At 40.2% G+C, this 233,845-nt stretch overlaps 1 protein-coding gene across 4 annotated transcripts; it reads right to left on the bottom strand.

The window, feature by feature from the left end:
- Positions 1-39,575: 39,575 nt before the first annotated feature.
- IPCEF1 (interaction protein for cytohesin exchange factors 1) lies at positions 39,576-229,920 on the bottom strand. 4 transcript variants are annotated; one of them, XM_012452080.2, is made up of 12 exons: positions 229,805-229,920; positions 166,373-166,416; positions 144,712-144,764; positions 126,217-126,256; positions 125,393-125,562; positions 99,711-99,784; positions 98,150-98,221; positions 91,149-91,207; positions 89,382-89,482; positions 77,118-77,490; positions 53,256-53,449; positions 39,576-45,126 (listed from the first exon to the last, which is right to left on the bottom strand). In XM_012452080.2, exons 3-12 carry the CDS (start codon positions 144,745-144,747, stop codon positions 44,923-44,925), a joined length of 1,323 nt encoding a protein of 440 aa, XP_012307503.1. In that variant the 5' UTR covers positions 144,748-144,764; positions 166,373-166,416; positions 229,805-229,920; the 3' UTR covers positions 39,576-44,922. The 4 variants fall into 4 exon arrangements, with proteins under 4 accessions (XP_012307503.1, XP_064216608.1, XP_064216607.1 ...); XM_064360538.1 differs by having other exon boundaries at positions 126,217-126,253; XM_064360537.1 differs by lacking the exon at positions 166,373-166,416.
- Between the last annotated feature and the right edge of the window lie 3,925 nt (positions 229,921-233,845).

Genomic DNA, 233,845 nt, shown 5'->3' with positions numbered 1-233,845 from the left:
GAGTCAAGTTCAATTTAATGCAAACAATATTACTGTGTCCTAAGCACTTCTGTTACCTGGAAAGGGATCTGATCCCAATCCCAAAAGAGGGTTCCTGAACCTCATGCAAGAAAGAATTCAGGGGAGTCCATAGAGTAAAGTGAAAGTGAAACAGGTCAGGGTTAATGGTCTTGTTGTCTAAGGTGTTAGCCGAGGTTGTCTCACAACCAGGAAAATTAAGGAGCATGGACACAAAGGGTGAAGTTGGAGTGAAAGTTTAATAAGCAAAAGAAGAAAGCTCTCTGCAGCAGAGAGGGGAGCTCAAGAGAGTTACTGTTTTTACAGCTAAATCCAAAAGCTTTTATCAGAAACTCCTCTCATCTCTGTAGCTATTTGAGTAACTTCTCTTACCTGAAAGCTATCTCTACAACTGCCTCTATCTATGCAGCTGCAGGATGTCTCCAGGAGAGCACAAAACATAGCTTCTCTTGTTTGTATAATTGTGGGTTTGTTTTAAGTAAGCTTCTTTCCTCCCTGTACAAGTTCCCATGGAGCAGAAAAAAGGAGGAAACTTTTTCCTGGGAGCCGCTAATTACACAATGAACAAAAGGCTTCTATGCCGGGCCTTACTTTCTAACAGTGCAGCAGTTACAGTCTGAGTTTTCCCCACGCTGATCCATTTTTGCCTGTAGCTGTGATTTTTCAGGGAGGCTGCTTCTCTAAGGACTAGCCTTAGCTATCTACCTAAGTGATGTTTCCTTTTCTTCTCCCTCTAAAGCAAGTTTATTAGGAAAGTAAAGGAACAAGGAATGGCTACTCCATAGGCAGTGTAGCCCCAAGGGCTGCTGGTTGGCTATTGGGTGGTTATTTCTTGATTATATGCTAAACAAGGGGTGGATTATTAATGAGTTTACCGGGAAAAGAGTAGGCAATTCCCAGCACTGAGGACTCCTCCCCTTTTAAGACCATATAAGGTAACTTCCTGACATTGCCATGGTATTTGTAAACTGTCATGGTACTGGTGGGAGTGTCTTTTAGCATGCTAATGCATTAAATTAGTGTGTAATGAGCAGTGAGGACAACCAGAGGTCACTTTTGTTGCCATCTTGGTTTTGGTGGGGTTTGGCCAGCTTCTTTACTGGATCCTTTTATCAGTAAAGTCTTCGTGACCTGTACTTTGTGCCAACCTCCTATCTATTCCTGTGACTTAGAATGCCTAACCTCCTGATACCTAACCCAGTAGGTCTCAGCCTTATTTTACCCAGCCCCTATTCAAGATGGAGTTGCTCTGGTTCAAACACCTCTGACACTTGAATCACAAATATAAGGACCATTGACACTGAGATTTAAGGGAAGGAAAAATAGATTGAGAGTGAACTAAAACTTTCCGCACAATATTGAATAAATGCAGTGTATACATTTTTAAAGGGAATTTTAAGAGCTCAGAAATCATTAGAGTTAAATGTATCAATTTTTAAAGCAAGTTCTGACTCAAATATATGAAAAGATTATTCTAGACCCTAAGCAGATACTCAGAGAAAGATCGATTTTCTAGGGGTTTTTCCCATCATGCATTTTAAACAAATTTAATAATATACTTTTTCAATTCACTTTGCATTTCTTCTTACCTTGTACTGAGAACTTCATTAAAATCTGCACTTGAAATTGCACTTAAACTTTACAAAATTACAGAAGAAGTTGTTTTCCACAGATATGCAGTGGGATGTTAAAGCTCAAGACGTTAATTCCTAGGAACACGCCACCCCATACCTACAGAAATGGGGTGCTATTTCTGTATGATCTCCGTGACACATGGGGTGAACCCTTCTTTTTTGTCTCAGTCTCAAAAGACAGTAAGTCTTTGATCCATTTGCATCCAAAAGTACTTCATATGCTCAAAACTAAAATAAAACTTTATTGCAATACATTAATATGCTCCTAGAACATACTACTGGGTCTGAGACACTGCAGAAGGTTCATTATTTATTTGGGAAGAGCAAGGTAAGAATCAAGTAGAAACAATAAAGGGAAGGAAAATAATCTATCAGTGGAATTATTTGGCAACACACCTTGCTGCCACTCAGAGAAAGCAGTTCTCCTCACTACATTTTACCCAAAGAAATTATCTCTAAAGGCACTCAGATGTTTTGTAGAGCAAGTAGCAATTCTACTGAAAGTTGTAAAGGTTCCATAGAATCTCTCAGACCAGATACAGGACCTACCAAGGGCCACAGCTGAGCAGAAGCAGCTACATTAGACAGTTTTACCCTCTGTGTTTCAGAAAAACTTCTGTCCTGTGGGAGCAACACAAAACTATACTAGTTTTTTGTTGGTGTAAAAATTGCCCAATATTACCAGAGCAGCCCAAAATGTTTCAGGGAAAGAATTGATATGTTTATGTTTTTCAGATGATGTTTCTTCATTTTCAATTTTGAAAGAACAGTAATATTAATCATATCCCATGCAGCAGGATAGTGACAATTTTGATGGTACTTGACTTTGCCTGTATCATACATCTCAATGATCTATTGTCATCCAAAGCTATTTCATGAATCAAATATAGTTTTCTACCTGCCCTACAATTGTGTACATAAAACTGAAACCTCGTAAGCAATAAACCTCTTTCATTACACAGGTTTAGATTTAGAGGTTTGTTGCTTAAGTTCCAACTAATAGTATCACATTCTTAGCATAAGCATACTCATAAAGAAAAATAAGTATTTGTTTTAGGTTCTAAAGAAAGAGCACAGAGGCCTTTTGAGACAGTGGGGAAAATTCATCTTGATATTGTCACATGCACCATAATAGGAATTTTTAGCAACAAAAACCTTCCAGAGAAAGGTGGTTTCCAATGTTACCTGCAACTTCCTTTGCAATCTGATTTTTGAAAGGACCCGAAAGTTGAAAATAGGCTATTGTATCCCATTTGCTTTCAGTCTCTTAAATTTACACTCTTTTGCTTCAAATGCATAATGTTTTATTTAAATTTTCACTGCCCACTAAGGCTAGAAATTTTTCAATGAATACACAGGGTTACAAAATACCAAGTGGAAATGAGAGAAGTGGTATAAACCAAGGAAGATGTAGAAGAAGAGAAAAAGAGGAAATAAAGGAGACAACCATTTTCCCAAAATTTAACATGCCCTGAACATCATGCGCGAGCTTCATTAATTTAAGCATAGCAAAACTGCTTTAATTAACAAGTATCAGTGAGAAGGGAGAGGAGATTACATTTGTGTAACCTAAAGGCTGTAATTTCACTGTCCAAGAGGACAAAGACAAAGAAGTTCTGGGAAGGAGAACAGCAATTATTTTTCCCCATTTCAAGACGGGCAGAAGTGTCCCAACACTACACAATATTTGCAAAATTCAAATGTCTCAAAGGCTTTCTGTCCCTGGTTCCCTCAGGAGCTGGGTTTCTGGGTTGCAGAAGTGCTTTTCATATTCTGTATCTGGTTGGGGTGGCAATTGTCACCACCCCACACTGCTGTGACACCAAAACAACCAAGCCTAGAATCAGCTGGTGCCTCTTTTCATCTGCAAGGCAGATTTGGCTTCCACGGTTGTCCACCGCTCTGCATTAGGAAGGCTCAGTGACAGGTGTACACCCTTCAGTGACCCCTCAAAGGCTCTCCAAGCAGAGGTAAACATGCGTGTCCTGCTGGTAACACATTAGACTTCTTACTTTCCCCAAATAAAAAAGTGCCATGTGCCACGCTATATGCCCAAAGTTTCCTTCACACAACACAGACATGAGATGCAGTATTAAATTCTACACTTTTCCTACCATAGTGGTACATATGGCTTTTCTTTGCTGTGTTCTAAGATATCATCCTTTGAAATCAGTGGCTGTCATCATCTAAGGATTCCGCCAGAGACTTCCGAAAGAAGAGGTCTCATTTATAAAGTGAATTTGAAAAAAGTAGCCAGTTAGGTGTTTTCAGAAACACCTATTCCCTACTTGCCTACTCTTTAAAGGTTTGGGGGTTTGGAGGAGGTTTTGTTTGGGTTTTTGTTGCTGTTGTTTGTTTATTTATTTGTTGTTGTGTTTAAGACTTTTTACTTGTCCCTGAAATTGTCATCACACAAATACGTGCTCCTTAGAATAAGAAATACCAGACTAGATCAGGAGGTCCACACCACCAATTGAGATGTATCTGTGCTCATGACTTGACATCGTGGTGGGTCAGCTACAACCCTCCCCACTCCCTGCTTTCACTAAATAACAACTCTTTTTTCTCCATCATTTTGACTTAGAACCAGTTACAATTCAATCTCCGATATCCTGACTAGCACAAGACATCCATGGGTTGATTCTTGTTCTCCCGAATCTCTGCAGGTGGCAAATCTGATTCCTACTGCCTGTTCCTGCCTCTGCAGGGATCCATTCAGAAAACAGGAAAATAACAAGGGCTTCCTGTAATTCTCTTTGGCTGTGGTACAATTTGTTCCCATCTGCCCCTAGGCTTACCCATTGCTCTGTCTCAGTGGGGAGCTGTTACTGATCACTGTTGTATTAACTCAAAACTCATTTGCTTTATGGAAATTCATGGCCCTTATTTCTCAAGGGACCAGAGGAAACCAATAGGCCTACTCCCCGGCTGAGTACTTTCCATGCAAGCTACTGCATCTGTACAAATTAAGTTCAAATAACAGAGTATGTCCAAGGTTTATAAATTCAGTATTGCGAATAGTAATCTAGCAAGTGCTCTCAGGATCCCTTTGCTGCATGTAAATCAATCATATAACTTCTGCAGGGCCTGTGGGAAAATAACAATAAGGAAACCTGGTGTTTACCTGAAGAGCTGCCCAGTGATTTGTGTGTTTTCTTCATAAACTTCACCCATTTATTAGAAGAACAAAATGAGGATGGAGTTAATTCTGACTTCAAAATTCCTTTCTCACTTTTATAATTAACTCCTTCCTTTGAACTAAATCTTATCATAACCAAATCCATAGACCAAATGATTTAATACAATTTCTAATAATGGCTGAAGGTCCATTTATTTTAAGCAATGTTCACCACAACAAAATTCCAGGGAAGTCTAAGAAATGGAACAGTCCATTGAGGATCCTTTTGCCAGGATGAAAGTTGGCCCATGAATGTGCACATGCATATAAAAATACAGGCATCTCTTTTAAGTCCTGTTTTCCTCATAATAAGGTTGAAATTCACAAGAGGAAATTGGGAGATCAATTCAATTACAGTGTTCTTATTGATCCTGAAGACAGTTGAAGCAATCATGCTAGTTGTTCTTGAACTAGCTGATTTCTTACAGAGACAGCTGGAGACTGAGCGAATAAACACATCATTGAGGAAAAAGGCTACCTTATACCTCATGCAGAGCTGAGGGTCTGATAAATGAGAACTGCCAGGTAATAGCTATGCTAGTTGTGGCATAAATTTAAAAACTAGAATTGTTTCTTCCAGCTCTGTTTTTGCATAGTGCACAGAGATCTTTGTAAAAAACAGAAAATTAATGTTAAATTGGACCTATAAACATAAGTCAATTTGGCTCTGTCAAAAGAGAATAGAAGTTTAACCTCTATCTGTGTCTTATTACTATTTCGAAGTATAGGAACTTCATGTCAACATCATATATGATTGGACACTTCCACATAATAATTTGAGTTTTAGTGCCCACTGTTACAGAAAACCATAATGGAAAAACTAATGTCAATAATAATTTCAGATGTGTATCTTAGTTCTCAAAAGAACATCTATATTCATTTGAAAAATTGTTCTATATCTATTCTTGAAACATATTTATTTAGTTCAAGGTCTGATGAGCTCCCAGACTGTTGGGAATTGCTTTGCAGACTTTCAAGCTTTTGAAGATTCCTGTGATTTTTTAAATGGCTAGTTTAGTCGAAGTTTCTCTTATCAGTCAGGTACTTTGCATTTTAAGTGTACTTTACCACCAACCCCCCCAGTATACACATGTGTGTGCACACACACACACACACAGCATAGTGAAATGGACCCGTGGGAATTATATGGTAGTTGTAATCAAAATAAAATGCAATCAATCAATACTAAAATAAAATTTACCAAAGGCTTACCTCCTTATTTGAAAGTCCAGCATCAATAATTTACTTGCACTCTTGTTATTTACATTTGTACTCTGAACATAAACTTAAAATGAAAATTAGAATTTGCTTTCAACTATACTTTTTCTATTTAAATCTTAATTCAAAATTTAAATTATTTTATCTCTACCCAAACCATCAGTTTCAAGGAAATGTTTGAATTTTCACGAATATTGAATCCATAAAATTTAATGCTACCATTTATAATTTAATACTCCAACCATAAAAATTTCTGTGTTAAGCATAGCTATATGAGTATTGGCCTATAAATCCCCTTTAATTTAATAGGAATTAAGTTAGAAATACTAGTATATATATATTCCCATTGTATACTAACTGTATATCCATATAATGGTATTAATACCACTATATGAAAGTATATACGCCATTACATGGGACTATATCTACCAATATAAACAGAACATATAAAGGGAATATATATCCCAATATAAATGGGAATTTATATTGGCCTATACATTTCCATTATTTTAATGGAAATTAAAGAAAAAAATGCCAGTTTTCACTAAATCATTCTTCCCCTGGCAATACATTTCCTGATTTTTTTACATACTTAAATAACCAGTTCTGAGAATGTAAAACAATGAGTGATCTCGTTTTCATTTGGTTATGTTATATGAGAAAAAGAAACCCTGCAAGTGCAGGGTTTCAATATTTTAAAAATATTGAAAAACTACTCTGTCAAATGTAGCAAATAGAAAAAGTAAGTCTAAACATTAGGTGCTCTGCCCCTTGTCATTAAATTTTTTATAACATTAATGACACATTTTTGCTATCCAAATATAATTTCCACTAGAAAAGAAAAGATTCCTGCATGTTTTAAATTGCATTTGAAATTCAGGTAACTAATAACCCTTGGTTTTAAAAGATACCTATAATATTTCAGTGGGAAGAGAAAATCAAAATATTGTGAAGAATCTGTTTGAGTAAATGAGATCCTCTCATGGTTGATTAAATTCAGACATTTTAAACAAACTCCTGCCCACAATCTACCTTTTCTCGCCAGCAATACAAATAGCAACTGAATTGTTCCTTCTTTATTCTATAGCTTTAGGTCAAACCTAACATAAGCAATCAACCCTTCCACCCATTGGCCTCCTTCTAGCTGCTTGTATTCCTGAGTCTGAAACAAGGGCAGAATTAATTCATTTCCTTGACAGTGTTGGAAGTGAACTAAAAGCTAGACCCCTGCCACTCTGCACGTGGATTGAGGTTCTATGCCAGGGTGACATTTTAATTTACAGTAGTCCTGGTACCTAAACAGCACATAGAAATGTCAACTGAAATAGTCTCTGCTTTACAGATTTTGCATCCAAGTAAGTAAAATCATAACCACCTTTCAAAACATAGTTTAAAATCCACAAGTGTAAGAGTGAGCGCAACATGCTTTCTCTCTGTGTTTTTAAGAACTTTCCCCACATCTGCTTTTCAAAAGCATTTGCCTGGGAACGTGTATTTCACCTCTATGGCCCTGCCGGGAAAATAGAGACAAATACATATATTGGTTGTTGTGATAATGCACACAAATGAATGTTTAAAAAACAAAACATTGTTTTCCTTTTGATGGTCTGGGAGTTTTTCTTCAATTTTTTGGGTATTTTTCTTCATTAATATGTAAGTTTCATCATAATGTCTGTTTACGACTGAAAAATAAATATCTTCATTTACAGTATACACAAAGCTATTATTTATATTTTATGCACATTTCCAGGTAGGACAGGATGATCAGATGTAGCTTTCAAAAGAACTACCTGCTAAATTATAATGGTCTCACGTGCAGATCAAAATGTCAACTAGTGTATCAAACAGTGAGCAATTCACTAAATTATTTTTACATTACTCTTATTTGACTGTTTAAGATAGTTGTATGTACAAAATATAAATTTTTGCATTGTATTATTCTTGATGTACCAGCATACATAAACATATTGGGCTGTATTGTGAGTTTCTTGCATGTAATGTGTAATTATATGTGACAAATAAAACCTAAAAGTGATAAAAATCTAGGTTTTCCCTAGTCTTTCTCATTCTCAAATAACTGACCTGTTTTAAAATAATATTTCCTAAGTAAATGTTGCAATGTAGGTAAATAACCTACAAATTAGACTAACAGACAATTTGATACTAAATAAATACTTCAAAATAAAGAAGTGAACTTTTTCTCTTTATGAATTATTTCTATCTTTAAAACCAAAATGTCTCTAAACCTTGACAACCATGACTTATTAAGCTAGAATTCTAACCAAACCATACAGAGAAAAAAATATATATCCACTGTAAATTCTATCATTGAAAATATAGGTAGCTAAATCCACTGATAGTCTACTTTTTTAAAAAATTTGCTCTTGATGTTTTCAGCAGGAAAATTCTTTGCAAGAAACAAAGAGTTTGATAAGGTGAAATTCAGAGCATACTCTGGGTTGTTAGGTATAGTTTTTTGAAGTGGAAACGTCTCAACATGAAAACACTTTCTGGTAGGAAAAAAAACTATCTCAAAGTAACGTTGCATAACTTTAGAGTGCCTATTGAAAAGAGTTACTTACAAGGGCCTTTTGAAAAAAATCTATATCCCAATATGTAAAAAGTTCCTCTCTTCGGCCTGGCATGGTGGCTCACACCTGTAATCCCAGCACTTTGGGAGGCCAAGGTGAGCGTATCACGAGGTCAGAAGATCAAGACCATCTGGGCCAACACGGTGAAACCCCATCTCTACTAAAAATACAAAAAAAATTAGCTGGGCGTGGTGGCGCACGCCTGTACTCTCAGCTACTTGGGAGGCTGAGGCAGGAGAATTGCTTGAACCCAGGAGGCGGAGATTGCAGATTGCAGTGAGCCGAGATCACGCCACTGCACTACAGCTTGGGCGACAGTGCGAAACTCCATCTAAAAAAAAAAAAAAAAAAAAGTTCCTCTCTTCATAGCATTACCAGATGTAATTTCCTGACACAGTGTTTATCTTGCCCTTTTTCTGCTCAAAAGCTTTGAATGGTGTCCTATTACCTAACAACTAATGATCCTTTCCCATGACATTCAAGGGCCTTCATATTTTGTGTGAATATGCCACAATTTATTCACCCATTCTGCTATCAGTAGATAGACATTTGGGTCACCTCCAGTCTCAGGTGGTCATGATGTTAGTGAGTAACATCTTCTGGTACACTTGCATGCATTTGTCTTAAGTATATATCCAGAGATTGAATTCCTTACCAAATAATACCAAATGGTTTTCTAAAGTGACTTTACCAGTTACCCTCCTTCCAATAGTGTGTGAGAAATTTCCAGTGCTCCTCTTCCTGATCAATATATGGCATTAGGCTGGGCACAATAGCTCAGGCCTGTTCTCCCAAAACTTTGGGAGGCTGAAGTGGGAGAGTCACTGGAGGCCAGGCTTTTGAGACCAGACTGGAAACATTGTGAGACTCTGCCCCCCATCGTCACCTCTACAAATAAAAAACAAAAAATTAGACTGGCATGGTAGGGTGCACCTATAGTCCCAGCTACTCAGGAAATTAAGGCAGGAAAATCAATTGAGCAAATAATACCAAATGGTTTTCTAAAGTGACTTTACCAGTTACCCTCCTTCCAATAGTGTGTGAGAAATTTCCAGTGCTCCTCTTCCTGATCAATATATGACATTAGGCTGGGCACAATGGCTCATGCCTGTTCTCCCAAAACTTTGGGAGGCTGAGGTGGGAGAGTCAATTGAGCCCAGGAGTTCAAATTTGCAGTGAGATGTGATCAATGCCATCATACTCCACCCTGGGCAACAGAGTGAAACCCTGTCTCAAAAAAAAAAAAAAATGTGTATATATATATATATATATATATATATATATATATATATAATTTTTACTTATATATAATAATATAAATAATATATAGTAATAATATAAATATATAAATATATATTTATATCTACTTACATATGTATGTTATATAAACTTTTTACTTGCTCTTTATTGAGTTGTACATTATGTTCCATTGACTTGTAGTTCTTTCTATTTTCTGGATATAAGTCTTTAATTGGATACACAGTCATGCATCACTTAACGACAGCATGTTCTGAGAAATACATTAAGTGATTTCATTATTATGTGAACATCACAGAGTATACTTCTACAAACCTAGATAGTAGAGCCCATTTCATACCTTGGCTATATTGTATAGCTTATTACTCCTAGGCCACAAAACTGTACCACATAGTTCTGTATTGAATACTGTGGGCAACTGCAACACAGTGATATATCTAAACATAGAAAAAGTACAGTAAAAATGTTAGAATGGTCTATTCCTGTCCTTTGCCCACTTTTTGACAGGATGATTTGTTTTTTCGTGCTGATTTGTTTAAGTTCTTTGTAGATTCTGGATGCGTAGTTTGCACATATCTTCTCCCATTCTATGGGTCATCTGTTTACTTAAAAGAAGCTATATAAACAGTCAACAAACATATGAAAAAATGCTCAACACCACTAATAATCAGGGAAATGCAAATTAAAACCACAGTGAGATACCACCTTACTCCTACAAGAATGGCCATAATTTAAAAATCAAAACATAACAGATGTTGGTGTAGATGTGGTATAAAGGGAAGTCTTTTACACTGCTGATAAGAATGTAAACTAGTACAACCACTATGGAAAACAGTATGGAGATTTCTTAAAGAACTAAAAGTAGAAACACCATTCAATCCAGCAATCCCACTACTGGGTATCTACCCAAAGGAAAAGATGTCATTATATGAAAGACACCTGCATGCATATGTTTATAGCAGCACAATTCACAGTTGCAAAAATATAGAACCAATCTAAATACCCATCAACCAACAAGTAGATAAAAAAAATAGCACACATATACCATGGAATAATACTGAGCCATAAAATGGAATGAAATGATGGCCTTTGCAGTCACCTGAATGGTGTTGGAAGCCATTATTCTAAGTGAATTAACTCAGGAATGGAAAACAAAACATCTTATGTTCTCACTTATAAGTGGAGGCTAAGCTATGAGGATACAAATGCATGAGAATGATGTAATGGACTTCGGGGACTTGGGGAAAGGGTAGGAAGGAGTGAAGGTAAAGGGCTACATATTGGGGACAGTGACACCGCTCAGGTGACAAGTGCATCAAAATCTCAGAAATCACCACTACATAACTTATTCATGTAACCAAAAACCACCTGTTCCCCAAAAACTGCTAAAATAAAATAAAATATTTAACTTATTTATGTAACCAAAAACTACCTGTTCACCAAAAAACTATGGAAATAAAATAAAATTTTTAATGTACCAAAAAGCTAAGGATATAATAATTATAATACTTTTCCAAAAGTAACATTTAATACTTGCAGAATAATTCTCATTTATTAAGGAAATAATTTTCTTGCTTGTATGCAATAAATTAAAGATGATGATAAAGTGTGGGTGGAAATGAAAAAATGGTATTAGAATCTTATGGGACCACAGTCATAAGTGGTCTATCACTGGTCGAAACTTTGCTATATAGTACATGACTGCATATATTGCAAGTATCTTTTCCCACTCTATGGCTTCAATTTTAAGTGTTTTAAAGTCTTATTTGGATGAATGAAAGTTCTGGATTTTAATATGGTCTAATTTTCAATGATAGTGGTTTTTATGCCCTATTTAAGGACATTTTTGCCTACTACAAAGTAAAGAAGATACTCTCCTATGTTTTCTTCTAGAAGCTTTTACCTTTCACAATCTACCATCCATATGAAAATTGTTTCTAAAGTAGGCACAATGTCCTCTGTTTCCATATGGACATTCAATTAACCCAATACCTTTTATTGAAAAGACTTTTGTCCCAAGTTCATTATCGTGTACCTGTGCCAGAATTCAAGCAACCCACTGTGTGTGGGTCTGTTTCTAACTGTTTAATCTATCCCATTGATCTGCCCATTCTGTTTTAGATACTGTGAGTTTACAGTGAGTCTTGATTATCTAGCAGCCTAAGTTCTCCAAGTTCTTCATTCTCAAGACTGACTTTGCTGTTCTTGACTCTTTACATTTCCATATAAATTTTAGGACTAGATTGTTCATTTCTACAGAAAGTGCCGAAGGGATTTTGATGAAGATAAAGTGTTGTCTGCTGGAAATGGCCTATAGTTTGGTTGACTGGGACATACGGTTTGAAAGCTGAGCAATGGAAGAAGCTTTAAGTTTGGCTGAAGGCTTATTTTTTAAAACTTTGGCTGTCATTTAAGGAATATGTACTTTATTCACTGTATAGTGGGGAACCATCAGTAATCTCTAAGCACAGAAGTCAGATGGTTAGATTTGTCTTTCTGAAAGATCGCTAGGAGGCAATATCCATGCCTAATTCCCATCACCTACATTCCCAGATATCTACTCTAAATATAGTTATGTTCATACCCAGGCTCTGGGAGATGAGTTATTCCTTCTGGAACCCTAAAGCAGAGAAGTTGTTTCATGCCTAGGATTGCGGGAGAGAGACCTCACCATGGAATAGAGTAAACACAGCCAACCAGATACTTCTTTATGACACATCCACACTCAATCCAAGCTTCAGTTTGAGAGGCAGAAGAGTACCCTCTCTGAAGTGGTTTATGTCTGTAGAGAAGACTTGTAATTCTTTGAGATGTGCAGGAAAAGACCAGCAGATACAATGGCTCTGGCACTGAAGCTGTGCCTGAATCACCCAACCTGCACCTCACATCACCCCTTGCCCTCCCTCTAATCCCCAGGCTAAGGTAGGGAACCCACTCAGCACTGACAGTGCTCGAGACATAATACATCCAGAAGCCACAGTGTGTACAATAAAACACAACAAAACAGCAACTTGTGAAAAGATATTCAACCAGGACTCAGATTCCTCACCCTCAAACTTTTGACCCAGATAGAAGGAGCGATCAGGCCAACCTGCAAAAGTGCAGATAGTTCTCCTCCAGAAACTGGCTAGCTGAGCAGCTAATTTAAAATCTCATATGCATTTTTTTTTAGGACAAGAGTCAAAGAAAACCACTATCTGAGAAGGGAATGAGAATAGTAGTTTACCCAGTTGTCAAAAATAGCTGACAGGAACTATTTAAATTAGATTTCATTTTGGGAAGAGAAGATCTCAGAGCCCTTTTTTCATTCCCACCCATAGTCTATGGGTTTCCCAGGGCCAAGCTGGCAGCCAACCAAGACTTGGAATGTTTCACTAAGTCAAATCTATAATCCACATTCTAACAATGCTTTTCTTATTTCTTTTTTGCTATATGTACTGTGGAATTCATTGGAGGTGCCAGAATATGAGAACAGATATCTTCCCTTATTAAGTCTATGCACCCATCCTAAAGAATATTGATACTTGGCCAGATGCAGTGGCTCACACCTATAATCCCAGCACTTTGGGAGGCCAAAGTGGGTGGATCACCTGATATCAGGAGTTCAAGACCAGCCTGGCCAACATGGCAACACCCCCATCTCTACTAAAAATACAAAAATTAGCCAGGCATGGTGGCAGGTACCTATAATCTCAGCTACTCGGGATGCTGAGGCAGGAGAATCACTTGAACCGGGGAGGCAAAAGTTGCAGTGATCTGAGAACACACCACTGCACTCCAGCCTGGGCGACAGAGTGAGCCTCCATCTCAAAAAAAAAAAAAAGAAAAGAAAAGAATATTGATATTCTGTCAACCACACCATAGCTTAATGGTTGTCCAGATTGAGGGGGAGACAGTTTTTTAACTCTATCTTCTTCCTAGTGGCAGGCTCCATGGCCAACTTGAAAAGGCTATAAAAGGCTTGGTCCAGCCATGGTGTCCAGCTTTTCTGAGCTACCTGAGCCTCATATTTAGGCATATAGAACTCTTGGCCTTGGCATGGAGATGTGAAGTCTCCCAAGGAATGAAGGCAGTAGCTGTGGGCACCATTCAACATTTTCCTAGTACAGCCTGGTTCTCCCAGCAGTGCCAAAGCTGCTAATTTCCCATTGAAACTAGACATGTGTTTTCTGAAAGGAAAGTATACCCAAAACATCAAGATAGACAGAAAAGAATTGAAGGATTTCATGTTTAATAGTCCCTAAAGAAGCATCATCAGGAATATTAAACTCAAAACCTTGCTGGGCTTTACCTGTGTTGAGTATTTTCACCATTTTGACTTACATACAGAATCACTAGGGGAATAACTCGCTTGAGTGTTTAGCACCTATAAAGGCGTGATTTGGTTGTGACTCTGGTAAGGCTGAGACATCATATCCCAGAGAGGCCTGGGTGATCACATGGAAATGGCTGAATCACAGGCAAACCCCTACCTGTGCCACAGCCTGTCATTAGCTCTGTTTTCCACGGCTTCCACTTCTCCATCTCTCCAAACCACTCTCCTGCCCCTCCCCTCCCTGACTGCACCATGGCTTCATTCCAAAGCTAAATATTTAATATGAAGGACACGCTGCCAAAAGTGGATGGAGAGGAGAAGAAATAAGAGAAATTCCTATGAGGATGTGTGTATGATATTAGGCTGTCCCTGACTCTTCTTGTAAAACGATGGTGTCCATTTCAGCTGAATCATCTAGAAAGAGATATCAGATATATCTAAGTGATTCTGTAGACCAAACTTATCTAAATCTCTCATACCCACCTGAGGGTTCCTCTCTAGAATGGCCAGGGGGATCTCATGTTCCACCTAATCCCTCAGCCCCTCAGCTCGGTTCCTGAGCCCTCCTCCTGCACTGACCCATCATCCCCATAGATGGTGCCCAAAACAGTATGAAATGCAGGTGCAACAAAAATATGCATCTCTTCAGTTCAAATACAGTGGGAGAGTGGTGAAAACTGGCAGCTGCTTTCTATATACGATGTGGATGCAGCTGGGGTTCGAAGGGACGCCAACATGTGACTTGCAAAGGAAGGGTGACAAAGGAGGCAAGCCGAGCAATAGGCAGCTGCCCACACCCACTTGACAAAAAACATTCCTGCTGCTATTTGGGGATATAAAGTGCCTTTGAAAGAAGCTCATATTTTAAACCTTTTAATGATAATAAAAATTTTAATAATGATATTCTGAACATTCATCAAGTGCAAATTATGGCTGTTCCATTAAGATATTTAGTGTCTCATTTAATCTTCACCAGAACCTTAGACAGTAATACTAATATCCCATTTCACAGGTTAAGAAACCAAGTCTGAGAGATCACATTACCCACAGTAGCCCGTCTAATATATTATGTGAAAATTATACTTTCAACCTCCACATTACACTATCTCCTTCAAAAATCATTCCCCATGCGTATAGGTGTAATGTCTATGAAATACAAGTCCATGATTGGAAAAGTAGGCTATGGTAAAGAGAATATTACATCTATGTACAGTGATAAAGAAAAAGGAAACGATAGGAGTATATTTATTATTTTAAAACGTATCTGTTACCTCTGAATATACTTGCTTTCTGTGGCATGCTTGTGCAAGACTAACTTATTTTATATTGCTAAATAAATAAACCTTTATGTACTCAGTTATAGATGCTAATAATTTTATTTCCAAAGTTAGAAATGTTTTTCTATAATTCAATAAATTATTAAATTTATTTAACAGAATAAAGTTAACAAATAAACAGAAGTCCATTCATAAGTACTCCAGGGCCACATTGGACGTTTTAAGAAATTCAAAAGAGAAGATTCTAGTGATATTTACAATCTTACTCCAATTATCTTACAGATCAAAATGAAAGTATACAGTCTTTACACATACAGCAAGAGAATGGTACAGATTCAGTCCTAGGTCAAATAATGCATGTTTTATATACCTGATCTCTCTCACGAGAGATCAGAAAGAAACACCATTTCAGCCACAATTAGCCTGGAAAACTTCACAGGTAAAATAGAAGTGAGAATGAAATCGAAATCAATGGACAGGATAAGAAGGAAGAAGAATTTGCATGAACCAGACACAGAATAATAACCCTGAAGACCCAGAATTCAGGGCTAAGACCCGACTCTCTGTTGAAGAGCCCTCACATTCATGAAGAATGTTCAGTATTCATTTGTTTCCAACTAACATGGGGCATAATGCTAAGCACTAGAAATAGAGATATGAAGAAAAAACATAGTCTTCCCCTTCAAGTAGTTCTGAGCCCAGTAGAAAACAAAGAAAATCAGGCCAGCATCTATCATAGCAATTAAAATTCTGAGCTTTCAAGTTACACTGACTAGGTGTAACCCCTTCTACTTACTAGCATATTCTTAACCTCTCTGAGCCTGTTTCTGCCACTGCAAAATTTCTAAACATTGACATGAGAATTATTAAACAGTATGCAGAAAGCTTTTAGAAAAAAAAAAGTCATGCAGTTTTTTAACAGTTACATATTTCAGGGCTAATATTTTAGAATGCCTTCATACAGAGGTTATTCTCAGCCCAGCTAATCAATTGAATCACCTAATTGCTTTAAAATAAAAAAAAATCAATGTCTGGAACATGCTCCAGATGAATTATATCAGGCAAGTGTCTGGAGCTGGGACCTGGTCCTCAGGACTTTGTTCAAAGTCCTCCTGGTGAGGATCATGTGCCAGCTTTCTGGGTTTAGCATATGGAAGGAACAAGGATCTCTGCCTGTGTGTGTGCCAGGAGGAGCATGTCAAGGTGAAACCGCCTTTGCAAAATTATGACTGAGACAGTGAAAAACGTCCAACTTAAATGACTCCATCTTTTCTCTAACCTCCAAGCTGTCCTGTTCATTCCTGGGCGTAGGCTGAACTAACTTTGGGAGGAACTTAGTTTAGAGTTTATAGTTTAAAACATATACCATGAAAGTTCAGAAAGAAACACCATCTCAGCCACAATCAGTCTGGAAAATTTCACAGGTAAAATAGAAGTAAGGATGAAACCAAAATCAATAGATAGGATAAGAGGGACATTGCAAGAAGAAGAATTTGCATGAGCGAGTTTTTAACAGTTAAATATTTTAATGCTAATATTTTGGAATGCCTTCATACAGAGGTTATTCTCAGCCCAGCTATTCAGTTGAATTACCTGATTGCTTTAAAATAAAAAATACCAATATCTGTAACATGCTCCAGATGAATTATGTCAGGCAAGTGTCTGGAGGTGGAACCTGGTCCTCAGGACTTTGTTCAAAAGTCTAGGCAGTGGGTAGGGTGAACCCATTGAGAGGTTACAAAGACGATAACAGCCCTTTCCCAAAACAAACCTTCTTTTTGCGTGGGAACTAGACTACTAACATTAGCCACGAGATTAGAAATTGTGGTTTAGGAGTCACGTAACTGGGGGCTACAAGATTCTGACCCTCCCTAAACTTCTCCTAAGATGAATGCTTGAGATGTTTTGCAGACTCTACACTTGATGGATCCACCGACACTACTCAGATCCAGAAACCAGCCCATCTGATCTTGTGACCCTACCCAGGAATTGACTCAGCACAAGAAGACTGGAACACCACAGGATTTCACCTCTGACCCTACCAATCAGCACTCCCTGATTCACTGCCCCTCCCCTCTCACCAAATTGTGTTTAAAAACTTCGATACCCAAATGTTAGATATAGTGAACTCCAAGTTTCTCTTCAAAGAATCAGCATGCCAATATGCTCAGCTCTCTTACTCTTCAATTCTCCATTTTAAAGCTTAACTTCCTTGTAGTTTCAGTAAACAACCTTTTCCACCAGTTCTAATCAGTAGTTCACATCTGTTCCCCCAGTCCTTTACTCCATCCTGACTCATCCCAGTCACCTGCTCCAGTCACCTGCTTTGACCCCTGGTTACCTGCTCTGACCTGCCCCATAACCATCCTTCCTTCCAAACTACCCACCCTGCCACTCTGGCTTGTACCCCTGCTGTCTCTAAAATAGACAACTGGAATTAGCCTTGACTGTGCAGCCTAACCTTAGCCAATAGGGGAAAAACACAGCAGTAGGGGCTACCTCTGTTAGGAATAAGAACCCCTTCCCCTCCCTTGTCCTGGTGTGTGGTCATTCTTGTTCCATCTGTGAGCTGCACCCTTCTATGGAAGTAAAGTGCGTTGCTGAGGAAATTTATATTCACGTGCTATTTTTCTTGCAGCATCAAAAATTTACATATAACACCAAATGTTTGGGGAAACTGATTTGAGTAATAATAAAATCTCAGCCAGGCACAGTGACTCACTCCTGTAATCCCAGCACTTTGGGAGGTCGAGGCAAGCAGATCATGAGGTCAAGAGTTCAAGACCAACCTGGCCAATATGGTAAAACCCCATCTCTACTAAAAATATAAAAATTAGCCAGGCATGGTGGCATGCATCCATAGTCCCAGCTACTTGGGAGGCTGAGGCAGGAGAATCGCTTGAACCCAGGAGGCAGAGGTTGCAGGGAACCAAGATTGCACCACTGCACTCCAGCCTGGGCAACAAATGGAGACTCCATATTAAAATAATAATTAATAATAAAAAAACTCTGGTCTCCCACTCAACCAGCTCTGCTTGACTTACTCTTTCCCTATTGCAATTCCCCAGTCTTGAGAAATCAGCTCTGTCGAGACAGCAGGTAAGGAGGCCCCACTGAGAGGTTACAAAGGGAGGCCTCCTGGAATGGATGATTCCTGACTTGTGTCGCTGGTATCAGAATCTGGTAGACAAGATGGGAAGAGGATGAGACGTGTACCAGACATTGGAGAGGTCAAGAGGAAGTTTATAGTCCTCTTTTGGGGTGTCTTAAAATGGTTCCCCTTTTGAAAACTCTTGGAATTCTCCCCTTCAAAATCTCTTGACTTTAAAATTTCTTTCGACCTGGAGCACATCATAAACCAGAAAATAAGAAAACCAGAATAAGCTGAAGCAAAACAGCTCCCCTGCCCCAAGGACGAAGCAATCAACAAAAACAGTGCTTTGAGGATCTCATGTCTGTAGCATCTCAGAAAAGGCCCTTGACCTGTGGGGCCCAGAGACACCTTCTTAGTTTATAGCTATACTTAAAAAGAGAAAGTCCATCACTACAGCTGCAGCTAGGCTTAACACACAGCCATCAATCAGTGATTAGCTAAAATATTTCTGGAGGAGCAATCAGAGTGAAAGACACTTAAGGCCCCTGGTGGGTATGGGCAGCCACTTAAATCAGCCCCTAACAGCTAGTTTGCTAGAAATTTGATGAAATGCTTTTTGTCTTCTCCACTATGTATGAAATGGAAGACATGACCTGCAGACCAAGATGACCAGAAAAAAGAAACATTAATTCCCCTGGACCACAGTTTAAATTTCCCGGTGATGTTATCTCTTGGGGAAAAAAGAAAAAACTCACGCTTGAATCAGTCTAGGCCAAAAGCTGTTGAGGAAGCAACCTTGCCCTCTCCAGTTCCCCCGCCCTCTTGAGAAAACCAGCACAGAGGGCCTGAAACATTGATATGCAAGTCACTCTCAAGCTATGAGTCAGTTTTCTTCTCAAAGCAATTAGCAATTACCAGCATTTATTCAGTGAATGGGAGTCAGGCAAACAGACAGACTCTGAAAGTCTGTCATTATGGCAACAAAAGAACCACAGCTTTTATCCTCCCAAGAGGAAGTTAAGACTTTAGAGCTCTTCAACTTTCAAGCTTACACACTCCCAGACCTATGATTTATTTCATCATCAACCTTAAGAATAATATAAAGTTTAGCCATTTATTTTATTTTATTATTTTTTGAGACAGAGTCTCTCTCTGTCACCCAGGCTGGAGTGTAGTGGTACTATCTCAGCTCACTATAACCTCCATCTCCCAGAATCAAGTGATTCTCCTGCTTCAGCCTCCTGAGTAGCTGGGATTACAGGCATGTGCCACCACACCTGGCTAATTTTTGTATTTTTAGTAGAGATGGGGTTTCGCCATGTTGGCCAGGCTGGTCTTGAACTCCTGACTTCAGGTGATCCACCCACCTCAGCCTCCCAAAGTACTGGGATTACAGGTGTGAGCTCCCCTGCTTGGCTGTATTTTTGAGGTGCTATTTGCAGATGAGCCTTCCAAGAATCATATGCAGCTCCAGATAGGGCAAAAGGAGGCTATCATTAATTACAGATGTACAGGTCAACCCACAGAGGGCACTCTGCCTGCACTCCCCACCCTATTGATGGCCTGGCAGAAGACGCCCTTTCTGCAAACTCCCTACAGACTGCATCCTATTGGCCACTCCTTAACTACTCAGATGCTGTTTTTAATGTGGCCAAGTCAATTCAAGAGTTGCTTGTCACATGTCCATTTGAGGCCAGTACTAGATGCTGTGGAAGCAAGACTGAATGAATGACTCATGCATGGGCCCAGCTCTTCAGTACTAGACTTACAGTTTGATCAGAGCCTTAGTCAGGGAGCCAAGGCAAAACTGGAATTTTCACTCCCTGGTGGTCTCATGGTTAAGATTTGTCACTCTCAAACTGGAATCAGATCCACCCCTAACCCTTACCGGATGCATGATTTTGGGCAATGCATTTAACTACTCTGAGCCTAGGTTTAGTTTTCTCATTCATCAGAAAGATAAACCCTACCTCACATAAAAGAGATAATGTACATAAAACACCTTCTCTGATGCTCGGTACATAGGCAGCATGTGTTAATATTATAAATATTCTTACGGTTATCTTACCCCTAAGTCTCAGTGCTTTATCCGCTGATCCATCATGCCAAAACTCCAGTCCTTTCCATTAATTTCCTCCCACATTATTTCCTCTTGGAGGCCTTGATGGGGGTGGGGCTGGTGGAATTCGCAGCAGCCCTGTGGTCTGAAGTTGGTCTGAAGTAAGGCAGAACTCTCTGTGAAGCCCCAAAATTTGAGTCTCAGCTAATTTATCAAGTTTATTTTGCAAAGTTTGAGGACGCTCACCCGTGACACGGCCTCAAGGAGGTCCTAAGGCATGTGCCTAAGGGTCAGAGCACAACTTGGTTTTATACATTTTAGGGAGACATGAGACATCAATCAACGTATGTAAGATGAACATTAGTTCGGTCCAGAAGGGTGGGACGACTCTAAGGAGCTTCCAAGTCACAGGTAGGTGAGAGACAAACTGTTGCATTCTTTTGAGTTTCTATTAGCCTTCCCAAAGGAGGCAATCTGATATGCACTTATCTCAATAAGCAGAGGGATGACTGAATAGAATAGGAGGCAGGTTTGCCCTATGCAGTTCCCAGCCTAAATTTTCCTTTCAGCTTAGTGATTTTGCGGGCCCAGAATATTTGCCTTTCATATCTCCCAATCCACAAGCCTCAGTTCCTGCCTCACCTTGTGCCTCTCATGACCAAGTTTTACACAAGAGATTCCTAGTAGATCTGAGGTACTGGTAACATCATTGATTTCTCCTCTCCTGAGTTCTCAAGCATTTGAAAGGTGGGAAAGATGCAAATAGCCCAACTCTCACACTCTAGACCTGTCATCTGACCCTCTCTACCGGGCTTGTGTTACAGTAGGTCAGGCATGAGCAGGGCAGGAAAGGGCTCCCCCACACCCCACCAGGAAAGTCAGGTGATGGTCAAGCAGTTGTCACACTGCCTCTCTAAAATAACAATAGGTCGCAGCCAGCACCAGAGTGAAGCAATTTCCCAACAGATAATAACACCTGAAATTGGTCAACAGCAGCTTCCAATAAGATTCCAGGAATTGAGTGAGTGGGCTCAAGCATGCACATTAAGAGGCAAAATGGTGAAGTATTGAGGAAAGAGACCCAAGTACCTAAGATCACCTCCCCCTTGACTGCCACACTGCATTTCAATAGAAGAAAAGGCTGGCTGACTGGCACATCCTTAATCACCTTCCTATAGATGGCAGGCATAGTATGGGGGAATCTCCCCAGAGGCATTGTTTTTACTTAAACAAGATCAAACTCCCATCCCACTCCTCCTCCATTGATCAAGACCATGTGAAAACATGTAATTTCTAAGGCTGTAAACCCAAGACACTTTCACATGTAATATCTAGAGTTGTAAGCCTATATAAAGGCAGAGCTTCTCTTTGTTAGACGAGCTTGAGTGTTAGACAAATATGTTGCCTTGCTCCCAGTCGAAATAAATCACCTCTTCCTTTTAGTTCGGCCTCCAAGAGGTCTGTTTCTCACGGCCGCTCCTGCTTCGGTATGACTTTCCACGGACATTCCACCAGAAAAGGGGAGAACACCTCAGGCAAGCATGTTTATAACTCCAGTACACACACTGTGTATGCTTGCCAGCCAGGGACTAGTAGGCCACTGCACATGCGGGCAGCTCACCCTAAGGGAAGAATCAAAGGAAAGGGGCACAAGACCCAGTAGTCGACCAGCCTAGAAAATCCTAGGTCCAAGGTCAAATGGGGCACTTGTCCTTCAGGTCGCTTTCCTGGGCCTCTTCCAAGTGTACTTTCCTCTCTTTCATCCCTGCTCTAAAGCTTTTTAAGAAACCCTTTATCCTGCTCTGAAACTTGCCTCGGTCTCTTTTTCTGCCTTACACACCTCAGTCAAATTCTTTCTACTAAGAAAGCAAGAATTGAACTTGCTGTAGACTTGCACAGATTCACCTCTAGAAACTCAGATAACTTCTATCATTAACACTTGGCTTTCTAGCCTTGCAGTCCATGGCCTCTGCTACTCCTCTCATTCTCTAACCCAGCCTCATCTGAGGTTCCCCCAGTTCCATAAAATAGCTGTGACCTAGCTGAACCCTAAGGGAGAACCACTTCCTTCTCACAATTCTTCCAGCTTCTGTACCAATTGGAGAGTGCTTTGAACTCCCTGGACATTTTCTGCCTGGAGTAGAGGAACTCCAGCCAGACTAATAGAGTCTCATTTCTAACATATAAGAAAAAAATGGTCACTAATATAGACATATGTATATGCACACAAATGCACAGATGTAATATGTGTTTAATGAAAAGTACTTTAATATTATTTTGATTGCTTTTCTTTTTTTTTCTTTTTTTTAGAAAGAAAGAAAGAAAAAAAAAGAATGAAGAAGAGGAAGAAAAAGGAAGAGAAAGAGAGAGAGAGAATGGGAGTATTGCTTTCTTGCCCAGGCTAGAATGCAGTTTAGTAATGGGTATTGAAAACCTCTTTTATACCAATAATTATACTTGATGTAGACAGGAAGGAATTAGGGAAGAAAATAACAAACAAGCAGCCAACCAATATTTCATTTAAACCTATGAAATGCTATGCGATTACTGAGGAGTGGTTTACTTCCAATTATGTAGTCATTTTTGGAATAGGTGTGAGGTGGTAATGTATGTTTTGTGTATTTGAAGTGTAGAGTTCTATAAATGTTTATTAAGTTTACTTGTTCTGGGTCTGAGTTCAAGTCCTGGATGTCCTTGTTAATTTTCTGTCTCGTTGATCTATAAAATCGTTAGCTCTTCTTGTTACATTGATCCTTTTGCCATTATGTAACGCCCTTCTTTGCCTCTTTTGCTCTTTGTTGCTTTAAAGTCTACTTTATCAGAGGCGAGAATTGCGTCTCCTGCTTTTTGTTTTTTTTTTTATTTTTACTCTCTGGTTGGTTGATAAATCTTCCTCCTTCTCTTTGTTTTGAGTCTTTGTGTATCATTGCATGTGAGATGGGTCTGGATGCAGCATACCAATGGGTTTTGGCTTTTTATCCAATTAGAATATATATAAGTTTAATACTGGCATTTGATGCTAGCTGGCTGTTTTGCCCATTAGTTAGTGTAAATTTTTCATTGTGTTAATGCTCTTTGCTTTTTGATATATTTTTGGAAAGGCTGATATTGGTTGTTCCTTTATATGTTTAGTGCTTCTTTCAGAAGCTCTTGTAAAGCAGGTCTGGTGGTGGTGAAGTCTCTAAGTACTTGTTTGTTCACAAAAGATTTAATTTTTCCTTCGATTATAAAGCTTAGTTTGGCTGGATAGGAAATTCTGGGTTGAAAGTTCTTTTCTTTAAGGATGTTAAATATTGGTCCCCACTCTTTTCTGGCTTGTAGGGTTTCTGCTGAGAGATCTGCTGTAAGTCTGATAGGTTTCCCTTTATGGGTAACCTGACCTTTCTCTCTGGCTGCCCTTAGTATTTTCTCCTTCATTTCAACCCTAATAAATCTGGCAATTATGTGCCTTGGGGTTGGTCTTCTTGAAGAATATCTTTGTGGTGTTCTCTGTATTACCTGGAGTTGAATATTACCCTGCCTTGCCAGGTTGGGAAAGTTTTCCTGAATGATATCCTGAAGAGTATTTTCCAACTTGGATTCATTCTCTTCGTCACATTCAGGTACACCTATCAAACGTAGATTAGGTCTTTTCACATAGTCCCATATTTCCTGGAGACTTTGCTCATTCCTTTTTATCCTTTTTTCTCCAATCTTGTCTTCTTGTTTCATTTCACTGAGCTGGTCCTCGACTTCTGATATCCTTTCTTCTACTTGATCAATTCGACTGTTTAAACTTGTGCATACTTTGCGAAGTTCTCGTGTTGTGTTTTTCAGCTCCATCAATTCACTTATATTCCTCTCTAAATTGTCCATTCTCTTTAACATTTCATCAAACCTTTTTTCAAGGTTCTTAGTTTCTTTGCATTGGGTTAGAACAAGTTCTTTTAATTCACAGAAGTTTCTTATCACCCACCTTTTGAAACCTGCTTCTGTTATTGGAACACACTCGTTCTCCATTAAGCTTTGTTCTGTTACTGATGAGGAATTGCGATCCCCTGTAGAGGGAGAGGCATTCTGATTTTGAGTATTCTCTGCCTTTTTAGGCTGGTTTCTTCCTTTCATTATATATTTATCCCTCTGCCATCTTTGTAATTACCGACTTTCTAACTAGGTCTCTGAGCGGATGTCCAACTTGTTGATTCCCAGCGCCGAAATCTGAGCAATCCACTGCGCCAGCCAAAACAGTGGTGTTAAGATTGATGGTGCTTTTCTGCCCAGGAATCTCTGGACTCTGCACCAAGAACTGCCATGCTAAGGCGCCAGCAAAACTGCCACGCCGGCCACAAGAGTCGCCCTGGCAACCCGTGGGGCTCCTCTGCTGGGAATCTCTTGGTCCGTGAGCAACAAATATTCGTCTGAAAGTGTGGCGTCCTCTCGTTATCTGCGCTTTCACTGGGAACTATGAGCCCGAGCTGCTAGTGATCAGCCATCTTGGATCGATTGCTTTTCTACAGTAAGCCAAACTGCTTATATGAGTTAGAAGCAAATTTTCTAATGTGTGCCACAAAAGAAAAAGCACTTGAACATAAATTTTCTCAGCAAGGCAATTATTACTTCTATAGAAAGGTGTGTCTCATGAATGCAGCAATGGCAGGAGCACACCTGAACAAAGGAGGGGAAGGGGTTCTTATCCCTCACACAGGTAGCCCACTGCTGAGTCATTCCGCTATTGGCTAGGGTTGGACTGCACAATCTAAGCTAATTCCAATAAGCTATTTTAAAGAGATCAAGGGTATGAGCCAGACTAGTGGGGTGAGCAGTTTTGGCAGGAAAGACAGCTACAGAACAGGTAACTAAAGGCGACTCGGGTCAGAGCAGGTGACCAGGGGAACAGATGTGAACTACTGAGTAGAGCTGGCAGGAATATTGTTTACTGAAACTAAGGACAAGGAGACGAAGAGAATGAGGAAGTTAAATTTTAAAATGGAGAACAAAGAACACAGAAACTGAACATACTGGCATACTGATTCTTTGAAGAGAAATTTGGATTTCACTGTATTCAACATGTGTCTATTAATACACCTGTTATTTTTCTGAGTTCACTCCTCTGTCCCACTGTATCTAAGACTAGCATACCTAGTCCTTCTCTCACTCTTGCTCCATCTATACCAATATCTCCAAATGCAGCTTAAACCTCATCTCCTCCATGAAGCCCTCCTTGACCACTACAGAACACAATCCTCTCTTCTTCATCTACATTTATTAAAATTATTATTCATGATGCAATTTGACAATGAAGCAAATTACGTCTTCATCTACATTTATTAGAATTATTCATTTACATTTATTAAAATTATTATTCATGATGTGATTTGACAATGAATTTATTCTTCTTCAGGATAAGAAAGATAGGAAGTAAAGAGTAAGTAACAAAACGATAGAGTGAAGTGCAAGAACATAAATTGCCTTCTCTTGTATAAACTACTGGGAAGGGAGTCTGGAGAGAGATGAATGTTATGTTTGAATGTTTGTCCCCTTCAAAAATCCCCACGTTAACATTTAGTTGCCTTTGTTACAGTGTTGAGAGGTAGGACTTTTAAGAGGTGATTGGGCTATGAGGACTTCACCCTAACAATAATCTCACTTTAAAAGGGCAAGTTTGGTCCTAAAACAAGACTTCGGAATTTCTACTTCTGGAAAGATGGAGTAGATTTACTTTTCCTTACTTCTACTACAAAATACCACACACACACACACACAAAACTGAAAACAGAAATACAACAGAGAAAATCACTAAAGTAAAAAGGCAGTTATCTGACAAAAGCAATAAAATTAACAACCCTTTAGCAAGACTGACAGAGAGAGGGGTGGGTGGGGGGAGGGTGAAGGACACAAATTACCAATATAAGAAATAAGAAACAAAACAAGGGTTTTCAGTACAGACCTGCAGATATCAAAAGGATAATAAAGACATACTATAAATAATTAATTCAACAAAAAGAAATTTAGCAACTTACATAAAATGAACCAATTCTTCAAAATTCACAAACTACCACAAGTCACCCAATATGAAATAGATAATTTGAATACCCTTATAAGTATTAAGGAAGTAGAATTTATGTTAAATTCTCAGAGAATAAAATTCTCAGAGAAGATGTCTCCAAGCCCAGATAATTTCACTGAATGCCTCTACCAAATGTTTAAAGAAGAATTAATGGCTGGGCACGGTAGCTCACGCCTAGTAATCCCAGCACTTTGGGAGGTAGAGGTGGGCAGATCACGAGGTCAGGAGTTTGAGGCCAGCCTGGCCAATATAGTGAAACCCAGTCTCTACTAAAAATACAAAAAAAAACTAGCAGGGCATCACAGCACGTGTCTATAGTCCCAGCTACTCAGGAGGCTGAGGCGGGAGAATTGCTTGAACCTAGTAGGCAGGGGTTGCAGTGAGCTGAGATTGTACCACTGTACTCCAGCCTGGGCAACAGAGGGAGACTCCATCTCAGAAAAAAAAAAGAAAGAAAAGAAAAAAAAATTAACATCAATTTAACATTAATTCTACACAATCTCTTTTAGAAAACAGAAGAGAACACTCCCCAATTTACTTTCAAAGCTACTGTTATATTGATACTCAAACCTGATAAAAACAGTGCCAAAAAAATTTACAGACCAATATCCATCCTGAATATAAAAGTGAAACTTCTTAAAATATTAGCAAATAAGGTTCAGCAACAGTTTTTTTTTTTTCTTTTTTTGAGACAGAGTCTCACTCTTTCACCAGGCTAGAGTGCAGTGGCACATTCTCAGCTCACTGCAACCTCCAACTCCCTGGTTCAAGTGTTTCTCCTGCCTCACCCTCCTGAATAGCTGGGACTACAGGCGCCCACCACCATGTCCAGCTAATTTTTATATTTTTAGTAGAGACAATGTTTCACCATGTTGACCAGGATGGTCTTGATCTCCTGACCTTATGATCTGCCTGCCTTGGCCTCCCAAAGTGCTGGGATTACACGCATGAGCCACTGTGCCCAGCCGAGACTCTGTCTCTTAAAAAAAAAAATTAGCTGGGTGTGGTGGCTCATGCATGTAGTCCCAGCTACTTGAGATGCTGAGGCAGGAGTATCACTTGAACCCTGGAGTTTGAGGCTATGGTGAGCTATAATCATGCTATTGCAGTCTAGGTGACAGAGCAAGACCTGGTCTCAAAAAACAAAACTAAAAAATTATGTGTGCACAGGTGCAACAGGGCCAATATTTTAATTGTTTTAATTATAGCATCAGGTTTCCACAATACCTACATTTAAAGACAAAGCATTAAAAAATCACTTTTGAGAATCAAGTATCATCAAGCAAAGGGTAATTTAGGCCTTAACATCTTAGGTTTATGATCTGCTTGGTGTCATGTCAGACTGATGGATTTGACCTAGCCTGCAGCCTCTTCCCCAAAGACAGCGTGAGGGCGCTTTTCTGAATGGATGTTGATGTTGAACTGCAAGGATAAATACAGAATTTCCATAGGTTCTGACCTGTGTAAACCACAACCTGAACATTAGATTTGCTATTTCTTTCTCTTTTTTTGCCTGGGAATTTTGTCACTCAGGTTGGAGTGCAGTGGCGTGATCTGGGCTCCCTGCAACCTCTGCTTCCCAGGGTCAAACAATTCTTGTGCCTCAGCTTCGTGAGTAGCTGGGATTACAGAGGTGGGCCATCACACCCAGCTAACTTTTTGGTGTTTTTGTAGAGATGGGGTTTCACCATGTATCCCAGGCTGGCCTCAAACTTCTGGCCTCAAGCAATCACCCACCTTGGCCTCCCAATGTGTTGGGACTACAGGGGTGAGCCACCAGGCCTGACCCTTTATTTGTTATTTCTCTTCAAACGAACAAACCAACCTGGATTTACAACTAATTCCTTGATGCCAATCTGCTTGTTTTTCCAGTCATGTGTTCTAGGAAGGCATAAGCACGATATCAACCCTGAAGTCTCTTCTGAGCATATCTTGGCAGTTCTAGCCAGAGTAGGAGGTGTGGGCAAGGGACAAAATTCCCAGGCAAACAGGGTGCCTGGATATGTAGCACATTATTGTCTTCCTGCCAAAGGTTCTTGCTGTGGATGTTGCTGATGCCCTGCCCAGATCCCTTTACCTGGCCGGAGCTTTCATTCCCCAGTGGCTATGAATTTTTGCAGCCAATAGCACGTTCTTTTTCCAGAAAATTTCCCTAAGCTACATGAAAGCCACTCAAGTCAGGAGGTTATGCTTCCCATCCCCAACCGTGGCGGCCACAACCAATGACTGACTGACATGGTGCAAAAGGCCCTGCCCCTCTCTTGCCCTTGTCTCAGAACAGAAGCAATTCTATGGTAGGATACATGCTCCAGGGCTTCCCCCAGGGACCAGACTGAACCTGGTCCACAGCTGAGGTCACAGCCTTGCTTAGCTTCTCCACCCTCTTGTCCTGTCTTGCTTCCCTCACTCCCTTCTGAAAGCATTCCTTCAGTAAATCACTTTCCCAAGACTCTGTTTCTCAGGCTTTGCTTCCCAGCCTAAGATGGCTAGTACTGGGAGGTTGCAGGATGCAGACTCTAAGGATGGAATTAGAGAGGTGGGTGCTGCTTGGTTGCAGAGCCAGTGGCATGGCAGTGGGGACAACACCTCCTGTGGTCTGTGGTTGCTGAGGCTTTTACCTCCGTGAACTGAGGCAATACATGGGAGGAGGAGAGCGGACCAGCCAGGGCAGTGTCTCTGGTGTTTGACAGTTGCGAGGAAAGCAGACGCTGAGTGCCATGGATGCCTCGAAGAGAGGAACAGGCTGAGATAACAGGCTCCAGTCTGTTAACAATTTAAAGCAAAGTGTTAGAGAGTCGCTTTTTGGGCAACATTGAGGGAGATACAAATGATTAATAGTAATCTTCTGTAGTCCGAAGGCAGAAAGAGTTGAAAATCAGGTACAGGAGTGGCAGAATTTCAAAGAAGATTAAACTCTTGGCCTTGGCCAGTCTTCAGTGTCAAAGTCAGGATCGTAACAAGGACAGGACAAGGCCCTGAGACTTGGAATGGGGAAACGTGGGTAAAGAAGCTTGAGAAGGCCGGGCGCAGTGGCTCACACCTGTAATCCCAGCACTTTGGGAGGCCAAGGCAGGTGGATCACCTGAGGTCAGGAGTTAGAGACCAGCCTGGCCAACATAGTGAAAGCCCTGTGTCTTTTGTTTCTACTAAAAATACAAAAAATTAGCTGGGCATGGTGACACGTGCCTGTAATCCCAGCTACTTGGGAGGCTGAGACAGAAGAATCGCCTGAGGTCAGGAGTTCGAGACCAGTCTGGCCAACAGAGTGAAACCACTTTTGTATTTTGTCTCTACTAAAAATACAAAAAATTATCTGGGCGTGGTGACACATGCCTGTAGTCCCATCTATTCGGGACGCTGAGACAGGAGAATCACTTGAACCCAGGAGGTGGAGGTTACAGTGAGCTGAGATCATGCCATTGCACTCCGGTCTGGGTGGCAAGAGTGAAACTGCATTTCAAAAAAAAGAAGCTTGAGAAATGTGAATTCTCCAGCTTCACCTGAGATGCCTGATTCTGCAACAGAGGTGGACTCTTCCTTATTGGGATATAGGGCTCCAAGCCCCCAGGCTTGAAAACTACCCAGAGGATTCCCATGAGGCAGGGACCTTATAAGACAATGCCTGGCCTTGCTAGGCTCTCTTCTAATTTCCCCATCTTGGCTGCCCGACTTGTCAGTAGGACCAGTCAGTGTTAGCCATGGGGAAAGGGCTAGTCTGACTAAAGGAGGAAGGCAGTTACGCATCAAATAACTGCAGAACCTTCTGACTCACTGGCAGGAACCAGGAGTAGATACTGAAGGTTGGATCAAAGGGAGCAAGAACAAAATATCAAGCAAGACAAGTGAGAGGCTATTAGTATAGGCTTCATATACCATCCCTGTTGTCTGCCACTGGAATTCATGCTGGGGAAAGAGTCCTGGGAGACTAATACGCTGCTGGAATGGCCCTCCTTGAAAGCCTGGAAAATGATATTCCAAATTTAATGAAGACGAGATGTCAGAACTGCCAGGCAGATTGTGGAGGGAGGGATGTAAGTGTCCAGAGAAGTAGGAGAATAACTAAAAAAACTGAATTATAATAGCAGAAAATCCACTAGCAGATAATGTGCTTTGGTGGGACATAATTTGCCAAAGCAGTTGGGATAGGCTGGTAAGGGGCTGTTAGCATCATTAAAGAGCTTATGGTGCCTGTCCTGTTGTCAGTAGGAGATGCTGTGAGGGAAAATAACTATCTAGAAACAATGGGGATGACAGAACTCTGGAATAATAGAGGCCAGATGGTAGCACTTGATAGTCATAAGCAGGGTATTCAGAACTACTGTGATCAGCATGAGGCTTGAATGGCAACCTGGAGCTTTGACCATATTGGGACCGACCATAGGGATCTTGGGAGATTGCTACACACACACACACACACAGAGTCCAGAATGGATGTGCAGAAGGGCAAGGTCAGCTTCCTCAAAAGAAAGTCACAATCCCTTGTTCCATTTCTAGACCTAACCCTCAAGAAGAGGCTGTTTCTCATGAGAAAGATGATTTTAACACCACCATGTGACATGGTTAGGCTCTGAGTCCCCACCCAGATCTGATCTTGAATTGTAGTTCCCACAATTTCAAATGTCATGAGAGGGATGTGGGGGAGGTAATTGAATCATGGGGATGGTTACCCCCAAGCTGTTCTTGTGATAGTGAGTGTGTTCTCACAAGATCTGATGGTTTTATAAGAGACTTCCCCCACCTTTGCTCTGCACTTCTCTCTCCTGCTGCCGTGGGAAGAAGGGCGTGTTTGCTTCCCCTTCTGCCATGATTGTAAGTTTTCTGAAGTCTCCCCAGCCATGTGGAACTGTGAGTCAATCAAACTTCTTTTCTTTATAAATTACCCAGTCTTGGATCTGTCTTCACAGTGGCGTGAAAACGAACTAATATACCATGAGACAAGATACGAGCAATTCCCCTAATCTTTCCCAAAGTAACCTATAACAATTTACTTTAGTACAGTAGGGAAGGGAAATACATAAATCTTTCAAGGAAAATTGAATACAGTGGCCAAATTGTTCCTGCTTCCCAGGAACTACTCAAAAAATATCATGGCCTCTGTGTTAAGGTAGGGGTATACAGAAGTCAAGTAATAAACGACCCATGTTCTCACTGGTTTCTAAATGTATAATTGGAACAGCCAGACCTAGCAGTCGGAAGAACTCTCGTGTCAGTTCTTTGACCAATAGTAGCAATCGCAAGCCAAATAGAGAGAGGCAAAATAGAAGTTTTGAAGTTGCCTCTCTCAGGAAAGATAGTAAATAAAAATCCGTATTGCATCTAAGGGGACTAGCAGAGATTAATGCCACTCTTAATGACTTTAAGAACACGAGAGTAATGGTCCCCACTGATACCTATTCAGTTCACCAGTTTGATATCTGAAACACCCAGCTAGAAAGGGCAAATTACAGTAGGTTCCCGCAAACTCAACAAAGTTATAGCTTCACTTGTAGTTACTGGGAGGGGTGGGATGTGGGATGTTAGATGTGAGATTTTCCTAGAGCAGATTATGGCCTCAAGTGCATAGACTTTGGCTAGGTGAGCACATTCTTTTCAATTACCATCATGAAGGAGTTTCAGTGGCATCTTACATTTATATGAAAGGGGTGACAATATGCGTTTATGGTCTTGCCCGAGAGCTATATTAATTCTCGAGCTATGTGTCACAATATAGTCAGAAGGGACCTGAACCATTTGGACATTCCACAGACTGTTACATTGATTCACTCTATTGATGATATCATGTGAAAAACAATAAGAACTCGATGAGTAAGAACTGGCATGTACTCTGAAGACTATGATTAGATACAGTAACTCCAGAGAGTGAGTGAGAAACTCTACAAAGATTCTGGGGCCTGCCAGATGTGAGAAATATTTAGAGGTCTAAGGAGCTAAGCAAGCCAGGGCATCTCATCCAATGTAAAGGGCAAGTTATTGCACCTTGCACTTCTACCAGTAGGACAGAAGCATTATACTTGGTGGGGCTGTTCAAGTTTTCTAGGCAATGTATTCTTTACTTAGGAAGATTGTTCTGACTTTATTCATTAGGTGATATGGGAAGCTTCCTGTTTTGGGTGGACCTGGGACAAGAATGGTCTGTACAGTGGGAATAGGTTATGGTATAAGTAGTGTTATTTTTTGGGCCATATGGCTTAGCAGATCCCATGGTAGTAGAGATAGATGCAGTCCAGAAACAACATGGAGTCCATGGCAGTCTCCAATAGGGGAGTCACAGGACAGATCCCTAGGGTTCTGGAGAAAGACCATGCCATTTGCAACAGAGAAAGGGCCCCCACTAGAAAATAGATCCTGACACGCTATGTAGCCCTGGTAGGCACAACCATGGTAGAGTGTTTACAGGGGCTATCAGCTAACATTTCAGCTAGAACTAACCATCAAGGGCTGGGTACTGTTAGACTAGGTTACCTGGAAACACTTCATTATAAAATGGAAGTGGTACACCCAGGACTGGGAGTAAGCAGCTGCAGAGGACACAAGAAAATCACATAAACAGGTGACCCAGACACCTGTGTTAGTTACTATTATTACAGTCACCTCTCATCTTACAACACATTTGATCTCATGGGAAAGTTCTCATCATCAGACAGAGGAAAAAAAATGCCTGAACTTAGTTCACTAATGGGTCAGCTTGATATGTGAGTTCAAGCCAAAAGTGGGCTACGACTGCCTTACAGCCTCACTTATGGGAGACTCTGAAAGCCAGTGACGAATGGAAAGCCTTCCATGGGCAGAGTTTTGTGTAACACATCTTGCCATCCACGTTGTGGGGACAGAGAAGTGGCCCAAGGAACAGAGTAGACAAGAAGATCTTTGGGAGAGGCTCGTGGAGGTATCTGTGGGAGTGGGCATAATGTGTGAGGATCTGATCTTTATATTGAATGATAATACCTGCCAGAGAGCATCCCTTTCAGAAGAAGCATACAGGCAGGATGAGTCAGCCAGCGATGTCTGCTCATTTCTCTATTGACATGTGCATGGGCTTATGAACAAAGAAGACATGGTGCCGAGATGGAGGAGAACCATGGCCCTGCACACACTCACCAAGGCTGCAAGCTACTGCTGCTGCTGGATGGTTTGCCTGCTGATAACAAAAGTCAATGTAGAGTCTCAATATGGTACCATGTTTTGGGCACACCAACCAGATATCTATTGGCATATTGATTCGCGTGGACTCCTTCCATCTGGGAAAAAGCAATGTTTCATCCTGACTATGAAAGACAAGTGTTTCACCTGCAGATTGGCCTTTCCTTTATACAGTGCCTCAGTCAACACTAACATTCCAGGGCTCACAGAATGTTTGATCTATGCTTGAGAGCCCACTTGTATGGCCAAGGAAATGAGGCAGCAGGCACATAAGTATGGGATCATGTGGTTCTATCACATGTTGTTCCATTCAGAAGCCGCGGGCCTGAAAGAGCCTTGAAAAAGTCTCTTGAAGGTGCAGATGAGGCATCTGCTGGTGGAAGACACCTTGTGAGACTGGACCATCAGCCTTCAGAATATAGTAGACTTTACAAAAACTGGCCATTATATGGAACTCTGACCCCAGTAGGCTGAATTATACAGGTCAAGGAACCAAGGGGTTCAGCCCAGCTCTTCATCGCTCCAAGTGATCAGCTTGGGATTGGTGTTCCCCATCACTACAACTTTAGGCTCTCTGGATTTAGAGGTCCTGCTTTTACCAGAAGATGCTATAAGAATTCAAATAAACCTATGGCTGCCACTTAGTTCCTTTGGGTTGCCCATGCTAGGAGATCAGTGTCACTAAAAGGATTTACCAGCTGGCAGGGGTGATTGATAATCATGAGGAGGTAGGATTTGCTGTTTCTTAATAGAAGAGGGAAGAGTATGGTTGGCACTCACATGACCCACTGGGGTGCCTCTTGGTATGCCTATGTCTACACTCAGTTATAACTTGCCCAGTAAAGCAACTGGCCTGATAAGTATACGGTGAACAGGGGGTCAAAAAGCTCAGGGATGAGGGCCTGGGACACAAGACGGCAGAAATGCAAGTGAAGGAAAATCTAGAACGTGTTGTGTAGGAGGGAGATAATGTATCACCTAAAGCTTTAGGACCAAATGCACCACATGGCTGTAGTTCATCACCCTAATTTGCCTTTTGGAAGTTTCCCCAGAAATCATGACAGTTCCTATGTAGCAAACAATATGAAAAGCAAGAGAACCTGCGCAAGACAAGAGACGGACTCCACTGGGTGTCGATAGCGGTCTGTTTAGATCCGCTTATCCAGGCAGATAGACCCAAATTGCAGGGAATGGTGGCTGCTACCCACTCCCCATTGCCTCTTCCTACAGAACTTGGCCTCTGGTTGAATAGCAGCTGCCTCCCTGGAGTGGATGTCCTTCTGCTCCCCTTCCCCACCTCTCCCTCAGCAGCCAGTGACCAATAACTGATTTATGCAGAGTACAAAAGTCTATTTCCCTTATCTTAAGACAGAACCAGCTCTCTGGTGCAATGTGGACTCCAGAGCTGCCCTCAAGACTAGATGGAAGCTAGTTTCGCTCCAGACTATTTTGTTACTTAGCTTTCTTCCCATGCCCCACCCTCCTTCTCCAATGCCCCTTCTTCTGAGAGCCCACCTCAATCCGTCACTTTAACAAAAATTCCCATCTCTGGCCCCATCTCTTCTCTGGACCCTGACCTAGGACACTTACCCACCCCTCTGCATGGCTCTTCTGTGTGGGGTACCCTTGTGGTTCCATGCTTATAAGGGTACCCAGGGGAAAGCACAGCATATTGAGGATGATATTGTATTTCTTCTTGCACCATAGTCTGTCAGCCTTGAGAATGAAACTAGAATGCAAATGTTCTTTTTCCCTAACCTGTCACCTTGATGTATCATCCAATATGAGTGAATATCAGAATCATTCACCAGCAATCACACAACATATTGTAAATACCGATTTTATATGGAGTGCAGAAAGTACTCCATCATATACCTTAAAAATTTTTGGTTGGAATTTAAGTATTACCCACCATTAGAAATTATTTATCAGAGTAGGTGGTACATTTCCTCTCCACTTTCCTTTATTTTTATGAGACAAAGTCTCATTCTGTTGCCCAGGCTGGAGTGCAGTGGTGCAATCTCGGCTCACTGCAACCTCTGCCTCCCAGGTTCAAGTGATTCTTGCACCTCAGGCTACCAAGTAACTGGGATTACAGGCGCCCACCACCAAGCTCGGCTAATTTTTGTATATTTAATAGAAAAAGGATTTCACTATGTTGGCCAGGCTGGTCTCAACCCCCTGACCTAAAGAGATCCACCTGCCTCCCAAAGTGCTGGGATTACTGGTGTGAGCCACCATGCCCAACCCACTTTCTTTCTTTACGTAAACATCTAAGTTAACCAAATGTCTCTTTGTAAAGGCACTGACTTGCTGAGATGCCCCACGTAAATATTGCCTTCTTGTTGGGCCATTTCATCAAGGACAGTGTGATACTTTTAAATACAGTGTGAGGAATGTAAACCTTATGAATCAAAGTTTATTTTTCATTTTTTGCCTGTGGATGTCCAATTGCTGCAGCACCATTTGTTGAAAACACTTTTTTCTTCATTGAATTGCTTTCATACCTTTGTCAAAAATAAGTTCAGCATATTTATGTGGGCCTATTTCTGGGTTTTCTGTCTCTGTTCATTTGATCTATGTCTCTATCCCTCTGTCGATACCACACACCTTTGATCTCTATGGCTACGTTTGTATCGAAATGGAGCAGGCTGCTGCTTCCTCCCAATTTATTCTTCTTTTTCAAAGTGTTTTAGCTATTTTAGTTCCTTGCCCTTTCATGTAAATTTTAGAGTAATCTTGCCTATATCGACAGAACCCGTTGCTGGGAAAAACCTGTATATCAATTTGGGAAGACTTGACATCTTTAGGACACTGAGTGTTTCAGCCTATGAACAACGTATGTTTTTCCATTTATTTAAATCTCTTTGATTTCTGCCATCAGTGTTTCATAGGTTTTAGCATATGAGTCCTGTATGCTTGTATTAGAGTAGCACCTATTTCATTTTTTGGGTGATTGTAAGTGGTATTATATTTTTAATTTTGCTGTCATGTGTCCATTGCAAGCATATGGAAATACAATTGATTTCTGTGTCTGTTCATCTTGAATTCTGTGATTTTGCTGAGCTCCCTTATTAGTTCTAGGAGGGTTTTTGTTTTTTTCTTTTAAGATTTCGGAGGCTTTTCCACACAGACCATCACAATTATGTCATCTGCCAACACAAGTGTGTGTGTTTGTTTCCTTTTGAACTATATGACTTTTATTTCCTTCTCTTGTCTTATTGCACTGGCTAGAACTTCCAGCATTCTGTTGAGTGACAGTGGTGAGAATGGATATTCTTGCTTTGTTTCCAGTGTTTAGGGAGAAAACATCCAGCCTTTCACCATTGAGTATAATTGTAGCAGGAGTTTTTTGGTAGATTCTTTAGAAATCTAGTTGAAGAAGTACATATTGCCACCTATTCTTATTTTTCTGAGAGTTTTCATCATGAATAGATGTTAAAGTTTATCAAATGAATTGTATGCACCGATTGATATAATAATGATTTTTCTTGTTTTACTGTTGATGTGGTGAGTTTCTTGACTTATTTTGAATATCAAACCAGCCTTGCTTCCTGGGAATAAATTCCACTTGGTCATGATGTATAAATCTTTTATTTTTTTGAGACAGAGTCTCGCTCTTGTTGCTCAGGCTGGAGTACAATGGTGCAATCTTGGCTCACTGCAACCTCTGCCTCCCAAATTCAAGCGATCCTGCTGCCTCAGCTCCCAAGTAGCTGGAATTACAGGCACCCACCAACATGCCCAGCTAATTTTTTGTATTTTTAGTAGAGACAGCATTTCACAATGTTGGCCAGGCTGGTCTCGAACTCCTGACCTCAGGTGATCCACTCGCCTTAGTCTCCCAAAGTGCTGGGATTACAGGCATGAGCCACCACACCCAGCTCATGATGTATAATGTTTATTAAATGTTGCTGAACCAGCTGGGCATGGTGGCTCATGCCTGTAAGCCCAAAACTTTGGGAGGCCGAGGTGGGCGGATCATGAAGTCAGGTGATCAAGACCATCCTGGCCAACATGGTAAAACCCGTCTCTACTGAAAATACAAAAATTAGCTGCGCATGGTGGTGGGCGCCTGTAATCCCAGCTACTCAGGAGGCTGAGGCAGGAGAATTGTTTGAACCCGGGAGTCAGAGGTTGCAGTGAACCGAGATCACTCCACTGCACTCCCCTGTGGCATCAGAGTGAGACTCCCTCTCAAAAAAAAAAAAAAAAAGAGAGAGACAGGGTCTCATTATGTTGACCAGTCTGGTCTCAAAGTCCTGCCTTCAAATAGCCCTCCTATCTCAGCCTCCCAAAGTACTGGGATTGCAAACATGAGTCACGACTCGCAGCACGTGATTTCTTAAAAGCCAGACATTTCCTGCTTTTCCTCTCATAAAGATGAAATTATCTTTCCTATGGTGAACATATTGATAAAGTCAAATTCAAGTTACATGGTATGAAAAAGGACTCTCATGCTTGTAGCTGAAACAGGGAATTCCTGGGATTTCTGGAGGTGTTGCTGGTCCACCAGGACTTAGCAGGATATTTGAAGTGGGGATTTGCAGTAAGCAGGATAGTGTCCAGTCCTAATCACTGGAACCTGTGTAGAGGCAACAAAGGGGAATTTAGGCTGCAAATCAACATACCTTAAAATAGATTCTCCTGAGTTACCCAGGTGAGCCCGTTGTAATCACAAGGGACCTTAAAAGAGTCAGCCCCAGCCAGGCATGATGGCTCACACCTGCAATCCCAGCACTTTGGGAGGCCGAGGTGGGCAGATCACCTGAGGTCAGGAGTTCGAGACCAGTCTGCCCGACATAGCAAAACCCCATCTCTACTAAGAACATGAAAAATTAGCCAGGTGTGGTAGCGGGTGCCTATAATCCCAGCTACCCACAAGGCTGAGGCAGGAGAATTGCTTGAACTCAGGAGGCAGAGGTTGCAGTAAGCCAAGATTGTGCTACTGCACTCCAACCGGGTGACAGAGCAAGACTCTGTCTCAAAAAAAAAAAAAGAAAAAGAAAAAGAAAAAAAAAAAACAAGTCAGTCCCAGGAGAAGTGGGGTGTATCTGTAACCCAGGGAGAGGGCAAAGAAATGGATTCTCCCTCAGGGCCTCCACAAAGAGTGCAACCCCCCCGAACTGTAAGATCACAAATGTGTTGAAGCTGCCATATTTGTGGTCATTTGCTATAGCAACAATAGGAAATAATATGAGATTGTTCCAGAAATCAGGAAATGCATAGTACCTGTGCCTTTTACTAATCCCTTTGATCTAAAATAATTTTGACTGCTTCCATGTAGGAGCCTGGAAATGTTTGGTGGTAACAGGACAAAGAGGACAGAAGGTTAGCTTGGCTTTTGAGGTGAGAATCGGGAAAGAACAAGGAACAAAATGAAAACTCTGTGTGTGCAGCCAGCAGTCAGGGAGCACGAATCAGTTCAAATGCGGGCTGACTCCTTCTGATCAGTGGATCCAAAAGAAAGGCAATGTATTAGGCTATTTCATTATTTTCTTTGTTCATTTTCAAATAAATATCTCGTATGTTTTAAGGAGATTGTATACCACAATTTGTAACTTTTATAATATGCAAATTTTAAAAATTCTTTAAACAAAATGTGGATGCCTAGATATAATAAGTAATATAATGTGCAAGTCAAATTTTGTGGTCCAATGGCAAGTTTTGAAAAATATAAATATCACTGTGTTAATAAATGTGTAAATTGAGAACCGCTGGAAAAGACTACATCGGTTACTGTTGAAATAGATTTCCAATAAAATGAGATATTTTATTTAAAAATAAAAACAAGTCTGGAAGCGATTTTGATGACTGCCACCAGAGGGCACTGTAACCTTTGCAGACGATCAAAATGCAGCCATTAAACACACTTCCCAGCCACAGGTTTATTTCTTTGAGGAAGCAACACGGCAGGGCAGAAAATGAACACCAGTAGTATATGTCAACTTTTTTTTCCTATGTTATTTTACTAGATTTTTTTTCTTATTTTTATTTTTATCTTACAAGTCAAGCTCAAAAACATAAAGCAGGAGAGAAATGAGACATGCCTCTTTTCTCAGTTTAGAGGGGTAGCTGACACAGAATGAAAGCACAAACTGAAGCTATCATTTCCACATTAATATCTGGCCCCCAAACACCATGCAGTGCTAAAAGTTACGTTCCCATCATGCAAGCACATTAAAATACATGGCGATTACAACTCCTGGTTTTATTACACGGCATTTACTGTTTTGATGGGGCATGTTTCTTGTTTGAGCTAAAGGTTAAAAAAAAAATACAGATCAGTGAAGTCTTCTTAAAGCAAGAGAAATAGATAAACCTTTTCTTGACGAAGAATCCATTTTCAAAGTTTTCTATCTGGTTCTGGAGTCATACAGGAAAGAATTAAGACGTGCAGAAGAGGCAAGGGAATTGCTTCCTGCCTCACGCCACAGAGAAACGTGTCTACTCAGTATCTCATTCAAGGAGAAATAGTGGCTTTCTGTGAGGGGAGAAATTATCCCCCTTCCCCAGTCCATGTCATGCAGGCTGCAAAAATTTTGTTTTGGGGCCTTTTATTTTTCAATGATGTGTTATAAAACCCTAGGCAGGGCAGTCATCTCCCACTGCTAAGACTCAATTTCTCCTGTGAGGTATACAAGAAAAACTGGAAGAGAAATAAACTGAAAAACCCCAACTGGGTATCATATTCTTGTTAGACTGAAGAAGAAATACCCCCTAAAACTTTATGTGCATATGGCAGTTTTTCTGTACTTAATGTTACTCACTCATTTATGTGGCTATATCAAAACACTGTCTTTCGGCCGGGTGCAGTGGCTCATGCCTGTAATCCCAGCATTTTGGGAGGCAAAGGCAGGCGGATCACCTGAGGTCAGGAGTTTGAGACCAGCCTGGGCGATATGGTGAAACCCCAGTCTCTATTAAAAATATAAAAATTAGCCATGCATAATCCCAGCTACTCGGGAGGCTGAGCAGGATGCAGGAGAATCGCTTGAACCCAGGAGGCAGAGGTTGCAGTGGGCCAAGATCCCGCACTGCACTCCAGCCTGGGCAACAGAGCGAGACTCCATCTCAAAAAGAAAAAAAAACAATGTCTTTCTTACTAAGAGTTAATGTGCCTATGAATTTAAACATGGCTTAAATTTGGATAGCACTTCTTTTCAAAAGACTTCAAAATATTTTTCTTTGAACCTGTTTCATCTTTGTGACATTGTTGGTGGCTGGAATGCTACCTGAGGAAATGATCATAATTACATAAAAAGCAATTAAGAGAAGAAGGTCAAAGGACAAACCTCTCATCACTAAGTTGGGTCTCTGACGTCTGACAGCACATGCCTCAAAAGGCAAACAAAATACACACTCTCCATTTCTTTAAATACACGTTTTCCATCCAAGGATCTCACAGCACCTCCCAAGTCATCTAATGTACGAAAGGAAGGAAAAGGAAACACAGCATGATTAGGTTAAACCCCAATTCATAGACAGGCACCAGCAGGTTGCGGCAGGTCCATTAGAAAGAGAATGTATTCAAGCACAGACAGGGCCCCTTAGGTTTCAAATGGAGAATTTAGCTTAACAGCCACTAGGGCCAGCCCTGTGCTGAGCCCAGTGTGAGAAAACATTCAGTCCAAGTCAAACTTCTTGGTTCCTCAGTGGGCTGTGTGCCAACAGCAACTTCACAAGGTAATAGGTGAAGTGAGGTCGTGGGGGAGAGGAGGGAGGGGCAGGGAGCCGCTGGGAGTCCTGAGACTCAAATTCCCGTGTCACCCACCACTAGAGGCTCTGGGCCAGGCACTTCACTGTTATAATCCGCAATCATCTCACATGGAGCGTGGGCAGCGGGAGGGGTGGGGGAGCAAAGGGGGCTGAAAACACACCAATTTGCAAACTACAAAGTGCTGTGTATAAGGCATGGGTTTCACATTGAAATCTGACTCCAAACACAATCTCTTTCTCTTTCTTCCTCCTCCTGGAGTCTTTGTAATCTTATACTTTAGGAGTCTTTCTAGGCCTTTGATCCTATGCTAAGATTTGAGCTGTTGTGGCAAAACTAAGAATTCTTAAAAGCAACAGAGGCCCTTCAAAGGCAGGCCTCAGCGTGTCTATTGGCAATATACCAACCAGTGAGGGCATCACCTCAGACTCCACTTTGGGTCTACAGGCTAACAACAGAGGGAAAAGGTCCTCTTCACAACCCTGAAGCGGAGTCCTCTCCGAATCCTAATCCTTAGCCGGTGCCACAGATTTGGATCTACGTGTGCTAATTCTCCACTTCCTTCCTGAGCAGCCATGGTTTTATGTCATTCCATGGCTCAAAGGCCCTATGGGACTGGGTATAGGGGTCTGCCCTTGGACCCCATGAAACTACCCCAAATGGGTTTCAGAGGTGACCCAGTCTCAAGAAATGTACTGAAAGTAATCCAGTTTTCCCAATATTCTTTGGACCAGAAAAGTGGCTTGAAGCCAAAACAGAGAAGTCTATGTCTTCCCACATTGAATATCATGGAAAGTGTCACCCACTCTCCCTCTCACTCCTGTCTATCCCCCCACCCACCTCTTGGTGACCACAGCCTAAGCTGAGAACTCACAGAAGACAGCCCTACTTCCAGCACAACCTTATCAAAAGCAAAAGAATTTATAGGAGGAAAAACACGAATGGGCAGACAATGGGCCTCCAGAAAGGCGGGTGCAAAATTGAGCAGTTCAGTGTAACTCTCATTTCGGAAAGTTCTGCAAAGTAAGCTTTAATTAACAAAGCAAAAACCTCTAGGCTAACGTGCTTGATGCGCCTTTGAAAAATAACTTTAAGACTTGGCTAAGTAATCCCAGGGAACTTTTTTGCCTTTAAGTTGGTGAAACGTGTTTTTATGAAAAGCCAACGAAAAGCATTCAAAGGTATTCACAAACTCTGGTCAAAAGTTTCTGGAGCTCTTCAATTTAGGAAAAACTGGAAGTCTACAGGTTGGTGCTGCAAACCAAAGAAAAACAGGTGCAGGGGTACTTTGTGTCACACTGTTATTTCCGCTATTGTTATTTGTCGTTCCATCGGTACTCTTTACACTGCAAATCCTAAATAATCCCCCTTCTGGTGTCGGCTAATCACTGAAGGAATCAGTCATTTTCAGGACCAAAAGGTTAAATCACTGCTCTCTCAAGCCAGGGCATCAGGGTCCAACCTGAGGACCCGAATGTTTCCTCTGTCTGGGCACCACAGGTCAGACTCACCTTCAGTAGCTTCCCTAGGTGGAGAAGTACCCACATGTTTGCAGGGCCAAACCGATTGGCCTCGCCTCTTATCTTAAAGAAGCTTCTAGTAGTACAACTTGCTTCATGTTTTTTTTTTTTCTTAATGCTAAGGTTGCTTTTTGTTTGTTTGTTTACAGAGTATTAAGGCTTCTTAGTAAAGCTTGGGGTAAATATTCAACAACTATTTCCATTTTGTTTGCAGATATAATTCAGGTGGTTATTTCCATTTGAATGTCAAGCCACACTTTGAAACTGTAAAGCAAAAGAGGTTATGTCAACAGTTTGTTAGGGTTGGTAGGGCCAGCATGGGTACTTGGTGGGTTGTGGCTATTTTTATGGTGAGAAATATTCATGGTGATTAGTAGGGGAAGACTTTCATACTGTTTCTCTATGAGCTCTCTTTAACACAACAATTCTTAAATTTCTATTCGTCTTTAATGAAAAGATGACATTAGTTGTGTTGCATTTGGTCTAATGTTTTCAGGCATAAATGGCATAAAGCTTAAAGTTTAATAGAAAGGATCATTGAAGATGAAAGTCCTTTTCTGCTTAAGAGAGTGACTTACGAGAGATATAGAAATCTAAATCTAAGAGCTCAGGGGGATTGGGGGTGAGAAGAAAAAGAAAAATTATGAATGCATGCCCCACTTTTTCCCACAAGGTTTCCTGAGCATTCCTCATACGGTATAGTGCAACATCATAACACCAGTGAATCAACAGTATTTCTATTTTTCTCAAGCTAAAAGTATAGACTCATCAAATATGTACTAAGCACAACATATAATAGTATATCATCTTTTAAAACACTAGTAATTTGAACTTCTATAAATATATTTAAATAACAAACATATTATAGATAGCTATTCGCATAGCACACAAGCGACATATAAACATACAAAAATAAAACCATCATGTTTAACTCTTTTGTTGTTTCTGTCTGTTGGTTTTTGTTTTTGCTTTTTGAGTAAAGGTATTAAAACAATTCCAATGCCAAAGTCACCTTGTCAATATGAATTCCAGGAAATCTGGATATAAATTCACACTACGTGTAAGAGCAGTAGACATTCTTTGCTGGATCTATTACTATCTCCTACCGTTGAGTAGGAAAGCTTGAAGGGAGTAGAGGTGTCCAACTGTGATGAGATGTTTTCTCTAGCTGTTGTAAGGAAAGGAAACATTAATCAGATTCCCTAACCTGCATAAAGTGTGACAACACCAAGCTGTCCTTTGAGTGAGCGGAATATGGAACACACCCCATCCTTCAGCTCTCCCACTCGCCACTGTCTATGAAGTATTTCTCAACACATGGAAAAGGCACCACCATTCTATACCAAAGACAAGGAATTTTTGTTCTGCAAATGACGTTTGTCCTTCCAGTCACTGCTATAGAAAACATTCCTCCACTCAAAAAGTGATTTGGGCAACACAGCTGCTCAGCCAGGTGGAATACGTACAGTCTTCTTTTGAAAAACAGAATGTTTCCAAGGACAATTATTCCTGGTAAAATTTGATTTCTGTCCATAGCATTCTCTGGAGAGCAAGGAACAGAAGATATATTTCTCACATCCCACCTAGATCCCTGCATCACCGTAAGCTCCCAGCAGGAACACAAAAAATGCCTTTCAACTGAACTCAATCATTCCAATCTCAATGGATGCGTTGTGACTGGAATGAGGGGACCCGCTGTATTTGGGGATTATCTTCATCTAAAGTGCATCTTTAGATGGGGAGCTGATGCTTGAAGGATTGGGTTTCAGTTTTCCTTTTAAGGAATAATGTAAGTTTTTGCAACATCTTGAAGAGTTGCTTGTGATAAAATATAAGAGGAGAAAATTCTGACTTTGTCTCAAATGGAATTTTCAACACAGGGAGAAGAAGGTGATTCTTTGAGTTCCTGGGGGCTGTCGTCAGGGGCAGGTGTGGCCCGCTGCTGCTGATAGATGTCCTGGATTAGCAGGGTGTTCATGACTTTCCACTCTCTGTATTTCCTGGCTGTCAGCTTCGGGTCATCCAGTAACTGGTTAATCATGGCCAGATCATGTTCTTTACACTGTGTGATAGAAAAAAAGGGGAATGGGGTGTGTTGAAGTGTCTTAATTTACATAAACTATCTTTACCGACCCTTTCACAAGTACACAAGGAAGTTAAGTATTCTACCCAAGAGTTAGTGGAAGAGCTAAACATGTAGCAAAGGTCTTCTACATTGCCTTTCTCTGATAAATCCATTATTCCACGCCACAGTAACAATGCTACCTTGGTGTGTGAATTATGCCTCCTAAAACTTATCATTTTAGGTGTTAGCATTTCATTGACCATCCAAACTTCACCAAGCAAAATTGGAACATAACACTTTACCTAGGACATAAGGTAACATGAAATATATCTTTTAAGATTGTATTAAATTATCTTTATTTTTAATAAATCACATTAATTTAATTAACATACACTGAATAAATACACAGGTTATCTTTTTAGTCAAAGAAGAGGCTACTAATCTTCCATGAAAATGGTATGTATGCCAATAAAGCTAATAAACAACCTATTAGCGCTATTCCACTCTGTTTGCTCTGTAACCAATGACACACATTTCTGAAATGTCTAGCTCAGGTTAGAGTTTTCTATAGACAAGGAATGGAGTAAATATAAGGTGTTCATCCTCCACATTAAAAACAAATATTCAGCCCCGACAACTGTGTTTCAATTCTATGCCTGTTTTCTCCATCCCATGCCCAGAGTCCTAAGCTTGGATATTCAGTTCAATATATCACACCTGATCTGCTGCCACAGCCTCTTGAGTGAGATCACTGCCTGCAATGCCCACTTGAACTCCACCTCCACTTAGCAGAGCAGAGATGTATCTAAATGCCGAGTCCTCCTCATGGATCCCCTTACGCCCAAGGCACCTCACCTGCACTGGCACCATTTGTGTAAACTCTGCTTCCTTCTGACTTTCCAGTCTAATGTACTGGCATATATTTTCTCACCCACACACTAGCTCACACCTCTGTGTCATTGTGCCACATGGAGAATCTTCGTTGCCTTTATTCACCTGATAAACTCTAATTTCTGGAGTTTCTTTTACACAGAACACTTTCCAATCTTTCTTTACCCAATTTTTTAAGTTTATTTATTTTCATTTATTTTTTTTGAGACAGAAGTCTCAATCTCTCTGTCGCCAGGCTGGAGTGCAGTGGCGCAATCTGGGCTCACTGCAACCTCTGCCTCCCGGATTCAAGCGATTCTTGTGCCTCAGTCTCACAAATAGCTGGGATTACAGGGATATACCACTATACCCAGCTAATTTTTGTATTTTTAGTAGAAACGGGGTTTCTCCATGTTGGCCAGGATGGTCTCGATCTGACCTTGTGATCTACCCACCTCAGCCTCCCAAAGTGCTGAGGTTAAAGGCGTGAGCCACTGCACCCGGCCTTTATTTATTTAATTTTTGAAACAGTCTCACTCCTGCCCAGGCTGGAGTGCAGTGACCCGATCTCATCTCACTGCAACCTCCACCTCCTACATTCAAGCAATTCTCCTGCCTCAGCCTCCCAAGCAGCTGGGACTACAGGTATGCACCACCATGCCTGGCTAATTTTTGTATTTTTAGTAGAGACAGGGTTTCACCATGTTGTCCAGACTGGTCTGAAACTCGTGATCCGCTCACCTCAGCCTCCCAAAGTGCTGGAATTACAGGCATGAGCCACTGCGCCCGGCCTACCCAATTTTTCATAACCCATATGTCTACACTCATTTAAGGCATCACATTATCCAGGAAACCTTCTCTGTACCCCCAATATTGGACTGATAAGCTTTTAAGTTTTTATGTTCTCATGCCTTCCAATATTCTGAAACCCTCTGAGAATTTACCAAGGTACATTTAGGTATTTATGGATGAGTCATGCCACCTCTTCTAAAGCTTAAAGATGATAAGAAACATTTCCTTTGTGCCTGTGTTCCCTGCACCCAACACAATGCTGAGTGCCATGCAGACATTCAATTCCTGCATATGATTGAACTACCCTTTTTGACTATCCCCAGAACAGCATGTGTGAAGCTAAAACTTCACAACCACTGCCAATAAGTGGATTTTCACTACTCTCTGGTCATCACCTTTCACATCCCTTTTCTGGGAGTCGCCCAAATGACTATTTCAAAATCTCATCTCAAACCCCCTCTCTCATCCTCACTCGCAGCTTATGGCCTTGCTTTCTCTTTTTTGAGGAAATGGAAACCATCAGAAGAGCACTTCTCCCAAGTTCCTGTGGCCCACGAACGACATGGATGCAAATCTATGCTGCCTTCCCCACTGTTCACAGAGATGGAGCATCTGTGCTCCTAGCAAAAGCCAGTCTCTGCGCTTCGGCACAATGGCCCCCACTCTCCTACTCAAGAAATTCATCCCAGCAACTCTCTTCTCTCCTGTGACTCACCAACTTCCCAGCTCCCCTCTGGTGGTCTCACTGGCATACACGTTCGCTGTTATTTCTTCCGTCTTCAAAGTCCTCTCTGCCCCCAAATCCCTGTCCAGCAAATGCTCCACTTTCTCCTTGTCTCCAGTGGCCCATTCTTTCACAGATTCACTCCCTCCAGGCTTTGGCCCCCACCATTTACCAAAACTACTCTCGTGAAGACCATCAGTGACCTCCATGTTGTTAAATCCAATAATCCATTAAATCAATGTTAAACAGAAGCCCCTAAAATGACTGACTACTCCTCCTTCTTGAACACTTCCATCATTGTGCCTCTGTGATTTGTCTCATCCCACAATGGCTACCTACTCTCACCTCAGTTGCTGGTTCCCCTCATCACACCACCTCTTCTCACTAGGGTGTTCCAGGAGAGCCCCAGCTTGCAGCCTCTTCTCTGCTCTATCTATATTCACACTCTTGGTAATCACATGTAATCTCTCCCACTCTTCCTATGCGCTGATGGTCCCAAATTTATATCTCTTTTTACTTCTCCCCTGGACTCCATAATCATTTGTCTAAACTTCCTCTTCAGCAGTTCCACATCAACCCCGAAGAGGCATCTCAAAAATAACACGTCCAAAGCTAAGTTCCTCTTGTTCTCTACATCCCCGCCCCACCCACTAAGTTCCAATACACACCAAACCCTGTTCCCACCGCAGTCTTCCACAAAGCACTGAATGGTAACTCCACCTTTCCAGTTGCTCAGGGCAAACACTGGAGTCATTCGTGACTCCTTCTATCACACCCAATCCACCAGCAAATCCTGATGGTTCTACCTTCAAACATGATACAAAGCATGCCATACCTCTGTTCAGAACCTTCCAAAGGGTCACTGTCCTACTCCGAGTAGAAGCTGGTGTTTGCAATGGCAATGAGGTCCCCTATGGCACGAGTCCCTGCTGTCCCTCTGGCCCACTGCTGCACCCCGTGCTCCAGCCCCACTACATTCCAGCTAACTGACCTCCCTGCTCTTCCTTAAATGCCCAAGCACACTTCCACCCCAAGGTGTTTCCATTTTTGTTCCTTTTGCCTGCAGCATTCTGCGTCAGAAAACCTCAAGCCTCATTCCCTTTCCTTTTCCAGATTTTACACAAATTATGTCTTTTAAAGAGGCCTTTCATGCCTTTCTTAATTAAATATCAATTCCTCAACATTTTCTATCAATCTCTTTTCTATTCTTTATCAAATCTATCATCACTTATCATATTATAAAATTTAATAGTCAATTATGTTTATTCTCCTACTAAAACATAAGCTTTAGGAAGGCAGGCCTTTTGTCTTGATATGCCCATTGCTAGAGCCCCAAGTGTCTGAAAGAATGACTGAAACATGTAGATATTCATTGAATACCTGTCAAAAAAATGAGTATATAAAATAAAAAATAAATGAATTACCCATTTGCTTTTTATTCTCTTTTGTATTCTGAACCATCTTTGGAGTCTGAGGAAATCCTTTCCATTAAACAAAGAAACTAGACATTGATTGATTGGTAGATAATTAGTTAGATAAATAGATAGATGATAGATATTAATAGACAGCTAGATAGATAGTATGACAGATAGATAGATGATAGATAGACAGATAGATAGACAGACAGATAGATGGATAAAGATAGGAAGCCTTCCTTCCAAAACGGAGAAAAAACAGTGCAGTAGCAAAGTAGAGGGATTGTTTATAGAAAGTCAGGCAGGGCCAAAAGAGAAGATTGCTTCTCTCTGAGTTTTCAATATCTATGCTTCAAAAACAACATTTCCAAAAAACCAAAAAAAAAAAAAGCTTTCATCCTCACAGTGCTATTAATATAAAGTTATTTAAGGTGTTTTATTTTGTTCTAAAGAAATTTAGACATCTAAATCTTCAGAGGAAGATCCTAATTCATCATGTTAAAAAACTACATAAGATCTCTGAAGATTAATAAAAATTGGGGAAACTGACTTTGGAAAGGCAAACATAAATTAACCCCTCTTTACATCTAATAACATTTTTAGAAAAGGGTCTTTTCCGCTTTGGGCATTAAGCTGACACTTCTCACATGGCTTTTGGCTCTAAGTAGTTCAAATGTTTTACCACTTGGCTCAAATCTGTGTTAATTCTTTTACAGATGAAAGAAAAAAATGTAGACAATAATACAGAAGAAGGAAATTAATGAAACAACAGAACGTTCCAAGCTCGTTCCTACACCAGGCACCCTTGGGCTGAGCCTTGTCCAGCAGCCCAGCTTCTTCTGGATGGCGCAGGAGGCTTTTGGAGGGCTTTGAACTATTTTCACAACATCCGCTCTGCTTTCTGGTGGGCAAGGAAAGTTTGGCAAGGATTCCAAAAATATCATGAAAGAGAGTGCTATACTTTCAGTTTTTACTCCAAATAGTCAGTGCATGGCTTGGCTCAAGACTTAAGCATTGGAAATGGGTTCCACCAGAGCAGTTATGGGGAAGAGGGGGCGACTTTTGACATAGGCCAGAGTAACTCAGAGAGAGTTCCAGTTGGACCCATTAATTATTCCATTAATAATTTATTTTAAAATAAAAACAGGCTTGGCCGAAAGTCAGTGAATGTTGAACTGTTAGAAATTCCTAAATATCTACATTTGGTGTAAAACATAATACGATCAACTTTTGCTCAGATTCAACTTGGAAGTTTGCTCAACTTCCTAGAAGAATTTCCCTGGAGTGTAATCATTCCTGTAATATCCCAGTGCTGGGATTTTTCTTATTTACGGAATGCGTCTACAGCAAATATAAACATTACTGTTAAAACAGTTTCCTAGCTTCTGCATGAAACTGTTGTCTTTGCTTGCCCACACTCCTACTTTGAAGTTTTTAAAAAACAAACATTTCCTCTGTGTATGACATATTCTCTGTGCCATGTATCATACACAGAGAAAAGCGCACAAATAGAAAAGTTAGTGCTTAAAGAATTATCACAAAATAAATCCTTCCATACAACTACTACCAAGGTCACAGAAGGACCCATACCCACCACTCAGAAGCTCCATTTGCTCCCCCTCAGTCCCATTCTCTCTTCTTCCTCAAAGGCAACCACCCTCTTGACTGCTTTGAATTTTAAAAACAGTGAGAAATAATTATTATACCTTTCCAACATGAACACGAATACATGTATCAAGTTCTCTCTCTCCTTCGAATAGTTTGATGTGCTTTGCTTTTGTTTGGCTTCTTTGGCAAGGTCAATTTCCACATCAACATGTCCTCCTACCTCCTGAGGTTACTAGGACTGCCTGACGTGGGTCCTGTGACATTTCATCAGCCCCCAGCACTATGCTCTGGGGAGACCTGAGGGACCTGTGGAAAGGGCTGCTTCCCACAAATGTCCAGAGAGAGCAGTTGCCCAGCAGCATGGGGCAGGCAGCCCTGAGCGGGCCCCCAGTCTTCTCTGCTTCCTGGTATCCAAGGCCTTGTGTAACTCCTCCCTGAAAATGAGATGACCTAATGACTTCCTTCTACTGAATAGAATACTGCAAAAGTAATGTGATGTCATTACTGCCACTGGCTTATAACCCAGCTTGCTCACCCACTCTCACTGTGTTGCTTTCCAAGTTGTGAGCTGCCCTATGGAGAAGCCCCTGTGGCAAGGAACTGAGGGTAGCCCCTGGCCAACAGCTGGAGAGCAACCGAGACCCTCAGTCCAACAACCTGAAAGCACCTGAATCCTGCCAATTAACTACAGGCAAGAGCTTAGAAACTAATCCCTCTCCGTGGAGGAATGAATGCAACCCCAACAGAAACCTTGATCACAGCCTTGTGAGAGACCTGGGGACAGAGGCATTCGACCAAGCCACACCCAGATTCCTGGCCACAGACATTTTGAAATAATAAATGCTAATTGTTTGAAGTTGCTAAGCTTTGGGATAATCTGTTACTTAGCATTGGATAACTGATACACTGGCAGAAAAGCCATGGCTGCTGACTTCACCACTGACATAGTCATAGTGCACAGAGTGCATGAGGTCACAGAGACTCATAGGGAACAGTAACAGGTAACACTAATTCTTTTCACAAACTTGGGCCCCCAGTGGCCAGCTGAGGGCATGGTGCCTTAAAGATCTAGAATCCTGAGTCTGCTGCTCTATGGAAGGCCTGAGGCCACAGTCTTTCTCCTAGTAATGACTCAAACCTCTCCTTGGCCTCTACTTCCTGCTTCTCCCAACATGGACTACAACTATTATCCATTGACAGACATTCCACTTCCTTGTATGTCCTTCCCTTGGCATTCATTTCTTCCTGACTCACTGGCTTCGTGACATTGTTCCTAATGCCCCCAGTAAGCCACTTTCCCCCTCTGGGCCACCAAAGCACCCTGAGAACATCTCAACCATAGTATTTTTGCACTTCATTTTAATCACGTATTCATTTTCCTCTGTTTCCACCCCCAGTATTCGTTTTCCTCTGTTTCCACCCCCGGTATTCGTTTTCCTCTGTTTCTACCCCGAGTAGAGTCCATTCAATGGTCCCAGTCACCTAGAATAGTAGCTGGTACACAGTAAGAGTCAGAAAATACTTGCTCAATGAAATATTTACTCACTCATATCAGCTATCACAGACAAAGAAGACAGCAAAATCCCAACACATGTGACATACTACATTGAATAATCAAACATATTCATTAGCTTTGTACATACTGTGAAATGATGACTGGTGATATCTTTTATCATCATTAAAAAATGTAATATTAAATAGGAATGACTTTCTCTGCATTTGTATTTTCGCAGTATAATTAAAATTCACTTTTCCTCTTCCATTCCAGCCTCATTTTTGCAGTTTTTTAGGGCATTTAGATGTTCTACTGACTAACTGGGACGTCTGACTAACAGCCACTCAGTCTGCCTTTGTAGCCTTGTCCTTTCAATGGCTGACATTTCTTCCTGGAAAATGACTCAGGTTCTTAATGCCAACGGCCATATACAAAACAAAATTCGCTTGCAGAATCTATCAAAGCTTTTCAGATAAATCGTCTGCTAAATCAGGACTATTTTACAAAACATCCTGGCCTCCACCTGTTCATGTTATAATCTAAATGTGAAAGCAGGACACTTGTGTTATGAAGAACCATTTCGGCTCAGGGAGGCCCTGAAAATAGCTTCAGTGCTTCCCGTACACTGTCCCTTATTCCCATTGTGAAAACATCTGCTGGTCTATTACCACAAAGTGTGTACTTCCCACCGTGGGTCTCTCACGGTGCTTCCTGGCTAGAGCCCCCACAGCTGACAGTCACTAAGTATCTGCTGTAGCTGAAATCAAGACATTTTCTTCTGGCTGTAGTCCAGAAGAATGGCACCCTTGCATGAATCACATGAAAACTGGAGATCTTATTTATATGACTGTTTCTTCTCACCAGTGGATGATCTCTGTCTCTCATCAACATTTATTGAAGTAGGTACTATGCTAGGTATAAGGGTTACAAAAACAAATTATGCATGGTCCTTGCTGTCTAGGAGATTAAAATTTAAAATTTTATATCAGAGTGAATGCAAAAATCAAGGCCTATTGTGAAAAACTGCCTTGGGTGCTACTGTGTGCACGTCCTAGTGCTTTAAGACTGTCAAGGTCATCACACCCTATCAAGATTATATTTACTTTCACAGCCCTTCCCTGCACCCACACAAACACGCTGTGATTAGCAAGAATCTCTCTGCAGAACCAGCCATTTCTTGCCCCACATCCTGGAGTTCATCCATGATTTGAAATTTTGTTACCTTTAATGTGCTATTCAACGTTCGGATTTTGTGGAGTTTCTCGTTGATGGATGGATTTTTACACCGCTTAACAAAGGATTTTCTCAACTCCTTTTTAGTGGAAGGTCGTCGGTCCCCAAGAGGAGATAGACTAGCTTGCTCTAATGATTTGTACAGCTTCTCCATTTCGTCATCTTCAGACACTTTTGTCTCTTCTATTTGAAAAAAAGAAAAGAAGAAGAAAGAAAGCAATAACAATAAACCCAGTGAAAAATCAAGGAGAAAACACTCAATACTGTGGTCCTAAAGCACAGCCTATGGGCACCTTCACCTCAGACTTCTTTCCAGAACTGAAAGACAATATACGTTTGCTGTCTAAGCCATCTAGTTTTCGGTATTTTGTTACTGCTGAGCCATGTGCCCTCTGAGGCACCAGGGAAGGAGTTATTTCTCTCTTCTGGCTTCAAGTGGTTCTTTGGTTTGTGGCAGCATAACTACAGTATTCACGTGGGATGCTCCCTATGTGCCTGTCTCTGTGTCCAAACTTCCCTGTTTATTAGGATATCAGTTATATTGGATTAGGAACCTACCCTACTGCCCTTTATTTTTTTTTTTTGAGATGGAGTTTTGCTCTTGTTGCCCGGGCTGGAGTGCAATGGTGCCATCTTGGCTCACCGCAATCTCTGCCTGCCAGGTTCAAGCAATTCTCCTGCCTCAGCCTTCCAAGTAGTTGGGATTACAGGGATGTGCCACCACACCCAGCTAATTTTGGATTTTCAGTAGAGACAGGGTTTCTCCATGTTGATCAGGCTGGTCTTGAACTCCCGACCTCAGGTCATTCACCTGCCTCACCCTCCCAAAGTGCTGGGATTACAGGCGTCAGCCACCATGCCCAGCCTGCCCTCGTTTTAACATGTTAAATCTGCAACAAATCCATTTCCCAATAAGGTCACATTCTGAGGTACGAGGGGTTAGGACTTCAACATATAAATTTCATTCTTTTTTTTTTTTTGAGATGAGTTTCACTATTGTCGCCCAGGCTAGAGTGCAACAATCCCTGCTCACTACAACCTCCGCCTCCAAGGTTCAAGTGATTCTCCTGTCTCAGCCTCCCAAGTAGCTGGGATTACAGGCACCTGCTATCATGCTTGGATCATTTTTGTATTTTTAGCAGAGACAGGGTTTCACCATGTTGCCCAGGCTGGTCTCGAGCTCCTGACCTCAGGTAATCCGCCCGTCTCAGCCTCCCAAGGTTGCTGGGATTACAGGCATGAGCCACCACACCAGCCCAACATATGAATTTTAGAGGGACACAATTCAACCCACACATAGTCCACCCTCCAACTTCCCAAATTCATGTATTTCTCACGTACAATACATCCACCTCATCCCAACAACTTGAAAAGTCTTAACCCATTCCACCATCAACTCTAAGACCGAAAGCTCATCCAAATATCATCCAGGCCAGGTGTGGTGACTCATGCCTGTAATCCCAACACTTTGGGAGACTGAGGTGGGCAGATCGCCTGAGATCAGGAGTTCAAGACCACCCTTGGCAATATGGTAAAACCCCATGTCTACTAAAATACAAAAAATTAGCCAGGCATGGTGGCACATCCTGTAATCCCTGCTACTTGGGAGGCTAAGGCAGGAGAATAGATTGAACCGGAAGGTGGAGATTGCAGTGAGCTGAGATCATACCACTGCGATCCAGCTTGGGCTACAGAGTGAGACTCCATCTCAAAAAACAAAATCAAAAAAACAAATTATCGTCTAAACCAAGTACTGGTGCAACTCAGTGGGGAAGTAATTCATCCTGAGGCAAAATTCATCTCCATCTGTAAACCCATACAAGTAGACCAATATCGACTCTAAAATACAATGGTGGGACAAATAAACCCTAGCAAAGTATACCCATGCTAAAGTTTAATTACTACTGCCCTAGATGATTTCTTAATGTTCTTCCCAGAACTACGCTTTGAGAGAGGAAACCTGTCTGTGGTCTGTGGTTTTGAGTAGAAAGTGATCTTCCTCATTTTGCCACACAGACTCCACCTCCCTTCCCAACTGCACTTTGCCAGCCTCGGCCCACATGACTGCAGTGAAGCGACTCCACCACAGGATCTACTGGGGACCATACGGACTAGACGAGGCCAATGGCAGTTCCACCATTCTGGCCACAGTCATTGATTCAGAGATGAACAAGTATCTCTGGTCAGGCCATCCGGGCCCAGGAAGACTCAGTTCCAAGACTTTAGTTTGGATATCAGATAAGTAATCTCTCTTTTTCTTAAACTTTATGTTGTGATAATGTGAGCTCCAGGAAGTATCCCCAGAATAATGATCCTGGAGGCAACCCATTCTGAGACACAGATCTTGATGATGCCGTTGGAGCCCTCTTGGCCTATGGGAGCTAATATGTTACCCATATTAAGCTACCCTGGGTTCAGTTTTCAATCACAGGCACCTGGATGGGCCTCAAATGATACAGAGGTTACTCAAAGAAAATCTTCATCTCTTGATGTTGCTTTAATTTCTAAGAATGACAGTCTGTTATTTCTTTATTCCCTGAAAATAAGCTTGGGAAAGAAACACAATGAGATTTCTCTTCCCACTACATACTCCTTAATGTTTATATGTTTCACTTCCTGTCCACAGAACCAGCTTGAAGGAGGATTCTATAGAAAGTATGGCATTAGAGGAACTAGAAAAACAGCCTCTCCACAGGGTAGAGAAAAGCATTTAATGGGAACCTAGGAGCATCAAAACCAAGCAAACCTCACATATCTTAGCGTTTACTTCTCTACCATTAGAAGTATTTAAGCAAGAATCAGTTTCCCCTCATCTATCCCAGAAAGCCACCGATATTCTTTCACAAAATGGAAAGCAAAGATGATGCACTAACTTCTTAACTGACTTAAAGTGTTCGTCGCCACAACCTCTTTTTTCTCTACCAAATCATCTCACAATAAAGGGAAGAAAATATTCAAAACTACATCTGAAGACAGTTAGACTTTTGGCTCAGGCCATGTGCAGACATCAAAAGTGTCAATAATCACATGAAAAGATGCTCAATATCATCAGTCCTGAGGGAAATGCAAGCCAAAACCACAATGAGATGTGCCTTCACACCTATCAGGGTGGCTACAATTAAAAAGACAGACAGTAGAAAGTGTGGGTGAGGATGTGGATAAATTGGAATCCTCATACATTGCTAGTGGGAACGTAAAACAGAGCTGCTACTTTTATTTTATTTTATTATTCATTTTTTAAAGACAGGGTCTTGGTCTGTCACCTGAGCTGGAGTGCAGTGGCACGATTATAGCTCATTGCAGCCTTGAACCCCTGGACTCACTAGATTCTCTGGCCTCAGCCTCCCAAGTAGCTGTGACTACAGGTGCATGCCACTATAATCAGCTAATTGGAGTTGTCACTTTAGAAAATAGATTGTCCATTTCTCAAAATGCTAAACATGGAGTTTAGCTTGTGCCACAGCAATTCCACTCCTACATAAATCCCCAAGAGAACTGAAAACATATCTTCACACAAAAATGGTACATGAATGCTCTCAGCAGCATTGTTCCTAACAGACTAAAAGTGGGAAGAGCCTAAATGTTCATCAGCTGATGAAAAGAAAAACAAAATGTGCCATTTGCATGCAACAGATTATTCAATAATTAAAAGTAATAAAGTACTCAATTATCCACAGTACCATAACATGGGTGAACCGTGAAAACATTTTGCTAAGTAAAAGAAGCCAGTCACAAACAACCACATATTGCGTGACTCCATTTATATGAAATGTCCAGATTAGACAAACCCACAGAGACAGAAACTAGAATAATAATTGCCTGGGGTCTGGGAGAGGACAAGCGAGAATGAGGAATGGCAGCTAATGTGTAGGGATTTCTTTTTGTGATGCTGAAGTGTTCCAAAATTGGATTGTGATGACAGTTACACAATTCTGAATATACTAAAATCCACTGAACTGTACACTTTTATGTGTGAATTTTATGGTATGTGAAATACATCTCAATAAAGTTGTAAAAAAGGAGTCATTTATGAGATTGTCATGAGAACTGATGCTACACAGCAGAAATACTAAGATGGCCACAGTCCTGGCGTTAAGCTGGAGACACTAGAAAGTCTTAAGGAGATTAAGTGGAAAGAAATCCGACTTCCAAAGGGAACATTAGGATTGAGGACTTGGAGTTTTCAGTTTTCAGACACACGGTAATTTCACATGTCCTTTTTTTTTCTTAAATACAGCTAGCCAGGTAGAATTCTATTTAGATTAAGGCATAAACACACAGCTTTCAATACCACACTACTTTTGAATTAAGGAATATATATTTAACAAACATCAATGAGTAAACAAGAGTATGACAAAGATAAATAGAATGTTTTTTTTACATTTCTGTGTGTTCACCAAGTAGCTAATTGTGCTACCAAAGACTGTGATAGAAAACAACCTACCAATTGAGCCACTAAAAGAAACAAATATTTTTGACTAACACATTTCATTTGTAATTATGTCAGAGTAACAATTATTATATTTAAAATCAATAGATATTATATCAGTAAAGATAAAAATAACTTTAGAATCTTGGGATAACATGGAATAGAATATATTCCCTACATGAAAAATAAATGGAACTTCCTTTTGGATAGCTTTATTATTATTTAATATATTTACATGAAGATATATGATCTTTATGTTAAAAATATCTTAAGGGTATCTTCCTCCCCCTCCTCCATTTCTTTTTCTAACTTAAACTTTGGGGTGGGCAGCTGTGTACATGTATATAGAACTTGATCTCCCAATAAATACTTAAACTTTAAAATTAACAAACAAATAAAGTGACCCTGTTGGGGTAACCAGACATGAAAACAGAATTCATCTAAAATTCACATATTAAGTAAAAAAAAAAAAAAAAAAAAAGAACATCTTCTATTTGAATTCATCCAAAAATGAGATAATGGCAAGAAGTATGTATGTTCAGACAGGATTAAAGCTGTTCAGGAAACGAGGATAATATGAAAGGTAAATTATCACTCAGCTTCCTGCCTCTCGGGCACCCCTCTCTCCTCAGAGAAAGCCTGGAACTGAAAGACTGTGTGTCTGATCTCTAATAACCTGATCCCAGAATTACCCACAAGCATAAAACAGTAAAAGAATAAATGCTGGCATTAGGAGACAAGAAAATACCCTTACTGGCTTTTTTATGTGTCATAATCTAAGGGGTCTACAACATATCACTAAATACTCAGGGGATGCACCTGTGCCCCGATTCCATGACCCAATCAGGGACATTATATTGTTTTTATTGTTGCTGATGGCTGGTGCTTAGGTCTTCGCAGGGCCATACAATGAACATCCAATAATAATGGAAGCAGGTGACAAGTAGGATCATAGGACAAAAAAGGACCCAAAAGGTATAAACGCAAAACAAAATACAGCTTCTACCTGACCCCAAAGCAAATGGGAGGATCCTTCTCAATTGCCATACTAAGACTACTACAGGCTTATCAAACCTTTCTGGCTACCCTGGTAACCCCAACAGGCTTTTCAGTAAAGTAGTATTTTTAAAATCTCCCTTTTGCTTTTTATGCAAATATTTTTCTAAATTAGAATTTCATAGTAGAAAACACTACATTATTTCTCTTATTTTACCAGATCATACAGAGCAAGGAAAAAAGATTGGCAGAAAAGACCGCTTGTCTTTTTCCCATTGGAAACGGGAGCCAAATTAATTATTTCCACCCCCCTTATCTTCTGAAGCAAAATAAATGAATTTTGTCTGACGGCCAAGTGTTTCCAATGCAATTTTTATCCTTCCTCTCTAGTGTATATTTGTCTTCCTACATAAAACAGCAGGACTTTGATTTTGCCACATAAGGCACTTTAAAATCTATCTTATCTCACCTCACAAGTGTTTTGTCAAGGAAGATGAAAACTATTTTTATTTTATGGATGAAGGATTCCAGAAAAACAGTAAGTGATCTTTTCAAAATGCAAATTAGTGATGGAGTTAAGAATAAAAGTTCCCTTCCACACTGTGTGGAACCATGCTCTTCTAGACCAGTCCTCTCAAACTTTAACAGGCAGTCACCTAGGAATCTTGTTAACATGTAGATTCCACTTGAGTTCATCGGGGATGGTGCTGAGATTGTACATTTTTAACAAGCACCTACGTGGTGCTGGCATTGCTGCTCCATGTACCATACTTTGAGTAGCAAGACTAGTCTATCTGTTGGCAATTTTTCATGCAATGCTAACCTCCATTCATTGAAAGAGAAAGTGACTAGAGTTACAACTAGCACACTGAGATTTGTCCATAAAGCAGCACTCTGTACCATGTCTTAACTAAAAAAAAAAAAAAAGAATGAAAGAAAATTTGGCTTTGCTCAAGGGAGTATGTCCAAAATCCCTGCTTAAAAGTGCCAGCGCCTCATATGTTGAGTTTGTAGGAATTTGAGTTAATGTCAGTGACCCTTTACATTTGTTAGGCTACTTAGAATATCTCAAGGGCTGAGACTCCTAAACTTTCTCCAAATTTAGGTCAGCTACCTAACTAGTTAGACTCAAGAAAGGATATATATAGATATAGATATATATGGAATATGGATATGGATATATATGGAATATACATATATATGGATGTATATGTGGATAGATATGGATGTGTATGTGGATATATATGGAATTTATATACACATATATATATTCTGAGCTAGTTTAACAACAACAAAAATATATGTACATACATATTTTTAACAAGAAAAATATATACATATATACATATACATACATATATATACACACACATATATATATGTATTTTTTAACAAGATCCTTCTTGGTGACATTAGCAAATGAGACAAAACAAATTTTAACCAACAGTTAGAAGTTCACTCCTTTCCAAGATCATGCCAAATGAATGCGCTGCTCCCTTCTCCTCCTCCTCCATACCCCAGCCTATTGTCTGCTCTGACAGCACAGGCATGCCCCAGTAGGCTCAGAATTTGGCTGTCGAGAACACTGTATGCAGATTACTTCCTTAAATGCTGTATTTTCAACTTTGCCTCCCCCACTATCTTATTTTTGGTCTTTCCTTTGTGCTTTCTAGAATGTGGCTGTTTATTTAGAACCTAAATGCTGGATTCAGAAGACAGGAGGGGAATTCATATGCCACGTTTCGTATCAGAATTTGAACGGAAATTTGTTTCAAATTAGAAAAGTCTAAATGATGTCCCAAGGAAGATAATTTTAGGTCCCCAACAGGCAACACTTGGAAAAGTTTAAGTAGAAAGCAGCATTTCCTGTTCATACACAATGTTCTAAGTGCCTGAGAAAGAGAAGACCATGGAAGGCACTTGTCACCAAGAGAAGAAAAAAACTATACAACCATTTGGGTATTTTGCATACCCTTTAAGGCTTTACAAATGTTACTTAATATAGCACTTGATGCCAAAAGATCAGAAATATTTTATAGGCTTTCTCCAATTAGTAAACTTGACAACTCTACAACATAGCAAAAAGATTTGAAATCATAATAATAAATTTAAATTATTTAATTAAGAAAAAAATCTGGGTAAACATTCTAGCAGTGAGGACACTACTGACCAACAACATTAGCACAGTATATTTGGGAGAGAAATCTATTTTTGCTGCTGTTGGGTAGAGACAGCTATCATACATTGAGTTTTTACTATGTGTGACATGCACTGTGTTATTTCTTTTTTTTTTTTTTTGAGATGGAGTTTCACCCTGTTGCCAGGCTGGAGTGCAGTGACGTGATCTCAGCTCACTGCAACCTCTGCCCGCCAGTTTAAGCAATTCTCTTGCCTCAGCCTCCCAAGTAGCTGGGACTACAAGCATGGACCACCACACCTAGCTAATTTTTGTATTTTTAGTAGAGATGGGGCTTCACCATGTTGGCCAGGATGGTCTTGATCTCTTGACCTCGTGATCTGCCCACCTCAGCCTCCCAAAGTGCTGGGATTGCAAACGTGAGATGCCACTCCTGGCCTTAATTCTTAGACCAAAATTATTTTATTATCTTTTAACACTTCTATGAGAAAAGTATTATTAACCCTGATATAAAAGACAGGATATCAAGGCATAGAAGGATTAAAACTCTTTCACCAAATTCACAGAGAGACATACCTAGTTCTTACTCCAAACCTCATTTTCTTAAGCACTATGCTGTAAATTCGCATAGCTATACTATGCTATGAATATATATTTGATGCATTCTTTTGAATAAAACTCAATGAAGACTATATATTTCAAATCAGGCAATATATAGTCACTGAGATGGTAGTTGACTGAACTGGACAGACCAAGGCTCAGATTCCTGCTTGAACTACTGCATTTTCAAAGGGAGCAATCCTCATACAAAGCCTCTGCTTCTGAGGTGCCCAGGTTTTGTACCTCAAAATCTGTCCCCACAAGGCCACAGGGCACCAGACCTGAGGGCCGAAAATTGATAAGCCAGCCAGCAATCTAGGACACAACCACAAAATGAGATTACCTGCTTGGGGATTTGAACCGGACACTTGGGAATCATGAACCAGTTGAATCAAAAGCAGAAGGTAATAATCATAAATACATGTGTACAAGACTGCAGCCATCTATTAAACAGAGGTATGAGTGCTTAGAAGATGAGAATGCCAAGTTGGGAAAACACTCTGTTGGGAAAGGTGAGGTGATTTTAAAACATGGAGATATGTAACAAACCTGCACATCCGGCACATGTATCCTAGAACTTAAAATTAAATTAAACTATTTTAAAACGATGGCATAGAAAAGAAATTCCATGAGAAACTAAACAGATTAAGAGAGACAGAGAACACCCAGGTATGAAGCTAGTGTTTTTACTAGTGCTCTCATAAATCAAAGACAAGAGTAGTTTTACTTCGACTTCCCTCATTTTCCTCTACTGGTTTTACCTTCTCTGCCGGAGTCATGTACCTGACTTCTCTCATGTGTTTGATGTTTCTGTTAAGACAGCTCAACTCTCTTCTACTGTATTATTGCTTTTATTGATAAGAACAAATCTAGTCTAGTGGGTGATCTTTAAAGGTTGTTTTGTTGTTGTTATTATTTAATCTTGTGGCAATCATTTTCTGAAATAAACTTAAGTTGACTCCATTGCTCAATCTGATTAAGTAGTTTTATATTCTTTAAAAAAAATTTCATTTGTTTTTTTTCACATAAAATTTTTATTCTTGTTCTTGCTTTATAAAGGGCTCAGAATGTAAAAAGTAATGTTTTATGGGGTTGCAATTTTCTGTTGAGAATGTTATTGAGTATTTTTACTGTTAAATAGCCATGTCCTTGTTCTTCTCATTTTTTTAAGGGTTTTTTTTTTTTTTATTGTACTTTAGGTTCTAGGGTCATGTGCAGCTCATGCAGGATTGTTGCATAGGTGCTTATGCGGCAAGGTGGTTTGCTGCCTCCGTCCCCCCGTCACCTATATCTGGCATTTCTCCACATGTTATCCCTCCGCAACCTCCTCACCCCCTGCTGTCCTTCCCCTAGTCCCCCACAACAGACTCCAGTGTTTGATGCTCCCCTCCCTGTGTCCATGTGTTCTCATTTGTTTTTAAATTTTATTCTTCCAAATATATGAGCACCCAGGATTAGGTAAGATATTTAAAGTAGACATAAAATTACTACATCTGCTCACATGCTAAGAAAACAGAAAACACTGGCATGCATACAAAGAAGATATTTGATCGTGTTTTTTTTTTCTTTTTAAAATACGTTTATGAGGAAGAGGTTGAATGAGAACAAAACCGTAGCAGCAGGAGGGAAGCGGGAAAATCACCTAAACTCTAGGTTATGATTCCAATGCATCATAGATAAATATGTCAGCTGTGGCCCCATAACCTGCTGATTCATCAACCATGTGGATCCATGATGGGGACAACTGAGTACAAAAGGTAGAAATGAAAATTTTAGAAAAAGCATAGGGATGAGGCTAGGATACACTTCAGGCCAAGAATAGAGAGGCAAGAAAAAGGAAGAAGTTATCTTACCTCAATTTCAATAGGCAGAATATGAAGGTTGGAACAGATACATGCCCTTATCTTTTTAATATGGAGCTCTCATTCCCTTATTGCTATGATTATTATCTACTGCAATCTATGTACTTGAATAACATGACCTGAATAGGAAGATATACCATATTCATGGATAACATGATGCTTTAAAGATAGTATTTTTCACCAAATTGATCTAAATATTTGAGAAAATTTTGACCAATATGCACAAATGATATTCTAAATAAAACCTGAAAATTAAATTCACAAGATTACCTGAAAGATAGTGCCAGGGAGAGCTGTGCTCTATGGAATACCAAAGAATGCTATAAAGATAGATTCTAACTACTGTACTAACAGAATGATTAAAAAAAAAAAAATCAGGCCAGGCAGTGGCTTACACCTGTAATTCCAGCACTTTGCGAAGCTGAGGCAGCAGATCACTTGAGGTCAGGAGTTTGAGACCAGCCTGGCCAACATGGTGAAACCCCATCTCTACCAAAAATATAAAAATTAGCCAGGTGTGGTGGCATGCCTGTAGCTACTCAGAAGGTTTAGGTGGGAGAATCACTTGAAGCCAGGAGGAGGAGGTTGCAGTGAATCGAGGTCATGCCACTGCACTCCATCCTGGGTAACAAAATGAGACTCTGTCTCAATTAAAAAAAAAAAAGAGAGAGAGAGAAAAAAAAAATTGTTTTGTGGTCAGAATATTTAAGCAAATTTCAAGCATACAATGTAGAATTGCTAACTCTAATCACTATGCTGTATATTCGATCCCCTGAGCTTATTCATTTTATAGCTGAAAGCTGGTACAGCTGTTGTTGTTTTATTTAAGAGAAAGTTTTCAGTATATTTCAACATTTGAAGAATTGCTTGGTCCAAGGGCAAGTACATTTCAAATGTTGAGATACACTGAAAACTTTCTCTTAAAAAAACAATAGCTGTACCAACTATCTCAAAATTAATAGCACTGGTATATAAAGTGATACATATTAGAATGTTTACTGTACAGTAGATGTCTCCTGCTGTCTGGATACATTTGACTTGGAAATTGGATACAGTTTGTATTCAGGCTGGGAATCTTCCACATCTGTGTTTTTAAGCTTCCCTTTTTTACAGTGGACAAGAACAGAAATAATAAATCATCCCTAATGCCCTGTTAAAAAAAAAAAAAAGAATGTTTACTGTAACACTCTGTAATAATATAAAATTGGAAATCACCTACATTTCCATCTTTCAAATAATAAATAATAATACTGTATTTGTATTAGTATTAGTATAATATTCGCACCACAGAAAGCAATGCAGTTGTCAAAAATAACAAGCTAGAGCTGCATGTACTAACAAGGAAGGTTTATGTGGAAAAACAAACAGGCTACGGATGGATATCTATCACATAATTCTATTTATGTTTTTTAAAAAAGACCGATGGTATATGTGTGTGTGTTCATATGTATATATCTGCATTGGTACATAGAAAAAATACATTCCAAACTGTTAACAACCAGAATGCAAGATCCAGAACACAAAAACTGTAGGCATTAGTGCCTAGAACAGTGATTACCAAAAAATAAAAGTACAATATATTTTTTGAATGAATGAATAATAATTTTAGTGATGAAGATATGGTAGCATTGAGAAAGTGGTGGTAAAGGAAATGTTTATTTTTTCTTGGTATGTTTCTAGATTGTTTGGGATTTTGTCAAGTATGTTATAATACTTTTGTGATTAAATAAAACTTAAATACAGATAAAGATAAGTTCTTGCCTTCCCCTTTAAAAGGAATCAGATAATGTTATAATGTGTCACAAGAAACAAACACAGTTCTTGGTAATAAAACAAAATTATTTGTAAAGTACTACCAGGGCCAGTCTGTCTGCATATAGCCCTTTTTTCTAAAAAGTAAAAAATCCTTCTAAAGATTGGAGATTTCTGATCCTGCTACATGGCATGACTAGCTAGTCCTTCAGGTTAAAAAAATATGTTCATTGGTGATAAAGAGATGTATTGAATATTGATGTCCCCTGAACCTCTTATCATGATATACTCAGCTGTATTTGAAAGCATTTTGAGAAAACAGATCCTAACGAGGGGTCTCATGCCAATGGGTCCTTCCAAGGAGGGTCTTCTGTACCTCCAGGAAGCAGCTATAGACCTGGAGCTTAATGAGTGCATAGGTGTCCAAACTTCCAAGGCACACTTCATTCCAACATTCCAATTATGAAGATATTCACATTGCACCTTTCAAATATTTAGAAAATATTTCTGAAGGCTACTTTGTAATTTTTTTTTTAAACAGAGTCTCACTATGTCACCAGGCTGGAGTGCAGTGGCTCAGCCTCGGCTCACTGCAACCTCCGCCTCCCGGGTTCAAGCAATTCTCCTGCCTCAGCCTCCCAAGTAGCTGGGACTACAGGCACGTGCCACCACATCCAGCTAATTTTTTGTATTTTTAGTAGAGATGGGTTTCACCATATTAGCCAGGATGGTCTCAATCTCCTGACCTCGCGATCCACCTGCCTCAGCCTCCCAAAGGTTACTTTGTAATTTTTAAAGGCGAAACGTTAGGGTTTTGATCGTGGGTGTTCATAACTGCCACCACCAGCCCCCACACTTTACAAATCTGTTCAGTGTTACGTTACATGGTTAACGGTCTAGTTTGTATGGCTGATATAGTACATAATACGTAAATAAATATGATCATAAAATTGCTATAGATTTGGCTTTGATTTTAACACAAAATATGCCATATGCTTATTATAAATATTTAGTGTTAAGTTCTATATTATTATTACCTCAATTCCTGAATAGTCAACTTTTAATCCAGGGGTGTCCAATCTTTTGGCTTCCCCGGGACATTAGAAGAAGAAGAATTGTCTTGGGCCACCCATAAAATACACTAACAATAGCTGATCAGCTGAAAAGAAAACAAATCACAAAAAATTCTCATAATGTTTTCAGAAAGCTTATGAATTTGTGTTGGGCCACACACCCCATACCATACCCCACTTCTGTACAGTATCTCTCTGACCTCTTGGCCCTGCCTCTTGTAAAAAAAAAAAAGCATGGTATTTAACAACTGCTAAATCTATCTCCTACCTCCTCCTCAGTGTTAGCTCTATGGGGGTGTTTATTTTGGCTTTTGTTTGCTTTTTGCTCAGCTCATGGCACAGTGCTTGGCATATGAAAAGCACTTGGCAAATATTGTTCAATGAATGAAGTTCCCACACCCAGAAATATCTCAGTAGTATTTACATGCTTCTGTTTCTAGCCTTAGGTGGGTGACCAGTAGTTATTGAAAACCATGTGATTTCTTAATCGAGATAAAAAAGCATTTAGCCATAGGGAAAGGATACATGTTAACCCCATTAAAACTGAGTTCTATTCATTAAAAGATACTGCTTTACAAGAAAAGTGAAGTAAAAAGGTAGAAAATATATTTTCAATAGTTAAACTGACAAAGAGTATCCAGAATGTATAAATTCCTACAAATCCATTGGAAAAACAAAACTACACCTGTAAAAGTATGGATAAAAAAGTGAAATAAACACTCGTTGATGTGCTAATCCATAATCAAGATTACCACCTGCCAGTTTTGCAAAGATTTAGAAACCCAACTTTACCAGTAAGGATGTGGGGCTCTGAAATACATCTGAAGAGATATATTTTGGCGGAACCAATTTAGAAAGCAATTTGTCATCATCTAGCAAAGCTGAAGATAAGCATACATCATGGCCAGCAATTCCATTTCCAGGTACATACCCTTAGAGAAATTCAGGCACATGTGGACCAAAATACATATGTAAGAATTTTCATTAAGAACATTTAAAGACAAGCCTTAGACTGAAGGAAAATATTTGCAAAACACATAAGTAAAGGGCTTAATAATTAGAGTGACTATAGCAAATAACAATGTAGTATATAGTTCAAGATAGCTAGAAGATTTTTAACGTTGTTACCACAAATAAATAATAAATGCTTCAAGTGATGGATATGGTATTACCCAGATTTGATCATTATACTATATATTCATGCCTTGAAACATCACACTGGGCTGGGCACAGTGGCTCACGCCTGTAATTCCAGCATTTTGGGAGGCGGAGGTGAACGGATCACCTGAGGTCAGGAGTTCAAGTCCAGAATGGTCAATATGATGAAACCCTGTCTCTACTAAAAATACAAAAATTAGCTGGATATGGTGGCGGGTGCCTATAACATGGAGGCTGAGGCAGGAGAATCACTCGAACCTGGGAGGCAGAGGTTGCAGTGAGCCCACACTGTACCACGTTAATACATACAATTGTTATGTGTCAATTATAAGTAAGAAATTAAATAAAAATAAAAAGTAAACTATCTTGTAGACAATAATGTATCATCGAACTGAACATTCTGCTCTTATGTACTTCCTATATTTATATTGACCCAGTTTGAATCTGGTCCCAAAAATTCATAAAATACATGACTGTCAACATCACATAAGCAAAAATCATTAACTTGTACATGTAGAATAATAAAATGACTTTTGACATTAAAAATATTATACATATACACACACATACAAAGACTCAACAATAAGAAAATAAAAAGCTAATAAGAAATAGGCAAAAGATCTCAATGGATACCTCACCAAAGAAGGTATATATGAAAATTAATAAATTCTGAGCAGCCAGTTTATATTAAAGAAAAGAAGGCATATAGATAGACAAAAAAAGCGTATGAAAAGATGCTCTATATCATGAGTCATTAGGGAATTCTAAATTAAAACAATGAGATGCTACTACCCACTTACAGGGATGGCGAAAATCCAAAACAGAGACATCAAATGTTGGCAAGGATGTGAAGCAACAGGAACTCTCATTCATTGCTGGTGGGAATGCAAAATGGTACAGCCACTTTGCAATACAGTTTGGCATCTCTTATAAAGTTAAACATACTCTTACCATAAAATCCAGCAATTGTACTCATTGATATTTACCCAAAAGAGTTGAAAACTTGCATCATGCAATAATCTGCACACACGTTTATCACAGGGTTATTCATAATTTTAAAAACTAGAAAGCAACATGGATGTCTTTCAATAGGTAAATGAATAACAAACTGTGATGCCTCTATTCAATGGAACATTATTCAATGATTAAAAACTGACCTATCAAGCCACAAAACACTTAGAAGAAACTTAAATTCATATTACCAAATGACAGAAGCCAATCTGGAAAGGGTATATACCATAAGATTGCAACTATGTGACATTCTGGAAAGGTCAAAAAAAGATTAGTGGTTGTCAAATTCTTGGGGGAAAGGTAGAAGCATGAATAAGTGGAGCACAGGGGATGTTTTTTATGGCAGTGAACCTAGTCTGTGTGACACTGTAATAGTGGATACATGCTATTATACATTTGTCAATACCCATAGAACTGCACAACATAAACAGTGAAACCTAATGTAAACCATAGACTTTAGTTAATAAAAATGAATGAATATTTATTACCAGTTATAACAAATGAACCATATTAATACAAGGTGTTAATAATAGAGAAACGGTGTAGGGAATGGAGGGGTATATGCATACTCTGTACTTTCTGCTCAATTTTTCTATAAATTGAAAACTGCTCTACAAAGTTAAACCTATTAATTTAAAAATAAGAATGTCAGGCCAGACACAGTGGCTCATGCCAGTAATCCCAGCACTTTGGGAGGCCAAGGCAGGCAGATGATCACAAGTTCAGGAGTTCGAGACCAGCCTGGCCAATATGGTGAAACCCCGTCTCTACTAAAAATACAAAAATTAGCTGGGCGTGGTGGTGCGCACCTGTAGCACCAGCTACTCAGGAGGCTGAGGCAGAAGAATTGCTTGAACCCAGGAGGAAGAGGTTTCAGTGAGCTGAGATTGCACCACCTCACTCCAGTCTGGGTGACAAAGAAAGACTTCACCTCAAATATATATATATATAATATATATATTTATATATATATTATATATATTATATATATATATAATATATATAATATATATATATTTATATATATTATATATATATATTTATATATATTATATATATATATAATTTTATATATATATATATATATATAAAAGAATGTCTACAGCAGCATTTTACATAAGAGACCATGGCTGAAAAAAAAGTGTTCATCAATAGTAGATAAATTTATTGTTGTATAGTCAAACTATATAGAGTACTATAAAGCAATGAAAATGAATGAATTCCAGCTAGACAGAGAGGATATTACAAGGAGTTTCTACATTATGCCTGCATTTCTCTAGGGGCATACACCTGGAAATAGAATTGCTGGCTGTGATGTATGCCTATCTTCAACTTTACTAGATGATGACAAATTGCTTTCTAAACTGGTTCCACCAAAATACATCTCTGCAGCATGGGTGAGCACTCTCAGTGCCCCACACCCTCACAAGTAATTTGCAGGCTAATTTCTGTTTCTTGGGCCAAATGGTGGCCACATGGATATTGTGTGTGTGTGCATACATGTGTGTGTATTTATGGAGTATTTTAGATACATAAAGACAGAGAGAGAGAGAACACTCTTGTATGTATATGATACTTTTCACTATAATTAACAATTTCCATGAAAAAGAGAAAATGATAAAGTATATAAATAACAAGAGTCATGAAAAGAACTAGAAAACCAAGCATTTAGATTTAATTAAGCCAAAAAGCTTCAGCACAGCAAAAAAAAACAATCAGCAGAGTAAACAGGCAACCCACAGAGTGGGAGAAAATTTTCATTACTTGTACATCTGACAAAGGACCAATATCTAGAATCTATAAGGAACTCAAATTAACAAGAAAAAGAAAACAATCCTATCAAAAAGTGGGCTAAGAACATGAATAGACAATTCCCAAAAGAAGACATACAAATGGCCAACATGAAAAAGTGCTCAATTAGTGATGAAAACCACTAATTGTCAGGGAAATGGAAATCAAAACCACAATGTGATACCACTTTATTCCTGCAATAATGTCCATAATCAAAAAATAATAGATGTTGGTGTGGATGTGATGAACAAGGATCACTTCTACACTGCTGGTAGAAATGTAAACTAGTACAACCACTATGGAAAACAGTGTGGAGAGTCCTTAAAGAACTAAAAGCAGAACTACCATTTGATCCAGCAATCCTACTACTGGATATCTACCCAGAGGAAAAGAAGTCATTATACAAAAAAAGATACTTGCACATGCATGTTTATAGCAGCATAGTTCACAATTGCTAAAATATGGAAGCAGCTCAAATGCTCATCAATGGATGAGTGGATAAAGAAATTGTGGTGTATATATATATACCACTATGATATATATATCATAGAATACTACTCAGTCATAAAAAGGAACAAAATAATGGCATTCACAGCAATCTTAGATGGAATTGGAGGCCATTATTCGAAGTGAAGTGACACAGGAATGGAAAACCCAACAGCATATGTTCTCACTCGTAAGTGGGAGCTAAGCTACGAGGATCAAAAGGAATGATAAAATGGACTTTGGGGACTTGAGGGAAAGGATAAGACGGAGGTGAGGGATAAAAGACTACAAACTGGGTACAGTGTATACTACTCAGGTGATAGGTGCACCAAAGTCTCAGAAATCACCACTGAAGAATTCATTCAAGTAACCAAACACCACCACCTGTTCTCCAAAAACCTATGGAAATAAAAAATTAAAAGTAAATAAAAATATGCGTCTATCTCCATTTACTTTTACTCTCCTGCTAAGGAGTAAATAATAATAACATCAAAAAAGAAAGAAAACCAAGCATTCAATCAACAACAAGAAGTTATAAGAAAGGGAAGAAAAACTGAAGACTCCTCTGATAACTTTCCAATCCTCTATGCCACTAGACCACATGATAAGCAAAACAAACACTTCTGCCTTGCTGCCAGACTGACAAAGGAGGATTGGCCTGTGACAGATCGAAGCCATATTAATTTAAAAATGACCCCAGTATCAAATATGAAAATAGCCCCTATTTTTTCTTCCAATGCTGTTTTCCATACTCTATACAGATGAAAAGAGCTTAAAAAATTGTTGATAAAACACAGTTCTAGTAGTATACTATTAAAAGGGATGTCCAACGTGACAGACTTTGAAGACTTATTTTTGTCTTGACAGACGCAGTTTTCATCTGGAATAAATGTGGTATTCTGAGCGGGAATTTGTGGCCATGAGCAGTGGTACACCTAGCATACTTAATGCCCAGAGCAGATCACTTTTAATACCCTCTCCTCAATGTTTCAAACTGTTTTACATCTAAAATCACAATGGCTCACACCTGTAATTCCAGCACTTTGGGATGCCGAGGCAGGTGGATCACCTGAGAGGTCAGGAGTTCAAGACCAGCCTGGTCAACATGGTAAAACCCCATCTCTACTAAAAATACAAAAGTAGCTGGGCGTGGTGGCGCCTGCCTGTAATCCCAGCTACTCGGAGGCTGAAGCAGGAGAATCACTTGAACCTAGGAGGCGGAGGTTGCGGTGAGCCAAGATCATGCATTCCACTGCAGTCTGAGCAACAAGAGAGAAACTCCGTCTCAAATAAAATAAAATAAAATCCTCACCTCTAAACTTACTCCTTTCTGAGTGGAAGATTCCTCTTACCTTATTCACATTCTGTCTCTTCTGAACCTACTACCTTCCTTTTTCAATTATGACTTCTAACTCCTCAAACCTTCCCACTCCTTTCAAACTGTCATCAGCACTCTAAGCTTGTGTACCTCCAAAGTCTGGATTACACTTGCCACCATCTCCCAAACCTTTGCCCCAGTGACTTCCCGCCACCTACCACTCCTAACTCCTAGCCTCAGGAAAAATTACAGGAAGAAGAAAAACAAAGATGATGTAAAATCTGAGTACTATGAATGGCCTAGTTAAATCACACAAATTTGCAGGTAACCTAATCAGCATAACTTCATGACAACTCACAGAGATCTTTAGCCACCTGACATGGGATCAGAGAAAGCAGATGGAGAGTCACCCATGCCTGAGATCAATGCCATTGACACCAATGATCACATATTCAAGGTTTTCCCAACATCAAATGATACATACTTCACAAAACAAGATTACTAGGAAATATTCTAGGAATAAAATTAAGTGCTAAGGATGCAAAGACCAAAATCAGTGTTCACCCTGATAGGCATGCTGTAGAATCCCTCGTTTCCCCTTTTCTTCCTATCTCCACTGCCGCCTATCTCAGCTACCACCTCACCTAAACCTTCCTATGCCCTGTCTCCCCTTATTCTATTCTTCCCTATACTCTATAGCTAAAATAATTTTTTCTAAAGCATACTTGCAACTTACCCTGATTAGAAATGGTCACCCACTAGCTGTTGAAATTAAGAAACGCCTATCCCAGTATTCAACCTCAACAAAACGTCCTTCCCATCCCCTTTTCCTGTGCCTCCCTTTTCCATGTACACAACCTGCCACTTAGATGAGATCTTGTCTTGGGTCCCTGCTCTCTTTTAAACCTCTGGGGTGCTCTGTACCTCTTCTGTGGCACCCGTTTTATTCTGCTTTCTTTTGTTAAATGTGTCTAGTTTCTCTCACTCAGCCCATTAGGTGTTAAAATTTTTTAGACCAGAGTTGTATCTTGTTCCTTTTTTATTGTTTTGAGATGGATTCTTGCTCTGTGACCCAGGCTTGAGTACAGTAGCGCGATTTCAGCTCACCAAAACCTTTGCTTCCCAGGTTCAAACAATTATCCTGCCTCAGCCTCCTGAGTAGCTAGTTTTACAGGTGTGTGCCACCACATCTGGCTAATTTTTGTATTTTTAGTAGAGACAAGGTTTCACCATGTTGGCCAGGCTGGTCTCGAACTCCTGACCTCATGATCCGCCTGTCTCAGCCTCCTAAAGTGCTGGGATTATAGGCATGAGCCACTGCACCTGGCCCCCGTTGTTCACATTTTATTCACTTTAGCACAAAGTACATCAGTACTTATTAGGTACTAAAAATAATAATAATAAATGTAAAATTATTTGAATAGAGTCCAGTTTTGGACTTATTTTTTACGGCATACTCGCTTCATGAGGAGGCATACTACATGATTCTAACAGCTCAAAGTAGCTAGCTAAAGTACTGTTCACACTCAGATTGTGCACAATTTTGTTAATATTTGTTAAATCCTAAAATCTGGCTCATTCATGTCACTTTCCTGAGATGTCACACATGCTCTAGAACACTTGTCTCTTCTTTAACAAGGTTTTTTTTTTTGTTTCTGTTTTTGTTTTAAATTCAGCTTGTTATCTACATGAGTCCCAGATCAATTCTGGCTATGCTTGTACCTGATAACTTATTTGTATAAATTGGGTATTAGTCTTATTAGTTGACATGAAGCTTTTCAGCATCCCGAGTATGGTTACTCCATTCATTAAGTAGAAGTGACACTGTCTCCACATTGTCAGCAGGTAGTGTATGTTGTACATATCTCTAGAAGACACACTGTGTGACTTGTCACACAGGCATAGGTCATGGCTCAAAAAAATTCTAACAAAAGAAAGGAGGAGCACAGGGTAAAAATAAGCTGAAATGAACATGCCATTAACCCTCTCACCTCTTCCCATCATGCTTTGTGAAAATAATCAGTGAACAATTCCTAGAGCTCTGGAACCTGGAACTCTCAGTGAAGAGAGGCAATAGGATGCAATTAACACCCTGATTCTATTTTTTTTAATATCTTACACTAAAGGAGGAAATGTCTAACAGAATATTTAAATTCAGCATAAAATCCTATCAACAACAATTTTAATTGCATACCAACTGCAAAAATATTTCTTTCATTGTCTAAATAAAAGGAAGGCTATAATATGTACTGTCTGCTTGTTTCAGGACTCAGTTATTAATCTTTAAGAATCTTTTCTGGGATGAAAGCCTCTTCCTCCAGCAAATGCATCTTGAGACAGGGTCTTAATCTTTTAAAATCCTAACTCATTTTGAACCATATTAAGACTTCTATCCCTGACATAAAAACACCTTGAACAATATTTCAGACAAAGGAATTTCAGGAATTATTTTTATTACTAACTCACAACAATACTTTTTAAAAGTCTCAAGAATGAAAAGCTACCTTTGTCTCCACATAAACACACATGTAAAAAAATGCACAAAATGAAATTTGATTACTCAACAGCAAGTCATCACAAATGCAAGCAAAGATTGGGTTGCTGTTTCCATAAAGATGACTTTAAGTGGTTCAGTTCTTCTGGGAATTTAACCAAATCCCCAGCAGGAGAAAATCATCAGCAAAAATTCTGCAACATATGGCAACTGCCAACAAATCAATGAGAAAAAAAATACTTTCATTTTCTTTTCCTTTTACTAAGAGGAATACCGTCACACTGAGCTGTTTGAAGAAGTATGCAGATTTTGCTGGTCACTCTGTGTGTAACTCAAAACTAAGTAACACCAAGTTGCTTCATTCTTTCATTAAAAGGGCTATTGGTACCCAGCCAGGCTCTATAGCACATGCAATCCTGAAATGGCATTGACCTATGAACAAGCACTGGTGCATCTTCCCATGACTCTCTGGCTATGGTCCTATAGGAAAACTCTCAACTTCCAGGGTTATCTCTTGGGAAAGAATGCAAATGGAATTTTATTCTCTAGTATATTTTTGAGAATATGCTCATCCCATGTGTGTGTGTGTGTGTGTGTGTGTGTATGTATGAATTTTTTAAGTTCTACTTATGACCCAATGATTAAATTAAAAGTTTGAAGGAGAAAAATAATAGATGTAGTACTTTTTATTATTTTCTTTAGTTCTACCAATCCTATATCTGGAAGTTTTTTCCAAGTATCAAGGTAGAGGTCATCTAGTTCAAGATACTTAAGTTCTGTCTTCAGTACATGCTTTCAAGAACAAAAGTTGTGATTAACATGTATGTAATCAACAGTCAATGAAAACAGTTGTCTCAGAATGAGTAAACACATCCAGTGATAAGGAATGCATTACTTTCCAAGGAACCTATTCTATTTTGAACAGCTCACAACATCAAAAAAAAATTCTTATGCTGAGTAAATCTACCTCCTTTTGACTTGCACCATTGAACTCAATTTTGTGCTTCCAAGGAGTTATATTTAAGCTCAATACTTTGTCAACACGACAGCACCTCACAAACCTGAGGGCAGGTTGAGACTACTCTTTCCATTCTCAAAGTCCAGTCTTTAGCCCTCTACATTCCTCAGAGGCAATGTTTCCTTTCTCCTCCCTATGCTACTCATTCACCTCTAGAAATAGGTTGGTTTGCCAATGACTTTATTCACTCCAGTTCTTCTAATGTAAAATAGACAGTTGGCCTAAATAGGGAGGAGGGGTATAAGAAAAATGGCATCAAGGCTGAGTGCGATGGCTCACACCTGTAATCCCAGCGCTTTGGGAGGCAGAGGTGGACAGATCATGAAGTGAAGAGATTGAGATCATCCTGGCCAACGTGGTGAAACCCCATCTCTACTAAAAATAAAAAATTAGCTGGGCATAGTGGTGCATGCCTGTAGTTCCAGCTACTTGGGAGCCTGAGGCAGGAGAATCACTTGAACCCAGGAGGTGGAGGTGGTAATGGGCTGAGATCACGCCACTGCACTCTAGCCTGCTGACAGAGCAAGACTCTGTCTCAAAAAAAAAAAAAAAGAAAAAGAAAAATGCCATCAGAGGCCAGACAGATCTGTGTAAAGCATCTTTAGGTAAGGCCTGAGAGTGGTTATAGCTGTTGTAACCTGGAGAATTAGTTACCAGGCTGAGTATTCCAATTTACATATTTTTAAAACACTATACAGATACACGCACACGCACACAGACAACAACTTGGTCTAAAGTTGTGATCCTTGGCCAAATTACTGTGATACCAAAAATTAAATTAACAGGGTACCCATCTGAAATTTGGAAACTTAAGGAAGTCTTCCGTGATTAGGCTAGAGGAAGGGGAAGAGCAGTCATCTGTATCATTAGACACTCTGGCAGGTTATGATGGGAATCTAGCAAGTCAACTTTCTCTCAATGGCACACCAAAAAATACGCAAACCAAACTCATCATTTTTTCACTGCTCAGTATCTTCCATCAGGTAACCCTGCTTTACAGAAGAATGAATAATAGCACACAATCAGAAAAGACATTATGATAGAACAGTAATAAAAATACGTTAGTCCTGAATAAAAGATAAGGACCAGTTATCAGAGTATTTTTTAAACCTCATATTATTGCCTTCCACGCTCAATTAACTCTTTCCTTTGTTAAAACTTAAAATGTTTTTCAAACACATAAGTTGTGCTCTCCTTTATATATAAAGGTTCTAATGCTGCACAAAGTGCGGGCAAATTGTCTTCCCATTAACCACACTGGAACATTCAGGAGCCAACAGGCTAAGAATTAGATACTGTCTGGGGCACAGCCCAGGGAAGGAGGCTGCCCTCAGCTCATTTTGAACTATCAAGGTGATGTGAAAAATACCAGACTACAAAGTCCTGATTTAACCACCACAAGCTCCAGAGCATGGGACATGGAACCAAAAAAAGAGGCAAGTTCTTTCTCCGATTAGTGGAAAAGTATCATTATTTTATGATCACATGTCTTACAGTTCTGAAGCAGATGGTTAGTGACACTTATAGGAAGTAATTAGCGGCATGGCAGCTGGAATTGCCACATGCAACTCCTCTACAAAGCAACCTCTGGGCACAACCCCACTTGACTAATTCTTGAATCATCATTCATGAGTTTAACCCTTCTTGTTACAGATTAATATTAGAGTTCTGTACACACACACAAATATTCATTCTCTAAAGAAGAATGAACAATTTCTTGGTTTACCTTTGTCCATGATCTTTGATCCAGCAGGCTTATCTGGGACAGTAAGATGGTCGTGATTGCTACTCAATGAAGAAGTATCATCACTAGATAAAGAGTTCAAAAATCCACTTTCTGATGTGACAAAGCTGTTTTCCGGGGCCTTGTGGCTGCCTGTCTCTGCAGGTGCAGGTGAATGAACCTGCACAGCAAACGTTATTGGTTGTCCCTCATCTTCAGCAGCAGACAAACTGTTAACTGTGTCGGGCCAGGACTGTCTCTCTTTAGATAAGGAGGAAGGAAAACTGCTGGGTGTCTTCACTGTATTTTCCAGGGAAGAGAAAGAACATGATGTTCCACTCAGGCTGGGTGAGGATGAAGATGCCTGCTGCGCAGCCTATTTTTCACAAATAAACCCAAAAAAAGAATAAAAGACATCGTGATTAAACCACCATTCTCTACCTTTCATTTTTAAAAAAGCTGTCCCCGTGTTATTTCAAAAAGTGACCAGTAATAAAAGAGTCAAAAATAAAGGTATGATATTTATTTCTGTTTGACACACATTAGGATTTCATTCTCCAAAACTGATTTATGTAACTTTTAATTCACTGTTCTAGGATCTGAAAAATCTCCTTATCACGATTTGTCCTGTTCTTCAATGCTCTCCAGAAACTTAACGGGCCTCTTTTGGGAATCCTTCAGAATACTGCATTATATTTTGAGCAAAATAAAATTTGCAGTCTATCGCTGAATTCACACTGATGGAGCAAAAAGATAATTATGAAAAAAGAGAAGCTGGGTGTGATGGTTCATGACTGTAATCCCAGCACTTTGGGAGGCCATAGATCACGAGGTCAGGAGTTTGAGATCAGCCTGGCCAAGATGGTGAAACCCTGTCTCTACTAAAAATACAAAAATTAGCTAGGCACGGTGGCAGATGCCTGTAATCCCAGCTACTCGGGAAGTTGAGGCAAGAGAATCGCTTGAACCCAGGAGGTGGAGGTTGCAGTGAGCCAAGATCACACCACTGCACTCTAGCCTACGTGACAGAGCAAGACTCCATCTCAAAAAAAAAAAAAAAAAAGGTGACAACACATATAAGCCTTTGTCTCTTTTGAGTTTTTTTAATGTCCTAAGTAGCAAAATAAAGATTCAGCAATTCTATCTTGTTTTCCATTTTTAATTTTATTGGCCAATAAAATCCAAAAATCTAGACTCCAGTACTCTATGGATCACCCTATATCTCCAACAGCAGATAAGATAGAGAAGGCATTTTATGGTTCAGTTGCATTACATCATCCTATAGGGCATGCCTGTCAACGTCAAGCATTCAAAACTCCAAGGAAGGCCAGGTGCGGTAGCTCACACTTGTAATCTCAGCACCTTGGGAGGCAGAGGCAGGTGGATCTCTGAGGCCAGGAGTTTAAGATCAGCCTGGCCAACATGGTGAAACACCGTCTCTACTAAAAATACAAAAATTAGCAGGGCATGGTGGCTTATGCCTGTAATCCCAGCTACACAGGAGGCTGAGGTAGGATAATCACCTGAACCCAGGAAGCAGAAGTTGCAGTGAGCCAAGATCATGTGATTGTATTCCAGCCTGAACAACTGAGTGAGACTCCATCTCAAAAAAACAGAAACCAAGAAAATCTCCAAGGAAGTGTCAGGAAGGTTGATAGAGAGAGGAAGCCAAAGAGCAAACTAGAATCCTCTTCAAAAACCTCAGAATCATAGCAACTAATTCAGAAGAGTTGACTTTGTTCCAAATCAATATGGTCCACAGGAAATTTGTAGATTCCGAGCTCTGAGTTTTCATGGGAGAAGTCAATATTTATCTAATGTGTGCCCAATCAGCTCCATGCTAGACATGGATTGTCAGATAATCAATAAATCTACTTTTAAGTAGCATGACATTAAAATCTCTAGTTAAGATACTAATCCCACATATGTTATAAATAATCATATACTGTCACAGACATTTTAAAAATTCCATTCAGGAATATGTGAAGTAGCTTGTAAACTGGCTATCTTACGTCACTTAGATCTTTAATAACCAACAGAGCAAAGATCTGTAATTTCAGTAAAACCCTAGTTATCTAGCAGAGGGAATGCACTACCCCAAACTGTCCAAATAAATGCCAGGAATAGTTTACTAATTAGCAAGACCTACAAAATAAATATTAACAAAAATATCCATTCTGGCCCAGTCCTGACACGTTCCCCCATTGTGAGCTATTTTAGTAAAACTCAACTTCTACGTGATCAACCTCTTTTTTGAAACACCAACCATGAGCTTTTCCTATTACTCCTGCTGATGCTGCTTTAAATTAGATTATAGCCAACTGGGCTATTTGAACAAGAGACCATGCACACAGTTGCTACATCACTGTCTGTAAGGTTTTTTGAACCTCAAAACTCTGCTTAAAGTATTAAGACCTATTAAATGAGCATCAGAAATATCTGTGAAGTGTCATCCTGTTTGTGGTGTGACTCAAACACAGTGCAAATGCTCTCTCAATCCATTTTTCTCTAGACACCACGTACCACTTATAAATTTCATTTTTAAATGAAGAAAAGAAGAATGAGGGGTAAAAAAGAAAGAGAGAAAAAGAAGAAAGAAGAAGACTTGGAGAAGAGGAAAATGAAAATGAGAAAATGACTACATGTATCAGGTCAGGGGGAGTTTTCACTGGAAGAGAGATTGATAAAATACAAATCAAAGTGAACCTGGAGTTCCATTTCCAAGTATTCAGTAAGGGAACATGCGTTATAGACAGTGTAGTGCTAAGGCATGGCTCATTATTTCTAACATTCCGGAGAAACCAATAGCCAAACACTGAGCATAGAACTCAGCTCAGTGCCTTCTGTGAACCATCTGTGCAATATACTCATAAAGCTCCCCAGTGAAAATCAAATGAAAGCAGAAGGCAGTGCTAGTCTCTCCTCTCCACCCCATCCCAACTCTACTGGTAAATATGAGCCCATCCTTCATGTGTCTGTTCAAATACCAACTCCTCCAGGAAGTCTTCTCTGATAGTCTCAGGGCCAGGTAGGTGCTTTGCTTAGTGCTTCTGGGCTTATTTCTATCATATTTGGTGGAATATCATTTTGTTTATCACCTTACACAGTTGTTCCTTGAACAGTAGGGATTCGAACTGCACAGGTCCACTTAAGCACATATTTTTCCAACAAATACGGTCAGCCCTCTGTATCCATGGATTCCAAATCCACGACCAAATGGGAATGAAGACAGCATTTGCGGGATGCAGGATGAGGAACTCAAGGATATAGAGAGCTGACTTTTTGTGTAGGTGGCTTCTGCAGCGACCCCCTGTGAGACTTGAGTATGCAGAGACTTTGTTCTCCATGGGGTTCCTGGAACTAGGGACAACTGGATTGTAACAACTGATTGACAATTCATCTTTTTTGATGGGCTACCTGAGAACAGGCTGATTTTTATCATTTTTGTGCCTCCATTTTTTGCCTCTTGTTTAACACATAATTGGTGACAATGACAAAGAATCGGCCAGAACCAGCTCTGTGAAGAAAAGCACCCCAGAGTCATTCAGCCTGTGGTGGAGGAGCTTCCTGAAATGCTCCATAAAGTCGCTATGAGTGATTTATCCGAATCCCAGGATTGAGGGGTTATCAGTGCCAATTACAATGCAAATAGATCCCAGAAATGTTCTTATAACCTCAAATAAAATTATTTTATTTAATTAGTGATTAATAATTGTATGTGGTTTCATTCTTTTCAGAACACAAGTATTAAGTATTTTATATTTAAAATGAGGAAATTAAAAACATTTTTAAAATCTTAGTTCTAGTTAAGAGACTATAATATGATTACATTAAAAATTAATATTGATTTTTCCTATTTTCTGTATAGGATAGTTTTCATTATTGAAGAAGCTTCATTCAAATGTTAGCCCTAAAATCCTTTTCTTGGAATTGTTTTTCAAATACAAGTTTGACATGGTGAAAATAGTTGAAAATGGCCACCTAAAGCCTGTAATTAGGCAGAAGTGAGTCCGCATAGAAATCTGAAGGAGTCAAAGCACATGAAAACAAAAAAGTCTAAACAAAACAAAATAAAACCAAAATGAGAAGAAAGGAAGAAAAGTAACAGCTTCTCTTTCTTTGTATTGGCCATATTCGCAAAAACAAAACATAAACTAGTCAATTGTTGTTAAGCCCCTGGAAGTATCATGCGTGGATTTCTCCTATATGCCAGGAGAAGCATTACCCTAAATACCAGAAGACCTTGTATAGTAGGTCCTTCTCTGCCACTGACCTTCTGCATGACCTTGGGCAATGAGCTGACCAAAGATCTACTCATCACTGTGATCGTTAGTATCCAAGTGTCCTTGAAGAAGTCATTTTACTTCCAGTTACCATCCTACTGGCTTCCTGCCTCATCATTGCCCCCCACCACACCCCAGTTCATCCTCCAAATCACAGATAGAGTATTTCTAACACAAACAAAAAGTTTACAATATTACTGTGCAGAAAACTGTATTATAACTGCCCTTTTTTTTTTTTTTTTTTTTAGATGGAGTCTCGCTCTGTCGCCCAGGCTGGAGTGCAGTGATGTGATCTTGGCTCCCTGCAACCTCCACTTCCCGGTTCAAGCAATTCTCCTGCCTCAGCCTCCTGAGTAGCTGGGATTACAGCCGCCCGCCACCACGCCTGGCTAATTATCATATTTTTAGTAGAGACGGAGTTTTACCATGTTGGCCAGGCTGGTCTTGAACACCTGACCTTGTGATCCGCCCGCCTCGGCCTCCCAAAGTGTTGGGATTACAGGTGTGAGCCACTGTGCCCAGCCAATAACTGCCCATCTTAAGTAGAAAAATATCCATAGTCTTCATTAGAGCTGAGAAGGCCCACATGAACCCCTAAGGACTCCTCCAGCTGCGTCTCCTCCCACCTTGTCCATTCCTTCCTAGCCACACTGGCCTTCTTTTTGTCCCGTCAGTACATCACTGGTCCCTTCTGCCTGAAAGGCTTTCCCTGTGGATGTTGGGTGGGCTGCCTCCTTCCCATTGCTTGAACCTCCACTGAAATATCGCTTCTTCTGCAGAGTCTTCCATGACAGAGCAGACACAGCAGTATCCTTTCTACCACCAACCCCTGGCCACTCCCTAGCACATTGTTATCTTCTTCATAGCATTTGTCAGCCCTTGAAGTAATTTGTTTGAATTATTACTGCATCGTCCCTGTTCCCCTACACAGAACTGGAGATGCTCAAGGGAGAAGACACCACCTAGTTCAGTTCAGCGTCTGTATTTTTTTTTTTTTTAATAAAAACAGCTTTATTAAAATATTGCCCAGGTACAGTGGTTCAGCCTGTATTCCCAGCACTTTGGAAGTCTGAGGCAGGTAGATCACCTGAGGTCAGGAGTTCAAGACCAGCCTGGCCAACATGGTAAAACCCATCTCTACTAAAAACACAAAAATTAGCCAGGCATGGTAGTGTGTGCCTGTAGTCCCAGCTACTTGGGAGGCTGAGGCAGGAGAATCACTTGAACCCAGGAGGCAGAGGTTGCAGTGAGCTGAGATCACATGATCGCACTCCAGCCTGGGTGACAAGAGCGAGCCTCTGTGTCAAAAAAAAAAAAAAAAATTGAGTATGTATTACTATTTAATTAGGTAGCTAACTAGTTAGGGTACATGCTGCTGAATTTGAGTGGCTATGTATTGTAGAAATATTTTAGAGAGCAATGAACAAAGTGCAATTAGGACAAGGTGGACATTTTCCATTTTTGTTTACCCCAGGCTGTCACTTAAAATCAAATGCTGGCCGGGCGCGGTGGCTCAAGCCTGTAATCCCAGCACTTTGGGAGGCCGAGGTGGGTGGATCACGAGGTCAAGAGATCGAGACCATCCTGGTCAACATAGTGAAACCCCGTCTCTACTAATACAAAAAAAAATTAGCTGGGCACGGTGGCGCGTGCCTGTAATCCCAGCTACTCAGGAGGCTGAGGCAGGAGAATTGCCTGAACCTAGGAGGCGGAGGTTGCGGTGAGCCGAGATCGCGCCATTGCACTCCAGCCTGGGTATCAAGAGCGAAACTCCGTCTCAAAAAAAAAAAAAAAAAAAAAAAAAAAAAAAAAAAAAAAACAAATGCTATCATATTTGATTATTCCTTCCTTTCTAACACACCATCAAGTTTTGTATCTCTGTGCCTCTGCTTGTGTTCCTCCAGCTAGGATTACAATAGCAGACACTTCAGGAACTCACCCAGATCCCCTTTACCTGGCTATGCTGCAGTCACCCTGCTAGGCCTGAAACTAATGGCTTATATCCGAGGTTTTCGCCAGAGCATTTCTTGGCTACTAAGAGATGCCAGGAGACTTCATTCTCAAAAGCTCTTCATGGCATCCCCATATTGGTAACAGTCCCTAGCACACGGCAAATACACACAAATATTTATCAGCTGCCTGACTAACTCAACTTTATCAAGAGGGGCAAATGACATCCCATAAAGAATATTCTTAATAAAATGTAAACAGCTTGCAAATGCTACTTATGATAGCTATGTTTCTCTGGAACTTGGCTTCCCCATTTCTAAAATGCATACAAGATTTCTGTGATAGTCAAATGAAATCATTCTTCTCAAAGCCATGCAAAAGCACCAGACAAGTGGAAAGTAGGATATTTCTCATTCACATGGGGCATATTTGTGGAGCAAGAAATTTGTGGGGGTTGTGGATGAAGTCACAGTAATCACTTGCTCACCCATCCATCTGTCCATTAAATGTTTATTTAGCTTCAAATGTGTGCCAGGCCCAGTCATAAATGATGTGGGTAAACAAAAAGATGTTGGGCACTGGCTCTGACTTTAAGAATTTAATTATTAGAGAAATAAACCAGTTACACAAAATCTGTAATTGAAAGCAGATTATGATAACAATATGAAAAAAATCATCAAAAAAAGAAACACTACAGCAATACAGAGAGTTCAGGAGAGGGAAGAATCACCCTGACATAGAGAAACAGAGATGCTCTTATGAAGGAAGATGCTCTTGTGAAGTCACCAGCCTGCATGACTTACTACCAGGAGAGTAGGCCATGAATATGAGCCATTAAAGCTAGAAGCAAAAATATAAACACGAATTTTAGCAAAGTCTTAAAATCAGTTAAATGTTCAATTGTAAGTCTTACAATCATTTTTCGAATCTTGAAGAGAAAGGGTGAATTTTTCTTTCTACCTTTTTCTTGTATATATAAGTCACTGAGAATTTTTCACCCAACTACCCATTTGCATTTCTATTCTTTTGTTTAGTACAGATATTGAATAATCATATAATCAAATACCAAATGACTTCGGCAGACGACTATTCAAGATATGTCTTGTTAAGATTAAATGTGAATTTCCAAAATGAATTTCACCTCTTTCTGTGTTTAAACTTTTTGGGGTTTTTTTGTTTTTTTTCTATAAAGATGGGGTTTCACCATGTTGCCCAGGCTGGTCTTGAACTCTGGGGCTTAAGCCGCCATCCACCTCAGCCTGGTGGGAACTTTGACTTCCTCCTCTGTCACTGGCCAATGGCCACATTTGCAGGATTTGCTTTTCTTTATTGCTTCTTTTGTTTACTTTAGCTGATTTTTTTCATCATTTGAATATTTAAAAAACTACTTTGGAAAAACACCAAAATGTGAGGATTGTTATGTTGAAATAATCTCCATAAGGGGCTAGAAGCTGGGATTACAAATATTTATCTCTTCTGTTTATTTCATATTTGATCTACCTATTTGATGGTCTACCCTCCAAATGGATTCAAAATCTAACCATTCCATTTCTCCACTACGCCAGTGCTATCTCCTGATGGAATCACTGCAATCTCTCACAATAGCTTACTGCTAAGCTCTCTTAGTTCTCTCTGATTTTATCCCTACATCCCACCTCCCAGGGTCTTTTGCACAGAGAAGGCTAAGGGGTCCACTTGAAATGAAAGCTGATTACATCCCTCCTCTGCTCAAACCTTTCAGAGTTTCCCTAAATAACTCAGGTGTCAAAGTCCTTAACTGGCCCGCAGGCACTCCATGATGTGGCCACCACTATGTTTTGGCTTCATTTCCCACTGCTCTCATCTTGCTTCACCCTGCTTCAGCCACAGCAGACTCTGTGCAGTACCACACAAGGAGACCTTGACTCTAGCTGTTCTCTTTGCTTGGAAAACTTTTCCCCCAAATATCTGCTTGGCTGACTCTCACACCACCTTTCAAGATATCGCTCAGATCTTAGCTCTCAGTAGGGCCTGTCCTGGCTCCTCTATTCTTTGCCACAACCCAGTCTCTACCCCAGCACATCCCGGCTCATTGGACTCCACTTCTGATATAGCATATATTTTCATATTATGTGGATTCTTTATTAACAATCTCCCTCAACTAGAAGTTTGGCTCCACGATGAACATGAATCATGGTCCACTTTATTCACTGATGTGTCCCAAGTATTTAGGATGCTGGCTCTCAATAAATGCTTGTTGAATGAACAAACATGCCCAGAAGCATAGACCAGGTTGTCTCATAATGATTTTTTTAATTCGACCTGAAGGAAAATACCTGGAATAGATTTTTTAGTGACTTTTATAGCTCTTAACTCACTCTGTAGCTTATACAATTATTAGATTTGAAACAGAAAGTTGGATCCTTTTTTTGCTCTTTTGTGAAACTAAAGGAATCACAGGTAATGACTTGTACAAACTGTCTTCCAGAGTGAAACTAAAAGACTCTCATCTATTTGGAGCCTTTTTGGTAAGCCTGTTAAAAGTTCCCCACTTGCAACTTCTTTAAGAATAAATGGATGTTCTTTCCACTGTGAACCCTCTGAACCCTTCTGAAGAAGAAGGAACATAAACAAAAACCTCTTCTTCACTCAGGGAAGATTTCCTGACACCTTCTTTATTATCTTGTGAAATGTCGTTCAGCCCATTAGAAGCAGAAGTCCAAACTGGTTTCACTGTTTATCTTGACTCTATAGTGATTAGAATGATTGGACACTGAATTAAATATTTTCAAGATTTTAACTTTTCTTGAGATAATTTTCCAAAATAGTATTATTTTATACCATTTTCACAAAATGAAAGTTCATCACCCAAAATAATTTTGTTAACTAAAAACTTGGGGAAAAATTATTTTTACCTCCAGGCTTATATATCTAAGTCATCGCTAGCCTATACTGTATTGGGCCAAACAATAGCTCAATTCAGTTTTTAGATAAAAGTTATGACTGGGTGCAGTGGCTCACGCTTGTAATCCTAGCGCTTTGGGAGGCCAGGGTCAGTGGCTCACTTGAGCTCAGGAGCCACAGACCAGCCTAGGCAACATGGCGAAAACTCATCTCTACAAAACATTAACCAGGCGTCGTGGTGCACACTGATAGTCCCAGCTACTCAGGAGGCTGAGGTAGGAGGATTACCTGAGCCAGCAGTGAGGCTGCAGTGAGTTGCCACTGCACTTCCAGCCTGTGTGGCAGACTTAGACTCTGTCTCAAAAAAAAAAAAAAAGAGTTACTATATATATTTTTTAATTTCATCTGCTTAAATAAAGAACCTAAATGTTAGTTTAACCAAGTGCCTTGCATGTCTGTTTTTCGGAAACAAGAGAAAACAAAAACAAAATCTGCCTGGGAAATATGTGAGCAGGAGAACACATTCTGTTGCTAAGGGGAAAAGAAATCTAACTGTTCAACATTTATCTGACTATTTCCAATATATTTCTTTAGAAAATGTTAGCAATAATGGCCTGCCAAAAAAGTGCTCAACTTAGAACTTCTAAAAACATAACATTAGATTGATGATTCAGAAAATTTAAAGATGTTTCTGAATTTAGTGACCTAACTTACTTGCCTCCTGAGTATCTCTTCATTTATTTGTTTTAAATCAAAGATTTCCTGAACTTCTATTGTACATCAGGTTTGACTGTCAGAGAATACAATAGGGCCATGACCCTTCAACTAAGAAGGCAATTTGGTTGCTTTTATTTCACCAGGGAAAGTTCTAGATGCCTGGCAATGCTCTTAGCAAAGGAACCGGAGACACTAGTTTGCCATTATAAAGCTGAAAATGCCAGTATTTCACAACTAAAGAAATCATAAAAGAGGATATTGGTGGGCACAGTGTGAGGGAGAATGAACTTGAGGAAAAAATGGAGGAAGAAGGAACTAAATATCTGTATGTTATAGGTTAAAATAGGAGAGAGAGACAGAAGCAGACAGAGAGCGACAAAGCCAAAGACAGAAAGTTACCAAAAAATACATGCTTCTCTCTTAAATCAACAACAAGGAACATTTTTTTGAAGACCTATTCAATAAAACAATTACCCTTTAATGCTTTGCCCTATTTAATACAAAGTTCAATTACCCTTTAATCGTTAGATAACTTCTTTAGAAGCATTAAAGGGTAATCTAACAAGAGACTTGACAAAAGCTGGGAAGCGTTGTAAGGTCTGAAGATATCATTAAGTTTGAGTGACATAAAGCAAATAAAAGCTTTTTCTAAAATCCAAAATTGATTTCTAAAAAGGAGAAAGATTACACATGGAGAAGCTATAACTATATTAAGAAAGAATATATTATAAATGTAGTTCAAAAACTGTTCTAAATTTGACCATATTCAAAGTTTAATTTTATTTATATCTTGCTTAATTTTGGCTAATCTTATTTAATAAATATTTTAATAAACATTTATTCAACAAATATTTACATCTTTTCTTGGTTGCTAGCCAAATAAATTAGAAAAGTAACCATAATTCTCCACTGACAGTATGAAAAAAAGTAGAGGTCATTATTTAAACGACCAATTTAATAACTTAAATCCAGGAACTGGCAAAACATAATAAAGATAAAAACTTTATCACACTAAAAGAAATTCTGGCAGAAAAGACCTGGTAAGTGAATGAGCTACTGTAAGCTGTCAGAACCTGTCATCATTTGGGTCTATGATGGACAAGTGGGTCATGGTTCAATAGAAAGAGCATGTCTTATAAAGCTAAACAGACTGGGATTCCCATCTCAGGTACTCACTGGACATTTGAGCATGCCATTCAACATCTGTGAATCTCAGTTTCCTCAACCATGAAATGAAGATAGTAGTATTCTACTTCCTCATAATGTGGGACAGGAAACAATTTTTTAAACCAGGGGGGAAAAAAGGCACTCACCACAATGAAAGTGATGGATAAATCTGACATATTAAAATCAAGAAAATGTGTTTACATCAAGAAATTGTGAAACAGTTTCAAAAAACTAAAAGTGAGATTTGCTCACTTTTAATAGGTCAGTGCAAAAGTAATTATGTTTTTTGCATTATTTTTAATGGCAAAAAACCATAATTACTTTTGCACCAACCTATAGCTGACAAAGAACTAATATATAGAATAATAAATTAAGAAATCCTATCATTCAAAAAGAAAAAGGAGGAAGAAGCAGCTAAAAATGTAGAAGAGACTTAGACACTTCACAAAAGAGAAATTTCTAATGGCTAACAAAAAAGGTGCTGGGCCTCACTAGTCATAAATAAAATGCAAATTAAATAATACTACTTTTCAGGGTTGCCTGGGGAATTAAAAGTTTATACATTTAAAGCACCTACATACGTCCTGATACACAGTAGGTGTAAAAACCATAAATCAGCTTCCCCAATGTTCACGGCATGACCCTTTCTAGGGGCCATTACTGTACTGCTAAGAGCATCCAAATATGAAGCGACTCTCCATAGACTTAACATTAATTAATAATATGAACTTACATTTGGTGCTTCCAACACTTAGAATCAAATTTGGATTCCCCTCTAGCAAATACACAAATCACTCCATATGTAATTTTAATGCAGTAATCCCACTCCTGACTTCCTGCTCTCTTTCTTGCTCTCCTTTTTTCTGTCTGCTGTTTTTTCCTCCTAAATTCATTTTGCATTGTTATATACATGCACATAGGCATGGCATTTAAATTTTTCCTCAGAACAAGTAGGACATAAATAAACACTGTCAGATGAGCACTGGCCTATGATCTAGGAGCACTGGCCTATGATCTAGAACCCCTTTTCATCCTCACAAATCCTCTGAGTATGGTACATCTTTGGGTCACACATAAATATACCAAGTTTATCATACCAGTGGGTTGCTATGGAGAAGGCTCAAAATCAGCACCCTGAAAATTGCACTGGCTCGTTGGCAGGTATCTTAATTTAGCCCATTCTAAAAATTTATCAGTCAAGCTACTTTCTACCCAATTGGAAGAAATGACATCCATGCATCTGATCGATGACCAACAGACAACTTACATCGGTACATACTGAAGGAGACTGAGTCTGGGAAGAGCGAGAAGGGGGTGGTGTCTCCGCAGCTATTTCAGGATCTTCCTGTTCACTTTCACTGTAACATTCTATAACAAAAATGAAAATGCTTAATGTTTTAACGCTGTCATCACTTATTCCATAATGCATGAGCAGAGGTTTCTCTCCATCTGGCTATTGCAATTTCAATCCAATTCAGAAAGTTCCTATCTAATGAACTACCTGGTAACTACCTGGTGCAAGGGAATTACATAAGAGGCAGAAGCAAATGGCCAGTTCGGGGCTCCTGACCTCAAAGAGCATCCAATATGCAGGAAGAAGACAAATTGTAGCTTGGGGAAAATAAAATAATTCCTCAAAAGAGGTGTGAGTCATAATACTAAAAGAGCAAAAAATCAGTAGTGATTAATTTTGATTGTAGAAATCATAATGAATTGAAAGTGGCAGGATCACTAAACCAGCAGTGGTACACAAATCGTGATGGGAAGGGGGTCCCAGGCTGAGGGAGCAGGCTGAGCCAAGCACGTGGAGACCCCTATGGGATACGGCGGAAAACGAAGCTGGAAGGTGGTGGAGGCCATGTCATAGAAGGCCTTACATGCCAGGACAAGGAGAAGTTCTGTGTGTAGTTTTGTACTAATTCACAATCTATAAATAGACAATGGGTGCTTATTTTATGGAAAAGAGGACCAGGAAGATGGTTAGGACACCACTGATTTCATGGTCTTGCATGGTGTCCCTTTATTGTTTCAAATCCAGTTGCCACTTTTCCATTTCTAACTAACTCGACGATTTTACGATTTTGTTATCGGAAGCTATAACTCCCTACTTCCAATTCCCAAGCCCTTTTGTGATCTGATCATTTCAGTAAGACTGTCAACTGGTGGCCCTGGCAGCTAAATCCTCCCTCTTCTCAATACTAAGGTGTAATTGCATCATTAAGAATTAGACTCCTTGGCTCACACCTGTAATCCTAGCACTTTGGGAGGCCAAGACAGGCAGATCATGAGGCCAGGAGATCGAGACTATCCTGTCCAACATGGTGAAACCCCGTCTCTACTAAAAATACAAAAATTAGCTGTGTGTGGTGGTGCGTGCCTGTAATCCCAGCTACTCAAGGGGCTGAGACAGGAGAATTGCTTGAACCAGGGAGTCGGAGGTTGCAGTGAGCCAAGATCACGCCACTGTACTCCAGCCTGATGACAGAGCGAGACTCTGTCTCAAAAAAAAGAAAAAAAAAAAAAGAATTAGACTCCTGTAGCTTTTGAACCCTGAAAGCTACTGACTGAGCTAAAAATATGGTCTGTGTCCCAATATGACTTCAGGTTCCTAGTACAATCTTAGGGTAATTAGTCTCAGCACACACCTGGTGGAAATATTAAAATATCAGGGAGGAAATAGTGGGATGAAAGTGATCTGACCAGATCATGACGAGATCACATCTATGAGTAAGAATTCCGCAAGTGGAGCAATTAAACATTTGCATTGGCAACTGTTGGAGATGTCATGAAGCCCACAGCTGCCGGAGTGTGGGTGAAGTGTGAAAGGCATTCCTAGCCAGCATGGGAAGCTCTATTCCATGTTGGTGAGTCTGTGTGAATATGTCTGTCTCTACATATTTTCAGATCGTTTTAAATGCCAAAGCATGTTTCCTCAGGATCAGACTATACATAGAACTTGACATTGTTTTTTCACCCTGTTTCAACCTATTCTAATATTCTTGCTAAATTTTCAGAAATTTAAAATAGAACATACCTTCATCCTTTGTGGTGGATTCCTGATGGATTACAGCCAATCCAAGTTTATTTAACCACCTAAAATTCAAATAGAAAGCAAATGTTGACCAAAGATATTAGTCCCCTACCCATTCACCTTCCCCCAGACTTCCTTATGAAATTAAGTCATGATTCTACCATCAGTCTGCACATTTCCAGAAATAGCATAGGTTTGTGGCATCAAAAGCTAAGGCCTCTGGTTACACAATACTTTCCTTACTCAAGGTATCCTTTGTAAGGTAAGATGGGAGGTGGCCCATTACTTAGTTGGTTAATGAGGGCAGCCAAATTAGCTATTCCAAATATATGAACAAATACATCTTCTGTAATTGTGCATTTGAGCTTTTTAGCAACCATCAAACCCTTTATTATTGGATTTAGTAACTTGGCTATTAAAGTTATTGTGTGTTACTCTTAGTAATGTCACTTTATTTTAGAAAAAACTCAGGAAAAGATCATTTATTTTTAATCCAAGAATATTTTTATGTCAATCAGTAAAAAATCTGGCTATAATTGGACAGACATTTTTTAACTGGAACAAATTTTAATTCCTTGAAGAATTTTATGTAACATAAAAATTGAAAATGTCCTATTTACCATTTTACTGGCAATGAATTCCAATTAAACATCAGTAACAGAAATAGGACTAGACAGAACCTCAAACCTGGCTTGTCCCTGCAGACCACTGTAGGTCCTTCTCAAGGGTTTACTTAGGAATATATCTTGAAACTCAGATTTTTTAAAGATAGGACACAAAGTGTGTCTATGACATATACTCTTAACCATATTAATCCTGCACTTACTGGGAAGATCTTGCTTATTTTTGTACTTATTTTGAGACAGTGAAAAATCCATGCTATGCATTTATCAATTCATCTATGCTTCTGACATCTTCTAGTCTCACTCTGGGCCACGAACAAGCCATGAACAATTCAGCATGCTACACTTACACTAAGCCTGTTGCACTTTCCGACATCTGTAACTGTCAGATAATTAGGAATCCCTACCCAACCCTCAACCTGCCACAGTCTTGTTGTACCTGTAATTTTTTAATAGAAAATGTATAACAAATTCAATTTTTAAAAATAAAGTAGGAGTTTCTAAAGAACAAAAATGAGCTCTAGCCTATGTTAAGAAATCACCTTCAGCACTGTGATATCACAAACTCCTTAGTAGCCACTGAAAATTGGACCGATAAGAATCCAAATTATGCAAAAGAATCCAGATTATGCAAGAGAAACCCAAAAATGTGTATCAAGTCTCAACAGGATAATAGGCAAAATAAAGGAGTAGAGATTTACAGGAAAAATACAAATAGCTAGACAACATGTAAAAAAAAAATTCTCAGCTTCAAGAGTACTTTGAGAAATGCATACTCAAACACAGGAAAACATTTTCACCACTGGATTGGAAAAACTTTAAAATATTGTTGATTTCAAGTATTTAACAGGAAATAGTAAAAGAAGCATTGTAATCTTTTGTTGAATTAAACGTGAAAATTGATGCAGCCAATTCTGAGCAGGAAATTTGATGATATATTAAAAATTTAAATATCCATCCCCTTCACCCAACAATTCCAATCATAAATATCGAGTCTACAAAAATACAATTGCATATTCACAAATAAATGTGGCAGAATGTTCACTGCCAACAAGGCTCATAATGGCAAAAAGAAAAAAAAAAACATTAACAAGAAAACGAATAAATAATTTATTCTATAACATTGATTCTATCAATTTCATGTTATAACGAAGCTAATGAGAAGACTAAGATGGGGGTGGAGGTGGTTAATGAACTGGAAAATACACGAAAAAATACATCTTCTGTAATCGTGCCTTTGAAATTACAAATTTTGAAATTTGTAATGGAAGTGTGTATGAAATGGAAAACGCTAATATACTCTTAATTGAACAGATCAAGTAGAGAACAGTGTGTTTAGCCTGATCCACTGTGCTTCAAAAACGATATATTTTTGTATGTGTATGAATTGGCAAGTGTCAGGAATAATGTGATCTTATTGTTAAAAGTGGATGGCCAAGCTCTGTGGCTCATGCCTGTAATCCCAGCACTTTGGGAGGCCGAGGTGGGCAGATCATGAGGTCAGGAGTTTGAGACCAGCCTAACCAACATGGTGAAGCCCATCTCTACCAAAAATACAAAAATTAGCCAGGTGTGGTGATGGGCACCTGTCATCCCAGCTACTCAGGAGGCTGAGGCAGGAGAATCACTTGAACCTGGGAGGTGGAGTTTGCAGTGAACCAAGATTGTGCCACTGCACTCCAGTCTGGGTGACAGAGCAAAACTCCATCTCAAAAAAAAAAAAAAAAAAAAGTGGATAACTCTGCTCTTCCCCTAAGTAGCCTGAAGTGATCTGTGAAAATGGTTTGCTATTTACTTGACCCAGAAAAAAACCATAAAATCATGCAAATCAAGAGGTTCAAATCTTTGTGTTCACTTTAAGAACACCTGTGAAATTCCCTAGGCTATCAGAGGTATGCATATATGAAAAGCCACCAAGTTATCGGGAAGATGTCACTTTACGGAAACGATGTGTACCATTCCAACCTTCCAATGGTGGAGTTGGTAGGTGTGCCCAGGGCAAACAGTAGGGCTGGACACAGGGTTGGTGGCGCAACAAGAATGCTAAATTTTTCCTGCACACGTTTAAAAGTGCAGAGAGCAATGTTGAACTCAAGGGTTTAGAGGTAGATTCTCCGGTCATTAAGTACATCCAGGTGAATGAACACCCAAGATGGAACGCTGTACTTTCCGAGATCATGGTCGGATGAATTTATATATGAGCTCCCTCTGCCACATGGAGATTATCCTCGCTAGAAAGGAAACCACAAGAGCCACAAGAGGTGGCTGCATGGGGGAAAAAAAAAAAAAAAAAAAAGCTGGGGGCGGTGGCTCACACCTGTAATCCCAGTACTTTGGGAGGCTGAGGCGGGTGGATCACAAGGTCAGGAGTCTGTGACCAGCCTGGCCAACGTGGTGAAACACCGTCTCAACTAAAAATACAAAAATTAGCCAGGCGTGGTGGCACATGCCTGTAATCCCAGCTACTCAGGAGGCTGAGGCAGGAGAATCGCTTGAACTGGGAGGTGGAGGTTGCAGTTAGCGAAGATTGTACTAGTGCACTCTAGCCTGGGCAACAGAGAGAGACTCCATCTAAAAAAAAAAAGAAAAAAAGAAAGAAAAAAAGTGTCCCATAAGAAGAAACAAAAACTCATGGCATGAGCATCAATTCAGCATAAAATAAATGCAAATAAAAGCAAAACCAAAAAGAAGTGGTTCACCCTAGGGAGAGTAGCTGAATTAGAAAGTGAAGTGAGGATACAGGAAATATTTTGCTTTGTCTCACAAGAATATGTTTTATGTATTATCAGCTAAAATAAATATTCAAAAGTTCATTTTTAAAAACTGACCAGGCAAAACAATACATTTCATGGATCACTTTTAAAAACACCATAATAAGAATTTTTAGCTTATACCTTAGTTCATAATTGTATAAGTTGATCCTCCCCCCATAAAAGCATCTAAAGGTGAAACAGGCAAAATATTGTTAAAAGAGACAAAAAATAGTTTTCACTTGAGTGTCTGAAACAAGAAAAGGCATTTCTAAGCTCTTTCCCCAAACATGGAAATGTAGCAAAACAGAAGCCTGTTGACAATAAATACGTCTCTCAGCCATACCCAAAACTGACATCCTTTTAATTGCAACCATTAGTTACTTGCTGTGAAAAATTAGTGATGGTTTAGAAGTTTGTTTAACTGTTTTCTTTCTAGGATCCACGGCTAAGAAGTTTTTTTAAAAAACATCATGGCAGCAGGAAAAAGGCTTATTTGTGGCTAAGTAGATGGATGCACAAAAGGACTTATATTTACATAAAAGAAAATGACAGATGTTTCCTGGGAGTTTGTTGTATATTAACTTGATGTGAATGTGTGTGTTGGAGGAGAACAAGTGTTAAGAAATCCATGTACAAAACAAGAGCATTCTTCCCATAAACAGTGTCTGAGAAAGGCAGCTCCCGTCTTTCCTTAGAAACCAACTCTTTCATTACCCTTAATTACTTACCCATGTACTTTTAAATTGAGACTCACTACAGAACATGCAGAGTTTCTACTAAACTTAATTACATTTCCCTTCATCGTCCCTGAGAGAAATGTCACCATCTAGAAATGCAGTTGCCCAGGAAGAAGAAGTTCTAAAACAAGGACTCATCACTTCACATGCTACCCACTCCCTCCCCCACACCTCTCATCTTACCAAGCAATACCCAGATACATGATTTCCTGGCTTAAACCGGCTGCATCAGTAAGGAGGGAAGTTCATCATGTGTTATTGCAAAGTAAATCTCTATCATCTGCATAATCTTGTGGGAGAAGGGAGAAGGTGCATTGCTGGGTATTAGAAAAGTCATTTTTAGAATAATGAAACTTTATAATGATATTATAAACATGGGAAATTATTATAGATTTCAGGCCCAGATAAAACAGATCATTTAGCCAGATCGACAATTTTCAAGTCTAAAGGTCACTGAGAGATTCAAAAACATAAGAGTCCAGACACCTCAAGTTCAAATTTCAATTTGCATCTTGTTTGTAAGTTGGAAAGATAACCACTAGCAGAATTTTAAGTAAAATGAACAGATCTTCACAGCATAGATAGGTGATAAGGTCTTGGGGTGAAATATATATATCATATCTACCCATGCAACTCTACTTACCATTAATTAGATAGGTTTTGGCAAAGGGAGAACATAAAATTGGAAGATAAATAAACTGGAAATGTAAATAAGCACTGGGGCGGTGGGTGAGGAGGGGGATGTGGGATTTAGGGAATAAACCTGCCTGAAATACAGCAGATTCAGATAAACATGGAAGGGTCTCACATTTTCATTGGTTTAAAAATGCACCTTACTGTGTAGCAGGAGAAATTCACTAGGTAACAAACAAAGCACTTAGAAGGATTGTTTCTCTGCTACTCTCTGTCTCATTCACCTTTTGCTGGAGAGAGGAAACCTACTTGCAAGGTATCAGCCACAGAATAAGTAGGAAGGACGAGCCAGGGATGGAAACTGGGGCTGCAAGGCACTTTTAAAGAAAAGCCAGGACAGCAGGAGGTATTGGGCAGGGGAGAGGCAGGCAGCACTGTTTCACTGCCATTAAAGACCAGAAAGGACCATCTGGCATGAACTGAGGCTCAGCAGCAGACTGACCTCACTGTCACAGAGCTCCAAGTACTAGTGGGCAAGACCTTGTGCCTTCCACATCCCACTTACACGGCAAGAGCTTTGCCAACCAACAGGACTTAGTGACTGATGCAAATAAAAAATAATTAAGAGCTTTGATGTGGAGGTTTTAACATCCTCTCCTTTCGTGTATCTGTTCTTATTTTTCTCAGATGCTTAAGAAAGCCAAGGAGGGGGGCGGGGGGAAGCTAAAACTAGAAAAAGGGTAGAAACAACTTCTCTGTTTGTCTAAGCAAATCAAAGCCTTGCTTGGAAGACTCATCTGTCAGTCCTTGCCTTGTTATTTCTAATACAGAGCTTCCCAACTTTCTACAGTACAAAGCCGTTCTGTGCTTATCTGGAGGGTGATGCTCGGGAGGTGAGGGTTGGGGACAGATGAGAATCCTAGCTGGACAGAGCTACTGAGCAGATACCCTATGAGGAGTGTGTGTGAGTGCGTGTGTGTGTGTGTGTGTGTGAGAGTGCCTGTGTGTGTGCCCATGCACATGTTTGATGAAAGGCAGTTGCTTTTTTTCTTCATGTTTCCAGCGCAAGATAGCAAAGAGAACTACATAGGGCAGATAAGTAAGGAAATCATTATGTATGAGTAAAACACAGTAAGCATAAGCTCTATGAATGGAGGAATTACGTGTGGCTTTTTCCTTGCTATTGCCTACCATCTGCTGCAATGGGGCACACGGTAGGTGTTCCATAAACATATTTTCAATTGCTCATGTGAAGTAGTAAGAAACACTAAGAATTCTGAGAATAGGGCTAAATTAAATAGAATGCCTTCTGATACCTCCAGTCAGCACCTCAAATACAGCCTGACTCAAATAGCCATTGTTGGCCAGGTGCAGTGGCTTATGCCTGCAGTCCCAGCACTTTGGAAGGCCGAGGCAGGTGGATCACTTGAGGTTAGGAGTTTGAGACCAGCCTGGGAAACATGGTGAAACCCTGTCTCTACTAAAAACACAAAAAATTAGCTGGGTAGGATGCTGCACGCCTGTAACTTGGGAGGCTGATGCAGGCGAATCGCTTGAACTCAGGATGTGGAGGTCGCAGTGAGCCAAGATCACACCACTGCACTCCAGCCTGGGCAACAGAGCAACACTCTGTGTCAAAAATAAATAACAGCTATTGTGATCACATCTGACTCTAAACCATTAGGGACAGCATAGAGCAGGTTGTACTGTGCACATAGCCTGCTTATTTTCACAGACAACCTGGGAAATAGACCTAGGGATCTACCATTTTGTGTTTGATGTACTCTGAGCAAAGACATTTTGCAAAATGTTCAGGACAATACACAGAGAGGTGATAAATACATGAATCATCACGATAATCACACAGCATATATTAAATGCTGTAGCGATATTTTGCCTGTAGAATTCCAACAGCTGCACGATCAGTTACATAATACTTTCAAGCCTTTCTCCTTGTGATGCTGACTCTCATTTTAACATCTTCTTTTAATGACTTCTGTCCACTCCTTTCTCAACTTAGTGGTTCCCCAAGAAGAACTGTACAGCCTCCTTCTAAAATACTTGTAATTCTCCAAACCGCTTCTAAATACTAGAGAAGAAAGCAAGAAGGCATCATAACTGCTAAATAAATTGATCCTTAAAGTAACAGAAATAAATAAAACAATAATAGCTATGAACAGATGATTAAAATTCTAGTACCTGACCAAAGTTAAGTATACTCCCATTAAGGAATATGTTTACCAATTTCCTCTACTTACACGTTCATTTCCTGCACATTCTCAGCTGCAAAATAAAAGGTCTTGATCTGTGGATGGCTGATCTTAAAAGCACTTGAAGGAAGAAAAGCACAAACACATAAAAAATTAGTGTTTATAGCCGACAATGGGTCTGAAAGTAAATCAGTCCAATATAAGCTTTGTAAACTTGTCTGCTTTCTTTATAAATTGACAAAAAACAATTTAGCAACATTGTATAACTATTGTCTGGTCTCTGTTTTGTATAGGGAACTGAGAGTCATTTTTTTTACAACAGAAAATCCAGAATAGGGTTGAGTCTTAGATGGCCAGTAGTTTCCATTTAGAGCACATAGGAATATCCTTTCCTTTTCACTTGCTAACTGCTTTGCTATAAAGATACAATAAATTAAATTTTAAAGTGATAGAAATGTTACTTCGAAATATTCAGACCAACTACTTCAAGTGAGGTATTTCTTCACATTCAATCAAATATACAGAAGAATATTTTATTTAAAAAATAATCAGGTATGGAACATCCACTCTATGGCAACACATCAGAAATCTTATCCAAGGCACCGTTTGTTAGTGAAGGAGAAATATGAAGAAAAGTACAAAACATTGAAGATAACAAACAAGAAAGTGCTTCCACCCTACCCTTTAGACAGGAAGCCCTGCAGCACTGCACAGGCCAGGGTTTTTGTAAATAGCCAGTCCTTTTAAAACCACAAGAATCAACTTTGGACACGTGCAACCACACCAGAGACAAAGACTTAAAGCTAACACCAGTTTACTAATTTTGTTAGAAGAAAACTACTCAATTGCTGTAACCAGTAACATAGGACAAAAGGAATGCCCTTTTCTGATAAGACTGGGAAAGAGGTCAACGGTAGAAGAAATAATAAGAAAAAGGCAAAAATGGACACATATGCAAAATACAGCAGACTGCTATCATGGATGAGCACTTGAACGGGAGTCTAGATGCCTGGGTGTAGAGCCTGCTCTCTCCTGAGCTGTAAGCAGGTCACAGGCTCTTTGGGCTGTTTCGTTCTCGGGAAAACCAAGACCATGAGCTGGGGATTTATTTGGTCCCTGTCAGTTCTCAAATCTTTTGGATGTCAGAGTGTAATCTCCAAGCTTAAGACATCTCAGAAAATTCAATTCCAAGGGTGCATCTGACAACTCCACGAACTAAGAAAGAGAAACTGGTCTTGATGGCATATCTGCAACTCAGTGAGTCCTATTTAACTGCTTGTTCTTTTCTTTACTAGGACAGAAGCTTGACATCTGACCTCCCTGCCAGTCCTGAAGGGGGTTTATTCCATCACAGACACAGCCATCAACAACAGTCCATGCCAAGGCTTCAAGGGGGTTTTAAAATCCATCTGCTCCACAAAATGAAATTCCAGAAAATGAGAGGTTAAATGCTTCTATTTCTATTTAGGGTACCAACCCACAATGCCCAAAATTCTCAGACATTCGGATGTTACTTTCACTCACTTCTAAATCACCGTATCACTTGGTGAATATTATGAAGAGATAGTATCCTGGCTCAGAGTTTTGTGGAAGATGAGAAACAACTTACTGCTTTTTCTTGCATTCAGATGCTCTTTCCACAGTGAAATCAGGCAGGTTGACAAATCCATCAGCTTTCTCTGCCTGAAACAAATACATACCACAAATAGGAATGAATGCATCAATCCAGGGGATTAGTGTATTGAGATCATATACATGGAATAGGGATGGTATAAATGAAACGAGGGAGAATCAAGAGATAACACCCTGAATCACCATGGAGGTATCCCAGATACACAGTTCATGAGAAAAATTAATGTTCTTCTAATAAGTCACCCAGAATCTTTCCATGAGAAGTGACATGGCATGGCACAGCTTAGGGATGGTCACCATACAGCAGGGATAGGATCTGCCTCCTCCCGCCTCCTGTCTCCGTGGAAAACATAGCTAACCCAACAGAGTCTTATGTCTGCTGAGGCCATCAGCATCCACAGCATCTTCTCTTCCTCCCACTCTCGTCAGCTAGCACATAGGAAGAAATCTAACTAGCATTCTTGGTATGTATGGTGCCCAGAGTCCTGACTTTGGAGTTAGCAAATCTATATTCCTATCACGGATCGACCAGTTAGTGACTGTTGTGATTTAAATGAGCTCAGATAAATAAAACAGTTAAGAGTCACTCAACAAACATTATTTCCTCTCCCAAGTCTGTAGGCAGGGCCTTGGGGATTAAATCACAGAGCCACATCTTTCAGAACCTCAGTCCCATCATTGATTGCTGGGGTTTCTTTCTACAAAGAAAACACTACAGAAGAAAATTACATTTTTGAAGACTTAGCATAAATGTCACTTTACATCACCAAAAAAAATGTATAGGAAATGTAATCACTGTCCCACCTCTCTAAGAATTTGTTAATCTGTGTTTTACGAATAAAGTTTAACTGAGCCACAACGAAGCAAGGTTGTTTGTCACCCACAGAACTCAAATCTTTCATCTACACTGGTGTCTCTGAGTAGGGAACAGAATCTACAAGACTAGACATAGATGAGTCTGTGGTTATTGGGAAATGAGTAAAAATTGATTTTGAAAATACAATCTTAATTTTCCAAGTCAGCTAGCCAATAAGTTAGCACCATGGGTGCTTTTAGTTTCCTTCATCATTCTGCCCTTTCCTTTATTGCCAACTAGAGTGCAACTTGCATTCTTTTCTTTGGAAAAATTAAACTGTGAGGCATCCAAGTTTAATTGGATGCCTAGGCCCATCTTCTCTCTCTTATGTGACTCAACTTACCTAAATTCTTCACCTGAAATGCCTTCCTCTTATAAGATTCAAAACTCAAGGCTGGGAGCAGTGGCTCACACCTGTAATCCCAGCACTTTGGGAGGCCGAGACAGGTGGATCACTTGAGGTGAGGAGTTTGAAATCACCCTGGCCAACAAGGTGAAATCCCATCTCTACTAAAAACACAAAACAATTAGCTGGTCATGGTGTGGTTTCAGCTACTTGGGAGGCTGAGGCAGGAGGTCAGCTTGAACCCAGGAGGTAGAGGTTGCAGTGAGCCAAGAACGCGCCACTGCACTCCAGCCTAGACACCAGGATCTGTTGTCCAGGCTTTTTTTAAGAACTTGTCTTTAAAAAACAAAATGTCGGGCACAGTGGCTCATACCTATAATCCCAGCACTTTGGGAGGCCAAGGCAGGTAGATCCTGAGGTCAAGAGATTGAGACCTCCTGGCCAATATGGTGAAACCCCATCCCTACTAAAAATACAAAAATTATCTGGGCGTGGTGGCACGCGCCTGTAGTCCCAGCTACTCAAGAGGCTGAGGCAAGAGAGTTGCTTGAACCTGGGACGCAGAGGTTGCAGTGAGCTGAGATCGTACCACTGGACTCCAGCCTGGACAACAGAGTGGGACTCTGTCTAAAAAAATATAAAGATTTAAAACTCAATCTAATAGATACTCTCTTCTTTAAATATTGTATATGCATATGTGTGTATCCAGAGTGAATATGTATTCATTCATATGTATATTATACATATGCAGCTTCTCTCTTGACAGGCTGCTTAATTACTGGATGGTGATTCCCAAAGAGAAGATAAGGTATTCAAAGAACATAGACTAAGTCAACTTTTTTTACTATGCACAGTGCTCCCTGTGGATTCTCAATTAGCCTTACCAAAAAAGTATAGTTTTGAAAAACTATGTGAGGTCCATCAATTCCACTTTTAGATCTACAGACTGAGTATCCCTTATTTGAAATGCTTGGGACTGGAAGTGTTTTACATTTCAGACTTTTTCTGATTTGGGGATATTTTGCATATACAAACAAGTCAAGCATCCCAAATCTGAAAATCCAATACCCAGTGAATACTCCCTTGGAGCAGCATGTTGGTGCTCATAAACATTCAGATTGTGGAACATTTTGGATTAGATTTTTGGATTACAGGTGCTCAACTATATGCCCAAAGGAACTGAAAAAGGGTACTCAAATCATGTGTAGGCATGTTCACAAAGCACTATTTGCAACAGCCGAAAGGTGAAGACAGCCCAAATGTCTGTTAACAGATAAATGGATACATTGATTGTGCTATATCTATACAATGGGATATTATTCAGCCTTAAAAAAGAATAAAGTACTAACACACACTACCTGGATGAACCTCAAAAACTTTGTGTTAAATGAAAGAAACTAGACACAAAAGCTCATCTCTCATATGATTCCATTTATATGAAATATCCAGAAGTGGAAATCAGAGAGACAGAACACAGATAATTGGTAGCTAGCAGGGGCCCAGGCAGTAGGAAATAGGGAACACTGCTCAATGGGTATGGGGTTTCCTTTTGGGGTGAGGAAAATGTTTGGGATCTAGATAGATGAGGGGGTTACACAACATTGTGAATGTATTAAATGCCACTGAATTGCTCATAATGTTAGGTTGTATGACTTTCATCTCAATTTTAAGACCCTATGTTAGGCTAAGGTGTTTTTATGTAAATTTCCATAATTGATTTAGAAAGAAAAACAAGTCACTTAAATTCAGCATTTGTTTCTGCTTCCTCCTCCCATTCATTTCTATACTCACTGTTCCAGAGAAACTGTAGAGACCAAAACTCCACTTACTCTCGTGTTGCTAAATCTCACCTACTGTTATTAGTCCTCACTTAATTGAACTGTAAGTGATGCTATAGTCTGTTCCTTCCCTCTGAAGCTGCCCTCCTATTGTGGCCTTTTTAACAGCACATTACTGCTGCTCCCCTTTTTCCTCTAACTATGTCTTCTCTTTCAGGGGTCTTGTTCTCCTTTCTGTTTCTCAAATGTCAGAGTTCCCTAGAATTCTGTCCACAGACTTATTTTCTTTTTGTTCCAGTATTCTCTATGGATGATCATACACACCCTCATGGCTTCATCTGTCATCACTGTACACACATATCCAAAATCCATACCTTGTATCATGACTGTACACATATATCCAAAATCCATATCTTAAATTGAGATTTCATCCTGGAGCTCCTGTCCCAGATTTCCAACTGTCTCGTAAACCCATTCCCATGGGTGCCCCCCACAAAGTAACAAATCCAAAATCAAACTCATCATCTTACTCCATAAAATGGCTATTCCTTTCTCCTGTGTTCTCAACTTCAGTGAACAATACCACTTTCTAGCCAGTTACCAAAACAGAGCGTCTGAGAGATATCCCCATCTCTTCCATTCCACTCTCAGAGCCCCTGCAGATGAACTACAAGTTGTATCATTGCTACATCTGCTCAGGTCTTCAATCTATCCATTACCTACTACCTCCTTCAACTTACCAATAATGTTTTCTTGAATTACTGCAAAAGTCTCCTAAACTGTTCTCCTTCTCTATAATTCTGCCCTTTAATCAAATGTAGTGTCCAAATCACAGTCACAGTCACAGCAAATCTTTACATCATAAACATTCTTCATGACGCTGTTTGATTAAATACCCTGCATGGTGTACAGGTCAAGTCTAAATGCCTTAGCAGATGATGAAAGACCTTTACAATCACGCCCTGACTAGTTCCACACTTCATCTCTCCTCCTCTCCCACTCAGCCAAAAGACAAACAGAAAAATCTAAACAAAGAAAAAGCAATACTTCTATGGAGCTGAATTAGAATTAGCATGATTTGTTTCTAGACGACTTATTTTCAGTAAAGTAAATCTATCTCAAATGATATAATACAAAAATCAATCAACAAAAATGTAACATACCTATATACGCTTTTAGTAATATTTTTATTCATCTACAAATAAAATCAGCCAGGTTCCATGGCTCACGCCTATAATCACAGCACTTTTGGAGGACAAGGTGGGAGGGTCGGTTGAGCCCAAGAGTTCAAGACCAGCCTGGGCAACATGGTGAAATACCATCTCTACAAAAGTATAAACGTTAGATGGGCATGGTGGCACATGCCTGTATTCCCAGCTAGTTGGAAAGGTGAGGTGGGAGAATCACTTGAACCTCAGGAGGTGGAGGCTGCCATGAGTCGTGATTATACCACTGCACTCCAGCCTGGGTGACAGAGTTAGACTGTATCTCAAAATAATAATGATAATAACAATAACAAGTTTAATTAAATCAATGTAAAAAATAAATTGTAAATCTTCATGTGGGTGGGTTCCTTTTTTGATTAACTGAAACAGCTGAGATTCCCCTAAATAGGAGCCTAAATAAGTTTGGGTGAAAATACCTTAGTGTTTCCCCAGGAAATTATCACTTTATAAGCAGAGGCTTTTTAAAAAAAATTCTGAAGACAGTTGAACTATATTCAAAATCACAGATAATTTATGTCAAAAATGGTCCTTGCTTATTTGACTTGCAAAAAAAATGCCTCAAAAATGACAATCACAGAGGGCAAATCCTGAGAGAATGACAGTTTTCTTCTCTTTCTCCGCCTTTTCCTCCTCCTACACTTCTCCAGATCCCTTGTTGCCTATTATATTAACTAAAATAACTTCGTTGAATGTGATCTTTCTTCTTCAATTCCGAACTTTCTAAAAAGTGACCTGCAGGTGGCTGAGCGGGGTGGCTCACACCTGTAATCCCAGCACGTTGGGAGGCCAAGGCAGAAGGATAGCTTGAGCTCAGTTCAAGACCAGCCCAGGCAACATAGGGAGACCTTGTCTCTATTAAAAAAAAAAAAAAGAAAAAGAAAAAAGTTTCCTCCAGGTTCTGTACTGGTACCTGCAAGCTTCCCTCAAAATCCTGATGTAATAAAAAACTTGTTTTCCTGCCAGAGGTATCAAATCCATCCTTTGGACATTGTGCAAACTTGTCTTTCCAAACCTAGTCTTAAATTCAGAAGAAACACATTCCTTTTCACTTTGTTGTAGATGTTCTATGATCTCAAAGGCCTTTTTCCTCACAGTTCAGCCCATTCACTTTTCCCAGCATGTCTGATTTTGTTCATCTCAGTGGAGTTTCACGTGCAGTTGCTGTCATTAGGCTGCATTAAATACACATTTCTATCAAAATGGTTGGTGTTAAAACATTAAGGGGTAAACATAAAGGTTGCTGATCATCTCTGTGATGTCATGAATCACCTCTATAGTACTTATGTCTCCTTTAAACACTCTGCTCTTGGCCAGACATGGTGGCTCATGCCTATAATCTCAAATGCTTTTTTGAGGCCAAGGTGGGAGGATTCCTTGAGACCAGAAGTTCAAGGCTGCAGTGAGCTGAGATGGCGCCACTTGCACTCCAGTCTGGGCTACAGAGTGAGATCCAGTCTTAAAACAAACAAAAAAACACTCAGAGTAAAGGGCTCCAGGGTGTGAGAAAGGCAGGTTGCCTCCTGCTCCCTGGCCCTATAATGCCCTTCTTATCTCATTCCCCTAGATAAGTTTCCAGGATTCAACTTAGGTGTGACAATCTCCAAAACTTTTTCCCTGTTCCCTTAAGCCTGGACTAGGTACCCTCCTGTCTGCCTCCAGCTCCAGGGGCAGACCTCCCTTACAGGACCTCTCTTACTATATTTAGTTATCTGGTTGTTTGTCTGCTTCTCCAAAAGACTGTGAGTACCTTGAAGGAAATAACTGTGTTGCTCATACATATTATTTACAAGGTGGGGAATAAATAATTTTGTGAATGAATGATGGGACTATAATTTTTTTCCTCTGACAATAAAGAAAGTGTTAAAATGAGATGCAGAAGGCAGTGTGGAAAACAGTTTGGCAGTTTCTAAAAAAAAGTAAGCATTTAATTACCATACAACTGAGCAATTCTGCTCCTAGGTATCTACCCAAGAGAAATGGATGCAAATGTCCATGCAAAGGTTTGCATGTAAATCATTATAGCAGCATTATTCATAATAACCCAGAACTGGAAACCACCTAAATGTCCATCAACTACTAAATAGAGTATGACACAGCCATATGATGAAATGCTATTTAATAATGAAAAGGAGCAAACCACTGACACATGCTGAAACGTGGATGAACCTTGAAAACATTCTGCTAAGTGAAAGGGAAACACAAGAGATCACATGTGACTGTGTGACTCCATTTCTATGAAATATCCAGAAAGGGCAATTCTATAGAGACAGAAAGCAGGACAGTGGTTGCCTGAGGTTGGGGTGGAAATTAACTGTAAATGGGCATAAGGGACCTTATTGGTACAATAAAAATTATTTAAAACTGATTTATTATGATAGTTGCATCACTTGGTAAATCTATCAAAAATGAACTGCAAATTTGAATAGGGTGAACTTTATGATACATAAAATGTACCTTGACAAAGCTGTTTTTAAAAAGATGAGGTGCAGAAAAAGTTTGGAGAATAATATGCAAATTAAATCTCTCCTAGTTGGCTATCAGTGATACTTGGAAGCAGGTGAAATATGAAGCTTCTGACAATCCCACTGACAATTCAGCATGATTTGTTCAAACATAGTACAAAATTAGGTTTATATTTCCAATACCCCATGATTTAAGCTTAACTATGGTTTCAAGCTTGGATTATGGGAATTTTAGAGACATAAATATTTTACGCAGTGTTTGCCATACTTCAGATATTTTTAAAGATTAACTAAAATGGAACATTAGATCTTAGTATTTAGCAGAGCACAGAGGCTTTTTAGGACAGTGAAAATACGCTGTATTTTTATAAAGGTGGATATATGTCATTATACATTTGTCCAAATACATAGAATGTACAACACCAACAGTGAACCTATATGAACTATGGAGTCTGGGTGACAACAATATGCCAATGTCAGTTCATCAATTATAACAAATCTCCCATGCAGATGGGGGTATTGATAATGGGGAGGCTGCACATGGGTATGCACATGGGAAATCTCTGTACCTTCCTCTAAAACTGCTCTAAAAAATAAAGTCTTTTAGAAATTAACTAAAATAGGACATCAGATTTTAGAATTTAAATGCAAAAATAAGTGTTCATTGCCATGATAACAGTTGGCTTTTTCATACCACAAGTGTTTTGGAAAATATACAAAATTACTTCTTAGGTACCTACACGTCAGAAAGACAGAAAGGCTAACTAGGAGGAATGAGAGTGACGTGTATTCCCGAGTCTAAGCAGGTCGAAGAAGACCAAGCCAGAAACAGATGAATGATAATATAGGAAACTGTCATGTAGTTCCTGGTTAAAAAATGAAAAGTAATATTATCTCTCTATTTTCAGTGGAACCATAGTTCCTTGATTCTAAAAACCTGATTACTTTACACTTCAATAGTTCTGAAATCAGAAGACACCTTAGAATCTATGTATATTTTCATTGCAACATTTTCTCCCCTAAAACCTGTTATTAAATAAATTATAGGTCTTAAATAGAATCTTGAATTCAAGAAAAAGAATAGCTAAAAATGATAAAGGTTTCTTTGTAATATACTTTTGTGTTTTTAAGTGAATATAGAATTGAAATTCTTGAAATTACCTTAAGCAAATTTAACAAGGTCACCCAATGACTATCTGAATCAGGAGAAGCTGCAAAAGTCTCCATTTCTTCATATCAATCTATTGTTTTCTCAGTTATTCCCCCAAGCCCCCAGGGAACTGGAAACAGATGAGGTCTAAACTCTGAGCTGAGCTTCCCATTCTCATGCCACCTTAGAACGGTTGTCACCAGATTCTCACACTACACACAGACTCACGACCACTAGAGAAATCTGAATTATATTCTTTAAAATAGAAAGTAAAAGTAAATGGAGGTTGAAGAAAAGGTAAGATAAAATTAACTGTAAAAGTTCCAGTTCTATGGAGAAACAGTCATTCTCATACCTTGCTGATGGTAACACAAAACGAAACCCAACAGAGGGAAGGTGGATAGTAATCAGCAAAATGCACTTGCCCATTGACCCAGAAATTCCTCTTCTGGGATCTGTCCTAAATACACCTTGGAGAATACGCAGAATGATATATGCCTTGCAGCATTGTTTGTATTTACAAAGGACCGTAAAGAATGCAAATGTCTATCATCAGAGGACAGTTGAATACACTGTGGTATCCACACACAGTGAATAACTATGAAAAATGCTATACAACATATAGAACAAGCTCTAGGACATAGTGAGAGAAAAGGTAAGGTGCAGTACTATATATGGAATATGCTAATTGTGTGTGAGAAAGGAGGATGGGATTTGACTCACTATACATACTTGCTGTATTTGCAAAAAGAAGCATGGAAAAATAAACCAAAAACAAATGGAAAAGGGGGAAGAACAAGGATAGAGAACAGAGATGCAAGGGGGATTGATTTGGTTGTTACTTGTTACAGTTTTGACTTTGGAACTGGGTAAATGATTGATTTTTTAAGTCAAAAACAAACACAAAAAGAAAAGCAATTCTCAAAATCAAAAACAAATCGAAATGGCCAGCACAGTGGCTCACGCCTGTCCCAGCACTCTGGGAGGCCGAGGTAAGAGGATCACGAGGTCAGGAGACCATCCTAGCCAACATGGTGCAGCCCCTGGCTCTACTAAAAATCCAAAAATTAGCTGGGTGTGGTAATCCCTACTACTCTGGAGGCTAAGGTACGAGAATCACTTGTACCCAGAAGGTGTAGGTTGCAGTGAACCAAGATTGCACCACTGCACTCCAACCTGGCAACAGAGCAAGACTCTGTCTCAAAAAAAAAAATAAATAAATAAACAAATAGAAACAAACCTAATTGAATGTAAACATGGTGGCATAACCCCACACAAATAATCATTGCTCTGAGAGACCACAGAATTTTGACTATACATACTTCATGGCATACAGGCTAAGTAAGGACTCTTCGTAGTAACATGTGATTGTCATTTTTACCTAGTCTTGGTAGGTTTTTGCCTTTCTTCCCCTCTAAAATTGCACAGAATCTAAAGCTTCCCTCCTTCTCGCCATACAATAGCATCCATGACATTGCAACTCATCTGCCCCTTCCTTTCAGAAAAGGTAATGTGAAGATTAGCACAACAATACAATCTACATTCTGCAACTATCACAGAGAGCCGCACGTATTCTCATCAGGCGGTGACAAGCACTGCACCAAAAGCAAGAAAAAATGTTTGTGTTTTATTTTCTTCTAGATATCAGAAGTAGGCCTGGTAGGGAGCGTGTTTGGAATCCTTTTAAAAAATATAATAATCTTGAGTAACACAGGATAAGACCTAATGTTTATTGAGCGCTAATCATATGCCAGTGAGGTAGTACTATGATCACAGCCTTGAGAGGAAATGAATCCCATGCCAAGTGCCAGAGCCCAGAATGTCAAGCTAGCCTGGCGTTATAACATGGGAACCATCGTGTGCTATTAATAAAGAGCCAGGATCGAGACCAGGACCCAGCAACCAGTCGACTAATTCTAAAGACGAGACTGAAGAAATTCTTCAGAGCTAAAACAGGCTCAGAAACTGAAATTGGAGGAGGAAAGGATCTGCAGTCAACACACAGCACAGAAAAAACAACCCTGGATTTGGAGTCAACGTCTCAATGCAAGCCACATACTCTGACATCCCAGGCAGAGTACTTAACCTCTCTGAGTCACTGTCATCACGGTGAATAAGCAGCTATAACCAGCTTCTCCAGACTAAATGGAAATTAACATAGATGTGTGTAATAATGTAAGATTTGTTAAAGCTGTAAAAAAATCCAAGGTTCTATTATTAGTTCCGAGCAAAACAGGAAAAGGGATTAAAACAAAACAAAAGAGAAGGCATGAACCAGAAAAAAAAATTAATGTAAAATAAGCTTTTTTTTTTTTTGAGATGGAGCCTCACTCTTGTCACCCAGGCTGAAGTGCAATGGCACTATCTCATCTCACTGCAACCTCTGCCTCCTGGGTTCAAGTGATTCTCCTGCCTCAGCCTCCCAAGTAGCTGGGGTTACAGGCACATGCCACCACACCCAGCTAATTTTTGTATTTTTAGTAGAGACAGGGTTTCGCCATATTGACCAGATGGGTCTCAAACTCTGGTCTCAAGTGATCTGCCCCATCAGCCTCCCAAAGTGCAAAATAAGCTTTGTGACTGAGTGCATTGTAAGCTGAGCCCTCTGACTAGCTGTTTCTGTGTCTCAGCTCTCCTCTCTTTTCTTTGCATAAGATTAATGGTTGAAAAACAACATTTTAGATTATTTGGAGAATAATAATGCTAGCAAACTTGCTATAGTTTCCATATATTATTAGGGTGTATTTTTACTAAAATATTGTTGCATTTCAGTTTAGCTAACATTACCCTATGAATAGAATTAGATTTAGATCCACAGAGAGTTTTTTCTTACAAACACCTAGAAATAGATACTCTACATAGACATTTGGCAAAAGTCTTTGGCTAGAAGAAAAGGCCCAATTTCCTACAGAACCCAGAGATTCTTGGCATTGATTATAAAAACAGATGGAAAGCATTGATTATGCTAATGATGATGGTTCTGGGGATACTGAGGCTCGAACAGGGTGAAGAGGGGAGGGCTCTGTGGTAAGATCACTTACTCCCAGTGACCCTGACACATGCCCTGTCCTTACCGCCCAGGACACAATGGCAAGAGTTCCTGCCACCAGCACCTGCATCTCCTTGTGAGAAAGCTTCTCTGGCTGCCCAATTCCACTCTTCAAGCTGTGCAGAGGTGCCCAGAGATCACGGCCCCTGGGATAGGCTCTCAACCAGCGACTGATGGGACTTGGGGCAGAAATGCCAACAGCTAGGCCAGATCTATGGCTCACACCTGCAATCCCAGCACTTTGACAGGCCAAGGCAGAAGTATCTCTTGAGGCTAGGAGTTCAAGACCAGCCTGGGCAACATAGTGAGACATCTCTCTAGAAAAACATACAAAAATTAGCAAAGCACAACAATGTGCACCTGGAGCCTCAACTATGCAGGAAGCTGAGGAGGGAAGACTGCCTGAGCCCAGGAGTTTGAGGTTGCAGTGAGTTATGATCACACCACTGCACTCAAGCCTGGATGACAGTGAAACCTCATCTCTAAAAAAAAGCAAAATACACAGATAAATAAATAAATAAATAACTATCCCAATTCCTTTTCCCCTTAGTGTGAAAACTCTGGAGTACATGTTTTTCACAGACTCTCAGAGTTCCCCAGAAGAATGAAGTTTTGGTTACCTACAGGGTTACCTACGCTGCTTACTACGGAGAACTTTTTAAACTAACTTTTCTACCCTCTCTCACTTCCCTGTTTGCTTTCCAAGTATCTCCTGGATCACTTCTCAAGTAAACTGCTTGCACCCAAATTCTCTTCTCAAGAATCTGCTTCTAGGAAACCTAAACCAGGATGCTATTTCCCTCGCAGAAAACATTCCCACCCATGAACAGCCCAACTGCTTAGCACAACAATCCCTCCTTATTATTTTCTCCTAAAAGTCAATCAAGCGGCTGGGTATGGTGGCTCATGCCTGTAATCCCAGCACTTTGGGAGGCCAAGGCACGTGGATCACCTGAGGTTGAGAGTTCAAGTCCAGACTGATCAAATTGGAGAAACCCCATCTCTACTAAAAATACAAAATAAGCTGGGCATGGTGGCGCATGCCTGTAATCTCAGCTACTCAGGAGGCTGAGGCAGAAGAATCACTTGAACCTGGGCGGCAGAGATTGTGGTGAACCAAGATCGCACCACTGCACTCCAGCCTAGGCAACAAGAGCAAAACTCTATCTCCAAAAAAAAAAAAAAGGCAACCAAGGATATGACTATCTCACTATCATGTTAGATCATGTTTAGGTGGTGACCAAGAAGTGGCTGGCATCCTGTTCTATGCTTTGTTAAGTCACCTCTCCTAGCTAGCCACTCACATTCTTTCATTCTCTCCTTATGGAGAAGGAGGGAAAGGGCTCGGAAGTAAGGAGACCACTTGTAGCAAAATCATATTTTACGTGAAATTAAGTTACTAGTGAACTTTCAGGTAGTCTGACACACAAAGATAGTAATTACTTTCTGAAATATAATTTTCAAAAGCAATTAAGATGGAAACCTCAAAATTTAAAAGAGTTTTGCGTGATTGTTCTCATGGTGTGAAATCCTTCGCTTCTGCTCAGGCTCATCTCTGCCCTAGTCTTTTGGAAGCCTGAAATCCACAAATGTGCTATTGTTTTCACACAGATACGCTGGTCTCTGTAGCAGCGTAGTCAAAAAAAGAAACAGAAAAAGAAAAAAAAATAATACATATGAAGGAAAGGTTTTAAATGAATTGGAAGAAATTTCATAAAATCTCACCATTGTAGACTAAATTTTATCTCTTGCTATCTAATACATCTGCCATCCATGGTTATTGCATAAATTGGGGAAGAATAGATAAAAGAGCACCATTTAAGAAAATTTATGCTGGGCACAGTGGCTCATGCCTGTAATCCCAGCACTTTGGGAGGCCGAGATGGATGGATTAGCTGAGGTCAGGAGTTCAAGACCAGCCTGGCCACCATGGTGAAACCTCATCTCTACTAAAAATACCAAAAATTAGCTGGGTATGGTGGTGGACACCTGTAGTCCCAGCTACTCAGGAGGCTGAGGCAGGAGAATCACTTGAATCTCGGAAGTGGAGGTTGCAGTGAGCCAAGATCGTGCCATTGCACTCCAGCCTGGGTGACAGAGTGAGACTCTGTCTCAAAAAAAAAGAAAAAGAAAATTTAAAATCAGGTACATTCTCATTCAATATTAGAGATTTAGAAGTAACAAAGATTAGGTTAATTCTTTCAAAACCACAGTCAGTATAACACATAATCTTGCCTTCATGCAATGTAAAATTATCAAATACTTTAGGAACTTTCAAATCTCTTCAAGCTGTTTTCATGAGTCTCATGTGTACTATTAAAATACACCACCACCACCACCACCACCACTAAGAAAATCTGGTTCAAAAATGGCAAAAGACATTTCTCCCAAGAACATATGGAAATGGCCAATAAGCACATGGAAAAGTTGCTCACTGCCACTAGTCATTGGAAAAGGCAAATCAAAGCCACCATGTGATGGTACCTCACACCCATTAGGATGGCTACTGTAAATAATTAATTAAACAAGTGCTGGTGGCGATGTAGAGAAACCAGAACCATTGTGCACTATTGTTGGGAGTGTAAAACAGTGTAGCTGCTATGCAAAACAGCATGGTAGTTCCTCGAAAAAATTAAGATTGAACTATCATATGATCCAGCAATTCCACCTCTAGGTATAAAACCAAGAGAACTGAAAGCAGGGTTTCAAAAAGATATTTGTATCCCCATGTTCATAGCAGCATTATTCACAATAGCCAAAAGGTAGAAGCAACCCAAATATGAATGAATAAACATATGAATGAATAAATAAATGTGGTACAGACATCAATGGGATAGGATTCAGCTTAAAAAGAAAGAAAATTCTGAGACCTGCTACCACATGGATGAACCTTCAAGACATTATGCTAAGTAAAATAGGCCAGTCACAAAAGGATAAATACTGTAGGATTCCATTTGTGAGAGGGAACTACAGTAGTCAAATTCATAGAGACAGGGAGCAGAATGGTGGTTGCCAGGCACTGGGAGGAAACGGAATGGAGAGTTATTATTTAATAGGTACAGACTCTCAGTTTTGCAAGATGTAAAGAGCTCTGGAGATGGATGATGGTGATGGTTGCATTATAATAGGAACTTCTTTAATGCCACTCAACTGTACCCTTAAAAATGGCTAAGATGGTTAACTAAATTAAAAAAAAAAATTTAATTTTAAAGCTACTACTCTGAACTCATTATTGTCAGAAAAGAATGAAAATGCCTTTGCCATGGTAAGTTTTACAAGATTCAAGGTGTGAAATCAGTGGCTGATGTGCTGTTAATGAGCACCATCTCTTTCACAGGTAACAGACATCTATTCATGCTTCCGTTGAACAGACACAGAAGCGAAGCCCAGGGATGGCGGGTGGTTTTCTAAGGCTGCCATTCTGCTCCCTGTCTCTATGAATTGGACTACTGTCATTCCCTCTCACAAATGGAATCCTACAGTATTTATCCTTTTGTGACTGGCCTATTTTACTTAGCATAATGTCTTCAAGGTTCATCCACGTGGTAGCAGGTCTCAGAATTTTCTTCCTTTTAAGCTGAATCCTATCCCATTGATGTGTGCACCACATTTGTTCATTCATTCAAGGAGCCTCAGCACCAGAGTAGAATCAGAGTAGAATTAAAATTGTGTGCATTCTCTTTCAAGAGAATGTAGAGGGTCTACATTCTGAGCCCAGGGATATCTTCCCCTATAGTGTGCCCTTCTCTTGCGTCTTTTTTAAAGACATTGTTTCAAACATGTTTCCCTAAATGCTGACTCCTTACAGAAATATTAAATTTTTTTTAAACTTTCCATAGCTTCCTTTTGAAATCTTCTTGAAACATGTGCTATGGAAGATTAAAAGCAGCACAGTGACAGATGAGTCTATCATTTAAGCTTGTCTGCAGAGATGGCTGGAACCTGACCCTTAAAGGAGCTTGCACCAGGCAGATGATAAATCTTCAAATAAAGACTTCTCAGAAAAATCCTCAAACCTAATGAAAAGTTCAGCTCATCCCATGAGCCACTTCACATTGTGTTGCTTGGGAAATGTGCCCATACCCTCACCATTAATTCGGTGTTACCTGAACTCTCCCTCCAGGGTAGGAAACTCTGTATTGACAAGCACCCAATGTCTTCTAGTCCATTTCCCTGTCTTGTGGCTTAAAATCATCATTTACACGGGGTCAGTAGGTGTATTCTTGGATTCTCCTCCACATGACAGGTCATAGTCACTGAGAGAAACCATTCCCGGTGTCTGCAAATTCCTAGCACAATTCTTTTGCATCCTAAAATCTCAATACTCAGGCAAACACATTGCTTTTCTTTGTACACATTCCTTTGATTTTTTTAATATTGCTTTTAGCTGCATTCAATCTTCTCAAAGTAGCTTTGAATTATTCAGAGATAGTGTTCTTGGTCAATGGTTATTTGCAAGAAAATGGATGCATAGACATTTGCATCACTGACTTAGAGCTACAAGACCTCATAATAAAGCACGTGTCATTTGTCCCTTATACCATGTGGCCAAAATCCACCTTACTGCCTGCTTGCTTGAAGAATGATTAAATTATATGCACATATACATATCTATGTATGTTTATACACATGAGTATCTCTATACATGTTAATATTTATACCACATATATCTATATATGCATCTCTATACATGTTAATATTTATACACATATATCTATATATGTTGATATTTATACTTATACATTTATGCACTATAAATATCAATTCAATACATATCAATTTATATTTAAGTTAGTGTGTGTGCACTTACGTACTCTATTTCCTATTAACTATTTTAAATGATTTTAGTAATAAAAGGCCTTTTTTATTTTACATGCTATGCATTTACAAATGAACTATCATATATTCATGCATGATTCTTACAGCCATTAGAAACGATGTGGATATACGTGTATCAACATGGAAATATGTTTGCTTCTATGTATTGCTTAGTGAGAAAATCAAGTCACGACAACATCATACATAATATTATTTTATTTTTGGAAAACGTAGAAACGATACTTGGAAACACATACATGAAAATGTTTACAGTCACGCCGTGGTAGGAGCCTGTATGCTCCTAATTCATTTATTTCTGTTTGCCTCCATGTGTGTCTTCTTTTTTTATTTTACTTACTTCAATTTTCAAATTTTTCCTAGGAGCACATACTACTGTATAATCTTTTTTACATTTTTAATTTTAATTTTTAGTTGTTGTTTAAGAGATGCGGTCTCTCCATGTTGACCAAGCTGGTCTCAAACTTCTGGCCTCAAGTGACCCTCCCATCTCAGCTTCCCAAAGTGCTGGGATTACTGGAGTGAGCCACCACACCAAGCCCTATTGTATAATCTTTGAAAGCATTTTTCACTTACTTCAAATTTCCAAAAAGCAAGACATTGGAGTCTATATTTTTCATTGTTTTATTTTAAGAAGTTGTCGAAACACCAACAAAAGTACTATGCACTGTCCACCAGAGAAAAGAGGGAGGCTGTGTCCCCTGAGTGGGCATGTCACTGCTGTGAGCTAAGAAGACTATCCTCTAAAATACCCCGACCACGGCATTCACTCTGGCAATGCCCACGCATACCGCTGCCCTCTGAGAACAAAACAAAAGAAACCAACATTTCCTAACTCTTGCTGTTTCACTACTAATTCTGAAAAGCTTGGAAAGAATTTAAAGGAAAACAACATTGGCAACATGAGCAATTGTTCCCATATTATATGGAGTCAGCAGCAAGAAGTTATTGAGAACTGCCTATCCCAACTACGGATAATGCGACCATGAAGCTATGATGGGGGACCATTATTTTAGAAATACATTTAAGGATCTACAAAGGAAAATAATTGTTAGAACACAACGATAGATTATAGGCAATAAATAAACCAAATGTCCATTTAAAAAATCATTTCTAGCCAAGCATGGTGGCTCATGCCTGTAATCTCAGCACTTCGGGAGGCCGAGGTGGGCAGATTACAAGGTCAGGAGTCCGAGACCAGCCTGGCCAATATGGTGAAACCCTGTCTGTACTAAAAATACAAAAATTAGCTGGGCATGGTAGCAGGCGCCTGTAGTCCAAGCTACTCAGGAGGCTGAGGCAGAAGAATCACTTGAACCCAGGAGGCAGAGCTTGCAGTGAGCTGAGATCACACCACTGCACTCCAGCCTGGGAAACTCCGTCTCGAAAAACAATAATAGTAATTTCCACGCATGTGAAATTAGAATGTCAGAAGTAACAGAATTCAAGAAAGTCCTCAATCATTCCCATATTTAGGTTCTCAAATGTTAACTAAGCAAGCATTTTTACCCCTTTGATCCGTGAGTCATTGTCGAGGCAAACCGGTCACCTACAGCTGCTGAAATGTCATGTTTTGCCCTGTCTAGACATGTCAACATTCCACCTTCTCATTCTCATGGCTAATACAAATTCTACGAACATATGTTAGCCAAAAGTTCATCAATTTCACATAATTACTTTGAATTGTCTTCACTAAAGAATTTTTTTTTTGAGACACAGTCTCACTCTGTAGCCCAGGCTGGAGTGCAGTGGCATGATGTTGGCTCACCTCTGCCTCCCAGGTTCAAGCGATTATCTTGCCTCAGTCTCCCGAATAGGTAGGACCACAGGCACAGCCACCTTGCCCAGCTAATTTTTATATTTTTAGTAGAGAACAGGTTTTGTCATGTTGGTCAGGCTGATCTCGAACTCCTGACCTTCAGTGATCCGCCCACCTCAGCCACCCAAAGTGCTGGGACTACAGGCATGAGCCACCGCACCCAGCCTTGAAGAAACATTTCAAAACATTGGAATTTTGTTTGGGATACACTCAGAGGCTGGTATTTGGCTGAGACAATAAATATAGAGTTCAAATAAATTAAAAGCCCATAATTCTCATTTTGGTAGAAGTCTGGGAATATGCCAGTGTTCAATAATAATGGTAAATTTAATTCATTGATTCATACAACTAATTGATTAATTAAGTAATATAAAAATTAAGCAATTCCTTCAAAAAATACTGGCACATACTCTGTACCTACCAGCTTCTAGGATATGGAGACAGAGTTTAAATCAGACAAGTAAAGAGTACATCCTCTGCTGCTTACGTTGTAGTGGGGGAAGAAAGAATATAATAAGCTATGACTAATGTATTCGAAAATTCTTATATAATGTTTTTTGAATCTATAGTAAACTCACTCAGACATTTTCCAAAATGTATGCTAATCTGTGACTACTGATGAAAGCTCAGAAGACTTAATGTCACTTTCCTAGGGAAAATTAATCCGTTCTTTATTTTTCTTGAGCTGAAAAAAAAAGGTACTCTGTATTTATTGAAACTTTCAGAATAGTTGTCTCAGGAAAAGAGAAAACTTTGACTTTTAAGTAACATTTTCTACAAGTGTAAATTCTGCCCAATGTAAAAAGTGATTAGATCTTCACTATAGAGATTCTCATAAAACTGATTTCAAGAAATATACCTTCCAGCCTGGTGCAATGGCTCACGCCTGTAATCCCAACACTTCGGGAGGCCGAGGCAGGTGGATCACAAGGTTAGGAGTTTGAGACCCGCCTGACCAACATGGTGAAACCCGTCTCTACTAAAAAATATAAAAATTAGCTGGGTGTGGTGGCATGCACCTGTAATCCCAGCTACTTGGGAGGCTGAGGCAGGAGAATTGCTTGAACCTAAGAGGTGGAAGTCGTAGTGAGCTGAGATCGCACCACTGCACTCCAGCCTAGGCAACACAGGGAGACTCCATCCCAAAAAAAAAAGAAAAGAAAAGAAATATACCTTCCAAAGCTAAGATCTTCTGAAATTCACTTTAAGTTACACATGCAGCCAGAGATAGAATGCATCTCGTGCAAACAGTTACTTCAGTACCCAGAAATGCAAAACCTTTACCATTCAGACAGTAAAGGAGACACATAACCACAATTGCACAGACACACTGGATTCTCAAAGAACTTTAAAGTCTCTGTAATATGTACTAAACTAGATATTAACCTACAAACCTCTTCAGTTTGCGTAAGGTTTTTATGAAATATAGTTGAGTGATTCACTTTTTCTGGTAGAGACCCAGGGGCCCCAAGGCTTCTTTGAACTGGTGATGCAATGGTGCAAATGGTGTCAGTAAATGAAAACTAAAAAACACAGGGATCTAGTAATTTTATACAAGGAAACAATGTACAAAACTAAAATAAACCCAAAAAAGTAAGCAACAACGAAGCTAAATGAAATTCCACACTTCTTAGTCACAAACTCTTTGTCCCTCAATTTTCATCTTATTTTCCCAGTCTCCCCAGGCTCTAAAGCTTGGAATCATGCTTATTTGAGCCTGAAATTGTTTGTGTCTTATATCCAAGTACTCTTTATACCTTGCCCCTTTTAATTAGCATAGTGTGTCCTAAATTCTCACTGCCAGCTCTCTAGTCCAGGAACTCATATCTGAATGCCTGCATTTTCTCACCATCTCCTAACTGGCCTCTGGAAGTTACCTTGCCCTCCAACACATCCAATTTATTGCTGCTCGGTTAATATTTTTTGCATGTTAATTTCACAGGCTCACCTTCCGGTTCAAGAATAGACAGTGGCTCCCTACTGCCTGCTGGATCAAATCCACATTCCTACACTATCACTACATGTCTCAGTCCCCCATACACTGGCCCTAAGTCACCTCTAAATGGAGAAGTGATGTAGCCTGGGGAAAAGAGCCTGGGTTTGTTGTTGGAGTATCTTCTCTTTTTTTTTTTTTTTTTGAGACAAGTCTCACTCTATTGCCAGGCTGGAGTACAGTGATTCGATCCCCGCTCACTGCAACTTCTGTTTTCCGGTATCAAGCAATTCTCCTGCCTCAGCCTCCCAAGTAGCTGGGACTACAGGCATGCACCACCACGCCCGCATAATTTTTTGTATTTTTAGTACAGACAGGGTTTCACCATGTTGGCCAGGATGGTCTCAATCTCTTGACCTCGTGATCCACCCGCCTCCGCCTCCCAAAGTGCTGGGATTACAGGCATGAGCCACCATGCCCGGCTAAGGAGAACCTTTGTTTTAAATCCCAGCTCTGCTGTTTACTTCTTATGAGACTTTGAGCAAGTTACTTAAACTCCGTGAGCCTCAGTAAACTGTCTTGAAAAATGGGAATAATAAAATCTGTCTTGCTTCACTCTTACAAGAATTCAGTATAATCACTAACACAGTGGGTTGGCACAACTTATTTATATTGCCATTCCTTTGTTCACATTAGTCCCCAGAATGCGCATCTCCCACGTCTACTCCTCAAAGATCCTAATGATGTGTTAGCACCATGGGAGCAGCTGTGCAGGACCTATTTGGAACCATGGGGCCGTTCTAGCAAAACCCAGATCACTCCTTTTCCCATATCTGTTTTTAAGAACAGAGGTGGAAATCTTTTCCTGGAAAACTATTTTCCGTCAAAACCAGTCCTTATGCATGATTCCATTTCTCGAAATTCCCATGGGTAATGTAAATACTGAAGATTCTTATTTATGAAATCAAGAACTATTAATTGAGTACCTATTAACTGTCAGACATGAAGTAAGTTGCTGAAGATATACCCATGGTCATGTCCTACAGAATGATGATCAATTATGGAAAACAGCAAGTCTGACAAGCAAGTACCCAAAAAAGAGGACAAGTACGATAGTATGAAAAGTATATGCCAGGCAAGGTGGCTCACACCTGTAATCCCAGCACTTTGCGAGGCTGGGGTGAGATCACTTGAGGTCAAGAGTCCAAGACCAGCCTGACCAACATAGTGAAACCCTGTCTCTACTAAAAATACAAAAATTAACCAGGCATGGTTGCACACACCTGTAATCCCAGCTACTCAAGGAGGCTCCGGTATGACAATCGCTTGAACCTGGGAGGCAGAGGTTACACTGAGCCAAGATTGTACCACCGTACTCCAGGCTGGGCAACAGAGCAAGACTCCAAGGAAGGAAGGAAGAAAGGAAGGAAGGGAGGGAGGGAGGGAGGGAGGAAGGGAGGGAGAGAAGAAGGTAGGGAGGGAAGGGAAAGGAGGGAGGGAGGGAGGAAGGGAGGGAGGGAGGAAGGTAGGAAGGCAGGAAGGAAAGGAGGGAGGGAGGGAGCGAGGAAGGGAAGGGAAAGGAGGGAGGGAGGGAGGAAGGCAGGAAGGCAGGAAGGAAAGGAGGGAGGGAGGGAGGAAGGGAGGAAGGCAGGAAGGAAAGGAGGGAGGGAGGGAGGAAGGGAGGGAGAGAAGAAGGTAGGGAGGGAAGGGAAAGGAGGAAGGGAGGGAGGAAGGGAGGGAGGGAGGGAGGGAGGAAGGCAGGAAGGCAGGAAGGAAAGGAGGGAGGGAGGGAGGAAGGGAAGGGAAAGGAGGGAGGGAGGGAGGAAGGTAGGAAGGCAGGAAGGAAAGGAGGGAGGGAGGAAGGGAGGAAGGCAGGAAGGCAAGAAGGCAGGAAGGCAGGCAGGAAGGAAGGAAGGAAAAGAAAGGAAAGGAAAGTATAGGCCGCTCAGGCAGCAGAGAGAGAAAGCCAAATTTAGGTCAGAGAAGGTAAGTGCCTGTAGAAGAAGGATATTTCAGCTAAAATTTGACTTTTGAGGAAGAATAAGCCTGACGGAATTGGATTGGAGAAAGACATCAGGGCATGGAGACAGCATTTTCTGAGCAGAGAAATAGCATATGCAAAGGCTTAAAGAGAGCCAGCCCATGTTCTAACAGGAATTAAAAGAAGTGCCATCTTTAAATGGATTGGGCTGGCAAGTGTGAGGAAGTAGGAAGGGTTACCAGTTAAGGTGAATCCCACAAGCCAGGAAGTGAGTTTGTACTTTCTCATAAGGGCAAGGGAAAACAAAACTGTGGATTTTAAATCCGAGATTTTACCAGCCTGGATTTCTACGGCTGTTAAACTTGCATATGTCTTTCTAGGACTTGGCAAGTAATCTCGTGTGCTGTGTCACACTCTAAGCACATAACATGTGGTGTGAAAAATGGCAGATGAGCCTCTGGACTTGACCTTTCTCAATGAATTCTGGGTAGTACAGTTTGAAGCAGTAACGTGTGGTGAAAGAAAAAGGTAGACCATGCATCAGTGACTGGGTAACAACAGCACAAAACAGGAGAGAGGCAAGGCTGGCGTGGTCTTTCTCAGGCAGAGTCAGGAAATGAGAGAGAGAGAGAGAGAAGCAAAGGGATTCAATGACAATGAGATCACATGTAATTTCAAAGGAGAATTGCCCTAAATTTCATTTCTAGGGCTGTTCTCTTACAATTCGGTTGAGGGTAGGAAACAGGGCAGTCTTGGCTGGCCACAGTGGCTCAAGCCTGTAATCCCAGCACTTTGGGAGGCCGAGGCAGGCGAATCATGAGGTCAAGAGATCAAGACCATGCTGGCCAACATGGTGAAACCCTGTCTCTACTACAAATACAAAAATTAGCTGGGCGTGGTGGCACGTGCCTGTAGTCCCAGCTACTCGGGAGGCAGAGGCAGGAAAATCACTTGAACCCAGGAAGCGGAGGTTGTAGTGAGCGGAGATCATGCCACTGCACTCCAGCCTGGTGACAGAATCAGACTCCATCTCAAAAAAAAAGGAAAACAGGGCAGTCTTAACTGTGTCACGTATTCTGGTCCCAGAGGGACTCAGGTTGGCGTGTTGCAAGTCATGGGCTTGGGAGTCCAAGGGGCCTAAATGTGAATCTGTTTTCTTCCATTTACTACTGTGTGACTTGGGATGATTTACACAATCTCTCTGTATTTCAGTCTATCCCACTTTCAAAATGTGGAGACAGTTACTATCTCTCGGGGTGTTTTTGAGGAGTAAATGAGAGCATATATGCAAGGTACCTAGAAGCAGCGATCCCTTAGCATAGGGTAGACAGTAACAGGTGGCTCTTCCTAAGATGCTATGGACTCTGCTACCTCTCAGCTTTAGGCTACATAAGAAAGTGTAGGGACCGGGCTGGTCCTACCCCAAGGTTAAGGAACATGGAAGGTAGAATGAGAAATCTGCTCTTAGGTGCTTAGGCTTAGGTGCTTTGAGAGGGACTTTGTTGAATCTGAATTCTTTTAAGTGGCAGAAAGTAAACAAAGCTTCTTGGCTTGACACGACATGCTTGGCTCTTATTTCACAGTTAATATCCACACAGACAACAGGAATATGACTGCTTATTAAGCATTCATTGAGTAGCCTTTCCCCCCTCCCAATAAACATACAATTAAGATTTAGAGCCTGTGTGTGTTGGGGGCGGGGGTAGAGAGGCAGAGAGAGGGAGAATTCCTCTACATACCATTAGTTTTACAACCATTAGTTTGCATACCATTAATTTGATCCTATAGTTCCCTAGCCAGATAATGGCAAGCTTATTCTCTATTCAATGCTGCTAATCTAACTGTATTCAAGTACATGCTTTGCAACCTGAATACTGCTTTCTGTGTTGCCATGAAAGCAAGCCAGGGCAGGAATGCGTGAGTGTATCTGGGGCTCTGTCCTCTTCCTCTTTCTAGCCTAGTCTGTCAACACTGCTGCTCCTTGTGGAAGCATGAAGTTCCTAATGCCTAAAATAGGTAACTCATTGCTCCTCTAAGAGCATCATAAGCTGAATGAGCTGATGGGGCCAAGCCAGCCCAATCTGGCAGCCTGTGTGGCTCAGAAGGACTTCCTTTAAATTCTGTGAAGACAGGGACAGCACCCAGAACATATGTGCTGAATAATTTGACTGCCTGAGAAGATGAACGTCCTGCTTCTGTCTGAGCTTTACGACTTTCCACAGACATGCCAAGCTCCATCGGCATCCAATCTTTCCACAGCCTCGGGAAATTCCCTGACCACTATTAATTAGTAGTCGATCAGTAGGTTCACCCACGTTATAAAAGATGTAGAGGACTATCACTTGCCACAACTACCCAAAAACAAGAGCCTGAAATAATATGAAACAAGAAAGAGACATTTATATTCACCTCAATTCCTCTTAAGAAGAAAGCTGTATTACTCTCTTACAATAGAAGCCAAGACTGAAGACCCAGGTTGCCTTAATTTGGGTAAAACCCTTCGTGCTAGACACGATGAAGAATGTATTCAGGAGGGGAGAAGAAAAGAGAGGAAAGGATGGCAGTGGAAAACTGCACACTCTGCCAGTGACTTTTTGTGAATCCCTTAAAATTTTGATAAAGTCGTAATAATGCACCAAATGCTTGGGAAAAAAAGTATCTATTTTTACGGAACCCAAAGAGGAGCTTTGTGCCACATTTTACGTGAGGTGAAGCTGAAGCAATAGCTTGGGAGCAGAAGAGCGGAGAGGAATGTGCTTATTCCAAGCACTGGAATTGGATTTGGGTCCAGTTTAACCAAATCTTTAATGAACAGGGCCCAGAGGCATGTGAGTAACAAAAACTTCTGATTAGCAGCCAGTGGATGTAAATTTATCAAATAAAAATTTGGCCCACAAACAATATGCAGTACTTACTTTGCATTTATAAAGTTACATGATGGACAGCTCTGTTGCTTAAATGATGGGCATGCCCAAGTCATTTCACAAGAGGAATGTCACATAAAAAGAACTTTCCGGCTGGGTGCGGTGGCTCATGCCTGTAATCCCAGCACTTTGGGAGGCCGAGGCGGGTGGATCATGAGGTCAAGAGATCAAGACCATCCTGGCCAACATCATAAAACTCCATCTCTACTAAAAATACAAAAATTAGCCAGGCATGGTGGTGTGTGCCTGTAATCCCAGCTACTTGGGAGGCTAAGGTAGAAGAATTGCTTGAACCCTAGAGGTGGAGATTGCAGTGAGCCAAGATTATGCCACTGCTCTCCAGCCTGGCAACAGAGCGAGACTCCATCTCAAAAAAAAAAAAATACATTCTTGGCTTATAATTGATTAACGGCCATCCAATGCTGATCTTCACAGTACCACAAAGAGACTCATACTCTCCTGAGAGCAGCAATCAAACCTCACTGGGGCTTGTTGAGAGCATTTCTCCTTGGAAATGTCTCCTCATTCGACATTCAACAACATCATCATTTTTAATATGACCCAGGCCATGAAAGATCAGCACACTCTTTAACGATAACTTTATTTCCAGCCATTTTCAACAGAAAACTAACCTGGGAAGCAGGCCATAGCAGTATCCTGACTTTTAAAGGAATAAACTAGGCAACTATCTTTTTAAATGTTGTCTAAGCATGACTAGCTTAATGCTATCACAGAGCACATCAGGGGACAAGAGGTGACAGTCACCAGTGCAAAGCTGGTATATGGGTTAGTGATTCCAAACCAAACCATCTGATAAAGAAGGTCAGAGGGGAAGAAGGGGGAGAAGAAAGTAAAGGAGGAGAAATGGAAAAAGCTTCTCTGAACTGAATCAACTGACACCCTTGTAGGTCATGAAGCTGAGTCTCCTTTTAGTAGAGAGACCTTAACGATGTAAAGATGCCATGTTAAGTGATGCCCACATAAATTCTGAAATGATTAGAATCCCTCGTGAAGTAGTAACATTAATAACAGAACTTAAAAGTCTCTTTTAGCAGGAATGTAAATGTCAACACTCCCCTCCTCTCCAACCAAAAAGTAATCAAAGAGGATAGTTTTCTTCTCCATAAAACACAACAGAATAACCTACATACCTATTGGACCAGAAGTGCTTTCTATAAATTATTTACTCCGTTCCAATTCCCAGAAATCAAAATTAACTTTCCCATAGGCATCATCTGATGCCTTTACGTTAACCCTCATTAAAAGAGGCTGGGACCAGGCGGAAGAAAGCAGACTCACCATTTGATTGCTATACCAGTACAGGGACGACCCCTTCAGCATCACCCAGAACTTTTTCCATTTGTTGCTTAGGAAACTTCCCTTTTCCTTTTTCTTATACAGCCACCCTTGGCAGTCAGCGTGGCCCAGATCTTTACATGATATCCTCCTCCGACTCATTGTGAGAAAACCTGCAATGATTACATGAAGAGGTAGATAAAGTATCACCCTGATTTGATAGGTAAAGTATTACCCAGATTTATGTGACACAGTGAAAGGCAACTTTTAATTGCCTACCCCGTGGGGACTTGGATTGATGCAAAGCCAATGCAAAAAAAAAAAAAAAAAAAAGACATGTCTGTTTTATTTTTAAACATTCATTTGATGCTTAGAAGGTATAAGATACAGCCGAAGAAACAGCACAGCGAGACTAATATGCAAGTATTCATCTAAGAATAGTATTCACCAAGAATAAGTTGAAAATGATTAAAATTGTAAGACTGGCAGGCATATCCATGCAGTAACATAGCTCCTCTCAACAATAACAGCAGTAGTTATGCAATAGATGGTGAAGGGTTAATGCCCACCTCAAAACACAGCTACTTCCCGACTCACTGTCAGTTTTTCTAAGCTCTTTCGACACACCACGAGGGATTAGTCCAAATGAACAGCATATCATCATTTCTTAAAATCGATTCAACAATAACCAAAAATTAATCTGCCGTCCACTCCTCCTATTATCATTAAGACAGACAAAAATCTGATCCCAAGGAAGGCATCCGGAGAAAAGCCACACTCAACGCACACAGAAAGGGTTTATAAAGAAACAAAAGAGATCTAATTACCTTGAGTTTTCCTCCTCGGCTTCTGACGCAAGGGAACCTGCTGAAAATGCAGGAAGGAAAGAAAAGAGGAAATTTCTGATTGTGTTGTAACATTTGTAAAGAGAGAAGGAGGGAGGAGGTGGCAGTGTTTATGAGCTGGATGGAAGCTAAAAAAAAAACTCTCCAGGCAGAGCTAACGGGGAGCTACCAGCTGAGGCACAAAATGTGCTAATTAGAATCAATATACATTGAGCTGAACCTGAAAAAAGAATGTCACAGAGCACAGAGCATTTATCACTAATGTTTCCTGTTCCCACCCACGGGCTGCTCTCTCACTACTACTTTAGTTATGATAGCACGGTGTTCACGGAAGTTTTCGAAATCAAAAAATATTTCCCCTTTTATATTTTTGTGAGAGAAGGAAAAATATATGTTGTTTCTTTTGCAATTTCGAAATAACAATGATTACTCAGATAAACCTGGAAGACAATTGTTACAATCTCAAAATATTACAGAGTCACTTGAACTATTAAGTTCATAGTCCTGCTACCACACAGGGTTACACCTAAACCACATGAATTAAATATCCCAGAAAATGAAATTCCACAACCTCTTTTAGTGAGAGCTCACTAGCAATCAACCCTCCTTATCAGGAAATTTTTACTTACAGACAAATTAAAATCTGTTATTCTGTCTTTAAATATCTCTGAATATTTCTCCCGTTTTATGGGAAGAAAAATTAGTTACCACCTACTATTCTGTGCTAGCTCTTCAAATCTTCAAATCAGACATAAGACAACATACATGAAATATATGTTTTCTCCACAATACATTTTAAGCAAGCATAGAAACAGACTACCAGCAAAAATGGAAAATACTTTTAAATGCTTTCAAATATTTGTGTGTGCGTGTGTGTGTGAGTGTGTGTGTGAGTGTGTGTGTGCGTGTGTGTGTGCATGCGTGCATGTGTGTATGTGTGTAGAAAGAGAAAAACATTTTGGCTTGAAGTTTTATTTGTTTTTTTCTTTACAAATATGTAAGCTGAATTGATTTAAGTTTAAAAGACTTCACCTTTTCTGTTAATAGGTAGAGAACTCAGGGGAAAAAGTATGAAATTGAAAAGCAGTTCTAAAATGTGGTATGCAGGCTTAGCACAGCATTTTATAATGTTATTCTAGAGGTGCCGGGCTTATATTCCACATATCTAACTATTGATCTCGTAGCGCTTGTATATGGTTCTACTGTATGTTTGAAGAAGGGCTATAACTTGGTGAAAGTCTTTAAATCCAGAGGCCTGGAATCAATTCCTGGCTATTATAATTAGTAGCTGTGTTGCCCAAGAAAATGGCCCTCTCTGAATCTGCTTCTTCATTTATAAAATGATGATATTGGTAATCGTTTTAATCCTATAGGTCTTATAAAGATTTGGCAAGATTCATTTGTGAAAATCCTCTGAGAACTAAACAACATTCCTTTATGTGAGTATATGTAATATAACATTATATTGTTGAGATAAAAAAATACTTTATGTCTAGTAAACAGAAAAGAATCATAATTTTATAAGTATGATTTCTATTTCCTTCAGCACTTATAATGAAGCTAAAGTGTTTAAATTGTATTTCCTAAGAAATATAGATCCCAAGAAATACTGCAATGACATTTTATCTGACAAATGTTAGAGTAAAATTTATCCTCCCCAAAATTAATCGTCCATAAAGATGGCAATAATTGCCTTAATTTTTAAGCAAATATAGACATGTTATAATCATGGCACATTACTAAAATCCAGGCATGTTATCATGAAAAGAACGTAGTCTCAGCCTCACTTCACAATTCTCTCTCCCACTGACCTGTCTTGTGGCCTAAAGTTCCAACCATTCCCTCAAATCATCTCCTAGGACTTTTTCGGATATGACAATTCTCTGAGATCAGTAAAACCCAACTAGTACCTATTGACAAAAATATTTTTGCACAAATATGTATATTATTTGAGTGGCTAAATTTTAGCTGAGAACCAGGACTCAAGACAAAGAAGAGAATAAGTAAATTTAGATGGTGGGCAGGATTTGGGGACTCTGGGGTCCAGGAGTCCCTAGGGAGCACTTAAGACAAAGCAAGAGCCAGGGGAACAGGGAGAAGAGGGCGTTGTTAACAGTCATTCCTAGAGTACACAGGCCCCCAACGAACAAGATGAAATTATACTAGTTCAAATAAGAAGAGCAGCCTTCTGATGAACGAGTGACAGGAAAGTTCCTGGAAGGTGGTAATGGGATCAGCCAAGGCAGAGAGGAGGTGATGCTCCTTCCATCGCTCCCAGCTGGGTACCAGTATCCACCACCCATTCCTTGTGACACCCAGTGGGACTGAAGGCCCTCTGGCTCCACCATCAAACCTTAGGGCTACTTCCGGGTAAAGCCCCAAAATGTGAGCTTTGTCTCAATTCTGTCTAAGACCAACCCTTGGTCTACACCACGTTCTAGTGCCTAAAATGGGATGAGAATAATACCTCAAGCAGAGTGGGCACCCAACTCAAAGAAAGGCTTTTTTTTTTTTTTTTCAAGTAGGAAGGGGAGCTTAGTTATTGAGTCATTGAGTCAACCTTGTTCTGACAGTAATTCTCCTAAAGCAAATTATTGACTGTTACAACTGTTTTCCCTGACCAGAAACAGACTGGATATTATAGAAATAATAAATTCAGGGAGTTTCAGTTTCATTTAATATACATGAATTTGAAACCTAAATTGGTTTATGTGAGAGAACGAAAACAATCTTTGAGAACTTTATTGCATCTAAGATAGATTTTACTCCTCACAACAGGAAGTGGAACCCGCGAACTAGTCAGTTTCAAAAAGATCTTGCATGTGGTTTTTCACTAGGTAAGTTAAAAAAAAAAAAAAAGCAAGCAACCAGTTATGCGTTTTATGAGATGGTTTTTCAATAGAGGAAGTTATAGCTTGTTATCATTATAAATATTCAGTGCCTCGTAAGATATTTTCTCATTCTATTTTCTGCCAGTTTGAATGTTATAGGTAAAACTGAAGAATTATTCTAAAAATCTGGCTTGCCCTAACTTGGTTCTAAAATTGAGGGGAAATTTTTCTTTGAAAATATGCATTTATTTTTTACTGAAGAATTGTATTTGTCTTTAACTTTTCAAAAGATAGTTCAAAAACTTCATTTGGCCACGAATCACTCAAAGACACATGGAAATATACAAAAGACCCAGTAGAAAATACACAAAGGAAACTCCTTTGAGATTGAATGATGGGGCTAACACCGAGGTTACAGCTAACTATTATATTGACTTGTAATCCATATAGTAGTTGCTAAACTTTACAAGCAAAATTTACCCCAAGATGTATTAAAATTCACAGTAAGATGCTCTGTCATGACATCAGACTTTATAGTGACCCTAACCTTTTGGCAAAATCTATGTAGTGATATGCTGGCAAAATGGGCTCTCTTGTTACAGGAGCCCTAATTTGTGGCTTTTGTCAGTTTCTGTGGTACAAATCTTCACATCATTGACAATTTCAAGCTACCAATATTTTAACAACCAAGCCACAAAAATTCCTGACTCTTTTAGAGCCATACCAAATCAGCCCAGCACTGATAGAGCGTTTAGGGATGTTTCTCCAGAAACCCTGGACAGCTCCACAAACGTCTTTTATCCTTCCCGGAAAACTAGACTCAACTTTTTAAAGGAGATTCTAGAGCATCCAATTCATAAACATTTACCTGTAAAAACATATGAAAAGCTTGCTTAATTTTTTCAGAAGAGTAACCACCTTAAAAAGTACTTCATACATTAATTGAAATAATCTCTCATAGTAGTGAATAATTGAGACACACAATAGACATTCTAATAATATAGAAGCAGTAATAAAAACAATGACAGAGGTCTGGTGTGATGACTCACGCCTGTAATGCTAGCCACTTGGGAGACTGGGGCAGAAGGATTTCAAGTCCAGGAGTTCAAAACTGGCTGGACAACATAGCAGGACCCCGTCTCTTATGTCAAAAAACCACAATAACAGCTAAGAAATATGAATAAAGCTAATAATCATACCATGTTGATGTGTGCCAGGCACTGCTCTGAGTCTTTTGAAGATACTGGCATTGAACTTTCCTAGCCACCTTTCTGGCTTAGGTGCTATTATTATACCCACATTACAGAAGCGGAAATTAAAGCAAATGGAGCTTCAGAATTTGCCCAAAGTCACCAGGTAAATGGTAAAGTGCAAATAGGTATTTGAAGAATAAAACTCGGAATAGCAGACGGTTAGGGTATTTGCTTGCATTGTTGCTGTTTTGTTCAGAAGTAGGGCAGGGAAGCAAGGACTAGAGTTTGTGGGGAAGCTGAATGTCACAGCATTTTCTACCTAGAAGAGGAACAGAAGAAATAAAAGAAGGAGGACTGGGAGGAAGGAAGAGAGAGGAGATAAGGGGTTGCAGGAAGGGCACAAGAGAAGAGAGAAGAAGGAGGAAGACAATGTAGAAAGTGGAGAAGAATAAACTCCAGGAAAATCGTGGCGTTTCTAGCTTAAACAATTACAACAAACGGGTTAGCATCATAGAGAACACAGAAATATATATAGTTTCAGTAGTAAAGATACTGAGTTTGATAAACGTGAGACATCTAAGTGGAAATACTTGGTATGCAGTAGTATTTAAGGGGTTAGAGATTGGGAAGAAATCTAGAATAAAAATGCAACGTTGTGACTTGTCACTGTATAAAGAGTAGAAGTCTCGTGTTGTGGTCAGATCACCCAGAGAATGTATAGAATGACAAATGCTCAACATCAGAATCCAGAGGAAAACCAACATGTCCCAGAAAAGCAGTAGAAGCAGCAAGGAGACTGTGTAGTTAAAACCAAAGAAAAAGTAAAGAAAAGCAGGAGGAGGGTTGTTGTCGAGCAGAGGGAGGAATACCAGGGAAAGTTAGGTCCAAACCTTCCAATTCTGTCAGTGTGGAAAAAAAACAAAGGACAAGCTGCTCTTGGCCAAGTGCAGTGGCTCATGCCTGTAATCCCAGCACTTTGGGAGGCCAAGGTAAGCAGATCATGAGGTCAGGAGTTTGAAACCAGTCTGACAAACATGGTGAAATGCTGTCTCTACTAAAAATACAAAAATTAGTGGGGTGTGGTGGCAGACACCTGTAATCCCAGCTACTCAGGAGAGACTGAAGCAGGAGAATTGTTTGAACCCGGGAGGCAGAGGCTGCAGTAAGCTGAGATCATGCCGATACACTCCAGCCTGAATGACAGAGCCAGACTCCATTTCGAAAAAGCAAAAGAGAAAACAGAAAGAATAGGTTCACTAAAGATGTGGCAAAAACTATTTAACTCTTGTGTGGGGCTACAAGACCAATTGAGTGGGGTGACAGATGAGTGGGAACTGGAGAAATAAAGACAGTGTTGCAGACTACTCTTTCAAGAGTCTTCACTGAAAAGAGGCGTCATGATAGTAACAGGAAGGCACACTGCCAAAGGACAGAGATTGCCACAGACCTCCTTCAAAACCAAGCTTCTGTGCTTAAACCCTTCTATTGCAGTTACATAGAGATACACACTTAGAAAGCATTTCAACAATACAGTATCAAAGGCTTCAATTATATTCATATTCTAACTCATTGATCGTCCATTTCTTTCTGCCTTTTTTCTTACTTTTTGAGATTATTTTTAAGGGAATTAAATATCCTGTTATCTCTCTGTGTACTCCTCCCCTTTTCTATTTCCCCCTCATTCTCCTTACATTACACTAACTTGAATGTGATGTTGATCATTTCTTTGCCTTTTATTTTCTTGTAGAGACAGAGTCTCACTATGTTTCCCAGGCTGGTCTTGAACTTGTAGCCTCAAGAGATTTACCCTCCTCGATCTCCCAAAGTGCTGGGATTACAGACGCAAGTCACCACACCCAGCCTCCTTTTTTGCTATCCATAAATAATATTTTAACAAAACTATAAGTAATAACATCAGTACAGACATTTAATATTCACTATTATGTTTTTGTAAGTTTTTCATGTTGATACATGTATCTCTAGTTCATTTGCAATGCTGCATAGTACTGCAGTGAAGGAAAATGCCACAATTTATCACTACCTATTGATGCACATTTAAATTATTTACAATGTTACGCTATTACAAAATGTTGCAATTAACAATTTTGTATAACTTTCATTGTGCATATATGCAGGTGTCTTTCTGGGCTACATATTTATCTGGAAGTGGAGTTCCATGGTCATAGGATATGTGCATCTTTAACTTTTTAGATATTCTCACATTTTTTCCAAAGTGCCCTACTTACAGAGCTTCCTGAAACATATAAAATTTAGCTCTCTACAACCAGGAATATGTTCCAGTCTCCTATCTCAGAATTTCATAAATCTTTCCTATGTCTCCTTTTACCTGTTCATTTTTTTCTCTTTCATTAATGTCTGCTCTTATGATCCTTATTTCTTTAAATTTAAAAAAAAACTTTACTGTTATTCTTTTTCCAGCTCCTAGAGATGATGTTTATCTTATTTATATTCTTTGCTTTTTTTATAATAAAACATTCAGAGCTAGACATTTACTGTGAATTTTGCTTTACTTGTATCTCCCTGTTTTTCCATTCTAAATCATTTCTTTATACCCAATGAGATATTTGCATGTGTATTTATAGGTTTCTTAACATATGGGAACATTTTACTAGTTTTTTTTTATTTCTAAATTCATTGCATTTTGTTCAGAACATATGATTATGATACCAATTTCTTGAAATTATTAACATTTATTTGTGACTTATTACATAACCAAATTTTATAACCATTCTGCATTAGTCCATTCTTACACTGCTTTAAAGATACTACCTGAGACTGGGTAATTCATACACAAAAGAGGTTTAATTGACTCACAGTTCTGTATGGCTGAGGGGGCCTCAGAAAACTTACAATCATGGTGGAAGGCGAAAGGGAAGCGAGGCACGTCTTACATGGTGGCAGGAGAGAGAGAGAGAGAAGCAGGAAGCACCAGATACTAATCAAACTACCAGATCTCATGAGAACTCACTCAAAATCACAAAAACTGCCCCATGATCCAATCACCTCCCACCAGGTCCCTCCCTCAACATGCAGAGATTACAATTTGGATTACGATTCCAGATGAGATTTAGGTGGGGACACAGTCAAATCACAGCACATTCTACGTAAACCTAAATCAAAACTGCTTATTGTTTTCTAAATATTTTATATCTCTCTTTATTTTTGTTGCTATAGTCACAACTTTGTTAGTATGGCCATCCTTTTATTTTCAGACTTTCTATGTGGTTGGTTGGTTGGTTTTTGCCATTTCTTTTATAAGGATCATATGACTAGATTTTGATATTTTTAATATAACAAGATTATCTGTGCCTTTTCATAGGTGAGTTTAATCTACTTACATTTAACAGCATTTTTATTTTGTGGTTTCGGTTTAACTCATTTCATTTATTTTTATTTTTCTCTTTTTTCTTTCTCACATGTGATTTCTCTGATGTTTAATTTAGTATTTCTAAATTCACCATAAATATAACATAACTTGGCATACTGTAACTCCTGTTTGAATGACTACTCTCTTGTTATTGCAGTCTACATATTTATTTTTCCATTAAAAATGTTAAGTGCATTATTATTCTTAACCATAAATTTATTATGATTAAGTTATTATTTCTCAATCAGAAATCACAAGTTTTCCTATTTCTGTGATCATCTTTGTTTCATTTATCATATAGCTTCCCGTTGGATCCACTTTTCTGTTTAGATGGGTGCCTGTTTGAATAGTCCCTTTAATGAGGGTCAGTAGGTAGTAAATTCTCAGTCTCTGTGTGTATTGTAATGCCTTTATTTTCACCTCAAAACTGAATGACAATTGAGGTAAGTATAAAAGTATTTCCACCCCTGGCACTTTGACTATTTTGATCATTGGTCTTCTAACAACTATCACATTGATTGGATTTCTGCTATCAGTCTATCATTCATTATACTTGATTCTTCTTCTCACTCTGTTAAGGCTTTCTTATCCTTCATATTCTGTAATTTTACTGCAATGTGTCCAGTTATGGACTTATTTTTCTTTATACTGCTCAATTTTGAGTGAAACTTTAATCAATAACTTGCATCTTTTTTCAACATGGAAAATTTCAAAAGGTCTTCAAATAGTGTTTTTCTTCTTTTGGGACTACTGTTAGATTTACATTAGAGATGAGTGATTTTTCTTCCATATCTTAGCTTTTTTTTTGAGATGGAATCTTGCTCTGTTGCCAGGTTGGAGTGCAGTGGCACGATCTCGGCTCACCACAACCTCCACCTCCTGGGTTCAAGCAATTCTCCTGCCTCAGCCTCCTGAGTAGCTGGGACTACAGGTGCACACCACCACAACCAGATAAGTTTTGTATTTTTAGTAAAGATGGGGTTTCACCATGTTGGCCAGGATGGTCTCAATCTTTTGAACTCGTGATCTGCCTACCTCAGCCTCCCAAAGTTCTGAGATTACAGGCATGAGCTACCAAGCCTGTCCATTTTAGCTCTTTTTTAATCTCTTTATCTCTCTATGTTATGTCTTGTATGAATTTTTCAAATCTGCTTCCAAGTTACTAATACTCTTTTTTGAATGTATCCAATATTTATGCCATCTATTGAGCTATTGCAAGGAAGGTCTTCTCTTTTCTGATATATCTAACTTTTTCAAAATCCACTGATACTTTATGATTGGTACCTGATTTTTCTTCAAACCTTTTTAAAAGATTCTTTGAACTTTGTACTTAAACATTTTGTCAAGTTTTTGACTTTTTGTTTAATTTAAAATGAAGATATCTTCTAATTTTTTATTCTATATTCTATCTTTTTTATCATTATTATTTTTTAATGTGTTTTGGAATTTGTCTTAGTCAGTTTGGACTGCTGTAACAGAGTATCATAGACCAAGTGGCTTCAACAACAAATATTTATCTCACAGTTCTGGAAGCTGGGAAGTTCAACATCAAGCTGTGGGCAGAGCTGGTGTCTGGCGAGGGCCCTCTTACTGGTTTGCACATGGCCATTTTCTCATTATATCCTCACAAGGCCAGGAAGAAAATAATCTCTCTGTGGTATCTTCTTATAAGGACACAAATCTCATTTATCAGGGTGAAGCCCTTATGACCTAATTAACTGTCAAAGGTTCCACCTCCTAAAATCATAACATTGGGGATTAGGGGTTCCATGTATAAATTTGTGGGGATGGAATAGGAAGGACATAAATATCCAGGCTATAACAGAATTTAAGTTTGCAAAATTGCAAGTGAAAAAGTATTATGTCTTCTCTTTCTCTGCCTTACTGTCTGTCTCTATGGCATTCTCTCTCTCTGTCTCTCTCTCTCTGTCTCTCTCTCTGTCTCTCTCTCTCTCTCTCTCTCTCTCTCTTTCCATCTGTGCTTATGGCTCCCTCTTTTGTGGTTTAGAAGTTACCTCTACTTACTGTCGAACTAGTTCTACAATAATATCCTGATTTAATCATAAAGAATCTTGCACAGATGGTCCCCAACTTATGATGGATACTTTGACTTACAATGACTTTATGATATTACAAAACCAAAAGCAATATGCATTCAGTAGAAGTTACACTTCAAATTTTGAATTTTGATATCTCCCTGGTCTAGCATTATGTGGTATGATACCTTTACATGGGATTTTCAACACTTTGTTATAAAACAGGCTTTGTGTTAGATGATTTTGCCCAATTGTGGGATAATTTAAGTATTCTAAACATGTTTACAGCAGGCTATGCTAAGCTATGATGTTCAGTAGATTACATATATTAAATGCATTTTCAGCTTAAGATATTTTCAACTTATGACAGATCTATCAGGATGTAACCCGATCGTAAGTCAAGAAACATCTGTATATTCTGTCACTGATCCAGTTGGTGACTAAATTTAGTTCCTGGTTTGGAGCCGGTGTCTGAATCTCCTTCCTCCCAAGGCCCACAACTAGCAAAATGTGTCATCTCAGGCAGTGTTTTGGCAACTGTTTTCTCCATGTATCTTTAGCTCCTTCCACAAGTGGGGAAGCTCCATTGTCATCAAGGAGTGAACCTAGCTCTCCCCACATTTAGTGGAACATTTTTTACACCCCCACCCCTTAATCTGAAGGAGAAGGCAAGCTACCTCCTGCTTCCAGACCAGGTGCCCCTCACGCTCATGGCTTCAGTCATTTTCATTTCTGATCCACAGAGATGCTTACCCTGCTTCTGAGCCTAACTATCCCTTTTTGGTTTTCGATGTTTCTCTTTGTCTGTCATTGCTGTATGTTAGAAGATGAATGGAATGTCAAAATGTGTACCATCCTTCAATGGAAGTCAGTCATTTCATTTATAAGATTCCATCTTAAATCCACAATCCAAATGACAAAGCAATCCCTTCTTATACTGGCCTTAATATACCACCAAAGCTTTTTGCTTTTGTTTTTGTTTTTTTTTGGGGGGGGTGGTTTTTGTTTCTGTTTGTTTGTTTGTTTGTTTGCTTGTTTTTGAGACAGGGTCTTGCTTTTCACTCAGGCTGGAGTACAGTGACATAATCATGGTTCACTGCAGCCTCAATCTCCCAGGCTCAAGTGATCCTCCCACCTCAGCCTCCCAAGTAGCAGCTGAGACTACAGGCACATACCATGATACCTGACTAATTTTTTATTTTTTTGCAGAGATGGAGTCTTGCCACATTGCCCAGGCTAGTCTCAAACTTCTGGCCTCAAGCGATCCTCCCGTCTAGGTCTTCCAAATTGCTGGGATTACTGGCATGAGCCACCATACCCTGACAACATTTTTCTATTCTGCAGAAATATCAGGCACTTTAACAGCTCCCTGCTTTTTTTTTTTTTTTTTCCTTGAGATGAAGTCTCGCTCTGTCACCAGGCTGGAGTACAGTGGCATGATCTCAGCTCACTGCAACCGCTGCCTCCCAGGTTCAAGTGATCCTCCTGCCTCAGCCTCCTGAGTAGCTGGGACTACAGGTGCATGCCACCACACTCAGATATCTAATTTTTTGTATTTTAGTAGAGATGGGGGTTTCACCATGTTGGCCAGGATTTCTCCATCTCTTGACCTCATGATCTGCCCGCTTCTGCCTCCCAAAGTGATGGGATTATAGGCGTGAGCCACTGTACCTGGCCCCTTGCTTTTAAATACTGTATTTTCCTCCCCCATTCTTCTCCTGGCTAATGCTTACTCATCCTCTGAGACTCAGGTCAAATGCCCCCACCACTATGAAGCCCTCTCTGACATTAGAAGGCAGTTAGTTCTAATACTAACCCCATATTCACCCAGTATTATTTATTTGTACTCCCTGTAATAAGCTATTTATGTTATCTCTGAAGATTTTCATGATAGATACTATTTTTATCCTCCTGTTTACAGATGAGGAACTTCAGCTTGGTGCAGTTAAGAAACTTCTCCACAGATCACGCACAATTAGTAGCAAAGCCAAGAACGAGACCCAGTCAGTCAGACTATTGTTTAATTATACGTTCTTCTGCTGTTCTGCCTTCTATCTTCTCATCATGGTTTGCTATGCCTCTGAAATTGATGTTATAACCTGTTTGTTTATCTGTGTGGGACACCGTGGTACACACACTGTGGTAACACTGCCTACCCAATGGTCCAACCCAGAGCTTGTGAGTAATCTCAGGCTTGCCCTTTCCTCTCTCCTACACATTTCCTCTTACACCACGCCTGCACAGGTTGCTTCCTAGTGCTTACTGAATCCCTCTTCCCTCTCTATCTCCACTATTGCTCTCTTAGTCAGATCCTTATCTGTTCTCTTTTGAACAATGACCGTCTCATTCCTCGACTCACCATCTGCAGTCTAGATCCTCAAAACTCATTCAACACACCACTGAACCAACAACTCTGCTTAAAATGTATCAATGACTGGCTGAGACTTCAAGACAAAATTGATGTTCTTGACCATGCCACGTCCCCAAAACCTAGCACCTAGCCCAATGACTGACACATAGTAAACACTCAAAAAATATTTAATGAAAAGATTCATGGTCTTATTTCAATGTTTCCTTCCTATGATGCCTTTAGTAAGCATGATGCCTTCCAATGTCCCTGGCAGAGAGTGGAGCTTTGACAGATGTCTGCAAAGTCATCTACTGCTCCATTACTCAGAGATGCAAAATACCTTGGCTAGTAAATAATACCAACAAAGTTAAGCAACACAAAAGTTTCTCCCGTACCTTTCTCACCCCCAAAGAGGCACATCCATAGAGAAAGCTCCATAGGATTGACTGACATTAAACTTGAACTCACAGGAAGAGTTGACTCCTGGTATTTTCTCAAAGGTAAAATGGACTTTTGCTAAACAAATCTCTAGTTCTATCTAAAAGACTATTTCCTTAAAAAGCGCAATACCTTTCTCCTGCATCCTCTTTCAATAAAACCCTCCAAATATTGAGAATCTGGAACCAAATAAATATCGAATGCATGGGGCAGGGGTGGCATGAGGAGAGTAGTTTTCTAGTTAATGAGCCCCTCCCACCTCTACCAATAATCTATTCCCCAGGGAGCTCTCATGCCCTTCCCACTTGAGCCCTGTAACAGCAAATATGTTCAAGACTCTTGTGTTTGACCCATATGAAGAGCAGCTTTGGCCCCTTATTTCAGCATAGGGTTATGTTGATGTAGCCTGAAAGCAAGCTGCAATTGACCAGAAATGTGAAGAATAAACTCCTCCCTTCATCTCCATGAAGTTCACACCACAAGCACGGAGATGGAGTGAGCAGTGAGACATGCATGTTTTATGCAGGCAGAAATCGTGTCTGGGCTGTTCACTACACATAGTCACATAAAGACCAATGCTTTGTTAGCAACAAATGCAGAGCTGTCTTGTGAAGCAAACACAGCAAGTACCAGTTTGCTGTTAGACAGATCATCCTCATCACACAGGTGAGAGTCCAGGCAACAGCTAATAACTTAACCACAGTACCAGACGCAAACATGTATGCTCATCCACTGACGGTTTCCTTGGCAGCAAAACTGAGTGAAATATCCATTATTTACATGCATAAACTTTTGCTTCAGGGAAACCTTTTTAGGAGCTTTGGTTTCTGTATAACAGTAAAAGAGATTATCTGTCTCATTCCCTGTGAGCACTGTGGTCCTTAAATTAAGGCTGTTTTCTTTTCCTAGCTAAACAGTGTTACTAAAATCTAAGACCAGGGAACTTTATAATCAAGACTTGAAGGTTCATATATGCTAGTTTTATTTATTTATTTATTTAAATGAGAAACTGATCATAAAAGAAAACTAAGCAATCATGATTTTGTGCATAACACTTGGTTATCACCATGGTGTGTTTCAAGGAAACTTTATCAATATCAAGGACTACATGAACCAATTCTTAGAGAAGTTTGGGGATAGTATCAAATTTAATAACTATGTTGAAGATTTCCCAACATACAATGAGCCAGATTCTAAAGGGGTGTGTGTGTGTGTGTGTGTGTGTGTGTGTGTGTGTGTGTGTGTGTGTGGACAGGGTATTGCTCTGTAGCCAAGGCTGGATTGCAGTGGTTCACTGCAGCCTCAATCTCCTGGGCTTAAGCAGTCCACCCACCTCAGCCTCCCAAGTAGCTGGGACTACAAACACGAGCCAGTATGCCTGGTTATTTTTATAGAGATGGGGTCTCGCTATGTTGCCCAGAGCTGATCTCTAACTCCTAACCTCTAGTGATCCTCCCACCTCAGCCTCCCAAAGTGCTGGGATTACAGGCATGAGCCAGCTCTCCCGGCCTTAAACTACGAAGTTAATCCAAAGGACAATGGGATATTGAACTGATGTAAGCAGGCAAGTGGTATAATCAGACTTCCAAGAACATTCACTCTGTTGTGTAGCAAGTGGATTGGAGGGACACAGGGCCAGAGGCAAAAGCCCAGGGGAAGAGGGCAAGAGTTATGGCTGTGAAGACGGAGAAATATTTAAGAGATTGAATTGATGGGACTTGATGAGTTAATACTTTTGGTTCCACATGAAAATTTAGCTTTGAAAATCCCATTGTTTCATTTAGAAGAGGGAAAAGAATACTATCAGGTAACAACTCAGCTTAGCAAAAAACAGGACAGTGCTATTTGGTATACACATAATACAATTTCAAACAGCACTTAGAATTTAGTTGTGAATTCTGAGCAGTTTTCTTAGCACCACTAACCATACCAGCCTCAGTGAAAACTGGCAGGCTAGCATCAGTGAAAAGACCTTAAAGGTATATTCCTTCCCCCAGCCCCCGACAAGATGGTAAGCTCCTCATCTTTATACCCCAGCACCAAGCAGTTTGTTCAACCCATATAACTCAATAAGTGTTATTTTACTGGAAATGAAGTGTAATTCAAAATGTGATTAGGTCAAATGTGTCAAACCTACTGAAACTACCTAGCATAAAAATAGGTCTCCTGTGCTACATTTTATTTAGAGAACAAATGACAGCAGAAAATTGAACTAATTTTCTGAATGGAAAAATAAAGTAGGGTAACCACTGAAAAGCCACTGGAAGCAATGCTTCAAAGAAATGTTCAGCAGTGCTGCCCAGACGCTGATGGCTGTAAGAGAAAAATAACACAAAAATAGACACACAAGGAAGCTGGCTGATTGAGTCTAAGAGTGGAGATGGCTCATGAAATGAGAAAGATTCATAAGTAGCCAGAGTTCCCACTAATAAGAATAGAATTCATTGGCACAGAAGACCAAAGGAAACCCGGTTACCTATAACAGGGGTAATGACTCTAGGTCGGGAATTACATGGATGATATGTTAGTCCTTTGGCAATCACATCTGTGATCTTATCCTAATACCCAGGGCCATACTTGTAAGATGTAGAGATTTTAACTTGTCCAAAGCCAATTAAATCTATAGTTCCTACACTACCTAGTACAGTACCTGATTCATGATAGAATCAGGATAGGTAATGGTAGGTAATATTAAGTGAATGTTCCGGTGAACAAATAAATTTGTTAATTTAGGCCAGGTGCAGTGGCTCATGCCTGTAATCCCAGCACTTTGGGAGGCCGAGGCAGGTGGATCACGAGGTCAAGAGATCAATCAAGACCATCCTGGCCAACACGGTGAAACCCCATCTCTACTAAAAATACAAAGATTAGCTATGCGTGGTGACATGCGTCTGTAGTCCCAGCTATTCAGGAGGCTGAGGCTGAAGGAGGTAATTGCTTGAACCAGGGAGGCAGAGGTTGCAGTGAGCCAAGATCATGCCACTGCACTCCAGCCTGGCAACAGAATAAGACTCCATATCAAAAAAAAAAAAAAAAAAAAAATTGTTAATATAAAGTACTTAAATGTTCTGTTATTACCTTGATTTCCAGTTCTCCCTAAACCTATAAGATGAATTTTCTCCAGTTGGAAGATTGCATTCTTTCAGTGGAAAAGGTGGAGCATCATAAGAATCAAACATTGCATTACCTTTCCCAAGGATACGACAATCCTAATCCTTTCTTTTTTATGTCTTTGTTCCAAATAGCACATACACACATGCTTACAATCTTAAAATGGATTTTTTCCCTTTTAAAAATTTGGCTACTCTGAACTTCCACTTTCTGACTCTGTTTTTACAGATCCGTGATGTCCATTTGTGTCTAACCTTGACCACAGGACTCCCTTTCAGCATCCTATAAACGGTCTTTGTATCAACTCCTAGCCAAAGTCTCCCACTGCAGCCACCTTGATTCTCTTAGTTGTTCCTCTTACGTATGTTCCTTGTGATTATTCCCACTTCTATTATCAAAACACACCCACCCATCCATACCCATTGGGTCACACCTTTCTTTTCTTCAAGTTTTAGATGGCAAGTATCCTACAATGCATGACCTCTTTTTTTTTTTTTTTTTTTAAGAAACCCCTTATTTTTATTGGTCACTCCCCGTTCATGATTCAGGCCTGTGTGTGTGCTAGTGAGGCCATCCTCCCAGGTGAGTTAATTTTTTTTTTTTTTTTTTTGAGACAGAGTCTCACTGTCACCCAGGCTGGAGTGCAGTGGTACAATCTTGGCTCACTGCAACCTCTGCCTTTTGGGTTCAAGGGATTCTCCTGACTCAGCCTCCTGAGTAGCTGGAACTACAGGCACATATCACCATGCCCAGCTAATTTTTGTATTTTTAGTAGAGACCAGGTTTCACCAAATTAGCCGGGATGGTCTCGATCTCCTGACCTCACGATCTGCTAGTCTCGGCCTCCCAAAGTGTTGGGATTACAGGCCTGAGCCATGAGTTAATTTTTACATCTGGTATGAGGTAAAGGTCCAGGATCATTATCTGTTTTGTTTTGTTTTAACTGAGATGGAGTCACTTGTGGGGAACGTTCCCATGTAAGACCCCTCAGAATTGGGCCTTGCCATATGGTGAGCTTGAGCCCAGACAGTTCCTGTTGGAGGCAGTCGAGCTATGGGAAAGCTGAACTGAAATCAAATGATATATGAAAATAACTTTACTAAGACGATGATGTGATGCCTATGTGGTCTGAGAAGACATTGTATCTATTTTCTGTTCCTGCATTTATGACTTTGTTTACCCACTATTGTTGGGTCCTGTGCTTGTTCTTGTGACTGCTGTTTGCAAAGATAATAGGTGTACTGCCTCTCTGGTGCCTTGTATAGATCATTAACTTTTTAACTATAGGTTTCCTCACCCCGGTAATGAGACCCACCTGCACAACCCGATAATGAGACCCACCTGCATGACTTGATTGTACCTGATTATGTATCTGATTTTACTATTGTGTTATCTGCTGCCTAAGCTTGTATCCCGAGGACTTTCTGTTCCCTTTGATGTATGAGATAATGGTGTCTCTTCCTGCAAATGCAGTAGGACAAAGATATATATATTATGTGCAAAATAAAATTGCTGTCTAAGCATTGCTTACTCAGCCCTCCAGACCCCGCTTGCCTGTCCTCTCTTTTTCTGCGCACTCCCCTATTCAGGTCGAAACCCTCTTGCTGGCCAAGAGTCCCCAGCAGATGTGCCGGCCTCTCAGGAACCCAGAGTCACTGTTGCCCAGGCTGATATGCAATGGTGCAATCTCAGCTCACTGCAACCTTCACCTCTCAGATTCAAGTAACTCTTTTGCCTCAGCCTTCCAAGTAGCTGGGACTACAGTGCATACCACCATGCTTGGCTAATCTTTTTACTTTTTTTTTTTTTTTTGAGACAGAGTCTTGCTCGATCACCCAGGCTGGAATGCAGTGGCGCAATCTTAGCTCACTGCAACCTCCACCTCCCGAGTTCAAGTGATTCTTCTGCCTCCACCTCCTGACTAGCTGGGACTACAGGTGCAGGCCATCACTCCTAGCTAATTTTTTGTATTTTTAGTAAAGACAGAGTTTCACCGTGTTGGCCAAGCTGGTCTCAAACTCCTGACCTCAACTGATCCATCTGCCTTGGCCTCTTAAAGTGCTGGGATTACAGGTGTGAACTACTGCACATGGCCAATACATAACTTTTTATAATTTGTATTTTCATTTTTAATTTCTGCAGTGTGGTGTTTCAAAGTTTCCTGCATTTTTTTTCATATCTAATAAGTTTTCTCCTTAATTAGAATTAGCACCAGAATTTAAGTGTTTTCATTGCCTTTTCAATTTCTGGGATATGAAATTGTTAGCAAGCCAAGGGAAGGATGTATCAGCCACCCTGCATTGTACTCAGGTGTCTTTCAGGAACTGTCTAGTTAACTCAGTTTCTTCATCCCTGTTGCCACAAACTCCCTTGATACCCATTTTCTAATTTGCATCAAGAAACCACTGTCCACATTCAAGAGTTGGCAGAAAGTCTATACTTCATCCTCCGAACACACCACTTCTGATTCTGCTTTTAGCTCTGCTCCTAAAACTCTGTCCTATCATGTAGTCACTAGATTTGCCAAAAGAAGCACACCATACAATCCCACACCACTCCACAGCCCCTTCTATTAGAAATGCCATGTTCCCGACATAAACTTCCTAATTTTTCCCTGTGTAAGTTTCCTTGTCTAACAGAGTATATACTTGCTCAAGAAATGCCATGTTACTGACATAAACTTCCTAATTTTTCCCTGCATAAGTTTCCTTGTCTAATAGAGATTATATACTTGCTCAATTAACTTACCTATCTTAGGCAAACATATGACCGTAACATCGTTTTAAAAGATCCTCATGATTTCCATGAAATTATTAACAGAATTTTTCCTATAGAGGTTGCAGGAGAGGTTTCACCAGTACCATAGCTAGCATCTTCTTAAAATATAATTTATGTACAGTATATTAAAACCATGGTATGCAGCTTAAACTTTAAAAGTAAAAATCTAGAGGTCTTAAATGCTTGGTGACCATAAGACCCTTCAAATCTAGCAACAGGGTCATTTGGTTCTACAGTGGCTAATGAAATTGAGGACAATAAATTGCCAGCCAAACTTGAAATCAACCTATTATTTTACTCATTTATCAAACTGACAATATCTAAAGCCTGGGATATACCAAAGGATACTTACAAGAGCACTGCCATCAATAGCCATGTATGATGTCATCTTAGTAGAAACAAAAGCTAGAAGAGAAAATAACATTTTCAGTTAAATGTGAGATTAAAGTGTTCATAAAAAACATATATCTCTTTGAGTGGGGAGAGAAAATACTTCTGTTGTGATTAATCAATTCCACAATAAAAGAAAATCATTAAATGGCCTTTTGGCCAGGCATTGGTGGCTCATGCCTCTAGTCCCAGAGCTTTGGGAGGCCAAGGCAGGAGGATTGCTTGGGGCCAGTAGTTCAAGACCAGTCTGAGCAACATAGTGAGACCGTGTCCCTAAAAGAAAACAAAATTAGCCAGTTATGGTGGCACACACCCATAGTCCCAGCTGCTCAGGAAGCTGAGGTGGGAGGATTGCTTGAGCCCAGGAGTTCAAGGTTACAGTGAGCTATAATGGCACCACTGCACTCCAGCCTAAGTGACAGAACAAGACTCTGTCTTTAAAATAAATAAATAAATAAATAAATAAATAAATGGCTTTTTATTTCAGAACTCAGTAAGCCAACTGTTTAAAGTTGAGTTCATTAGATAAACCAGAATTTCATTTATATATTTATCAATATTCTAAATACTCAACAAGACATGTATATGATTTACACACTTAATATTGTATTATATATATGTTTGTGTGTGTGTGTATACATATATATATGTGTATATATATATAATAAAAATATTTTGAGGAGTGGAAATGCTTTCCTCTTCATGACAAACAATGCAACACAAGTTGTGAAAATGTGATCCATCACTATCATCTAACTTCAAAAACATAGCTGACCCCCCTGCCTCCAAAGTCCCAAACTTTAATACCAAGATGGGCTCCTTTTGATGTTTGCACTTTGTAGTGGATTGCCTGAAAAACAAGACTCTCTGTGGTTTCAAGAAAAGCAAATGAAAACAAAAGGAATGATGTTCTCGTATTTTCAACTTTGATAAGCAAGAAACTTGTTAAAGATCCACAAGCCACTGAAACTCTCTCCAAAGCAGACAGTGTTTCAGCTTCTTCCCAGTGACAACACAAGTACACATCCATGAGCTGTCTGTTTCTCACACCAGTGGTCCTCAAATTCTGAATAATAAGAGCTCCTTTTTCATATCAAAAATGCTGTTTATATTATGTAGATATTAACAAGGCATTTATTGGTAAAATGTGAAAGAGAGAATCCACACAATAAAAAGAATGATAAATTTGATTACTTAATTTTTAACTTATTTTTTAAACGCTAAAACCCAAATTTAAAAATCAAGCCACAAGCTGATAAAAATATGTGAAATATACATTTAATACATAAGAACCATAAAATAGAGTTCTTACATGGCAGAAAGAAGATAATAAGCAAATTAATAGAAGAACAAATAAAATTTAAAAATACAAATAACTAATGTTTAATCTTACTAGTAATAAAATAAATGCAAAATAAAATGCCATGATTCTATCTTTAATCTTCAAGATTGGAAAAAACATTAAGTGATAGAAGCCAACTTGGGTGGAGGTGGAGGTGTGTTGAAAAGAATACTCTCACATGTTGGGATGTTGAAATGCTACAGGATCTTTGCGTTGTCGCTATTCTGGCCAGAAACCTCTGTGGTTGGTGGCACTTTTTCCCAAGTTCTTGTCCCACATCCAGGAATAATGAGGTACACAGACAAGTGGAGGGTAGCAAGATGAAGAGGAGTTTTACTGACTGTTAGAACAGCTCAGGAAAGACCACAGTGGGTAGCTGCTCTCCACTAGTAGGTCATCCCATGGAGTGTTCAGCTTTCAACAGAGAGGAGGCCCTGGAGAGGGTAGCTCCTCTCTGCAGGCAGGTTGGTTGACAGTCTGCAGCAGCTCTTGGCAGATAGGAGGCCCTGGAATGGGTTGCTCCTCTCTGCAGCTGGTAGTTTCAATGTCTCTGCAGGTCTCTGAACCTCTTAGCAGAGAGGGTAGCTTCTCCCTGAAGCTGGTTGTTGGGATGTCTGTTCAGCTCTGTCTGATCCTGGAGCTTCTATGGGCCTCAGAGGTGAGGAAATGCACACAGATTGGTCCATGAGTGGCCATGGGAGGGCCTGGAAAAGGCACCACAAGCTTCCACTCCAGTTCTTAGGACTGGTCACCCAGCCTCCAGTCTTCAAGGCCCTCCCTGGCCTGAAGGTGAGGACTTATCAGGGACCTGCCCCCTTCTGCCCTGGAATCTGTCTACCTCCTGCTACTGACACCTCTGGGCTTGCAGGGACTTTGCTCCCATCACAGCAGGTGCTGACAGCAGGGAGAAGCCAGGCAGTGGGAGCAAGCACTCCTGAGCCTTCAAGGACAAGGGGGACCTTTCCAGGCCCCCAAGAGTACAGTGATGCCTAAGTCTGGGGGTGGGGTGGATCCTGTTGGCTCTTGGAGCAGGAGCCCTGGGTCTGCAGCTGCAGTTTGAGCAGCTGCAGCTGAGCCCAGGAGGACAGGGCTCCTGACTGCTCCTGGCCCCTCAAGGTCACAGGGAGACTCAGATCTGCAGCTATAGCGTGGGTGGCTGCAGCCCCGCCCAGGAGGGCAGGGGTTCTGCCTGCTCCATGGAGCAAGAGGCCAGGGTCAGCAGCTGCAGTGTGGGTAGCTGTAGCAGCACCCAGGGAGCTCCTTCACAACTCAGAATCTTTCTTGTGTATGCATTTTATCTGCTTAATTCCTTCCTATCCCTTAAGTCATCTCTCTCCACACCCATTGCCATCATTCTAGTCCAAGCCATCAGTATCTCCCTCTTGGATCACTGCAGGAACATCCTAGCTGATATCTCAGCTTTCTCTCTGGCCCCGTGATTTTTTTTCAATGCACATCTAACTATTCATCTCTTTCCTTAAATCCCTACAATGGCCATTGGTCTTTAAATAAAGATCAACATTGTGGAAACCTCCTACAAGTGAGGCTTTGTGCCATCTGACCACTATCTCATCTTCAGCCCTTCCTTGGGTTGTTTCCATATCTGTTTCTCTCTATGTCCCTCACTCACTGTCTTAAAAAAAAAAAAAAAAAGGCCTTAAACACATTTATGTTTACCTCAGAGCCTTGGTGCATGCTCGTTCTCAACAGTCTCCACCCAGGATGGCTTATACCATCTAATTTTTCAACTCTCTGACAGAATGTCACTTCATCAAGAAAACCTTCCCTGACCCTTGGAGAGATATAGCCTCTCACATCACCTTATTTTTTATTCATAGAAGTTTTCATCATTGTAGTGAATGATTAATTTTGCAATTCGTTCTTTAACATCTGACTCTCCACTATAATATAACCTACCTGAAGGCAGGCACTGTGTCTTGTCCTGTTCACTTATTTGCTGCTGTGTCCCCAGTCTTTGTATACAGGGTGGCTCAATATATATTTGTTGAGTAAATGAATTGAATACACAAACAATAAAACCACTAACTATAGATGAGTTTCCATTAAGGAAATCTATGTACTCCAACTTTTTGTTTTATAAAATATTGCCATCATGAACATCCCATTAGAAAGCTCCTTCCCAATCTGCAGGATATGGAAATAAGGTAGTGTTGATGTCAAACTTCCTTCTGTCAAAGAGCAAAAAGACAAAAATAATATGCAGTCACTGGCATGAGTGGTGAGGGTGGGAGACAGCTAGGGATGGATGTACCTTTGTGAAATCTGTGTACTTAAGGTTTTTTTTTCTTTTTTTTATTTAAAAAAATTTTTTTAATTAAAAAAAAATAATCCCGGTGTGGTAGCTCACACCTGTAATCCCAGCACTTTGGGAGGCCAATGCAGATGGATCACTATGGTCAGGAGTTCAAGACCAGCCTGGTCAACATGGTGAAACCCCATCTCTATTAAAAGTACAAAAATTAGCTGGGCATCGTGGCAGGTGCCTGGAATTCCAGCTACTCAGGAGGCTGAGGCAGGAGAATTGCTTGAACCCGGGAGGTGGAGGTTGCAGTGAGCCCAGATCACGCCACTGCACTCCAGCCTGGGCAACAAGAGCAAGACTCAATCTCAAAAAAAATAAAAAATAGAGACAGAGTCTTGCTTTGTTGCCCAGGCTGGTCTCAAACTCCTGGTTTCAAACAGTCCTCTTGCCTCAGCATCCCAAAGCACTGCGGTTACATGCATGAGTCACTGTCCCTGGCCAGTACTTCGTTTCTTGAAGTAGTTGAAACCCATGAAATTTAAATTCCACTAAAATAATTCAAAAATAATTCTGGGCAGGACCACCAAAATAAGCTAAGCTCAACTCTTGTTTCTCCTCTACCATACAAAGCCCATGGCAATAATCAAGAAGAGTTAGGAAAAGAAATGAGGACTATGGAGATTCATGTACATACTTTTGATTGTTTGGACAATGAGAACTGGTTTAGCTAACCGGGTTAACCAGGACACATGGCGTCCATATGTTGACAAGCTAAATAGGTAGCTCCAAGGTTTTGATGAAAATATATACATAAAGCACACAATAAAAGCAGCTTGTAGAAAAAAAAAATAACAATCCTGGCAAAAAATCCTGTTTTGAAAGTAATAATTTTTCAGTATTCACAATCCTTTCTGAGAATGTTAGTTTAAGCAAAGTGCCCATAAGTAAGAATTGAAGGAAGAAATAATAACTATTTGATCTGTCTTGATAATGAATTTTTGAATTACCACAAATTTAAAAAGAGATTAGAGATTCATGACGGGTAACAAAACACTTTTATATATCAAGAGGTTTCCAGTTCTTTGCTTTCAACAAAATTAAGGAAAAACCTATTTGAGTTGTTTATGGATTATGAAAGTAATTATTGTGATAAATCATCATGTGATATTTGGCATGTCCTTGGAAGGAGTTCAAAAAGTGCTCAATTCCTACATATTTACTTATGTGAAAAATATTTCTAAGTGCTTACATACATAAAAACCCATAATAGGATTAGAATTCGTTCTCAACTCTCTCATTGTAGTAATAAATAACGTTCATTCCTGTGTATGTTACATAATTGGGGAATGCCTCATCTATCTGATTAAGCACTATAGATTCAATTAAAATATTTACCTGTTTTATTCAATCATTTTCATTCAAAATGTGTAGCATATCATATTAATGTTTGTTAAATTATGTTCCAATAATAACTCACTCTGAATAAAATTTTTTGCTTAAATAATTATGTCATCAAAAAAATTTTAAATTTATTTCAATTTAAATATGTATTATTGGCCAGGTGCAGTGGCTCATGCCTCTAATCCCAGCACTTTGGGAGGCCAAGATGGATCGATAGCTTGAGCTCACCAGTTCAAGACCAGCCTGGGCAACGTGACGAAACCCCATCTCTACAAAAAATACAAAAATTAGCTGGGTGTGGTGGTGCACACTTGTGGTCCCAGCTACTAAGGAGGCTGAGGTTGCAGTGAGCTGAGTTCATGCCACTTCACTCCAGCCTAGGTGACAGAGCCAGACCTTTTTTCAAAAATAAACAAAAATGAAAAAAAGATTCTTTTGGCTTAAATGTATGACAGAATTATCAATAAAGTATTTTCAGGCATAAAAATATATACAGTGGCTCATGCCTGTAATCCCAGAACTTTGAGATGCTAAGGCAGGAGGATCATTTGAGGTCAGGAATTGAAGAGCAGTCTGGACAACATAGCAAGACCCCATCTCTATTGAAAAACAACAACAACAGCTGGGCATGGCAGCTGGTATACGTAGTTGGGAGACTGAGACAGGAGTATCCCTCAGAAGGTAGGTCAAGGTTGCTGTCACTCCAGCCTGGGTGACAGAGTGGGATCCTGTCTCTTAAAGAAAAAATACCATATAATAAGATAAAAATCCATATGATAGTGGGATGAAAACACAAGTTTCAAGAGAAAAGAAAACAATGTAAAACGTACAAGTCCTAAAGATTACTTTTTTAAAAAAATTATGGGACATACCAACTCTTTATAGTATCTATATTGCATAGATTACTTTCATACAGACGTGTAACCTTTTTTGTCACTAATATTTACTATATGCCAGAAACCACATCTTTTCAACTACATGTATGCAAAAACTTTAGGTGACAATGTGAAGTACAAGGGAATACATGAGGCTCCCAAGTCCTTTTATCAGTACACAGCCAAAAATACATGTTTTAAACTGGGCTGGGTGCAGTGGCTCACATCTGTAATCCTAGCAGTTTGGAACACCAAAATGGAAGGATCACTTGAGACCAAGAGTGTGAGACCAGTCTGGGCAACATAGCAAGACCCCTATTTTTATAGAAAATTTAAAAATTAGCAGTGTATGGTATGTGCACCTATAGTCCCAGCTACTCAGGAGGCTAAGGTGGGAGGATACATTGAGCCCAGGAGTTCAAGTTTGCAATGAGCTTTGATTGTGCCACTCCATCCTGAACACTAGAGTGAGACTCTGTCTCTAAAATATAACTACTGCACTAAAGTGTATGTGGATTAGAGTCAAACAGATTTAAGTTCAAATCCCAACTCTGTCACTTGTTAAATGTGAAAACTTATGCAAATTACTTAACACTCTGACTGGCAGATGCCTCCTCTTTTAATAATAATAAGAAACTCATAAGGTGTTTGTGAGAATTAAATGAGATATCACATGGGAAACACACAGGGCACAGTGCATGCTTAGTAAGTGGTAGCAATTACCTAGAATGGGAGCCATTACCTAGAAATAGCTTCATTATACAAAACTATTCTTCCTAATGGAATTAGTACACAACTAAAGGGATTGAACAAGTGTGATAACAGGTTTCATCAAATAAAATAGCTTTCACACTTCAAGGCTGGTTAAACTCTCAGCCAACTCACCCAATGACATTTTTGATGCCTTGTTTCAGAGTTTAAGAGACTAGTTATCTCAGTCATATTTAAAACAGTTATCGTCTTTAAAGAACAATTTCTTAACATACCACAACGTGAGACATAGCCAAACCAATGAAATCATTCATTGTTTAAGTTTGTAAAATGAACTAAAATGCATTCCTGATAAACTCTGTAACTGGAAAGTAGAAAATATGTTTCATTAGCAAATGAGTAATAAAGTCAATTTCAAAGAGATTTTCTTTCATATAGATTAACAAAGAATCATTCCACTTTGTTTTAGTCAAAAAATGCATGCTTCTTAAACCAGGCGTGTTCTAGCAATTTAAGAAATTGTTTAGTAAGTTATTTAAGATAGAAATATGGACTCTCGTCCTATATTATTTTAAACCCAGAAAATAAACCAAGAATATCCATCTGCAACAAATGCACTATGTATAACGAAGGCTGGCATAATTGGTATTTTTTTAAGAATCAAGAAAAAAATTCCACGAAGGGGATTTATTGATTTAACTGATGCAGAAGTAACTGTCCTGGTTATTCCCTAATAGACATTATCATCTTTGGAGTGATGCTGTAAAGTAAGTACCTACCATGCCTGATATTTTACACATTTTTTAAAAAGAAGATGATTTATTGTGATTTAGAGACAATTTTTCAATTGAAATACCATATGGGCTAGGTTGATTCTGTTTCTCATGGAGCCTTAAGTGAAAACAAAACAGGTTTGAACTAAAATTTTTAAAACCCACAGATTAATTTATCCTTTAAAATCACAATGCTAGCATTTGACAAGACATTATCACAGCAGCAAATGGATTTATAGAAAGTCCACAAACACAAGCAAACCATGTGCATTATTCTTAATCTAGAAGCCAGAGCTGAAAGGAAACAGAAAATGCTGGTTATCCTCGTGACAAAAGTCTCGATCATCAACAAGCAGGTAATCCATGTGGCAGCAAACGTCCACACTCTACTGATGACAAGCACTGTGTGTAAGCGAGCATGTTCTGTTAAATGATAGTCCATCACAGCAATGCCATGGAAAACAGAAGAGAACATTCATCTTTGTTCATACTGAAGAGCAAAGGACATGAGATAATCCATTTGTTTTGCCAATTAGTAGGAGATATCACTTGTCAAGGCAGAACAGGAGAGAAAGAAGCAAACACAAGATGACTTCCCTACCTGCCTGTGTACAGTGACATATGGGGCAGGGGTGGTGTGGGGTTGTGACTTTGTTCAGGAAGTTTATGAAGCAGAAAATAGCTTCATCTAAATTATTTTAAGCTTTTTTCTTTTTAACTTAAGCTCAAAGCGTCATTCTGATTCCAATCTCTTTTCTAACTTGCTATAGAATATTCTCATTCTTTCTCTTTCATTTATCTTCTCTTTTCTATCGTGGTCTTTTCCACTCATTTCATTGCATTTCTTTTCTGCCTTCTCTCCACTTAGATGATGAATTGACAGATGGTTTTAAGAACCACAGCTTTTTTCAAACAGAGAAACTATGATGCTTAAAATGACTTTATTTTCGTCACCATAAAAATACTGCAATCCATCATCTCTGGAGACTGGCAGGCCTCTTCCCTGCTTTCCCTTCCCAAATTCCCACATAAGCTGTCAGCCCTGACAATCAAGGCTCAGACACACAAAATCCACAAAGCTAAGGGAGATGAAAACTTTCTTTTAGCCAGTAATGTCAACCTTTCCTCCCAGTGGACCATTTTACCATAGTAACAAACAGGTGCCAAACTGCAAGACATCTCAAACGATTTGCCTCTTTTACATCCTGGAAGAGCCTACCAAACGTCAATGGCTATTGGCCATGCCCTTCTTGGAGGTACAAAGCTCCCTCGAGTTGCTCAGCTACAGGGGTCTCTTGTCCTTCTGTGGGCCTCCCGAACGTGAAACTTCTAAAATATGGTCTGCACCTGCAGGCACCATGAGGTTGGGCCAAGCAGAGCCCTATTGTGGGCCACACCCTGGCTAATCCTCCTCACCACACCCAGAGCCTAGCCCTGGCCCACATGCACCCTGCGTTGGTTGCACCTAATCAAGGTTTCCTTCACCAGAACCTGGGGTAGACCAGATGCGCTGAAAAGCACTGGAACTTGTTTCTACAGAGTTGGGTTTGTTCTATGGTTAAGTTCCATGACACCTACCTGGAGAGCAATTGTTGTCCCTGGTTCTCCAAAACAGGGATAGACATTCAATGATTCCAATTATATATATAGGCAGGGGTCCCATGAAGCTTATTTGCACCTGCCTCTCAAAGACACACAAACACACACCCTAGTGGCAGCTCCGTTCACTTTTACCAATGCAGATAAAACACACCATCACATCTGCCTCTCCTAGGCCAGCTCCAGATTCAAGGAACTTTTAGGAGTCAGTCACTCTAAGATCCAAGCTAGCTGTATGCTGAGGTATGATTCTAAGGGACTGGGATTGAAACTCAAGGAGGCACCTCCGAAGTTTGTACTGTCCTCAAGCTGCTACATAAGAAAAAGGGCACCAGCTCCCTAATAAGGACACGGGAAGCATTGGTAGCTCCTAGACAAGGTATCAATTATTAGGCCCACTGCAATCTACTACAATCTGTCCCATGAGCACAGCCTGGCTCCTTCCAGGTCCCTGCTAGGATATTCCCCAACATCCCCGATTCCGAGTTCTCTTCACTCCCGCCTGTGGGGCAAGAGCTGATACAGTGCTCTAGGATGAGCCAGATAGGAATAGCAAGTGATGTCCCTTATCTTTCTGCAATCTGCATCTCTCTATTTCTCCAAATGAATAATAATCATATTTTCTCTTTACAGAAGATAATATATTTTTCTACTTAGTGAAATTCAGACAGTGTGCATGGCTCGGAGGCAGCCAGTCACTTTATTTCTACTTTGCCAAACGTTATCTCATTCAATACGCTTTACACCAAAGTGAGCAACTATATTCCATACAGCACAGGACTCTGCAACTGGACATTGACTGGCTAGAAGGCAGTTGGAGCCAAATCCCCTTTGGTCTGGCTAGACTTTTCCTTAAGAAATATCATTTTAGGAGCCGGGTGCAGTGGCTCACACCTATGTAATCCTAGCACTTTGGGATGCCAAGGTGGGTGAATCACTTGAGGCCAGGAGTTCAAAACCAGCCTGGCCAACATGGCAAAACCCCATCTCTACTAAAATTACAAAAAAAAAAAAAAAATAGCTGGGCATGGTGGCAAGTGCCTGTAATCGCAGCTACTTGGGAGGCTGATGCAGGAGAATCACTTGAACCTGGGAGGCGGAGGTTGCAGTGAGCTAAGATCATGCCACTGCACTCCAGCCTGGGCAACAGAGAGAGACTCCATCTCAAAAAAATAAAGAAAGAAATATCATTTTAGGGGCCTTGTAATTTTACAAAGGGCGTGCCCAAGGGTTATCAGACAAGAGAGATCATAAGGAGTTAAACTACTGTATATCACCATGATAAGGGCTGCTTTACCCAGAATAGGGTGACTTCTCTTGGGGACTTTTATGATATTTGGCAGAACTACTGCAAACTATCTTCAGTCTTCACAGTAATGCTGCAAAGTAACATAACTTACATCTTTACAGATGAAGAAATTAATATACAGATTGGGTAGACTACCTAGTTTACATAGCTAGCAAGTTAAAGCCAAATTCGAATTCAGATTTTCAAACTCTAGGTCCAGAGCCCTGTGGTCATCAGCAGTGCTATCTCAAAATAATCTTTGCCTTTTCAAATTATCCTTAGAAGCAGATTTTTTTGTTTTTGTTTTTTCGTTTTGTAAACAGTTGATCTCATTACATTCTTAGAGAACGAATGAGTCTAATAATTTTTACAGACACTCAAGGCAAGACATGCAGTAGGCACCTAATAAATATCTGTCATCTTACATTGGCCCTGCTTCAACTTTAGGACAAGTTAGAATGAGTAAGCTATTTACTAAATTTAGACAATTCAGAGGGACCTAAGGTGACCCACAGTGATAATGTGACTGCCCAAAGAGCTACTCGTGGAATCACAGACCAGCTGCCATGGTGTGGTCTGGAAGGGTCTGATCAGCAGGGCATACAGCTCTCAGAAAGAGACACTGAAGAGCTGCACACATCTTGTTTGGGAATTGTGCATCCTAGGTGAGGCTTCATTCAGAAATTACGAAGGGCTCACGTCCTGGTCAGAATCCCACATGGCAGATGGAAGACTTGCACCATATCACACTGCTAACCACACAGGCACAAGGACCTCAATTTTGCATCTGCTGACAAATCTGAGTTAGTGTCTCCAAAATATCTAAAGCAAGAACAAGAGATGCCACTAAAACACACCTATTTATTCTTTAGGAAGAACTGTTAAATTAAAGTCATTTTTAAATACCCCCCACCCCAAATTGAGATATTTGTTGACACAATCCACATAAGCAAATGCCTTCAGGAATAGATTCACTTTCTCTGGAATCATAACATGTATGCAAAGAGACACCTAGTGGAAAAACACCAAGGTACAATATTTAGCTTGAGACAAAACATTAAATCGCCCTGACTCCCTAATTTGACATTCTTTGTTTGTTGTTTGTTTGTTTGCTTGTTTGTTTGTTTGTTTGTTTGTTTGTTTTCAGACAGCGTTTCACTCTTGTTTCCCAGGCTGGAGTACAACGGTATGATTTCGGCTCACCACAATCTCCACGTCCTAGGTTCAAGCAGTTCTCCTGCCTCAGCCTCTCAAGTAGCTGAGATTACAGGCATGTGCCACCACACCTAGCTAATTTTGTATTTTTAGTAGACACAGGTTTCACCATATTGGTCAGGCTGGTCTCGAACTCCCAACCTCAGGGGATCTGCCTGCCCTAGCCTCCCAAATTGCTGGGAGTACAGGTGTGAACCACTGCACCAGGCCAACATTCTTTCAATTTCAATACAGTATTTTTTTTAACCACTAGAATCATAAACTCAGAACTCTAACTTTTTAAAAAGAAAATTTTGTTTGTTTTTCCAGGAAGCATTGGCTCTTTCATTGGTGGTGGTGGTTGTTGTTAATTAGACTATCTTACTATATAAAGTACTGAGAAGCAATGGAAAAATTACAGAGCAGACTGCAATTGGCCAGCCACTTTACTTTTCCCTGAACACATGTGGGCTTATTTCTTGTTTCCATCCCTTTATAGACTTTGCCTGTGAGATTTTCCACTTGTCTTTGGGTTGCTTTTTTCTTGCTTTTAATTAAGTAAAGCCAAAGACTTTTTTTTTTCCATCCAGCTTCCTCTGGTCAACCCAGCTTCCTGTGGTCCACCCACTCTCGTCTTTATGTGCTCACTTTCTCACTCACACTTAACCTACACACCATGCTGCGCCCACCTCCTTACCTTCCACGCACACGGGCACCTTCTTCTCTCCCTCCTGCCCTAGATACCTTCATTTAACTTCCAAAGTAAAAGTCTGTCATCAAAAAATAGAAGGAATCACCGATTTTTTCTTTACTCCATAATACTAAAATTCAGCTATGACAAACATTTAGATTATTATTTTTAAACTCCTGTGTGGAAAAAAAAGTTCCAATTGGAAATTGATTTTCAATGAAACAGATACGTTGAATTGTAATTTCTATGACCTCATGGACTCAACTTCACGGGATTTTACATCTGAAAGAGGAACGTGCTCTAGTGGAAGCCAGACTGACATTCACCAGCTCCAGCTCCTCTGACGCTGCTGTGCTGCAAAGAGCCACGCCCTGTGGGCAGGCCCAGGACAATGAGATGCCAAGTAGAGAATGGGAATCTAAGAGATGCCAGGGATCCAGAAGTATGGATGGAAAAGTGATCTTGAAAGAAGAGATCCTCCCTTCCTAACCACCCCAGCTAAAGCCACACGGGTCAAAGATGAACTGCCAAGCAAAGCCCTCTCCAAATTCCTGCCATAGTCAAAACAAAAAGGTTCTTACTCCATTGTTTCCAATAAGCAAGAAGGTCCTTATTCCTACATCATGTGTTTGATGGTGACACGTTGAAACCCTTTCCTTTGATATTAGGAATAAGCCAAAGATTCTCACTAGCACCCAACAACATGGTCTCAAAAGTACTGGGAAACAACAGTAAAAGTTATGATTAAAAAGTAAGAAATCAAGATTGTCAGTATTTTCAGATGATATAGTTTTACATGCAGAAAGAATCTACACATTAATAATTAAAATTAAAAGGTGCACCAGGTGTGGTGACTCATGCCAGTAATCCTAGCATTTTGGGAGGCTCTGGTAGGCAAATTGCTGGGGCTTAGGACTTCAAAACCAGCCTGGGCAACATGGAGAAACCCCATCTCTACCAAAAATACAAAGAAAAAAATAGCTGGTCATGGTAGTGTGCACCTGTGGTCCCAGCCATTTAGGAGGCTGAGGTGAGAGGATCACTTGAACCTAGGGGCTGGAGGTTGCAGTGAGCTAAGATTGTGCCACCACACTCCAGCCTAAGTGACAGAGCCAAACCCTGTCTCAAAAATAAATAAATAAAGTGGACATAAGAAGGTTGCTAGCTACAAAGCCAAAAGCCAATGTTAAAATCAATCTCATTTCTACCATCCACAAACAGTTTGAAAGTAAAATTTTTAAGAAGATAGCAATATCATAAAAATCGAAATACATTAGAATGAATCTAATAAAAGACATGTAAGACGTCCATGAAGAAATCAATTTTTGAAAGAAACTTTAAAAAGGCACAAATAAATGGAAAGATGTCATGTTCATTCATTGGAAGACTTAATATTGTGACGATGACTCTGGCTAATGCTTTTCCTTTGCTGTTATCTTTATTATTCTGTCGTCATAAGGATATTGTCCTACTTTTCCTTCTACAAATTGTATTGTCTTCCTTATTAGAGCTACAATCTACTTGCAGTTGATTTTCTATTATGGTTTCAAATAGGGATCAAGTTTCATCTTTTAAATTAATAGCCAATTATCTCAGTCAGTATTATCTATGGAAAATACTGTCATTTCCCCCACTGGTTCTAACCATAAAGGAAAAGCTGTAAGTTGAAACACACTGGAAAAATTCCCATTCATCAAGAGACAACCTTAGGGACTGAGAAAACAAGCAAATGAATGAGAAGAGATCTGCACCATACATACAACCTGCGCGAGACCACGCATCCGGAATCTACAAAGAACTCCCATGAATCGATAAGGAACAGGCAGAAAACCCAAGACAAAGATGAGAAAAGACTTACTAGGCCTTTCACGAAGAAGGAAAATCCATTAGCCAATATACGTAGGAGAGACACTTAACCTCATTAACAACCAAGGAAATGCAAGGCAGAACAGCAATGAAACATAATCAGCCACAAAATAGTGTCATTTTAAAAGACCGGCAATACCAAGTGTTGGCAAAATTATAGAACCAGTGAAACCTCAAAACATTGCCAGTGGTAAGTTATTTTGGAAAGGTGTTTGGCCACATCTGCTAAGGCTAATTACATGCATGGTGTCTGCTTACAACCTTCACTCTCAGGTGTTCATACCTCAGATGTGTGTGCAAATGTATGCTGAAAACGTGTAACAATGGTTCTATCCAGTTCATTAATGACAACCAGAACGAAAAACAGGGTTGGGCATGGTGGCTCATGCCTATACTCCCAGTTCTTCGAGAGGCCAACATGGGAGGATCCCTTGAGGCCAAGAGTTCAAGACCGCCTGGGCAACAAAGTGAAATTCTATCTCTACAAAAAAGTAAATAATAAAAAATTGTTTTAAAAAAATTGCCAAATGTCCATCAGTAGGAAAATGAATACATAAATTGTGATACAGTCATTACAATTAACTACATAGCAATCAAAAAGAAAAAGACTACTTCTATCCACAGTGACATAACATTGAGAGAAAGGAGCTAGACACAAAAGAATATAAACGATATGATTCCATTTATATAAAATAATAGAGCAGGCAAAACTAGATCATAGTGTTTAGGGAAGTGTACTTGGGTCATAAAATTATAATAAAATGCAACCACAATGACCACAAATGACAGAAAAGTGGTAACCTTTGAAAGGCTGTCAGGAATTATTTATTGGAAGGGGTACAAGAGGGGATTCTGCGATCCCAATGGTATTCTATTTCTTGACTCAAGTGGCAGTTGCAAAGATTTAAACTTCATGATAAATCATCTAGCTATTTCATTTGTTTCATGTTTTCCACTGTATATATATTTCAAAATAAAAGTTATTTTGAAAAGTGAGAACTAGGCCAGGTACTATGGTTTATACCTGTAATCCCAACACTTTGGGAGGCCAGGGCAAAAGGATTGTTTCAGGCCAGGAGTGTGAGAACAGCTTGGGCAACACAGTGAGAATCCCCATCTCAACAAAACAAATTTAAAAATTAAGGCCGGGAGCAATGGCTCACACCTGTAATCCCAGCACTTTGGGAGGCTGAGGCAGGCCGATCACTTGAGGTCAGGAGTTCAAGACCAGCCTGGCCAACATGGTGAAACCATGTCTCTGCTAAAAATATAAAAATTTAAAATTTGCTGGGCATGGTGGTGCATGCCTGTAATCCCAGCTACTCTGGAGGCTGAGAAGCAGGAGAATCACTCGAAACTGGGAAGCAGAGATTGCAGTCAGTCGAGATCGCGCACACCATTGCACCCCAGCCTGGAGCACAAGAGTGAAACTCTGCCTCAAATAAAAATGTACATTTGACTATGTCTTGTGAAATTTCAGAATTTCAAAGTACACAGAAAATTCTAAAAGTTTATAGACAGAATTAAAATGTACCATCTCTAAACGAGAACAAGAACAGCATTAGATTTTTTGTGCAAGATGGGATGCTGAAGAATAGGGGAGTAATGCCTTTGAAGTTCTGAGTGAAAATAAATTTGTACATGAAGTTCTATATCCAACCAAACATACAATCAAGTGCGAGTGCAAAATAAACACATTTTTGACATGTTTGTTTATTCCTTATGTGCCCAACATGAAAACATTGCTTGGTAAAAAACTTTAATAAGCTGACAAAGACATTTAAAAAGAAAAACATGAGATAGAAGAAGGAAAAGAACATGAGATTAAGATTCAGGGAAAGATGAGCAGGTAATTAAGACTAGAAGTACAAATAAAATCCAGTCTACTGAAACTGTGCAAGTATAGTTTCATATTTCTAGCTTGATATCCCTTGAATTGATTTTGTAATCAATCCTCACATATTTGCAGTTGCATTTAATTTCAAGTAATGATTTTGTTGAGAAAAAAGAAAGTACTATTAATAACACAAACGAAGTCTATAAACAGATGAAGGCTAAAAGGTTACTAGACGTTTTTCCACTGTTGATTATATCTATGCCTTCACGATTTCCTTCTTCATAATCTTTGTTTCACTTATTCTCACCCAAAGTGAGAAAGTAAAAAATGTGAAGTTAATTTAAAAATATTAAAATAATTACCTAGAACAAAAGGAAGTGTAAGTGTGACTGATTTAGAAAGGAAAAGTGTTGTAGAGAAATACTGGATATGATATCTTTGCAGCACATTTCATCAGACAATAAACTGCTAGTGTGCTCTATGTATAGTTCTCCTCTCCTCCCTCAGCCTCCAGGAAGACCTCCCAGGACCCTGCATTAGGAGAGGCCATGTGAGTAGTTCTGGCCAATGGGGACTGGGCAGAGGTGATGTCATCGCTTTCTGTCTGGAGAAGTGTATGAGTGCCCCATACCCTCCTTCTGTGTCATGGCCAACTCTGAAGTTACCTATTGATATGGTAGAGTTGTAGGATGGTGGAGCTTTCATCAGCCTGGATCCCTGAGTGACTGTGTGGAGTAGAAGAGCCCTCCCCTCCTGATGACCAGCAGTGAACATACAGTGTGGGTAAGAAATCAGAGTTGGCCAGGAGCGGTGGCACACACCTGTAATACCAGCACTTTGGGAGGCCGAGGTAGATGGATCATGAGGTCAAGAGATCAAGACTATCCTGGCCAACATGGTGAAACACTGTCTCTACTAAAAATACAAAACTTCGTTGGGCATGGTGGTATACAACTACAGTCCCAGCTACCAGGGAGGCTGAGGCAGGAGAATCACTTGAACCCAGGAGGCGGAGGTTGTGGTGAGCCGAGACTGCGCACTGCACTGCAGCCTGGTGACGGAGTGAGACTCTGTCTCAAAAACAAAAAAAGAAATCAGAGTTACTCCAGGTTAATCAGAGTTACTCCAGTTACTCAGCATAGCCCAGTCTAGTCTAATAAGAGCTCCTGTGCCTTACTAATTATTAACAAAAGTCTTTCCTGTATTTCTCCAAGCTCTGTTTAAATTTTTTCTGTGTAAACTGACATATACCCAAGGTAGGTAGTTGCCTTTTTAAACCCTTTGGCTGGAAGGTGATTTTATTAGGAAAGACATTGATATCCCTACTGAGGATAATAAACTCAGGGAAAATGAAAATGGCAACAAGAAACCTTTCACTTGCTGAGAAAGCTTGCTCTTTTCTTTTCCTTTTTCCTCACTATCTACATACAATAAATGCAGAAAATTTTCTGAGGAAATGCCCTAATAATTTGTGGAAATAATCTCAAAAGACTTTGAGATTTTCAATTAATTCCTCATCATTTTTGAAATTGGATTCTATCTTTTAGAAAGCTATACCCATATTTTTTAGCTAAAATTTTAAAAAAGCAAAAATAGTATTAACCAAGAAAACAATGGCTCAAATGTTAACCTGCCCTCTCAATAATCTGGAAAGCTTATAGATTCTGTTTTCAAAGAATAATCTCCATATAAATATTCTTTCAGCCAGTTCTTTTTCTGTAATCTAGTTGCCCACATTCTTTTCACGTTGTTATATTTTGCACACATATGCACAAAAATTATGAGCCTTCAAGAAGAAAATATATGTGGTCATCTATTTCTTCACTGCCAGCACACAAGATTTTAACAGGGTTTATTTTAAAATAAGGCAAAGAACCCTTGGAGTCTGAGTTGTTTCTTTATTAGAGGTGTGAGACCTGGCCCCACACATTTCTGTTCTGGAAAAAGTCCATTGACACCTTGAATCACTTGGTAACATAAATCAAAATTAAGCAAGTCTTAAAACATAAGTTTCATAAGCCATAGCAAGTAAAAAATAGTAAGAAAAATATAACCTGATGTTCAAATGCATTCACATAAAACTCCACAATATTTACCGCCCAGCAGGAATATGTCAAAATAATTAGACAAGCATTCTGTACGTGAGAAATCTGTGGAGAACTTGAAATAATCATGGGGCCAAAAATGTAGGCACATGTGAATGAAAACTATGCTATGAACTGTTTGCTCCCGCTACACATCTTTGAACTAAGAACTATATCTATCACACACCAGGGCCTGTTGGGGGCAGGGGGCAAGTGAAGGGAGAACATTAGGGCGAATACCTGATGCACGCAGGGCTTAAAACCTAGATAACAGGTTGATAGATGCAGCAAACCACAACATGTATACCTATGTAACAAACCTGCACATTCTGCACATGTATCCCAGAACTTAAAGTAAAATTAAAAATTTTTAAAAAGAACTATCTCTGGCTGGGCACGGTGGCTCACACCTGTAATCCCAGCACTTTGGGAGGTCAAGGCGGGTGGATCACTTGAGGTCAGGAGTTCGAGACCAGCCTGACCAACATAGAGAAACCTTGTCTCTACTAAAAATACAAAAAACTAGCCGGGCACAGTGGTGCATGCGTGTAATCCCAGCTACTCGGGAGGCTGAGATAGGAGAATTGCTTGAACCCAGGAGGCTGAGGTTGCTGTGAACAGATATCACACCATTGCACTCCAGCCTGGGCAACAAGAGCGAAATTCCATCTTGAAAAAATTAAAAAAGAACTATGTCTATAATTTATTAGAGTGACTAGATAAACAAGGTTCCTTCAGTATTGCTTAATGACAGGAGTAAAAGATGAAAATTGTTAACATGCCAAGTTGGAGGACATTTTATTATCCTAGTAGCTGGTTCAAGACTTTCTCTTATGTAAACATTTGACTTTGCTAGAAAAATATCATCATAAGCCCCTTTGGCGTAAAATCTGAAATGCAGCAGTGTTTGGATGTGTATAGAAAGACCTGCAATGAGGCAGTGAGGGGAAGAGGAGAGGTGGAGCCTGTAAAATGGGGAGAGCAGTGTGATGGAATAAGTGACACCACAGTGTCAGTTTCAGTAGAAAGAGGTGAAGAGTCTGAGCTTTGCCTTCACGTTAGCATCAGGTGAAACCACAGCAGTACACAAGGACATCTGAAGAAATAAGTTGTTGGAAATTCATACCAATCATTGCAAGGTGCACTCCAATCTTAAAGGTCAGGGCTGATGACAAGATCATTTATCACCATCTGATATGGCCCTGTGTCCCCACCCAAATCTCATGTTGAATTGAACTTCAGTGTTGAAGGAGGGGCCTGATGGGAGGTAACTCGATCATGGGGGTGGATTTCCCCCTTGTTGTTCTCATGATAGTGAGTTCTCGTGAGAACTGGTTGTTTAAAAGTATATAACAGATCGCTTGAGCTCAGGAGTTTGAGATCAGTCTGGGCAACATCTCTGTTTTTTAAAATTAAAAAATAAAAATAAATAAAATATAAAAAGTGTATAGCACTTCCCTTTCTCTCTCTCTCTCTGTCCTGCTCTGCTATGTGATGATTGTGCCAACTTCCCCTTTGCCTTCCACCATGATTGTAAGTTTCCTGACGCCTCCCCAGCCATGCTTCCTGTGCAGCTCGCAGAACTGTGTGCCAATCAAACCTCTTTTCTTTATAAATTACACATTCTCAGGTAATTCGTTATAGCAGTGTGGGAACTGACTAATATACCATCATAACTAACATTTATTAAGTGCTTAATTATGTACCAGATATTGTTCTAAGAGCTATATTCATATTAACTCAATAAATCCTTACACCAGCTGTGGAAGGTACTATTAGTCTCCATTTAACAGAAGAGGAAAGTCAAGTGCATAAAGGTTAAGTAATGTGCCCAAGGTCGCACAGATTGGTGTGTATCTGTGTCAGAGATAAGATTCAAACCCCAGCCCTCTGAACTCAGAGCCTCCCCTCTGTACCATTGTGCTGCCTCTTATTTTATTACAAGAGACTATAAAGTTCATCTAATTCAGTCTTCCAACAAACGCAGCTTCCTATAACACGCCGTGCTCTTACTAGATGCCCACTGTGATGAGGAGGTCTCTAATCTGAGAGCCAGAAGCATTACACTAGAAAACATACTTGACAACTTTTGAAGATAGAAAAAGCACCCACTTTTGTCAGTATGTTAGGGAAACCAGTTTTGTAAATCATCGATGAAAATATGAGTATAAAAAGCATCACTTAAAATTCCTCAACAACACATCAAATTTTATGGTAAATAAAGCATTCTTTACGCAGAAGGCCATGCAGGCATCTTACTGACTGACTCATCAGTAAATGCACATATTTTGTATACATGAGACAACAGAATTTATGTCTCAGAAGACATCCAAACAACTAAGGTATGCACCAAAACTAATCTGTATGCTCATGAGTCAGACAACCAGGACAACAGGTTTTAATAACTACAAAACAAGAAAGAGAAGGACAATGGTCACCAAAAGGCACACTGGTGACTAATGAGTTATGACTAACAATATTTCAAAGACAGTTGCAACATAATTGGAAATGGTAGCAACTACATACTGGGAACAATAGTGATTGTTGTCTGGGTCATAGAAAAATAATAGTATTTAAGTTAATATACTAATACTTCCTGAAAATTTACCAGAATTTTAGTTACATCTATAGACTCACAAAAAGTGTGTCCTTAACAGATAACTGTGAAAATAATGTTTCCTTTGAATTCCCCAGAAAGTTTAAAATTGTGTTTCATCTCTTAAAAAAAAGAAAAAAAATATTAAGGCCTCGTGCAAGGGCTCACGCCTATAATCCTAGCTGTTTGGGAGGCCAGGGCAAGAAGATTGCTTGAAGCCAGGAGTTAGAGATCAGGCTGGGCAACATAATGAGACCTTGTATCTACAAAAATTTTTAAAAATTAACTGGGCATGGTGGCATACTTGGGAAGCTGAGGTGAGAGAATCACGTGAGCCTGGAAGGTCAAGCCCGCAGTGAGCTGTGATCATGCCACTACACTCCAGTCTCGGAGACAAAGTGAGACATTGGCTCAAAAAATAAATAAATAAATAAAAGAATTAAACCAAATAAAGGATGGATACCCCAGTGAGAAGGAAGTCTAAGACACATAATTCTTTTAAAATCATTTCATAATAGAAAATCAGAGGAATAATGAGAAGAATTATATAGGTATTCAACTCCAGTCTTTCCTAGATCATTAGGAATAAACCTATAAACTTTAGAGGTGGGGGACATCTTAAGATTATTTCACTGTTGTACTGTCATTATTAAATATAAATATTTAATTGTAATTATTGGTAAATTTAAATCAGTAAGTATCCCATTTCTAGAACATTCAATTTATACTTGGGCATCTAAACACACACAATTGCTTGTAAAACAGACTCTTCATGTAATTATAGTTCTAAAGTACTTTGATAGTGATGGTATATTCCTTACTCTGAGAGAGGCAAAAAGAAAAAAAAAATCAACAAATAAATAAATAAATGACTTCAGTAGACAAGTCTCCCACTGAAAAGTAATCTTCGGAGGACCAAAGATAGTTAGCAATTTATCAATACTATTAACTTCCCTCTGCTTAAATCCTAGCCTAGGGATAAACACATCTAGGCTACACTAATTTAATTCCAAATTAGAATAACAAAGAGAAACTCAGGCCTTTCAGGTCATAAATATCACTAAAGAGGAAGAATTTGTTGCAAAGAGTTTTCAATTACATACCAAAAAGTTATGAACTTTCTTGGTCCAGTTCTGTTGTCTTTGACCTTTACGGGGGAAAAAAAAGAGAGAGAGAAAGAGAAAAGTGAGCCATGAGATTTCTGCCTGGACTTAATCACCTAGGAGAAAATCAGAATCCCACCACATCAACCCCAAGAAGCAGCAACAAAATAGTAAGTTGGTCATCGTGATAATGTTAGAGTAGATAGCTCAGCAAACACAAACAGGTCAGGAAAGTCCCATTACCACCAGCACCCAGGAATGTCAGGTAAAGTTAAACCATCAGGTGATGGTCAGGCAGTTGTTAAACTGTCTCTCTAAAATAATAATTGACGGCAGCTGGTGCCAGGGAAAGGCCGTCTCCCAACAGATAGGAAACACTTGAAGCTGGTGATCATCAGCTTCCTGATGAGATCTCAGCAGTTGGCCAATGGGCCCAAGCATGTGCAGTAAGAGGCAGAATGGCAGAGTTTAACTGGTATATGACCTCCCTCCAGGAACACGTGGCTGGTAAGGGAAAAATGCCTCAAGTGAGCACGCACTTCAGTAAACACACGAGCATGCTCTCCTCTCAAGTGCTAGCAGGCCACTACACATGCGGAAAGCCTGCCCTGAGGGAAGAATCAGGGGAGGGAGAGACGGAAACCCCTGCACCATGCCAATGTGTAAACCCCGAGCCAAAGCAAACAGGGCACTTGGATCTCTCAAGTTGTTTGCTTGGCACTTTCCCAAATGTACTTTACCTCCTTTTGTCCCTGCTCTAAAACTTTTTAATAAGCTCTCACTCCTGCTCAACAACTTGCCTCAGTCCCTCACTCTATGTCATGCCCCTCAATTCCTTCCAGGAGGGAAGAGTCAAGTTGCTGCAGTAAGTACCCCATTTCTAAAGCATTCAATTTATACTTGGGCATCTAAACCCACACAATTGCTTGTAAAACAGACTCTTCATATAATTAAAGTTCTAAAGTACTTTGATAGCCATGGTATATTCCTCCTTCTGAGAGGCAGAAAAAAAAAAAAACAGAAAAAGAAAAATAAATCAATCAACTCATAAATACATAAATAACTCTAGTAAACAAGTCTGTACAGAGTCACCTCTGCTAACAATAACTTCCCAATGTCTCTCTCAAAAAATGAAAACAAAAGTTTTATCTCATAGGAAAGAAGATCTGGGAAGCAAATTATCACGAAATCATTAAATTGAGATCCTCAAAATGGAATTTTTTTCTAAAGAGGATAGTTAAAAATAATGTTCTAAGCCTCTGAACTCACCCAATGATACATTTTTACTTTACTTTTAAATACCATGAAAGATGTGCACATTCTTTCACGGCTTGAGAACTTCTATCCATTTTCTTGGAATTTTTCCAGTGGGAAAATGTTCAAATTAGTAACAACAATTCCATTCATTGCCTAAAGCATATATTTATAAAAACACAGATTTTTCTTTTTTTAAATCTATATATTTACATCACACAGAATAATAAAGTGGTAGGAAGACATGATCTGTAAAGGATACATTTCAAGATCTGTATTTTAATAACTCAATCTACTTGAGTACTAGGATTTTTTAAACTTTTTTCCAAAATTTTATTTTGAAAATGTTTAAAACTATAGAAACTTTGTAGGAATAGGTAGCAATGAGATGGCTTTCACCTTGATTCCCAAATTATAACAGTTTTCCATGTTTGCTTTATCTCTCTGCATATCTAAACATTTTGCTGGACCATTTAAGCCACTGGTAGACCTAAAGATGGTTTACTCTTACATACTTTAGCACATACCTCCTAAGAGTAATGATCCTACCATAGTTACGTAATTAATAATGGTCACACTCAGGAAATTTTAAATTGACACAATGTTATCTATATACAGTCCAAATGTTCCAATTTTATCACTAATGTCTGTTTCAGTGTGGAAGATTTGTTATACCTTATTTTAAATCCGGGATTTAATCAAGGATTACCAAGGCATGTCTATAGTCTCCTTTTACCTCTCATGACACGTTTTCGTAGAGTCCAGGCCGGTTGCTTTGCCTAACAGCCCTCAGTTTGGATTTGCCTGATTGTTCCCTCATGACTAAGTCAAGCATTTTTGGCAGAGGTAGTCACAGGTTGGATGCTTTCCTTCTTTTTATACATTAGGAAAACCACATAACATGTTGGATTAATATTTTCTTTCAATCACTTAACACTTAGTGATTGCCTCCTATAAAGTAAATTTAGTGTCACAGTTTGCAATTCGCAAAATGCTTTGATATGGATTAATTTATGCAATTTGTACTACAATCCCAAGAGGTAGGCTTTTTATTTTGGTCATCTTTTCTCTTCTGAATAGAATTTTATCCAAATTCATAACAACCGGCAAGTCTAGTTCAGTGGCCAAAACTTAAGTGTAGAATTACTGTAAAACTCACCGTAGAGTAAGAAACCCTCTATTTTCATGTCAGATAAATCTAGGTCCCTTTTCTCTTTTGTAACCTGTACTCCCCGTTGTCCAGACTCTGCCTTACAGTTCTTATTTTGTTGTGTTAAATTACAAGGTAGTGAGGTATCATGATTTAGCTAAACATTTTTTCAACCACAATTATTTCAAATTATAATAATTAAACCAGAAACAATGGGGGAAAATGGGTATTAAATTAAAAGTGAGCGATATGTTAAAATAAGCTAACACTCAAAGTGACTGGCTTTTCTTCGTGTATTTGCCTTTGCTTTGGTGCCAGCTCTTCCATTCTCCCCAGACAAGATCTTATGTCACTTCCTCCTACTTTCCAAAACAATGAAAACAGTATTTCCTGATGTGGTCATCTATATGTTTACAAGAACTTTTCAGCTATTAAATTAGGTAGTTTTTCTGATTTACTTTTTGCCTTGGAGCTTCACAATCGCCGTGTCATTTAGTTTAGAATCAAGTCAAGAAAAGCTCAGGAATCGGTGTATATAACTTGAGTCATGACCAGTAACACGAATCTCTAAGTAGACATTACAGCCAGAAGGAGAAACAAACAGGTTTCCCAACTTATAGGTCAAGGGTACTGAAGGGGGCAAAAACCAGAAAAGGTTTAGAGTGATATTGAAATTTAAAAAGCAATACCAGCTGGGCGTGGTGGCTTACGCCTGTAATCTCACCACTTTGGGAAGTTGAGGCGGGTGGATCATGAGGTCAGGAGATCAAGACCATCCTGGCCAACATGATGAAACTCCATCTCCACTAAAAATACAAAAAAATTAGCCGGGCATGGGGGCATGTGCCTGTAGTTCCAGCTACTCCGGAGGCTGAGGCAGGGTAATTGCTTGAACCAGGAGGCAGAGGTTGCAGTGAGCTGAGATCACACCACTGCACTCTAGCCTGGCGACAGAGCAAGACTCCATCTCAAATAAAAAAAAAAAAAAAAAAAGCAATACCACCTAAGTCCAGGCAAGTGCAACTGCAGATGCTTATCTGGGTGGCATTAGACTCAGCTATACCATCTAAATCATTTTCAGTATAGAAAGATCTTGAAGAAAATAGGGTGCAATTTTCCACTGACAAAAACCACTTTACTAAGCCTCAAGCTAAAATAACAGATCAAGATCCATTTACTGCTTCATCCATGTACCATTTCCCTAATACTAAGTGATCTGAATATCTCAGTTCAAAGTTAAAGCAGAATTAGAGCAATTTAAACTGTCTGAATGAGTATGATATTATTGCCATTGTCCAGTGTTCAATTTCATAAAGAAGCAGGAACAGACTCCTGAAAAAAAAAAAAACCCAGAGAAAAAAATGCACTATGTTTTCCACTTCTACAAAGCTCTTAGAGCATCACATGACTTTCTTTTGAATTGATGTGTTACTCACCCCTTAAAAAAACTGTATACTTTTATCCTAAGAAAAGCATTAGTCTTATTCTTTATTTGAATTAGTTTTTAGGCCAAATGCAGTAAAAGAAGTTGCATATATGATTATGCTTAAATGTATAAATTGTGGCAAGACAAGGAGTAATAAGAAATGTTTCTACTGTGAAGTCTTTAATAGAACATGTATCATTCATTTTTCCCCACTAATCCTCAACAGACTCCTATTATCTTCAAATAATGAGAGATTGCCTGCCATTAATTTAATCACTGCGATTTCCTAAGAAATAAAGACTGATGTCTATTGAAAATTATTCCAATTATGTCTTTGAACATGAGTTCAAAACTGGTAAAATTACTACTTTCAATAATATCTTAACATCCTAATTGTTATTCTCACAGTCATCTTAAAGCAAAGAATGACATTGGGGCCCAATTCTTTTATTCAACTTTGAGACACAATTATTTTTAAAACTTTGCTCAATCAAGTTCAACCCACTCCAGGTGTAATCTAACCCTTTAAAATACATCCTAAGAAGAAATTTCTCTGTTTAAGAACAAAAACTGGGCCAAATCCTTTTTATTGTATCCCATAAAATCAAACTATGTAACCACTTGAAAATAAGTAGAAGATAACTAGGTAAAAATAGAGAAAAGAAATCTCACGAAAACACCAAAGATAAAAGTACTGGAGGCTGGATGCTGTAGGTTATGCCTCTAATCCCAGCACTTTGGGAGGCCAAGGCTTGAGGATTGTTTGACCCCAGTGAGACAGCCAAGTATAATGGGGTCCCCAACATCCTCTGACCGACTTATGCACTGGGAGGCATGCGCATTGGGGTAGAGCCACGGAATTTCACACCATTTGCAGAGGTGAGGATTCTGGCTTCTCCTGTTCCCAGGTTGTAACTGGGAATTCAGTCTGTGAGGCAGAAAGCCTACCAGCAGGACCCTTGCTTTGCTAGAGTCCCTGTTTCCCCTTTTTTTTTTTCTTTTTGCTTAATAAACCCTGCCCTTCTCACCCTTCAAAGTGCCTGTGAGCCTAACCTTTCATGGACGTATGACAAGAACCGGGCTTTCAGCTGAACTAAGGAGAAACTCTTACAACACCTGGAGTTCAAGATCACCCTGAGCAACAGAGTGAGACCCTATCTCTTTCAAAAAATAAAAAATAAAATTTTTTTTTAAAAGAAGTACTAATAGCCCACATTTATTAAGGTCTGATTATTTAATTTGTACAGTCATGTGCTAGATGCTGCTCATGCATTAAAGATTTCATTTTCACAACAACCCTGTGAAGGTGGTGCTGTGTTTGTTTGTTTGTTTGTTTTTTGAGACAGAGTCTCCCACTGTTGTCCGGGCTAGAGTGCAATGGTGCAATCTCAGCTCACAGGAACCTACACCTCCTGGGCTCAAGCGACTCTCCTGCTTCAGCCTCCCAGGTAGCTGGGGTTACAGGTGCCCGGCACCATGCCAGGCTAATTTTTTTGTATTTTTAGTAGAGACGGGGTTTTAGTATGTTGGCCAGGCTGGTATTGAACTCCTGACCTTGTGATCCGAACAGAGAGTGTACGGGGGTCTAGGTCAGTGACCTCTGCACCAGTATCTGCTGCCTCTTCCCACACTGCTAGACTTCTTGGCTCATCTTGGCTTTTGCCGGTAGCCCCAGTGGCTGTCCCTCCAGTCCAGGCCTTTGTGGGCCGCAGTCCATCAGCTCGTCTGTACATGTCTAAACCAAAACTGCAGAGAAGTTTAGCCTCTCTTCCCCAGGACTTTGGGACTCTTGCAATGCTCCTGGTCATACCTCTGTCCTGAAGTGTCTGGAGCTCTCTGACAGCCAGGCGGGGACTGCCTGTCCCACACGCACACACACACACACTCTCTCTCTCTCTCTCTCTCTCTCTCTCTCTCTCGTAGCAGTTGGTTGGCCACCACCTAATGTAGCAGGTCATGTTAGCACACTGTCTTTCCTGACACTGTTCAAAATATTAGTTCCAAATTATTAGCTATATGAAGGAGCTAACAGCTACTACTCTCAAACTTTTTGGTGTTCTGAGTCTAAATATGCTGTGAAATCTGTACATACATTTCATGAGAATAAAGGAAGCACAGGGAGATAGGAAAGAAAAGGGAACAAGAGAGAAATGAAGGGAAAGGAGCCCTTTGGGGCATGCAGTTTCCAAGGTGTGTCTTGGTGCGTTTTGACCAGGTAGAGGGCACCAAGAGGACAGGAACACCAGAGACAGGGGAAGGAGCTGCTATAAGAAGAGGATGTGGTCGGGCATGGTGGCTCACGCCTGTATTCCCAACACTTTGGGAGGCTGAGGTGGGTGGATCACAAGGTCAGCAGATTTAGACCATCCTGGCCAACATGGTAAAAACCCATCTTTACTAAATATACAAAAATTAGCTGGGTATGATGGTATGCACCTGTAATCCCAGCTACTCGGGAGGCTGAGGCATGAGAATTGCTTGAGCCAAGGAGGCGGAGGTTGCAATGAGCTGAGATCACACCACTGCACTCCAGCCTGGCAACAGAGCCAGACTCCATCTCAAAAAAAAAAAAAAAGAGGATGTAAAGAAGACAAGGGTGTGTGAAACACACGAGTCACTTCTTGGTTCCACCGCTGCCTTCCCTGCTTCTCCCAGAGGTCAGCGTCGCATCTTTTCGCCTGTCTAGCCTACCCTCAACTCCACCGTATGCCCTACAAACTCCCAGACTAGAGATTCATTTGTGGCAACTACCAACACCCAGGAAAAACTCTGTATCTCTCCTTAACCAAAACTTATGTACCACATAAAATGCTGTTCAAATGAATATTATTCTCAACAGCTTTGGATGAAAACAGAGAAAGAATATTAAGGTGAGAAAAGCTGACAGGGTCCCAGCTATAGTGGAGGTCAGGAGGATTGGATGCAGAAGGGTTGAATGTAGATCCTAAATGTGTGTTACACAATGACCTGGTCTCTCTGCTTCCCTATTGGTCCAAAGTCATTACATTTCTTTATGTTTTTCTCTTTTCTCTCTCTCTTTTTTCTTTTTCTTTTTCTTTTTCTTTTTTCTTTGAGACAGAGTCTTGCTCTGTCTCCAGGCACCTGGCTGGAGTGCAGTGGCACAATCTCAGCTCACTGCAACCTCCGCCTCTGGGGTTCAAGCAATTCTCCTGCCTCAGCCTCCCAAGTAGCTGGGACTACAGGTGTGCATCACCATACCCAGCTAATTTTTGTATTTTAGTAGAGATGGGGTTTCACCATATTGGCCAGGATGGTCTCAATCTCTTGACCTCATGATCCGCCCACCTTGGCCTCCCAAAGCGCTGAGATTACAGGCATGAGCCACTGCGTCCGGCCCTCTCTCTCTTTTTTTTAATAGGGTCTCACTCTGTCACCCAGCCTAACATGATCATGGCTTGCTACAGTCGCAACCTCCCTGGGGTCAGCTGATCTTCCTGCCTCAGACTCCTGAGTAGTTAGGACTACAGGTACATACCACCACACCTAGCTAATGTTTGTATTTTTTGTAGAGATGGGGTTTCACCACGTTGCTCAGGCTAGTCTTGCACTCCTGGGCTCACGCAAGTCTTGCACTCCTGGGCTCACGCAATTCCACCCACCTTGGATTCCCAAAGCCAGCAGGGATTACAGGCGTGAGCCACCTCGCCCAGCCCAAAGTCATTACCTTTCTAGATGTTTGGTCCTTCTGGCTTGTGGCAGGTTCCTGACTCAGCACCCTTACCATGAGCATATTTTAAACTCCAGGTTGATGTGCATCTGGCACTGCTATTGTGCAGCTCACATTCAGGGCTCATGGGTATCATGTCCTCACTCTGATTTTGGCTCTGCCAATAACTACAGCATCTATTCCACCTTTTAGAAAATTAAGTTGTTTTGACATTTACAAATACATATTTGCATTGTTGTAAACTTAAAAATGCAAAGGAAAAAGTCAATAGAAGAAAACAAAAATCACCATCATCCCCAAGTCCACAGGTACCCACCATTAACTCATTGTATATATCCTGTCCACTCTTTTCTATTCATTTTGAAAATTTGTAACATAACAAGGGGCATTCTGTACATACAGTTTTGTGTCCGCAAGGCCTAAATCTTAGAGTTCTGCATGGACGGGGATGACAGCTAATATTTTGGCTGCTTGAGAAGTCACATTTAGATCCTTTCATCACAGGAGAGGTCCTGACATTCCACTAACTTGATCAGGCATGGATGAGGTTTTGGACAGCACCCTAATGAGCAGCAGTGCTCTGAAGAGCATTCTTTTCTTATCTCAGCTGTTGATGGTGAGGTCCCAGGGTGCAAAATAATGTGAAAGTCCACGTGAACATTCCCAGTGTTTGAAAACCAGCATATAAAGCACAGAAGTGCTTCTAAGAACAAGGTCAGGACACTTTTGAGGCTCAGTGGGGTTATTCCAAATATTTCATTTCATGGTTTAGCATTTCTACATTCTCTTAAATAAAACTCACATAAATAGCAGAATGCAAAGACTGTTTGAACTAAAAATTCACTGTTAGTTAAAAAAAGTCAGATTCAGGATTCTTTGGCTCAATTTCAGAGAACTATAAAAACTTTTTCTAAGAAAATATTTTGAGAACACATTACAAAATATATTATAATAAGCTTTCAAATATACACCACTTTGATTTAACAATTTCCCAAATGGTCCTCAAAAGTCTTTGTGGAGTTGGTTCCTAGAGAACCTCTTAATCATAACTTAAACTAAATTTAATCAGTAGTTTGACTTTGCAAACATTTCATGATAGAGTTTGACTTTGCAAACATTTCATGAGTTATTAGAGTCAATTACATAATCTCGAATCAAGAGAGCATTTTTAATTGTTCATTAACGAAACAGACTGTGACCTGCTAATTCAACTGAAAAATGACTCAAACCCAAAGAAAGCAAAGAGAATGGAGAGCAATCTTCCTTGAAAGAGAAAAGAATGGTTAAAAGTCTCTCCTTTCAACAGAGAATGAGTAGCTCTTATTAAGGTTATCAACATTACAGGCTGGGCGTGGTGACTCATGCCTGTAATCCCAACACTTTAGGAGACTGAGGCAGGTGTATCACCTGAGGTCAGCAGTTTGAGACCAGCCTGACCAACACGGTGAAACCCCGTCTCTACTAAAATACAATATTAGCCAGGCATGGTGGTGCATGCCTGTAATCCCAGCTACTTGGGAGGCTGAGGCAGAAGAATTGCTTGAACCCAGGAGGAGGAGGTTGCAGTGAGCTGAGATAGCACCATTGTATTCCAGCCTGGGCAACAAGAGCAAAACTCCATCTCAGAAAAAAAAAAAAGTTATCAATATTACTATTATGCACATGCACACACACATAATCCAAGGAAGAAGGAGTGCTTCTCTTTATCCTGGGATGTTAACCCAAAGAGTTTAGGAAATACTCTTATTTCTTTCACAAATCAGTTGTGAACCATCCATGCCTTAAAGTCCTGTTGTCAGTGGATAGCATCCTAAAGCCCCTCTCAGTCCTTCCAAGAGTGCTTTATTAAGTTGGGCTTCTACTCCATGCCCAGCAATAAGCAAGGCTCTGTGCAAGTGGGAGAAGAGATCAGGGGACAATTGCTGAGAGCCTAGGGGAGGTGGACAGATCCACACTTAGCAGTTTCATTTTGGCAGCAGGGCCTAGGGGAGGTGGGCTTCCTTTCATTCAACGAAAGGGGTCTATCATGGAATCAACCCAAATGCCCATCAATGACAGACTGGATAAAGAAAATGTGATACATATATCCCATGGAATACTATGCAGTCATAAAGAGGAACAAGATCATGTCCTTTGCAGGGACATAGATGAAGCTGGAAGCCATTATCCTCAGCAAACACTGCATGTTCTCACTTACAAGTGGGAGCTGAATGATGACAACACATGGATACATGAAGGGGAACAACACACACTGACTGGGGCTTCTAGGGGTGGTGTGGGTAGTGAGAACATCAGGAAAAACAGCTAATGCCTGCTAGGCTTAATATCTAGATGACGGGTTGATAGGTGCAGTAATCCACCATGGCACAGATTTATCTGTGTAACAAACCTACACATCCTGCACATGTATCCTGGAATTTAAAATAAAATTAAAAAAAAATAATAAGATAGATTGATGGATGGATACAGGGATGGATAAAAGGACAGATAAGCAATAAAGCAAATATCATAAAGCATTTTTTAAAAAGAAAAAAGGAATCTATGACTTAAGAAAAAAACTTTGAAGACTGTAAATCTATACTCTTCTATTTTGCCAAAATTTAGCACTTCTGTGCCCAAATTATGTATAAAATTCATCAGTTGGCATATTACTTTTAAAAATGACACCCCGAAGTAAGTGAAGACTTCACCTCACCACTTATTTTCCAGACCCCAGTCCTGGAGGAAGCATTTTTCCCATGACTGCGAAGGATGTTTTGTCTTCCCTCCCAGAGGGAAAGAGCAACCACTTTACATCGTCATTAAAGCTAAAATGCAGGCAGACCTCTTTGTGGGTAAAGTCCAAAGCAGAGGCAATTTTAAGTTAAACATAGAGTATTATTGCTTATTCTGATTTTTCAACTAAGCATCTGAAAATGTTTATTTTCTATTTGTTTAAATGTAGGTATTGAGAGACATGGCTTCCTTTTTTCTTTCTTTCCTAATCAAATGATTAGATGCAGTGGCTCATGCCTACAATCCCAACACTTTGGGAAGCCGAGGCAGGAGGATCGCTTCAGGCCAGGAGTTCCAGTCCTGCCTGGGCAACATATGAAGCCCCTCATCTCTACAGAAAAATTTAAAAATTGGCCAAGCATGGTAGCATGCACTGTAGTCTTAGCTACTTGAGAGACTGAGGTGGGAGGATCCCTTGAGTTTGGGAGTTCAAGGATGCATTGAACTACAACCACGGTGCATTCTAGCCTGGGTGACAGAGCAAGACCCTGTCTCTAAAAATAAACAAAACTAACAACATCAACAACAACAAAACAACAACAAAAAACAAGGAAAGTAGACATTTTCTCCCTCCCCATAAAAGAACATAAAGTTCAACACATAAACACCATATTTCCCATGGGCTTTGAAGAAGCAAACATTTTATGCTCCTTTGCAAGTTACTCTTGGATGAAATTGACAGCACTGTACTTCTTTAGGTAACTAAATAAGGATTCTTATATTTGAAAACAATAGCTTTTATGTTATGAACTAGGAGTGGCTTTAATGGAGAAATTGCCCTGTTACTTGACCACTGAAAAAGAAGAGCTACAGACCAGCTATTCCAGATCCAAAATAATTAACTTGGTTAGACATAGCTTCACATTTAAGTGGCTTATAATCAATAAATCTATAAAGCAAGTTAACTCAGCCCCTTACCAAAGTAGATTTTTCAGTCAATTTTCTTGGCACATATGCCAAAAAGTTACATTAATCACACTTAAAATATTACATATATATCCTATATTTAAATTTTAGAGTTGGAATTAACATGTAGTTATATCTGCTTAGATTTTCCAGGTTAAAACCATTGTGGTCATAGGCTATGGTCTCCATGTGTATCCCTGATCCCTTACATTACAGTCTGGACTCAGCTGGGACATGAGGAAGGAATGATGGGGGTGGGGACCAGCGTTCTTATGCCGGTCGTCATCTCTTGGGGCCATGCAGTGGTAGGATCTAGAGATTTGTGATGTTCCCAAAGGAGCATGAGACCCTTGGGCACAAGGGTTGAGGCTATCTGATCCAGGCACCCCTTATGGCTTGAAATATTAGCATGATGTTTTGTTAAATGTGTTTGTGGGTGTACTGTTCTCCAAGCTACAAAAGCTCGTGTTTAATCTGCAGCATAGAATAGGCTGCACACCTGTTTAATGCTAAGAACACTTAAATCCAACTGGCTGGTTTTCAATCTATGTCAAAGACTCAGTTGCAATAAACAGCATCTATATAATATGCTTAAAGGCACATCTATTACTCTGTATCCCAGAGCTGTTTATTGAGTCCTGGGACTTTGGGGGGTCATGATCCCTGAAACTGTGTGCATAATTTAATATGGTGTGTGCATTTACAGCTTTCATCATAGTCTCAAATGGACCAGGTCATATAAACAGTAAGAATCACTAATCTACATTTAAGATTAAGTATCTCGAAGGAGGTAGTACTAATAAATAAAAACAAATAATACCTTACGCTCTCAAAAGATTAAAAAAATTATACTAAATATTTTTAAATCTATTCCTATATTAAGCTGGGCCAGCATAAATGTGTGTCATTGATTTCCACTGAGAAATTATAAGAGATAGTTCAATGAAGCAGAAAGTTGTTTTGTTTTGTTTGGAGAAGGAGTCTCCCTCTGTCACTCAGACTGCAATAACCGCAGTCTCCCCACAGACACCCCTGTTCAAGTGAATCTCATGTCTCAGCCTCCCAAGTAGCTGGCATTACAGGTATGCACCAACACACCCAGCTAATTCTGGTGTCTTTAGTAGAGATGGGGTTTTGCTGTGTTGGCCAGGCTGGTCTCAAACTGCTGACCTCAAGTGATCCATCTGCCTTAACCTCCCAAACTGTTGGGATTACAGGCGTGAGCCACCGTGCCCGGCTAAAACTTCATTTCTTAAGTTTGCATTTGCAACTTCTGAAAAGGCATTCAACAACTTTATGAAACTTTGGGTCAACATTTCTATTACTGAGAGAGAGAGAAAAAAAGATTATTTAGCATATAAAATGTCTATTAAGAAGCAGTACATCTGATTCAATCATTTGAAGACTCATTTTCTGTTTTGCAAATTATCCAGTCCCTTCCTTTTATTTTGTCTTCCTTGTATGTCAGGCCCCTTTTGCCTTTTTATCAACACTTTGACACTTTCAGCACATTTAGAATAGGACAAGAATAAGGAAGTAAAACAAAAGGCTGTTGGCGTGATTACTTAACACACATTGAAATATCCTTTTTAGTTGTAGTTATGATATTTGTAATTAGGGCTTGGTACAAAAGAATGTGTGTTTGTTTGGTTTTTTTGGGGGGGCAAGGGAGATAGTGTACATGTGGTAAGACCACCCCAAGGACATGGGCGAAGGCCTTTGTCCTTATTTCCCAAGATTAGCTGATCTAAGATGAGGAGAGGGCCAGGCAAGGTGCCTCACACCTGTAATCCCAGCACTTTGGGAGGCTGAGGTGGGAGGATCATTTGATGCCAGGAGTTTGAGACCAGCCTGGACAACATAGTGAGACCCCCGCATCTCTACAAAAATAAAAACTTAGCCAGACATGGTAGCACATGCCTGCAGTCTGAGTTACTCAAGAGACTAAGATGGGAGGATTGCTTGAGTCCAGGACTTCAAGGCTGCGCTGAGCTACGATCACACCACTGCACCCCAGCCAGGGTGACAGTGTGAGCCTCTGTCTCAAAAAAAAGAACGAATTGGGGGATTTTTCTCTAACTACCACTACCCCCCACCGCAGTAACAATGGGAATGGAAAGTGAGGACATTAACTGAATAAATTCACAGGAATTATGTGATTTAATCCTCACAAACACCCTGGGTCCTAAATTATACTAGATTCACTTTACAGATGAAAAAGCTGAGACTTGGAGTGAACCTTAGTCTCCTCAAAGTCCCATAGGTAGTAGAAGGCATGGTTAATCCCTGGGATGGTGGAGTTTCTCCTCTCTCTTCTTCAGGCCAACAGGGGTATCTTATCCCTGGGCCATCTGCCCCAATTCCAGTGAAAGCTGTGACTGGAAATTAGAGTTCATAGTTGAATGATACTGCACCAGATTATATAAGATCCTCTGAGTATGCATCGCTTTGCATAACTAAAAAGTTTCCCAGATGGCTCAGTTCCTATTCATTTAAGCAATGACATGTTTTCATGTTAGTAATTTTGAATAACTGAATGTACTAAAACTGTACTAAAATGTACTAGATACCTCCTGCCTACTTAGAAAAGTAGCCTGAAATTAGTTCTGTTTTTTATTTTTATTTTTAGACAAGAGTTTCATTCTTGCTGCCCAGGCTGGAGTGCAATGGCGCAATCTCAACTCACCACAACCTCTGCCTCCCAGGTTCAAGCGATTATCCTGCCTCAGCCTCCAGAGTAGCTGGGATTACAGGCATGAGCCACGACGCTCAGCTAATTTTTTGTATTTTTAGTAGAGATGGGGTTTCTCCATGTTGATCAGGAGTGACCTCAGCTGATCTGCCCACCTTGGCCTCCCAATGTGCTGGGATTACAAGCGTGAGCCACTATGCCCAGCCCAAAATTTTATACTGGTGACTCTGGGTCAATGGTAAAAAAAAAACCTACTTTCTTGCATGGATGTGTTACAGGGGTATTCCCATCCATTGAGGGTCTCTGACCATAATCTGAATTAACACTAAGATCTTTGCATTCTTACAACTGCTTTTCCAATTTTTTTGTCTTTTCTTTTGTCTTAATTCTTTCCTGTCAGACATCACTTCTGTTTTCAGCAATACTGATGGAGAGTTTCTTTCATCCTCCTCTAGATTAGAAAGTCAGAGAAGAATTAATAAATAGAGTCTAAGTGAGAGCTTGAAAACATTTGGAGTGGAATAAACATTGCAGTGCCTGAGATTTATGCTTTGTTGTTAATGACATCTATTTGAACACTCATGGAGTTTTGCTGATTTGCTGATTCCTTGTTGTGTCCTGGATGTGTGAGGTTATAGATAACTTCCAAATAAATGAGATTCAACTACACTTCGTTTTCTGTGGAAACCATCCAGAGAGTTCTCATTGCTCACATTTGTGGATCTATATACCCATGCAAAAAAAAATGCTTATTCCAGTCTTTATCTGACAGCTAGCTTCTGTTATTGAGTTAAATCTCTTGAATCCAGTAACGGAAACGTTTATAGACCCTGACTTCACAAACCACTAGGTTCTGCTGTCAGAAATCTCTGAGTCACGCTCATTTTCACAGAGACAGCAAAACCAAGTTTCTCCACTTCCTCTTTCTCGGGTGCTTTATTTGTCTCATTTAGTTGTAACCACATGATATGGTGGGAGGAGTCTGGACACATACGGAAATCTTGCTTCTTCCTCCCATTAGCTGTGGGACTTTGGAGAAACTATTATTCTCTCCAAGTCTCGGCTTTTTCTTTGTTTCTTTTCTTTTCTTTTCTTTTTTCTTTCTTTCTTTCTTTCTTTTTTTTTTTTTTTTTGAGACAGGGTCTTGCTCTGTCACCCAGAATGGAGTGCAGTGGCATGAACTCAGCTCACCGTAGCGTCAACATCCCAGGTTTAACTGATCCTCCCACCTCAGCCTCCCGAGTAGCTGAGACTATAGGCATATGCCTCCATACTTGGCTAAATTTTGTATCTTTTATGGAGTTGGGGTTTCACCATGTTTCCCAGGCTGGTCTCAAACTCCTGAGCTTGAGCGATCTGCCTGCCTCAGCCTCCCAAAGTGTTAGGAGGAAGTCTTGACGTGTGTGTGATGGAGTATATGTTGCTTGCTGAGAGGTGACGGCAAGAAACACCGAACCATCCCCAGGCAGGAAACTGCTAGAATAAGCAAGCAGTATGTACCGGTCATGCACTAGTTAAACCAGCTCCCAAAACACAGGATATTTAACCTTGTCCCATTGCTGACTCTCAAAGAGTGCTTTTGAGCTTATTTCTATCTTAGTAGTGAACAGGCACTATCCGCCTGTTTAGTCTATCTTTATTCTATGAAGAAACACCGAGCACCTGCTTAGTAAAAATAATCACTTGTTCACAAAGAATAAATACATGGGTCAGAGTCTGATCTGGCTGTCAGCTGGGAAATGCTGTCAGTCCCCTGACGGTCCCACTTTAATCCCACTTTTGCACTCTATCTTTGTTTCTGTTTCTTATTTCCTTCAGCACCGCCTGGGTTAGGTCTCTATGACCAAGCTGGTCTCGGCACCAAAGTGCTGGGATTATAGGGGTGAGCCACCGCACCCGGCCCAAGTCAGAGTTTTCATCTGAAAAGTGAATATAACTTAGGACCCAGGGTGCTTGTGAGGATTCAGTGACATAATTTTCAGGAATTTACCCAGTTGGCATTAGGCACTTAGTAGATGCTTAATAATTATTTGTTTCCTATCCTTTTCCACCTTCCTTTATTTTGTCTATTGACTCTGCAACACCCAAATATATGGGTCACAATAACTAGTTATCATCTTTAGTGAGGCAATGTTGATCAGCAACCCAGCAGCCTTAGTAAATCTTCCTAAGTTCCCATCAGATTTTGAGTGCAGCTTTACGATAGCACTTTTCACTTTGTCATTTGATTACTGGTGTACACATCTGTCAACTCTCAGAACATGAGGGGTTGAGGTTCTTTTATGCAAAAGCCTCTCCAATTTTAATAGCATAATAAAGAAGGGGGAGAGACAAGAATGGCTCACTCGCCCTTCTTCTTTTTTTTTTGAGACAGAGTCTCACTCTGTCACCAGGCACCAGGCTGGAGTGCAGTGGCGCAACCTCAGCTCACTGCACCTTCTTCTTTTCTGTCATTTGTTTTGAAAATAACTAAACACAAAAAGAGCATGATTTTCATATATTCTTCTGTTAAATCTATTGCTCTACTCTAAAATGTATTAGTGACCACGCACAGTGGCTCTTGCCTGTAATTCCAGCACTTTGGGAAGCCAAGGCAGGAGGATTGCTTGAGCCCAGGAGTTCCAGACTAGACTAGGCAACAAAGTGAGACACCCTCTCGACAAAAAATTAAAAAATTAACAAGGCGTGATGGTGCACCTGTGGCCCTAGTTACATGTGAGGCTGAGTCAGGATGATTGCTTGAGCCCAGGAGGTCAAGGCTGCAGTGAGCCATGATTGTGCCACTGTACTCCAGTCTGAGCAACAAAGCAGGATATTGTCTCAAATAAAATTTTAAAAATGCACTCCTTAACCAGGCATGGTGGCATGCACCTGTGGTCCCAGCTACTCAGGAGGCCGAGGCAAGAGGATCTGAGGCCAGGAGTTCAAGACCAGCCTGGTGCAACATAAGGAGAGCCCACTTTCGTAAAAAATTTAAAATTTAGCCTGGCATGGTGGGGCACACCTGTAGTCCAGCTACTTGGAAGACTGAGGTGGAAGGATCACTTGAACCCAGAAGTTTGAGACTGCAGTGAGCCATGATTGTACCACTGCACTCAGCCTTGGTGACAGAGCAAGACCCTGTCTCAAAAAAAAAAATGGTTTTAATTAAAAAAATAACAATAATAAATACATAAATAAAATACACTTTTAAAATACATCAATAAGCAGCTTCACCAGACAAAAGTCAGCTCTTCCTCAAAGAGTATAGTATTTGGGCCAATTTTTTCAGACTTTATTCATGTGAGAATACATTCTGAAATCACTCTCTTTCTCAATTTTGTGTGATGTAATTTAATAGACAGATAAATTTAGCATAAATGATTACAGGAAGGGTTGGCATTTCATTCATCTCTGTGTTCCCAACTCGTAGCTCATTACAAGGACACTAGTAAACATTTTAAAAAATGAAAAAAAGAAGAAATCGGCTGAGGGAGGTGGCTCATGCCTGCAATCCCAGCACTTTGGGAGGCTGAGGCAATGGATCACCTGAGGTCAGGAGTTTGAAACCAGCCTGGCCAACATGGTGAAACTCCATCTTTACTAAAAATACAAAAATTAGCCAGGCAAGGTGGCAGACATCTGTAATCACAGCTACTCAGTAGGTTGAGGCAGGAGAATCACTTGAACCCGGGAGGCAGAGGTTGCAGTGAGCTGAGATGGCACCATTGCACTCTAGCCTGGGCGAGACAGCAAGACTCCATCTCAAAATAAATAAATAAATATATATATATGTATGTATGAATATATATATATATGTATGTATGAATATATATGTATATGTGAGAAGGCTGGTGCCTTCTTTCTGTTATTCAGCCCCCTCCATCTCATAGTTTACCCCATACAGGTTTCTTCTTCTTAGAACAAAAAACCTGCAGGAGGTCAATAAGTTTTTTCAGCGATTTGAAAAACGCCACCTGGTTTTCAGCGATTTGAACTCTCTTTCTCCGTCCCCTGCTGATCCCACCCCATCGGTAATTCTACCATGCATCCTTCTCTGTGCGTTCTTCCATTTCCACAGCAATCTTCAGGCGTCCTATATTCATGCTTCTGCCTCTATCTCTGTCTTCTGCCGCCTGCTGTACCTACCTAGGAGAATAATCTTTCACAAAAATCACATCTCACTGGCTTAAAAACAAAAATCACTAATAGTTCTCCATCCCTGGCTTTCCTTTTCAACCACTAAAACTACCCCCAGTGCGATGGTTATATTAAGCATCAACTGGATTGGATTGAAAAACGCAAAGTATTGTTCCTGGGTGCAACTATGAGGGAGATTAACATTTGAGTCAGTGGACTGGGAGAGGCAGACCCACCTTCAGTATGGGTGGGCACCATCCAATCAGCTGCCAGCGCAGCTAGGATAAAGCAGGCAGAGGAAGGCGGGAGAAACTGACTTGCTGAGTCTTCCAGCCTTCATCTTTCTCCTGGGTTGGATGCTTCCAACCCTCGAACATCAGACTCTAGGTTCTTCAGCTTTTGGACTTTTGAACTTACACCAGTGGTTTACCAGGGGCTCTTGGGCCTTTGGCCACGGTCTAAAGGCCGCACTGTCAGCTTCCCTGCTTTTGAGGCTTTGGGATTCAGACTGGCCTCCTTGCTCCTCAACTTGCAGACGGCCTATCGTGGGACTTCACCTTGCGATCATGGAGTCAATTCTCCTTAATAAACTCCCTTTCCTACAGACCTCTATTCTATTAGTTCTGTCTCTCTAGAGAACCCTAATACACCCAGCTTCCTTCTCCCTGCCTGCCCACCCCTGCCATCTAAGTCTGGAAGTCGCCCCAAGTCACTTACATTAACCTCATCAGTGCTTAGTTTTTCATAATGTATTAACATTTCAGCAGATCTTTCCAGAATCCCCTACCTTTTCTTCTCACTCAAGCTTGTTTCCTTTAATTCTTTAAAAACATAAACTTTCAGAGACAGAATGACCTCCAGTTAGTGTCTAACAGTGCCACACAATCCTTTCATTTCTTTTTTTTAAAGTTTGAATTGTTTGCTGTATTTTGTTTTAATTTATTTTTATTGACTTATTTATTTAGTAGAGACAGGGTCTCTATCTGCCTCAGCCTCCCAAAGTATTGGGATTATAGGCATGAGCCACCACATGAGGGGTCTACATTTAACATTTTACCATCTAATTTATCTTTTTTTTTTTTTTTTTTTGAGACAGAGTCTCACTCGGTCACCCATGCTGGAGTGCAGTGGTGCGATCTTGGCTCACTGCAACCTCCACCTCCCTGATTCAAGCAATTCTCCTGCCTCAGTGTCTGGAGCAGCTGGGATTACAGGCACACACCACCACACCTGGTCTCGAACTCATCGGCTCAAGGCATCCTCCTGCCTCAGTCTCCCAAAGTGTTGGGATTACAGGCATGAGCCACAGTGCCCAGCCCATTAATAGTCAAGAAACTAAGACCTAGAGATGGCTCATGACACCCTGCTCTCAGAAAGCTCTCAAGGTCAATGCACCCTAGTCCTATGGGCCCCTTGGAGAAGAGCACATACAGCCAGCACAGAGGCCAGGGAGGATGGATACTGTGCAGTGCCTACCAGAAGCCAGGCTCTGTCCCAGTGCCTTCACAGGTTTCTTGTGGTTCTCATGAGCCCAGTCTCTGACTCTGAAACTCAAAAAGTTAAGGAACTTGCTCCAAATCAGACATCTAGTCAATGCCCAGACTCAGCTCTCAGACAGAATCTCACTTTTTTTTGTATATCTCACTTCCCTCAACCTGCAGCTGCTGTAACACTTACATTTGTATTCATGCCCCTCTGTGCAGGTTACTGTGTGTGAGAGGTTGTATAGTTTGCTAGGCAGCCATCAAAAATACCGAAGACTGGGTGGCTTCCACAACAGACATACATCTGCTCACAGTTCTGAGGCCAAAGTCTAAGATCAAGGTGCCGGCAGGTTTGGTTTTAGGGTCCATATTAGTGACCTCGTTTTAACTTAATTCCCTTTCTAAAGGCCCTATCGCCAAATAATACAGTCCGATATGGATTGCCTCTATGGTCCCATCCAAATCTCATCTTGTAGCTCCCATAATTCTCATCTGTTGTGGGAGGGACCCAGTGGGAGATGATTGAATCACGGAGGAGGGTCTTTCCAGTGCTGTTCTCTTGATAGTGAATGGATCTCATTAGATCTGATGGTTTTAAAAATCGGAGTTTCTCTGCACAAGCTCTCGCTTTGCCTGCCACCATCCAAGTAGGATGTGACTTGCTCCTCCTTGCCTTCCGCCATGGTTGTGAGGCTTCCCCAGCCACGTGGAACTGTGAATCCTCCATTAAACCTCTTTCCTTTGTAAATTGCCCAGTCTCAGGTATGCTGTTATCAGCAGTATGAAAACAGACTAATACACAGTCACATTCTGATGTACTGGGGTTAGGACTTCAGCATATGAATGGGGGTAGGAGATACGGAGAGACACAATTTAAGCCTATAATAGTGGTCCAGAACTGTGACTTCTCCTTCCATTCTCTTTAATCTCACACCCGCCAAGTAGTCTCTTTCACCAGATTACACAAATACTAGCAATTTAACTAGATTTAGACGTTTTTTCAGATCTACATTTAATGTGAGAAGAATCTAGACGTGTATTCACCGTCTTCATTGCTAACTATACCCTACCCTTTGTTTCAAACGCTCATCAAAAACGAAGTGAATAAAAATGAATGTGTGCTCATAGCACCGAGTGCCTCCTCCGTACACTGTTAGACGACTGAGCTGCCCTTTCCAACTCGGCATCCTCACACCTGCCCACTGACAAAATAGTCACAACCACCAAGCAAACAGAAAACTTCTGGAGGCCATCACCACTGAAGAGAAGAAAGGTAAGGGGTGGCTTGAAAGCTGTCTCTTTAAATAAAAACAGTTCTCCAGCAGTCTCAGCAATTTTTAGGGGGAGAGGGATGTAAAGAGAAAGTAGTAAATAGTGGAAAGAAACTAGAGCAGGGTGAAAAGGGGCCAAAATATATGATTCATTTACTTAAGTCATTTTTTGTCATCCAAGCTGGAATTCAGTGGTGCAATCTTGGCTCACTGCAGCCTCAACCTCCCTGGCTCAAGTGATCCTCACACCCCAGCTTTCCAGGTAACTGGGACAATAGGTACGTGCCACCATACCCTGCTAATTTTTGTATTTTTTTTTTTTTGTACAGACGTTTTGTATTTTTTCTCCATGTTGCCCAGGACAGTCTCCAACTCCTGAGCTCAGGTGATCGACCCACCTCAGCCTTCCAAAGTACTGGGATTATAGGCATGAGCCACCACACCTGGCTCTTTCTGAAATATTTTAATGAGGGGTCCACATTTAACATTATACCATCTAATTTATCTTTTTATTTTTATTTTTTTGAGACAGAGTCTCACTCGGTCGTCCGTGCTGGAGTGCAGTGGCGCAATCTTGGCTCACTGCAACCTCCGCCTCCCTGCAACCTCCGCCTCCCTGATTCAAGCAATTTTCCTGCCTCAGCGTCTGGAGTAGGTGGGATTACAGACACACACCACCACACCCAGTTAGTTTTTTTTGTATTTTTAGTAGAGGCAGGGTTTCACTATGTTGGCCAGACTGATCTCAGACTCCTGACCACAGGCAATCCACCCACCTTGGCCTCCCAAAGTGCTCGAATTTCAGGCATGAGCCACCATGTCCGGCCTAATTTACCTTTTTACAAAACGTATCCAGAAGCCAACCTTCTTTCCCAAAGCAATAGAGGTTTCACAGAGAACAAAGAACAAAGTATTCTTTATGTTAATTTCAGACATCCTGAGAATTAACATCACTCCTTCACCAAAGCCTATCTTTGCTGCTTAATTGAAATCAATTATTTTGACTAATAAAATGAACCGTTACTTCATGTGGCTTTTAGGGGAGTTTAACCTGAAACTGGGGATGAAACTAATCAATTTGTGTTGAAGGATTGTAAAAGAATAAAAATACACAACCACTATTACAGCACAATAGGAGGTAATTGCATTTTCTAGATTCTTCATAAAATCATAATACTTTAGAATGTTCTCTTTGTTGTCAATTTTACAGGATGAGACTGTTTTTCAATTTAAATTAGATGTGATTAGGTGTGACATCTGCAAGTCGGGAACACAGTGAACACCTGTTAAGAAAATGGGTTGCAGTTCTCATTTTAAAAGTGTAAACATCTACTTTTCTTTTTTTTTAAAGGAACTTCTTGCAAATATGTCAAGTCACCTCAGATGAGGACAGTTTTGTAAAGAGACATGGAGAAGGTCAATGTTTGCTAAAATAAGTTGCCTCTTTTAAATAATGTGATTTCTAAAAAAGAAGGGAAATGCACATTTACTAAGTATCATGTACTAACTCTCTCCAGCTCTTGCAGATAACTTTCCCTCAGCTTTCTAAGTCAAACTACACATTACGTGGTCTCAAAACACCAATAACAGCTCATTCACAGCCTTTTTCAATATCACAAATTTGGATGTATTTGTATGATTAAGATTAATATCTGTTTCCCCACTTTATGGTGGCGGGGCTCACCATCTAACCCCACCACACTACCTGAAACAGAATTCAAGGATCTATTGTACAACATGGTGAGTACAGTTAATGTCAATGTATTGTATGCCTGAAAATCACTAAGAGTAAATTTTAAGCATTCTCACAACAAAAAAATGAGTATTTAAGGTTATACATGTTAGTTCAATGTAGCCATTCCATAATATATACATATTTCAAAACATCATGTTGTACACAGTAAGTAGATACAATTTTGTCAATTAAAATTAATTAGTCAATTGGAATAATAATAACACTGCTGGAAAAACTGGATAGCCGTATGAAAAAAATTAACTTCAATTCCTACCTCATAGACCTAAACTTGACACCTGAAACTATAAAGCTTATGGAAGAAAATATAAAGTAATATTTTTGTGATCTTGGGGTAAGCAAAGATTTCTTACTCAGGATACAGAAAGCACTAAATACAAAAAAAAAAAAAAATCTAATCACAAGTGATGTTAATAAAATAAGCAAGCCACAAGCTGGGAGAAAATATTCATTAAGCATATATCTGTCACAGAATCTGTAATCTGTATCTAGAATATATAAAAATTCCTCCAACTCAATAATAAAGTGACAAGTAGACCAATCAAAAATGAACAAATGGGCCAGGCACAATCGCTCACACTTGTAATCCCAGCACTTTGGGAGGCCAAGGCAGGCGGATCACGAGGTCAGGAGTTCAAGAGCAACCTGGCCAACACAGTGAAACCCTGTCTCTACTAAAAATACAAAAAAAAATAGCTGGGCGTGATGGTGGGCACCTATAGTCCCAGCTACTTAGGAGGCTGAGGCAGGAGAATCGCTTGAACCCAGGAGGCAGAGGTTGCAGTGAGCTGAGATCACACCACTGTACTCCAGCCTGGGCAACAGAGCGAGACTCAGTCTCAAAAAAAAAAAGAGCAAATGACCTGGGCACTTAACAAAAAAATGTGAAAATGGCCAATAAACACATAAAACAGTGCTCCACATAGCGAATCATTAGGAAAATGCAATAAAACCGCAATGAGATACCACTATGCACCCACTATAATGGCAAAAGTCGGAAAGATGTTGGTCAGATCTTAAGCAACCAGAACTCTCATAGAAAGATGGGAATATAAAAAGCTGCAAGCGTTTTTTAAAACTGTTTGGTGCATTCTTATGAAGTTAAACGTAACATGTTCTATGACCGCCAGTTCTGCCCTCTAGTATTTACTCAAGAGAAAGAAAAACATGGATCCAAGCAAAGATTTATCTATGAATATTCATAGCTACTTTGCTTATAATTCAGGTTGGAAACAACCCAACTGTCCATCAATAGGAACAGATGAACAAATTGTAATATGTTCATCTGCAGAATATACAGTAATAAACAGAAACAAAATACTACTGATAATTTACAGTAATAAACAGTAATATGCAGTAATAAATATACTGATAATTTACAGTAATAATAATATACCATAATAAACAGAAACAAAATTACGACTGATAATTTACTCAAGAGCATAGATTAATCTCACACATCTTATGCTGAACAAAAGAAGTCAGATATGTAAAAGTACAAGCCACATGATGCCTTTGCTATGAAGTTCTGGAACAGGCAAGACTAACCTTTAGAGAAAGAAATCAGAACAATCGTTGTCCCTAGTGGGATTGACCTTAATGGGGCAAGATGGGAAATATTTTGTTTTTTGGTAATAGTTGGAGTTCCATGAATATATGCATTTGTCAAAACTCACAGACCTGCAGCACTTACGACCTGTGCCTTTCACTACACGAAGACCATACCCCAATAAAATAATTTAAGTCACAGAAGGTGATTAGAGAAGATTATTTCCATGAAATTAAAACTGAACTTGTAATCAAATGAAGGAAGAGTATAGGGCAGGATTCACTGCACTCTTCCCCATAAGGAGAAGCCCGAGATTGGGGCCGAGATGGAAGGCATAATCTGCATTTATTTCCAACTCAATAATAAAATGACAAAGCAATTAAAAATGAACAAATGGGCTTGGCTAGAATCATGGTATGCTTCTAGTTTTTTGTTTTATTTTTTGCTGTTTTTGGTGTTTTTGGGGTTTTCTTGAGACGAAGTCTTGCTCTGTCACTCAGGCTGGAGTGCAGTGGTGCAATCTTGGCTCATTGCAACCTCTGCCTCCCAGATTCAAGCAATTCTCCTGCCTCAGCCTCCTGAGTAGCTGGGATTACAGATGCCCACCATCACACCAAGCTAATTTTTTGTATTTTTAGTAGAGATGGGTCTTCACCGTGCTGGTCAGGCTTCTCTCAAACTCCTGACCTCGTGATCTACCCTCCTTGGCCTCCCAAAGTGCTGGGATTGCAGGCATGAGCCACCTCGCCAGGCCACTTCTAGTTTTAAAAATATATATTTTCTTGTCCGGGTATGGTGGCTCATGCCTGTAGTCTCAGCAATTTGGAAGCCCAAAGTGGGTAGACAACTTGAGCCCAGGAGGCAGAGGTTGCAGTGAGCCGAGATCGCACCACTGTGCTCCAGCCTGGGTGACAGAGCAAGACCCTGTCTCAAAAAAAGAAAAAAAGAAGAAAACAATACATGTTCTCTATACAACATGCACCCAATGTCCATAATTGCTTTTTCCCTCATTCCATCCATAAACAAAAGTTAATTTCATGATCATCTGGAACCTTCAGAAGATATGATCTGTTTCAGAACTGGCCACATTAGCAGACCTATGTGTGTCTGTCTAAAACATGATGTCAATAAGGGGAACTTTCAAGGGTAAATCAGAAAGTTTGTAATTTTTGCTTTATGTGCTGACTTTAGAACCTAAGTGAAGATAAGCTACAATCCCATAGTAATTTTGCCTATGCAGCAGGGTGATAACTAATGTATCTTAGATTTAAACGCATAACTAAATTCCTGCCATATTATTCTTAGTACTCTGGTTATAATTGAACATACCAATTGTGCATTAATGAAGTATATTAAAATTCATCCTGCTCTTTTCCTCTTTTCCCTTCCCCTCCTTACCCGAAAACATGAACTATTTATCAAATTTTCAGGGTCTTTTCATTTGGTTTTACTTATCTGGACTCATAAGCCATGCATGGTGAATTTCAGACCTATAATTTGTGGCTTCCTGCTTCCAAGTTCACTCCAGAATAGTTCTCATGTGACTGTTTTTCTAGTTAAATATTTACACACATACATGGGGTACACAGGCAGTTCATATTTGACATGATTTAACAGCATCTACATCTGTTTCTCATTATAACATGGCAGAAAAATGTGCGTATGAAACATTTTTAAAATATATTTGTTCAAAACAGTGTTTCTACTCTCATTCTAAGATGTTTTCCTTGTAAAGCAAACAGAAGACGGTCTCTCTGAGGCCCTTTTTAATTCCCTTTCAATTGTTCAGGGTTCTCTCTTGCCATCAATCATTGCTTTCCAAGCCTAACCAAAGCATGTGTTATGTCTTATTTTTATCAATGTGTGAGAAGCACAAAATTAAATTGAGATGTGAAGGGGGAAACATCTTATTTAAATTTAAAAAGCCTTCAAAAGCAGCAACTGGCTCCGGGTGTGATACTTCAAGATTAGCAAGATCGTGTTTGAATGCACTCCCTGCTGATATAAACATGTCTGAAGTCTCTTCCATACGCCCAATGCATAGTTCAGGCCTGGGCTTTCCAAATACAAAAGAAAAAGAGAAAATTCTTGACTTTCAAGAGGGCTCCTAATCATTGCTATGTCCCCAAAACTTCAAATCACAACATAAATATATGTTCTAACTTTCCCCTGTATATTTAAGGAGGCCAATCATATTTTAGACTCAAACATTTTTTTCCAAAAATATAAAAAGTAAATTATGAGAATATTCCCTTCTGAGCGCTAATTTAGAATAAATTGCTCTTGTCTACCTTTCATTCTGTTGTTTTGAGTTTCAATCTGCAAAGCCGTTTCCTCATTTTTATTCATATTTGTTGTTATCTAAAGCAATAACAAAGTGAAAACAAAAACTAAAAACTCCTGAATTATAAATCCTAGAAGCTGACCATATAGTTCGTATGTATCAAAGAAGTAAAAATAAAAGAAATAATCCCTTTCAACTGTTTCAAGACTTATTTTTCCTATTTGTGTCTAATTCAAAAACCTCGCCTTTTCTCTTTCCTTTTCTGTTCATCTTTTGGCCACTTCACAGCTCATTACACTCTAGAGAAAAAGTGATTAGAGAAAATAAAAAGAGATGAGATTCAAATAAGTGCAATTGGCCTCAAGCGCCCTGAGGTAAAGCTTGGTTTTCAAGAAGCCTAGAAAAACTGGCTCTAATAAAGATTTTAGTGTATCTGAGAAGGTAAATAAACCTTAATATTTTTAATTTCTATCACTGATTAAAAAGGGTGGTAATCAATTTTTAGACATTTTGGTTTGTGGACTAATAAGAAAAATTGTTTAAAGCTGGCTGTCACATTCTGTATTCAGAGAACCACTTTATAGGATACTATGTATTTCCCAAACAAAACTATGTGTACCTGGCCGGGCACTGAGGTTTGAGCCTGTGATTCCAGCTATTTAGGAGACTAACGTATGAAGATCACCTGAGCCCAGGGTTTTGAGACCAGTCTGGGCAGCATAGCAAGATCCCACCTTGAAAAAATTATGTATATAATTTTTATAGACATATATATAGACATTCACACATGTATGTGTGTATATATGTATATGTATATACATGAAATTTTTTTTATTTTTTGAGACAGAGTCTATCTTTGTTGCCCAGGCTGGAGCACAGTAGTACAATCACAGCTCACTACAGGTTAAGTCCTGGGCTCAAGTGATCCTCCCACGGCAGCCTCCTGACTAGCTGGGACTACAGGCATGCACCACCATGCCTGGCTAATTTCTGTATTTTTTTGTAGAGAGGGGGTTTCTCCGCATTGCCCAAGCCAGTTTCAAACTCCCTGGGTCAAGCAATCCTCCCATCTCAACCTCCCAAAGTGCTGGGATTACAGGGGTGAGCCACCATGTCCAGCTTATATGTATATACATGAAAAATGTTACCTTTGACTTACCATTCTGATGCTTCAAATATCTATGCTAATTTTAGAAGGTAAGTATTTATAATTACTTACGTATATAAATAAAACCTACAGATGATGCAAAATATTATTTCCCAAGAACTTTTATTATATACTGGATAAACATTTCAGGAAAGAGTATGATATGTATATTTATAAATTTCCTTCTCAACCTTTGGAGAAGTAAAATATAATAAGCATCCAGAAGACCCAGGTCAGGCATGGTGGCTCACACCTCAAATCCCAGCACTCTGAGAGGCCAAGGCAGGTAGATCACCTGAGGTCAGGAGTTTGAGACTAGCCTGGCCAAAATGGTAAAACCCCATCTCTACTAAAAATACAAAAAAGTTAGCCAGGTGTGGTGATGCGTACCTATAGTTCCAGCTCTTTGGGAGGGTGAGGCAGGAGAATTGCTTGAACCTGGGAGGCAGAAGCTGCAGATTGCACCACCATGCTCCAGCCTGGGTAACAGAGAGAGATGAAAGAAAAGAAAAAAGGAAGGAAGGAAGGAGAGAGAGAAGGAAGGAAGGGAGAAAGGGAAGAAGGGAGGGAAGAAGGAAGGAAGGAGGAAGAGAAGGAGGGAGGGAGGGAAAAGAAAGAGAAAGAAAGAAGGAAGGAAGGGAGGAAGGGAGGGAGGAAGGAAAGAAAGATAGAAAGGAAAGAAAGAAAGAAAGAGAAAGAAAAGACCCAGGGAATGTTACAACACCTTTCAGAAGGCAGAGGAGGAGATAACTGTCAAGTCTTTTTATGAGGACAACAGAATCCTGATACCAAAACGTGACCTGAACATTTTAAGAAAAGAAAATTGTAGACCAGTATCTCTCATGAATATAAATGCAAAAGTTCTTACCAAAATACTTGCAAATTGAACTCAACAATAAATAAACAGTATATTATACAATGACTATGTGGTTACCCAAGGTTAACATTTGAAAATCAATCAATATGTATCATCATAATAAAACAATCAAGGGGAAAATTATATGATTTTCTCAATAGATGCAGCAAGTTCATTCACCAGTATTCAAAAACATTTATGGTTAGAAACTAAATGAAAGCCAAAAAAAACCTGCAGGCATGCAAGAACTAGAAGGGAACTTCATCTGATAAAAGGCCACCTGCAGGGTAGGCAAAGTGTCTCACACCTGTAATCCCAGCATTTTGGGAGGCTGAAGCAGGAGAATCGCTTCAGGCCAGGAGCTGGAGACCAGCCTGGGCAAAATGGGGAGGCCCTGCCTCTACAAAAAGTTTAAAAATTTTAAACACACACACACACATACACGCACACACACATACACACACACACACACACACATACACACACCCCTATGGTTGGGAAAAATGCAAATGAGGTGCTGTCTCATACTTTTGCCATCATTGTACTGGCAGTATTTACCAATGTAATAAAATAAGAAAAAATAAAAGACTTAAAGAGTTGGAAAAGAAGAGGTAAAACTGCCTCCTAAAGAAAATGTTGGTCAGGCGTGGTGATTCACACCTGTAATCCCAGCACTTTGGGAGTCTGAGGCAGGCAGATCAATGAGGCCAGGAGTTTGAGACCACCCTAGGCAACATGTTGAAATGCCATCTCTACTAAAAATACAAAAATTAACTGGGTGTGGTGGTGCATGTCTGTAATTCCAGCTACTCGGGAGGTTGAGGCACAAGAATCGCTTGAGCCAGGGAGGTAGAGGTTGCAGTGAGCCGAGATTGCGACACTGCACTCCAGCCTGGGCAACAGAATGAGACTCTGTCTCAAAAAAAGAAACAAAAATTATCTTGAAAGAAATGGGGAACCTATACATTAAACGCAATTTTTAAATGTAGAAATTATAATACGTAAACTATACTTGAAATCTAATTCAAACAAATAAGCAACAAAAACAAATCAAATGTATGAAACAGAGAAACTTGAACATTATTTGATACTATTGGAAAATGTCACGAATCTTTTTAGATGTGACAAGTGGTTTTTAACAAGAGATTCTAGCAGGTGTTGCCAGCTCTGCATCCCATACCTTTGTTTCCTAACCATTGCCTTAGACACCCTGCCCAGTTTCCAACTCCCGGTATTCAACTCCCTGGGTCCCTTTGCCTGAGTCCTTCTCTAGCCCAGATCTCCACTTGCATGAAGGACTAGAAGTGCTGAGGAATCCACACAACTGTCTCCTCCATTCCACCCCTAGCACCTGTCAGCCAATGACAGTTGGGGTTAGTGAATACATATTCTAGTTCCCTTGCTCCTTGAGGACAGGGAACATGTATTCTCCACTGCCTCCAGGAATTCTGCAGCAGGATTAAGCTAAAGTTGGTGGTGACAGGCTTTTTGATTCTCGTCCTATTGATTTATTTCCCTTCCCTCTCTCATTTTCCCAAATATTTATTTGGTATTTACAAATAAATATTTGCATGACTCTCTGTCTCAGGGTTTGCTTCTAGAGTAACCCAAACTAAAATAGATACATGCAGAAATATCTCAAAATGACATGATGACTGATTCCTTCAAAATAATATGCAGAGGCCGGGTGCAGTGACTCACACCTGTAATCCCAGCACTTTGGCAGGCTGAGGTAGGCAGATCACCTGAGGTTAGGAGTTCAAGACCCAGCCTAGCCAACATGATGAAACCCCGTCTCTTCTAAAAATACAAAAATTAGGTGGGCATGGTGGCAGATGCCTGTAATCCCAACTACTTGGAAGACTGAGGTGGGAGAATCGTTTGAACCCAGGAGGTGAAGGCTGTAGTGAGCCAAGATCACGCCATTGCACTCCAGCCTGGGCAACAAAAGTAAAACTCCATCTTAAAAAAAAAAAAAAGTACAGAGGGGAAGGTACAGAAGAGACAAGACTGATAACACTGAAAGTTTTGAAGCTAAGTGATGGGTACATTGGGACTTAATTTTATTACTTAGATAAGTTTGAAATTTTTCATAACAAAGTTAATTCTTTTAAATGAATGTATAAATACATTGAAATTCAGAATGTGAAACAGACAACGTTTCAAACCAGTAGAGGCATGTGGCTTATCCAACTGGCTAGCCATCTGGAACACATCTAATAAAGCTACATTTCATCAAAATAAATTGCAGTGAATCAAATATTTGGATATATAAAATAAAACCATGCTGGTTACAGTGGCTCATGCCTGTAATCCTAGCACCTTGGGTGCCGAAGGTGGGAGGAACACTTGAGCCCAGGAGTTTGAGACTAGCCTAGGCAAGATCGTGAGACCCATCTCTATTTGAAAAATAATAATAAAATAAATAAATAAATATAAAAGAAAATCATAAAACTATTTCAGGTAAATGTGGGATAATTTATTTCATTTTGGATCTGAGAAAGCTTTTCTACACAATATACAAGACTGGGTGTGGTGGTTCACACCTGTAATTCCAGCACTTAGGGAGGCTGAGGTGGGTGGATCACCTCAGGTCAGGAGTTCAAGACCAGCCTGGCCAACATGGTGAAACCCTGTCTCTATTAAAAATACAAAAATTAGCTGGTCATGGTGGCAGGCGCCTGTAATCCCAACTACTCAGGAGGCTGAGGCAGGAGAATTGCTGCAACCCGGGAAGCAGAAGTTGCAGTGAGCTGAGATTACTCCACTGTACTCCAGCCTGGGCGATGGAGAGAGATTCTGTCTCACACACACAAAAAAAAGAAAAAAAATTACACAAAACCCAAATTCCAAAAAGATTTGTTAATGTGACTACATAAAATACGTTTGAGTGTTTTTTCCAGCATGGGAAAAAAAAACATACAAAGTCAAAAGATAAATGATCAACTGGGAAAAGAATTTAAACGCATATGACAATGAGTTCATGTCTTTCATGTATAAAGACCTCTTACAAATCAAATATAAAAGACCATTAAACCAATAGAAAAATAGGCACAAAGCTTGAAGAGGCAGTTCATAGACAGAAAACACAAATAGCTTATGAACACAGGAAAAGATAGTCCATCTCAATCATTTTAAAAAGTAAAATACCAATGAGATAGAATGTTTCATTTATCAGATGGAAATTCTCAAAATATATTCATAAGATGGCTATTAAGTGAAAAAACTCAAAACATAGAACAGTCTGTAAACTATGCCTCCACCAGTGTATAAAACTATGTATTTAGATATATGTATATCTATAGATACACATAGATAAGTATATGTATGTATGTGTTTATATGCTTGTATACGCATAGGACATTCTAGAACTACATTGTATAAACCGGTTAGTGGTTGCTCCTGTGGAAGAGAACTAAGAGTGAGAGCCTAAAGTCTCAAGTGAGAGTAAGCATCACTTCCCACCATGTAATTTTTAATGTTTAAATGTATATCTGCATTGTCTTTTCAATTAAAAATAACTGGGTAATAAAACAATCTGAATTACATTATTCCGCAAATATTTACTGAGCATCTACTTTTTGCCAATCAGTATTTAAGGGCTGGGAATAGAGGTGGGGGTGACCAATGTGAATCTCTGTCCTCACAGCTCTAACATGCTCCTGGGAGGAAAATAATAAAAATCTGTAATTAATCCTGATCAGTCTAGTAATTTTGACTGCAACTTAATGAATGTTTTATTTGGGTGTATCTTTTTTGGGGTGTGCCTTTTTATAGTGAATATATTTAGTTTTATATGAAATCATAACTCTAGAAATATATTCTTTAGAACAGAAACAATAATTGCCATCATAATTTGAATAGGCCTTGACAGGTGAGAAGAAATGAGAAGAGGTTTGTTGTTCAAGCCTCCATGCATAACCAGGCGTGGTGACTCACACCTGTAATCCCAGCACTTTGGGAGGCTGAGGCAGGTGGATCATGAGGCCGGGAGTCTGAGACAAGCCTGACCAACATGGTGAAACCCTGTCTCTACTAAAAATACAAAAATTAGCCAGGTGAGCTGGTGCGTGCCTATAATCCTACTTAGGAGGCAGAGACAGGAGAATCACTTGAACCCATGAGGCAGATGTTGCAGTGAGCCAAGATTACCCCACTGCACTCCAGCCTGGGCAACAGAGTGAGACTCTGTCTCAAAAAAAAAAAAAAAAGAATTTCATCCTTGACTGGGCACAGTGGCTCACGCTTGAAATCCCAGCATTTTAGAAGGCCGAGGCAAGTAGATCCCTTGAGCTCTGGAGTTCAAGACCAGCCTGGACAATATGGCAAAACCCCAACTCTACACAAAACACAAAAGTTAACCAGGTATGGTGGTGTGTGCCTGTAGTCTCAGCTACTCAGGAGGCTGAGGTGGGAGGCTTGAACCAAGGAGGCAGAGGCTGTAGTGAGCCAAGATTGCACCACCGCAATCCATCCTGAGCAATAGAGCCAGACCTTGTCTCAAAGAAAAAGAAAAAAAAAACTGTTAACATTGTTTCACTTAGTAAAAATATACATTTTGGCAGATGACATAATCCTATATCTAGAAAAACCCCATCATCTCAGCCCAAAAGCTTCTTAAGCTAATAAGCAACTTCAGCAAAGTCACAGGATACAAAATCAACGTGCAAAAATCACTAGCATTCTTATACATCAACAACAGGCAGGTAGAGAGTCAAATCACAAATGAATTCCCATTCACAGTTGCTACAAAAAGAATAAAATACCTAGGAATACAGCTAAGGAGGGAAGTAAAGAGCCTCTTCAAAGAGGCCTAAAACCACTGCTCAAAGAAAATCAGAGAGGACACAAACAAGCAGAAAAACATTCCATACTCTTGGATAGGAAGAATTAATATCATGGGAATGGCCATACTACTCAAAGTAATTTATAGATTCAATGCTATTCTTATTAAACTACCATTGACATTCTTCAAATAATTAGAAAAAACTATTTTAAAATTAATATGGAACCAAAAAGAGAGCACAAATAGCCAAGACAATCCTAAGCAAAAAAACAAAGCTGGAGGCAGTATGTTACCCAACTACAAACTATACTACAAGACTACAGTAACCAAAACAGCATGGTACTGGTACAAGAACAGACACATAGACCAATGGAACAGAACAGAGATCTCAGAAATAAGACCACACACCTACAACTATCTGATCTTTGACAAACCTGACAAAAACAAGCAATGGAAAAAGAATTCCCTAGTCAATAAATGGTCCTGGAATAACTGGCTAGCCATATGCAGAAGACTGAAATGACCTCTTCCTTAGACCTTATACAAAAATTAACTTAAGATGGGTTAAAGACTTAAATGTAAAATCTGAAACCATAAAAACTCTAGAAGAAAATTTAGGCAATATCATTCAGGACATAGGCAAAGATTTCATGACAGAAATGCCAAAAGCAATTTCAACAAAAGCAAAAATTGACAAATGGGATCTGATTAAATTAAAGAGTTTCTGCATAGCAAAATAAATGATCATAGGAGTGAATAGAAAACCTATAGAATGGGAGAAAATTTCTGCAATCTGTCCATCTGACAAAAGTCTAATATCCAGAGTTTACAAGTCACTTAAGCAAATTTATAGGACGAAAACAACCCCATTAAAAAGTGGGCAAAGAATATGAATAGACACTTCTCAAAAGAAGATGTACATGTGGCCAACAAACATATGGAAAAAAAAGCTCAATATCACTGATCATTAGAGAAATGCAAATCAAAACCACAATGAGATACCATTTCACACCAGTCAGAACGGCTACTATTAAAAAGGCAAAAAACAACAGATGTTGGTGAGATTGCCGAGAAAAAGAAACACTTTTACACTGTTGGTGGGAGTGTAAGTTAGTTCAACCATTGTGGAAAATGGTGTAGCGATTCCTCAGAGACCTAGAGGCAGAAATACCATTTGACCCAGCAATCCCATTAATGGGTATGTACCTAAAGGAATAGAAATCACTATGTTATAAAGATATATGCATGTGTATGTTCATTGCAGCACTATTCACAACAGCAAATACATGGAATCAACTTAAATGCCAATCAATGATAGACTGGATAAAGAAAATGTGGTACATACACACCATGGAATACTATGTAGCCATAAGAAGGAAAGAGATCATGTCCTTTTCAGGGATATGAATGGAGCTGGAAGCTGTTGTCCTCAGCAAACCAATGAAGAGGAGACAACCAAATACCTCATGTTCTCAGTGAGAGCTGAATGGTGAGAACACATGGGCCCATTGCGGGTAACAACACACACTGGGGTCTGTCAGAGGAGGGTGGTTGGGGGAAGGGGAACATCAAGAAGACTGGCTAATGGATGCTGGAATTATCTGTCCAGCAAACCTCCATGGCACACATTTACCTATGTAACAAATCTGCACATCCTGTACATGTACCCCTGAACTTAAAATAAAAGTTGAAAAAAATACACATTTTGGTTAAAGAACAAGTCAAGCTAAAGAAAAACAAATTCTAAAGCGTGGCTAGTGAACATTAGGCTTGCCCAGTGCTCTGTCATAAAAGGGATCCTTGGCCAATCAACTGGGAAACACAGCTTATTAAATTTCTCCAAAATAAAAAATTTTCCCCACCTTGGAGATTTACAACACTTGTTAACATATTAGCAGCTCTAAGAAATCCTTCAATGGAGGCCAGGCATAGTGGCTCACACCTGCAATCCCAGCAGTTTGGGAGGCAGAGATAGGCAGATCACTTCAGCCTAGGAGCTCGAGACCAGCCTGGGCAACATAGTGAGACCCCATCTCTATTTTCCAAAAAGAAAAGAAAAAAAAAATTTTTTTAATCCTTCAATGGAGAACTATGCTTAACTTTTTAATCTCTCTGTCTCTTCTATTTCTCTCCTCTCTCTCCCTCAACTGTATCCTTTAACTTCATTTAAGACTGTCTTCTGGCCTGGTATACTCATCTCTAAAATGTAAGAGCTCAGCCAGAGTCAGTGATTCCCATTCTACTTTATCATTCCAGTTTCCCAGTCTCGATTTAGAAAAATGAAGCAATTTACTGCTTTGAAACCCAGCCAAACAAATAATCATTAGCTATTACTGAACTTCAAAGTATGCTGTATGATTAACGTGATATGAAGTGATACTCAAATCACAGGTGCATTTATGAATAGCAAGAAAAAAATTTGTATCTTTTTTCAAAGCAACTTAGCATAAATCTTAAAAAATAACAGAAAAAATAATCCCGGACACTAGACTGAACAAAAAGGCATTAGTTCAGACTCTCATGTTTCCAGGAAACAGGAAAAAAAGTTACTAAATTACAATTTAAAAATCTGCCAGTTTCAGTGGCTAATGTCTGTAATCCCAGCCCTTTGGGAGGTCAAGGTGGAAGAATCACTTGAGGCCAGGAGTTTGAAACCTGCCTGGGCAACATGGCAAGACCCTGTCTCTAAGAATTTTTTTTTGATCAACTGAGAGTAATATTTTTAGGTAACTATTAACAAGAAGAACTATGTCAGCCAGCCACAATGTCTCACACTTGTAATATCAACACTTTGGGAGGCTGAGGCAGAAGGATTGCTTGAGCTCAGGAGTTTGAGACCAGCGTGGGCAACAAAGTGAGACTCTGCCTCTACAAAAAATAAAAAAATTAGCCAGGTATGGTAGCACATGCTTATGATCCCAGCTACTCAGGAGGTTGAAGTGGGAGAATCACTTGAGCCCAGGAGGCTGCAGTGAGCCATGACCATGCCACTGCACTCCAGCCTGTGACAGAGTGAGACCCCATTGCACAAAAAAAGAAAAGGAAAAAGAAGAAAGAAAGAGAAAGAGAAGAAAGAAACGAAGGAAGGAAGGAAGGAGAAGGAAAGAGGGAAGGAAGGAAGGGTGGGAGGGAGGGAAGGAAGAAAGGAAGAAAGGAAGGAAACTTTAAAAAGGAGCAGTTTTGTTATAACTTTCTAGATTCATCATGCAAAAAAGAAAGTGAATTTTTTTTCATGAATTCTGTACTCAATTGCTTCCCAAACAGCTCGGCACTAGTTTAGTGGCGAATTCACATGCTTCCAAAAAGTGAGGGAGCAAATTAGAAAAGACTGGATCTCCTGACACATGCCCATCTGAGCTCGAATCAGGATAGTCTTTGTTTTGAATCTTTGTTTTCTTCAGCAAATTCCAAAGTACTTCCCAGCCCCACTCTGGCCTCTGTGCTGTCAGAACTTCTTACTAGTTCGTAGCTAACCTGAAGCTGCCATCTGTGAAAACAGAGCACAACCTACCTCCGTCCCAAGGAGCACTCTCTCAGTTCCCTGGCAAGAAGAAAGTGAGAAGACTACGGGTGGCCTTAGAACAATTGAAATTCACTATTACCCACAAGATTACTTCCTTATAAGGATAATCTCGGATAGAGCACAGCAATGACCAACAACAACAAATGCAAAATCCAATTTAAAATAACAACACATATGGGACAAAAGAGATCCAATTCAAGACACTCCCCTGAAAGAAAATGGGGTGGGAAACAACCTTCCTTTTAACAAAATACCAGCAGCACCAACAGGACTTCTACGATTACAGCCTTTTTTTTTTTTTTTTTTTTTTTTTTTCCCCTGAGACAGGATCTCTGTCATCCAGGCTAGAATGCAGTGGCACAATCATGGCTCACTATATAGCCTCCACCTCCTGGACTCAAGCAATTCTCCCACCTCAGCCTCCCGAGGAGCTGGGAACACAGACATGCACCACCATGCCCAGCTAATTGTTTTTATGATCAGTAGAGATAAGGTCTTGCTATGTTGCCCAGGCTGGTCTAACTCCTGGGCTCAAGAGACCCACCCACTTCACCTCCCGAAGTGCTGGGATTACAGGCATGAACCACCACATCTGGCCAGCCTCTCTTTCAACTAACACTCTGCCTAAGCAAGTTGCAGCTTCCTCATATACAACTTTAAAACCAACTTAAAACTAATTCAAGAATTTTCCCCTACAGCACCCCTCACAAGTATGTTCAGCTGTGGAACTGGGCCTTCCTAAGTTCTGATTCTCTCTTGAATTTATCAGGACACCTTACTTCTAATCCTTCCAGAGGCAAAATAGCCTGGCCTAGTGGTTGACACTGCATTTACTACAGCCTACTGTCAAAGACAAAACCTTAACAAAGGAATTCTTTCCTTCTATATTTAAAAATGTTGGAGGAGGTAGCTAGGCAGACATGAGTAGGGCAGGAGAGGGCTCCTTCCTACCCCCGGGATGTCAGGGAACTGTCAAGTGATGGTCAGGCAGTTAAGTGTCTCTCTAAAATAATAATTCAGGGCCACACGCAGTGGCTCACGCCTGTAATCACATCACTTTGGAAGGCCGAGAGGGTGGGGATCACCTGAGGTCAGGAGTTTGAGACCAGCCTGGCTAACATGGTGAAACCCCGTTTCTACTAAAATTACAAAAAATTAGCCTGGCATGGTGGTGCACACCTGTAATCCCATTTGCTTGGGAGACTGAGGCAGGAAAATCACTTGAACTGGAAGGTGGAGATTGCAGGGCGCCAAAATCGCACCAATGCACTCCAGCCTGGGCAACAAGAGCAAAACTCTGTCTCAAATAATAAATAAATAAATGAAATACATGTAACATAAAATTTACTGTCTTAACTTAAAAATGCACAGTTTAGTGGCATTAAGTACATTGACATTGTTGTGCAACGATTGCCACCATCATATTCAAAACTTTGTTCATGTTGCAAAACTGAAACTCTGTACTCATTAAGCAATAACTTCCCATTCCCTCCTCCCCACAGCTCCCAACAACCATCATCCTACTTTCTTTCTCTATGAATTTGACTCCAGTTTGGGCAACAAGAGCAAAACTCAGTCTCAAAACAAATAATAATAATTCAGGAGGCCGAGGCAAGTGGATCACTTGAGATCAGGAGTTTGAGACCAGACTGGCCAACATGGCGAAACCCCATCCCTACTGAAAATACAAAAATTAACCAGGTATGGTGGTGTGTGCCTGTAGTCCCAGCTACTCAGGAGGCTGAGGCAGGAGAATTGCTTGAACCTGGGAAGCGGAGTCTGCGGTGAGCTGAGATCACACCACTGCACTCCAGCCTGGGTGATGGAGTGAGACTCTGTCTCAAAAAATAAACAAATAAATAAATAATTTGTTGCAGCCAGTACCAAGGAAAGACTGTATCCCAATAGACAAAAAACACCTGAAGTTGGTAACCAACAGCTTCCCTGTAAGATCCCAGGCACTGGAAAGTGGGCTCAAGGCATGTGCACTAAGAGGCAAAATGGCAGAGTTTAGCTGGTATATGACCTTCCTTGAGGAACACTCAACTCAACAAAACACCTCAATGAACATTCGTACAACTCTGGTAAACACACGTGCATGCAGCCCACCCCCCTCAAGTGCTGAAAGGCCACTGTTCATGAGGACATCTCACCCCAAGGAAAAATCAAGGGAAGAGAGTCACAAACCCCAGAACCATGCCAGTGCATAGGACCCCAAGTCAAAGGTCTGATAGGGCTCTTGGATCACTCAAGTTGCTCCCTTGGTCCTCTTCCAAGTTTACTTCCTTTCATTACTGCTCTGAAACTTCTTAGTAAACTTTCACTCCTGTTCTAAAACTTGCCTAAGTCTCTCACTCTCACTCTCCCTTGTGCCCCTCAGCCAAATTCTTTCCTTCAAGGAGGCAAGAATCAGGTTGCTACAGACCTGTAAGGATTTGCCACTGCTAACAAAAAAGTGTGTTCTCACCAATGAAACTGCCATAATTTTCATTAAGTTACATGCAGGACAAATGCAACTGAAATATCAGGGATCATGATATTTTTATACTTCTCTGCTTGCCCAGCATCTGACCTGTTGATTACTGCTGTTGTTGTTATTGTAGGTTACTGATTTTTTTTTAGAGATAGGATCTTGCTATGTTGCCCAGACTGGCCTCAAAGTCTGCTGGGATTACAGGCATAAGCCACTGCACCCAGCCCATGTTGATAACTTTTTGTGAGACAAATTCATCTTCTGGTGAAAGCCAGTAAATAACCAATATCTATCTGGCAGTTTAGGTCTATATGTCTAGATGCTATGTTTCAAGAATTAAGTTTTATGTGATTTTTGTGTTTAAAAACTTTCAATTAAAAAATCTTGAAAACTGAAGAGATTCTCTTTTTCAGCACATGAAACTGGGGATTCCACCATGTTATAGAGGTTCTGCTTGAATTCCTACATCTCCTATGCTAATTAAGAGTACCCTCTCCCTCTCCCATCTGTGCATACTTCTAAATCACTAGAGAGATCACCAGGTAGAATGTCAGCACAGCTATCCTCCAAGTCTAAGATGAGTTGTCACTTAGTGAATGAGGCTCAAGAGAGCAACAGAGACCGAGTAAGGCACTCTGTTGTAAAATAGGCACATTACAAGGTCAGAGAAAGTTGGCAGTAAACATATGTGTGATCGGGAGGGCCTCAAAATGCCTTACAACATCTTGATGCTCATCTGAGCTTGAATCAGGCCTGATGAAAACCCTAAGGGGATCTTGGTTAGAGAGAATTGAAAAAAAATTGATCTAATGGAAAACCCAGCATTTGTTACCCCCAATCCACTCCTGCCTTCTGGAAACTTAAAGCACTTAGGCTTGTCTCTCACCTTAGATTAACTCATTTCCTGATGGTCTTCAGGGTGTTACTGGAACTAAAGTCGTGAGGTTGGATCTTCAAACAAGCCAATTCATTTAGATGTTTTGTGGGATGATTAATACTGAGTGTCAACTTGATAGGATTGAAGGATGCAAAATATTGATCCTGGGTGTGCCTGTGAGGGTGTTGCCAAAGGAGATTAACATTTGAGTCTGTGAGTTGGGGAAGGCAGATCCACCCTTAATCTGGGTAGGCACCATCTAATCAGCTGCCAGCCAATATAAGCAGGCAGAAAAACAGGAAAAGGTTACACTGGCCTAGCCTCTCAGCCTACATCTTTCTCCCATGCTGGATGCTTCCTGTCCTCAAACATCAGACTCCAGGTTCTTCAGCTTTGGGACTCAAACTGGCTCTCCTTGTTCCTCAGTTTACAGACGGCCTATTGTGGGACCTTGTGATCATGTAAGTTAATACTTAATAAACTCCACTTTCTATACATATTCTATTAGTTCTGTCCCTCTAGAGAACCCTAATACATTTCCTTAATCACAGACCGCCCCTCAACCCTAATATCTCATACAGTATGCAAGGGCTTAGCAGAAATGAGTATTAGGAAAGAGAAAGAAAAAAATAAAGTATATCCCCCATCTTCACATACAACGAACAGCACTTCATTAAACAGAAAGACACAGAAATGAGAAAAGCTGAAAGAATCTTCAAAAACACATGGTGCAGTCTTCGTTATTGGGCAGTTAACATTTAGAGGTCTAGAGCAGGCATTTATCAGCCCACAGTTATGGGGTAGATGGGTCAGAGAGTTTGGCAATCCCAATTTACCCTTAGTTGGGAAGGATCTGTCTAACTCATACATCAGTGTTAGTAACTCATAACAATTTAAAGACCTTCTCTTTTCAAAAATGTGCTCATTTTAACCCAGATATAACAGCATAAAGAGTCTAGCAGTAAAAAGTCCAGGTGTGAACAGTTATCACTAACAAGTTGGACACATTTGGAAAATCACCGAAACTCTTTGGATCTCAGTTCCCTATCCATAAAGTGTCAGGGTTAGAGTACATGCAGTCAAAATTTCTTCTAGCTAAAGTATGTTTGGTATTTATGATTCTATAAAAAAGCCTTGGTGTAAGGCATCAAAGGCAAGTGAGTAGCGGTCTTCCAAACCACCCAAGTGCAAGGCTAAGAATACATGTCCCATGGGATGACCCAGGCTGGGAGGCACAAAGGAGCAGAACGTCAGTAGACTTGCATCCAAACTTTACCTAGATGATAAATCAATAGAGACAATTTATTGATGAAGGTCAGGCAATAGAATGTTCCAGAGTGGGAAAACCTTACACAAGAGACATAAAGTTCAAGCCTCAGCTTAGCCATTCACTACTACGATGGCCTTAGACAGGCCACTTAACCCTTCTGAGCCAGTTTTCCCAATGGGTGTATTACTATCTGCTCCACATACAGACAGCTCAGTCTTTGTATTGTTGGAGCTCAGAAACTGATACCTCAAAATACGGTGCCTCAAGGTCTCTCTGATTTTCCCCCACCTCCCAACCCCACTGTCTTGCCCAAAGCATAGGATGAAGCTAAAGTTCCTTTATCTGTCTAAGATCCAGACCCATCAAGAAGAACAACTGTTTTTCTCTTCCCCTCCCTGTAAGACCAAGAATATAACCACACCTGAACAGACCTTTTCACAAGATAACGTCATAGCACTCTGGGAGGCCAGGATGGGAGGATCACATTAGCCCAGGAGTTTAAGACCAGCCTGGGCAACATAGTGAGATCCTGTCTCTACAAAAAAACAAAAAATAAATAAAATAGAAAAATAATATCTGTCTGTCAGATCCTTCCAATTCCAAAGATAACTATTTACAAATTGATCTCTCTTCCCAGACACATTTATTCTCCCTAATAATCCCCTCAACAGAATTCTTCTTCTCTGTGCCCCACCTTGCAACATAATACGTTTTGCCAGAATTGTACATGAACTTCTGGCCAGCATGCGGGATAGGTAATTACTCTGTGGTTCTCCCTGTGTACACATTAATAAAATCTGTATCCCTTTCCTCTAGTTAACCTGACTTTTGTGAGCTAATTTTCCAGTGAACCTTCCAAGGGGAAGTTTCCGTTGGCTCCTACAGTATCAATATAAGAAAAAATGCACACAACAAAGGAAACAATCAACCGAGTGAAGATACAACCTGTTGAAGGCCAGGCACGGTGGCTCACACCTGTAATCCCAGCACTTTGGGAAACCAAGGTGAGAGGATTTCTTGAGCTCAGGAGTTCAAGTCCAGCACGGGCAACACAGTGAGACCCCCATCTCAAAATAATAAATAAAAGAAAAAAGAGAATATACAACCTGTTAAATGGGAGAAAATATCAGCAAACTATCTAACAAGCAAGTAATATTCAGAATATACAATGAACTCAGACAGCTTCACAGTAAAAAATCAAGCAGTCTCATTAAAAATGAGCAAAGAACATGAATAGTCACTCTCAAAAGGCACACGAATGACCAATAGATATATTTAAAAAATACACAACATCACTAACTTGCATTGGGGAAATGCAAACCAAAACCACAATGAAAATGAAGGAAAAAACTACAATGAAATATCATCTCATGCAAGTTAGAATGACTATTATAAAAATAACAGATGCTGGTGAGGAGGTGGAGAAAAGGGAACACCAACACCGTTGGTGGGAATGAAAATTAGTATGGCCACCATGGAAAATAGTACGGAGATGTCTTTAAAAACTAGAACTAGAACTACCATACGCTCCTGCATTCCCATTACTAGGTACTTATCCAAAGGAAAAGTAATCAGTATATATAAGGAATACCTGTACTTGCATGTGAGCACCATTCATAATAGCAAAGATGTGGAATCAACCTCAGTGTCCATCAATGGACAAATGGATGAAGAAAATGTGGTCTATATACACAATGAAATACCATGTGGCCATAAAAAAGAATGAAGTCATGTCATTTGCAGCAACATGGATGGAACCAAAGGTAATTATGTTAAGTGAAATAAGCCAGGCATAGAAAAATACCACATGTTCTCACTCACATATGGGAGCTAACAAGTTGATCTCATGTAGGTAGAGAGTGGAATGATAGCCACCAGGGGCTGGGAAGGGTGTATGTGTTGGGAGGATGAAAAAAGATTGGTCAATGGATAAAAACATACAGTTAGATAGGAGGAAAACATTCTCTTTTTTTTCTTTCTTTTTTTTTTTTTTTGAGACCAAGGTCTCACTCTATTACCCAGGCAGAAGTGCAGTTGCGTAATTACAGCTTACTGCAACTTTGACTTTCCAATCTCAAGCCATCCTCCTGCCTCAGACTCCCAAGTAACTGAGACTACAAGCATGTGCCACCATGCCCAGCTAAGTTTTAAAAATTTTTTGTTGGGACGAGATCTTACTATGTTGAGACTGGTCTTGAACTCCTGAGCTTAAAATGATTCTCCTACCTCAATTTCCCAAAGTGCTGAGATTACAGGTGTGAGCCACCACGTTTGGCCTAGAAAGAATAAGTCTAATATTCGATAGCAGAGTAGAGTGACTGTAGTTAACAACACTGTAATATATATTTAAAAACAGCTATAAGAGAGGACTTGAAATGTTCCCACCACAAAGAAATGATAAATACTGGAAGTAATGGACACCCTAAGTACCCCAACCTGATCCTGAAACATTCTACACATGTAATAAAATATCATATGTAACCCATAAATATGTACAAATATTATATATCAATAAAAAAGAAAAAATGTGCACAGATACACTCAATAAATTACAAAACAGCCAGAGCTCAGAAGTTCCATGCGAACAGGCATTTATAACTTAGAAGGAGATTTTATTCTCAAAATAGAGCAAAAACAGAAATAAAAAGACTAGGAAAAGACTTTGGAGAAAACAGCTTCCTACTCTGCCCATTCTTTAGATATAGACACTGAGTGTGAATTTAAGAAACTTCTCTAGTTTTTCCAAGAGAAACAGGGACTGCCTTTCCATGGAAATGTCTGAATAATAAAAAGATTGCTAAACCTCAATCTTTATCACACTTACTCAAAGTCCCAGACTATGCAATGGCATTCAAATAAGCAAAGGAATCCCTGAGTCTCTCTTTTATACCAGGAGACAAGACACAAGCTACAGGGCAGGTAAAGAGTCTAGGCCTCAGCAGCTGAATTAGTCAATATATGTGAGTTATTATGGAAAAAAGAGGCTCAGCAACGAGGAAACAGATTTGGCCACAGTCAGATTTCCATTATTTACTGGAGAGGAGTGGGAGGCGAGAGGAACCAGGTTAGCTAGGAAAAAAAGGATTAAGAAACAAAGCTATTTTGACCTAAGGACCTAAGTGCTATATAATGTGAGACGAAAACTAGCTCGGAGCAGTCTAAGCTTTGTGCCGTATGCGCAAGTGATCAGGCTCAGAAAGACACGAGTAGAGGACTTCGGTGACATGCCATAATCCACCCTTGCCCTAGGAGCACTTGTTTAAATTCACTGTGGACCATGGCTCCTCCCTAGGAGCTGGGATTACAAGCGCGCACCACCAATGCCCAGCTAATTTTTGTACATTTAGTAGAGATGGGGTTTTGCCATATTGCCCAGTCTGGTCTCAAACTCCTGACCTCAGGTGGTCTGTCCACCTCAGCCTCCCAAAGTGCTGGGATGACAGGCTTGAGCCACCACGCCCAGCTGATTTTACACATTTTAGAGAGATATGAGACATCAATTAAAATATGTAAGAAGTAATCCCAGCACTTTGGGAGGCCAAGGTGGGCAGATCACCTGAGGTAAGGAGTTTGAGACTAGGCTGGGCAAAAACGTGAAACCCCGTCTCTACTAAAATACAAAAAATTAGCTGGGCGTGGTCGTGCGCACCTGCAGTCCTAGCTGCTAGGGAGACTGAGGCAGAAGAATCACTTGAACCCCAGAGGTGGAGGTTGCAGTGAGCCAAGATCTCACCACTGCACTCAAGCCTGGCGACAGAGCAAGACTCCTTCTCAAAAAAAAAAAACATCTGTAAGATGTAACATTGGTTAGGTCTGAAAGGCCAAACAACCTGAAGCAAAAGCAGGAAGACTCAAAGTGGAGAGGGGGCTTCCAGGTCACTGACAGGTGAGAAATAAGCTGTTGCATTCTTTCGAGTTGCTGACTAGCCTTTTCAAAGGAGGCCATCAGATATGCATTTATTGCAGTGAGCAGAGGAGTAACTTTGAATAGACTGGGTGGCAGGTTTGCCCTAAGCAGTTTCCAGTTGAGTTTTCCTTTTAGCTTGGTGATTTTGGGGGCCAAAGATACTAGCCTTCCACACTAGGGATAGCAAGACAGGGTGCCAAGAACTAAATCAAATAAGAGCCCATAGTTAAAAGAAAAACTTTGAGAGAGATGGAGTACAAGTCACCAGGCTGAAAGCCCTGGAGCTTGACGCCTACAGAAGGGATCATTTGGGGATGGAAGTTATGACTGATATTGAAAGGAATGCTGAATCCAGAAAGATTAGCATGAGAAAGAGCCTAGATCTGGCCAAAATGGAGCCTTTGAGAGCAGTCTGAATATTGAGTGCAATGAGCAAAACAGGCAGGAAGTTTGCCAGACTAAATCAGTTCCGGATCCTTTAATAGAGTGTGTGAATTTCCCAAGCTTTCTCCCTTTTCATCTTTCTTCCTCCTTTTGGCTTTTCTTCCTGTGTCCACTGGAAGGTTCAATGCATAAGGGAAGATAAAACTAATTGTGGAATCTATTAAGTGATTAGAGAAGAAATTATTCAAACACTAAAGTTGGAATGAACCTTTATAGATTGTGTGGATGTGTTCTTCGTTCCACCACTCATTCTGAGTTGATTCTATTACACCTTAGTAATTTATAATGTCTTCATGCCTTCACCTAAGGAATGTGACGTGTAAGCCTCAGACTGCTGCCTGAGCTCTAGCTACTACCCATTTGCATTGATAACGTAAAGGAAAATTTAAATATCTCAGGACTCCCAAACCCCTTATGTCCAAGAGGGTAAGCATGGAGGTTGAGTCCAGCAACACCCTTTTCCAAATGAATAGCTGTTACTGGCATGCATTAGCCAGACCCCCACAGCAAGGCAAAAGGCCTCAGGCATCTCCCAAGGACTGCTCCCACAGATCATTCAGAAGGAAATTTTTTGCTGGCCTCCCATAAACAAGGGCATGCCAATTACACTTTAGGTCTGCAGTCTACATCTAGCTCCTAAACCTGAAGTCTGTTTGATTCCACACCAATAATGTCATTTATTTTCCCAGGTACAGAACAAAGACAAGACGAGATCAATCATTCCTCCACTTACCCAAAGATCTCAGCATAATTGATTCTTCCTTTATTCCCCATAATTGATTATTCCTTTACTCCCTTTTTTTCCCTTAATTATTCACCTTGTCCCGTGTAAAATGTAGATTTCTGGGCACTGACTAAAGTCTCACGAGAACGTAATCATTCCTCTTCCCACCTACCTGCCCCTCTCCCTTCATGCCTCTCCCCTTTTCAAGATGGAGGGCAGTGGCCTTGACTTCTGGGACTCAAGTGATTCTTCCACCTTAGCCTCCTGAGTGGCTGGGACCACAGGCACACACCACCACACCTGGCAACTTTTTTCATTTTTTTGTAGAAATGGTGGCAGGGTGGGGGTCGGGGGACAGGGGTAGGGGAAAGGCAGGGCTGGATTTTGCTGTTACCCAGTCTGGTCTCAAACCCCTGGTCTCAAGTGATCCTCCTGTCTCAGCCTCCGAAAGTGCTAGGATTACAGGCATGAGCCATTGCTCCTAGCCTCCTTCCCCCCTTTAAGGAAATGTGTAAATATTAAACCTCCTTGTAGGAAATAAGAATAAATAAAAGGTTCCTCTTAAAAGCTTTCCTCAGCCGGGCGCAGTGGCTCACGCCTGTAATACCAGCACTTTGGGAGGCTGAGGTGGGTGGATCACCTGAGGTTGGGAGATTGCGATCAGCCTGACCAACATGGAGAAACCCCAACTCTACTAAAAATACAAAATTAGCCGGGCATGGTGGTGCATGCCTGTAATTCCAGCTACAGGGGAGGCTGAGGCAGGAGAATTGCTTAAGCCCAGGAGGCGGAGGTTGCAGTGAGCTGAGATCGAGTCATTGCACTCCAGCCTGGGCAACAAGAACAAACTCTGTCTCAAAAAAATAAAAAAAGAGCTTTCATCCTAGTTCATTACGAATAAATAACAGTTTCTTCAATGGTTAATTTACTTTAAAGCTTTTGCTAATAATCTTAAAGTAGCTGTTAGTCATAATAAAGAAATAAGTGCATGCCATGTTCTTAGTTCTTACACTTTAACCTAGATATTCGCCCTGACATGCCTCTACAAGCCCAGGCAAGTCTTAGGTCAAAGCTTATTCCCCTTTCTTATTGGAAATGTTATCACTTCTCTAAGCATTCCTCAAGTTACTTTCTCTTTTCCTTTGTTCTCCTCTGCCTTTACCTCTTTAGAAAATTTCCAAGTTTTAGTCAATCAGGTCAAGAATAGAATGTGAGGTCTTGTTCTGGCCAATGGCAACTGAACACAGCAGTAGGGCGATTGCATCAGGTTATGAAAGTTATAAATGTTCCTGTCTCCCTTATTCAGGTGTGCTCTTGTAGCAAGACTGCCAGCAAGCTGCACCCTTCCTGCAGGAAGTAAACTAGCCTTGATGAGCGATCCATTGTTTCGGTGTGGATTTTCCCCAACATGATAAACCCATTTCCAACATTCCTAAATACCTTTTCAGAAAAACAGCCACAAGTCTAGGTATGGTGGCTCACACCTGTAATCCCAGCACTTTGGGAGGCTGAGGCCAGTGGATCACTTGAGTCCAGGAGTTTAAGACCCGCCTGGGCATATGGTAAAACCTGTCTCTACAAAAAGTACACAAGAAAACTAGCCAGGCTTGGTCCCATGTGCCTGTAGTCCCAGCTACTCAGGAGGCTGAGGTGGGAGTATTGCTTGAGCCCAGGAGCTGGAGGCTGCAGTGAGTTGAGATCCCACCACTGCACTCCAGCCTCAGCGGAAGAGCCAGATGCTGTCTAGGAAAGAAAAACAGCCACAGATGCATCTGTGGCTCAAGTTTTTCCCAGACACTCCCTAAAGCTGGCCTAATAAACCTCGATTCATTGAGCCCCTCAGTCACTCATTTCAGTTATCAGTAATATTTTCTCAAAGTCACTGCGTCTTTTTGTTGAGCATTATGTCATGAGCTTCTAGAGATAAAAAGGAAAATAAGTGAAAGAAGAAGAAAAAGTAGAAATTTCCTTCTCCTCCTATTCAATTAGTGGAAAGAAGATGTTAAAAGATTTAACATCGGCCGGGCGTGGTGGCTCACGCCTGTAATCCCAGCACTTTGGGAGGCCGAGGCGGGTGGATCACGAGGTCAAGAGATCGAGACCATCCTGGTCAACATGGTGAAACTCCGTCTCTACTAAAAATACAAAAAATTAGCTGGGCATGGTGGCGCGTGCCTGTAATCCCAGCTACTCAGGAGACTGAGGCAGGAGAATTGCCTGAACACAGGAAGCGGAGGTTGCGGTGAGCCGAGATCGCACCATTGCACTCCAGCCTGGGTAACAAGAGGGAAACTCCGTCTCAAAAAAAAAAAAAAAAAAAAAAACCCATAAAAGATTTAACATCATTCTTTGCCCATAAAACTCAGGAAAGTGCCATTTTATTAGGTGAAATACAAATGTATGAAAACTCTCCGTATCATCAAAATTCCAGAATGTTCCATTTCCCTGGGAAAGCATTTCCTCCCCAAGTCTCCTCACTTCCCATCATTTCTCCATGTTGATCAGACAGAGAAGTCTCAATGGCCTCAACCTATCAAGCAGCCTTCTTTCCTCTGCCAATCTGACCCAATTATGCACTCACTCTGTCTCTGAAATTACTCACATTGACCTGGGTGCACTGTGACTGCTGTAGGAGCTGTTAAGAAATTATTTTAGGCACAGAGAGAGGTAAAGGGGTCCTTGGAAAGTTTTTGTCTCTTAAAGGGGTCCTTGGAAAGTTTTTGTCTTTTTTTTTTTTTTTTCTCATTAAACTTTTTTAATGGGTCTCAAAATTCTGTGACAAATTTTTGGTCAAGTTGTTTCCATTAAAAAGTACTGATTTTTAAAACTAATAACTTAAAACTGCCACACGAAAAAAAGCAAACCAAAGTGGTCCACAAAGCATTCTCTTTTCCTTCTGAAGGTTTCGTTTCTTGTCTAGCAGAAAGCCCTGGCTCTTAGAGCTAGGCTGGCAACCTTTGATATGCAAATGAAGGCCATTAGAAACTGGATCCACCCAACATGGCAATTCCCACCATTGTCCTCTTGCCCTTGCCCCTACCTGTGCCTGGCAGCATAGCCGCCCCCACATATCCCCATGTGTGTAGAACATCTTGGGGCCCTGCATTTGCATATTAAAAGGCTATGGTGGGAGGGCCAGTTTTTTTGCAGGCTACATGAATGACATGCTTCGTCAAACCAATGCTCTGAGCCCTATGCAAATCAGACACCACCTCCTTCAGCCTCCTCATAAAACTGGCTGATGTCCACTGCACTCAGGGTCTCCTCTCTTGGCTTTGGAGACCCCTCCCTCTGTCTCTGTACAGGGGAGCTGCTTCTTTCTTTCTTCTCCCTTCTTTCTTGCCTATTAAACTCTCCGCTCCTTGAAACCGCTCCACGTGTGTCTGTGTCGTTTTATCTAATCCACATGAGAGAAGAGCCCTGGTGTTCCTCCACTCATAGGAGCCATATCCATATCCTGACTACTTCACTGTCCTTTCGTGCCCTGGTTTTGTGCTTTTCTTCCATCTGTATATCCAGTAAAGCATTATCACCAAAGATATTTACATCTCAGTCTTCAACTGAAAAATCTCATTCACACACATTTTCTCATGGAAACCCCAATGACTTTGGGGCATGTAAAGATATGAAGCTACCCATTTCACAAATGGAGAAACTAAGACATGAAGAAAACAACTCCATGTTCACTTATACCACTGGTGGCATAAAGATCTCCCCTCTTGTGGTCCAGGATTCTTCCCATTATAGGAGTACCCAATATGCTGGAGCACGAATACCAAGCACTATTACAGATGGCGCCTGGGGAGAGCTCTAAGCCTACTTTTCCTCCTGACTTTCATGGTCATCTCTCTCTTCTCCCCACATTTGAAACTTCTCTCTTTTTTGTGAACAGAACAGAAGTTGTTATTCAACTTCTTTCTCTACCATTACAGGCTCCTGGATCACATTCTTTCTGTTAGCCGACTGAGTCTCTACACTGTTCACCAGGACAATCATGTGTCACTTTGGGCCATTTTTTTTTTTGTTGTTCTTTTTTTGTTATTTTTCTGTCACCCAGGCTGGTGTGCAATAGCACAATCTCCACTTCCTGGGTTCAAGCGACTCAGCCTTCCAAGTAGCTGGGAACACAGGTGCATGCCACCACACCCAGCTAATTTTATTATTTTTTGTACAGATAGGGTTTCACCATGTTGTCTAAGCTGGTCTCAAACTCCTGACCTAAGGTGATCCACCCACCTCGGCCTCCCAAAGTGCTGGGATTACAGGCGTGAGCCACTGTGCCCGGCCAGTTCTGTTGTTTAATGTTTCGTGTGTGTGCTTTGTCGTCACCGTAAATTAGTAAGATATTTGTTGTAACTATTATTTTCTAATATTTATTAGAATTATTAATATTAGTAGTTTTAATAATGTAACTATTATTTTCTAATACTTGTATTTGTCACAGTGCCTAATACAGAAAAAATTTTACACAAATATTTGAAGCGGAATGAATGCCTCAGAGGACTGAACAGAAATTCTAGGCTTAAGACATCTTTCTCACAGTCAGATAACTCAAAAATTTTGTATGTGTGATGATATTGACAAGCTTAAAAACACATGGAGATCAGAGCCCTGCTAGCCTCTGGGACCACAAAGCGCCAAAATAAAATTGCAAATAAATGCAAGCCAATTGAGAATAATCCTCTTTCCAAAAGGGAGCTGTTGCCACCTGCTTGACACTCCCAAAACATGCCCCAACCACTTTTTGCTCTTTCATTAACCTCTGCTTTCTTTTGTTTTACAGGACTGCTGATCATTTTTTGGTTGAAAACTTATTAGATTAGTCAGTTCTTCACAGTATTTGCTAATTCTGAATATCTGAGCTTTCCTATGGTCAGTTATCATAAAGAAAGAAATCTCTTCACTTATCAATTCAAAAATTTTGGCTACTGTATTCCTAAATGGTAAGTTATTATATCTAAAATATATAATGTGTTAGGAATACGATTTTAATAAATTAAAATACACTTTTATCTTTTTTTTTTTTGTAAATACACACTTTTTTTTGAGATAGGGGTCTCACACTGTCACCCAGATTGGAGTGCAGTGGTGCAATCTTATTTCACTGCAACCTCCACCTCCCAGGCGCAAGCAATCTTCCCACTTCCTCCTCCCAAGCAGCTGAAACCACAGGCACACACCACCACACCTGACTAATTTTTTGTATACTTTTTGGTAGAGACAGGGTTTCACCATGTTTCCCAGGCTATTCTCAAACTCCTGAGCTCATGTCCTCTGCCCACCTCAGTGTCCCAAAGTGCTGGGATTACAGGTGTGAGCCACTGCACCTGGCCTCACATGTATATTTTTAAAAATCAAAACATTGGAGATTTTACACCAAAATGTTAACTATAATTATTTCAAAGTTATAGGATCATAAAGAGTATTTATCTGCTTCTTGCTTATCTGTATCATGGGCAATAAAATGCATTTTATGTGTACTAAGGAAAAATAATTTTTTTTAAAAATTTAAGCTATAAATAGCAGGAAAGTTGGTAACAAATTTTACTAGAGGTTGAATTCAAAGTGTTTGCCTAGAGAGATTATTTCTTCCATTCTTTTTTCTAGTTTAGCATATACTAATCTTTTCTTTTATTCAGGAACTTTTTCTGGTCTTATTAGAAAGAATGGGTAGACTATCTGTATTAGTCCATTCTCATGCTGCTATGAAGAAATACCTGAGACTTGGTAATTTATAAAGGAAAGAGGTTTAATTGACTCACAGTTCTGCATGGCCATGGTGGCCTCAAGAAACTTATAATCATGGTGGAAGGGGAAGCAAACATGTCCTTCTTCACATGGCGGCATGAGAGAGAAGTGCAGAGCAAAGGATGGGAAAGCCCCTTATAAAACCATCAGATCTCGTGAGAACTCATTCACGATCATGAGAACAGCATGGGGAACCGCCCCCATAATCTAATTACCTCCCACAAGTTCCCTCCCTCAACACGTGGAGATTATAATTCGGATTACAATTCAAGATCAGATTTGGGTGGGGACACAGAGTCAGACCATATCCTTGTCCAAGCACACCCTCGCAAAAGTCTACCTTTCTATGTTGTAATCTCTGTTTCCTTCCCCTTTTTGATCTAAATTTGTAGAAATGAATGCTCCATCAACCTCAACCCCAACTCTTCTCAGCTTTGATCTGGAAGTGTCTTTGGGAATGAGATTTTCCTCAAGGCTCAGGAAAATCTGTGCTAAGCACTCCTAAAATTATTATCCACCCCAACAAGTTTCCTCTGGCCTCACTGGAATTGGATTACACACATTCTCAGCTCCAGGAATGAAGAGAAAGGTGGATGAGCACAAAGCAACCTTATCCAAAAAGAAGAAATTATGTAGCATGTAGCATTCTTTTCCTTATATGAATATGAGTGTGTATTCCTTTAATGAAATATGTGTGTGTGTGTGTGTATACAGGCTCCTTATAGGAATATGTGTGTGTGTATACACACATATATACACACACACATATATACACACACACACACACACACATATTCCTATAAGGAACCTATTTCCTTATATTCCTATAAGGAAATAGGTTTGAAGCCAGGTTTGAAGTTCTCTGAATCTATGTTTTCTCATCAGAAAAAGGGAACTAGTTAATAATAACAGCACCTCTTAGAGATATTTGATTTAAAAATTAGATAATGAATATAAAGCCTTTACACCGTCCCTTGCAGACAGCAAGAGGATAGTACATGTTACCGCCCTTTGTCACACAGCCACTGGGGCTGGGGAAGTCCTGCGTGGCCTGTTGGAGGAGCTGTAATTGTTAGGTTGGTGCAAAAGTAGTTGCAGGTTTTGCCACTAAAAACTACTTATGCACCAACCGATAGAAACAAGGGGTCCTGTGGGACTCTATTTTCTGCCTTGCTGTAAGGCTCACCTCAATGGCTCCTACGGCCTAGAAAGTCCCAGGCACTGTCTAGAATGTTTCACGGGCCAGGAGCATCCGTCCATTCGCAAAAGGCCACTTCCGCAATGATAAGAAACATGAGCTTATTGAAGTAGGAGTGGTTTGGTACTCAATGCCTGAAGTCCATTCAGATTGATGGGGGGATTGCTTGCTAACTTGCTCCCAATGCACAGAACACAAGGAGCATGCAATGTACAGTAGAAGCTACTACACCCCATGTCTAGGACCCTGTAACTACAGCTAATGCCAGCTTGAAAGCAAAGTCACTTCAAGGCAATCAGGAGTTGCTGAGTCGTCACTCCTCAGCCCACTTACTGTGTTTTGGTGACTTGGTGTCTCTCTCCCTGTGCTGGCTTCTCAGCTCAGAATATCTGGGACTCCAGCGTTCCTCTCAAGGCAACCAATTTGTATATAACTTTGGAATATTTGTGAGTGTTCACAAAATAGAACTAAATAGTACTCAAGTGCCTGGCTCAAACCCTGCTCAACAGTCCCTCCCTCAAGTCCCCATCACCTACGCAAAAGCTGCTCTAGTTGATTAATCAAGTTGAAACTTCAAGTGCAGAAAATGCTGGTAGCTGTGTTCCAGAGTAAAAATCCAGCTCTAACTGGAAACTGTGACTGTATTTGACCAAGAGAGTTCAAGTTCAGATGCTTCTCTTTGATAGACTGGCTATAACTGAGTCTAACTAAGAGACGATACTAATTCACATGATTCCAGGGGAATTTCAAAAGTGATCTTGTCCATTTAACTGTAATGAAATACCTGGCACATTACATGGAAAACATTAGGTACTCAATAAGTATTTGGTGAATGTTGAATATTCATAAGTGGGTCTTGACCATAGTATATGGTTAGCATTCACAATCACTAGTAAGAAGAACACTTTGACTATTGTTTGTCAGTATGGAAAAGAGTTGGGATTTGTGGCTTAACAAGGAACCAGAAAATAAGGCCTTTAATGTCATTTGCTTCAGGCTTTTAGTTGGTGGAAAGAACAAAGTTGTTACAAATGACTTGTAATCCCAGTGAATAAATGCAATGTTCCTGCTGCAACCATTTAATTTTGCTAGAATAGCAGAATCTTCAAGTATGTTTAAGAAATTGATGAGATTATGTATATTCTCATCAGTCCATAAAACTATTACACATTTACCCAATAGTGTGCTGTAGTCTGAGCTATCCAAACAGAATAATCATAAACAAGTAGCCTAAAATGTATGTTTTTCATGTTTATAGCAGTTTGCTTAGTTTTTCAAATAATTAAAGGTTTTCTCCTTAAAACACAACTTTGTATAAGTGCAGCTCATCTTTGGATAAGCTGTGACATTTTACACAGAATTATATTCTATAGGAGTGAAGAATATTAAATTAAGGCTCCTGGGAAGTGTTTTGAGTTGGTTACATCTTTTTTCCTTTCTCAGAGGTTTGTATTTTTCTATTTTATCTTTTCTTTATTTTTTTCTCTTTTTTTGAGACAGTCACTCTCTGTCACCCTGGCAGGAATACTGTGGTGTGATCATCCATTACTGCAACCTCAGTCTCCCAGACTCAAGTGATCCTCCTGCCTCCACCTCCCGAGTAGCTGGGACTACAGGCACTCTCTACCATACTCAGCTAATTTTTTTTTTTTAAGTACAGATGAGGTCTTGCTATATGTTGCTTGGGCCGATCTCAAACTCCTGAGCTCAAGTGATCTTCCCACCTCAGCCTCCAAAAGTGCTGGGTCAAATTCCTGACTTCAAGTGATCCCCATACCTCAGCCTCTTGAAGTGCTGGGATTACAGGCATGAGCCACTGTGCCTGAACTATTTTCCTGTTTTAGACTAAGGTTCAGTCTCTATTAGTATATGTACATTTGCCTATAAGTAGCTCAATGTTCTATTCCTCTCTGGCATTAGAGATCAGTGCATAAAACTACGAAGAATGCAGTTTCCTTCACAATAGTCAGGAAAAAAAGAACTTCTACCCTGTCCAAATTTGAAAAAAAGTCTATCCAGTCACAGATTTCTATTGCATATTTAGAAAAAGATGATATAAAATTAACAAGTCAAAAGAAAATTAAATATGGATCAATTAAGAGAAGGAGAAAAAAGATATTTTTAGTTTTGCCCAGATTAAATGAATTAGCTTCCTGTAATGATGTTTACCTCTTAAAAGAATGTTGTCCTGCTAGGGATAATCATGTCATAGGAATTAGAGTAATTCAAATTCTGCCCAAAAGGGGATTTAAGAGATTCTTACGTTGCAAAGAAACTCAAGAATATGCTTGAAATCCTGGCTATTTATGCTGTCATTAGAGTACTTATGCAGGTACCAGACTAAATTTATGGATCAAAGTGATCAACGATTATAGATGAACCGTGAAAATGATCTAGCATCCATTTATTGAGAAGTTTTCACCTGCTGTACACCTTGATTGCAGCCTTCGATTCCATCTGGATCAAAGTTCCAACACATTGCATCATTTTCCTATTCAGCATATTTGAACTTTTCTCTCAATATAAACTGAGGTAAGTAATTATCCCCCTGCCCAAATAGACACTAATGTTCCCTATCTAGCAAGTAACCAAACTGTCATAATAATTTGGAATCACTATCTAGACTCCATTTATGAAAGGAAGCCCTTTTGTAGATTTCACAATAGCCTGATTTTCATTTTGCAAATGTCTCATTGTGTAGTGTTTTTATTCACTCCCATTCAATGATAAAGTGACTCTACTGTTTGAGGCCCAATGCCACAAGTTAACTTCATAGAAATGAGTCATATTCAATTTGGTCCTTAGAAGTGATTGCCAGCAATATAGGTGAGTTTATTAGTAGCACTTAAAATTACTTTCATTCCTTACCTTCTGTATTAGTTTCTTAGAAGGGCTCCGTTGGTTTATAATACTTTTGTTTTCTTCTAAGTATATACACTTACTTTCCTTTGGCCCATACATCAAAGCAATTGGTTCGCTTTTTGTTTTTTTCACTCTGTTGCCCAGACTCTACAGCAGTGGCACAATTATAGCTCACTGCAACTTCAAATTCCTAGGTTCAAGAGACCCTTCTGCCTCAGTCTCCTGAGTAGCTGGGACTACAGGCACACATCACCACACCTGGCCACATTTTTTATTTTTGTAGAGATGGGATCTTACTGTATTGCCCAGACTGGTCTTTGACTCCTGGCCTCAAGCGATCCTCCTACCTCGGCTTCCCGAAGTGCTAGGATTATAGGCATCAGCCACCACACCTGGTCTGGTTCAGTATTTTTATCTCAACTTTTATAGATGAGAAAATTCAAGCGTGGAGAATTTAAATGCTTGCTTGTAGCACAAAACTATGATATACCACAGGCAGGATACTCAAGTCTCCTAACCTTTCGATCTGTGGCATTCCCACTAAAAAGCTTAGCATAATAGAAAGCCCCATCAATATGGGTCCAATCATACTCAAAATGGAAACTGGATATTTTTAAATTAGATCGGTTATTGTTGTGAAAGAGTAGCATGAGGGATCCTTGTGGTGACAGAACAGTCACATATCTCGACTGTGGTTGTGAACTACCCAGGGATGGTTCTGAGGTCCCCCCAGACCCCTTTTGTTCCCTGCTGGCTGGAAGCATTTCCTACATGCTATCACCTGACTGCCTAAGAAGACAACCATGGATGTGCAATCATGTCAAGGCACAGGCAGTTCCCTGGAAAAGAGAACAATTCCTTTCCACTGCTCCTCACTAAGGAAGTAGAAAAGAATTTCACTTGGGCGATTTCAAAGTAGAGCAAATGTGCCCTGCTCAGACTCACCCTTCGTCTCCTAATTCTTGGTCCCAAATCACTATTTCTATAACAAAAACTTTAACATACATGAAAACAATGTAATGTATAGAATGGCAGTTAGATCACAGGCTCAGAGACACAAAGCTCTGAGTTTGAATCCCTCTCCCCTGATGATTGTGGTGGTTTGAGGCAGGGTACTTGACCTGTCTAAGCTTCAGTTTCATGGAGATAACAATAGTACTATTTCCCAGAACTATTTTAAGAAGTGGCTGAAATAGCATAAAAAGGAACGAGATGATGTCCTTTGCAGGGACGTGGATAGAGCTGGAAGCCGTTATCCTCAGCAAACTAACACAGGAACAGGAAAACCAAATACCGCATGTTCTCACTTACAAGTGGGAGCTGAACAATGAAAACACATGGACACAGGGAGGGGAGCATCACACACTGAGGCCTGTGGGGGTTGCGGGGAGAGAGAGAGCATCGGGAAGAATAGCTAATGGATGCTGGGCTGAATTCTTAGGTGATAGGTTGATCTATGCAGCAAACCCCCATGGCGCACATTTACCTATGTAACAAACCTGCACATCCCGCACATGTACCCTGGAACTTAAAATAAAAGTTGAAGAAAAAAAAAGAAATTGTAAACATAAATGTAACTAAATGTAAATGTAAAGTAAAAGGTAAAAATAAAAGTGCAGATCACAGTGCTGGAACCTAGCAAGTGTTCAGTAATATCACTGGTTTTTATTCAGCATTCCACATATGAAATATTCAGAAGATGCTATAGACTCTGTTGGGAATCCTATCATGCTGCTATTTCTATTTCAATGCCTTTTGCACACTGGGTTTTTGTTTGTTTGTTTGATTAATTCTTTCATTTCTAACTTGAACTAGTTTTCCTTGATGATCTAGTCATTTTTTTATTCAGACTTCCTTTGAAGGACTTATCCACATCCTTAGTAATTTTGGGGTGAGTGTAAGCTGGCTCACTTTTCACTTTTCAGCTGCTTCTATTTCAATCCCTGTGTCAGTCTGGGAGGCCTGCCTTTGCTCACATTTGTTCAGCCCTCTGCCTCTTTGGCTGCCAACTATCTCTCCTTTCTAAGACAAAGATTGATTCTAAGACAAAGACAGAAGACTCTTTTCAATACCTACAAGCCAAAATATTTTATTTTGGTTAAGTCTCTGATAAGGGACTCCATGATGACCTGCTGGCACTGTGAGAGGGCAGGGTCGAGATTCTAACAACAGGAATAATAATCATTGACTCTACAGAATAATCTGTGACTCTACAAAAATGTTTTCATGACCTCTCCCATACATACCAATATGATAGAGATATGGTTACATTCCCTAAAAAATGAATTACTCTCATACTGGGAGATCTAAATTTAGCTTAGAAGGAATAACTGATGAATTGACTATTGAATTTGCTAGGAAGTCATCGAACTCAGGTTTAGACGCAGTTTTAAATCATCCAGAGAAAATAACCCATTTTCATGTCATTCTAGGAATTAATCAGACCAGCAGACCCAGTGGGACCATGTTTCCTTTTTCTTACTTCAGAGTTGACAGATGATTCTGCCCCAGTCTTACTCTTAAAGGGGATTCCCCTACAAAGACTAAATAACATAAACTTTCTTTTTCTTTTCGTTTTTTTTTTTTTTTTTTTTTTGAGATGGAATCTTGCTCTGTCACCTAGGCTGGAGTGCAGTGGCTCGATCTCAACTCACTGCAACCACCGACTCCCGGGTTAAAGCGATTCTCCTGCCTCAGCTTCCTGAGTACTGGGATTACAGGCATGTGCCACCACACCTGGTTAATTTTTGTATTTTTAGTAGAGACAGAGTTTCACCATGTTGGTCAGGCTGGTCTCGAACTCCTGACCTTAGATGATCCACCTGCCTCAGCCTCCCAAAGTGTTAGGATTACAGGCGTGAGCCACCACACCCAGCCAATAACATAATTTTTAAGTGTCATTTCTTAGGCTGCAATGAACCACATTGTCCTGTTGGTGGAAGACAAGGAGGGTTAAATTTTTGTTCATTTTTCTTTTTCTTTCTTTCTTTTTTTTTTTTTGAGATGGAGTCTCACTCAACATTGCCCAGGCTGGAGTGCAGTGGCATGATCTCAGCTCACTGCAACCTCCGCCTCCCAGATTCAAGCGATTCTCATGCCCCAGCCTCTGGAGTAGCTGGGATTACAGGCGCCTGCCACCACACCCAGCTAATTTTTGTATTTTTAATAGAGATGGGGTTTTGCCATGTTGGCTGAGCTGGTTTTGAACTCCTAACCTCAGGTGATCTGCCTGCCTCAGCCTCCCAAAGTGCTAGGATTACAGGTGTGAGCCACCACACCCAGCCTATATATTTTCTTTCAACATTTGTTTTCTTTTCAATCATTAAAATAGTTCAGGTATGTTTCACTAATGAAAAATCTGGGGAAAAAATATAGAGTACAAAATACAAAGAAAAACCCTGAGCAATAAACCTACTATTCCTATATTAACATTTTAACACATTTCACCCATATCTTGCTTCTCTGCAGTATTTTTACATAGTTGAAAAAGTTATCTTCCTGCCTTTTTGACCTAGCATTACATCATGAGAATATTTCCATAAATATTATTTTATTGATGAAATTTCCTTATATACCACCATGAGTTTAACCATTCTGATAACTAGGCTTCTAATTTTATTTTAAATTAATGATTCTTTTAAAAACTCACTTTCATTTTACAAAATTTAGAAAATACCACAAAGCATAAAGAAGAAATGATAAAAGTGATTAAATGTTTCAGTGTGGCTGTGGCAACTTGAAAACTGATATTGATAAGTGCCATTTAATGCAATCATTTTTTTTTACCCCTGCCCCACCCGCGCTGAGCTGGCGACCACCCTCCTCACCTGGCCAGCTGCCGCCTCAGTCTGCGATCGTATTTTTTTTTTTTTTTTTTTTTTTTTTTTGAGACGGAGTTTCGCTCGTTACCCAGGCTGGAGTGCAATGGCGTGATCTCGGCTCACCGCAACCTCCGCCTCCCGGATTCAGGCAATTCTCCTGCCTCAGCCTCCTAAGTAGCTGGGATTACAGGCACGCGCCACCATGCCCAGCTAATTTTTCGTATTTTTAGTAGAGACGAGGTTTCACCATGTTGACCAGGATGGTCTCGATCTCTTGACCTCGTGATCCACCCGCCTCGGCCTCCCAAAGTGCTAGGATTACAGGCTTGAGCCACCGCGCCCGGCCTGCGATCGTATTTTTAACCCTCCCAGAACCACCCAAAAAGTCAGTATGTTATAGTCACCACTTTATAGGTTGAGAGACATAGAGTTTGAACAGATATGTCTGACCCCCAAATTGTGTTTTCTCTTGGCCAAATTATATTGACCTTCCCATGATTACCTCCACCATCACCTCTACCACCCTCACCTCCAACCACCATCTCCACCATCTGTACCATCACCTCCTCAACCGCCTCCACCATGTCTGCCATCACTTCTGCCATCTCCACCACCACCTCCACCATCTCCTCACAACCACCTCCACCATCTCTATCATCACTTTCGCCATCACTTCTGCCACTCCATCCACCATTTCTACCATCTCCACCACCACCTCCACCATCTCCACCATCATTTCCACCATCACCTCCCCTACCACAACCACTTCCAACACCACCCCCTTCACCTCCATCTCCCCCTCTACCACCATGTATTGCCACCCCTTTTACTTTCCTGACCTAAAAATTCCTTCTGATCTCTGTTCTACATACCCTATCTTTATTCCACGCCTGCATATTCTCCTTTCTTGCTTCACTCTGACCTTTTCTAACCTTCACTTTTTTTTTTTGAGACAGAGTCTCACTCTGTCACCAAGGCTGGAGTGCAATGGCGAAATCTCAGCTCACTGCAACCTCCACCTCACAGGTTCAAGCAATTCTCCTGCTTCAGCCTCCGGAGTAGCTGGGATTACTGGCATGTGCCACCACACCTGGATAATTTTTGTACTTTTAGTAGAGAAGGGGTTTCACCATGTTGGTCAGGCTGGTCTCGAACCCCTGATTTTGTGATCTGCCCATCTTGACCTTCCAAAGTGCTGGGATTACAGATGTGAGCCACCACGCCCGGACCTTATCTTCACTTTTTAAAGTGCCTGAGCAACAGAGATAAAGCAATGGCTTTCCTACCACATTCATTTTATGAAATCCCAGTTACTCATTCACTCAACAAATATTCCCGAGAGCAGGCACTGTTCTGAGCACTTGGGAGCACAAGTAACCTCTCCATTTGCAGGATTCTCTTAAGGACTAAAAATCTTGATTTTTAGGATTTTTCTTCACACACGCGCACACACACACACACCCCATTTGCCACATTAGACCTACTTGCAAATTGTCAACCTGGACTTCAATGATGAGCTCCCACTGCAGAGCCTCCAAGCTCGATGGAAAGCAGAAGTGAGCTGTTCAAAAGGATACACGAGTCAAAAGGAAAGTCTCAGGCAATAGTCATGAAGTAATTTCTTATCTCTTATTGCCACAGCAAACTACCGCAGGAAAGAACTTCCTATTTCCATACTCTGATGAGGTATGTTTGCTTAACACAGTTTGCCTGAAATAGTTCACGCATGGACCCACTTCAGAAAAGACACTTGATTTATAAAGAGAGGAATAGAAGGAAATTAAAAGGTAAATTAAAGAATGAGTTCATCAACACATACACAAACTTACAAACTTACCTTTTCCTTCTTGCTTGAGTGATGTGAGCAGAAAAAAATGTGTGTTCTTTCTGTTTCTTTTTTTTTTTTTTCATTTTTGTTTGTTCGTTTGTTTTTTTGAGACAGAGTCTTGCTCTGTCACTCAGGCTGGAGTGCAGTGACGCAATCTCGGCTCACTACAACCTCCGCTTCCCGGATTCAAGCAATTCTCCTGCCTCAGCCTCCCGAGTAGCTGGGATACAGGAACATGCTGTCATGCCCAGCTAATTTTTGTAATTTTAGTAGAGACAGGGTTTCACCATGTTGGTCAGGCTGGTCTCGAACTCCTGACCTCAGGTGATCTACCCGCCTTGGCCTCCCAGAGTGCTGGGATTACAGGCTGAGCCACCATGCCCAGCCTTCTATTTCTATTTTCTTTTTCTTTTTTACTCCCCATGGAGATGAGGTCTTATTATGTTGTCCCCAGGCTGGTCCCAAACTCCTGACCTCAAGTGATCCTCTCACCTTGATTACCCAAAGTACTTGGATTACAGGCATGAGCCATCATGCTCGGCCCTCTGTTTCTATTTTCTTTTTTTTTTTTTTTTTTTTTTTTTTTTTTTTTTTTTTTTTTGAGGCGAAGTTTCGCTCGTTACCCAGGCTGGAGTGCAATGGCGCGATCACGGCTCACCGCAACCTCCGCCTCCTGGGTTCAGGCAATTCTCCTGCCTCAGCCTCCTGAGTAGCTGGGATTACAGGCACGCGCCACCATGCCCAGCTAATTTTTTGTATTAGTAGAGACGGGGTTTCACCATGTTGACCAGAACGGTCTCGATCTCTTGACCTCGTGATCCACCCGTCTCGGCCTCCCAAAGTGCTGGGATTACAGGCTTGAGCCACCGCGCCCGGCCTCTGTTTCTATTTTCTACATAAAATAAATAACTGGATAGAAATTAGACTTTATGTACTGCTACTATACAATGTCAAAGACAGCACTAGGAACACATAGGCCATTCAAGACTAATAAAGTCACTGCTGTAGTCAAAGATGCTTCAGTGGGTTATAATTCTGACTCCTATAATTAAAGTCTTTCACGTATACCCCAGCAAAGAAAAATCAAGTGCCCCAGACACCCTTACTAAAAGCCTCTGAACCAACAACACCTAGCTTTCATTTTCATACCAGAGATATTTTGTTGAGCCTGAGACCTTCATCAAAGTGTAAAATCCCCTCCAGCTGCCTCCATGCAAAGGAAACTCCCCCACAAAGAACACACTTTCTCGAAAGAGGGCAGCCACCGAGCGCTTCTCCAAATGAACTCCTCAGGACCCAAACACATGTTGAATTGTATTTTTCTAAATCAAACCCGTGGTCTGCGGTCCAAACACCTATCAAAACAACACCTATTTAAGAAAAAAAGAAAAGCAGAGGGAGTACACACCTCTCTCCACCTCCAAAGCTTTCACAGAATTAGAGAATCTTTAGCACCTGGTTTCCCAGATTACAGAGAGTTCAGCAAATATCATATCCCCAAAGCCACACTTCCTACCTCACTACTCTAAGGAGAGCGCTAGGGTATCCATTGCTTTGCCATCTTGATATGTCAAGCAGTTACCTCTCACACATCAGCCAAAAAGTGATGTTACTTACATGCAATACAAAGAGAGTAAATCCAAGAGTGGTCTCTTTATTCCTGGAATCCAAAGATTCATAGTACTCTGAGGCTAAGCTTGAGGATTCTACTCAAAGCAGCCTCAGCTCTGGAGGCGCTGTCAACCCAGAACTAACATTTGAAGCTGATCAGAGAGTAAAGCTCTTTCGAAAGAAGGGGAAGTGTCATCTCCACTTCCTCAATCCTATTGTTCTTCCTTCTCATTGTTATCAAGCCCTTCCTTGATGCGCATATCCAGGACACAGTACATGCAAGGCAAGCACACCCCATCTGCCTGACTTCATTGATCACTAAGCACTACCTGGTGTATTCATTTGCCGAGCACATGTGCGAAACAGTACAAGGCTCTGCTTTCCTGTTTTGGAGGCAAGGATGTTCATTTACAGTGGAGGGCGAGATGATTTGCAGAGTCATTCTCAGCATGTTTGGGTGAGATGCCACTTGAACCTCCTTAGGTTCAATCTTCCTTCAAATTTCCCTATTTCTTCCTTTCCGAATTGCTCCTAATGCTCTAATAAACAGAGGGAACAGATACATTTGTAAAAATTACTTTAAGATAAAAGTAAGTCTAAGCCTGCCATCTTTTGCAGTACACAGAGAAGAGTCTCTGACTTCAAAACTTTTCTTTCCCACACTGGAAAAGGAAAATGACAGGTTGAAAGTTAGAGATATTCCATCTCATTACAAACACACTCCTCTCCTCCCAGTCTCCCCTGTCAACACCAGCTTCTTCTCTCTCTATACGTTTTTGGGAAATGAATACAGTCTCACTATATTTATATTCTGCTCTCAAAGCAAAGAAACTAAATCATTAGAAATGGGCTCATGACCAATGCAAGCTTCCAAACGTGGTAGCTAAAATATTAGCATGTGCATTGGTTACCTTTCACTGCTTAACAAATCACGCCAAAATTTAGTGGCTTAACACAACAAACACCTATTATCCCATTGTATCTGTGGGTGAGGAATCTGGGCCCAGGTTAGCTGGTGGTCCAGCTAAAAATTCCCTACAAGGCTGCAATCAGATGTGGACTGGAACTGCAGTCATCTCAAGGCTCAACGAAGGAAAGAAGCTCTTCTAAGATCACTCATTTAGTTGTGGGTAGGATTCAGTTTCTTGTGGGCGATTGGACTGGGGGTGTCAGTTCAATGCTACCTATTGCCTGGAGGCCACCCTCAGTCCCTTGCCACATGGACTTCTCCTTAGGGTAGCTTCATATCATGGTGGCTGGCTTCATTAGCAAAACAAGCAAGAGTGAAGGAGAATGACAGAGAGTTGAGTGAGAGCAAGATGGAAGTCACTTTTGTCACCTAATCACAGAAGTGACAGTCTATCGCTTTTGCCACAACTGATTTGTTAAAAGCAAGTTATTTGGTCTAATCTCTACCCAAGAGGAGGGGAATTACACAAGATGTAAATTCTGGGAGGTGGAGAATCAAAGGGATCTATCTTAGAAATCTGCTTACCATAGCATGTAAAACTTTTATCCAAACTCAAGTTGCCTCTGTCAAACCAAGTGTTAACAAAAGGGAAGAGTCATTTAAATAAAAAGAATAACTTCTCATCTAATTACAACATTGAGAAGGCCTCAAAGGAGGCATAGCATTATGATTGGGTTTATATAGTCACCTTAAGCAGTCATCCGGTTAGATCAGAATTCCCTGACACATGGTCTTCCTCCTCCTGTACTCAATGTGTGTGCCCCTTCCCAAGAATGACCAGTCCTAAAAATGTCTACATTGCCTGTAGTCCCCACCAATCCTACATGTTGCAAAAGAAGCAGATCACCTCTTCCATCTTCCTTTGTAAGCATGATTTGCTTAGACCTGGCCTAATAGAAGCTCTATTTCATGGCCTACAGACAACTGGGGGCAAAGAGAAGAGGGCCATTCTGGGTGGAGAAGTAAGTGATTCAGTTGACCTTAGATCTTCCTAACTTCAAGATATGTGGTAATGTCCACAGGCACTGGTGTCACATGATCCCAAAGGATAAAGGCAAGACATTTCTTTTGTTTGTTTGTTTTCTTTTGAGACAGAGTCTCACTATGTGGCCCAGGATGGAGTTCAGTGGCACAGTCTTGACTCATTGCAACCTCTGCTTCTTGGGTTCAAGTGATTCTCCTGCCTCAGCCTCCCTAGTAGCTGGGAATGACGAAGGGAATTAAATAATAGCAATAATAGTAAAAACAAAACCTTGTAATTTGTAGTTGCTATATAATAAAGTACATTTTGCCATGTTGTGTGTTGCTTAATATAATACTTCCCCAGCTCTGTAAACCATTTAACCTTATCTATCCTCTCCACATTCTTAGCAAAGTTCCCAGGCATCTAGAAATTCCTGTTTTTCTTGTTGACCAACTGCAAGGTCACAAAGCAAATAAACTCAAACTGTGGAATGTGTTTCTCAAGATGTTACTTTTCAAATGTAAAGTACATCACAAGACATGCCACAAGTTAATCAACTGTTCTTTGTTCTGGCTTCTGTAAACCTGCCTCCTGCTTCGTCATCCTGTACCAAGTAGGCACATAAAGGCACCCCATTTTCTTTGTGCTTTGCTCAGAATTAGGAAGCGATTCCACCGAGCCCGTGATCATGTTAAATAAAATCCGCCTGCAACCCCATTAGTCTCTCCAGATCCTGGATTTCCTGCTACATTTTCTGGTGCCTGAACAGGAACTGGAGATGGCAGTCTTACCGTCTCCTTTGCCTATGGAACCAAGGCCCCAGACTGGGGGAGGGGAGGACCCACAACCCTACGCACCACGGGGAGAACTTTAGCCCTGATAGGAGGCCGGCTCTCCTGCACCCCAGCACCCACTCCCAGACAGTGCATTGGAACCTTGGAAAGGGCTGCAGGATGATCTCCAGGACCAACGTACTTCAGGAATTACGGTAAGGCATTTAGGGTCCAAAACAAAAAAAAAAAAAAAAAAAAAGGAAAAGAAAGAAAAGCCCGCCCCAAGAGGCTGGAAGGGGAGTCTGAGCAATTCCTGAGAAGTGACTATTAATCCAACCCAGAAAGGCTGGGGGAAGTGAGAGCGGCTGGCTGGTTTGGATGAAACTCACATCCTCACCGGCACACGGAACAGGGGTGACTTATTAAGACAGTTTGTAGAGGAAAATGGGAAAGCGGGGAGGAGTGTGGAAGTATGTGAAAGAGACGGTTCCGGGAGGCGCCAACGAGGGGCATGCAGAGGCACAGGTCCCTTAGGTGGACTGCGTGCTCCGAAGTGAGGGCTAATCTATTAGGGGCTAATGGTACTGGGCTGACAGGACGCAGGTGCAGCTGACCGTGGCGGGAACAAGGTACTCTCCTAGCTAAGCAGCAATCTGAAAACTCCTGCAACAGGAGATGGCAGTCAGTCCAAGGTGAAAGTTTGTAAGAGTGCGCCTCTGTGGGAGAATGGGAGTTAAAACCTTCCATTTTAACTCTTCCATTCAGAGGAAAAGAGTTAAAACCCACACCACTAGAATGCATGCTAAAGAACTTTAAGAAAGGCTTCCCAGGAGACTATGGAGTTAAATTGTCCCCTTGAGGTACTGTGTTAAAGAAAACCTTCTCTTTCTGGGTCCGCAAGGGGCATGGTTTCAAAGGCAGGAGTTTCCTAGCTCCACGCCTCCATCCGGAAGGTAAAGTTCTTTGTTTGAGTCACAACCCGGCTAGGTAGAGAAATCCAAGTGGGCTCCTATGTCCAAAAAGCTTGCCAAAAGCTCTGGGAGGAGGGGGCGCTGTTGTGGACAAAGTAGCCAATCCGGTATCAGAGTCAAAGATCAATCACTCCAGAGGAAGTTTGAAAGAACTCCCCTCATTGGATGAGAACATGAATGGGGATGGAATAACTCAAGGGTTAAAATCTCGCTGCTCCCTCCCTATAGGGATTCTTTCTCTGGATCCCCTCCCATGGCAGCGTGGGAGCTGCCTTTCTCTCTTTCTCTCTCTCTCTCTGTCTAATAAATCACTCTTCCACAAAACTCTTTGGGTCCACAATATTTATTCGAACGGTAAACTCACTGCAT

Source organism: Aotus nancymaae, unplaced genomic scaffold, assembly GCF_030222135.1.
Source record: "Aotus nancymaae isolate 86718 unplaced genomic scaffold, 86718_ANA_hifiasm-v0.15.2.pri h1tg000040l, whole genome shotgun sequence".
In the NCBI taxonomy this organism is placed as follows: Eukaryota; Metazoa; Chordata; class Mammalia; order Primates; family Aotidae; genus Aotus; species Aotus nancymaae.
The sequence above is the reverse complement of the archived record's forward strand: the minus strand, read 5'-3'. Positions and strand labels throughout refer to the sequence as shown.

Bases quoted from the DNA above. Each gene is read 5' to 3' on its own strand.
- IPCEF1 (XM_012452080.2), bottom strand. From the start codon at position 144,747: ATGACATCATACATGGCTATTGATGGCAGTGCTCTT. The intron at 89,483-91,148 runs GTATGTTCTATT...TTTTTGTTATAG, and splicing joins ATCCACCACAAAGGATGAAG to AATGTTACAGTGAAAGTGAA. The intron at 77,491-89,381 runs GTAAGTTGTCTG...TGTGAAAAATAG, and splicing joins CTCCTTCAGTATGTACCGAT to GCTGCGCAGCAGGCATCTTC.